This window comes from Embiotoca jacksoni, unplaced genomic scaffold, assembly GCF_022577435.1.
Source record: "Embiotoca jacksoni isolate LCO1_2020_lvr unplaced genomic scaffold, fEmbJac1.0.p SCAF_11, whole genome shotgun sequence".
Taxonomy (NCBI): Eukaryota; Metazoa; Chordata; class Actinopteri; family Embiotocidae; genus Embiotoca; species Embiotoca jacksoni.
The window spans coordinates 9164874-9374450 of NW_027185241.1; the positions used below are offsets into that span (position 1 = coordinate 9164874).

General features: G+C 40.6%; 8 protein-coding genes across 21 annotated transcripts; 4 read left to right on the forward strand and 4 right to left on the reverse strand.

Moving 5' to 3' along the window:
• The first annotated feature begins 2504 nt into the window (after window positions 1-2504).
• Window positions 2505-40413, forward strand: LOC138194339 (dynein axonemal heavy chain 11). Its single transcript, XM_069142992.1, has 82 exons — window positions 2505-2854; window positions 3101-3244; window positions 3387-3580; window positions 3669-3858; window positions 3963-4062; window positions 4206-4417; window positions 4563-4784; window positions 4868-5035; window positions 5177-5293; window positions 5400-5537; window positions 5640-5755; window positions 5886-6081; window positions 6444-6548; window positions 6648-7043; window positions 7632-7964; window positions 8459-8713; window positions 8807-8976; window positions 9060-9282; window positions 9430-9546; window positions 9662-9748; window positions 9839-9997; window positions 10226-10309; window positions 10438-10596; window positions 10684-10806; window positions 11328-11450; window positions 12017-12241; window positions 12326-12417; window positions 12495-12621; window positions 12734-12886; window positions 12971-13204; window positions 14082-14213; window positions 14655-14815; window positions 14921-15077; window positions 15216-15361; window positions 15441-15557; window positions 15643-15781; window positions 15970-16062; window positions 16144-16338; window positions 16419-16496; window positions 16591-16723; window positions 16857-16984; window positions 17280-17428; window positions 17532-17682; window positions 17794-17925; window positions 18419-18592; window positions 19179-19383; window positions 19662-19827; window positions 20044-20146; window positions 20778-21017; window positions 21091-21252; window positions 21349-21542; window positions 21686-21848; window positions 22298-22421; window positions 22645-22787; window positions 23795-23956; window positions 25490-25723; window positions 25882-26028; window positions 26168-26281; window positions 26375-26518; window positions 27386-27568; window positions 27697-27798; window positions 27881-28015; window positions 29335-29508; window positions 29670-29905; window positions 30008-30130; window positions 32374-32578; window positions 32717-32881; window positions 33080-33220; window positions 33480-33650; window positions 34078-34200; window positions 34335-34528; window positions 34607-34755; window positions 34837-34964; window positions 35329-35556; window positions 35679-35870; window positions 36988-37116; window positions 37729-37971; window positions 38053-38235; window positions 38305-38420; window positions 38591-38703; window positions 38781-38921; window positions 39064-40413. Exons 1-82 carry the CDS (start codon window positions 2636-2638, stop codon window positions 39309-39311), a joined length of 13389 nt encoding a protein of 4462 aa, XP_068999093.1. The 5' UTR covers window positions 2505-2635; the 3' UTR covers window positions 39312-40413.
• A 1440-nt stretch (window positions 40414-41853) lies between these two features.
• Window positions 41854-61219, reverse strand: LOC138194338 (rap guanine nucleotide exchange factor 5-like). 4 transcript variants are annotated; one of them, XM_069142988.1, is made up of 18 exons: window positions 60779-61219; window positions 55137-55276; window positions 54350-54450; window positions 50352-50430; window positions 49928-50072; window positions 49756-49853; window positions 47680-47710; window positions 47443-47521; window positions 46829-46978; window positions 46107-46204; window positions 45674-45796; window positions 45331-45509; window positions 45031-45121; window positions 44857-44907; window positions 44522-44609; window positions 44309-44373; window positions 44144-44198; window positions 41854-43852 (listed from the first exon to the last, which is right to left on the reverse strand). In XM_069142988.1, exons 1-18 carry the CDS (start codon window positions 60956-60958, stop codon window positions 43734-43736), a joined length of 1872 nt encoding a protein of 623 aa, XP_068999089.1. In that variant the 5' UTR covers window positions 60959-61219; the 3' UTR covers window positions 41854-43733. The 4 variants fall into 4 exon arrangements, with proteins under 4 accessions (XP_068999089.1, XP_068999088.1, XP_068999091.1 ...); XM_069142987.1 differs by having other exon boundaries at window positions 44135-44198; XM_069142990.1 differs by lacking the exons at window positions 55137-55276; window positions 60779-61219 and adding an exon at window positions 54591-54653 and having other exon boundaries at window positions 44135-44198.
• Window positions 61220-68390: 7171 nt separating this feature from the next.
• LOC138192345 (ferroportin) lies at window positions 68391-73491 on the reverse strand. The gene is made up of 9 exons (XM_069139685.1): window positions 73328-73491; window positions 72578-72683; window positions 72416-72483; window positions 72123-72282; window positions 71721-71836; window positions 71372-71498; window positions 70927-71181; window positions 69429-70109; window positions 68391-68819 (listed from the first exon to the last, which is right to left on the reverse strand). Exons 2-9 carry the CDS (start codon window positions 72678-72680, stop codon window positions 68560-68562), a joined length of 1770 nt encoding a protein of 589 aa, XP_068995786.1. The 5' UTR covers window positions 72681-72683; window positions 73328-73491; the 3' UTR covers window positions 68391-68559.
• Window positions 73492-77039: 3548 nt separating this feature from the next.
• On the reverse strand, window positions 77040-83321 carry slc6a19b (solute carrier family 6 member 19b). Its single transcript, XM_069138531.1, is given in 15 exon segments — window positions 77040-77157; window positions 77444-77597; window positions 78724-78856; window positions 78985-79141; window positions 79262-79390; window positions 79486-79598; window positions 80128-80238; window positions 80325-80345; window positions 80347-80507; window positions 80599-80711; window positions 80713-80734; window positions 80817-80959; window positions 81701-81815; window positions 81818-81925; window positions 83213-83321. Coding segments are annotated over 15 exon segments (1707 nt in total).
• On the forward strand, window positions 83315-168769 carry fhod3b (formin homology 2 domain containing 3b). Of its 4 annotated transcripts, XM_069142993.1 has the most exons (29): window positions 83315-83841; window positions 89686-89792; window positions 96618-96682; window positions 135074-135141; window positions 136705-136810; window positions 149452-149546; window positions 150435-150546; window positions 151465-151559; window positions 152782-152925; window positions 153110-153357; window positions 154774-154890; window positions 155028-155198; window positions 156277-156336; window positions 157491-157598; window positions 157749-157883; window positions 158320-158370; window positions 159240-159430; window positions 159945-160490; window positions 160573-161489; window positions 162358-162516; window positions 163213-163395; window positions 163981-164100; window positions 164989-165150; window positions 165277-165467; window positions 165645-165837; window positions 166629-166652; window positions 167192-167378; window positions 167787-167948; window positions 168561-168769. In XM_069142993.1, the coding sequence occupies exons 1-29, from the start codon at window positions 83677-83679 to the stop codon at window positions 168641-168643; spliced, it is 4965 nt and encodes a 1654-aa protein (XP_068999094.1). In that variant the 5' UTR covers window positions 83315-83676; the 3' UTR covers window positions 168644-168769. The 4 variants fall into 4 exon arrangements, with proteins under 4 accessions (XP_068999094.1, XP_068999095.1, XP_068999096.1 ...); XM_069142994.1 differs by lacking the exon at window positions 166629-166652; XM_069142995.1 differs by lacking the exons at window positions 154774-154890; window positions 155028-155198.
• A 2539-nt stretch (window positions 168770-171308) lies between these two features.
• On the reverse strand, window positions 171309-179667 carry rxrbb (retinoid x receptor, beta b). Of its 7 annotated transcripts, XR_011177919.1 has the most exons (13): window positions 179562-179667; window positions 178169-178356; window positions 177675-177828; window positions 177236-177415; window positions 176800-176853; window positions 174925-175085; window positions 174601-174730; window positions 173581-173707; window positions 173457-173498; window positions 173263-173354; window positions 173064-173169; window positions 172172-172968; window positions 171309-171543 (listed from the first exon to the last, which is right to left on the reverse strand). XR_011177919.1 is itself a non-coding variant. In XM_069142998.1 (12 exons), the coding sequence occupies exons 2-12, from the start codon at window positions 178307-178309 to the stop codon at window positions 172821-172823; spliced, it is 1335 nt and encodes a 444-aa protein (XP_068999099.1). In that variant the 5' UTR covers window positions 178310-178356; window positions 179562-179667; the 3' UTR covers window positions 171309-172820. The 7 variants fall into 7 exon arrangements, 6 of the variants coding, with proteins under 6 accessions (XP_068999099.1, XP_068999102.1, XP_068999101.1 ...); XM_069142998.1 differs by having other exon boundaries at window positions 171309-172968; XM_069143001.1 differs by having other exon boundaries at window positions 171309-172968; window positions 179571-179652.
• A 21-nt stretch (window positions 179668-179688) lies between these two features.
• Window positions 179689-182648, forward strand: LOC138194342 (CD209 antigen-like protein A). 2 transcript variants are annotated; one of them, XM_069143005.1, is made up of 5 exons: window positions 179689-179905; window positions 181035-181106; window positions 181315-181674; window positions 181778-182119; window positions 182251-182648. In XM_069143005.1, the coding sequence occupies exons 2-5, from the start codon at window positions 181055-181057 to the stop codon at window positions 182370-182372; spliced, it is 876 nt and encodes a 291-aa protein (XP_068999106.1). In that variant the 5' UTR covers window positions 179689-179905; window positions 181035-181054; the 3' UTR covers window positions 182373-182648. The 2 variants fall into 2 exon arrangements, with proteins under 2 accessions (XP_068999106.1, XP_068999107.1); XM_069143006.1 differs by having other exon boundaries at window positions 182219-182366.
• Window positions 182649-190052: 7404 nt separating this feature from the next.
• c4b (complement C4B (Chido/Rodgers blood group)) lies at window positions 190053-203614 on the forward strand. The gene is made up of 41 exons (XM_069143007.1): window positions 190053-190156; window positions 190405-190594; window positions 190687-190861; window positions 190978-191048; window positions 191142-191230; window positions 191320-191402; window positions 191506-191593; window positions 192185-192308; window positions 192430-192571; window positions 193279-193391; window positions 193484-193645; window positions 193740-193907; window positions 193998-194189; window positions 194584-194727; window positions 194829-194952; window positions 195230-195301; window positions 195397-195609; window positions 195729-195843; window positions 196143-196213; window positions 196291-196430; window positions 196520-196735; window positions 196857-196908; window positions 196992-197081; window positions 197167-197373; window positions 197970-198048; window positions 198154-198334; window positions 198465-198560; window positions 199100-199262; window positions 199592-199785; window positions 199892-200050; window positions 200147-200206; window positions 200286-200376; window positions 200446-200614; window positions 200735-200825; window positions 201079-201153; window positions 201289-201391; window positions 201468-201557; window positions 202585-202689; window positions 202840-202923; window positions 203006-203138; window positions 203214-203614. The coding sequence occupies exons 1-41, from the start codon at window positions 190092-190094 to the stop codon at window positions 203353-203355; spliced, it is 5121 nt and encodes a 1706-aa protein (XP_068999108.1). The 5' UTR covers window positions 190053-190091; the 3' UTR covers window positions 203356-203614.
• The last annotated feature ends 5963 nt before the right edge of the window (window positions 203615-209577 follow it).

Genomic DNA, 209577 nt, shown 5'->3' on the forward strand with positions numbered 1-209577 from the left:
AATTTTGAGATTATGTAAACAACTACATTTGCTGAAAAGGAAAGCATTGGTCTGCAGGGGAAAACACATTCAAGCTTAAAATATCTTGATGACTATTGGTATGTCAATGATAATTGTAAAACTAATCTGATTTAGTAACTGATTAGTCTGACTGGATGATTTTTCCATATCACATATAGCTATGTAATGTCTCTCAAAATATAAAAAAAAGATACCTTTCCACCCAACCTAAATAAAAAAATGTTGCTGGTCAAATGACTCACTTTTAAAACTTGTTTGGTAATACAGATTTCATTTTCATCAGCATCCTTTGGTTTTCATCTATTTTATTGTGGTTTAATGGTAAAAAATAGTTGATATAATGGCACTCTAAAAATTATATTTTCAAACTGCCACAGTGAATCTTAAAATAAATAGCTTATAATCATTTTGTTGAAAACTAATTGTTTTCCTGCTGGGCAAGTTATAGGGAGAAGTTATCTAATCAAAACTACCCTGTCATACACAGTGTGGTTTCATCTTAGTTCAGAATAAGAAATGGCACATAATGAAACATACGAAACTCATTTTAGACTGAGATAAAACATTTGCTTGCTCATTGCTGCTTCTCGGATTGACTCGATTGTCATAATGTAGTACTTTTTTGTGATTCATCTTAGAAATCAATACGGCATCATCAACAAAAGTCTGTGGACTCTGCCAATCATTAATGACATGCTTCATAATACAAATGTTCAGTGTGCATTTTTTGAAGGCCAAAAGACAAAGTGCAGCATGCACGAGAGTACAGAACATTATACTGTACATACAGAGTTTAACCTAGGTAAAGAAACGTGTTAATAACAGATTATTTCAAGAAAACAGACTTTGCACCATCTCAGAACACTGATTTTGATCGCAGGCAAAATATCTGCAAGAGATAAATTAATTCAACTATTTGCAGGCAGCACATACTTTGTGATGGCAGACTGCTCAATAAGCACTAGATAGAGATATTACGAATGCTAGCTCAGCAGTGTAACAAGCCTTGGCAGGAAAAGCGTTGAGGTTGCATGTACTGTGCCAGGCTTGAACAGCATTGTTTCCAAAAGAAATAGTTTTTGGTTGCTTGAGAGGATGCAATTGGTGCAGTCTGTCTTGCAAGCTTTGTGATGTTACAGCTCCTGGATCAGCGGTAGCTGGCAGAAAGTAAAATTAAACAAGAGATAATTATTTACTGACAGGGAGGCTGTACAATGATAAAGGAATAAAAGGATACATGCAGAGCCATAACATGCAACGAATTGCAAGATACCGACCTTCTCTCTCTCTCTCTCCCTGATGCTAGTTTTATGATCACATCTCATATGAGGCCATTAGGGTTTTCTGTTCTAATTTAGCATATTGAATGACTTATGTTCTCAACCATGTTAACATCTGTGCTGATTTTCACAGTAAAATTATTTTGTGGATTACATCAGAAGCCATCTCCATCTTAGCTGCTTGAATGCATCGCTCCCAACTTGTTATTAGCACCATAGCAACAGGCTGGCAATTTCTCCCCCGTAGGTGGTCTTGTCATTGTTAGTGATGAGGTCCAAAACGGTAGTGCCAGCTGCAAATCTGAGGAGTTTGTCTCACTCTCTTCCCCGAGGATCTATCTCTTGATGTGAAAAAAGTAGAAATAGTCACGCAACAGTAACAAGTGCATTTCCAGAAATTGTATAAACTGTTATCAATGTTTCATCCTCTGTCTCCACTATATTTATAGAAAAGACTAAACTTTGAGTACCCATTAATAGAGCAGGATACTAGTCAGCTAATTAAATCTCTATAAGCTTTGCCGAAAGCAGGCTACAATTTGCTGTTTATTTAAAGGCATTTCAGAGCAGCCAGACCTCTAGGTTGCTCTGAAATGAGGTGCAATAAAGTTCATTGTAAATAGCAGTTGCTGGGCATAGTGCTGTGCTGCTTAGACAACCAAAAAGTCACATAGCCTACATTTTATTAGTCTGTGTGTCCATCACACACACTCCTCCTCTGTCCAGTCCTGTCTTTAAAGAGGCCACAGTTTTGCACCCATTTAAACCAAACATGTTTTGAAGTACAAAAATGATGTCAGCCTGCAAACTGTGGATAAAGAACTGCAAGACAATAAGAACCAGCTACACTGTAGACAAATAGCATCCTTCACTAATGTAACCTACATGCAAATACCTGATGCCTGATACCTGAATACCTTATGATTAACTTAAAGCATGCTTTAAGTTAATTTGAAATAATGAATTATGAATCCAAATCATAAAGTACACAGTAGCAGACATAGTAATTGGCTACTGAAATAAGAACACCGTTTTCATGGCCTTAATTGGGGAAAATATATATATATATTTGCGACACAATTAGTTAAGCAGAACTAGATACCTGGCAGTGATTGAGAAGAGGAACTGTTGCTACGCAACGGAATGCTGACCCGCCCCCTCCACTGTGCAGCTCATGTCCGTGTTTGTACACGCAGCGACTTAAAACCACGACACGAAGTTACTGGGTCACGCAGAGGCAAGTGTCGCGAGCAGCCTCAAACTAAGTTGTCTTACGTTTTTGTTGAACGAAGTGACGGGACGGGACTGAAGTATGTCATGGTCGTAGAAACGTCATGTCCGACGAGGAAAACGTGCCTTCTTTTCTGGAGGACGCCAGGGTAAAGTTTGTCGAGGGAAAAGTTTGTGGGCTTTTGCGACTGCAACACGGCCAAACATGGGAGACGAGTGCTGCCAGCGAGGAGTTTCAAACGCTTCTCAAAGACTTCTTTGAAAAGAAGTCGGTTATATTTTTCTCCTCCTCACAAAAAGGTGGTCTGGTTGTTTCTACTGAGGTATGGTTGTTCGCAGACTCTCCTATCAACCTTTTTAACAGCAGACATTTTGACATGTTAGAGCTGGAAAAGCACACTCAGTGGAACTGAATCATCATTTATGTTATTGATTCAACCTGTCACTATCCTACTGTGACAAGGAAATGGTCCTTAAAAATGTTAGAAATGATGTATTTGGCATGACATATTTCATTTAAAAGCACATTTTTTATTTTTAAAAATCTTTTCTTATTATTTCAAACGCAGGTCCCAGATGCTGCTCAAAGCAAGCAAATCTATATTCTGAAGAAGAGAGTTGTTCCTGTAAACTCTGAAAACTTCAGGGAACTTCTGCTTTTCGGTCTCTTGTCTCCACCACCACTACTGCAACTGTCATGCACAGTTGAACAGGTGATTGTTATACCCTCCATCATACATTGTGAAAAAGCATTTAACTCTGTTGTATTTTCTGTCAGTTATGTTTGTGATGCAGATTTCATGCTTCTCTGGCTTTATGGGCTCTGGGTGCATTCACTCTGTGTCTCTACACTAGGTATGCGCGCCCCTGCTGTCAAACTACAAAAACCATCAGATGTGGCCAAATCTAATGTCTGAAGACATCATTCGACATGTTGAGAGCATGTGCAGTAAGACGTCTGTTGTTCGAGGACAGGTTTTGGGGAAAACTGTGCTTCTTAACCCCACTTCAATGGATTGGATGGGAAATTCAAGCAGCACCTTTAAAACGTATGTGAGACCACAAATGCGTACTGCTTGATCTTTGGTGATACTATAAGATTGAAGTAACCCTCTCGGCTTTTATTTTCCAACTCAGTTATGAAAACTATGATAGGGCTCTGGCGCACGCCATCGAGACCCAGGTCATCAACTGGACGAATCTGATCCAGAAAATTTTAAAGGAGGATTCATCTGACCTGCTCATGACAGGATGTAATCCAGGGCCTGATGCAGAGATGAAGTTTTGGGCTTCCAAGAAGAGCAATGTAGAGAGCATTTATCATCAGGTATGCTTCCTTCTCCTCTTGATCTTTACTAAAATATTATTTAATTTTTTTGCACCTTCCTCCATTTCACTCTTTGTTAAAGTGTTTTAAACTTTCACTTGCAGCTTCAGAGTCCCTCTGTTCACATGATGGCGGAGATGTTAGAGATGATGGATAGCAGCTATCATCCAGCAATCAAGACTCTAATTGAAAATGTGTTGAATGGTAAAATTAGTTTGTCTATTTTTCCAAGATGACATACTGTAGTTTGTATCTTGTCAAATATCTGATGCTCAATATCACTGTCTCTATTATGTTGTTTTAAATTGAGATTGTTTCTTTGCTTTTTTCTGCCAAAAAAAAAAAAGCGCTTCAAGAAGCTCAGGACATTGACCTCCATCTGCAGCCACTACGTGCACAGCTCTCTCAACTGGAAAAACGAGGGTTTCCTCACATGGAAACATACACCCCTGCACTTTTTCACATGCTCTTTCTCATCTGGACCAACTGCCAGTCTTATCAAAGACCAGCACGCATTGTGGTGTTACTGCAGGAACTCTGCAATCTGCTCATTGAACAGGTACAAAACCTCAGTAGAATTAAATAGAGTGACACGCATGTCAAATTAAAAACAGTGCATGCTTCTGATGTCAGCATCACTCTGACTGCGGTTGTTGGCTGTCTGCGGGAACAAATTAGCAGATGTAAAACCTTTCCCCCTGCAGGCCTCCACATACCTCTCTGCAGATCTGCTGCTGCGAGTGGATACGGAGGAGAGTTTACAAATGGTATCAAGGGTGATAAAAGCCTTTCGAGGTTTTCGAGATTGTTACCAGACCCAGAGGGAGAGGCTGGCCAACCAAGTGAAACACGCACCCTGGGATTTCCCATCTGCCATGATATTTTCACGTTTCAACCAATTCTTTAATCGTATGCTACAACTGCAGGTGAGTTTTTTGTTATTAAATTCAGGTGTCAAACTGAGGTTGTGTTTTTATTTGTTTCCTGTTACCACAAATTTTCTCTGCAGGAATTGTTTGAAATTATGCTGGACTTTCAGAGGATGGAAGGGATAGAATTTGGTGGAATTACAGGGAAAGTCTACAATGAGAACGCTGCTAATATGCACAAAGAGTTCAGTAACCTCTGTGAAGCATTGAAACACAGTAAAAACAGTCCACTTGACTTCAACTCTCAGGTGAAACCATCTAAAAATATTTTTCCTTTCCTTTCCTTCCTTTTTGTCAATATTGATTAAAATTCTTGTTAAAGTCGTAATGGACAATCTTACACTGATGTCCCTCATAAAATATAACTGAATTGTTATTTTTGTTCTAAGGGTTTTGAAAACGAGTATAAGGAGTTCAAGATAAGGATTGCAGACTTTGAGTGCCGCCTTGCCAGCCTTCTGTGTTTGTTTTTTAAGGATTGCTCAGGACTGGAATCAGCTTTGAAAGTAAGCATGACTGAATAGTAGTGTGATGTTAACTGCATTGCTAATGAAGTGACTGGTGAGTGAATGCTGAAATAGTAGGACATCATTATGTTTTTGGGGCTTTCAGGTGCTGACTATTGTTGGACCCTTCCTGGAGAAAAGAGAAATCAGACAAATATTCAGTCCCAACTTCCTTCTGCTTCAGCAACATTTCAGAGAAGAACTGGAGAAATGTAAATGTCTGTTTAAATCTCAGCTTAATCAGGTACTATAGGCTAAAATCATATATTAGCAATATGCATGCAGTGTACAATAGATGTTGTTAATTTAGCATTTGTTTGTTTTTCCATTTCGACTTTGTGTACAGATGGGGAGTGGTCTGATGAAGAACATGGCGCACACATCTGCAGCTCTGAAGTGGGCAAAAATGCTCAGAGAACGCATTCAGAGACCATGGGAAAAAATCAGCTCACTGTTTGACATGTCAGTAAAAAGTTAATAAAAAATGTATTAAATAAATACGTTTGTGACAAATAATTGCTTAACGTAGAGTAACGGATAGATACATGCATGTAACAAGATGAAAAATTGACTATTCATGTAACATTTCTAGGCCTGCAGAAGGTGTGGAGATGGTGAATGAGCACCACATGTACATGGAGATGTTGAGTCTCCTGGACCAGTATGAGGAGGATATTCACTCTGACTGGTGTAATGGTTTGGAACAAGCCTGCCTGAGCAACCTGAACCAGCCACTAATCTCCAGAAACACCTCCACTGGCCTGATCTCAGTCAACTTCTCTCCAAAGGTAAGTGATGTCATGTCCTCCACTCCCTTTGTGGACAATTTATAATGCTCAATAATTATCCAAGTTCCTCTTCTGCTGATTTTGCAACATGTCTCTTAAAAACAAGTCAAATTGGTTGGTAATTGGCCCTCCAAAAAGGCCCTAAAACAGAGATTTAGTTAGTTAAGTAGGTATGGCAAAATAATAACATTGTTCTAATAGTGTAAACTCCAGATGCAAGTCATTGCTTGCCTGTGTTCAATTATTCCTTGGCTCCAGCTGCATCTTTTTCAAAAAAGTCTTGTCTTGTTTTTTTAGCATGCTGCTGACAGACTTTGTGCACAGTGTGTATGTGTTAATTACTATTCCCTTTCACTTCTTAGCTGACTGAAGTCTTAAAAGATGTGAAGTACATTCAAACGCTTAGTGAGATCAACATCCCTGCAGCTGCACTGACAGTTTTTGAGAAGCGTGACATGTTCACAAAGGTACGAAAGAAACATGTAACATTATACTAATTTGCACACATGCCCCACCTTTTTGATATCCTTCACATACACGTTTTCTCCACAATTGTATTTTTCCAGTATATGAGCAGTTTGCAGCTGTTAGTACAATGGCACAACAAGCTGAAGCAGACAGTGTTAGAGGTGGAACTTCCACTCATCACAGCTGAGCTGGAGTCCATAGACCTGCAGCTGACAAGAGCCGAGACCATCCTGACATGGCAGGACCAGGACTGCTGGACCTTTATCAGCACCACCAAACACCTCGTCCAAGACCTTGTACGTCGAGTCAGTAGAGCCAAAGAAAACTGCGATGCCATTCAGTCAGTGATGAAAGCATGGAGCAAACAGACCATGTTTTGCAGAAAGGACAATAAGAGAGGCTCACTCATACAGCTGGATGACAGGGGAGACTGTGTCAGCAAGAAGTACAGCTCCATGAAGAAGGATGGAGACTTCATACATGAGCTGGTGCAGGTGTGTATGGCTGCATTTATGATAATATTCATTCTTATGCATTATAGATTTGTCATGAATACTTGTGATGCTGCACTGTAAATACACACTAAAAAAAGATAAAAGTACTGGCCTGGCTCCAAAGTAGCATGTTGTATATATATTTATCCTCAACAGGTTAAAGAACAGTTAAACGGCAATTTCAAACTTTGTTCCTTTGCATTTTGTTAATTTAATCATTTTCTTTGTGGTTTTTTTTTTACTCAGTTTCCTGATGAAAAGATGATTCAGATATGATAGTAAATGTCAACGTAAATCAAATCCCCATATCTGTTTCATGTGTCCAGAGTTTTTTTTTAAATTTTTTTATGCTGTTAGCTTCTGAACGTTTAGTTCTAGTCACTTAATTTATTTTCTTGACCTCCAAAAATGATTTTAGTACTAATAATTTAACATGTTTCAGAGCTTGGGAAGCCATTCAGATAAAACTACTTTTGTTATGCTATAATATATAAAAGCCCTGAACATTAAATTAGACTTTATTCACTGTTGCTCAGAATCAAATCAAATCAAAATTGATACACTGTCTAATATCCCACATTTAACCAGGAGAATCTGGTTCTTTTCCATGCTGACCCTGCTTCTGAAGCATGGCAATCCTACCTGGAATATGTGGATGAGATGGTGGTGGAGGGGCTCTTCAGCTACATCAACCACTCTCTTCAGTTCTTTGTGGACAACATGGAGTCATGGCCGATCAGGGCTCCTCTGTTTGAGGCTCAGTTGACGCTGAGTAGCTCGGGGATGACCTTCACTCCTTCAATGGAGCGAGATGCAGGAGATGGCCTCTATGAGCTGATGGAGGGACTGGTCGGAGATATATTCAAGACTTCAGTGAATATCAGGAGAGTTGCTGCTCACCTTTGCACGGACAGCTATCAGGTACTCTGCTCTAAATTTGAATGTAAATACAGGTTTTCTTTCACACTGCAATTGTTTAGAAAATACAGAAAGAAGAAAGTCAGTTCTTTGCTTTTCCAGTAAAAGTGACACAACAATGTTTGTTTTAACATGCTTGTCATTTCAAATTGTTGGATTACTAGTTGGTGTTCATAGGCCATAGACCTGTCCTCACAAGCACAAAGACTGTAGCTTTCCTAGTTTTAGAATATTAGTAGACTGGGTTGGGGTGTTTTATTAGTCTAATTTAGCTTGTAAAAGGCACATATTCAGTTACCTCCTCGGTATTATCAAGTGAAATTTATGTGTAGAAGTTTGTATTTGTACATTGTTAGATTTAAAATATTTTTACTAAGTCAGTTATTTGGAAAAATGGCGTCTCCTGCTGTACTAAAGTTGCAGAACTCATATCTTGTATTCTTTTACAAATAGTGGCTACACCTGATGTTTTATGTCATATTTTATAACTCTTCCAGGATGTAATAGATGACATGCTAGATTTGTTGGACCTGAGGCAAGAAATTATGGAGCGTGTGGAGAATGTTCTGGAGAAAGCGATAAATTACCAGCGGAAATTTGATTGCTACACCCATCTATGGAAAGATGACAGGGCTGAATTTCTCCGCCGGTTTCTCCTGTATGGACGTGTCCTTACAACAGAGGAGATGGAGGCTCATCGAGCTGATGTGCGCCCCGAGAACTCCCCTACAATCGATAACTTCAAAGAACAGGTGAAAAGTTTAGTAAACTCGTGAATTATATTTTCCAAAACATTGCGTTTTTTATTTTTTATTTTAACGTCTGTCGTTGTCCTAATTTTACAGATTGAGTGTTACGAGTCTCTGTATGGTGAAATTTCCCGGCTTGAAGACTTCAAAGTGTTTGATGAGTGGTTTCGGGTGGATATCAAGTTCTTTAAAGTCAGCCTTCTCAACACTGTCAAAAAGTGGAGCTGGCTTTTGAAAAAGCATCTCTTGACATATGTCACTAATAGGTAAAATTAATTTCTGCATGGCTCTTTAATTCAGACTAAACTATGATATCAGTTATTCTTACTTTGCAAGCTTTCCCATTCAGTCTTGATGAGCTGCAGAAGTTCATCCGAGCCACTGTTGAAGGGTTGAATCATCCTTTGACTAAAACGGACCACCGGGGCTTTGTGGAAGTTATGAGTCACCTGTTGGCAGTCAGATACAGACAAAAAGCCACTGACAAGATGTTTGAGCCTCTTAGAGACACAATAATCCTTCTGGAACGGTACGGCGTGACCATACCAGACCAGTTCTACTCTCAAATGGAGGTAAGGAAAATAATTTGGTTTATTTTCATGCCACTTTCAATTACTAACAGATAACAAATCATAATTTATGTACAAAGAATTGTAATACTGTGTGTTGATTTTTGTGCACATCTGGGCTTCAAATAATCAAAATAATTGTTTCTACAGGAACTCCCTGAGAAATGGAGTGGGGCTAAAAAACTGGCCTTAAAAGTGAGACATGAGGTGGCACCCATGCAGAATGCAGAAGTGCTGGTTTTACGAAGGCGATGCATGGACTTTGAGGTGACAGATCACTTTTATCTTTTATTTCCAGATAGATTGCATATACACAGTGTGGAAGCTATTGTATTATATCTTTCCGACTGTGAAATAATGAAGCTGGTATCTTATTTCTTAGGTCAAACAAACCAAATTCAGGGAAATGTTCAGAGCAACGGCACCCTTTAGTTCCAACGCAACGTCTCCCTACGTCAGTCTGGAGAAAGTAGGAGTTTAACGATTGCTTGATTAAAGGATTAAAATTACATTGTATTGTACTGTACATGTTGCTTGACAAGAGCCATGTGTTTTCTAGTCTGAAAAAGCAATCCGGGAAATGGAGAAGGAAGTTGGAGAGCTACAAGAGTCCACAAACCTGTTTGATGTTACTATTCCTGACTACAGGGACATCAAGCTCTGCAGACGAGAGATCACGGTCCTCAAAGAACTGTGGGACAATGTTGTATATGTGCAGGTGGGTAGCTTCATCTATATTGTTTACCTAAATGTCCTTATTCTTGAGGGAATGGATATCCAGCCAAATGCCTCGTCACCCGACCTCAATACTCAATAACTTAATGACTTGACCTGTCTGTCCTCTTGGAGGCTGTCCGTGAGTCTTTGAATACCCTGTAGCCTCTAAATGTCCCCATTAAGCACCGTCAGCCCATTGACCCCTCTCCATGCGTCTTTATCTATTCAGAGCAGTGTAGAAAACTGGACAATGACCAAATGGCGGCAGATAAACGTGGACCAGATGGATGCAGAATTGAGGATGTTTGCCAAGGTGAGGTCACCAGCAGTGCTACATCACACCAACTCATCTCTCCTGCTGTCTTGCTGTCATGCACCATTGCTGTTTGTAACAGATGCCCCTAATAACTAATTATGTTTACCTACCTTCTGTTTGTGTAGGGCATACGGAAGCTTGACAAAGAGGCCCGCGTGTGGGATGTGTACTCTGGATTAGACCTTTATGTAAAGAACTTGTTGACGTCACTGCGGGCCGTGAGTCAACTGCAGAACCTGGCAATACGAGAGCGCCACTGGGTGCAGCTAATTAGAGCCACAGAGGTGCATACATACACACAGCAGAGGTCTTACTGTAGAACAGATAGAAATCTGAGACTTTGTTTCATGACTGTAATTATTTTTGAATAGATGGACTTCACTGTGACGGACAATACCACCTTGGAAGACCTGTTGTCTTTGCAGCTCCACTTGTTTGAAGACGACGTTCGCAACATAGTGGATAAGGCGGTCAAAGAAATGGCCATAGAGAAGGTTTTTCTTCAATCAGAAATATATCATGAACAAACACAAAAACACGAGTAGTCTTTTAGTTATAATTACCCATTATATTATGTAACATACTAAACAGCATTTCTGGTAAAGTATTTTTTTTTAATTTACCAGCTAGCATTAACTTTGAAAAGTTGTGGTGAGATTTGAATACAGTAAGAGTTACTCTTACCATGTCGCTTCAAAGCAAACATGTATTCCATTTGGCTGTTATTACAAACACTACTTCAAAGAGCTGTATGTTTTTGCATGCAGAGAAATGTGCTGAACAAACAAACAGGACTCCTTGCAGTACTTAAAATCCAGATCTGTATCAAAACCTGAAAGCCTAACACTACATACGTTTTTATTTTAGGATGCACATTAGATAACTAATGACATCGAGCTTGGAGCCAACCTTGGAAACATGGTCCTTTAGCAAAATGTGTTCTGTACAAATAGTAGGGAATACATTTTGTATTATTTAAACATTGTCATCAATATGCTGTCCATTTTTATTTCAGGTCGTAACAGAGATAGGTCAAACATGGGCGTCAATGGAGCTTTCATACGAAGAACATTACCAAACCTCTGTGCCACTACTTAAATGTGATGAGGAACTCATTGAAACTCTTGAAGATCATCAGGTAGATACCTAAATGTTAACGAGATTTTACTTGTGACCTCACAAAATAGAAAAATGTATAAAGGTTGTAAAGCACAACAACTTGCTTTCAAGATTGGTTGTCTGTGAGAGGCGCTGATAGTTGAATGCTGAATAGAGATGAGAGTGCAGAAAGGGCCGCCCTGTCTTGAGTGTCTGACAGCACAGCTGAGAGCAGAGAGGTCCCTATTGAGTCCTTTTAGATTTATAGCTGCTAGAGAACACAGGGCATTGTTGCACTGTGGCAGTCTTTGAAAATGTACACCAGATGTATTGGCGGGTTACAGCCAGCAATTAGAAGTCTTGCCACTTTAGTGCCTCTGTCTTTGTTTGAATAGTCACTTTCGCTCCCCCACATTTTATAGGTTGGCATGCTAATGAGCTGGAATGGGTTTGCAAATAAAACTGATATATATTATGATATCTGGTTATTAAGACATGGCATTTTCTTGCCACATATCGGGTGGTAATTTGGTGCACTTTGAGTCTTTAATTGGACCAAATCCTTTAGATAGGCCATTCTAATTTTTATTTTTCCTTCCCTTCAAGGTTCAGCTCCAGAGTGTCTTTCAGAGCAAGCATGTAGATCACTTCCTGTTCCAGCTAGTGGAACTACAGAAACAGCTGACTGTGGCTGACTCGGTGCTGACGGTCTGGATGGAGGTCCAAAGGACATGGGCCTACCTCGAAAGCATCTTTAAAGGATTTGACGACATTTGCCAGCAGCTGCCTGCAGATACGCACAGATTCCAAGCAATAGATGCAGAATTTCAGGTCTGCACTCAAATGCCCCTTGTGTAGTCATGTAAAGTCCATTGTTGTCATTATTGTAAACACTGTTTTCTTTGGTTCTTTTAGGAGTTAATGTTGGACAGTGCTAAGACTGAAAATGTCATCGAGGCCACCAACAAACCTCATCTCTTTGAGAAGTTAGAGGATCTACAACAAAGGTTCATGTTTACTTCATTGAACTTTCAGGATACTGTTTGAAGCCTCCTGCTTACTGTCCCTATGCCCTCTTCCACAGGCTGGCATTATGTGAGAAAGCTCTCACCGAATACCTGGAGACAAAGAGACTTGCCTTTCCACGTTTCTACTTCATTTCATCTGCAGATTTGTTGGACATCCTCTCTAAAGGCAGTCGTCCCACAGAAGTACATTTACGTTGAATTCATTTTTTGTTTTTGTTTAGTGTTCATTCATGTCACTATCATAATGCTTGTTGTGTCTATCATGACAAATGTAATGACTAATTGTCTTTTGTAGGTAACTGTCCATCTGTCAAAATTCTTCGACAACATGTCAGATCTTGAGTTTGCTCAAAATGAACAGTCGGATAATCCTAAACTTGCTGTCGGCATGTACAGCAAAGAGAGAGAATATGTCCTGTTCCAGACTGAATGTTGTTGTTACGGGCCGGTAAGATCATATTCGGTGTCAGAGTGTTAATGAGCTATGCTTCATAAAATAAGTTAACCACTGGTAAACATTATTTTACATTAGGTGGAGGCATGGCTTACTTGTCTCGAGGAGTCTATGAAGGAAAGTGTCCGGGGTCACCTGTTTGAAGCTGTGTATGAGTATGAGGACAGACCCAGAGAGCAGTGGATTTTCGACTTCCCTGCCCAGGTTGCACTCACTGGATCTCAGATCTGGTGGAGCAGTGATATGGAGCTTGTGTTTAAAAGACTAGAGGAAGGATTTGAGTCTGCACTAAAAGACTACAACAAGAAACAGGTACATTTTATGATGATTTACACACTAACATTTCAATATTTAAGTTAAATGCAGCTTTGAAAGAAAAGCTGTCACTGCTTGTCAGGTACATGAAGTTACATATCTTCATGATAGTGAAAAAGGGTTGTTGATTTAGTATTATATTGTTGATGTCATACTTTGTGGTGTATTATATTTGACTGTAATAAATGCAAGCTGTACCTGAAATAAGACAAACTGCTTGCAAAATTTGGATTCAGTACAGCACCACCACAAATCATGGGTTTTTGGGTTATAGTAGTTATTATTATACACAATATTTTTGATAGATTAATAGAAACTTCGATCGATCGATAAATCAATAGTGTAAATTTCCCACATTTATTTTATTATTTTCAATCATGCCATTATTATCACCTCACAGTCAGTGACCCGAGCTGGGCTTGTGGAGCCTCATCGTGGGGTATGCTCACAGTTGTATTATCACTCTTGTCAGTTTCATCAGCAGTATTTAAGGTTAACATGTCCTTGGCTGCTGTTTGAATAATCTGTCTTTCCCTTCAACCCACTGCACTGCACTGATTGGATCTGCTGTCATACAGGACCAGGGATAAATGACATCCATCCAGTGCTGTTTTAGTCCAAACAAGAACACAAGACAAATTTTGATTGTCTTTAAAGTACACAAGGTCCACATTCATATACTGCCAGTTTATGATGTTCTGCATGGATTAAAATTTTAATGACATTGAATAGTTAACAGTACAAGTAAGACAGGAAACTCGAACCAACTGGTGTTATTGCTGTTGATTCAGTCCCATGAGTGAATTTAAATTGTCACTATTCTCTTAACTTCTGTTTTCCTTGCCATTGTTTTCAATCTGTTATTTCCCTACAGATTTCTCAGCTTAACTTGTTGATTGGCTTGTTGCTGGGAGAGCTGAGCTCCAGCGACAGACAGAAGATCATGACTATATGCACCATTGATATCCATACTCGAGATGTTGTTGCCAGCCTCATCGCTCAAAAGGTTGACACAAGTGAATCTTTCCACGAAACAGCATTTCATTTTAGTCGGATTGAGCAAACTTTGGCATTAAAATAGAATTCATATCGATGTATAAATAAACATATAACTGCGATTTTTGGTTTTGCCTATTTAAGATCAGGTTATAATTTATTAAAAATGGCAACCTTTATGGCAACAGTTCAGTTTTCCATTTGCAAAAGAGAAAAAGTAGCTTTAATTTTGAAATAATATTTGATAATAATAACACGACTAACTTAAATATACAACAGTACAATTCGCCATTCTGTAAAAATATATATATATTGATTGCAAAAGATAAACAAGGGATGCACAACTTTTATTTCACTAAAATAGATTAATTAAAATACCCCACATCTGTACCATATTTCTTGTGACAGATTATCTCTGATGTAATTTGATAGCAGCCGTTTATGCTCACAGGTCACCACCTCACAGGCCTTCCAGTGGCTTTCACAGCTTCGACATTGCTGGAATGAACAGCTCCATCACTGCTACATTAACATCTGTGATGCTCAGTTCCTATATTCTTACGAGTATCTTGGAAATACACCTCGTCTGGTCATTACTCCCCTCACAGACCGGTAACTCTTCTGCATATCAGTTTTCAGTTTATGCACACATTCAGTACAATAAGTTCATATCATACAGCACATTCGTATTCCTCCTTGTGCTGTTGGCAAGTGTAGGTGCTACATCACCTTGACTCAGTCACTCCACCTGACCATGAGTGGAGCTCCTTCTGGTCCTGCAGGAACAGGAAAGACTGAGACAACGAAGGATCTTGGCAGAGCCATGGGTGTCATGGTGTACATCTTCAACTGTTCAGAACAGATGGACTACAAGGTTTAAAGTTCAACAGATCAGAGTTCATGATTATTTCAGTTGGTCTGTTTTTTTTTTTGTTTTTTTTTTTAACTTGTTTTAGATGTTTGAGTAAACAAATATGTTTTAATGCAAACTTTCTTTTCGGTTTATGTTAAGTCCATTGGAAATATCTATAAGGGTCTGGCCCAGACTGGAGCATGGGGCTGCTTTGATGAATTCAACCGTATCCCGGTGGATGTTCTGTCGGTTGTAGCGGTGCAGGTCAAAACCATTCAGGACGCCATTCGCTCCAAAAAGGAAAGGTCAGTAATTGAAGCTGAATGCATCATCATATAACAGTGCATGTTGAAAAATTAATTCACATTGTGTGACACCTCATAGGTTCCTGTTCCTTGATAAAGAGATTGTCTTAAAACTCTCTGTTGGGATTTTCATCACTATGAATCCTGGCTATGCCGGCAGGACAGAGCTACCCGAGAACCTCAAGGCTCTTTTCAGGTGGGAACAATACAGTAACTTTCTTGATAGTGTGTCTTCATTCTGCACAGAGTTCATTGTCTGCACTGTCTGTGTCTCGCTGTAGGCCCTGTGCCATGGTGGTGCCCGACACAGAACTTATTTGTGAGATCATGTTGGTGGCAGAGGGCTTCCGTGGTGCTAAGGTTTTAGCCAGGAAGTTTATCACTCTGCACAATCTCTGCAAAGAACTGCTCTCCAAGCAGGTAGGAGAAAAGCACTTAGTAGTACCACAATGTTGGATTTGAACAGAGGGAACTAGTAATAAATGTTTTCAGCTATACCTCAGGGGCACAGAAAAGCATGAAAACATGTGAGTATTATTACTATGTATGATAGGATTTTTGATAAGTGAAAACACAGGAATGCAAATCTTCACTTCCTTCTCTATTAGGATCACTATGATTGGGGTTTACGTGCTGCCAAGCCTGTTCTGGTTCTGGCAGGAGCACTGAGAAGAAGAGACAAGACAAGACCAGATGATCAGGTGACATTATATGTGGATGTCATCTCCTAACCACATTAGATATAAGCATTTTCTTACATATGAATGCACATTAATTCCTAGGTGCTAATGCGTGCACTGCGGGATTTCAACATGCCTAAAATTGTGACTGAGGATGTGGCTATCTTCTTGGGGCTGCTGGGAGATCTATTCCCAGGCCTGGAGGTGGAAAGAGAGAGAGACTGTGAATTTGAAAAGGCCATCCGGACGACCGCTCTGGAGCTCCGACAGCAGCCTGAGGAGACTTTTATCCTCAAGGTTTGACATGATTTGGTTTATACCCACCTTTCAAAAAGAGAATAAAAGAATTTTCTTGTAAACATCTTTTCTTCTGTCAGGTGGTGCAGCTGGAGGAGCTCATGGCAGTGCGTCACTCTGTCTTTGTTGTTGGAAATGCAGGGACTGGGAAAAGCCAGGTTAATTTTTTAAGCGTAAAAAATTATTAAAGTAAATGCTCAACTTGATTTTATAAAATAGGTGTCAAACGTGAAGTATTGACATTTTCAACAGATATTGAGAGTTCTCCATAAAACCTATGTAAACTTGAAGAGGAAGCCGGTATGGAATGACCTTAATCCAAAGGCAATCGACCGAGATGAACTGTTTGGCTTCATCCATCCTGCAACTCGAGAGTGGAAAGATGGTAAATGGAACTGGATTTTAATGAAGATAACAAAATGTGAACACAAGAAGTCGTTTTTACTCACACCAAGTGTAAACAATGCTTATACTTTGCTCTCTCTGTTGTTCTTTACATCCCTGAATCTATATGTAAGGTTTGCTTTCATCACTGATGCGAGAGCAGGCAAACATCTCTCACCTGGGGCCTAAGTGGATTGTGTTGGATGGAGACATTGATCCGATGTGGATTGAATCACTCAACACAGTGATGGATGACAACAAGGTACCTCCCTCCTGTTCAGACATACACCGCTGTACAACACATAGCAAGCAAGGTGGTGTAAAGAGAAAAAAGATGTTTCTTTCCCCTTCCTTCAGCAATCACTTCCTGGAGTGTGAGTATTTGGAAGTCCTTTTCCAGAGCAATGAATCATGTCACAGGGATCTTGTGCTTGAAATATTCTAAAGCAAGTCTGTCAGACCTGATGAGATATGGAAGTGTTTTCCTTATCGTTTGGGCAGAGTTGTCTGACATATTGACCATTTAAATATCATGATATTTGGATAATGTCTTTCAGGTACTGACTCTGGCCAGTAATGAGCGCGTGTCGCTTACCTCATCCATGAGACTGGTATTTGAAATCAGTCACCTAAGGATGGCCACTCCTGCCACAGTGTCTAGAGCGGGAATCCTCTATGTGAACCAGCAGGACCTGGGCTGGAACCCGTGAGTTACACAGAACCCTTTCTGTTTTCATTCATGTAATTTCAGAGGTTTTCAGTGCAATGCTGTTTTTGTAACATAACATAACACTGGCATTGTTGCTCAGGTACGTTGCCAGCTGGATCGACCAACGGGAGCGGCAAACAGAAAGGGCCCACCTCACCATACTGTTTGAGAAATATGTTCCACGTTGTCTAGAACAGATGAAAAACACTTTCAAGACAATCACTCCCATCCCAGAGATCTCTATGGTGCAGGTACATAACACACAAGCATGCACAGTATATTCATTTCTTCTTTTATCTGCCTTTACAGTCAGAAAATTGCAATTTAATAATAATAACAGTAATAATTTCCTTCTTATTCAGACACTCTGCACTTTGCTTGACTGCCTTCTAACACCAGAAAATATTCCCTCTGAATCCCCTCGTGAAATCTACGAGACCTATTTCACTTTTGCTTGCATCTGGGCTTTTGGTGGCACCCTGTATCAAGATCAGGTATTTATTTGGTTTAATTTAAGTAGGGTATGATAATTCAAATTTTATTTTACATCTCAATTTACATATTGCAACTATATGGACAATTTGGGTGCACAAGTTTTGACATGACAAATAATAAAAAAAAAATTCTTGGGTGCTCAAAACATAGCAGTTGTCCTTCAGCTGAAATTACTTTTTTCCACAGAAAAATGTGTAACTGGACAACATAAAGGACTGGTAGAGAGTGTTATTGGGTAGTTTGTTAATAATCCTCATAATAGTTCACTTACTTATCACTCCATTTTGTCTTTGCTTTGTCTACTTCTATCTTCTTCTTAAAGGTATACATATAAAGTGATGCATGACAGAGTGCATTGTGTTGAGAGACATGTCAAGAGTGTCAAGTGACCAAAAACAATATAACTGTTAGTCATTTGGACTAATGGTGGGGTTGTCCAAATGAAATGATCTGAACTGATACATAATGTTATGTCTTTGATGGTTTGTCCAGCTCCATGATTATCGGCTCGAGTTCAGTCAGTGGTGGACCAAAGAAATGAAGACGGTGAAGCTGCCAGCACAAGGGACAGTGTTTGACTTCTACCTTGACCATCAAACCAGACGGTTCTTGCCCTGGAGTGATACCGTGCCTCCGTTTGAAATGGAAACCTGTACACCGTTACAGGTAAAAAAAAAATATTCCCTTCTACATCTACAAGAGGAGGACCTTCGAGAAGAAATGCAAACTTTTCAAAGTGGTTTGACAAATAATCACAAGAAGTAAACTTCTTAAGGAAAAATAACCAAAAATGAACAATACAGTCATATTAAAAATGTATGTATGCCTCAGTGAACATAATAAGAGAGGGTAAAGTCACATCACGAGGTTATGGCACGGGTGCTAAAATGGATGATAGGCTTGCCACTGTGTCTGATTACCATCTACTACTCCCCATACCAGACTGTGTGGGGGTGAAGGCATGAGCAACAAGGCTTGAGCTATCACCCACGCTCTTTTGTCTTTCTGTATGCTCTTGCATACAGCTGTGAATTCTCCAAAGGCTCTTGCTGAGCCATAATTAGTGGGGTTTTGTTCTGAGCAAATGATGCTATTATGACAGAATAGTTGTGGTGTTCTGGGGAAATACAAGAAATTATAAATCACATACAATTCACTGAACACATGTCTGTCAATAAATCACACTCAAAGAAAGCCATAATAACCATGTATGTTTCTGTTCTGTGTCTTCCTGCTGTTTCTATGATTGCAGGCTGTTCTGGTACTCACAGCAGAGACTGTGCGTCTTCGGTACTTCATGGACTTGTTGCTGGAGAAGAGAAAGCCAGTGATGCTTGTGGGGAATGCTGGAGTGGGAAAGACTGCACTTGTCAAGAACAAGTTAAACTGTCTGCCAGATAGTTACAAGACCACAAAAGTACCCTTCAACTACTACACCACCTCCCTCATGTTGCAGGGTGAGTGTTTTTTTTGATTGTTCTGTGATACAGAGGAGCACATCAAGGAAACTGTAGCACCATCTGCTGGCAGTCATTAGATTCAGAAAGGCTTGAGGGGGAGAAAACGTCACCCTCTTGTATGATTTCTAGTCATGAGACATCCCTGCATTTCTAAAGATGGTTTCACTTTTTCTAGCTATTATTTCTCCTGCATGTGTTAATTAACTGTGGTTTGGTTGATGTTTTTTCTGTTGCTGTTGTTCATTTCTGACAAAACACTTTACTTTCTCTTGCAGTGATCCTAGAGCAACCATTAGAGAAAAGGGCAGGCAGAAGCTACGCCCCTGTAGGCAACAGGAGGCTGGTCTACTTTATAGATGACATGAACATGCCAGCTGTTGACAGTTATGGAACAGTGCAGCCTCACACACTTATACGCCAGCATCTGGATTATGGACACTGGTGAGAAGCCCAAACATCATGTCTCCATAACAGACAGACGTACAATAGTAGTAACACAGTAAATTTACAGTATGGACAATTGGGGTGACAAAAATATAGATAAATTGTAAACATATGAATCCACATTACCACTTTTTCAGTTATATATTTGGGTCTCATGACAGTTTGTTTTCTTTTTTTTTATTGAAAGCTTCTTCAATTTCCTGCTCTCTGTAGGTATGGCAGACAGAAACTGACCCTAAAAGAAATACACAATACGCAGTATGTTGCCTGCATGAATCCAACTGCTGGGAGCTTCATTATCAACCCCAGATTACAGGTATGTTTGTCAGTTAAATTGCCCTTAATTTTATTTTCAGAAGTGGCGTTAAAAGAAATAATCATATCAGCATAATTACTTTATCAATACAATCAAGTGCATTGGAATAATGCCATTAAATGCTTGAAATATAGTTTATCTTTCAATAAATACAAATTAGAGTATACATAAAATAATGCACAGACTCTTATCCTACATTTTCCTTAAGCACAGTCTATCTGTACTTTCAAAGACCTGTCAAAAATCTTGAGTAGTGTTCAAAGTAAATCTTATTTAGCAGAAACTTCTGTTTGCAGAGAAGGTGCACCATCTGGTCTTTCAAGAAACTAATTCTTGGAGCATAAGTACATCATATTACAGATTTTAAGACAATGTTTTATACTGAAGTGACATCATAGAGATGTATTATGATCATGTAGCTATTACTTCTCCTAAAATAACAAGTACTTAGTGTTTATTTTAAATATATTATATATATATATATATATATATATATATATATACTAATTTTAGAATGCCTGCTATTTATACTTTCGAAGTGTTGTGGGTTAGATGGAAGTCATCCCAAAGCAAGTGTATTATGTACTGCTTTACATTTTCTGAAATTTGAATATGCCTTTGCTCTCTACAGAGACATTTCTCAGTGTTTGCAGTAAGCTTTCCTTCATCTGAGGCTCAGACGTCAATCTTCGGTCAGATCATTTGTGGCCATCTGAAGCAGCAGCTCTTCAGTCCCCTGGTTCATCAGAGTGCTGCAGCTGTGGTCCAAGCTGCTATAACTCTTCATCACAAGATGGTTTACAACTTTCTGCCTACAGCCATCAAGTTTCACTACACATTTAATCTTCGAGACATATCAAACGTCTTTCAGGTAGTGCTCATTGTAAGAACATTTTACAGTTGAAATTATGAGTAAAATACTCATGATTATCTGTGCTATGAAGGGCATCCTCTTCTCTGGGCCTGAGAATGTGAAAGAGAGCAGTGACCTGGCACTGTTATGGCTCCATGAGTCCTGCAGAGTGTACTCAGACAGACTGGTGGATGACAAGGACCTGCAGCTTTTCCGGAAGCTCCAGATGGAGACTGTGCATGAATGCTTTGAGGTGCAATTCAGAGTCTGATAAACTGAATGAATAATGCTGTTCTTCACCTTCAGAACAACACTGACCAAAAGCTTTATTATGCTCATCCTCTTCCAGGGACTGGAGGACAAAAAGGTGAAAAAGCAGCCCCTCCTCTATTGCCACTTTGCCCAAATGGGTGAGGAACCCTCCTATGCTCCTGTCACAGACTGGTCTGCACTCAGGACCGTCCTCACAGATGCCCTGGAAAGCTACAATGAGCTCCATCCAGCCATGAATCTAGTGCTGTTTGAAGATGCCATGCAACATGTGTGAGTGTATTTACTTTCTATATTATAAAAGCAATTATAAGAAACATAATGAAGTTAATGAAATTATCATTTGATGATTATAAATAAAGAAATGATAATAATCTGTGTCTTTAGAAGAATAACGAAGGCTGTATTGTTCCCAGCTGTCACATCAGTCGTATCCTGGAGGCTCCAAGAGGTCATGGCTTACTGGTTGGGGTTGGGGGCAGCGGGAAGCAGAGCCTGACTCGTCTGGCTGCCTACATATCCTCTGTGGAAGTCTTCCAGATCACTCTGAGTGAGGGTTATAGTATCCAGGACCTCAAGGTAAATATGGATGTTAATAGGTTAAAGCCAAGAAGAACATTAATCATAGTATGGCATAATAAAATATGCTTTTAGGAAACCTTGACGTGTACTTCTTACGTTATAGTATGCAGACAAGGCCTTAAATTACATTGTTGTGTAAAATAAATCGAGGTTTCCCTGTATGCATGCAGGATATTGATGCAATTCAATTTTGTTCAGCTTCTCCAGTGACGCAGAAAACAATTGTCAGATACTATTAAAAGCCACAGGAAAATATTTCAATATTTCATTAATGAAGCAAGTTTATCAATTTAATTATTTAATAGCCTCATAAAAACTCAAGGTGTTATCATGGGACTAATGATCTCTAATTGATTACTATATTGAACAATTTGATTTTCTCCGGTGGACTCTCCGTTAGTGTGAACACTGCAGGTTTCCATTCATGTCACGTGTGTTCTGTTTAGATGGATCTGGCAGGTTTGTTCCTAAAGACTGGAGTGAAGAACCAGCGTGTGGTTTTGCTCCTGACTGATGCACAGATACCTGATGAGCGGTTTCTGGTCATTATTAATGACTTACTGGCATCAGGTGAGACCCAAACTCCACAACAGTCACGCTGTTTTTCACCTTTGTTTGCCTGACACAGAGCTAATATCATCATAGTTGCAGAATTTACTTCATAAATGCACATTATCAATTATAAAACATGTTCAGTCTTTGAAATCCTTCTGAAATTATAAAGTAGAATTGAAGAGTAAGTACTCATCACTGGAGCTTGTCTGTATGATTATGACTATACCGTTCCTTGCAGGAGAAATTCCTGAGCTCTTCAGTGAGGAGGAGATTAAAGGAATTGTGTCCGATGTGAGAGCTGAGGTACGAGGCCTCGGGCTGTTGGACAACAGGGAGAACTGCTGGAGATTCTTTACAGAGCGAGTGCAACTGCAGCTCACGGTCTCGTCTTTAAAATTCTTTCTGGTTTCTTTCTTTTTTTTTATCCACTAGTGCTTTTAACTGTATCACTCTGGAGATATTATTTTGTTCCTCTTCCACTTTAACAGTTTTTTGTCTTGGTAATATGTTCAATTATATCATCAGACATATTAATATCTTAATGTTTCCTTTATAATGTTGTAATTAGTCTGAGAAAACCTTGTGGTTTCTCGTTCTGAGACCAAGGGGGTGTCGTCTGTGAAAAAGAACACTTTTTTTTACCTAAAATGTTCTTAAATGCTTTTGCCAATAAGACAAACATAAAAAAAAAAAAAAAAAAAATTTAAAAAAAGGGAAATTAACAACTCATAAAAACCTTTTTGGAGCCAACATATAGCTAGTATTACTCCTAAAAGTTACAGATGTACGCTCCACTTCAATTAAGGAGAACATGTAAACACCATTAACTGATAGACACATGGGGAAATGCAAACCAGATCTATGTTGCACCAAAGATGACAATTTTGATGGCACTTAAAGGTGCCATCACAACTGACATTCACAACAAGAAATTAATGAGAAAATCTTACACGCACACATTAGCATTTCTGAGCTCGGAAATGAAAAGCACAGCTGCTGTATAATATTATTAAATATGTTTGACAAGCTGAATTAACCATGCCAGACAAACTGGGGGGTTAAAAGGAAGGAAATTCTTCTCAGTACACATGTATGCCATCCAGCTAATGTTTGCGCCAGGGCCTCTGGTAGCGTCACCGTCTGCTCCAGCCAACTGGGGACGTGGCTGCTGTCCACATGCCAAGGTGATGAACATGGGGGTGCAGATGGCTGCCAGTTATGGGTTTCCCTTTTAGAGACACATCACCTTTGATATCCATGATCTGTGTTTGTTTTCCGATGTGCACTTGGTTGTATATCACGTCATACTCAAGCTCGGTGAGGCGCATTTGTAAAAACCGTTTAATGTACATTTTCTTGAATGACTCTCCCTGCTTTCTTCCTTGTAGGTAGTACTGTGTTTGTCTCCTGTGAGCACTGCCCTGCGTATTAGGGCCCGTCAGTTCCCAGCCCTCGTCAATTGCACAACCATCGACTGGTTTCATCCTTGGACCACTGAAGCTTTGCAGTCGGTCAGCTACAGCTTCATCCAAGAGATTGAAGGCATTGAGGTCAGGCTTTTGAACCTAAGTACTTTATCTCACCATCTTTCTCACCTTTACAGTCAGATTCTCAATGAATTTTTTTTTTTTTTTTGTCTCCCTTCTTTTCACTGTGCTTGTCTGAACTTTGCAATATTACTGAAAATAAAAGAAGTGGTGCAATATTTTGTCTAGATTTGTCATGTACCCCAATATTGCAGACTGGGTTGGACTTTAATGAACACCTTCTAATTATTGCAGTGCAGCTGGATTAACTTTTCCATAGATCCTTCATCATTAGTTCTCTACTGAGGTACTGACAAATTGCTGAACACATGCCTGGAGACTCAGAGTGAGTGCAGGCATATCATTGTTTTCCATCATAGCGGTGGAACGATCACAACCCAGAATCATTTATGTTAATGAGAGAAGAGTGATTAAGCACATAACGACCCTCTAAGGTGGCACAGCTGTCACAACCAGGAAGTATCATCACATATGTGAACATGCGCCAGACTACTCCTTTCCACTGTTTGTGTGTGTACATCTGTCCATGTGTGGATGTTCATGCGCAGAAAAACGTTCTTTATTGTATTAGTAGCTGTAGTGCTTAGAAGTTGTGGTATTATTAAAGTATCAGTGCTAAGTAATAGTAATTACAGCATCTAATATCAGGTAGAAGGTGGAGATGAGTAATGGTTGTAGCTGCAGCTTCAGATTGGTGTTCAAGCATGGAGGTAGTAATAAAGTGGCGCTAATAGAAAGGTACACAGAAAGAAATAATAAAGTTTTGTGGGCGCAAAAGATTTAACAAAAATTTGAAAAGTTGAAACAAAAGAATATATAAGACATTATATGTAAAGTCATTAATGATTGTTTATCTTCTTAAAGAGGCAGGAGTACAAGAAATGAAGTGATCATTTATTTAAAGTTAGAAATGCACAAGCTGCTAATAGTCGTTACACAAGGCCAATCAATGAGCTTCCTTCGCATCTACACAGAGCACTGCATGCTTTGTCAAAATGCATTATGTCAGATCTTAATTAATAATGATTTTTTTTTTTCCTACTGGCTCTATGATCATTAACAAAGGCTTTTTGTGAGTTATGGTCAGGTTTGATCCTTGTATTCTCTGCTCATTTGTTTTTGCTTTAATTGATCACTAACTGTCTGATTAATGGAGGCTGTGTGTCATTGTGCACCACATGATGAATACTTAGTTGGAAAGTGGTGCCACAGACGCTGTAGACAGTGTTTAGAAAGTTGGAGGACACCAGATATAATGTAAGCAGTGTGCATGTTTTACAAGCTGCACGTCAGTGGTCTAAACACATTATTTTCACAGAGGTTTCAAAGCATAATCACTTCTGCTGGCTGCACCTAAATTTCAGATTGAGTAAGTCAGGGCCAGCCAAGTAAGATGGCAAAACTTGTAGATGAATTCAAAATTTATGAAGATAATATTTCAGTTCCCATCAGGTTGGGGATGTTAAACTCCACTCAATCCAGCTCGCCCTGTCCCCCCCCCCACCCCCCTCCACCCATGTCTGCTTATTTTTACAGCCTGCCGTCCAGGAATCCATCAGTCTTTTCATGGCCCACGTTCACACCAGTGTCAACCAGGCAAGTGAAAAATACCAGCGCAATGAGAAGAGGTACAATTACACCACCCCCAAGAGCTTTCTCCAGCAAATCACCCTGTACAGAAACCTTCTGGAGAGGAGCCGGGCTCAGCTTCAGCACAAGATGAGCCGGCTTGACAGTGGCCTTCAAAAACTCCAAACCACTGCTGCTCAGGTAAACGTCTTTATTCTTTACTGAAGGGCAGTAATATCAGGGCTTAAAGAACAAGGCTGACAAAGGCAAATTAGAAATAGTATTTGTGTTTGAGTTGTGGGCTTTTCTGTGACATTACTTATTAAAACATGTGTAATGATGTTTTTTTTCTGTTTCAGGTTGACGATCTAAAAGCCAAACTGGCATCCCAAGAAGCCGAGCTGACCTTTAAAAACCAGAATAGCGAAGCTCTAATTACAAAGATTGGACTGCAGACTGAGAGGGTTAGCAACAAGAGAGAGGCTGCGGACGTTGAGGCACAAAAGGTGAGATATTCCATCACATACTGGTTTTCACATGCTTTTTGGCATCACACTCTACATACCACAACATATCACACCATTCAGTACGTACACCTTTGTGTACGTACTGTATGTACTGTACGGTTGCTATGTTGTTTTACAGGTTGCTGCCATCCAGGCAGAAATTGCTGTCAAACAGAAGGACTGTAAAAATGACCTAGCTAAGGCAGAGCCGTCACTGACAGCAGCCACAGCAGCACTGGACACACTCAACAAGGTGGTTAATTTTATCTGACTAGACAAAATGCCCCCCAAATCTACCGTCATTCAAATTATATGATTATATGATGTTATGTAATCTTTTTTTTAGATGAATCTTACTGAGCTGAAGGCCTTTCCAAACCCTCCATCAGCAGTAATCAATGTAGCAGCAGCTGTGATGGTCCTGCTGGCTCCCCGTGGTCGAGTGCCTAAGGATCGGAGCTGGAAGGCGGCGCGAGCCTTCATGGGCAAGGTTAAGCTGTCATCATGTCAATCACATCTGCCTGATTAATGTCGATCTAATTTGTGAGTGGGCCTTGACCCTGGCCCTGCTCAACATCCCTCCAATGCTCACATCACAGCTGGATGGCTCTATGAATATGCTCGCTCACTGGTGGAGCAAGTATGCCGACCTGCTTCTCTTCCTCTTGCTGTTAATGCAACTGTGGCTGTAAAACGATGTCTTTGGATTTTAAAAAGCCTTTTGAATTTTGCATGGAATGAGTATCAAGTCCTTCTTTTCCAAAAAGAGATAGTAGATTGTAATATTTATTGACTGGTTGATTGGATTAATTTAACGAGTTAAATTACATATGCTCGTAAGGCCTGCCACTGACACACGATTAAAGGACCATGTAAAGCTAAAAAGTTGAATTTCCCTGTTGTCCTAAGCAGTAAGTGGGTCCAGGTGGGTAATAGGCAAAACAAAAGCAAAAGCCTCTGACTTTCAATGGGAAAAATTACTATAATGACTTTAAAAATATATATCTTTTGGAAACTTAGAAATATTTTATAGTACATTGCGAATAATACATTATCATACAATTATACATTGTTAGACCTTGCATTCTCACTATGACTACACAAAGACTGTGAGTTATCTTCTGCTATTGCTGGAATCACAGTATTGAACTTTCACCAATTCCAATTCCTGTCATGAAATTCACATAAAAGAGATTATATAATTCATGTGGCATGTCATGGTAAATGATATTAAATTGTAATCCGTATTGTATGTCTCTTTTGTAAACATAGTGTCAAGTGATATTAAAGTCCTATCAGCTCAGAATGCAGGTGCAGGTACTAATATCTCGCCTGTTTTTGTCTTTATGTCCGTCAGGTGGATGATTTCCTGCAGGCCCTGGTGTCATATGATAAGGAGCACATCCATGAGTCCTGTCTGACTGTGGTAAAACAAGAATATCTGAAAAACCCAGACTTCCACCCTGATCTAGTGTGGACCAAATCTACAGCTGCAGCCGGTCTTTGTGCCTGGACTATTAATATTGTCAGATACTACGAGGTCAGGATTTGTCTTCAAATAAGTTTTAATCACAATAAATTTAAACACATTTTCTTATGTTTTCTGCAAGAGGCTTTGTCCTTCATTGTAGAGCTTTTTTTCATAAAGAATGCTTTATTTTTGTGCAGATTTATTGCGAGGTCATTCCCAAACGGCATGCATTATCCCAAGCTAATGCAGAGCTAGAAACAGCGACAGCCAAACTGTTGGCAGTTCAAAAGAAATTGGCGGTGAGTGCATCGTGGTTTATACACTGACTAAAGTCACTCAGTCTAAAGGGGTCTAATGTCTTCCTTTGTTTTCTTTCTCCAGGATCTTGATGCCAGCCTCCAGAGCCTAACAGCACAGTTTGAAAAGGCTACAGCTGAGAAAATCAGTTGTCAGGAGGAGGTGACTGGTACCACCCAGACCATCGAGCTGGCCAACCGACTAGTCAAGGGCTTGGTGGTAAAGAAGGAGAGATAGAGGAGTTTGGTGGTGTCATTGGGGCGGACCTGGCATAATATTAACTGTCAATTTGCTGGGGGCATGCATGGAGAGGTGCTGGTGTATCGAACTGCATCAGTAATCTGGACTCAAAGTTGTGATGTCCTGGCAGGATAGGTTGACAGTTGTGAGAACAGATCAGGCAAAGGGATATTTTACAGCCTGGCCCAGCAGCATACTGGGGACTTGTGAGACAGGTAGAGAGGGCTGGACCACAGAAAACGCATGGCTGAACTGGACAACTGGCAGGCTGAGCAGTTTCCAAATTGAGAAAAGAAGAGAGATGGCAAGAAGGCTACACTAACACTGCCCTCTGTCTATGCTGTTGACAGTTTGTGTGTGAACTGAATTAGTTTCTATTTCCCGTATACATCTACACATGTGTGGGCATTTCTGCGTTCCAGTTTGACCGAGGAGTAAAAATAATTAATTCTAAAGAATCTCTTGCCAAAATTGATAAATTGAAAAGGATAAATTATAGAATATGAAAATATGGAGTATTTAAACATTAAATATTTCTGTAATTAGTTAAATATTATGTTCAACTCTTTTGCGTTCCATTGCATGCCTGTTATGGGCATGTCTTTATCTTTATGGATGCTAATATGAAATAAAAGATGGTCATTTCAATGGCCATTTTGCAAGTTCGACTTTCTTATTCCAGAAAATAAATGTGGTTTGCATGGAACAGCTTGGCTTTTAAGCATATCAAGATAAATGTTTTGTCTTTATGGCATTGACCTGGAAGCAATAGTGTACAAACTAATAAATCAGGCCGTCTATATTTAATCATTAACTTACCTCAAAGCCTCAACAGCTGTTGGAAATTAACAGTGTCTCACCCCAGACTGAGTGATATTACAGGTAATCCATAATACATTAGAGAAAATTATAGTGATTTTTAACTGTCTGAGAATTTATTATGTGACATATTCCAGATCCACAGCCCCTTGTAAGAAAATGCCATGCATGATTTATTGTTGTAGGCTGTCACAGTCATAGTATTGAAGGTTTAAATGAATGCTAAATTGATGCTGAATGAATCTACAGCCAAACTTCCACAGCTATTGTGAGGGAATTGCAATTGTATGCTTTACTGCTTTCTCAGTTTGTACAATAAATAGAGTGGGAAGTTAGCAAATGTTAACATTTACCTGAAGCACAGATTCATTAGTTATTGGTTTAAATGGTCTTCAGGTGAACTAGAAGCAATTTTTGTAATTTTGTCATGTTCTGTGTATTTTAAGATGGTGTTGAAGCCTGGTCTTTGTGTTTTGCAGTCAGAAAAGGAGCGCTGGTCTCAGGAGGTTGTCCAGTATGAAAAGCAGCAGAAAACCCTGTGTGGTGATGTCCTCCTCACGTCAGCATTTGTCTCTTACATGGGTTATTTAACCAGCCAATATCGTGTGGAGCTTTTTAACAATGCATGGATTCCTTTTCTTCAGTCTCAGAAGGTCAGTTTTGCAACAGAAATTGTTTTGTTTAGACTTGAGAGGTTTTTTTTAGAGAGAAAAATCTTTCCCTCTACAAACATACACAGCAGAGTCTGTGAACTGGAGTGCACTCCTACCGGTGCTCCAATTACAGTGACCTCATTCCTCCGTGTCTGTTCCAGGTCTCTGTACCCCTGACAGACGGCCTGGATCCAATCCTCATGCTTACAGATGATGCCACTGTGGCTGCCTGGCATAACCAGGGCTTGCCAAATGATAGGATGTCCACTGAAAACGCTGCCATCCTGACCACCAGTGAGCGTTGGCCACTCATCATCGACCCACAGCAGCAGGGCATCAAGTGGATCCGAAACCAACATGGGTCAGAGCTGAGGGTGGTGCGGCTGGGGCAGAAAGGGTGAGAGGGGTCAAACTTTGTCAGTCTGCAACTGCAGTGTCTTTTTTTAAATATCAGAGCATGCCCAGCCACGTTTGTTTTTCTCTTTCCTTTTTTGTCCAGGTATCTAGTGGTGATTGAACAAGCTCTCGTCTGTGGTGAAACAGTCCTGATAGAGAATCTGCCAGAAAAGATAGACCCAGTCCTGGAACCTCTGCTAGGCAGAAAAACTATTAGAAGAGGAAGGTTGGTATGGAATCGACAACATTACATTTATGTTTTTGGACTTGGAAAGTTATGTCTAAAAATGCATATATGAAGCATCTAACCAGCTCACCAACAGTAAATACTGTGTTTTGTAGAACCTACTTACTGTAGCATGGGGTTGTTGCACACCAAATGCAATTTAAATCAGTGTAAGGCTTTTATATCCCCGTTCATACACAAGTCAATATGCCCCCCAACTTGTCTCAATGTGTCTGTGGTGGGAGACAATAGGAGCAGATTTGCCAGATGGTTGAATCTCACTGAGCTTTGAAACACCAGTAAGACATGACTGAATGCATTATTATTGCCCACTCTTTAGATTATAAATGAATTTGCGGCACGTGCTCTGAATCCCTGAGGCCAACATATTGATTGGCCCCTCAAGACGGGTGATAGATGTATATTTGTGTGTTCATATTCTTGAGGTGTGATGAATATTGAACAGCTGAGCCTCAGTGTAAAAGCTGAATTGAGAACAGTCATGGTTATGTATAAGGACTCCTGTCTGCCGCAGAAAGCTGGCATGTAACAAGCTGAATTCAGTGGTCCTCCATCATTATGGAAGACTCAATTCATCCTCAATAATTTCAAAACACTGATAGGTGACTTGCTGGCGTTTGTCTGCATTACTTCAGAGTGAAATTAGGCCTCACACTAAAAAAACTTGTCGCACCTAGATTATATTTAGTAGTGATCGGATCATGTCTAGATAGTGGGTTATCTCGCTGGGTGTGCCATTCACTTATGATTAAGCCTTTTGTTAGCTATTATTACGTCACACATGTCATCCACTCTGGCAATTGTTTGAAACTACTTTTGTAAATCTCTGATTTTCAAACAGGACTACTGCTGCTGCAGAGTGTAATCCACCTCACAAATATAGCAGTGCTACCAAAATAGCTGCTCTGTAAATACCTCGGATACCAATTACCCTAAAATAAAATTCCATAAAGTGGACAACCAACAGCAGAATAAAAAGAAAATACCACATATTGACATTCTGCTTTGATTTCCTCCTCAGAAATGTTCACATCTTTCTTGCTCTGATGTATGTATGACCATGAATATTGAGTATCTGGGTGCATGTTCATCGAGCTCCTTTTGAAGTCCTGTCTGTCCAGACGTAACAATTTATCATAGTAAATCTGATTATAAGTTTATCCCTTGTAGATGACCCACACACTTGTTTCTGTCGATGATTAATACAACCTGCAGGGGCAGCCATGATGGATCTGGTAGGGCTCCACAGCTGAAGTTCATTAATAATTGGAATGTTGTAGAGTGTGAAGTAATGAATACTAATTATTCCTTTCATGGCTGACGGAAGACTACAAGCCAATCCATCAGCAAGGACTTTAATTTGGTGGAGTAATGGTTCTATCAATAGTACATTAATTCTGGCTTGTGAAGATATAGAGTTGAATCAGACCCAGGCCATGAGGAACCTGTGCCATAAAAATTGGGGTCTTGCCTGACATCCAAAGGGTAATTAGAGATAAATGAAAAGCCACCAGGTTCGTCAAGCCAGTGCTAATTTAATTGAAATGCAGGAACAGATAAATATTGGCCGGTGCGTTGATAATCTTTCATATTTATTCAAGAATATTTATCTACTGTATAAGTGACATTTGGAGCCAGACTAAGGTTGCAGTGCATGAAAGTGTGAGGTTGAGCTCAGATACATTAGGGCAAAAATAACTTTCTGGATACAAACGGTTTGCAGTGCCACAGTTCAGATCATTCTCATCATCATCATGATTTTGAAATCAGCTGCACTGTCCTTTACATTTTTAATCACGTAACCCTCCTTCATTTTTCACTTCACTTCACTTAAGGTGCAGGTGAGAAGACAAAACCTGCCAGGGAAGATTGAACTTGCCCACTGTATTGGTGGTTTGGTTGTTATTATTGTTGGGCAGAAACAAACAAATATGGTTTCAACAAAGTGATGTATAATTTGTTAACAATAACTCCGAACACAAAAGTTCACTCTCGAAAGTTTTTTTTGGAATCAGTTATTGCCAACTGCAGCAAAAATGTTGACTTTTTCTCCACTAGTTTGAAAGTACACTTCCTCCTCTATAACAGCTATATATCAATATCAGATCAGGTACTTTTCTGTCATTTTTCTTTATTGAATATAACAACACAGTCGTTAAGTCATCAATTACCTTCAACAATTTAAAAAAAAATAAAAAATAATGTGCCCTCCTGTTATCCAGGTACATTGTGATTGGGGGCAAGGAGTTTGAATACAACAGTAACTTTCAACTCATTCTTCACACCAAGTTGGCCAATCCACATTTCCCTCCTGAGCTCCAGGCCCAGACCACCCTCATCAACTTCACAGTGACTCCTGTGGGCCTGGAGGAGCAGCTGCTGGGACAGGTCGTGTCCAGGGAGAGGCCTGACCTCGAGGCCCTAAAGGTAAATCCATACATATATTGTCAAAGTTGCAGACTGGTAGATGGACAGTAAAAGCATTTTGTCTACATTAGGACCTCGGTCACAATACCACAGAGAGAAGTCCACAAATCTGTATTGTTCTGTGTATATTTCTGAAAGATGCAGCTGACCGCGCAGCAGAACCACTTCAAGATTGAGCTGAAGAGATTTGAAGATGACCTGCTGAGTCGCCTCTCTGCAGCCAACGGTGATTTCTTGGGTGACATCTCCCTGGTGGAGCAACTTGAGAACACCAAGACTACGGCCGCTCACATTCAGCACAAGGTGAGGCTATCGCACCAAAAGGGTCCTGTGTTTAGTTTTTTTTTGTCACTCTGGTCTTTTTGAATGTCACACAACAGCCAGCGCCTCATTTGATTGCATTAGCTGTAAATGACGCGTAGTTAGGAATATGTGTAATGAGAGGCTTTTAGAGCATGGCTGAGAGCCTAATAGCTCATTTTGTGCAATTGGAACACACAGGTGGTGGAGGCCAGAGAGAACGAGACAAAGATCAACGAGGCTCGAGAACTTTACCGCCCCGCAGCTGAGAGAGCATCACTCCTCTTCTTCATCATCAATGGCCTCAGCAAGATTAACCCCATGTACCAGTTTTCTCTCCAGGTGAAACCTTTAACCCTGAAATGCTCTCAGGGGGCAGTATATCAAACAATGCTCGGATTTTACTTTAACCAGTTTTCTGTTGGATTTAAAAAAATTTGTTTTTTTAAAAATCAATCCTTTTTGTAATTGTTTCTCTTTTAGGCACATCTGTCCATACACCACATATTGTTGTTTTTTTTTTGTTTGTCTGTCAGTGCAGTTCAACCGGCTATGCATGTTTACCTCATCGGAGTGTCTTCTTTTTTTTGTTGTATTCCAGACCTTTAACTCGGTGTTTAACAAAGCAATGGAGCACGCAGAATGGGATGAGGATGTAAGGACCAGAGTGCACACCCTCACTGAGGCCATCACCTATTCTGTATTCCTGTACACCAGCCAGGGCCTGTTTGAGAGAGACAAGTTAACCTTCTTGTCACATACTGCCTTCCAGGTGAGGGACTCTAGACCGCCTCAAAGGTGGGGCCTGCTGTCATCCTCATCAATCAAAGTACTTTTCTGCCCCCACATTAACTTCAATTAAAAGCAGTCAGCAATACCATACGCTGCTATTGATTACCTCTCACACCTTGCTCCATGGCTGCTGTTCAGACAGTTGGTTCTGACAAGGGGGTTGGTTCTGATGGCATAATGCAATTATCCGTCATTGTGCCAACTGTTTACATCTTAAAAATTGTGCTACTTTGAAGGCTGTCCTTCATGTGGCCATTTCACATTCAGAGGCACTTTTTCAACCCTCGTTAAGTTTACCCAGTTCCTTCGACAGAGTTTTCTTGCAGTCTTATGGTGTTGCGGAAGATATTGAAAAGAGATCAATACCACATAGATCATTACAAACTGCTCTTGTTCCTTCCCCTCAGATTCTGTTCAAGCAGGGCCTGATTGATACCCAGGAATTTGACTTCTTACTGCACTTCCCAGTGGAAGCTAATAAAGTTAGTCCAGTGTCCTTCCTCTCTCCTCATGCCTGGGGGGCCATCAAGGTACAGTACAGCCCATGAACATGTGATAAAACATGTGAAAGGGTAAAGATTTTGTTCTTGCTCGCAAACAGGTCATTACTACATTTACTATTCTACTGTTAAGTGACGTTACTACGCCTATTATTTTGTTATAGACAATTTCTACATTGGAGCACTTCAGTGGACTCGAAAGAGACATTGAAAGCTCACCGAAACGCTGGAGGAAGATTGTTGAGTCCAGTTGTCCTGAAAAGGAAAGGCTTCCCCAGGACTGGAAGAATAAGAACGCCCTCCAGAAGCTCATTATCCTGAGAGCACTCCGCCCTGATAGGATAACCTACACACTGAGGTAAGTAGATAGATAAAGTATGTTTCTATTTTGCAACTACTGTACGTCACTAAGCTTTCTGACAATATTTCCTCACAGGAAATTTGTGGAGGAAAGTATGGGAACCAAATATGTGGAGACTGCCCGGTTGGAATTTGAAAAGTTGTATGAGGATAGTGGTCCCTCAACCCCAGTGTTCTTCATCCTCTCATCTGGAGTGGATCCACTCAGAGACGTAGAGAAACTAGGTGGTACATGTATTGTTTTTTTACTTACAAGTCCTGTATTATTTGACAGGTCTAAATGTTCTAAATGTTCTTTCTGTGCAGGTTTAAAACTGGGATTCTCCATTGACCAGAGCACTTTACACAATGTGTCCCTGGGACAGGGGCAGGAGGAAGTTGCTGAGAGGGTTCTCAGGAGTGCCTCTAAACAGGGACACTGGGTCATTTTACAGGTTGAGAATATTATTATTCACTAACTTGGTAACTGAAGTGACTTCAGGCTGCTCTTGTAGCCCGCCTGCAATGCACCTAATGATATTATCTCACCCCCCTGAGCAAGGGAAACAAACTCAATTTGGTTCAATAAAAGCCATAATTGGCTAGATAAGCTCCATAAATGGCTCCCTTAGGGAGAAGCCTGCAGCTAAGTGAAGATTTTCTTACTAATGCAGAACACGGATGGATCTTTTTTTCTTTTTTTTTTTAAATGAATCTTCTATATAAAAACACAAACATGACTGTACATGTATTCTATAAACCTATTGCATAATCTACATAAAACTTTGGTGTAATCTTTTTGATATATTTGTTGTTTAGAATGTGCACCTGGTGGCTCGCTGGCTGCCCTCTCTGGATGCTCTTCTGGAGACAGCAGCAGTGGACAGTCATCTCAGCTACAGGGTTTTCATCACGGGGGAACCAGCGCCGACTCCTCAGCAGCACGTCATTCCGAGAGGCATATTGGAGAATGCCATCAAGATCACTAATGAGCCACCCACTGGCATGAACGCCAGTTTGCATGCAGCCCTCAGCAACTTCAGTCAGGTTTGCTAAAAATTCAAAGATTTAAATTTTTTTTTTTTTTTTTATTATGCGTTACATTTCAGATCCGATACGTTTTAACTGTATTCACTGCAAACTGTATTTCTTACTTACTCTCCTTTCAGGACACTCTGGATATGTGCTCCAGAGAACAAGAGTTCAACTCCATGCTCTTCTCCCTCTGCTTCTTTCACGCCTGTGTTACAGAGCGCCGTAAATTTGGTCCGCAAGGGTGGAACCACAACTACCCCTTCAGCACAGGAGACCTCACCATCTCAGCCAATGTGTTGTACAACTACTTAGAGGCCAACACCAAAGTACTTTTATCACTATTATTTTTACTATTACAACAGTTTTTTTGTCGCTACTTCTACATTTGTATTTATATTGTATTCCTACTTTTATTAATGTAAAAGAACGTTTAATTTGTTATTACATCTACCTACTTAGCTGTGCAAATTTATAATGATAAAGGTATTTGCTGTGGCATTATTGTCAGACAGGAATGTTGAATTACTGTGCACTGTCTCCAATTACTTATTGAAATCTTTTGTTCCACTGTTATCTGTGAAAAATGTTCATTCCCATCTTTTTTTTTTTTCTCCACATTTCTTCTCTTATAACTATGAACACGCAACCTATAATTTAGCTTTATTTCATGAAGACAAAAAACAAAACAAAAAATCCATTCTTGTGGTGCTGGTCCTCTCACAACTCCTAATGCATTTCTCTTAGAACTCCTATTACTCTGATCATAACCAATTATGTCTCCAAGGTTTTCTGCCCTCCAAAAACGAATGTCCTTCATTATGTTAACCAAACAGTAACCTGTATGTGCGTATACAGAGAATTCATTAGGAGGGCAATGAAGCGTTATCCTAAATGTAATTACATGCAGCCAGTGTGACAGTTCACAACGATACATAAGTGATCACTGCAATTAGAGCTGATGAAGGAAGCAATTTGCAAAACAATACAGGTACAAATGATTGTGAACCTACAGCTTTTGTAATTTGTTATGAATCACAGGTTCTTTTCTTCCTCCTTCACCCTCACGGATCATAATCTCCCGCTGAGGAGAAGACTCTTCTGTCATGCAGTAGATCAGTGTGTGTGTAAAGAAACATAATTTTGTTATATTTCCACACCGTTATCATTATTCAGAGAACGTACTGTGGTCTAAGTGATCTGTTGTTACTGCATAAAGTTTGAAAGGAGAAATGGAAAAAAGAAAGGGGAGAAAAAAAAAAAATCAATGATCAATGTCTTGTTGAACTGCAGATAAATATTTAAGAGACAATTCTGAAATCTTAATGACATCCTGGAAATCATTTTCACGATAACCTTTTAGCTTTTGTAGAGTTTAAGTGTCTCCTCAGGATTAAAAAAAACCCCCACAAATTTCTCTCTTTTGTAAGTCTAAGTCCTTTGTAGTCCATGCAGGTGCCTTGGGAAGACTTGTGTTACCTTTTTGGAGAGATCATGTACGGAGGACACATTACTGACGACTGGGACAGAAGACTGTGTAAGACGTATCTGCAAGAATTCATGCATCCAAAAATGGTAAGTCAGTTGAGATGTTTCCTTGAGAGGATAATCTGTTTACTTTTCATTGGCTTGTTGTGGTTAGTTACAATAAAACGTTTGCACTTCGAGTTAAGTCGAACAGGTTTATTAGTATAAGTATGAAGATTTAAAAGAAAATCTCTACTCATTCATTTGGTATACAGACTTTAATTGTGGTCATGTTCAATTTCTCAATGCCAGATAATAAAGGACACCTGCAAAGCTGTTTTGAATTTTGTTGTGTAGTTATCAAGGTAAAGGGTGCCCTCTTGGGATGTAAAACTAAACTGCAGTTTGTCACTTGAAGTCATTGTGAGTTTCCCATTCTCTCATAGGTAATGTTATCTTCCTGTTCAGTGTATACATGACACACCACTACAGGCATTATTTGGTTTGTTTTATCGTGTTATTATTGCTATTTTTTTATGGTTAACATGTGTTTAAGATGATTTATCTGTTTCACTGTCACATGTACTGTTGTCCATTTGTATAGTATAAAATACACAGACTAACAATTGTCTTTAAGCTTTTGGTAAATCCTAATTGCATATTCAATATTTGAACTGTTATCATTTTTACGTCGTCGTATTTTCAAATTTGATTTCTTAGTTCGAAGCGGAGCTCTTTCTGGGTCCGGGCTTCCCTGCTCCTCCATTCTTGGATTACATCGGTTACCACAGTTATATTGACGGACACCTCCCCTCGGAAAGCCCCGCTTTGTACGGTCTGCATCCAAACGCTGAGCTCGAGTGCCTCACTGTCACCTCGGACAACCTCTTAAAGACTCTGTTGGAACTGCAGCCACGGGACTCCTCCAGAGGAGAGGGGGCAGCTCCGAGCGCAGAGGAGAAGGTGTGGAGGCGGAAAGAATTATTCTGCTGAGGGTACGAGAACATACCTGTAACCCCTGACCGAGTTTACTGTATTTGTCAGGTCACGTCTACGATTGAAGACATCTTTGACAAGCTTCCTGAGGAGTACGACGTGGCAGAGATGATCGCAAAGACGACGGAGCGAAACCCGTACGCGTCAGTGTGCTTTCAGGAGTGTGAACGTATGAATCTTCTGCTCGCTGAAATAAGGAAGTCCCTGAATGAGCTGGATCTCGGCCTGAAGGTACAGTTTTCCTGTAAATGTGTACCGCAGACACATATCTGTGACTCATGAAGACGTGTCTGTTCACAGGGAGAACTCACCGTCTCCTCCAGCATGGAGACTCTGCAGTCAGCACTGTCCAATGAGTCTGTCCCAGTTTCCTGGGCCAGACTTGCTTCTCCCTCCACTAAAACACTGGCACAATGGTAACTTCTCAATCAGTCATAAGTTGTTGTTGTTGTTGTTTTTTTACTCAACGTGGCCTTTTAAAAAATGGATTATGTCTTCAAACACGAAGCCAATGTTGGTAGACAGATTATAAAGGTTTTAATTACTGATTTCCCTTGTTGTTGATTAAAGCTTATTGATTTTACAGGTTGAGTGATCTTATGTGCAGCTGTCATGAGCTTGATAGCTGGACTCAGGACTTTGTTCTACCTGCGGTTGTTTGGCTCCCGGGGCTCTTCAACCCGCAGTCCTTCCTCACTGGTGAGCCTCCGGTCTGTAAACAAGATGATTATTTTGATGACATGCACACCAGTAACATGCCGAGTCGTGTTTTACAGCTGTGCTGCAGAGCGTTGCGCACAGAAATCAGTTGCCCCTGGACAAGATGGCTCTGAGTGTGGATGTAACGAAGAAGATTAAAGAGGACTTTGGACATCCGCCACGGGAGGGAGCCTACATCCACGGACTCTTCATGGAAGGTCAGAATGAATTGACCCCACAATCCCTCCGACAAATCCTGCCGCACCGAATTCAGTTTGCTACCCAAGTCTCGGTAAAATCATCATCTCTGTAAACGTAACCAGTCAAACCCACAGCGCAACATGTCCCGTGTCCTTTCAGGAGCACGTTGGGACACTCGGTCCGGGGTCATCTCCGAGGCGGTCCTGAGAGATCTGACCCCGGCCATGCCGGTGCTGTATGTCAGAGCTGTGCCTGCAGAGGAGCAGGAGCTCAGGAATACGTTCGAGTGCCCAGTGTACCGCACCAAGCAGCGGGGACCCACATATGTTTGGGCCCTCCGCCTCAAAACCAAACAGCCTCCCGCCAGGTGGATTGCAGCTGGAGTTGCGTTGCTGCTGTCTGTGTGAGTCGTCATGGAACTGGCAGTCAGGTGTTTCATAATATCTACAATTTACAGTGTTAAAAACTGTATTTTTTTATTATTATTTTTTAAACAATATAGGCTCATGTTATTCAATAATAATAGTTCAAAATGTAATTGCTAGACAGAATAATATACCTTAATAATATTTCTATTATTGTTTCCATTTAGTTTGCAGGTGTCAATTTAATAATAAATAGAGATCTGTGTTTAGCCAGCGTTGAACCTGTTGTGTCTGTGTCCGACACTGTTGAACCTCTCCCTGGAGTCTGGCGGTGATTTGTTGGGAGCTTATGTCTCCATTTTAGACCATGTAATTCTGGATAGGGAGCATATTTTATTGGAAGGTCAAGATTAAAAAAGCTCTCCGGCTGCCCTCGACTAACTGAATGATACACAATGCTGTCTGGAGGGTTCCCAGACAGAATTCCCAGGAGATGATGTGCATGGCTGCTATTGACTTTTAAATGAGGTGCATTTGACATTGACCTTTTGTACGGCAGAGGCAGAATACTAACAGACTAGTGTAATTCATTCAGCCGAGCCTGTTAGAAAAACCTATTCAAAGACACCGATAGCTTTGTATGAAAAAGCAACACATTAGATTACTCATCCTTTATCTGTCCCCGCTCTCTGTTAGCATCTGATGAACTTGGTTTGAAGCAAAATAAAACCTTTAACTTTTGAATGAGTGTAAAGAAACGGGGATCTTATCTAAAATGTTATCTCTTTATCTGACTTGATTGAGGTTTATTGAAAACGGAGAGGATTCTCAGATTAAAGTTTGACTGCGATTAAAAAAAAAAAAAAAAATACAAACTGAGCGAGCTGTGGGTACGATGATTCGCAAGATATGATACGATTATACATTGGGAGCTCCAAAGTCAAGGCTAAGATCATGTAGCTCGGTAGCCTACTACACTGAGGAACATATTATTTTAAGTGTGGAAGGAATTTTAAGGTGCCAACAGGAGAGAAAACTACTGACCAAATTCAACAAAATTAAGGCTGCATTCATTGTTCTATTTTTATTTTTATTTTTTTTCAGAAAACAGACTGTCAGAGTAGGAGCTCTATGATATTAAAATGCTCGGGGGGGGGGGGGGGGGGGACAAGACAGGTGCCATATTATCTGCCAGAATAAACAAATGGCATTATGATGTACAAATTACAGACACTGAAATCACACTGGTGTTTTTTTTGTTGTTTTTGTTAGTAGGGTTCAAATCAGCACGCTTATCTTCTCGAATAAGATTTTGCTCAACGCTAATGACTGTTATGTTGCTCTTAATTTCTCCCTGCAGCCAAAGTGGCTGCAGACAGACAAATGGAGGACTGAGGATTGATTCTGTGTATTGTACCGCTCGGGCGGAGGAGGGGGGGGGGAAATGAAGATCTAGTCTTCCTGCAGTTTCTCTTCATCTGCCCTCTCTTCCTCTCATTAGCACGCCACAGCAGCTAGCCAGTCATTTGGTGACGGGGAAATGATACAGTGCTGGCTGCGTTTTGGAGGGAAATGGCAGGGTACGGGGCCCGGCTCAGCAGGGGGTCGTGCCACAGATAGTCATGTTAAAGGCCGAGCAGGACGCCTGGTTAAAGTCAGCAAGGGCATCTGGGTCACACCTCCTCTCACAGCGCCAAAAGAAAACACCTGTGATCTGCGGATTTTTTTGTCCAAAATACCAACAACAACAAAAAAAGATGTAAGAACTTAGCTTGGTTTACTGCAATATAATACATTATTTCATAATAAATTCATTTAAAATATGACCTAAATCAGTGGACAGTTTTAGTGTTTACGACCACAGACTTCAATTACTTATGAACCCACCAGGGGGCGGTATGACAAAAACAAAAATCCAAAACAAAAATGAGCTGTTGGCCCTTCTTAGAGGAACCTCTCCGTTTCCCCCACTTTCTAGGGGTTGTGTATGAAATAACAATTTGTTTATAGGAACTTAAGTAATCACACATGTGTGTGTATATATATATATATATATATATATATATATATATAATACAATGTCCATGTAAGCCCATATATACTGAAAAAGAAATAAAGGCACTCTATCCTTTGTAGTTTTCTATAATATACATTTTAATATGACTTACTACGAGTCACGTTATGAGTCACGTCTTTCTGATCCCTCATCTATGCCAACAAGTACAACTCATGAGATGTGAGAGACAATACATTAACTTGCCTTCATATTGTGTATAATATATATATACAGTACAATATAGATTATTTGCACGAAATATAATTCATCTTTCGTTTCGTATGTTTGGCAACGTGGCTTTTGTGGTTTCTTTATGTGTTTTTCCTGATTGCAGTTTCACATGTGGTTAATGTGTTAACAATGAGCAGTATAATAAGTCATATACTACAATAGTTCATGCTGCAACTTGTATCCTTGCTGTACCCTTGATAAACCACAGCATCACTGGTGTTATGAAAATACCATTTGCCTGTTTTGAACTAACTTTGAATGTCACCTGCTCTATCTTTTGGATTAACCAACTCCTGATGATGAAAAATATTTTATTACATGCACAGTTGACACAGGTGGTCAGTCCATGGTTCAACATATCACGCAGACCAGCCAAAACAGTGCTAACAACATTTCTTTTTTTCTTTTTTAAATTAAACAGAAATATTATAAGTAGTATCTATAAAGCAAATAAATAATTGTGAAATAAATAAATATCAATATCCAGAATTCCAACATGTATACACAGTATAAATAGAATCAACTGTACAGTGTTGATGTTTTAAATGAAATTCAAAATAAGATACTGCTGAAGTTTTCTTCACGATTCCTGGGGGCTTTAAAATACAAAATATACAAATAAAATGGCAAGAATATGAAACAAAATCCAACAAGACTTCGCAAAGCCCAAATAAAATGTTCTTACTTAACCTGGCAAGCTGACCAATTTAGAGAATAAATACTGCATCCTCCAAGACTGCGCACTGTAAGTCTGTATGGTAGTGTTACCACACACTGCACACAAGCAAATGGCTTCCATTTGTCTTCCTGTTTCTACTATTTTTGTCCAGAAGGTGCTGTAGTATTTGATTTCGCTATAGTTCCTTCCTCACAGGGACAGTTCATCCAAAAACATAATAAAAAAAACCCAAAACTAATCTTTCGTCAAGAATATCCATCCAAATATTTATCAGGATCAAATCGTTTTTTGAAATGTTAAGTTTTTCCTTCTGTGAGTACCACAGTCCAAAAGCTAAAACTGATCTCCAACAAACCGAAACTACCTGGAAGTGAAAAAATATGAGAAAAAAAACAACAAAAAAAGGATTGTACTGTGTTTTAACGTGAACTTTAACAACCAATACAGAGATGTAACAGCATGGGCCAGCTGCTTCATTTCACTGATTGTCCACAGTGGAGCGAAATGGAGATATTTGTGCCAATGCTTAAAAAAAAAAAAAGAAGAAAAAAAAAGCGGAGCAATGAGCATTACATTTTAATGGGATTTGGCACTAACACCCCCCCCAAAAAAAATAAAAATAAAAATAGAATATACTGTATATTCCTCTCTATTTTCCTGCAATTAATACCTGTATTATGTAAAGCCTCATCTAATTCACCGCACTTTATGGGTAAATAATAAAAAATACTATGTGGTAAAAAATAATTCTGCAAAGCAAAAAAGACACAGTGAAAATAATATATGAAAATGTTCAGTGTTTAACCATCTTTTTCACTTTTTCAGTCATCTTGATTGAGAAACACATCCGCTTGTTGTGCCCGCACCGGCCTGATTCACCGTCTTACACCCGGCAAGGAGACAACGTGAACTGTCTCAAACTGTGAAACAATCTTTGGTTAAATCTGACGAAGCAAACTGCTGCTGCCGGATCTCAAAACGCTGTCAGAAAATTCATAAAGATGCATCGTGCCAAATCTGCATCTCTCAATCACGTTGTGTGGTGTGTTGTAAGCTCCGTTGAGTTGGATTTTTCGCCACATATTTGTTGTCTGTAGCTTTTCTTGAGATTGAAGCGCTTCACCTGCAAACGAACTGGTATTTGCAGGCTGCCGATTGTCCTCAAAGGGGAGCTCGTCATTGTCGTGTGTTGTGCAGCAGGTGCAGCAGCAGATTTGGAGTTCAACTTTAAGTTGCATGTTACCATCGTCTGGGCATCGTTCAGGTGCTCTGGATCAGTCGCCTTGTTGTGGATCTATGCAAACATTTACTCATTTCGTTTGTTCCTGTCTGCGGTTTGACAGTCTCCTGATTGAATGGCGCCCTCCTGTGGTCGGCCGGAACGATGCAGCCTTCCTGTGATCGCTCGACTGTGTCCTGAGAGATAGATGAAGACAGGCGACGGGTTTGTTCCTTCGCACTTCCCGACAGAGCGGGAAGAATAAGTAAGAGCTGTTCTCTAAGCACGAGGCTCCAGCCTGTGGGACAGTTCAAACAGAGTCTGCTGATTGTCGATGATGTGAAGATAGTCGACGTAGGCCCGCACCTCCGAGCTGCTCTTCTGGGTGATTCCATTTCCTGGAAGACGAAAGAATATTATTTGACTTCCGAGCTATCCGTCTGAGAAAGAAACAACTTTCAGTACTGATTCAAGTGAGCTTCGATGACCACTTCTTCTCGTACGATGATATATCTTTGATCACGAGACAGGTCTGTGCGCTACGGTGTGGCATTGCAAATCATAAATGAAACTGACTTGGTTATTTTGAACTTTTTTTTCTTTTTCTTTTTAAATTGCTGTTACATCATTGATGATAAGTAGACCAGAAGTATTGGTAAAAAGCATCGGTTATCTCTCACCACACTGACCCATGTGATCTTTCTGACACTGCCGGATGAGCCGCGCCATGTCTGCAATCATGTGCTGAAAAAAACAACAACCAAAAGATGAACAGCAGGCTCCATTAAACGTTTTCAAATTCAGCGCGTTCTGCTTTGTTGTTACGCGCGAGGGGGGGGACATCCGGCGCTTACCAGCTTCTCAAAATTGACCAGGTTGTCGTGAAAGGTCTTGTTACCTTCGTGAACGAACGTGATATCTGAAAGAGACGGACCTTCCGTTAGCGTTCGCCGGCAGGTCTTCGAGGCGCCTCGTTTCATTGTCAAACCTGCTTTGTACAGAAGCGTCTCGGCGCTCTCGTCCCTGAGCTGCGAGGCTCTGAGGCGACGGGAGCGACGGGCACGCACCTTTCAGGAGCAGAGGAAGGAAGGGGATCTTCGGTGCCTTCATCTTCTTGAAGGAGTCCCTGTAGGTCTTGTGGTTCAGCGAGGGATCCTGCGAAGATATTTTCAAAACGAATGAGCCTGAATCCTCTCGGGGGGGGCGAGCGTACGCGATCGGAGGCTATCAGATCGCGTGAAAACGCCCTGATGTTTCACCAGATGTTTGGAAATGAAAAGCCACCGTTTGTTTCAGAGGTTTGTATTCCCCGTAACGGAGCGGATTCGTGGCGGTGTTTTTCATTTAAGTGCAGTTTATTTGATTTGATTTAACACGGTGTTTCTTCACCGAGTGCACTTACTGTAACTGTCTCCAGCTCTGAAAACAGCTTTTTGAATTTCCCAGGGATTTTCTGTGGAGGCAGAAATTGTTAAAATAGTTTTTTAAGATAGTATTTTTTTTTATTTTTTTTTGCATCAGCATAGACAAAACAGAATTTCTGTAAGTAAAAAAAAAAAAAAAAAGGACATCTAACCTCCCATGTCTGACTGAGGCGGCTAACGGCTGCCGTGTTCAGGCCCATTATAATAGCAAAGAAGCAGTTGAGGTTCCTCTGTGCTTTACAGCTATAAAAGATCAACGGAGCACACAGTTTAGTTACTTCCGGGGCCTCGGCTCAGCAGCAAAGAAGCGGATGCGGTTTTATCGATTGGCCGCTGGACGGGGGCGGCGTTCCCGTGCAAATCTAAACCCCGTCGCACGTCCGGCTGCAGTTTACCAAACGGTGTTTGAGAAGCTGTTGCCGTGACGACGATCAGCGAGTTAAGCTACTCACTGGGCGGCAATCTTGATGAACTTCTTGATGAGTTGGACTCTTTTGCAGAGTGTCGGACACAGCAGCACCTCAGTCATGACCCACAGCTGGACTTCGTTGCAGCGCTGCAGCAGCAGCTCTAAAGCCGTGGTGCGGTTGGCGCCAGCGTGGCGGCTGAAGGTGAAGTAGACTATCTCTTGCTACAAACAACAACAACAACAACAACAACAACACAAACAAACAACAGCATTAGGAGTTGAGCAGAGCATGCGACGCGAACGGCAGCACGTCTGGTGTCTTTTGGACCTTGCGGACCAAACTGAGCAGCAGTTTACGCGTTGAGAATTCCAGCGGCGAGACAAACCTCGTGCATCGAGTCAAAAATTGTCCAGTCGAAGTCGGTGAGGGCAACGGCCACGTCCCACGTGTTCAAGCTCAGCATGCAAACCGTCCTCTGCTGCAGCTCTGAATTGCCCGTGAACGGATTCTGCGGAGGGGAAAACAAACCGTTACCAGATCAGCGACGTCCTTACGTTAAGCTTTTCTTTTTTTAAACTATACTGCCGTACTGCTAACGACTGGCATAAACAAAAAAAAAAGAAAGATGGCTTTTTTTTTTTTTTTTTTTTCCACACGGTGTTTGATGTCGACACTGACAATCCTGTGTTGAGGCTTTTAAACTCAGCCGCCTCCGCCGCATTAGCACGTTTGTGCATTTAATGTTGTAAATTCACGTGTCACGTGTATTTCTGACGTTTGAGTAAATACGTGTTGACGCGTTGCAATGATGTTCCTACCAGGACTTCACCGAGGTCCTTCCTGCATACGTGCAGCCTCCCCACCGGCCGTAGAGAACTGGAGAAAACTCTGTCCTGAGGCTGCAGGAGGAGTCGGCCTGTCGGGAGGAAACCGTACCACAAACAGCAGCAGAATACCATTAAAAAAAAAAAAAAGAAGCTGTCGGGCAGCGTGTGAGCAGCCAACAGTGGTTAGAGATAAGACTCTGTGTGTGTGTGTGTGTGTGTGTGTGTGTGTGTGTGTGTGTGTGTGTGTGTGGCGGGCTCCACTCTGAGGTAGCCGGTCACCTCAGTCACTGATAACAGACTTTATATTACTGCTCAGTAACTGCTTCTCCCTTTGAACATTGAGGTCAGTTATGTTGATTTAAAAAAAAATCCTACCTGGGAAGAAAACGCGACACGTGATGAGGTTTTCATCAGAACTGTTCACTTTCAGTCACGTCAGAGTTGTGTGCTGTGTGTTACTCTGCCGTTAGATTGTTTTGGTGCGGTGCAAAAATGATGAGTTTTTTTTTTTTTTTAATTTTTTAATGAGTGCTATGTTTCTCAATTATTATTATTATTATTATTATTATTATTATTATTATTATTATTATTATTATTGTTATAGCCTACAGCTTAAGCCGCTACTGTTAGATGTTCACGTGTAGCACTTGGGTTGTGGTTGTACGTGTTGGAGTCTGTATGTGCTGCAGCCGGTTAGTTAGAATAGTATTTACCTCCGGGGTAAGTGACGTCCACAAGTACCAGTTCCCCCTGGGGGACATCCATCCTTTCCGCCACTGCCTGCACCAGCTCGTTGACCACCACCCCAGAATGAGCCCTCACACTTAGGTATGAGTCCATTGTGATGTACACATGACACAGAACTGGAAATGGGGGGGGGAAGAAAAAAAATCAGTTAGTTATAATGTAAAATACACACTCTGTGGCCCCTATTAACAACCCCCCCAAAATCCAGTGACCCTGGGGGCTTCTGGGGCCCCTGTAGGCGTCATTGGCTAATCAAGCTACTGAGTGATATGGAGGGTAGAGTTTACACAGATTTTCATTCACATCATCTGCTGATTTAAAAAAAAAAAAAAAAAAAAAAAAAAGTATTATTATTATTCAGATGAACCTGCCCTTTAAAAGAAGCACACACACTGATTCTAATAAGGCAAAATAAATGTAAATGTCATGAGTGAGGAATGTGCCATTTCAAAACGTCTTATTCCTTCCTTGGAAAGATTCCCATTGTTCTACACTTCAGACTAAATGTCTCCTTTCATTTATTTTGGAAACAACGTATGATGGGAGGAATGTGTGAAGAACGTCACGTTTTACAACTTACCTTCCTTGGTCTCCCTCTGTGCGCCTCTGGACTGCGGCCAGTTCTCTTTCAAGCTCAATTGGTGGAAAAGTGCTCTGCTCTAAAAAGAAGGGAAATACGTGGATTTTGACACATATATTCATGCTGCCCGAGAACGTCGAACATTTGAGCTTGAAATACAGAACAATGTCTTCGGGGGGGAATTGTTTGATAAAAATCTGTTGGGGCTAAATGTGGTAGAAAGAGCTTTTCATTTACCTTTCTTTGAGGGGAGTATTCATCCACCGTGCTGGAAAAAAAACAAGAAACAAACCTTCATGTGCTAACAAATGGATGGGAAAAAAAAAACTGCACTTTGTGCTAAAAAAACCTAATCTGTTGATTTTCTTTGAGCTACGTCGAGCTGCATCAAGTATGAAAACAACTGCACCCTGCATGCAATCTATAATCAAAGTCAATGTATATCTACAGTATATATACTCCTCTGCCGACTTCAGTTCATTATTTAAGCTCGGTGTCAAGGAGAGATTAGAGTGCTTTGTAGATTTTAGACCTTCCAATGTGATCCCCTCATTTAATCACCCCATTCTTAACGGTTAGTCCTGGCTAGCATGATGGATAGCCCCGTGTCCATTATCATCCCTCAGCTTTTACTGGGCTCTGCATCACAATAGGCATGTTGGCACAAAGCCTGCCCTGAGGGATCCCCTGTCCCTGGCCGGCAGCAGCAGCAGCAGCAGCAGCAGCAATCCTGCGCTAATGAAAAAACCTGATTCACGGGACGAGTTTGTTTTTTTTTCTCTCTGTTTTTGACGTGACAGCGGTATCATGTCAAAACAGAGCTTGTGATTTAACTCGCTCTTTTAATCCTCAAAAAAACAGAATCACTGTGGCTGTCACTGAGCACAGTGAGCTTTAAAACCACATGATGATAGAGTCAGAGAAAACAAATTGAGTTTTCCCCTGAAGCTTTCAGAATCACATGATTTGAGCCTCCTTTTGAACAAAGGCCAGATGGAAGTTGATGGGAGGCTTCTTTCGATTCAAAATAGGAAACACCTTTTCACTTTGCCATAAATTGCCACAAAGCAGTCAACCCTGTCCTTCCCTGGGGTGCTACTGATTGGGAAAAGCTCATAAATAGAAGAGCATGTCAGTTCGTAACAGCCACACAGAGTCCACTGCTTTAAAAGAGTGGGTGTGGTGGATTTCCCTCCCTGGATATAAACATGAAGAAGGCAGATAATGACAGCAGGGGTAGGTTGAATTCTCTGCGCTGGTTTCTAATGGGCGGCAGGTTGGAGGAAACCCCCCCCCCCCCAACCCCTCCCTCCCTGGGGAGATGATCTGATGGGAGGCTAAGGGAGGGCAAGGGGGGACACGGGTGTGGCAGTGTGTCTGGTGACTCACTCTGTCACAAAGTCAAAAAGCAATATGGTGCTTAATTTTATTAAACCCAAAATGGCAGCTGTGGAAAGGCTCCACTTTTAGAACAAGTCAGACCAATATTAAAATTCAGTGAGACGTTTGAATTTTAGATACAGTGTATTAGATCAATTATAAACACATGCAGAGCTTAATGTACAAGATATACTTCCCTATAACGTAATTGTTTTAAATAGAGACTTTTGCTTTTTACCGTGTCGTTTTTAGAGCATGTACAGCAGCACGCAATAGCAGCATTTGATCCAAAGTCTCCACGCATCTAATGTGGCGATTTCAAGAGTCATGTTGGATCTCTTCTTTGTCCCAACTTGAAATTTGTACATCTGACTATACGGAGCTGATAGTACTGGTACTGATTTTCCTATTTAGATTTTGAACTGCATTACATAATGACCTTGTGACTCAACAAGTCTGAAGCCACACTGACGTGTATCGCTGTGGTCCTACGTGTGAATGTGCGATTATACTCGTGCGTTTGACCTTATTCCCAGTCAGCTGGCTTGAAATAGAGTCCTGTAAACAAGTTGATAAGAACAAAGTATGTGTGTGCTCTTTGTTGTTTTTTCATGGAATTCCCATTTCTCATGGCCAGTTACAAACATGTCTGACAGCTTGTCATTAATTCCTGTATTTCCTCAGTTTTGGAGATGGGAGATGAAGAGCTCAGTGACCTTCATATTTTTGGGCACAACAGCCCAGAACACTGCGATTACTTTTCAATTTCTGAATGGATTCATTGATGAGAAGCTAAAGAAAGAAACCAAGTGGAGAAGAGGCTGCCTTTGTACTCCGAGACCAGCTGTGCTTCCTTTCAGACCCCCGACAGCCATCGTTCTTACTGGATATTGTACACACCCAAACATGTTCAGTTTTCTCATGGTCCCTTACTGTCTGCGCTGCAGCTGGTAGAGTTTCTGCAGTTCCCCGACATCCTTCTCCAAAGCCGGGTGTTCATAGAGATCATCCAACACGTAACGATACAGAGTCTGGAAGGAAATGTCAATTTAAGTTCACCTCACACCCGGTTTCCACCCTTCTCCACGTTCGCTGTGTTTCCTACCTTCATGAAGAGTTTGACGTGCTCGTCTTCTCTCAGGAAGTCCCTGCAGAGAAACATCCACTGTGACACCAGGTGCAGGAGTTTCTGTTTCCTCTCCAGGGCCTCCTTCCGGTCCTCTTTCCCTCTGTGTCGCTTATGGCAATAGGTGGTTTTTGGTTAAGGCTTCAGCACAGACGAATGGGGAGACATATTTGCTGACATCAAACACAGTACACAATCCAGCATGAATAGAGTCGGAGCATTTGATGTTGATTTAAGGATAGGCGGCAAGAGTCTGTTGGATGAAGAGTGGAGCAGCTCTGAGTCAGCAAAAGCAGTTTTTGTCTGAAACATCCATTTCTCTGTGCAGAATTCACAAAATTGGGGTAATTATGTGTGAATGTTTGTGATATTTCTATAGAAACAACCCTGTGTTTAAGGATATTGTCCCAGCAGAGCTTGACATAAATCACTGGTCGACATGAACACTGGGTAGGTTAGCAGAAAGTCATCCACAAGTGTATCTGCAAAGAGAAACACATTATTCACAACAGACCAAAAAAAAATGTAGCAACTTCAAGTAATCTAAATTTAGAAAAAGTTCACCCTCTGCTGGTTCCATGAATTTATAAAACAGACAATCTATGAAAGCCGAGAGAGAGATTTAAAACAAGTGTCAATTCTGCGCAGAACATCGCATGAATCTCATAGACGCAGCCTCATTATGTTGGTGCTACAGGATGCTGGAGGGCAGGTACACTAGTGACCATGGCAACTAACTGTATGATTAACGTCCGCTGAACTACACATGCAGTGGGACTGTACTTTTAATTGAGATGACTTCAGTTTTTCCTATTTTCCCTTTAATAATACAAAGAGGAGAGCTCATTCTTTGCTGTAAAATACTTAACAAGCACCAAGCTGAGGCAAACACAATGTGAGCGATCGCTCCGTGCCACATTATTCTTCACGGTCAGTCTCAGATCTTCAGATCCATTTTGCTCCAACAAGTTCAAACAAGCCGTCACTGGCATTGTTTTCAGCCTCACACATTCCCTGCTCCGGGTTGTATCAGTGAAGATAAGCCAATAATGTTAATGCGTCAGATGACTCTCTCTGACCTCTGATGAAGTCTGTGTTTTCATTGTTATTATCTCGCTTACAGAAAAGCAATCTGATATTGCTTAGCCATCAACCTAATGTGTTTACACTCAGCATATTATGCCACCGTATCCTTCAGTGATTCCTCACCAAGGTTATACATAGAGGTGTTTCTGTAACTGGATTAAATCAAAGCTGGTCAAACAGATAGCAATGGCGGCTGTCCATTTAAAGTCTATATTATAACTACATGTTCAGCATTGTATTTTCAAGATAGATTAAGAAAAAGACAAAGGCCAACTCCTTTTACCCCGTCAGCTCGTTTTTAAGAATCACATTAAAATACAGAATATCCTTTTTGAAGTATGAGCAACTATTCATCTGACAGTGCAATTAATAAATTGTCAGAAAAGTCACCAAAAAAATAATTCTGAGGCATAAAGAGAGGGACACTAACTCCCAGACATAATGCCCAGCCACAAGCGAAAAGCTTTACAAATCCTGTTAGGGCCGAGCTCCTCTCAACCCTTCTGTAAGTGTGCCTCACACCCTGAATTGTAAATTCTTCCCTTTAATTTCACACCGGCTTCCCAAGGCCTTTGTGTGCGTTCTGGTCCACAGGACTCCCTGACATCATTATGTTAATCCGTGCACAGCAGCTGTGGGTACATCACTCAATGCTTATGAGAGGTTGCACACTCGTACACATGAAGTGTCCAGAGGTACAATTCAACGCAACACGCCTACAAAGCTAGAAAACAACACGGGAGAGACTACCAGCCCACTCACATACTGTACCCCTACTGTGTACACACACACACACACGCACACACACACACACTTGCTACACACTGCTCACTCACGGTGCTGTGTACTTGTGTATTTTCTCCAAGCTATTTTGACTGAAACACTTTCTCAAGAGTAACAGCTCACATACTACTCTCCAGGCAGTACACTATGTAAGTTTTTTGAAGTTGGAAAACAGGATAAATATTTAATTTTACGACCTAAGGTTATATTCTCAAGTTTTTATGTGTAGCACAGCAAAAAAGAAGGGAATGTCCTGCAGGATAGAGATTTATTTCAAGTAGTTTAGCAGATGTGTTTGTTTCATAAACCCAAAGAATTGCGCTGTATAAATAAAGTGTAACAGTGTGTGATTTCACATCACCACCATTCTTAAGATTTTTCCGTTACAACCTGTAGTTGGTATATTTTAAAAATGTATTCTACGCTGCTGTTTAGTAATCTGTCACGCATGATTGCTTTTGGTTTCCTTTTCAGAGGAATTACAGAATTGATTCACTGATCTGACTTGTCACTCCACTGTGAAATCAATCAACCTACCAAATCCCTTTTGCATTCCAATAAGTACTTGTAAAATTGATCAATGAAGCCTTTGAAATAAACATGTTAATGTGTCACTGACTTGCTCAGGAGCCATCCTCTTAGCATTTAAAGAGCCGGAATATTATTTTCTTTCACTTTAAGACGTTTTTTTTCACTACAAGTAAGCAGCAGCAGCAGCTCACCACATGGTGCGCTGGTGAAAGAGCTGGAACATCTTCTCATTTCGAAACACAAATGTTCCATTAAATGTTTGTCAGCGCTGGCAGTGTTCAGTGTGATCTGTGCAGAGCAGGAATCTATAGCTGCACTCAGAGATTGAGCACAGAAAAGAAGGCAATGCCGAACACTTTTGAATGCTACCAATAATGCTAAGGAAACGCAGGCACATCCGACACAGCACAGATAAGACTACTGCAATGGCTCACATTAGCTTTTCCTCAAACATGCCTGTGGTGCTTTCAGAAAAGTGCCATCTATTGCAGAAAGACAGAAAGCTCCTCTGCATTCTTAATGTTGTATACTGAGCAAGTGCTACCGTAATGATGTAAAACTGTCTTGCTAATGTTCTCTACTGTATGCGAGTCATAAACACATCAATAATCTGCTGCAATCATCAGTCATGTTGCCCCGAGCCATCCTTGAGAGAAAGACCAGACATGGCAGCTTGTTGGATGTTCAAATAAATCTCTTTTAGATGAAATAAAATGCTATCATGCTTCTGCTGAGCTGCACCTCCAAGGACATGCTCAGCAGTAGAGCATTCACTGTTTCATGTATTCACGCAGAGAGACCGAAGGCCAGCAGGAGTCAGACTATTAAACATCACTGAGCGCAGATCAATTGCTGCTCAGTACTTGTGCTCCTCTGGTCTCAGCCTTTTTGACCCTGGGATATGATTGAGCATAACGCTCTCATCCGCAGCTCCATATATGGCCGATTAACTTCAATACACTCATCGCAAGATGTCCTAATGGTGAATGATTCATCAGCTGCATACTGCCCTTCTGAGCCCAGTGAAAATGAGCAAAGAAGCAAATGGGCTCATTGTGAATACACACTGAAAGATGAGATATCTTAACTTCTCGCGCACTCATTAACTTTACATTGATATTAAACACGTCCTACTAACTTCCTCATACTTAAATATAGCAATTAAAATACGTGCTTCAACATAAGACGTAAGTCTCTTGTGCTGGTCAAATGCATAATCTCGTTCTCCAGAGAGGACATTTAGATCAATTTCATTCCCCTCCTTTTCAGAATGAGTAATGACGTCTAGTATGTGGTAAGCCTGCCTCCATCCTGATGAGAGATCATGTGTGACCGTTTCCATCTCCCAGGAAAAGAAAATCAGAATTTCCACTTTCTTCCCCTCTAAATGTTCCTCATTTTTCCCCCGGTATTCCTTCTCTCCTCGTCTGACCGTGTTGCTGCTCACAGTTGTCATTTCTAACCGAGCTGTCTTTCCAGTTTCAGCAACAGAGGGTCTCCTCTGCCTTGGCAACAGTGTCACATTATCATGTACCTGCTGGGACAAGAGGAAATGTGTTGATTTGTTGTTGCTGGGAGGCTGGACTGCGTGTCACACAGTCCGTTACAGCCCCGCTTGAAAGATATGAGCGATGTTTATCTCTGTCAAAGGCTTTTAAATGAACAGGCTGAAACTTATAGCACATAGCACATGATTAGTCCAGTAATTTTGCCCAGAGGGAGCTGCTGTCCCAGCTCATCTGTGAGAGAGAGGGGTGGGGAGGGGATAAAGTCAAACGGAAAGCGAAGGCGGTTCTATCACTGTCCCTATTTCTATCTATCGTTCAGGAATGCAAAAACAAATATTGGTGGACCACACCAGTGCTACAGTCATAAAGTTAAATATTCGACTATTTCTGCTCTCCAAAATACTCCAAAATACTTATTTACACTTCTGACAAAGCAAAGTAAGGACAAAGAGGATGAGAAAGCTGTTTCATAACAGTAAAGTAGTACACTAACCTGACTCTTTGCCATGTGTTGTCCCTGGCTCTTCGTCCAGCATCAGGTCATTCAGCAAGTGCTCCAGGATCTTCTCAGGGGTCCCTGACACCACCATGTACCTGTCAGACACAACAGAGTCACTGGACGAGTCCTCCTCGATAGAGGACAGAGAGCGACTGCTGCTCCATTCCTCCTCTCCCTCTGTCCCCTCATCATCTATGTAGCGAAAGTAAGGGACGTCAAACGTGGGCATGGTCACCGGCTCTGCCCGGCTCATGCTGTCACTGCTGCTCCCCTCAGAGCCTTCATCATCCCCCTCATCCTCTTCTTGCTCCACCAAGGCGGCGTGCAGTAACCTGCCCTCCTCCTGCCTCAGGTTCGGGGGCTGTGGCCGAGATCCCATCCTTGCAGAGACCCCGTGACCTTACGCCGGCAACGTTGCCGTGGTTACTGCTGCATGACCCCTTTCCCCATCCATCCACCTTTAGCTGCTACAGCCCGTAGTCCACTGCTGTCTGTCCCCCAAGCACAGTGAGGTATCCCGGTATGAGCACGACTGGAAAAACCTCTTGAATTACTTGAATGAGAAGAGCTCTGCCTCACAGTCCAATGCTGCTCACTTCTATGTATTTAATGTGGTCATATATGTGTCGGGAGTTGTGATGCAAGCATGCCTGAGTGAGTGTGTGATCCACAGAGACAGAGAAGGAGAATGATGAGAGGGAGAGTGCTGAAGGAGAGAAACAGATAGTGAGCGGAGGAGGGAGGGAATCTAGAAAGGGGAGGGGGAGTGGAAAAGGCTTACCTCCTGTTCCTCGCCTCCTCTCTCCCTCCTCCCCTCGTCGATGCAGCGAGGGCTGGCTGCTCTGACGACACTCTCTGGAGAACCAGCACATCGTGGCCCCTCTCTCTCAGACACAAGCGGACTGCCTCGTCACTCTGGGGCTGGAAAGAGAAAGGGGGGAGGGACGGAGGAACAGAGGGAGGGAGCGTGTTATCACCAAGGAGATTCCCCCGTATTTCCTCCCACTCACACAAATCACCACTGATTTCCATCATAATAGTCAATACGTCAAAGCCAGAACTGTAAATGAAAGAGAATTTCCATATATCATTATTCAGTCCTTATCGGCGGAGCCCATTCAGGGATTAACATAAAAGACTCACATATTTTAATTACTGATTTATGTATAGAGCCTATTAAATTATGGGTGGTGTCTAGAGGCAGTCTCTCACACTGACAATAGTTTAGTTGGGTCAGAGTTCAGTTCTTTAATTCACATAGCAGGTTTGTGTCTTATGACCACCATAAGGTGCTCCTGGTAATGAATTCATCCTGGCGCTGCTGTTTCACTCCAAGTCCCTCTTTCTCTCTTAGTCACGCAGTCACATTGTCACCAAATTGCCATGTTGTTCACTGTATACTGCACACACTCACATTCTGAATCAGCCCTCCCCCTCTCTCCCCCTCCCCGCTCCCCTGACCCTCCCTCCCGCCTCAGCCGTCAGTCACTGCAACACAAGCCTCTGTTCATGCAATTAGCCAGGCAGACAGGCTAGAAGAGGTTGCAGTTTGCTGCCCTAATTGACTTTTGCAGAGATACATCCAGGGCCCCTCAGTTAAGCATGACTGCCTGGCACATTAGCCCTTACCAAATGAGCTATGGACACATATACTGTATATATACATGGACAAACAGACATACTGTGGTAAACAACACATATACAAACTAAGTGTGCACTCGGAGAGCACAGATCTTTACCAAGATAGCCCAGATATGCAAATCTGCAACAGCCACTCCTATTGTAAGTTTGGATATACTTCCAAAACTATCAAAATGATGGCAAAATATGTTTGTGCCATGTGGAGGAATCACATTTTAGCTGTTGTACCGGTTCCAATTCTCCCAGTTCTCCACTATGAAACCACTGTCTTCGAGTAACCGCATGACAACTGCTTGCTGTATTAACTTTGAGTTAGTACGTGTGGACTTCAGAGGATTCCAGGTACCTGTGAATATGGATGTGAGATGGAAGCATCGTATTTCTAAAATGGCCGATGTTTTGTCCCTGTGGAACTTTATGACCAACTATTGGACATGGCATTTAGTGTGCCAAATATTTTATCTCGCGGAAATAAATATCTGTGGATCCACCCCATAATTTGGATCTGCTCCAAAATGTACACCCTTCCACCAAGTTCATGAAAATCAAGCTGGTAGTTTTTCTGTAAACCTGCCGGCAAACAGACAAACAGACCAGACAGAAAACATAACCTCCTTGGGAGAGGTAAATAATTCCATTGCACAACATGCAAAACACACACATGCAATATTGAATTTAGCAAAGATGCCCGACTGCATCCATCACCAGCTGGGCCACGTTAGCAGTATCAATGTTACACAGTCGATGAGTCCCATCAATCAACAGCAGACATGTTTTCAACCCCAGAAAGGACCGTTAACAGCAATGTTTGCTTGCAGTTCCTTCAGCATTTTGATTCCTGACTCAACAACATCTTATTAATTAATTAGGGCCCGAGCACCGATGGTGTGAAAGCCCTATTGTTCTTCAAGGAATTATTATTCCGCGATATTATTATTCTCCGTAAACAACTGCATTTTTGGCGTCTCTCCCGGCGAAAAATTTCATATTTTAGTGGAGTCGCGAGTGGGCGTGGCTACAGTATCACTAGCGCCCCCTAAAGAGATGCCCCGGCGGCTACATTTACCGACATGCACAAAATTCGGTGGACATGTGTATCACACCGAGACGTACAAAAACGTTCCAGATCACCATTTCATCAACTCAACAGGAAGTCTGCCATTTTGAATTTAGTCGGCATTTTTGGCGATTCACACTTTGTATTTTAACTAACTCCTCCTGCAGATTTTGTTGGACCAACTTGAAATTTTTTCTGTGCATTCTTAACATGTTTGGAATTAAAAGTTATCAAAAGAATTTGTTTTCGTCGATCGGTGTGCCCGTAAAAAATTCATACTATCGCATGTCGTCCAAAAAGTGACCCAAATATGACTTTTTGCTACAGTATGACTTTTTTTCATAATTTGAACAACATGCTATAGAATTATTTTTTTCAAAGTTATTACAAAGAGGGGACTCAAACCTTCTTGATAAGAGGTAACAGTGCTAACCACTACACCACTAATCTTCCCAGGAGATTGTCGTCCAAAAAGTGACCCAAAAGTGATCTTTGTATATAGTACAGCCAGGGTATTGCAGCTAAGTTCGATGTTTCGCCGTGACACAGGAAGTTGATCTTTAAGTTCAAACGATGCTCCAAACTTCACGAAACTTTGCACATGCGTCAGGCATCAACTTTCATGAGTTTATGAAGATGTTAAAGCCGCCAAAAAAAGGCAATTTTTTTTTAAGAAGAATAAGGAATGAGATCGAGAAACTTCAAGCGGGAATATGCTGACCCTCGCATATCACTGCTTGTAGTTTTAATTCCCTTTATATCCAGATGCAAAACCATATGTGGAGATATGTATGCAAATTAGAAATTGCTGTCAAGAAGGCTGTGACGGAGGGTAGGACAGTATTACTCTGTCACAGGCCATACAGTAGGGTATGACATAAGGGTAGGGGTGTGGCTAAAGGAAAAGGAGTGGGGAATTCACAGAAAGGGAAGCCTTGTTGATTAGCTTCCTGGTCCTTGAGGGAAAAAAAACATTGGTTTTGTCTTTATCAACACATGACGTACACCGTGTGCTTTTAGCTTCATCAAAATCATAAAAGTACCCAATTCTTGTCCCGCTACACGTGACAGTAAAGTAAGATGAATCTTTGACTATAATTAACACAATGGCTCAGTGTATCAATAATGGGTCAAACAGCAAACAAACCTTTCCTCACAATCAATTATTGATCCTGCCTCGGCTGCTTCAGGCTACCGCTTAGTGTGCACTGGGCTTTGATGTTACCAGTGTCCCAACACAAAAACAATAAGGCCACGAGAGAGGAGGATTGTAATGAGGCACGGAGTCACACAGCTCCTGTACATCGACTCAAGTCTTCCCAACACGGACACCGTCAGCTGAAGAGTAAACAGAAAACTTATCAGGCCTCTGCACAAAGTTATGTCCCACCAAATGCCTCTCTGTCTCTTTCAGGGGTCGAGATGCATTCCGCTGGCTAGAGGGACACTTTCTGTATGTGTGTCTCTGCGCTGCAGCAGCAGGTCTGGCACGCATGGTATGGAACACTTACAGAGACCTGGAAGGTCTCAGTCCTGACAGAATGCAGATTTGTCCTAATTTCTCTCAAGCAACAGTGTGGATTACACAAAATGTGGAGAACAAGACCACGGATTCATAGATCAGTGTTGTTTTCTAAGAAACCTTTGGTGCAGATTTGCTTCATGTCCAACTATGAGTCACTGGAATTCTTACTTAATGTGTGAGGTCTGATAATACACTGCAAACATTCGTACGTGTATGTTATTTAAAACATTTACACATAAGCTTTCTTTTGCTTCCTGTGATGTTTTCTTATAAGGCAGGGGACAGTATATGTAATCAAACCCACAGAGCAAATTAAAATAAAGTTGATGGAAAAAATGGTGAAATAAAAGAACAAAAGACATTTCCAAGGTTGAAATTTGAAACTATTATATTTAAAACTGACGTTTTATAGTAAAATGAATTATGAATAGCATTTGAACTATCTCCTTTTTTAGATTAAAGGATATTGCATAACGTCCATGATCTCCCTGCATCAGGATCTCTTCCACAGACATGCAGCCGACTGTATATTAAGCACCCTTGTTTCACCAGCTGGGATTTTACTGATTTTGAAGCTCTTTGATGTCTCAGCTTAGATAGTCACATGTAATGTAGTTTGTGCATTGTAGCATCATTGGATTATTTTAAACCACTGTATAATAAAGGAACGCTTCTAGAAAATCTCGCTTGATATAAATATTTCAAGATAATGTCAGGTATTAAATACAAGGTCATCATATCTGGCCATTATCACTGGAATTACAAATGACATATACACATGTCTTTGGAATACTTTTTGTTTTATCAGAACATTAGAAACTTGGCACATGTATGTCATGAAAACAACAAAAGTAAAAAACAGGTTATTGTATAATGTAGCATTAACATTTGATCGTACGCAGATTGTCAGTGGTTTACTGAAGGTGACGGGTTGTTACTGAATGCCAACCCAGATAAGAAGATCTAGCCTTGTGATGGAGAAAAGGTCATAATTCCGACGCTCGGGAATCCACCCTGAAAACCACACAATGTCTTGGCATAGTGGTCTGTGGCCACTTGCGTCAACTCTTCCTGCAATTGTTTCACATTTTAGCTCACAGATACAGCTGGCAGGAAGGGAGAAGCTGAGCCCACCGCAAGGTCAGCCAATCAGATGGCTCGCATGCAGCTAACTGGTAGGTGATGTCATTCTTTTTTTTTGAAGTGAACATACAGTCCCTGTGGTTATGTTTTCAGGAATGACAGATGTGCTTTGAAATGAAAACCCTCCTTAAACCTAAAGATGCTGCCGCACGGCTGACTGAAAGTCTGCTACATTTCTGTATGGATATTGAACAGTCCTATTGTATTATTAATTATGTTATGCACTTGAACCTCAATAACATACTGTTATATCTTCTATTTATCTATCCATTCTCGCTGCTCTTTCACGCAGTCCAGGCACTACTTTGTTATTGAGGTAACATTTTGCACTGTGCACAGAATCTAAACGGCTGAGACATTATGGAACATATGGAGGCCAAAAAACCCAGACAACAAATAACATCATTTTGATTCAGTGCAAAGAATGCAGGGTTTTGTTTTTTTAGGCACAATGCACTCAGCACAGCAGCATAAAACACCACAGCATGCATGAGTGAATCTAATTGAATATTCAAGAAGACAGCATGTTTGTCCCGACAGCTGTCAGACTATTCAACACCACCATAAAATAATGTTGCACTGTTCATTTCATTTCATAGCACGTGACACTCTTCCATTCATCCCAAACTGTATATATTTATTTTAATTACATTTATTTATTTATTCATTGTTTTTGTTTTTTTCAAAAATAATTATTTTTATCTGTCTTATTTTATGTATTTGTGTATTACGTATTTGAACATTTTATCATATTGTGTGCACCTTTATTTGTGTTTCTATGCTGCTGTGACAACTACATTTCCCCACTGCGGGATTAATAAAGTCTAAATCTAATCTAATCCAATCTAATTTAATCTAATCTAAATGAGTACAGTTCATAAAGACAACTATCTGATAAACACCTTGTCCAAACGTTTTCACTACGACAAGGCCAACGATAGCTATTCTGTGAAATGTATCAAAGTGTGCAGCACTTCACTCTAAAGCTGTGTTTCTACATTTAAGCCTTTAGTTGTGAGAAAACGTTGCACAGATATCTGTGTGTCGTGTATCTCACCTCACTTGTCCTCTCTGGGCCCTTGCTGTGGTTTTGCAGGAAGCGGCAGCCGTCCTTGGCCAGTCTCTGGACCATCTCCAGTCTGGACAGGTCCTCCTTGTCATGCAGGATGCACTTGCCACCCTGCTGCAGCGCAGGGGACACAGAGAACATGTACCTGAGGCCACAGTCCCACGACATTGTCAACTCACAAACCACTGGCTTTCCAACGGAAGAAAACGCACGACTCTTGAACGTGAGCTCGCACAACTCTTAAAGAGCGTAAGAGGAGGTGAGCAGCTCCAAAATAAGCGTGTGTTTTAGTGTGTATGCTGCCTAGTGAGTTACTGAGTTTTCTGTCATCAAAGTTAATCCCAGAGTCTGCGCGTCTTGGTCAGCTGTGAAGCAGAGAGGCACAAAGAGAAACGACTTCATCAGTTGGGCTCCAGGTATCTCTGTGTTGTTGGCTGTACTGAGAGTGAATGACAGAGTCCCTCTCTCCGTCCTTCTGGTGCCTTTCACCACAAGGGAGGGGAGTGAGTTCAGAACACGACAGGTTCAGGAAACATCTGGTGCGCCAGACAGACCCAAAAAGGAAGTTTGAAAATCTCCCGAAAGCAGGAGAGTCAAGATTCAGGATTGGACAGAGTGCTTTACACTAGAAGGTCAAACTGTTGTTCGGGTGGGGAAGGATTATACTGTATGTATTGGTTTAAGAGCCAAACAATACTTAACTGTGTTCAGTCAGAAAGAATACAATACAGTGTATGAATGATACCTTCAAGCCGCTCCTAAAGTAAAAAAAAAAAATTAAAAAAAAAATACAAAGGTTACAGATGTTTTATAGTAAATTATCCACATAATGAGATGGAAGGACCAGCTGTTGCTGATATTTGTAAATGTGTTGAGTTGGGTGTTTGCCTGTTGTTTGGAGGCACAAGCAGGATAATAAGAACTAAGAGGTGCAGGTGCAGAATCGGGTTTGTTTATAGGAAAGAAAATGAATCAAAATAATTCCGATTATCACTTCATAGTATACATTGTTTACCAAGTTTTGACTGGTTTCAGCTTCTCCAATAAGATCATTTCCAGTTTTCTCTGTTTATATAATATACACTCAATATGGATTTGGGCCAGACAAACAAGCACGAGGCTTCATCAACTCATGCTGGGACATGATGAAGAGATTTATTTACTATTCTGTGACACTAGGTTTTTAGACAAAAAAAAAAAATCTTCTTAATCTTCTGATTAATGTGTAATCAATTTAATTAATTTCTTAATGAACCAATTAATCATTTAGTGTATAAAATGTCAAAAAATATTAACAAAGTCCAACATAGTCGCTCGAAAATTTAAGGCAATGATATCAAACTGCTTACTGTTCAAAGTGTTTATGCATTCGACAAAGAAAAGAAACAAATCCTCACATTGGAGAAGATAGAAACAAAACATGCTGCATGTTTTTGCTTGAATAGCCAACTCTAATAATTAACTGATCATCAAAAGAGTTGCTGATTAACCTGGGTTGATTTAACTAATTGATTTCTCAACTAATTGCTTCAGCACGACACTGATTAACTGTAAAAGTATTTAATAGCATAATGAATAATGAAAACAATGTATATTTAAATATATATATTATCAATCAATAATAATTGTGGCTGTAGCTCTGATACAAACTTGCAATCAATATAGCCTTTAAATTAAGTTTGCTAGCACCGGTGGTGTAATGTTTTGTTCAGCTGTCCTGCCAAACATAAAGTTTCTGGTTTTTTTAAAAAAAATATCCCTGACTTGTCCAACATTTTCAAATTAGATGAAGCTTGTCAGTTGCTTAGTGAACCCACAGAGGGACCAGTGTGGTACTTCATGTATCGATCAAGGTAAAGCAAGGACATTAATTCCTCATATGAACACTTTATCTATTATCGTTATGTCTTTTTCCCCTCTGTCAGCAGTGTGATGCTTGACTGGGTCCTTGCAAAGCCATTCAATTGTGCTGCTGCTCCAAACTGCTGATCCAGCAAAGTGCAGAATGAGAAAAGGTCCCCATCTCTAGATGGTGTTTCTCTTTCATGGGAGGTTGAGTCCCATCATTTCACAATATGCTCTTTTGTTCTTTGGACATTACTGTTTGGATTACCCTCATATGACTTCATATAGTAAGCAAGTATTTTTCAAATCCTTCTTAAATTATTGAAATATTTACTTTTAAATGTCCTCATTTGACCACATCCTTGATTTTACCGAAACCTAACCACCGTCCTTGAGCATATGTTATGTTTTCACTATGTATCACTAAACGTGAACGATCCTCAGTGAGACAAAGCCAGGAGGACCTAATGTAGCTTTAATATGCTACCACTGACCCAGTTTCTCAAGTAAATGAATTAGAAAGGGAGAATGCCTAAAGCAGGACTTGTTAGCGAGCTTGCTCTATTGCTGTCTTTAACCAGGGACTACACCATAACAACCAGGGGAGGCACTCTGTTACTGTAGGCCTGCAGCACTGCAAAAGAAAAAAGTGATGAAACTCTTCTGAGCTTGTTACAGAATCCCCTTTCCAAAACAAAAGTCGACCAACTCAAGTACAGAAATTCAACAGCTGCAGTCTTAGATATCAAAACAACAGAAACAATTACATTTCCACATAGTGTAAGAGTGATGACAGTGTAAGCTATGTTTTCTGCATTACTGCATTTACCAAGCACACATCAACATTTCTCACAAGAGAAAAGGGAAGCCTGTTATAGGGTTCGTTCAGAAATGGAGGCTAATTTGAAGGAAACCATGGTGGAGACAGCTTGATTTAAAAGGGGCAAGTCATGACACACAGGACCGTTGCTATTTTCTGTTATTTCTACATTCCTAAGGGGATTTTATAGCCATCTGGAATGAAAATCATTCATTTCCTATACACAAAATATTTCATCCCATTTTCTATATGTTGACAGCTGTTTGGGAATTGTGAAATATCATCGACGGTTTGAAACGAATACATTTCACTTCAACAGCTCTACAATAAATCCTATTTTCATAAAGGTCATCCTGCTCTCTCGTTGTTCAAAACTTAATTTGCGATCAATTGGAGGCTTTTGTAAATTTCCGTGCTGTTGAATTGAATTGTGTAGGTGCTTCTGATATTCTGTCAGAGCCCCTTATTGTCCTTACAGTAGCTAGTCTACTATGTCACAAGCACGGTCACAGTTTACGTTATGACCTTATCAAGAGCCACTGGACACCATGATCCCTATATCCATAACCATCATAGCAAAGACAACAGTTATAGCCCACAGTCATAGATATATACTAAGCAATATAGCCTACCCTTTTCACAGCAGGTATTTGTTAAGGCGGGCCTACTTCTGGATGAATTTTACTGAAGAGAAAAATAATGCTTTTTATAGGCTACCTGACATTTTTCACGTTTTGCATTTGTCACAGAGATATACAGTTGTCTTGGGAGGCCAAAAGACACTCTGGACATCTGTCAGCTATTATCTGACCTGAGCCAACCCAGTTCAAATGAATAGTCCCTTCTAGTGGTCGGGTACACAAACCATCATTTAGATACACTGAATAACAAAAAAAAACAAAAAAAACCTTGTACACACATACCCTCTGAATAGTAATGTGTAAGGCACATGTGAGACTCTTGCTCTCTACCAATTTTCATCATCTTCTTAACAATAGAACAAACAGTAGTAAGATGCTCCAGAGCTTCTTAGACTCCATTTTGTGTATCTTTCAAGGATAGCAACTCTTCATTATACACCGCGACCTTGATTCCTTTCCCGTCTTTGCACTGCGGCACGTTATCAAAGTAAAATGAAAACTAACATCGCCCTTCTGCTCTCCGGGGACAACTGCAGACAACGCAGCAATGTGTCATAAAAAAATAAAAAAAATAGAATGAACAATAAACTTTCATCAAGTTTCATTTAGTTGTGTCACAAGAATGCTCAACACCAGGACGCTGAAATTGCACATCCTGAACAGAACAAATGGTATTAATCCTAACTGTGCTTTTCAAACTCTTCAAACTGCTGCAGTTAAAAAGCTCTATAGCCACAAATATAGGCATAATAGCCATGTACCTACTACTACGACGGTAGTAGCTCACTGTGACTGCAGGGTGGCATCGATCACCGCCGAGGGCGCGCGCACCACTGCTGCTGCTGTGGTCACACCTGGCGCTCGTGCCTGCAGCCGTCATAGAAGAAGAAGCTCACTTCCGACTACCATCTTTGTTTGAACGAGACCTTTTAAGGCATTGGCTGGAGTCGTTAAAATGTACTACCCAGTTCATTTATTTATTTTTCCACATGGCCAGTCGAGTATCAGGAGAACCCTCTAACTGTATTCACAACATTGGTAAGTGTTGTCAAGCTATTTTCTTTTCACCGTTTGGCTCTTCGAGGATCATAAGCTCTGTCACTTGCGTGTTAGCTGTTAACTAAATAACCAGAAGATGTCCACGGTCACTGGCTACCTAACTTAACATATTTCCGTTTTGTGAACTATGCAAAACTGAAACTAATACAGCAAGTAACGAATACATTTAGTCATAAGCTTGAAGAGAAGTGAATGTGAAGCATTTTATTTCCTACTGCAGTTACACCGAGTTGTTGAGTGCAGCTGTCTCTTCATGTCTTGTTCTTTGAGCTTGGCACAGCTGGCAACTTGTCTCAGAGAATTGAAGTGTGAATTTACGCATTGCAGGGTATCTTCATTTTCTGATGCATGTTTTGATTAACACAGCTTCTACCACTGCAGACTCTTTAAAAAAAAAAAAGGAAAAAAAAAGAACTGTATTTGTTTATCTATTTTTTTTGTGTGTGTCGTTCACATACTGCAACTTTGAGTCTTTGTTAAAATGATTTTTGCCAATTGTGTAATTCATAAAAAGGTAGAAAATATTTGTAACAACAATATTTTTAACGTTCACCATGATTACACTCTAGTTTCCTGCAAAGATGCTCTGGTCAGTAATGAATGACGGCTTGACCTGTATGGATTCATTCTCAAACGTCACTATTTATCAGGTCTGCGGTGCTACATGCTGCTTTCATTAAGACAGCCTCTGATTCTGAGTGCTGTGGCAGCTCTTCCTGGCCAGTTGCCTTTACTGGCCTATTCATAGCTTCGGTACATTACCAAGATAACACTGCCAGGGATTGTGATGGAAATATTAAAACCTTAATTTAGTGTAAAATATTGAGGCTTTATGATGGAGACAGAGACTGATGGTCATTACTATCATCATGGAAACAACGCAATGCATAAAATATAATATAGGTCACTGTTCTCCTAACACAATAAAGTAATAATGGCCTATTGGGGGGCCTTTTGATGGCAATTTAGTGGCAATGGTGCCGATACCAGTCAGTTCTTGGAGTTCTCAGTGTACTTGTGTATTGTATGAATATTTAGGTCTACTTCAATTGTGTTGAAATTGAACTTTGCTGATGAGAATTTCTGCAGTGCCGACTGGATTTCCATGTCCTTTGATTCTGGATGTTTTCCCTTTTGAAAACTCAGGACTTTAGATGGTTGTCATGTAACGTTACTCACACTAATGTGCCCGCTGTCCTCTGGATGGTAGTCGTATCATCGTTGGTCACCCTAGGATTGTGCACACAATGTTATAGAAAACCTGAGGATTAAGTCATGCTAATAACATACTATGTGTGTCTTTTGTCTCATTTCTTTGGGACACTGGCACTTATGTGGGAATTGTTGAATTGTTGGGTTTCTCTGTATAATGTTGTAAAGTTCTGCTGTAAGGACTTTGATGTGTTAAGTGCCATGAAATAACCTGTGTTGTGATTTGGCGCTATATAAATAAAATTGAATTGAATTGAATTGAATTGGTATGGTGATGAGCCTTTAATGTGACATTGACCTCTTGTGGTCACCAAAAGCCATTACATTTGCATATAGTAGCTGCATGTGCCCTGGCTGGAACATGCTTATGTCCTCAATATTTATATAGTGTCAATGTTTTATTTCTTCTAGCAGTCTCCCCTTCACTGCTTTGTGGGTGCTACAGCTTCATTCTGATTGATAATGAATTAACACCCCATGTGGTACTACACCCCAGGTTGTATAAGCTCTTTAGCAGTTGGACTGTCTGTTCAGGGGTTATTGGAGGAAGTTGTTTGCAAAATCTCAAAGACCCTCTTGAGGGTTATGTGGAAGGATTCTGTAGATGTATACATCAAATATGCAGACTCCACAAGGGACAGAGAGAAAACCATGTGGCTGTCCATTTTATTGGACTGGTTCCAGTACTAAAAGCAACTTGTGAAGGTTGAACAGGTGACTTTATTTAAGTATCTGGCTATGACTGAATAGGGCCCAATGCATTTACAAAGACTTCCATTTTGCAGTCTATTTAAATGACCTTTAGATGAAATCCATCTTGTGTGATATATGTAGCACTTTAATTTGTATTAATTTGTTCAAGATGTGAGGCCAAAGATCCTTTTCAGTCATCTTTATTATCATGAATATCAGTCTTAAAAATAAGGACAACATACAATACAGAAAAGTTCACAGGAAAATTATACAAATATATTGAGAGATGTGATGCTGTTGTATGACAAAAGTTTAACTTTGGTGTTATTTCCACTGTACATGAATGAGATATGAAAACATACAGTAGTTGAGAGTAATTCCTAAGTTGTATTCGTTTTCTTGTTCTTAGTTGAGGTAAGGTAATGTTGAGTTCATCAGAACTACAAAAGAATGAAGCAAAGTGTAAAACAATACTGCAAATAGCAGTGATCAACATTTGCTGTCAACATTTAGCTATCACTGATTTCAAACATGTCACAAAAAGAAGATCGTTTCCTCTTGGATTTCTATGAAACTATTAATATCACTCTTTATATGGGAAGGAAAGAAAGGAAACTTTGTATTTATCTAAGTACACAAGCAATTAGAATATAATAGTTTGTATTGAAGTTAGACAAAAGTACATGGCGTGATGTGATGTTTTTGTTGTTGTAATCCATAAATCAGGCTTACGTGCATAAAAGAAAGGCAAATGCTTGCTTGATTCATCCACAGAGAAACAAACCAGGGGAAAGAAATAATTGTCCTTTCACTTCTGTCCATTAAAAGGGGGGGGCTGCCTTTCAGAGTTTTTTAATCAAACAATCTCACATCAAGTTCCCTTTATGTTCCTTTTTGGACATCCTGGAATATTTCCAAGTGGACGGATCAGTAACATCAATGCCACTTGTGAAAGTTGTGTTTCGTCTTGTCTGTATTTTCAGGTATCACTGTTTTTCCTCACAACATCAGTTCTTTACTGAGTGAAAGGTTAGGAAAACCTCTCCGTTCACCTACCCTCCCTTCCAAAAAGCTAGGGAAGTTAACAGACTTGTTTGAAACACTTGCAGTAGTTCTGCAGTTTGCGAAGGCACGTGCTGGTGCCTTGGCCATTTCCTTGTGTCCTGTTGTACGCTAGATTAGGACATTTCCCCCGGAGGTATCGTTGCTGCATTTATTGTAGCCACCTCAACTTATGTACATGAAGGGAGAGCTTGTCTCCCACTCTACTTCACCTGAGTTCTTGTTTGCTGCTAAAGCACATGGCCCTGCAGGAAGAAAGCAACCGAGGTGGGACAAGCACTTGCTGTGTTGTGCTGAAATGAATGGCTAAGTTAGGAGGAGAGTGTTGCAATAAGATTGCTGAAGGAACATGAGGGAGACATTCATTTCACAGGTGCAGACTGGATTCAGTGCTGGTAAAGCATCTCATGCATGGATGTGGAAGCCATGTCTGCTCCTTATGTGTCGAGGCGGCGTTTTCTCTTGGCTTTATGTGCATACAGGAAGTACATGGTGTGCCCAGTGGTGATGAATAATACAGAAATGATAACTAGGATGCCAAAGTGTTGTGGCTGTGGAGCGGAGATCACCATGATGAAGTGAAGAAGGTCCATCAGGTAGTTCATAGAGCTCTGCACTCCATTTACCACCCCTCTCTCTGACGCACAGATGTTCTCCTGCAGAAGCTGGGTCACGGTCAGGTCGAAGGACCAGAGACCTAAAACACAGTTTTCATTGGTGTTTAAAAATGAACCCGCCCATTAAATATTAGCCAATTACAGCTGGGCATTCATTCCATGCTTGTGAGGATTCAAACAGAACTAGAATCAATGGGAACAGTTAAATAGAGCCTGAGTAAAACACTATAACTGAATACCAATATTGACTTTTTAAAGGATACCTAAAATATTTTTGAATACTGTAATTTTGGGACTCCCTGGTGGCCAAGTGATTGCCAAGTGGTGATGATGGGTGTCGTACTGGATGCTGACAAATTAATTCTGCTGTCGCTTCTCAAGAAACCGTTAAAATTTCAAAAATACTGTAATTATAAGTACTGTGAAGAACAATTTATAGTTTTGAATAGTACCGTCTGCTTGATCCGTGATGCAGTTGCAAATGCCTCAAAAGGTGTCAATTTCTCTTTGCCCAGCATAGATAGCAATAATTGTAATCATATTAAACTATTATTGGCTGATAATAACTGGCATACCAATGTATGGATCAAGCTCTACAGTTGTCAGTATCCCATTCAATGTCAATATATGAGCAATTTAAGGTTTAGTGTCCACTGAGTTCAGCCAGCTTTGGAGGTCTGTCTACTCACCAATGCGCGCTGTGATGACACCCAAGAACAGCAGAATAATGGAGATATAAGATTCTGGCGCAGCGCCAGAGGGCACGTTGTCAAAAAGCACCGTGTTGTTGGTCCAGTGGATGGAGGAGCGGTCTGGCAGCAGTGGCTGATTGCTGCCTCCCGTCAGAGGATAAGTGTGTTTTCGCCTTTGGCTTGCCATCCCTCCAAGCTCAGCGGAGGAATTGGAGGTAACGTAGGGCATCAGCAAGCGAAGATCCACAGGGCTGCCAGGGGCAAACACGGAGCACACACACAGCAGCAAGCAGCCCAGGTGGAGGCAGCTTGAGATGATGCCTGTGTTAACCAGGCCATAGGTCTTTCTGAGTCTGGTGAACATCACAGTGCCCATCAACCCCGTGATGGCCGACACGCCCATCAGAAGACTAAGGAGAGATCCACTTATGCCCTGAGTATAGGCGTAGCCAGTGGTGATGCAGTCAAACCCCAGCACTGTGGTGTAGAGGAAAGCCAGACCCATTCCTGCCAGGAAGACAGGCTGGCGATAGTAGGCCCTCCAGCCATCTTTACAGGTGCTCACCAGCCAGCGAAACCTCTGGAAACACAGCGGCAGGTTGGTGATTTCTTTTAGGTGCACGCTGGAGTTACAGTTGCCCTCTGTCAGAGGTTGAGGTCGAGCAACATTGACTTCCCCTAACGAGAGAGAAGAATGGCATCCATCACTTCTGTTCATCAGGTCTAAAGGCCTAATCCTTTCTACTCCATGTCATGTTAGACTCTACATCATCTGTCAAATACAGTCCATCGACACTGATCTACATGCGCTGCAAATGGAAAGCTGACCATATGGACTGTGGCAGTTGGGTGCTGTTCACTAACTGAGGATTATGTTTTAAAATAATGTGTGTTTCAAAGAAGCTTTTGAGCTTGATAATTGTTTTTCTTTATGCCTGAATCCTTTTGACAGTGATTGTCCGGGTGTGTATTGTATTCATGAAATTCGATCATTCAATAAGCCCACTATTAAAGACACCTTCAGGCTAATGACAGCATTTTATAACTCCACAAATGCTTCTAAAGTGGTTTGCCATATTATTTAGTGTGAAGTTGTCTATTTTTAAACCATCACATCCTTTAAACCCAGTGGAAATCCTATGCCACAAATCTCACTACAATATTACCCTGAAGGATGCCTGCTGATCATCACATTTACATGCTGTTTTCAACATTTGAATTCAATTTCAAAGCTAAAACTCAGGTGGGCTTTGAACACTTTTTTTAACAAACAAAATCAAATAGGATGTAAATGAATAACGAGGGCAGAAATGGATTTTTAATGTATTCTGTGAACTGTAGTACACCGATTCTGCCCATCATTGCATGATCATCGAATAAAAGTAGCTGCTGTATATTATCTTTATGTTGCCATTATGCTGCAGCCCATTAAGTGCATTTTCTGTAAATCTCCTACTGTTCTAATCTGCCAGTACAGGTGAAAGTCAGGCCGTACCTTGTGACCCTCTCCTTTCCATCCTCTGCAGGTACGACTGAGCCACCTCCACCACTGGTGGTTTGACTGAAAGAGCAGGGACGATGCGGTACACCCGGGACAAGAAGAAGAACTCCACAATGAGAGAAACAAGATTCCAGCCCAGGATGAAGCCACAGCCAACTACATTGGAGGCCAGGGTCATGACCTGTCCCACTGCTAGTGGGGCCAGGATGTTAGTCACCTGATCTATCCGCCTCATGGTTGCATTCATTCCTTTTGTTTGGATCAAACACACAGAAGTTAATGTGTGTCCACTACAGGACTTCAAGCAAGAGCAGAAACGGATCAATATCTGTTATTTTCCGTGGTACAAATATTTATCATGCGCAGCCAGCAATGTTACCCTGTGACAAACATGAAATACAAAGCGATCTGTGCATTAACAGAGAGTGAATGTCCTCACCGGCAAGGTGACCTCTGTTGTAGCCTGTGATAACCACAATCCAGTCCCTCTGAATGGCAATGGTCAGTGCTGTACTTGCAAGGTTTGCCACATCTGCCAGGACGATCACCACCGTATAACAAACCACCTTGTGTGAGTTTTGCGATGCAACATGTTACTATGACAGCACAAAGTAGCCACAAGCTCAGAAGCAGAGACAACAGGGACACAGGACAGAGGGAACAACAACAACAGCAATACGTCTTCTGTGTAATAATCATGGTGAGTATCCTGTGTACAGGTAAACATGGTACCAAGTCATCAAATCTAATTATTAGCATGTATGGGCAAGCATGTAGTGTCTACTCACAGTGAGCCATCCATCCCAGATCTGTTCAATCCTTTGCTTATATGAGAACACCAACATGAGCACAATGCTACATACTGTCACTGAGATGTTCTGAATGAAAAGAGATGCATGTGCAACTAAAAAAAGAAGATGGGGGGGGAGGGGACATTTTCAGACTTTTAGTCATAAATGGAATATTCTGTAAAAATGAATGCTAGCTGTGAAAGATAAGAGTCAGTGGCTGAGAACTTTGTGCCGTGAGTCCTGCTGGTTGAGTGTAGCTATCAATGCAATTCACCACCCAATGAGATATGAAACCAGCAAATTTCTAGGCCCAAGATTGAAATCCACTGATCTATATTGCTGTTCTCTGATGTATTGCATGCTGAAAATTTCAAATAGGTGTGAAATTGTTGCGCTCACCTTTATTCCTAGGATTGCGATCAACCCAGTCTCCAATTAAAGCCCCAAGCAGGAGCACTGACCCAGCAACTACCAACCCAAACACCGCAGTCAACAGCAGGTTATGGCCGTACAGCTCAATCAGGAACACAGAGATTGCAAAGTGCCACATGCGGTCACCCTGTTTGACACAAGACTAAAGGTCATCATGTGTTGCCATGCAAGATGCTGTCACATACGTCACAGTAAGTAGACTACCTTTCACTTATTTAAGTTTTGATGTCTTATCTGTTTCTTCAGGAAATGGTTCTTACCCACATTGACAATGCTCCACTGACATAGATGAGAAACTTGGGACCCTTGAGGTAGATGAGAGCTGAACCTTGCAAGGGAATGTATGAGAATCAAATAAGCACACATTATATACGCTGCGAACACATTGCATGAATTCTAGTTGGATTTAAGGTTGAGTTCACCTGGTATACTTCTAGCTTTTTTAGCTCTTGCATCCCTGATGTCGTCAGACTCAAACTCGACCACAACCCCACCGCACTGGGAGGCATCTGCTCGCTGGGACATTGCCTAGTGAAGGATTGTGGGTCAAAAAACGTTGAACTTGTTGCACACTACTCTTGTTCTGTTGTTAATAATACAGTGTTCCATTACTGTAGGTAATGCTAACCTTTAGATTTTGTGAAAAATGCAAAAATTTTGATTTACCCTACTAAGGAGACTTCATTCTCAATGACTACTAAGTGTACACCACTCGTAAGATGACTGGCAATTAACATACTAGACAGCAAATCTAAAACAACAGCAAAATTCAACATGCCACAATATTGTAGTAACTATTTAAATACACCGTTTTCTTTTTCCTGGAAGTTAATTTTACAATAGTTGTAACACATGTCCTTTTGAACTCAATAAACCGCTGTAACCTCTCCAGCTATTTGAAACACTGTGTTATTAAATTTGCCACATCTATTTTCCTTCACATCAGATTTTTTTTGTCAAATATACAAAGGCTATAAATAATGGTTACTATGGGTCAAATCACATTTTAAAACAGAAGAGCATTAAAGAAAAAGTATGTCGCTCTCAGTATGTTATTACATACAGCAATGCTGAACATAGCATTAGTTTGTCACCTTGCATAGCTCTATGAATGCCGTCTTTAGCTGGCAATAACTAAAGTGCTCAGAAGTCATTGCAAGCTAATTGGTCACCTTTGTTTGGATGGTGCACTCAATCCTTGCTGTTGTTCCTCGACGATGTATCTTTTGCCATGTATCCTACATTGGGATGCGAGTCTTTCCTGAGAGCTGGAATTCAAGCTGTAGTAGTTTGAAAGGCTTAATAACATCACAGTGTTCAAGTGCACCATTGTATGAAAGTGCCAGAAAAGCAGAACAGGCAGAGGGACAACAAAGGCAGCCAGCATATTCCAAAGCACGTGACACTGCAGGGACAATATCACTGTCCACCCACCCCACAAAAAGGACAACTGCGTAACTGCGTATGACTCTAAATACAGACATGGAAAGTGAGCACATGCATGCACCCTCACTCACACAAGCACAGTCCTACTGTTCTCATACACCCACATGCTCTGTTGATGTGCAAAAAAAGTTACATAACGGACACATCATCCAACACCAAATCCCCTTTTCCACTTGCAGGTAACGAGCAGGAAGCAGATACATAACTATAAATATTGCAACGCAAAAGCTGCCCCCAGTCAATGGGATTTATAAGATAATGTGTGGCATTAATAAATGACTTGGATTTCAAGTGAATATACAAGCACAAAATAGCTACAAACATCAGCTCATGTGGCATTGCTTGTACACATTTTTATTGGATTATTTTTTTGAAAATTCATAATGTTCTTATCACAAGCCATTAAGACAAGTTATTGATCACACTCCACTTGTTCCATTCAAAACATCAACACAGGAAATTAGCTGTTGTCTTCCTTTAATCAAATAATACCGAAGATGATATGCACTTCCGGCCTTTTTTTAATCTATTTTTTTTGCAGGCATATTTTCCTGCATTGATTTGATCAGGCCGACAGCGTCTGTATTTCCTTCACCTGCATAAATGCACTGGTGTGAAATACGACAAAATTAATGTTCTAATTTAACCGAGATTACAGATGCGACTGCCAATGTGTTATGCTAATGATATTGTCATGTTTAATGTAATAAGAAGCATGCAGTACCATACTATACTGTCACCACCCGGCTCAAGGCTGGACAACAAATGGGAGACTCCACACACACAAATCCAAAAGAGAAAAGAGTGTTTATTAAAGTAAACTAAGCAACTCGGAACAAAATGTGGGAATGTAAGGTATCAGTAATGTAAGCATGTGTGGATGAGTGAAGAGTGAATATACATGTAAATTGAAATAACAAAAGCAAATAAGTCCAAATGTCAGCCATGTGGTCGGCATCTGTGCTTCTCAGCAGAGGAACAGAAAGCAATTACAGGAAGGCTGCTCTTTTATTCCCTTAGGCCACTCCCTCCTCAGATGCAAGCAGGATTGGACCTTGAAGTAAGGAGGAGAGATACGCACTCATAAGGAGGCAGAGGGATGGAGAGGCCCTCAACGATACAAAAGATGGAAGAAAGAGAAACTAATCGGTACAAACTTTTGTCTCTAAATGAAGATAGGCAAGAGGAAGTTCTTAAATGACAACCACTTGTAATCCTGAACACCAATCAGATAAAGCAGCTCCAAATTTTAATTTAAAATACACCATGACAAGTCATGTGCATGTGGATTTAGATGATGCCTGATCCTGATGTAATTCTTCAGGAAGCCCATTACTAATTTCTAGCGAGCCACGAGAGTAATGGCGACTACAAGAGGGACAGATAAGAGTACACGGATAAAACCCCATTCAGGATAGTGCAGAGCATCAGCAAGAGGGAAGTGGGAATGGATTTAATTAATTCATCACAGTGATGTGTAGAAATCTTTTTTACATAATATGGGATCCAGTCGTTTTATGACATTCATTTCTCATCAGAACAAATGCCACAAAACAACCACCAGAAGCATGAAAGGGCTGAGGAAGTGTTCATGTCATCTGCCAATAGATGTCCAGTCTTTGACCAGTCACCCATTTAATATCAGCAATAAATCTTTGGGAAAATGGAAACACTTTGTCAGATCATTAAAATATTCTGTCTAACATAAGTATAGTGATGACGTGAGTTACTATATCACCTATTTATTCCGTAGACGTGTGCCAAGGTAATGAACTCAAAGAAGGCTGTGATGAGCAGAGGCGTGCATCCCACAAAGCTGGCTACAAATCCCCGCCAGGATTTTCCAGAGCCCAAAGTGAAGAGGAGGGCCACAGGAAAGAAGGTAATACTTATTAACCCACTAAATAAAGTAATATGCTGAAATTACAGATACAGAAACCTTTAAAGAGTCTACATACACAGAAGTCATTTAAAAGCTCACATGTATTTAAAAGAAAAGTCTGCTATTGATATCCAGTGACAACATGCTTTCTAACTTGGAAAAAGCAAGAAATCTCCCAAAAGCCAAAGAAAAGATGTATAGAAACATTAAACACCATAATAGTGCCCTTTTTCAATTTGTTATGTGAATCTGTTCTTCCAGTCAACAGTAATTACCACACATTGCTTCCACTGGAAGAAAACAGATGCAGCGTGTGTAACATTCTTATCTACCTTGTATTGAATTTCTGTTCTGGTTCATATTCACATAGAATACTATCAGTCATACAGTTTCTATCGGTCCCAACTGGACACTGGAAGTCACCGTGTACAGCAAAACACATATATTTAATCTTCTTTACAAATTACAGGCAATAACAGAAACCAGTGAATTACAAATAACAAATTGCAAACAATTTAATCAGTATTTAACTGGCTTCTCAATCACTCCACTGTTAAAATGTCACAACAGTGACCCCAGCTGGACAGATACGTGTACCCTCAGTTCATGGCTCCAAGTCTGCTTCCCTCTGGGCCAGCACCTCCTCCCGGCCTCACAATTGAATTGTTTAATCACATGTTAGACTATTACTGTCAGATCATACTTAACCTCATTTGAAGTTTTAATCTGCGATAGATCCTGGGAGTAGAAAGCTGCTGTGGACTTACACGAAGAAAATCTTTGTGATTTGCTGTTGTTTGATTTTTTTTTTTAGCAGATTTTGGACACAAAATACAACCTTGTTTTAAAATGTGCTCTGTTAACGGAGTTTCAAACAGAATTATAGGAAAGACATTGTGGGATTTTGTCTCAGGGCTCAGAGATCTAACACCTCCTGCAGAGGTCTGTGCAACAGAGCTTAAAGGTAATATTGCAGAGCACATTGCAAGGACCCCAGGACCCATTTCAGTTCAGATTTTGTGACTTATGCTTAATGGTGCACACTATGTTCCTAAAAGCAAACCCACACCACAATATCATGAACAAATTAATTGAACAACATTTTTTTTTTAAATTGTTTTTATTAAGATAAAAGTTTTCAGATTTTCTTCAGACTGCCGCACAGGTTTACTCCACAACACTGTTTGAGGCCGTAGTTAACAATATTTTTAACCATGCCAGCAACATTCCTCAAGGGTTGGCAGTTTTATGGTGTCCTTAAAGTGAAGCACTGCAGAAAGCCACATCACTACTTTACAAAGCTGAGGAAGTAAATAAGCTACTGTGTTGGAAGCAAACAGTAAACAGACTGACCGTAAAATACAGAGGAATCGTTATTTAACTGTGTCTTTTGAACTTGACAGCATTTCATATTGTTACCTCACTCATTGCTAAAAAGTTATGTCGAAGAAAACAATGACTCCTGAATTAAACTGTATATGAATGAATTAACCTTCTTGAAAAATAAATTTCACTTGAATGTTAGATTGGGGATTTTATGGGCTCATCGTTCATTTTCACTTGGTCTGAGATATAGAGATGTGATTTATCCCCATGATGACTCTCCATGATGCCTGCCAGAAGAAGTTGGGCTTGTGTCCAATCATAAACTTGACATCATCATTGAATCTAGGAGAATGTGTAAACAAAGTAACAGAACAGCAAACAAGCTTCTTTTATTTAAAGTTCAGTTGTTCATTAATAGTATCTCAGCGACTTAGCGTTGCATAAAACTGTACAGCCATTCTGAGGGACATTACCAATCACAGATGTAATTAAGATAAATTGAAGAGTGTTGTAAAGATGACAGTAGCAGCAGTGCAAAAGTACTATAATTATAATATCCACATCCTGTGTTTGATAATTCATGACATGTCTATGCTCGTGTCAACAGACAGCCTGATGAGCAGCTGTCTGTCCCATACAGTATATGTTTTCCACTGAGACCATCTCGCAGAAGGCAACAACAAGAAGAGGGATGGATCCTCCGTAGGCGTCAAAGAGTGAAAGCCAGTAGTTCCCTGACGCTTGGATGAATATCAGACCCACCAGACAGCAGAGTATGCAAGAAACACCTGAGGAAGTGTAAACATTAATAACGGGTCTATGCTTACATTTATTTGAATGGACATTGGCACGTACAAAAATTAAACTGCAATAATTTAACATAAAACAAATAGTATAGTATAGTATAGTATGTGTAAGACAAGATTTTTAAAAAATGGACTTCTCCACCCTGTACTGGGATCAGAGAGTATTTGTTATAAAACCACAACTGGCACCATTTTTCAAAAGGTTGCGATGCCTTTGAAGGGACCACCTGCTCCCACTGGAACTAAACTGGAACCAGCAATTGTTGTGCTTCATTTCTGTTGCTTCAGATTTGGTAAAGTTACAGTCGAACATTTTTAGAATAGGTTCAATAGCAATACTGTTTACTGACTCATTCCTATAAAGTTGTTCTTTATTCTTGAATTTACAGTTTTGATTTGGCAGAACTAGAAATTAAAATTTGTGCGGAATTTTTCACGTCTTACTCTGGCCTGGTGATTAGGATGAGGAGACTTATTGTCTCATCCGTTTAGCCCAAGGTTGTTCATTTTGGCCGAACAACTGTACACCTGTTCCTGCCTAAATTTGGGTATGTTTTTTTAGGTGGAATTTTTTCAAAAACAGGCTTAAGGAGTTAACAAGAAGCCTCCTAAAGATTTTTTTTTTTAAACCTAAACTGTTCTTGGGATCTCAAATAAAAGACAGGAATTCAATTTCTTTATTAGTGCACCCTTTTTAAACAGCATGGAGATTCTTGAAATTTGGGTAGAAATAGCAGAGCTACTGTTCAACTGAAAATGTACAAAAATATTGAACAACTTGAAAGAAAAGCCAGACACAGTTAGAAATAGCAGCCTAATTAAATAATGTTGATTTGAGTAAAGTTTTGTTTTGGTCTGTTAAGTCTTAAAATTATTGTTAGTTAGGAGGGACAGTTGATCTGATCGTCTGTTGGTCATTTTTACTGGCAACTGCAACAATCAGCACGACTGCAGGTGGGAAGCCTTTACCTGAATGTTTTGTACACTAATCTTTGTTAATGCACCAAAATGGTTTGTCACAAACGGACAAAGTGCATGACCATAAAGCCCTGTAAAATATATTAGACATCCTTAATAATGTGAAATGAGAGGATATATATGAAGTTACCCGTGACCGCTTCTTTTGGACAATTCTTAGGGAAAACGTTGAGGTCTTAAAGGACGGCCCACACCGGCGACACGGGCATCTTGGTGATCGCCTCAGTGAACACAATGAAGGCTAACCCAGTTCCTTCAACTCCCTAGGACCAAACACAGCACAGGGTTGTAGCAAGACATAATATGGATAACTTATAAATAGACATGTTCATTTCCCTTGAAAAATTAGGCCACTGTCACGATGCATAAACACGACCTGCTGAAATCTCACCTCACTTAGGAAAGTTGTTAAGTCGCAGGTTTTCAGATCTACTCCTTGAATAACCTCAGGGTACGTCCCATTAAGATGTTGAACAACCTGATTGTAGTTGCCATCAGTGATGCTGCCCTCAGCCAGTTCAAATGTATTCATTAAAGCCATGATGTTTCTAAAAACCCCAAATAATAATAATTAAAAAAAAAAAAAAGCTTTCAAGTAAATGTATTCCTGAAGAAGAAAAGTATGTGATTAGCTAAAATTTACAGTCAGACAAAAAGATAGAATATACCCAGAAAGACAGTTGTCAAATCTCTCTGTTGCTCTGAAGCCAATAATGGTGTAAATGACATTTGCAGCATAGACTGAGGTGATTCCGTTGATGATCGAAATGATCACTGCATCCTGTTCACAGTTGTTACTAAAGAAAAAAGGACATTTTATTTTTATTCACAGTACTGTGTGACTTCCAGCAGTATTGAATTATGCGGTTTAAAACAAAAATACCAAACTTACTGCACTGAGTTGTAGCTGGAAAAGGAAATGAGACCACCAAAAGCCAGGGAGAAGGAATAGAAAACTTGAGCTCCTGCATCCAGCCATGTTGTTGGTTTGGCCAGCTCTGTTAACTGGATGAATTTGTACAGTCAAAAGTTATGGATAAACTGGTTATTGCTGTGCATAGACTCTATGGTACGTCTTATGAAGAATTATGGTTAAGGACTAAAATAGCGGTGCCAGTGGTTCTCAACTGGTGGGTTGTGACCCAAAACTAAATCACGGGCTGTTTTGAGTGGGTTTTGGATGTCTGCGTGGAGAAAATAAAACTGGCAGGAACAAAGTAACTTTTATTTTGAAGTCTACAAAGGTTCTTATGTAGCGCCCCTTATTTTTGGAGTACATACTGTACGTCTGCTTCTTTGTTGGACTGGACCAGTTGAGAACCAATGAGCTAGACATTTGATATAAGATCCAATAGACTGGTTACTATTAGTGTACCTCAGACAAATACAAATTTGGTTATATTTTAGTCCAAAAAAATGTTGTCCGTTAATTGCCAAACAGCATTTAAACATGTTTTATTTGTTGGGTAATCAAATTCACTATTCACTATTTGTTGTGTGTGGTAGCTGAAATACTTTCAAAGATGCAACTTACATCTGGTGTGAAGAGAAACTTGACTCCATTCAAAGAGCCCTTCAGGGTCAAACCTCTGATCAGGAATATTGTCAGCACCACATAGGGAAGGGTTGAAGTCACATACACAGCCTTGGAAAAAAAAAATAATATTTACATTATTATTGTTTCAGCAAACTAAAATCTTCTCTGTTACTGTAGTAAGCAATGTGCTGTACCTTCCCAGTGGTCTCAATCCCCCCGAATGATGCAGACATAGAGAACAGACCATGCACAAACATGACATAACAGTATCCACCACTGCAGTCCGCCATCTTCTTCAGTGTTTGGAGTTATGTTCAGGGTTTCCCTGTACCAGAAATAATCCACGGCGGAGCTCCTCTCACACTCTGAGACAATTCCTGACAAAATGTGCAGTGTGCGTCACTAAAATGAAGAGTTTCTAACGTCTGTTTCCATCCAGCAGAAGTGTTGCACTAGTCCTAGCTCTACCTGTTAAATTGGCGTTTGTGGGACATCGGCTCCGAGGCAGCGTCTCTTGAAATGAGTTGAAGAAGTACCACGTAATTCAGGCAATGATGGTGTTGTAATAGAGACTGATGGTCAGAGATACACATGGATGCAATACCTGCCAATGAATGTTTTAAAGGAGTTATTTTAATGGCATATTTCCACTAGTTGTAGCAAATATTCCGCAAAATGTTAGTCACCAATGGCAGTCAGATAGGGATGAATCGTAGACCAAACTCCCAAGCTGCCTCTTCTTAAACGTTGACCGATGGCAAACTCAAGATAGAGAAGCGGGACTCCTTCAAGAACCAGCAGGATTAGAAATGGTATCATAAATGCACCTGGCAGAAAAACAAGAGGCATGTTAATGCTGTCACGGTAACAAACAAATATCACTGAAGACTTTGTATACAAAAACAAATACTAAATGAGTTCCAACACAGTGATTTTAATCATTTTGTTTACACGGGAGTAAACTGAGAGATAAAGTCAGACGGTTAATGAGGTCAACCTAAACCTAGCCGAAGCACTTTGCAAGCATTTTCTGCCAGTCAGCAGGTGCGACAGTTCTTATCAGAGCAGATCAGTTCTACGCCATCTTCTGAATGTGATTTCTACATGCTGTCAATATTCACTTGATGGCTTTGGGATATTGGTCATCAACCACTCAACTTGAACGTTGTCCACTGTTTCTTCATAGTCGTAGTCAAGGAACATATAAAGAAAGTTTTCAAAAATAAAACGGTCACAACAAACTGTTTATCAAAGCAAAATTATGCCTCTGTAAAAATACAAAGCTCTTCTTTTCCTTTAAATAAACAGGAATTTAAAATATAGTGCTAATGGCATTAGCAGGCGGACAAATACTTTGGAAAGCTTTTTTGTTTGTCACATTAAAGGACACAGAATGAACCACAAGGTGTAAATTAAATGTTATTACACTGTAGATGTATAACTAATGCTCCTCTGTTCTTCTAGGTCTGAATTAGATTTCATGAGTGCAGCAATTCTTTTTCTTCTTTTCAAACGGCATTATTTAAAACAGTCAAACCATACAACCATTTGTCTTTTTCATCTCTTCCCTCCTCCATGACTCTGACAGAGATGAGGGAAGCGCCGCACATTTCCGAGGCCTACACAGAACCCGACACAGGTCAGCATGTACTGGGCCTTGTTGTCCCATTTTGGTCTGTCTCCAGCCTGTCCAGCTGCTGATGGGACAATATCCTGTCCCCCAGGCCCGGGTTGGGAAGTTTGAGCTTGTTCAACACTGTACTATTGTAGTCATACAGTAGTGCACTGTACAGTGCTGGAATGTAAATTGTGGCTCACACTGTGAGAGTCTATGTACTTGGACGTCTGTAATAGATTGACTAGGCTGGGGTGTCGGAGAGCATCAGCTGGAGGTGTGCAGCCTTTGAAGCCTGAGCTGAGCCAGAGCACACATGACAGTTAACTCGTGTCTTATCTGATGGGGAAGGTCGAGGAACAGTTTTTATAGGATTTATTGTGTGGTCCACCTTTTTAAAGGTTGGCTACAGTACATTTCACAGTTTTTATAATTTGTTCAGGTGTCAGTACTTTATGATTTAAAACATCAATTTGGTGTAATTACCAAAACTCAGGTATTGCATTGTGACATAATATTGAAAATCTTACAGATTTCCATCTCTGTTATTTCTGTTGTGTCACATATTTGCCAATAATCAACTTCTCATATGAAGCATCCATAACCAGTGCATAAACACATGTGAATAGAAAATGTAGTAATATGGTTGATATCTTAACAAGCACACATAAAAAAAAAAAGTTCCATTTGAGGCTGTCATACTTCCACTTCACTGCATTTAAGAGATATGTTGTACTTTCTACACATTGGATAATATCACAAGCTTTAAAAATACAACACATAGTTACAAATTAAACCAGTGATTTCCACATTTTTTGCCTCTGATGTCCTACAGAAGGCAGTGCTAGTTGGGGTCACAGTTCAGATGTCTGAATTGCTAACAGCTCCACTAAGCAGTGATTTTTCCCTGTGAACTTCTTACATGGTTTCATTTCAATAAATGATCCAATATATCACCAAAAATCAAAGATTAGATGAAAGTCCAAAAACTGATAACAAATTTGTGTGTTAGAACGGACTTTTTTCTTCATTCCTCTCCCAGTAATCATCTGACGACCCCTCCGATTTATCTGTTGTCCCTCTTTATATCTAAAGTAGCTCAAACCAGCTCCACCTGTAGAAGCTACAAAAGCATCATGCAACTTACACACTGATGCTTTCCTATTAATAATCTGATGGTGTCATATATGATAGAGGGACCAAACCGGTACTTTTACTTTAACTACATTTTGCTGCTGATACTTTCACCTATATTCATGCAGTACTCTTACTTGGGATGAAATTCACTACACTGATGTATTGGTAGCTACTTTTACTAAAGGATCTGAGTACTTCTTCCACCGCTGACTGCGTCTAGGTAGCCTACAATATGTTTGTCAGCACTTGAGTTGGAAGTGACACGGACTGAAACTGGCGTCCCTGCCAACATCAATGCAGAGGGTTTTGTTTACTTTTCCCTTTGCCCACTGGAGGCCGCAATCGCGCCTGTAATATGAGCTTTTTGTCGGGCCGACTGGGGTCTGGCTGCTGTGTCCCCCTGGCAGAGTCTGTGCATGAGGAGGGAGCCGCTTCCCATCGCTCTCACAGACCAGACGCCAAGTGTAGCAGTCCCGTCCGCAGTCTGCCTCAGCACCTCAACCGCCCGCAATGCCCTTGGATACTGCCGCTCCGCTCGTTTCCACCACGCTCTGACTAACCGCGTCCCTTAGCGCGTTACCCTGGATCTCTACTTTTGGACTGTTGTGTGCACTGTCCTGCCTGACTCATCTGCGCTGCGTGAAAAGAATGGAGAAGGTCCAAGGATAACAGGGTTTTGCTACTGCAGAAGACCTGCCGGCAGTCGGCTGCCTGCGGGGCTGCGCGTCTGTCAGAGCCGCATAGTGTCGCATCCACTATTTTGATGAGCTAAAATCGCCGTGCATGGATGCGTCATGGCTGCGTTTATTTGCAGGGTGCAGTTCTTAGATGATACTGATCCATTTAACAGCACCAATTTCCCCGAGCCCACCCGACCACCTCTGTATACTTTCAGGGAGGATATTCCTCTGATAAATCAGATTGCTGGAGTCCACAGGCTGCTAAAAGCCCCACAGAAGGTATGCAGTAACCTTGTTCATGTCTTGATTGTGTTTTATTCATGTTTCTGAGCCGAGTTCAAAGTGAACTCCTTCACCTAAATTAATAATTAGCCTGAACGCGTTGATGGGTTACCACCAAACAAAGCTAATGGACCAATGAACAAGTGACTTGAAGCGGTTTGCTGATGTGGGCTACTGATGGAGCATCAACATCTATTCAATCAGTAATTGTATGCAGTGACTCAGCATAATTGGCTTATGACATAAGAAAATGCAATATTTTGTGACTTATGGTGATTTTTGAGGGGACACCCATTAATTGACTGAGGTAGAGCAAGTATCAGGAAGTGTTTACATCAGCCACAACACAAAACCCCTTTCACAACCTGATTTTCATTTTCTACTCATTGTTTAGGAGAACTTTCCAAACGTTATGCCATTTATTTTGTTTAACAGATAAGAAAAAGTAGAAAAATTGTTTGTCGTCTGGGAGACATTTGTACTTTTGTGTGTCATGAATGAGCAGGCTTTAAATCCGTGTAGGAAACCACTTTTTCTGTTGTCACTACAAGGCCCCAATAGAGGTGGGTTCGGTTGGCCAGGTCTTGAGGGATGGAAGAAGATAATTTCCCTCTGATATATTACATCTGCAAACACATTATTTAATATTTTGATGTTTTACTTTATTCTGCATATTTTGTTGTTCCCTATGTCAAAAGTAGAATGTATTTTGCTGTACCTCCACGCAGTGTTTGATCAGCTCCATCACATCAGTCTTCATTTATTCCTAACTGTCTGAGGTGGTGAAACATTGTTGTGGTTTCAAAAGTTGGACTTTCCAAGATCCACAACTTCATAGCCAGTTTTAAAAAGATCAAAATAACCGAATGTTCCTCTTTGGTATGGTGTTAGCAGTAACTTGTGGGAGCAGTATGAACGGAAACAGTCAGGTGGATGACGATGCGTCACCACATCTGATTCACGCCCTCCAGAGGTTTGAGAAAGTGTCCTTTGGGGTGACCGTGTAAATACCTTTCACAACAAAGCTGTTGTTTTTGAGCTCTCTCTTTCTGCTAAAGGTCAGTCTGATAAAAAAATAGTACACTGCTAACACACTGTGCCGAGGGAGTCAAAACAGCTAGCATATGCTGTTACTGGGCTGTTGCTGTCAGTTCCAGTCTGCAGTCCCGAGAGGGGAGATCTGTATGTGTGTGTGTGTTGTATATTGTTGTACGTTGGATGGCACCTTGTCTGTGCTACTGTACAGATTCAAACGTCAGTCAGGAGTGTTAAGCATCCAAGCTTACATTTTTACAGCAACATGGAGTCACAGGATAAATACTTGTTGTGTAGCAACAGCTTTGTCAGGACAGCAGAACCACTTTGAAGTCAGTTTTTCCACCCTGTGGCCTTTTGGAAAATGCAATACCACCATGTAGCATCACTCATCACTTTCATATTGTAGTAGTACTGAAAGGTTTAATGAAAATGAAAATTATATTTTGAGGACCATCTGTGATAAAGATGCAAAATGATATCTGTCTGTAGCATCTTATCTGTGAATAAGCTTGTTTGTTGATCCTTTAGAAGGAAACTAAAAGTAGTTACCACTTGAATCTGGCTTCAGATTATCGAATGGATAATGCACTGACTTGTCAAAAGACAAATTTTACATGCTTTTCAAAATCTGATGCTCATATTTACAGCTTGTCACCAGAAACCAATATAGCAGCCCTCCATCCACTTTCTATTTTGTCAGTGCTTTATCATTTGTGGCTTGGTGGCCTTAAGGCCTTCCATCAATTTACAAAAACAGAACACAAGGGAGGTCTCGGAGAATGGACTCTAACTTTACCAATTTCAAATTTGGGACCGTTGTTTTTATGCATTTTTGTCCCGTAATGAGAAGTTATGTGAAATTGCTGTAAAATACAGGTTTTGTCCTTCATGCCTGTCAAAGCTCCTTTGAATTCTTTTACACATTGTCATGCAGAGTTGAGGTTTTGCCGGTCTCTGCATTTTGGAGGGTTTTGTCTCAACGGAGAGCTTCTTTCAGAAGAATGCATCCACAGACAGGCTCATCTGCATGCTTGACAGGAATTTAAGATTACTGTTGTGGTTTCTCCTTCATGCATCAGGTGTGTTTTAATGCATTTTAAATCTCTTGCTTTCACAAAAGGGCCACAAATAGCATCTTTACCAAACAAACTTGTTTTATTTAAGTCCACTGCAGTTTAAATATGAAAATGTGTAAGGAGGCTAACACAGGCATTTGTACAAAACTATGTACAAAACAGTGTTGTTGTTATGAGTTTCAAATGTGCAAGTTGCAGACAATATATGTTATCTCATTCCAGTTGTCTTTCCGCCGTGGAATACGAGGAAATTTGGAGTGAGATAGCAGTTTTAAATTGGAAATTGCATGGTGTTTATTTTTAGTCTTTTCTGCCTTAACTGCCTCCCTGGTCAGTGGACCACAGTATGGTGGTTGAAGGGAGAGGCCAGACCTCAGTGTGTGAGCAGAGCGCTCGTGGTTGCTTCTTTGGACTTGGTCATCACAGGGCCACTGTGGGTTCAAGTCCTGGGCAGGGGACAGCTAAAGATGCCACTGCTTTTGATAATCTAGTTGCACAATCCCTCGATTAAGGACAATGTAAGTGCTTCAACATGGCCTAGTTAGATATGGCAATACCTGTAATTAGTAATCCGGGTTGATCATGTAATGAGCGCCTAAGGTGATACTGGTCAGGGGATGAATGTGTGGATCTGTTGAACAATAGATTGATGTAGAGATGGGGATTGGTTGATGGCAAGCTTGCATAATTCACTTGAACTTTTCTGCTTCTGTCGCTTTTGGTCTGCAAGTCCAAACCTTGTGTGGGGAAATGCATTTTTTGGTTCCACAGTTGGCTAATTACTGGTTACAGCTGCAAATTCAGGCCAATGCTTGTCTATTTCAGGGTGTGATACAGGGTGAAAAGCTGAAAGAGAACCAACATTCTTTTTCTTTTTTTTTCCCTTTTTTCCAATCCATTAATTTCAGTGCTTAAAGTGAAATTTAAAATACAATTACATGTACTCAGTACAGAGTAACAAAAACAAAAAACAAAAGTAATACACTGAATTGTGATAATATATCTGATTTGTGTTTGTAATTTGATGGCATTTGTTTCCAGGTATAAAACTTTTACACTTTTTACACTTTTTTTTTTTTTTTATTCTTTATGTCAAAATTGGTTTCAGGTAGTTGAATTGACAAGGAATCACTGGTAGATGCAGTACTTCACAGCAAAGGCACAGTCAAGTAAAAGCAGGTAAACAAATTGATACATGTAAGACGTTGAGGGCAACAATCCCTGCCTCAACAGTCATCTGAAATCTGAAAATCTTTTTGGAAAAAAATAAACACAAAACTCTTTTATGAAATCAGTGTATGATTAAGTGTGTCTTCTCCTTCTTGCTACATTTCATATTACTCTCATACCATTTGTTTTTAAAGGCATGTCAGTCCATGGGCATACAAACAGTGGGCTTAACTTGAGCCCTTATGCCTGGATTTCCTGTCAGTCCAGAATCTGTCCTGTAATCTGGAGAATCACTTGCTTTCCTCTTCTTGACTGCGTCCAGTATAAATGCATTTGTTTTTCTTCTTCTCTGTCTACCTTTGTCCCTCTTGTTAAATATCATTTTCTATCTCCGTCTGTCTGAACATCAGAACATTAATAACATTCTGGATATAACTTGTGGCTGCCTTTAGAAAATATAGGATTTCCTCAGCAGTTTTAGGCTACTGCATCAGTCTTGTGCTTCACCTCACCTCTGGTGTGCTCTTCAAAAGGTGATGCTCAGCTCCATTATATCTACAAATGTTATATCACCAATAATCTTTAGGCTTACCAAGGATGGAAAGCAAACAAGGCAGCTCCGAGGCAAAGAGAAAGTTGGAGGGAAAGAGGAAAGTTATCCCAACCAACCACATGTTTTGTTTCAGTTCTCAAATATGACACAGTCCTTGAGTGCTGCAGTGCAGTAACACAAACAGAGTGGCTGAACAGATCAAAGCCATAATGTCTTTCCCAGCACTTTTCCTCCACGTTTAATTAAGTTACTGTCATATGTGGAAGGAAATTGAACTGCATCAGACCTGGCAATAACTGGTTGGATTTAAAAACCACATGGCTTTACATGTTACATATATGTTTACATGTGTTGCTCATTAAGAACAAAATCTACCAGGCTGCCTATGTGTGAGTAGTATTTATGTAAGTGTGTCACAGTCTCTACTTTCCAAAGCCTCATTGTCGATGTTGATTTCATTATATTTATACAGTATGTTGTTTTTAAGATACTTTTGTCAGAGCAGAGAAGTGCCACTCTCTCCACTAAAGTCAGATGTTTGCCCTCCCTTAATAGTGTTTGTTTTCCTGCGCTCTGCTTCTCTGTTGGAGCCGCTGTCCCGTGGAGCTGACGGACTCTGAATATAAATAGGTTAATATCTCCAATTTGGAGGTCAACCAGACAAGTGAACAGACACTCTCATTCTTCATCTCCTTGCCCACAGTCAGGTGATGACAACCATGCAAGACCAGACAAATCATACCTCCTCTGCAAAATCATCTGGTGTGATGATAGTTTATCAGACAGGGGAGTGGAGGGGAGGGGAGCAGGGAGATAAGAGGCACCAGCCTGCCAAGCTTCTCCAAATCTGCATGACTTCTCCAACCTTGCACAGCTTGTCATTATAGAGCACTGACATGAGCTGATACAAACTTTCTGTGGTCCACTGCAGACTGCACAAAACCGAAAATACACTGCGCATATGGCACATTGACCCCAAAAAATAAGTTATGCTTTATGTAAAGTGTCATTGTTTTTTGGCACAAAACAAAACGTACGTGAGTGGTAGTATAGAGTGGTGATTTCAGCAATGCAAGTTTTCCGTGTTTTGCATTGTAATTATTTTGCATGTAGTTATGGAATTGTATGACTGTAATTCTGTTTTAAAAGAAAATAAAGAACCAGGGCTTTATTGTGATGATCAAGGCACACGATCTAAAACACATTGTGAGAGTGCATTTAGGGTGTGTCCAATTCCACTTTTGCTAGTTTAACCGAAGATAATCTGGGTGCCAAGTAAGGCGCCTGTTTCAAAAGGGTGGCTCTTAGTCTGCTAATTAATCATATGTGTGTTTTGGCCGTAACATGAAATAAACCAATAAAAGTGGTTGCATTTTGGCGGATTGATATTATAACAGTAGATTTTCTGAGTGGTAGGAAAGAACAATGTTGTACAGGGGAAATGGTTCTGCTTGTGCAAAGAATGAGCAGATTGTTGTACACAAAAATAATCTTTCACATTGAAATATTTGTAGTTTTAGTTTTTGTTGCATGGTGTGAGCTGCTATCTTAATAAAGTGCCCTAAAAATAACAGTAAAACACTGCGCCAATGACTTCAGATCAGATTTTTGTTGGTCAGTCGCGCAATTGTGTTCCACTGGTTTAAGATTGCAATGCATTAAAAATATCCACCTGACCACACCTCATTTTAAGACCAACCTGCCAATGGGTGCTCAGATGGGCACTAGTATATTTGCTTTTTGAACAAGGTGGGCACTGGACGGAAAAATCACAACTGCTTCGACGCTTTGCACCGGATGTAAGATGGAGCCGGTCATCATTTGTGTCACAGAAACAGCAGTTCATTCTCTGGATGTTGTGGCCATTTTTTCTAGCCGGCATATAGTTTTAGGGTTCAAATGGTATTCCAGCATCAAATCCTCTTAAATGTCTCCTGATTAACTTGATTTTAGCCATTTTCATTATACATTTATACATTTGAACTGTTTCTTCTTCCTGTTTAGCCCGATGACTGCGCCCTTCAGCTGTCCCATAATGGAAGCTACTTGGACCTGGAGTCCACCCTGGCTGAGCAGAGAGATGAACTGGAGGGATTTCAGGAGGACGGAGGGTAAGATAACAACCACCTCTGTCTCTTGTCTTTATTTTTTCCTTCACTATCACCAAACTTCCAAAGCCATAAAATGCACTTATGCAGCGCATTGAAAGGAAAAATAACATAACTGTACCAAAGGTAAAGACTGAAATATAATTAGATGCCGATATAAAAAGTTGGTCATATATTTCTTGTACTTCAAAAGGTGTTGCTGGGATGGGTGCCAGGGTAGCTCAGGCTGAAAACATAAGAGGGACTGGCACTGCTTGGCAGTGGCATCAATACAGGATACAATAATGTAATGTAAGCTAATTAAGTAACTGCAAAATGCATGCACGGCTGTCTTGATGCGTGTCGTTAAAGATGACGTAACACTTGACAGTTATGTTCCGTGCAAACACGTCATTAACCCGCTACATTGCTTGCCAGGCTCTGATTGTCCAGGAATAGATTGTTCATGTTGGTGTGGTCGATTGAGCTGTCGTCCATCAGAAATAAAAAGTGAATTATTTAAGAGTAAGTGACTTAAAAGGTTTGATTACAGCAATCTGGCTTTAAAAACACCCCAAATATTTCTCTGCTTTAACAGTCAGATGTAATCAGTTCAATATGATTACTGTTTGCTGAGAGACTTAAAAAAAATCTATTGAGATAAGACAGAACAGATACAGTATTTAAACCCTTGGCTATGGAGATACATATTGATATTCTATTTGCTATATTCCTTTGCCTAATTTGATACTATTACAGCAATTTGAATCATAATGATACCTATTTGGATCCAGGATGAATGAGTGAAACAATCCCTCTTCTGGGCCTCAGATGATTGAGCTCTGCTGCCCAAAATCTGCTCTCAGGAGGAGGTTGGATCTGCTGAAGAACTGGGGGGGGGGCTGGCTGGCTGGCGTAACTCCACCTGGGGGGCTCTCAGTTTCTAGAGTCTTTCAGCACTTTAAGATTTTAAAGGAAAAACTCTATTTAATTAAATATTAGTGACACCATCCTCAACCATCACGCAAGGACCGACTATTTTATCTGTGTATAAGTCACGACAAGCTGTTGCTAAGTTAAAGACATGTTTTGAAGTGTGTCATGTTGACATGGTGCTGAGGAGGAAGTCAGAGTTTGATATGTTCATTTTAAGTTCTATAGTGATACAAGTACTCTTTTTGTAACAGACTAAATGTCTGTGGGTTTCCAGGCATTCATTCATTCACTGTCCCTGAAAATACCTCTCAGGTCGAGTGGGAGCAATGATGTAATCTAAACCACTTGTGTTATAAACACGTCTCATGAGTAATCACCCTCATCTCAATTGACAGTTACTTTGGTGTTCTCTTTAGAACACTGAGGTAACAACAGTTGTTCGCCCTCAACCACTGTAGTTTTGTGATTGTTATGCTCAAAATGGCATGACTTCGCAGCGACTTTTCTAAGAAATATTTCGATTATTTTTTTTTTTTTTTTTAAGTACTACCTAATAATAAAACAGTATAATAACTTCGTAACTGGTGTTCTACACATCGTAGAAATAGCAATAAATATTTTGGTTCAAAGGGTTCAAGTCTTTAAAAAGCTTTAAAAATAATACTGAGTCAAAAAAGTGGCCTAGATTTACAAAACAGCCTGTGACTGTAATATAGAATACAAAAGCTACATCTCCTGTAGGACAAAAAGTGTTTTAAATGCTTTTTGAAAAAAAAGTGCAATGTCTTACAACTTTACGACAAGATACAATTCGTGTCTTTTATCACATACTGTATAATAAGACTGATGCAGGAAAGTGCGGCGATTGTTTGCCTAATTCTCAACTATGCCACTTCCTGTTTTGCCATTTTTTTTCTCTGTCAACCAGCATGTGGTTTGTTTTGATAATGATGAGATGTTGAATAGCCGTGCTGACTGTAAATGAGGAGTTTATTTTTTGATAAAACAAGTTTTGCTTGGGAAGGCTTACTTTGTGCCATAATGCCTTCGGCAGAGCTTCTATTGGATGTGGAAAAATCTAGGGAATTTTGTAAAATTTCAAACTGACAAATAATGCAGAGACTGACTGAATTTGCATTAGTTATTGTGATTTAAAGATCATGATTTACTGGAGGGATTGATATGTAGCTAGATGATACTTTTTCTTGATATAACTCCTGAACTCTAAAGGAAGAAAAGAGCATTTAAAATCTCAAATTGTGTTTCATGCACTTTCTGTCGCATTCACTTTATTGGCTCCATATATGTTTTCCTCATACTCCGGAGTATATTGATATATCATTCATGTGCCGCCCACTTTAGATGATCACAAACCAAAGGTTGGCATGAGAGTTCCTGGTCAGCTGGACCGCAAACATGTATGCATTTATTTGTCTAACTTGGAATTCATAAGCTGCACTCTGGCTTGGTGTTTCTATTGGCCATTGAGAGTGCTGTCCTTTCCCAGTTCCAGCTGAAATTGTTAGGAGCTTATGGGGGACTATTGAAAGCTGTGAGGTGAAAGTGGTCCACTTCTTCTCTCGACAGAGAGAGAGCTTGCCAGTGCCTGTGTGGTGCCAGCTGGCACGGGCTGGTATGGATGTGTGTCATTAAAACCACACAGTGTTGTCTGAGGAGGCTGGGGGTGAAGGTGGTTAGCCAATTATTTTGTAAAAAAAAAAAAAAAAAAAAAAAAAATAGGGCAGTTCTGCTTGCTGGCTTTTTATGGTGCTGATGTGCCCAGTATCACATCCCCCACTGCTCAGTGTTGTTGAATTGATGGTTATTGAGCTAATAAAAGGTCTGATGAGGAATTTCACATTTACTTGTTCCAATTTATTTCATTTTTCATTCTGTTTTTACTGCATACGATCTATCAACAGCCGTGTCGGAGCTCCAAAACATTTAACCTACAGAAAAGGTTTGATACATTTTTCTTTTTTTTTTTAACTCAAAGAAAACCCTCGCACCAACTCCAGTTAACAAGCAAAATGATGCTTTCATATGCTTTCACTATTTTTTTATGAGGCCAAGCCGCCTACCCCTTGGAAAGAGAGCAGTACAATATTCCTGTGCTGCCTGAGTTCCTGAACTCTCCTGATCACTGGCAATTGAATCCATCTGTAATTGATATTAATGACAGGTTACATTCCTGAGGCGCCTGTGTCATACCTAGTGTCTTTACAATCAGATTAAAGTATGATCCTCTGACAGAGTGCCGCAGAGCCAGGAGATATCCATGTCACGGGAGCTTAAGGGCCATAATCACTTCCACACCGTGTTATGAAGCTCAGCTATGGGAGATTGTGACTCGTAAATCCCCCGTCCCATCACTGATATGGCCTCACTTCAGGTTGTAAACTGACCATGTAGCCCAAACATGTGCTCAAACATTGATCTGCACCTTTTGAGGTGGTCTGCGTCGTCATTGAGGTTTCAAGCTATGATAGATTGAATCACATACACACAATGTCCTGCATTTGTAGCCCTGAGAAAGCGGGACATTGTTAGGATCAGATGGCCTGGCGTGTGCGTATAGACATTTATAGCCCTCAGAATATTTTAGTGGATAACATGAATTAAAGAGTGGGAGCCTGTTGTAGCATTTCAGTGGAACTTGGTTATAATATTGCAGGAAAAATGTATTGAACTTGTGTGGAGTTATGTATTCAGCTTTTTTGCTCATATGTGACATTGATTGTCATATGATTAGTGAAGATATAAAAGTCCTCAAAGGGACATATTCCGTGGCTTCTCTTGAACATCAAGTGCTGTTATTGACTGCACAATTGATTCAGCATGTGAACATTTTCAGCATTTCACTTCTGAGCATTTCACTGCCCTTGTACATATAATTTATATTAGAAAACCAACAATTTTATGCTGAAAATGCTCTTCCTAGTTTTATTGAGTGTTTTTGATGTGTTTGATAACCATTTAAGAGTGAGGCATATTAAAATCCAACTGCTCTTGCTCTGTAGGCCTCAACTATTCAGCCTTTTCTCATCATATCCTTTCATCTCTCTTAGGACAGCTTTGCTTTCATTATTTAAATTTTTTTCTGACCCACTTGGACATTGTTTCGTAGACGCTCGCAGCACACAAGATTTTCATTTGAAGGGAAAAAAGTGCATTTGAAGAGAACCAGAGGAATTGTCAAACACAGAACAACTTAAACTTCAAGGAGGGAAATAAAACACCAGTTGTCCCCTCTGTGTTTGCAGTTAAAGGGTATTATTAACAGACCGGAGCAGCTTGGTGATCCTTTAGTGTTTATGCCTATGTGGTTGTGTGTATATATGTGCATGTGTGGGTATTAGACTTGGTAAATGGTTAGTGAAGCAGCTCTGAGAGAATTGGACCTTGTCAATAATCTGAGCCCCCACCTGGCATACTTCAGGCTCTGGAGGTCCTCCTATAGACATTGATGCAGGGGTGTCCAAGAGGTGCTGAGTCAGTAGACCTCTGTGGGGCCTTCATGTCTGGCATTAATTGGCCTTTGAGGGGAAATACTGGCTTTACTCTATTCCAAGTATGCGTATGCACTTTCTGTGGGTACACATTTAGTATTGTTTTATAAACAGGGCCAGTAATGCTCCCTCAGATAAAGCCAGAGAGCAGGGAGCTGGCAGGCATCCACTGGTCCAGTTGCTGCTGCTGCTGCTGCTCTGTACAACACAGCAGTGAAGGGCGACGAATAGAAAATACAATAATGCAGCACATATAATCACCAGGTACATTTGTTCTCTCCGCAGCTGCATTCCTGTGTGTAACATTCGATAGGCAAAATGATGATGATGAAGATCAGATTTATGCTATTGAGAAAATGTTTATTGTGCACTCCCCCTTTCAATGTTCAGACTAAAGAAACATGTGCACATGTTTTTATTTAATCTTTTATAGAGCAATCAACTTGTGACTATTTGCCTTGGGTAATGGTCAGGTATGATGTAAGTAGGAAGTCATTGTTTAAGGTAGAGGTCACATTCATTCATTTCATGAGATTATAAAAGCAAAGTATTTCACAATTATGTTGGACATGATGAATTGGGTTTAATTTGACCTTGGCTTAAGTTTATTATGCAGTACCATCGCTGGAAGAAACCAGAACATTCTGGCACAGAGGAACATACCGACCAAGAGAGGACCAAGGAATTCAGTCGGTATTATGTGCCAGCATGATGCCAATTTGTTATTTGGCTGACATTCCTTGAAGTTCTGATTGTTTCTGTAATTTCAGGCTCCACTTTTTATGGGCCTGAAGCACTGTCTGTGGGAGTGTCCAATTGTCATGTTTAATTGCCGAGGGGGGTCTGAAAACCTCAATTCTATTCCATGCACGTTTGTTTAATTTGATAATGAGTATGTTGGCCTGCGTTGCCTCAGGTCTTGGTTAAGCACAGGGATACTGTTGCAGCGAAGCAGACAGAAAGCAGACATTCGTGACAAAATGGCTCTAGTTACCTATTTGCCTCGACAGCATCACAGAGGATTAAGTTCCTGTTGGCTGTCTCGTCTCCTTAGTGAAGGTTCATGTTGACAGATGTTGCTCCTGTGTCGCCTCAGCTTGTTGCTGGATATTATAACGTATTATAAACAGTGAGCATAAACTGACTTCTCCTGCTACGTAGTCTGTTTGTGTGCTTATCGGCGCTGTCTCCCACTTGCTGGTGGTCGGGACAGGAGAGATGTCAGCATGTCTGTGTCGGTGTGTGGAGCCGTTATGCAGTAACGCTGCTTGTTTGTGGCCTCCCGTGCTGATAGTTTTTTTTTTTTTTTTTTCCTCTTTCTGTCAGACTGCTGCCTGATGGTCACTAACAATGACAGTCTGCTGCTGGCGCTCCGCCGGTTTGAACAATCACACAACCTTTGTGCAGGCGGCATAAAAGCCCATTTGTCAGTGAGCCGAATTAGGAAGGGTAGTGTGTGTGTGTGTGTGTGTGTGGGGGGGGGGGGGTGTTGTGCAACTCTACCTGCTGTGCTCTTGTCTACATTTGTGTCTACTTGGTTTGTTTGTATGTTTCCTCGGCTAGTTGGGAGGTGAAAGGCCCGAACTGGGATCCAAAAACAAAAGGCTGGCACACATAAGCAAAATTTAAAACACAGGACAACTACAACCCCCAACTCTTTGAGAATATTACTGAAAGTAGTGATTATGTACTGCATGTAACATGTTTAATGAGTGAGTTTGGGAGTGCCACAGGCAGGGAAGACAAACCTGGAAAGTATTGAGAAATAGACTCACACATCCATGGATTAGGTATTTTCATGTTTGTTTGTTTGTTTTTTGACACTAAATAAACATTAATTCAAGACTTATACTCTAAAACAGGAACTTTTACAGACTTCAGATTTTACACACATACACATTAGAGAGTGTGCCTCAAAGTAGGCAAATTATCTTTAGTAAGAATACAAACTGCGCTGTTCTCACATTCACTTTCACGACTGAATAGAATCAGGGTTCATTGTTGTTGTCTTTTGTTTTGGGGTGTCTTTCAGACATTGTAAGTACTTGACAGGATGGTGATAGGGTCTTAGCATATCTCCATTAACACAGGAGGCGGAGCTGACCTCTGAGCCGCTCCCATCCTTCATTTTCACCTATGAAGACCTTTCCCCTGTTCTGTTCCCTGCTAGATTTGGATACAACTAAATGGTATAATTTGCTGAAAAAATACTTTAGTTTGAAGATCATTTGTCACCTTTGAACAGACAATCATTCTGTTTTTTTAATTTTTTTATCCTGATACAGCTGTGTTTGTCTATTAAGCCTATACACAAATAAAAATAAAAACAATTATAAATTATCATAATGGTCCTAATATCCTCATAACATGTTCATTTCTCTCCATTTCTCTTTTTTCTTCATAGGAGAGGCAAGAAGCACGGCATTATTCTTCGAACACAGCTATCAGTCAGAGTTCATGCTTGCATTGGTGAGTAATAAATTGTACTGTTCTCCTCACTGTATATTTGTCTCCTCTCACGCTATTGATGGTTCATTTATCTTCCTCAATCTATATCAGAAGTGAGGTGAGCTTTAATTACCTCTATCAGTAGTAGACTTTTTTTAGTTTTGTGCTTGTTAAACTCGCACAGTGGCAATTGCAGGAAGGAGCCAAGAATCTTGATTTGAGTGACAATTAACAGCATTTCAACAACACGTTGCAAACAGAGCAACATTTTATGTTTTCAGAGTTACTGTTTTCTGTCACCTTGTTTAATTGGGCCTCCTGGTGTCCTTGAGTAATGTGTGGGAATTAGCACAAAGGGCTGAGTGAAAACATATGCAAACGTGTGCACTCAGCACGCGTGCAGACACGTATACACACAATGTGTTCCAGAAGTTGGCTTTTAATTGAGGATGCCTAAGCTTTTACTAACTGCAATGTACTCTGTCAGATTTTGGTTTAATTACTCAGGCTCCCTTTTTCTGCATCGTTGTGGAAAGATGCAACTGATAAGTAGCTGTTGTTTGTTTTGCTCCCTTGTTCAATGCATGTTTAATTTAAGAAATTAATACAGAAGCCTTTAAAACAGTAGGGTTGTTTCCAAAGAGCATTATGGTTGTCAGCAGCAGAACATGGAGGAGCACATATTCTCTCGTGAAGACGCCCGCATGGTCCTCCCTCTACATGCTTCAAGTGAAAACATAACCCAATTTCTGCAAAGATTAGGCTGTAAATTGTCATATTTTAAATTTGGTTGTTTTTCCTGTAGTGCTTTAGAGTAAACCAAATTCACGGATAATTTTTCATTGAACTTCAGTCAGCATGATCTGAAAACTGTCTCTGATAGTCCTCTGGTTATTTATTGTACCTGCTAATCTATGACGTGTAATGGAAAAGTTTGGAAACTCCAGTGGAGATTGTTCTGCGATGACGGCTCATTAAAGTATTGGTGAGACACACGAGGAATGAGAAAGATGGCTTTTGCTTGAACTTTGTGAGGTCAAGTTTGCACATGTTGATTACAAAGAAAACTTCTCTTGAATGCTTTTGACACTGTAATTATGTAATTGATACAGTAAACCTATTGTATATAATTTCATACATTGCTAAATTTATGTTGTTGATAATATTGTTAGGAGATACTCTCTGATTGGCTGGTGTAACGGGGGGGTCACATGTTTAACATGGCTGTACTTGTGAATATTTTGCTGAACACTACTCTGAAGTGGCTTTACATTATTGTCTTCTCCTGCTGGTGCTCGGCTCAGCTTAGTGGAGCCTGGGGAGTAGCAGACAGACTTGCTGCTCTTCTCTAAGTGGATGATCACCCTCTTTTTCTCTAAGTAGACAGCCACCTGTTGCTCTTCTCCAGTCCCCCCCTCAGTGAGTGCCTGTGTGGCTAGCTGATTTGTTTCCCCTAGCTGCGGTGGTCACCCTTTACTGTGACTTGTGCAGACATTTGAGCCAAATTTTATCTGACTAGTGAGCTTACCTTGTAGCCCCATGAGTTACTGGGAATTACTGGGTGATTTTCCTGCTTCGCATAGGAGATTATTCGTTAGTCTTCCAAAGACAAATGGCATGGTATTCTTTAGACTGTGCACTTGCTCTGTGTTAAGGAACTAAAGATTTCTCTGAGACCACAGTGTCCCCAAAGAAGATTCCCCATTGCTGTCAGTGACTCTGTATCTTTTGCTGGGGATACTCTTTTGTCTTTCTATGATGAGAGATGTTATGTATTGAAAAGAAAGCTGCCCTTTTGTTCCAATAAATTGCCTTTTGGAGAAGGGCCAGTAAAAAAAATGTACAGAGGCGTCAGAGTGACTTTAACACTAAGAGTGAGTGCTAGATTAGCACACCCACGTTGTTTATCCCAGAGGCCCCCTCCATGAACGTGACTGATGAGTTGGTAACAACTGTGTGTATTGTAATCTGTGTTATTAACACTATTTTGTGGAAAAGCCATTGCGTGTATTTCCATTTTTAATTAAGTAGTATATCTCTTTGTTGATATTATCTGGTTTTCTGGGTTTCTCCAGATTTACACATCACAGGGCAGACTTCCTGTGTGTGTGTGTGTGTGTGTGTGTGTGCGTGCGTGCGTGCGTGCGTGCGTGCGTGCGTGCGTGCGTGCGTGTGTCAGTACTCCAGTGTGCATGTGTCATGAACCACAGCAAGGCCTAATCCAAGCATCCGTAATCATAGTCATTAGCACTCACATGCATATGTCTCTGCCGGGACGAGACAGAAATGTATGCCACAAAGAGGAGGAAGGAAATGTCTCACCCAAAGAGCTAATGGTTTATTAAACTGCTTTTTAGCAATCCAGCTCTGGCACAGCAATTTGTTGTAATCATAAAATGGGTTAGTCCAGAGTCTCTGTATACTAAAAGTGCCTACCTCATACACACAAAGTTTTATCTCAGGGTATTCTGCACAGCATGCAGCTTAATTATCTTCTATAACTACTAACTTCTAGTGCAAATGAAGCCCTAATGGCACTTATTAACATTTAAGGTGAGAGTGGCTTCCAGTATGAGGCTGTCCCACTCTGGTCTGGGCAATATGAAGCTGCAAGTTATTGATCTGTGCATTAGTTCTTTAAAGGTGAACAAACGAAAATGACTTTTAAATGGATATGTTTTTTTTCCACTAGTAACCAGTAGTGGTGTTGGTTTGATCTTTGTTTCTGTATGGTCAGCACAACAGCTCGGGATTTAGAAAATAAACTCATCCCTCTCTCTGCGTGTTAGCATTTGCCACAGGCTGTTTAAATTGTTGGGCTGTTGTTATTGTCGGTGGACTAGATGTGGTATCGAGAGCCTGATTAAAGCAGTCTCGTGCTTATTTTAGTATTGTTTGCGAGTACAGTAGGTCCTCTTTTTATGTGCATTTTCTGAAGCTGCCTGAGTTGCCGTGATGTGATAGTATGTAGACTGAAGACGGAGACAGACTGTAGAGTGGGCCGCAGAATGTTTAAATGAGGATACCAAGTTAACAATGATCAAATATCACATGTGCTTTGTAATCATAAGCAGCTCTCGCAAAGTAAAGAAATAAGACCCCAAATGAGCTTCTCTTGAGTTCATATATGGTCAGAAGCTGCTCCTCTGGCAGCTAATGACATTTATGCAATGCTAAACTAATATTTGATGCGGTGAAGCTATCAACTGCAATCCAGAACATTCTCATTGATCCCCCAGAAAATGATGTTGCCACAGTCATATTTGTACAAATCATTTTATATGGAGCCAGCTGTACTCCAGTCAGACACCACAAATTAGAGTGGGTGGTACAAACTTCTTAACTTCTTCTTTTTTTTTTTTTTAAATTAGCAAGTACTTATTATTATCAGAAGTAAAAATCATCCATCTGAAAGCTGGAATTTGTTGGTAGTCCCCTTTAAGAGCAGGTTCATCTCTCAACACACTGATCCCATCTGAGGAATGACAGCTGTAATCAGAGGTGACACATTCTTACTGGATTATCTGCCTCGTCTTTTACAACCTCTTATAATCTGGGCTCGGGCCATGATTCATCGTGACCGCTCTGTTGACTTGTGTTTTTCTTTCATGCTATAATTTTTGTCAAATTGGTAGTTTTGATCTTCAGGTTGACAACTGCAAACTCTGTGGTTGTTAAAATGGAAGACAATGAGCAGTACATTTTCTACAATTATCTCTCTGCAAACCATGTTGGAAGATTAGTTCCTGGCAGCTAACAATATAGCTGCATGGAAATATACACTACAGAGTGTGGGCTTTTTCAATGTTTGTTTATCTAATGAATGCGTTATTGCGTTATGTGTCTTTGTGTGTAGGATGTCAGCACATTGACTTTAAATGATAAGATCACCTGCGGGTTATTGCGGTGCTCTCAAACACGGTGCTTACCTTTTCCACGCACTCTGCCAGGTTCGTACTAAGCCATAAGCACGTTTGTGCACACACATAAAAAAACAGTTCCAGTAATTAAACTGCCTATTAAAGGTTGAGATCAGCTTGAAATGTCTGCTATCATTTTGTAAAGAGCCAAAGGCTTTAATTACGGTCATAGATGCAGCTTTGCACTCGGTTAACATTATTATTTCAGGTAATATAAAGCAAATATATCGATGCATTTATTTGGCTTCATCATGGGACTGAGTGTCGTTCAAAAATTGTAATTACTCATACTGACACTTTAACGTCAATACTGGTTACGGAACGCTACTTTTTTTCAATACCAAACCAAATTATATTACCCACAATGCTGCAAATTGTTATTTTCCATGCAGTTTGAGTAGGATATTGTAATCCAGGTCGTTTTCTATAGGTTTAATTCTATCTGGTAAACATTTTACATGTAAACTATTAGCGATTTGAGACCGTGAAGGTGATGCAGCGCTATGTAAGTGTAGATCATTTATCTCTCAATACTACAATTTACTGAAGTTCCTTAAACTTCTCACATACGATCTGAAGATTCAAACTAGCCGACTGCACGCAAACAAGTCTCCAGTTACTGCAGCTCACGCAACTCAGACAGGTGTGTGGCCAAAATTTTGTTTGAAAAGAGTGAAATAAGGCCTCGCAAAAGTGATGTGGTTCAAAACTTAAATATTTGACTGTGTATGTGGCCTACGAATCAAAATTTTGTGACGAATGACAAGTCATTTCAGTTGGTGCCATAAAAGTATTAAAGTTTGCTACTCAGCCTTACTTTCCTATCTACTTTGGATTAGTCTCTGTCAGTGTATGCATATACAGATGATCCACAGAATCACATCGCACTTTGGAGTCACATTAAAGCAATAAAATCAAATATCCAGTCACAGTTGTACGACTGGGGTGTGCCAAGCAAGAGGGGAATAATTAAAAACACATATCACGTGGCACTTGTGGGACACGGAGAAAGATCAAATGGACTTGAAGACACCCCAAAATGGGATCGTGGGCTTAGAGTCTCCCCGAGAGGCCAAGCTAAACAAGACTGGGCCAAAGAAGAGAAATCTGAGGCAGTAAACAAGAAGAGTGAGAGGAAGAGGTTTGGCCCTTCAAATCACAGTTGATAGCAAAACTAGATCATTAGAAGGCTTGATGGTGTCACTCAACTCACACTTTAGCTCTATCTGCTTTTTTTATATAGTCTTTCTGTGTGATCATGAGCCCAGCAGCCACATGTAGTGAGATAACACCATAGCTTAGATTAATGTGTAATTTATGCACAACAGTGCAGTACAATGCTTCCCTTCATTTGCTACTTTATCTCTATGAGTTTGCTACTAAAAATGCAACATTTTCCTTTTTTTTTGGTCTGATTAAATCTAATTGCGGGCTCTTTTTTTTTGGAGATTTGCTTCACATACTGTACAAAGCTGCAGACTACTATAACATTAATTCAAATAAGCACACTCATATGCTCATATCCACTACTCATTCAAAGGCATGCACATATTAAGAAGCCATCTGTTTCTAGTTGTAAGGCCCCTCAGCGCTGCTCCTCACCCATCCCGAAAAGAAGGGAGCTGTCTCCATGTTCATCCACGAGGGGAGTATTTTTTATTTTTTGCCGTGTTTGCATGACTGAGGCAGGAGTGTGAGTGTGCAGTCTGACCAGTGGACAAAAGCGAATCCCTGTGGAGAACAAGGAAAACCTAATTATTGCATTTCAGTGCAGTAAATTATATTTTATCTCTTTTATTTGTCTCCTTTCTCTTCTGGCAATAAGCCAACCTCTTGTCAGAAAAACAGATGATGGATAGGTCGAAATTGGTACAACTAATAACAGAATGGGGCTTTTCAAAGAGGCGCATCATGATGCATTAGGCGGAGGGCTAAGAGTGGATGGCTAAGAGTGGATGGCATGTGAAGCGGACCACTCTGAGGTTCACCACTGGTGGGAGACTGCAGCAGTCCTTGTTGAAGTGGACAGGTGTGTAACCTCAGTGACCACAGACTTTAAACAACTGACTGTGGGCAGCAAGGAAAATTTGGAATAAATCTTGGATTTAGTTTTTTGCATGAACCAACATCCATTTGTTGTCCGCACAGAATTGTTTGTTTGTATTTTTGCAGGGGTCTATTGTGGTCTAGAGCTGAGGTTTGAGGTGCCTCTGCACAGCCTGTGTTCACCCTCGCTCTGTGTACTTAGATAGAGGACAAGAAAGAGCAGACTGAGAAAACTCATACATAAATTGTTCTCTGTATTTATCTGAATGATTTAATTGACACAATTAAATCCTGTTACAGTGGGTAAAATAAGTATTGAACACGTCACTATTATTCTCAGTAAATATATTTCCAAAGGTGCTATTGACGTGACATTTTCACCAGATGTTGGTAACAACCCGAGTAAGCCATACATAGAAAGAAACCAAAACAAATTAATTCAGAAATTAAGTTACATGTAATAATGTGAAATGACACAGGGAAACAGTATTGAACACGCTTCCTGATATTTATTTAAAACTTTGTAACAAAAGCCTTTGTTGGTAATGACAGCTTCAAGACGCCTCCTGTATGGAGAAACCAGTTGTATTCATTGCTCAGGTGTGATTTTGGCCAATTCTTCCACACAAACAGTCTTCAAATCTTAAAGGTTTCGTGGGCCTCTTCTATGAACTTTGATCTTCAGCTCTTTCCATAGATTTTCAATTGGATTCAAGTCAGGTGATTGGCTGGGCCATTCTAGCAGCTTTATTTTCTTTCTTTGAAACCAATTGAGAGTTTCCTTGGCTGTGTGTTTGGGATCATTGTCTTTCTGAAATGTCCACCATCGTTTCATCTTCATCATCCTGGTAGATGGCAGCAGATTTTTTACCAAGAATGTCTTGGTACATTTTTCCAGTTCATCCTTCCTTCAATTATGTGAAGTTTTCCAGTACCGTATGCTGAAAAGCAGCCCGACACCATGATGTTCCCACCTCCAAACTTCACTGTTGGTTCTGGTGTTTTTAGGGTGATATGCAGTGCCATTTGTCCTCCAAACATGGTGTGCGTTATGGCATCCAAAGAGTTCAATTTTGCTCTCATCTGACCAGACTATATTCTCCCACTATTTCACAGGCTTGTCCAAATGTTGTGCAACAAACTTTAAACGAGCTTCAACATGCTTTTTCTTCAGCAATGGAGTCTTGCGTGGTGAGCGTGCATACAGGCCGCGGCGGTTAAGTGCATTACTTATTGTTTTCTTTGAAACAATTGTACCTGCTAATTCCAGGTCTTTCTGAAGCTCTCCATGAGTGGTCCTTGGCTCTTGGACAACTCTTCTGCTAATTCTTTTCACTCCTCTGTCAGAAATCTTGCGAGGAACACCTGGTCGTGGCCAGTTTATGGTGAAATGATGTTCTTTCCACTTCCTGATTATGGCCCCATTAGTGCTCACTGGAACATTCAGAAGTTTTGAAATGTGTCTGTAACCAATGCCATCAGTACGTTTTGCAACAATAAGGCTGCAAGGTCTTGAGAGAGCTCTTTGCTTTTACCCATCATGAGATGTTTCTTGTGTGACACCTTGGTAATGAGACACCTTTTTATAGGCCATCAGTTGGGACTGAACCAGCTGATATTAATTTGCACTGACAAGAGGCTGGATTGTTTTCTATTTACTGATAGATTTCAGCGTGTTTCAGCGTGTTGACGTACACCACCATATATCATCTGTCCCTGAAATTTTAGCAGTTTCAGATGGTGTTTAATTCATCATCTCTGTCACATTTGAGACTTGAGTTTGAGGTTATGATATATGGCAGGAAGGATCTGCGTGTCAGTATTTACTAGAAAAAAAACAAAAAACCCTGACCTTTACCTCAGTACCACACTGGCCTTCAGCCAAATCCTAGTGTGCCATGGAATTCATCTCACATCCTCCCTCGCATGTCATGCTGGCTCCTTTTCTTTCCCTCAGCTTTGATGTCACTTTCTTTGTAAGCAAACGTCTCTTTCCCCTGCATCTATCAAGAGAATATGAGAAATGCTTAAGCGAGCCAAAACACCTCACATTTTCTCTGTTTGTCGTTACAGTAACTGTCACTCATCCACTGTTGTATGAAACACAGTTGTTATTTCTTCTCTCACCTTGGTTTAAGTAGTGTTGCCACAGCTGGGTAACTCTGAACCATTTACCAGTGCTGGTTTGTTTAAAGGGGGATTTATTGGATTTTTGTCACATTCATGTGCTGAGATTGATTTCGTTTTTAAGCTGACATCTGCTGGAAAAATTGCATCTGAGTTTAGACGGATGTGACAGTCATTTTTGCATAATACGAGTTTGGACACTGGACTCGAAATGTCCCTCATTAAAGTGGTGGAGGTTTGCTGTTTTGGTCTGGTGAGATTAGCACCATTGTGGGAGAATATGTGACAGCCACTGACAAGGTGTGATCAAAAAGTTATGAGACTGCACCTAAAATAACAAAACTGCACCTGATTACATCTAGCCGGCATTCCCTTCATGTTGTCCTCTTGTGTATCGCTACACTGCTCCCAGTGCTCTTGCAAAGCGTGGAACGTTCCCTGGAAGTCCTGGTCTGTAAGTGTATTAAGCACCATCTGTGATTCGCTCTGAATCTCCTGCAAAGTGTCAAAAGGGTGAACAGAGAGAAGTCACCGAATCCAGCAAGTAGGGGTGTTGAAGAGCAACGATTGGGTTGTATCGGGGCAAGAAACTCACCTGTTTTCAATGCATGTTGTCATGTTGAGGAACCCATAAGCCATCGCGCTGTAGACGAGGCGGAATGTTTTGCCTCAGAACAGAGCTGAACTCGGTGTTGACGGTCTGACCCTGAAAGATGAATTCACAGTGCTTCTAAATGTCCAAGAAAAAGCACACCCGGTTGTGCTCCTGGCGTGACGTGTCTTCTTCGGGCTCGGACAGTGATGTTCTGACCCTCTTGAGACGTGAATGCCACACACACCTCGCCCAGCTCATTGCTTCATTGCCGTAAGCTTTCCGGAGCATTTCAATGGTCTCTGTTGATGGCTTTCAGACTTTGACACAACATTTTTATGTGCAATATCTGCTTAAGTTTCAGGTCTGAGGTGAAAGGGCAAATGTGCACATACCAGTGGTCACAGTAAAGTGTGTAACTTAGTTGCTGATGTTGATCAGGCTTTCTGGACCCTTTCAACAACCAAAGATCTTTACCATCACTGGTGGCTGTCATGTTGTGTGGAACAGTAGTATCTCCTTCATTCTGCCTTTCCATCTCCCTGTTTTATTATCCTCTCAATCCCTGGGCACACACTGACTTTATGACTAGACGATGATGATTATGGAGTCACAGGAACCTGACAGATTTTATGTTTCTGTTTTATCAGGTTAATAGTAGCTATTTTATTTCATTGAGCAAGGCAGATTAACAGTGTCCTTTTATTTTTTTATTTTATTTTATTTTTTTTATCTCTCCATGACTCGAGCTGTGCTCGAGCTCTGAACACCTGCAGCTTCCCATGTTTCACTTTGTGTTGTGGTAACTGGCTGCAGGCCAACAAAAACTTCATGCATATTCATTGTGAGTTATTTGGCTAAGGCAGAAAGTATGTGGCGTTTCGTGGTGATGTGTTAAGGATTTGAAATCTGTCCACTCATGTTCTGGTTCACAACAGTGTAACCACCCAGACATAGAGGCATGATACGCAGCTGTGGAATGATTAAGGATATCGTCGACCATATTTTGATCCACTGTAAATATTAGCCATGCTGTCAGGTATCTGTCTCTCTTTATCATCTTCAAACATGTTCAAGGCCAAGTAACAGCTACAGTTGTTATTTTGAGAGCTGATGTAAGCTCAATACAGGCCAGAGGAGGGATAAGTAATATTTATATTGTAGAGCCTTTAATGAAACATAATATCCTTCTCACTGTGAACCCTACAACAAGTCATTTTCTATTGAGTTTATACTGAACAATGCTGTGAATGGGGGCAGATTTATGAGTTCTGTAAAATGTAAAAAAATAATAATCTGGATTTGGATTTGATACAAATATAACGGGTACAAAAAGTTAACATTGAAATATTTTATAGATACAAAATTACACTTCTCTAGAGAATCACAATATATGTATGATATGATGATCAAACTCAAAGTAAATAGAATAAGTCAAAACAACATAAGTACCTTCAGTGTTCGTATTTAGGACTGAAATACTCTCACCTCCATTCCAGGCGTTGTTGGGTGATTGGAGATCCCAGTTGGAATAAAGAGCTCAAGCACCAGGAGAATCTCCTCTTGCAGCCCACCCATGGCTCTCAAGGGGACCACTCGTAGTGGCCTTAGCAGGAGAAGACTGGACAACCTTTGTTACATTCTTCAAAGCAGAAGAAAAGAACCATAGATAGAGGAAAAAAAAAGAGAAAGGCCCCAATGCCTTGTGTGAATTTGGCCAAAAGCCTACTTTATCGTTTCAGGCATGTAGGGCAGTTGACATGGCTCCATGTGAACTGCAGGTTACAAGAGGATTCAAAGTGTCTGCATGTTGCACATGGCGGTGAAGCTTCTTACAAATGCAGGGCACTCATGCAATTATATGAACATGACTCAAAAAAGCTTTTATGACTTCTAATGGAGAGGGAAGTGAAGGAATTTGCAAGTTGAGTGTTCTTAAATTTTAACAATAGATTGTTAAATTTTGTGGCGGAAACAATCTGTCCTAATTACATTTGAATAAACGGCCTACCCGATCTGCCTCTGTGGTGAGAAAAAAATAATTATTGTCTGCTTTTGCTTTGTCTGCGTTTTAAAAAGGAGTGAAAATCTTGATTGGTATAAACCATAAGTGATGTTTCCTGACGCTGCGAGGAAAGCGAGCCATGTTTACATCACTATTGTGGTCAAAGCTGTGTAAAGTTAAGTCTCATCTTTCAGTGGATATGTCAGACATTGTTGTGATCCATTCAGATGTGTTGTACGGTGGGTTTTCTCAGTGGTCACTGAAGGATCATTGAACACACAAAGCTCTAAAATGTTTTGCTTAGGCTTCTTGTTTATGAGATAAAAGCCTCAATATAAGCCTTTAATCTCTGTGTTTGGAAATGTAAAAAATGAATCTCTCCCAGTGTCTGAACCTCAGAATTTAATGACATCAGTGGCTGTTCTTTCTGCTCGTTTCTTCTTGTTCTGTTATGAATGCCTTTTGTATTAGCGAGATTCAGCACAAAGCTAAGAGAGACTGTATCGGGTTTCATTTAGAATTTGCTGTTCCCAGACACGCAGATAAAAAACAAGAGGTGAACACAATATGTTAACATCTGTTTGTTAAACAAAATAGATTGCCGTATCCATTTTTGCATTATGTTATCTTTCTTTTCTTATTTTGGTTTTTATTTTCAGTGGAGAGGCTTAGGGACTAAACAGCACACCACTGAAACACAAAGTACCTCAATCAGCAGTTTCCCAACACAGATTCAACAAATGTTACACAAAGGTTTTAGAAAAGAAGCATCACATGATTGTACAGGTGTTACTGTTGTCACTCCCTTCATCTGTACAAAGGAATGCATAAGAAATGGTACATAAAGAAGTTAAACAAATAAATAATGTGTAGGTCATTATCTGTCACCCAATGAAGTAAAACAATGGTGATTGAGCATACAGCCTCTGATTGAAGTCCTCAAATTTACAGTAATAGGAACTCTCCAACTCTATAGCAGTTTGGCAGAAGAGTGTTCACAAGTTGAAGCTCAATGACAGTAAGAGATGGGCGAGTAATATTATTTAAGGTCAGTGCATTAAGTCAGATGAGCTAATACAAAGGACAACAACTAAAGCATGCACCAGTGACATATAAAGGAACATTTGCTGAGTGGTCTCACCACTATTCTTAAATCTACTATACACTGAAAGGTCACTATCAAATCCAGACTGTCTGCTGACAACCATTAAACATAATGCGGCATCTATAATGTATAATGGTCAGTAGAGGCAATATTAACTGTGCGTAACTCACCCGTTTGTTGACATGAGGACACTCCAGCAGGCCCTGGGAAAAGTGGTAGCCATGCACTACTGATATTTTTAAATCAAAACACAATCAGTGCTTTTAAATTATGCAAAAAGTAAAGTTATTATTGTAGGCGGTAAGTCACTTTTGTCTCGACAGGCAGGAAGTGCAGAATCCATCTATTCACCACAGTTGACCTGAAGTGGCAAAGATGACAAGTAACTTTGGTGCGCCTCATGATTTCAATCATCTGAGTTTTAGTTGGACACTATGTGCAAAGAATGCAGTAACTGCACATCTTATGTGTCATCATGAACCACATATTAGTCCCAGACTCCCTCCTAACTTTCCATCCCTGCAGCTGAGCAAAGCTTACAGTGGCAGGCAACAGGAGCAGTGTTGGAATCAGAGTCATGGAAGAAGAAAAGTATGGTTTCTTCTGTTTATCTGTTTTCTGCTCTACAAACATCAGCTCTCTGAAACAGCTGAACTGAGGTTATAATCACTGTTCACCAGTCACAGAGCAAAAAGTGTTGCAAAACAGCTGACGCTGCAACACTGGATTTACACACTAAAAGTTTCAGACCAATTTTTCACTTTTATTACAACTAAACAAACAAAGTCTCTGTCAATGACTAAAACAAAAAAACAAAAACAAAAAATGTTGCCATGCTTCAAGACTAAAGGGTATTTGGATTTGCCTATTTATGCTTAGTATCATTTATTATTTAGTGTCTACACACAAATATATGGTGCATCATTGGTCTAGCCCAAAATTGACAAGCACACACAAAGCTTTCTCGGACTCATCATCAAAAGTCGACACACGGTCTTCGCTGGTCTCCACACACACCTGCTTCCTGACAAGAGCAGTCTGCGCCGCCTTTTCTACACACAAACACATTGATCTCATTCTGATCAGACCAGCACGATTCCAGCCACGAGTGACTAATAAAAACGTTTATGGTGCTTGGCAGCTTTTTACTCCCAATCCCTAATTTACTGCACGTAGGCACATTTGAAGCCCTGACATGAAGCCTAGAACAAAACAAAACACGACTAAGTCTGAGGCAGTGTAGATTATATATGTATTACACAAGCGCCGAAACAACTGATTAGATGATTGACAGAAAAATAATCAGCAAATGTTTTAATAAAGGATTCTTTGAATCATTTTCGAGCAGAAGAAGTGAGCTTTTCATACATTCTCTCGTTCCAAATATCAGAATTAGCTCCTCGTCTTTGTTTTGTATCACAGTGAACTGAATACCGTCCTGTTTTGTCATCGTCCCTCTAACAAATGTACGTTTTCTGTTTCGGGGAGCTTTCCTAGACAACGTCCACTACAATTCTTTGTCACACCTGTCTGTCTCACACTGTCGTCTGACGGTATCTTAGCTGTGGCACAGTCAGCTGTTTTAGGCTGCAGGCATGCCTCCACTACCTAAATTGACACTAAAGAAGACCCCTCCCTCTGCCATGTGTTGTCATCTGAGACCTTTGTGTCTCAGCATTTAGAGGAAGTGTTTAACCCAAACCTGCCAACCAGCCATGTCTTCCTGTCCAGGCTTGTCCTGAGATAGACACTCATTTGACTTTACTGGAATTAATATAACAAATTTGGCATACAATGGTAAGAGTTGTATTAAAAAAATGAAAAGTTTGGGCAGAAGTACATTATGTATTTATTACAATATGTCCAAAAAGGTGTAATTTAAGCACGGCTTTGAGTAGATAAAGAAAGATGAAGAAATAGTGGAGTGTTCCAGTCATTTGGTTTCATAACAGGGATTTTCTTTTTGTTTTCCTGATGCACTTTTGTACAAGGAAAGTAAACATGAAAGACTTCTACTATTTCAACTATTTTCAGTGGCTGTCTTGCAAGATGGACACACCACATTGTTCTGATTTCCTTGACAAGCTGAGGGTAGATATTCTACTTTTGATAGAAGAGAGTCAGGATCAACTGGGGTTAACCCCGTCTAACCCTCTGGGCCACCTGGAGACCCCCACTACACAGCTCACCAGGATTATCCCACACCCTCCTACACATGAGCTGCACACATATTAAGGGTCACAAGGGTCAGTTCTGACTCTGTCTCTCTCTTCCCTTCTCTTTACATTTGATGCCTATGCTCTAAGATGCTGATTGTGTAAATGCTAAAGGGTGAAAGGGGATGGTTTGGCAAAGGCCTGTGTGACCTCTGTAGCTTCAGCTATGGGAGCTGGCTGCACCCCTTTTTGTTTGGGTTGACGCTCGAGGGAAGCTGCCGCCCCAGAGGTCAGCCGTAGGGGCTCGGCTGACTGACTGGAAGACCAACCTCCTGTCACCATGAAGTGATTTATGCAGAAAAGACACAATCCCAGCTCCTGTAAGCTACATTGAATACTGAAGCCATAACATCATTTCAGTCCTCCTGCCCCTGTGGTGTTTAGTAGGGCATAGTTGGAAAGAAAATATTTTAAAGAGACTTTTTGGCATGAGTTGTATTGACTTCCTTCCAAGACATTACCTTTTGGACATACCATAGATACGTGCTCCCCTCAGAGAGATTCTGTTAGGTAATGGTAATGTTTGACAATTTGTGTCTTTCTTTTTCATTGGCACTTAGGAGAAAGAGGTTAAGTGGAATTCAGTCTCATGTATTTCTTCCTGTGGAAAGTTCCTGAATAGGAGAAATTATTTTTCATTCCCAGTCTGGGACATTTCACATATGTCAGGTTTTTCATGGCTTAATTTTGCATTAATCTGCTGCCCCATAGTTTTTGCGCTAAACCACTTTTCGTGCCCCCCATTTCTAAATTGAGAAAGGTGGTTTTAGAGGGAGAGAAAAAGACATGGAGGAATGTTCCCCTACTAAGACGTCATGTGGTGTATGACTGTGCACACCGCCAGGCCGGGCTTTCCAGGCCCTCGCAGAGGGACAAGCCTTTCCTGGAAATATCAATTTACCTCTGCATAATAGAAAGGGACAATATATCACAGACATATACATCTAGATGAAACAGAGAGTTAATGAGAAACAGGAGCTATTATAGAAGATTTATAGTATGGTGACAAAATGCACTTGATTTGTTTGCCTTTTTGTACCTGATAACATCCTTATTATTCTATCTTTGGTAACATATCATCAAACCAGCAGCGCCTCATGTGTCTGCTTCTTTACCCACACAACTCACTCTTCTCACGCTGTTGGTCCCTGTTTCTCTCATCTGTATCGACTAACTGTAAACCTTGAAGGCATATCGGATAGTACTGTGCTATGCATCTTAGGAGATGGGCCTGCTCATTTTGGTCTGTTCCCCATCAGGCAGTTTGCCTCAGTAGGGCCTCAGCCTGCCCGTGAGTGGAAATCTTTGGCCCGTGTTATCTTTGGAAAGTGTCGAGTCCACAGAAACCCGGGAGCATGGAGTCCAGTGTCAGCTAGACGTTCCAGGATCACTATTAGGAAAGATGGAGACATTGTGCTGCATCAGAATGAATTGAAAAAGGCAGTAGAAATTAACACTAGAAATATCCAAAGGACCTTCTGTCCATTTGGAAATGTTTCCTTCCTGGTTATGTGGCTGCTCCTGAGAAGAACTGATCACTGTTGCAGTTTATTTATCCTACAGTAAGGACTACAGCCATGTTTGAGATGAGATGACATGGTTAGCTTTCTCTGATATTGAGAGCTGTAGGGTCCAGTAAGATGGTCCAAGACTGGACATCGCTTTTAGCTAACACAGCTAGGGTTTTTTTTTTTGTTTTTTTTTTGGGGGGGGGGGGGGGGGGGGGAGAAGAGGAAGGGGGGGTGGGGTTCATGAAAAAGCTGAGAGAATGTGGGACAAAGAAGTCCATATGTGTATAAGACTGTAGTGTAACCCAAGCCCTGTAGTGAGGAGGGCCTCATCCACTTAATGCAGGAATCCATCTCATTCTGTCTGTCTATATTGCTGTGATTTTTTTTTTCCCCCTTCATAATGACCCCCAAAGAGCCAGCATGGGATTGGATGCCCCCCTCCTATACATTCTGCATGTTGTGGCGGGGCATGACAAATTAGCACCCTGCCGAAATGCTGCATTTCTATGGATGTTTGTCTCATCAAACCAGCATGGGCATTTCCTGACTTGGCAAACAGAAGGTTCTGGTATAATGGAACATTCACAAGGCTTTCAGGCAGAGACAGTTTCTCATCAGATTCCCTGTTTTCTCTTGAGTGTATTTCATTAGTATGAAACAATCTCTTACATTCTGAACAGAGATGCCCATCCATCCCATTTGGGACCAAAACACTGCATAATTAAGTAAACCAAATTACACCATATAATACACATACAATGTCTTTATTGTTATATATTCCCTTAACGTAAATGTAAGAGATTAAATGTCTTATCATGGCATATACAACCACAGATACACATCTGTAAATAAATACAGCTTCCTTCTGAGGCAAGATAAAAAAAAACCATACAAACCAATAAAACAAATATGCCTCCTTCTCTTTCCATAATCCACATGGGTGAAGCAACAAGTGTTTTTCTTTTAATTGTGTGGTCAATAAAATTGCCAAAAATAATGAAATATCGTTACACAAGTTAGCTTAGCCCTGTGTGAAGCCTGTTCAAATTACTCAATTTGATCGAACCTTGAAGGTATCGTGCTCAGCTAACTTGTTGCATGATGTTTCATTGATTAATGAGAAAAATAGCCTTACATCTATTTGTAGCACCAACCTTTAATAAGGAAAGGTTTCCTTTTTTCTTGAGGCAATTATTTGAAATGTTAGACTCAAGCAATTAAATGTGACTATTATTGTTATCAACACCAGACCAAGCACCCTGTGTCACTTGATCTGCATACGTGACTAAAATATGACATCAGCTGTGCTCATAACACAGTAAATACTCTAAGTTAGATAAAGAGTGGCAGTGAAAGACTGACCTGAATATTAACAGAGGGGCTTTGTTGTTTATTTTGCTTATAAAGAAGAGCTCAGCATCAGTAGGGAAAATTGTTGCTTTGAGATTTAACCACATGCTATGTACCACATACATGTGTCTATTGCAACATACTGTATTTTAATATTGTGGTTTTACATGTGCTTGTGTTTATATTTAGTATTGCCCCCCTCTGTTTAAACTGCTCAGCTGGTGACTCAGTTAGAGTGTTTGCAATGGTGCCAATTTATTTTTTGATCTAGCCCGCATATATTCTAGGTGTAGACAGGTCTCACTTTCCTCCTGCATACATACAGCATGCTCCAGTCGTATCAGCTCTCTCCAGCTGATTAGTTTAGTCTCATGCTCTATGTTTAGTGAGTAATTTGACCAATAATAGGTCATGGAGAGACGTGCAATCCGAGTATAACTTTACAAACTTTACAACACTTTAAATGGAGCCATCATGAAATCATTGCTTTTTAATTCCATATATTGTCACATACATATGATCACTTGTAAAAAAATCTCTCTCTCCTGTAGGCCTGGGTATTGTTCAAAGATGTTCGATACAGTTACCAATAATGATTTTATAGAATCCATTTTACAAGAAAGAAAATTAATTTACAAGTCTTTTGTTTCCATGCATGTTAAAGGGGGTGACAGGTTTGTGGTCAAAAATGGATGCGTTTCAAATAAGTCTTAACTTATCTGGATTTGCCACCCAAGAAGACCCTTTAGGAAACATTGTATTGGCTCACTGACACTGATTTACTCCTAAGGAATCAAAATTTGGTACCAAATGACAAGGCACTTTTTCATACTTGATATTATCTAAGCAGTTTGTTCGTGGCCCACTCTTCTTTCATTCTCAGTATTATGTAACATAGCATCAGTCTCCACTTTTACCTTTGCAAGGAGGCAGTACAGAGTTGCTTACACGGCTGTTCATGCTGCAAGCGGGGTGGTGTTTTCTCAGTATGTGAATGTGCTCTGCTGCAGTATTCCACCATTAACTTGTGACATAAGGGGAAATCAGGTTGATAGCTTTACGGGATGTCTGAGAATTTTTTTGTCATGCTCAGTAAAGTTCAGAAAAAAAAAAGAACTGGGGAAAGCAGTGAAGACAACTTAATTTGGCATAATGTCTACATATGGTAATTTGGTTATTGGTCCATGGATTGCTTTAACCCTTGATATCACTGGAAGAGAACAACAACAATAACAACAACAACAACAACAATAAAAAAAACAAAAACATATTGATTACCAAAGAACTAGAACCATTTTCAGCCTTTCTACCAGCTTCAGGTCTCCACGGAATGCCGTAATACAAGTACTGAGCCGTGTGCATGAGGAGATTTGACCGTGAAGGTGTTGGAATTCATCCTGGTGTTCATGAAACTGCACTTGAATTTGCTTAGCTGTGTGTATGGGGGCTTTGCCCTCTCTTACAAATGAACAATGCATCAAAAGGTGCACCTGGTCCTGTTAAAAAAAAAAAAAAAAAGCTTCATATTTCTTGGTGGTTACACTGCTATGAACATTAGAGCAAATGCCTGGCATGAGATGTCTACAGATCCACCACGTAGGGGAAGGGTGAAAACTTCTCACACTATATTACTTTTTCCAGGATTCTTTTGGTGCCAGAATATACGTCATTGCATGTTAATCTTGGACATAGGCCTGGAGTGAGTGATTTTCAAATGGCAGTACAGCTGTAAATATCATCTATGTGAAGTTGATGACATTTTTTGTTTGGAAACTGCAAATTGTAGACTGCTGTGTATTTTTAAGCAACTATCATATTAAATTTTCATCTCTACTTTTCTGACTTAGAGTGCTTATACACGTTTGACTCATGACGTCTGTGTTTTTTTTAGACCATTCTTCAGGCCACATTAAATAACTTAAGAAGTTTGGTGAGTGATGTCTATTTTGGTCACACTCTCTGGTTCTCAAGTTAAATTGCTTTGAAGGCTCACATATTGTAGTGGTGGTTATCAATCCTCTTAATCCTCTACACTGCTAATTGGCATTCTACATGCGTCGACCTTTCGTATCAACGTCCATCACTATAATTCACTTACTTCAAAGGTAACATCCTTCAAATATGGTGATTCAAATTGTATGTGCCCCAGTCAATAGGTCATCTCCTTGACAACAGCAACAATATAAGATATAGGGTGAGTGTTGTTTACAGCTGAATGAGTGGTCAATGCCGATTGGTTAAAGGCTGCTCTAATAGTTTAAAATGTAACCCGAGGTCTACGTGTGGCCACAACTCATCCATCTGGTCAGATTTGGATGCATGAGCAGACGGAAAGTAATTCCCCCCCATCCCTACATTTCACTGTAGGGACACAACAATGCAATAACAGAAAAATATGGGTCAGAAGAATCAGATGATTATGTCCCATGGCTCACAGTATTATAAGAGACCTTTATCTTGCTTTAGTCATATGAACTAACACAGCTGTCAGGAAATGTTCGTGGTGTCCACAGGGTAGAAAATGGGACACCACCTCTGATTCCACACACTGCATAGCAACTAAAAATCGGACTTCAAATATCTCATTTCTGAAACATTCAAAGTCTGAAATTATATGTGTTTTCAAAAGATAACAGCCAGAAATTTGAAGACATAACTGCTGTCAAACACTTTGAGTGGCAAACATGCCTGTAGCTCTACAGCCAAGAACTGTGTGGTACAAAGTTTTGCCAGCCAGCACAGCCTTTAACAATTGTATCAACACAAAGTGAATTCACATGTCTGTTTTCTTAGCTCCATGGGAGTTTAATGCTCTTATTTTGGGTTTTGAACATGTCAATACAATGTAATGAATATGATGTTATTTTTTGTTATTTTTTTTACATTTTATTATTTGTTTTGTTGTGGTCACAAAATTCTGGGGTGGACATACTTGGTATGTTTCCATCCACTGAAGAGTTCTGTCATTTTCTCTTGGATATTCTTTCAAACAATATAATCTTGTCAAACAAATATATAACTTTACTCTTTCATGATTATACTCATGTTTTCCCTGTCATTATCTAATGTTCTATTGTTTTGTCACAAGGGGCCGTCACACAAGTGTGACAGGGCAGGCAAGTCGACTGGACTTCTTCACTCTTTGCCACTGTAGAACAGACTGGATGACCCCGGCAGGATATTGTTTTGTTTTGTCGATGACTTTTTCTGAGGCAGTGCATGGTTCGGTTGCTATGTCGCATTCACATCATGTTAGAAGGTGTGATTAAGTTTATTTCTGTGGTTATAATTTCCAAATGTTCAAACAACCACTATACAGTTATTTCCATCCAAAGTTTGTACAGACAAGACTGTGACAGTATCTCAGTGTTAAGCTCATGTTGAAGAGTTTATGATCAAAATTACAGTTGGGGTTGATCTGACTCATCACTCAGACATTTATTATTGTGTTTAATTCATGCTTACGATAGTTTTCTGTCTAACACTAAATTCCCAGCTGTTATTAGTAATTAATATTGATTATACCTACAAAAAAAAGGTACTTTGCAGGTTGTTGTTTTTTAAATTAGACCATGGCATGAGCTCTATTGATTTATAGCAGAAAGACTTAAGGGCTCGATCCCAACCAAGTCTGACTGATGCCTTCTTCTGTAGAGTTTGTGTGTTGCATTTGTGTGGGTCTCCTTTGGGAGCAGATGTATGGGTCAGATCAATAGGAAATGCCAAACTACTCACTCACAGGTGTGATTGGGGGTGTAACTCTGTCTGTCTGTGTATATGAGGGACCAGCAACCTCAGTGTTTTGCTGTATTGCACTTTTTTTTTTTATACATCAACACAAAGACAGAGTTACGCCCCCAATCACACCTGTGAGTGAGTAGTTTGGCATTTCCCATTGATGTGACCCATACATCTGCTCCCAAAGGAGACCCACACACACACAAGCTCTACAGAAGAAGGCATCAGTCAGACTTGGTTGGGATCGAGCCCTTAAGTCTTTCTGCTATAAATCAATAGAGCTCATGCCATGGTCTAATTTTTAAAAAAATAGATTTTTAATTTTTTTTTTTAATTTAACATACTCTGCTTATCTATAGGGAGAGTTTGTCCATGAAGGTTTGCAGATTTATTCCCCACTATCAGTAAACGGAAGACAGAGCAGCAGGCAAGTGAATAGTTTGAGGTCCAGGGATCAGGCATTTACTCGTACCAGCCATCTGCTTGACAGTTTGGATAAACAGTGGAGGACTTAGTCAAACCTCACTGTCAAAAAAACTGATATCATACACCTAAAACCTCAGTGAGCTCTTCCAGTTTACTTTGTCATCACCACCTCAACCACACGTCATTCCCTCTCGTGTTTTCTGAGTTATAGCTTTTGCTTTTTAATTTGTTATATCTTTTGTAACATTCACAACTTTCAAAAGATTATTTCCTGCTATTCACTGCGTATGTTTGCATTCATATTTGTGTTAACTAAATACATATTCAAGACTTATGCGCAAGCGCAAGCCCGTTGAAACAGAAATCTCACCCTGGATACGCTAATTACAGTTGAGTGTTTGTTGGCTGGTGTGACAGAGTGGGCCACAGTGGTTCTGTGAACCGGGCCTGCAGCTGTCACACACATCACACACATGCAGGCTTCACTTTTCTCCTCCATGTTCCCCACTGATGTGGCCCAGTCAGCCCAGAGACAAATGGGCCCGGACATGGAAGACATTAAGACAAGCTAAAAACAACATGCTAAGTACAGACTTGCTCTCCCGCAATGCAAACACAAAGTGTTCACTCTGCTGCAATTGTACACATTTTGACATGGACAGCAGGGGAGACAGTTTTCTTGATATTTATATAAACACCTCTTCTAGAGAAAGTCTGAGATGTAGAGATGTTCTTCTGTTCTGCTTCAAGTAGCTGTGTTAACATTAGATCAAATCATTTAAAAAAAACCAAAACAACAACAACAAATGATCTGGGTCAAAGGTTAGCTGTGGTGATGTGGGAGGGTATTCAGTGCACACAATGTTACAATTGAAGTTTTAATTCAGTACATGGTTCACAGCCGTTTATTGCATTCGGACTATATGGAAATAGCCAGAATGTGTCTGAAGACCCAGCAGTCTGATGAATGCCCCCGGCCCTTCTCCAGTTTCAGATCAGATTTTAAGTGTGTGACCTTTGTAAATACGGCTATACTTAACACCTGAATTGTTTCTAAATTAGAGACCAATCTGCTGACACGATGTTGTGCTCAGGGAGCTGCAGAACACATTTTTCCAGAATAAGGTCTGATTATTTACACTATGCATCAAATCAAAAATCAAAACAAGATTTGTTGAGATCTCTCCTGATGAAACACCCTGACTGTCTCACTCAAAGCTCTGTCAATCAATCTTTTACAATATGGAGAATAAGATGTGGTTTGGAAGAACTCATTTATGACGGGTAACACATCTGTTGCATTTAAAATGTGGTTCCCCCCCTGTGGATCCTCAAACATTGTGTGAGACAATTAGCTCTCGATGAGGCCGCCCAGCTCCAGGAGATGTTGATATCAGGGAGTCAAAGGTCAGTTTTTGAAGCAAAAAAAGCAGTTGTCATGGATCTGCTCCTCCTGTGTGCTGAGCGTATTTGAATTAGTGCCAGATGCTTTTAGGTTGTTAATTGTGGATATATTGGTGACACATGCATGTCATAGTTCAAAGCAAGAAGATACGTTTGACTTTTGGATTCTCTTTAAATGTAAAAAGAATTGAAACATCTATATCAAATCTGTCCTCCGGTCTACTGCAGTCTGAAATGTATTAACCAATGCTAATTTGGTTGTTTTCTTTTGGATTAGCAACTTTTTCTTGGAGCGTTCGATGATAGCTTTGTTCTGTTCTGTATTGTGTTTTATGTGGCCAGATTGTAGAGCAGGCCAACCGTCCGTGTGCGTGTAAACATAAACAAAGATCATGAGCTCGCACAAACACTGTTTGGTTGTTTTTTGTAAGCTCTGATTCACAGATGAAGTTAAAGGCAAGTTAAGGCAACTCCAGATCGTCACAGGAAGGCTGTCTGCCCATGTGAAATAATAGTTTTTTGGAACTTATCAATAAAAGTAAAACTGGGTCGGTTATGAAGTCTCAACACCGCAGCAGTGATTGCTTACTACAAAAAATGTCATCAGAAAAAAGAACAAAAAAACCCACCATCTTGCACATCTGCTTTTAAGTACGACAAGTACTAATAGATGTGATAATGTCATTAAGACAAGTTCAAAATCGTTTTGACACTAATTTTAACATCCGCTAGTGTTCAACTTGTGTTGGCTGGTGGTTATGTCTTAAACTCTCATACAGCTGTCAGACAACATCTTTGTCCAACCACGGAGCAAGTAGGAAAGTAATAATATATACATATATAAAAAAAACAACCTTATCCAGCCCACGCAATGATCAAACATATCATCAGTCCACTCAAAGGAGACCAAATGAAAAAGTACAGCCTTTACCCTAACACTGTAAACAAACATGTCTGTTTCTCCCTCTGGATGCCATTAGGACTGTTTCAATGTTTGTTTTAGTCATTGAGCGAAAAGTGCTCTTTCTTCCTCTCCATACTTCAATCGTATGCAGATCACAGCGTTCATTCACAGGCCGCCATTGTTCTCAGTCCAAACACAGCTTGTGTTTGTATGTCTGTAATTGTGTGGTATATTGTGCTCTGCTTATCTAACCTCTCCTCTTTCTAATCATGTAATATTTATAATGTATAGATGTTATGTTGTCTGCTAGTTAAAGCCCGAGCCTTGTAAAGAGTGCAAAGGCCATTTTTGAAGCCTTTATGGAATCCAGCTGGTTTAGTCCAGCATTTCCTAAGTTCCACATTTATCTGAACCAGATCACAGCATCGTCCAGTCAGACACCCACTGCAGCCTTGGAAACTGCAAGGGTTTGTAAAGAACATGAGCACATTTGTAGAGATTAAATACTAGGATCCTGAAGTTGTTTTCATACCAGTTTCTATTGTACGTGCTGATACGCGTACGTGTCTTACATGGTGGAGGAGGTTACTGGAATCAGCAAAAAAACATATTTCACATCTCTTGAACTGTGAAGCTGGATCTAAATCTGTGAAATTAAACCATCCATTAAGCCTGTGCAGCAGGTGATTGAAGGTGCAGCCCCGCACAATCCGATCCCAGCTCCATCCAAAGTGCTTCAACTCTCCTCAGCAGGTGTGGTAAAATATTGGAACCTCACCCTCGCTCTATAATGAGCTCCTCCTGTTCAGTCCTGTCACAAAAATACCTCTGAATGCAGATCAAAGCTATTTTTAGGTTTACTATTAACATGAAGGTCTGTAAAAAGTCAAAAGAAAATAGATCTACATTCCTGCATTACATGATACTGTCAGACTTAGACAGAGTTAGACCTTCTACATTTTCCTGCAATTATCTTTGGTCCAACTGCTCTATAAAAAAAAACACATGTACCTCAATAAAAGTGTCAAGTGCATTCACTTACACCCTTCTTACTCCACTATGAAACACAGTATAAAGCATATATGTGTTAATAAGAGCAGTGTTTCTGTGAAGTTCTTCCTTTCTTCTGCAGCAGGACTCGGGAGCTTTACGCTGCGATTGAGCCATAACCACTACCAGGTGTGCATGAAAAGATTTTGGTGAAACTGGCACCCGGTCAAGACAGGATGGAAGTTGGAGGGCGTACCAGAGGAATGAAATTGCCTAATGTGAAAACATCAAACGGCCTGAATCTAGTACCACGGTGTTAGGCTAAGGTATCTAAACTTGTTACAGTGTGATCGTGCAGGGCTGGTGCCACCCCCCCCCCCCCCAAACACGGCATTATTGCATATTTAGGCGATGTGGGGATAGATGGAACAGCGTATATGAAGACCATGTGAACTCATTGATATTTTTTTCAAGATTTGGTTGTAAAATCTGGTTGATTCCATGGGTACATTGCAGTTGGTCAAGATGAAAGACAAACGAGGGGAGGTTTTAAGATTTACAATCTGTCATGGCCTCTGTACAACAGCCCAGCGAGGCAAAAAACTAATCTCCCAACTGTGAAGCATCAGGCTACACCCTGCAGAACACCCACAGCTTCATGCAAACCATACCGCACAGGTATGTGTGGTCATGTATTATGAAGGAGAGTCTAAACCAAGCAGCTTTTCTTGGTTATCTTATCCAAATTATTTCTTTCCTAAACAACTGGTGTTCAGTGAACTTGTTCTGGGAACACTCCTTACGCTTCTTGCAACAATACAATCAGGAGGGTTTTGCAGTGGTTTTAAAAGTATCTGATGTAGGGCCGGGCACCAAACTTTTATGGCACCAAACGGTGGTACCATTGTTTCATAAAAAGGTAGTACCAAGTTTTCATTTTAAGCATTTCATTACACAGAAGTAAGTCTTGTCTCGTACATTAGAACATCTTTAGCATATCGGGGAAATCTGCAAAGTGTAGCTACAGAAAACAACCTGGGTTACACTCTCCCCCACTAAAATGCATGTCATTTTCTTTTTCTTAAAACCGAAATTGAAGTCAGCATATTAGTACTGTAAAGATTATTACTTCATCGACTTAGATTTTTCAAATTTGTCAGTCAGGATATATTTAGATAAATATTAAAAATGCAGCCTATAAAACCTATGTATTGCCAATGCAGACAAGATGACACCAATATACTTAATCTGTAACAATTTGGGGGCAAGTGGATGAAATACCAAAACCCCAATGTTACTGACCAAAATTACACAAGAGCTTTTCCTCATATTTATGTCTCCATGGATTGGATGCAGCCATGTGTAAATCTCACCCCCTGCAGCGCAGAGAGCAAAGTCCTTCTCTCCTGTTTTTTCCTCTGGCTTTATTACACCGGCCTCCCGTCTTGTTGGGATGGTTAAACCTGTTAACTCTACTTCTCATGCTGACACAGTGAAGCTTGGGAAAACAAAAAAAATAGACAGAGACCTCTAGGGGTTAGGATGGTAAAGACACCCACTCCACACAGATTACCCATAAACTACAAAAAAATATATCACTAAATGTGGATGTTTAGAAGGAAGAATAAATCTAATTTGCAGTTCTGTTTGACTTTTAATTGAACAGGTTCTCTTCATTTAATTTACGGTAACATGTTTAGTTCCCCGTCCAATATGTCAAGACTTTGCTTTTTAAAAGACTGCCAGGAATCTCTTATCTCTGTCATCCTGAGAGACACACAAACACTGATTCATCTGCAAACAACACACACGCACGCACGCACGCACACACGCACGCACGCACACACACACACACACACACACACACACACACACACACACACACACATACACACACACAAAGACTTATACAAGTAAAGGTCTGGTTTTGTTTGGAGATAATAGAAAATTGGCATCATTGGACACAATACAGTAAAAAGATAATAAAAGGTGTATATCAGAGTGTCCGTACTGTGAACGAGGTTGTTTTAGTGTTGGAATCAAATCTCCTCCATCCTTAGCTGAGGAATAAAAGAGTGGCCAAGCTAAACCACTCATTCTGTGTCTTGTCATGTTTGTCAGATTCATAAATTTAGTTGCAGATCAGGCTAATCTCGAATCAGCGTTTCAATAGATACCACTTATTTAAACAAGAGCTGTGATATATATATCCACCCCATCCCCATCCCCTTACCAAAAACTAAATGTTACGGAGACTCTTCTCCCACGGCACGCGGGTCCTCCTGAAAATAACGTGAGTGTTGGGTTGTGCACACCTCTTGTCATCCTCATATCACAAATATCTTTATATTTCTTCAAGGTATGTGGTGTTGACATTGTTTTTTTCATAGTTTAGGATCATAATCTTGGCTGTATTGCTCCCTTTGTTTCTCCCATTGCACGCTCTGTGATATGATGTCTGGCTTTGGCTAAATAAGGTAAGAGAACACTTCACATTCTTTCTTGCCAAAAGACGGCTGATCCTCTGTAGTGCTGCGAGCCAGAACTCCTTTTTATCCTATCAGAAACTGAGGGTGCTTTAGGCGTGCCAGCCAATCCCTCTCCACCTTGACGCTGTCAGACTCCAGAGATGCACGACTGGCTCCTAATGGTGGGTTTCTAAAATCTGTAGAGTGTGATTTATATTGCTAGGGCACGTTTGCTGAAAGGCAGGTATGCCCCTCTTCAAAGTGGGGAGCAGTTGCAGATAAAATAGACTTTCTCCCGTCTCATTGACACTGTGGCCGTGACTTTTCTCCATCTCTTGTTTTGAATGCAGCTTGGCTGTTGTTTTTTAGTTCAAGGTTTCCCTTGCTTGTCTGATTTGCAATTTGTGAAAAAAAAAAAAAGGTCCCTAAATATTTGCTGACTCATTGTTTAGTTAATTTTGGAAATTATTGCTTTTAGAGCCATTTTCTCTGAACTGTTTCATCAACATTACTGCAGGCTGAAGCCAACACTGCAGGTCATGGTTAAATTCATTCATTAAGGATTATGCATGGTAGAAGGGGCTTATTTCCCTTCACATAGTCAAATAGCATTTATTGGGAAATGCAGTAGATATATCCTCACATATGACAGATGAATGATGAGGAAGAGGCCCAGCACATTGCTGAAAAATGTAGAGAAGGAGCCCACTGCAATATACTGGACTATCTCTTGTGGATTTTTGCTGTGGATTTTTTCTGGGTAAAATGACATGACATAGGGCATTCATATCTATCAGTGGCATATTTTGCAATTTATCTCAAACTTGTGGCATCCCTCGGTATCTTGTTTCATCATAATATGCATTAATGTCTGCTGGGTGCATGAGTGTGTCAGAGTTTGTTGGATTTGAGCTGCAGTTACCGTTTCTCTCTCAGACAGGCCATGATGTGGTCTGTGATTCAGGGTACTGTATCACCATATTTATTCAGACCAGTCCAAACATGTCAGAGGTTACGATGAGACCCAGTGACTCCGAAGAAAAATGACAGTTGACCCTCATCACCAAGGTGACAGGGAGGACAACATTCTCGAATTTGAGGCGTCGCTACATTTTTTGTATTGCTTTACCACAGCAAGAAACTTGGATTTGGTAACTAAAATAATTCTCTGAAAGCATTCGTGCTTTATATCATAGAGCCAAATAACCATGTCAAACTGCAACACTATTCACATATCTCATGCCAGGAGTAGATGTTGAGAAAAAGTTCAAGACAGCCAGTAAAAAGACATTTAAAGTAGGCCCACAAGAAAAGAAAATAAGGGGAAAAAAACATGAATCACGCCAGTCGCTGACCATACTTATTTGGCTTGCCAAGCAAATATTTAATCCTTATCTGCCAGCACGAACATGAGTGGGAACTTTCTGATATGATCCATGAGGAACAGAACAGCGAACACATCAGTCGTTTGGCATTGTTAAGTAGGATTTTGAAGAGAAAGCAGTCAGTCATGTTGATTGTGAATTTGTTTCAGTTGGGCAAGCAGGTTAGGCCCAGAGGACAAAACAGGTCTTTGACTCCTTTGACTGTCTGTGCCAAGCATGGATTATATTCATTTCAATGGCACCTCAGAATAAAGCCGTATCTGTCCAAACAAAACACCTTCTTGAAAACAGAGATAATTAACAGTTCAGGATGAAACTCTCTGTTCTGTTTTAGTACATTTGGTGTCAGTTAAACAAGTTAGATTTGACCGTAATTACATCTAATTTTCAATACTTATAATGTCAAATCTAATTCTACCACAAGCATGAATGTCATGCCTCTCTAATTAGAGTATGCCTTTCAAATAAGTCCATTCTATCTGGACTATGTGGGTGTCAGTAATAGTGCTGACTTGACCCTTTTCTTGAGCTCTACCACCTGTCAACAGTTGGTTCAACTTCACACCCAGCTTGGCATAGCGAAGCCGGTGCCAAGGTGCAACAACCTGACGTGACAGGGCACTCATGCAAGGCCCACATACTCATTGTAACTATTTGTGGTCCATTTTATGTCTGCCAAGAAGCTTAACAGGGTTTTTGATTAAGCTTTTTCCTCATTACACTTCTTCCATGTATTCATTAGCAATCCTTTCATGGTGAATACTTTGAAGGCCAGATCTAAAAGGAAAAGATTACACACACTGTAAAAAAACAACAACAACCTCAAGCACTCACTCGTTTGATGATTGTGAAGTAGGTAACGTATGTGCTAGTCTGATTGTGGATCTGGATCAAAGATAATGGCATACACTTCACTCAGCCAAGAAATGAGTAGTGTTTGGAGCATTGTGTTTCAATTGGTTCTGACGAGGTAGGGCTGGGCAATATATTGATACCATTATGATGAACTAGATATTGTCTCAGATTTTGGATACCGTAATATCGTGATATGGCATAAGTGTTGTCTTTTCTTGGTTTTAGAGGCTGTATTACATACATTTTCTGAACTTGCCAGACTGTTATTATCTGCTATTACACACTGGGCCATTATATCCACATTACTGATGATTATTTTTTGTGTTTGTAAAAGCACCACTAGTCATCATTAAAATATCCTTGCAATCAGTTTAACTCATACATACATTATACATACATACATACATTAATTCTATGTAATTCTAGAAAATATGGAGCCAGGCTGTTTCAGTCAGGCTCTCATATAATTATTCTCTATAATGCATTGTGCAGCTCATTTTATCTGTTGTCAGGCACAGTTTTGTGGAAGTCACGTATCTCCTAAAGATCAACTTTTCATGGGCTAAGAAAGACATCTCTGTTTTCAGCTTAGTGTCCAGTAGGATTTTAGATTTATTTGACCTGAAAGGTATTGGGAATTTTTCAAGAAGTAGAGCAACACTTATTCCTTCAATGTAATAAAAAACTAAAAAACTAAAAAGTCAAATTTGGAGATGCATGTTTTATACGTTTTAAACATCTGATTATTTCCTCTTCCCTATCAAGTTTTTAAACGTCTGTCTGTCTCTGAATGGTGGAAGTAATTATGCAGGGTCATTAAGGGCTGAGAAAGACACTGATGACAAGGGCCTCCTCCTATTAGACTGGATGTCAGGTTAACTAGATTGTGTCCTTACGGAAGCCAATGATGGACATGTGCCAAAGGTTCTCCTCTTCCTCACTGAAACAAGAGGAACCACATTTGGCCCTGGCAGTAAAACACCAATGGATTCCATTTGTGCAGAAACCAGGTGTTTTGACATCTCCTTTCCATTTGAGAAAAGTCAGTCACAGGGTGGCCAGTATGGAAATGAGATGGTGCACTGTGACACATGTGTTTGGCCTCCACATCGTTTTGCTTCCTATTCCTAGAGCAGAGTCTGAAATAGATGTGGTCTCAGCACAACTGTGTTTATTGGACAGAGTTTGCGCTGGTGCATTTCCCCACGTGTCAGGTTGTTAAGAATAGGAGGGAGCAGAGAAAGTCCGGAGTAGAGAGGCCAAGAGGAGTGAGAGAAGCAAGAGGGGAGTGAAGTAGGTTTGGGGAGAGTCACTAAGGTCATTGGTGACAATATTTGCCAACTCAACTATAGGGGAAAAAAACCTAACTTTAAAGTTCTCATTTAATTGCAGTACATAAAATGAAACGGTTTTGATTTTTCAGGATCATAAAGTCTAAATTGAGAAAAGCACTTGGCTTTGTGGACCTTTCTTTTTATGGATAAAAAGATAAAAATCCCAAGATATTTGGTGAATATATGGACTGTGATGTTAAATTTTACCCTTTAGGCATCTGGTCCTTCACCTACATACACATTTTACTGCAGTAAGAAAAGCTGTTTGGCTGAAGCAGCTGCCAAACAACACATGGGGAACGGCCTCGACCCAACCTCCTGCCAACTTTATAAGCTGAGATCATTATGGGAGAATAGTGACAGAGATAATGCTAATGAACAGCTTCAGCTTCGTCAGCGGTTACCATATAACATTACGATTGCTTGTTTTAACTGTGCTACAGCTGGCCTTGTTACCCCCCCCCCCCCCCCCCCCCCCCCACGCGACCCACTTCAATTGTTGATCTCCTAGTTTATATCTGTGTCAGGCTTTTGTCTGGTCAGCTCAATGGATGCACGCCTTTGCTCTGCTCTCCGCTCCAGTACGTATCTGTGTCAGTGGTGGTGAGTGTGGGGAAACCCCTGCTGAGGAGGTAAAAGGGTGGACTACAAAAAAAGTGGAGAGAAGAAGGGGCGGGGGGTCACTCCACCTGGCAGCTAAGGAATGACTCATTAGACAGGCAGGCACTAATGAAAGATGTGTCTGTCTTCACATTGGCTTTGCTGTCATGTCTTTCTCCTCGTCTGGAATTCTGCAGATTCCACCCTCACTTTTCTCTTCTGTTTCTGTTTGACAGCCTCAGATGGTATCTTGATGGTTCGTTAGCATACACCTTATTGAAGAGACTTACTAATTAGCCTGCAGTGCCCTTAAAGTTTGATGCAGATCATGTTCAAACTCTAAAGGAAAAGGGGACGTGAACCTAAACAGTAGGATTTTGCTCCAAGCTCTACAAGACAGATGCCACTTCTGGCTTTTCAGAAGAATTATTGTGACTGATGAAAACATAAACTCCCACTCAAAGCCTTATGTAAACACATCAATAAACACAACAATCCAATTTCCCCATTTCCATCATGGGACAATGAGTGCTGTTGAGCTCTGCGGGCCAGGTTTTGTGTTTATTGGAACTTGGCTGTGGTATGCCTCGGTATCAGATGGCTCTGCCAGGATAGAGTGTCACAGCCCAGAAACCTGATCTCCTCACTGCTCCCATGAGGCTGGAGATACTGTGCCCCGTGCACAATGTGTAGAGGAAGTCCAGGTACAACATCTGTGAAGGAAATCAAATCAGAATGAATTAGCATGGTTTGTTTGCACGTTTCTAGCGCTGTCATTTTTGAAAGAACGTGTCCAGACACCAGACATAATTCATTGTGGACTTGGTGAGATCTTTTATAAAAGGTCTCATAGCACTTATCTGAAGAATGACTTCAAATCAAGCACAATGACAGCACTTGCAGTCCTGCATTGTTTGCCAGTTCTCTTCTCATCAGCAGATTAAGTGGATATTTATTGTCTATTTTGATGATTTTGATCTTCCTCCATGCCTTAGTCGTTTCACGCCCCGTGGGTCCATGCCGGCCTTCCTGTGAGGCATGCTGCCAGTGACACAGGCTTCTTCATTCTGTGTGGCCCGACTCAGTTTACTCTAATCTAAACCATCGTCACCATATGTCTTCTATCACAACTTCCAAAGCATTTGAATAAACTCCAGGCAACAGGAAGAAATTAATTAATGTCTATATTCATCTGTGTGCTCTGTAAACTGCTTGTGTCAGTGTGTGTGTGCGTGTGTGCGTGTGTGTGTGTGTGTGTGTGTGTGTGTGTGTGTGTGTGTGTGTGTGTGTGTGTGTGTGTGTGTGTGTGCGTGTGTGTGTGCGTGTGTGTGTGTGTGTGTGTGATTGTTCTTGCAGTGCATGTTCATTTTTATACACCCCCCCCACATGCACGGACATTTTCCACATAACTGTTTTGATCCACCGTTCGGTTGCACACAAAATCCAAACATGTTGAAATCGATCTATTTTTACCTGCATTCCCGCTTAATGATTTCCACCTGAGTGCTATAATCTGCTTTTATTGACCCATAATTCACCTTATGTTTTCGTTCAAAGAAGGGGATAAAAGGAGTGGAAGGAACCCTAGTCCACAAAAGTAGCATGTTGCAATCTGTTGCACATGTTGGGAGGTCTTCCACCTTAATTACTTGCGTTTTCTCTTCATAAATTTCCGAACACAAGGTTTCCCTTACAGAGTGAGAAAGGAGAAAAGGAAAAAATGAGAAGGAAGCTGTGTTGATGTTGTTGTTCTGTTGTGCTTGGTGGCTGCAGAGGGGTCATTATGCATACTGTAAACTCTAAGGGTTTCTCATGAAAATACCAGGGGATGAAGTGAAAGATGGGTTCCCTTTATCCTTGTACATGGCAGCCAAGTGATGTGGCGATTCTGGTGCCCTGTACTCTCCCAGATGGCTTCAGTTTGCCTGACCTCAGCCTTCACCTCTCACAGAGTCTGTGGCCTTTGCTGACCAGAGGAACAGGCTCCTGGCTCTCTGGGGACAGGGCTAAATCCAGACATGGGCAGGGCACTGGCTTGTGACTGAAGGTCAAGCTTTGACCAGACCCAGACTTTGCAGCACAAACTAACCGTTATTCCTGTGAGCCTGCTGCCATATGAATAATGTAGATTATAGCTTGTTAGTTTGTGGCCTTCACATGGATTCACCTTTGTGTACTGATTCTGTTCATTGTTTTCAAATCAAAATATTGTGTGATCCTTTTCAAGGATATTATCTGAAAACAGCTCTACAATGCAAGGAGCAATGCTTCCGAGTTTGTTTTCGGCAGACAACTTGAGTTGCACTGCAATAATTTCTGCTATTCTTCTAGTCATTCTTAGCCTGGCTCCGCCCACCTTTTGCTCACAGCTTCGGTCTTTGCTGTAATTATAGCCTGGAAACCCTGATCACCAGACATTTGGCTCAGCCACTCTTGAGGGTGGACCAAGTGCGCTGACGTTGAAGTCAAGCGTTGTCGTTCCAACAACGGTGGCAGTGGCTGAGCTGTATGAAGCGATACCACTAGTTGTAGCAATGCTACCAAATATTGCAGAACTGAAGCCGGAACAAGAGCAATGATCATGTAACCCTAAATCTTCTTGCATTGCAATCTGATTACATTAGCGCACGCGCACACACACACACACACACACACACACACACACACACACACACACACACACACACACACACAAAGTCAAAGAAAACAAATGCATTGGTGGTATTATGACTTTGAATCAAGACGAGGCTCTTACCATGTTTGGTTAGATAGTGTTTGGATATTGTGCAACATTTTAGCTTATCTGTTCCGTACCTCCACTCAAATTCAGTTTTTGTTGTTTACTTATGTTAACTTGCTAGCTGAAACTATGATAGCAGCACACGACACAATAGATCAAGTGGTTGATGATAGACTGATGACCTACTTTAGTTCAAAATAAGTATGCTATTGTTGTGGTTGTGACAGATAATGATGAGGAAAGGCCAGATTGTCCACAGTAAAGTTTAAGTTAACTAGCCCATATACAGAACTATTTTTCAGCTTCTTCTTTTTTCCGCTCTTTCCTCCGTGCCTGGCAGCAAACTGTGGTTTCATATTGTACTTTTTCCTTCTCAACCTTAGTCTCAATCTTAATCCCACATAAAGCTGTGGATTTGATCACACATTGTAAGGAAAATGTATATACACAAACCAATCCGATGTTAAGGATCTTCCTTCTAGTCTGACACATCCACTCTCGAAGGTAAACATGGTTGAATTTACACCGGTGTGTGCGGGATTGTCCTGCCCAGTGGGGTCTTTGTGGGTTTCCCGGCTGTGCTTTGGAGATGGTTTATGTGTTCCGCCTGCTGCGCCATGCATGAGCGGCGGTAGTCATCCTCCTCATTTTATAGCACCTTCTGGAAAGAAAGCCATGTGAACAGATGAGTAACAGAGTATGTTAGAGGTGTTTGTAGATGGAAAGTGAGCAAGGTTAATGGCTTTATTGGAGAACAGAATGTCCCTTTTTTTTTTTTTTTTTTTGTTAGTTGTGAGTGGTGGGCACTGGTTTTAGGTCGAGATTGGCATATGGAGATAAATAGAAAAAAAGTGACTTGTGACTCATACACAACAGCATCACTGGAATGTGGTGGCCCTGACACAGACAGTCATAAGATGCTTGAAGCGGCTTCACTTTTTGTTTCACTTTTAAAAGTCCTTCTCTCAGCAGCGGTAGGACCATCCGCAAGGTCCTGGTCTGTCTGAATATCTAAACCCACCACAGCAGTTTGTTTTCTCGACTCTGGGTAGTCAAGCACATTCCTGATGATTCTGGAAATTCCGCCATTACTTTTGTGATGGTTATAATTATGAATCCATTACATCCCTGTAGCTATTTCAGCTGAGAAAACTTGACTGTGTATTGGATTTTTAAGAGGAGAAAACAGCTGTTCTCTATCGTACATCAATATGAGGCATCAAATCAAACGCTTTCACTCTGTTGAGTCATTCTACTGCCTGGTGCTTGTCAGCAAAATCTCAAGGTGCATGTTAAGATCTCAGAAATAATGAGTTGTCCTTATGCACTCATCATTCCTTCGATTTTCAAGGTGGTCTTGTTTCGGTGGAGTAATTAGCAACATGATTTGGATGGCTCTGTGGTGCAAACACAAGTTGACATGTAAAAGGTATGAAATTGATGAGAAGGTCAGGGTGTGGAGACCCCAGCTGCTGCAGTTTGTTTGCGTTGTTTTTGTAGCTGTATTATGGCTGAAATGCAGTCAAAGATTGCATCTCATGTGCCTTTGTGCGTTTTGCAGTGCACAAAGTGTTACCTCCTTTGTTCCACTGTTACTAGGTTTAGGTTTAAAGTTTCAGGGTTTCATGTGAACATAACATGAGTCGGGCCTCACAAACATTTCAATAAATGAGGTCCTCGTGTTTTTTCCTAAATAGGGAAATGCAGAGGGTCCCTACTTTTGGGTGCATATCTGTGCCAAATGGTATGGAACTAATCTCCTCTGAGTTATTTCTCATTAGAGATGGGCCTCTTGGAAGTGCATCGGTGTGTGGACAGCTGACAGGGAAATGCAAGGAGCTGTCTGTTTCTGTAGATTGGTTTTATTTGGTGTTGGGCAGGAATAACTTTCTGGCAGTTTTATTGAAGTCCAAACTAGACGGCTAAGTAGAGCAGCATAAGCTCTTTGTGCAAATAGCAGTAGAAGTCTGCATGGAAGAATTTCTCTGCCTGATCGACACACTCACAAACAAAAACACGCACACACACACACACACACACATATACACATCATTCTACAGGGATGTATCCAAACCCAGTGCTAATGCATCACTGTCTTAGTGCTGTGCTCTGATCCGAGCAGTGCCATCACTGGCTGTTCAGCAGTGTTGGGTGTAATTCATCTGTTGACTGATTAACGTTCGGTGTCCATGTGGAACTGCAGTTAAGACTTTCAGAAGAGAAAGAGCATATTGATTTAAACTTCTGGGTTAAGTAGGACCACAAATCAAGTTAGCTTTTTATGGTGAAGGTGTGATGAGTAACCCAGAATTATCTCCCTCTGTCTTTCCACTTCAGTGATCAGAGACTTTGTCTGTTTTGATATCCCTAATCTAAACTCCTGAGTCATCTTCCTGAAGTACAGGGAAGTGGATATGGTCCTACCTTGACCTGCAGGGGAGACTGCAGTAGTTAAAAAGCTTTGCTACATTTCTACATGATGTGAAATCAACTAGAGATCCAATGGCAGATTCACAATAATGAACTTATCACTCATTTACATACCCTTTTTATCAGTAGACTTTCAAGGTTACCACAATGACAACAGTCATCAAAAAAGAGCAAATAAAATAAATAAAAATGTGTCAGAAGAGATTTAAAAGGTGATGCAGACTTGGCAACCCTGATTTGCTCAGGCTGGAGGTCCAGAGCCGGGGGGCCCAAACTGAAGAGCCAGAGTCACATTTCCCTCCTGTTATTTAGAAAGACATAAATTGCCAACATCACATGTTTCTCCACTTAATACCTCTGGACTTGTAGAGATTTATTTCTTATGGATGTTGTTGCCAGTGACTTGCTGGGACTCCTCTGTAAGAAGACCAATACTCCTGTACCCATCAGGAATCTGAGCCATGTAAGGTACTGAATGCACAAAACATTTAAGGCTCGGCTCTGCTCATAACAAATATCATCAGAGTCATGAATTAGAAACATGACATCTTCCAAAGATAAGAAACTCTGCTTGAACTGGATTGTGAAGTGTATGATTTCACTACACAACATCCTCAGATGAGAGTCATTTAACCACATATGGCCTCGTCCCAGGTAGTCTGCATTACAGCTGCGTCTCCAGTGTCTTGTCTGTCTGTAATAGAGTGGATAACAGCAATAATATGAAATGTGTAGAGTTTACCTGTAATGACAAGTCTTGGAACATGGCAACACGTTTTAAACTGGGAGTGCTGAGGTTGACTTATATTTAAGATTGTTAAGAGAGATGCAAGGATTGAGATATATTTTTGATGTTTTTTTTAACAACTACTTTGTTGACATGTTCTCTTTGATTTTTTTTTTTCTTTTCACAAAAGGGTGGGATTAATGATGTTGCATGTTTGTTGTCTCCGTGAGCCATCGTATGCTAGCTGTCAGTTCGTGTGAAGTTTTATGTATGTTGTCAAATTGTTGTGCGTCATGAAAAGGCACCCCAGGACGTGAGACCACGAGTATTCACTTTGTCATGGTGCGGTGTCTAGAAGTAGCCCATGTGTGCCCACAGAACTGACAAGCAACACACCCTGTCTCTGTCTCCGTCTCCGTTCATCAGCTGAAGGGATTTACTCTACAGCTGACGAGGGCAACAACAATAATGAATAGGAGCCTGTCAGCCAAGTGTACACGCTCATCAGTGTGTGTTTCTCACACAATAGTTTTAGGAGCAGCTGTTTGTAAAGTCTTGGAACTTGTATGTGTGTGTATGAAGGGTGTATTCAAGGCAATATGTACCATATGAATGTTGTGTCGGCTCTTTTTTTCCCCTCTCTCGGTTGCATGTTAGGGTATACACTTTCTACCTCAATGCTGTTCATACACAAATAGACAAATAAAGTGCCTCATTGACTGTTCATGCCTTTTTGTGTACATGCTAATCTTCCGTTAGACCTTACATACAGTACAATCATGCTTTCAAGCAAGAAAGCATCTGAAATACAGAAAACGAGCTTTTTGTGCATCACAGTGAAACAGTGAATAAAAGGATAATGCAGGGAGAGAGGCAGAGTGAGAGATCTGCACTGCTCTGCATTTCACTGTACTGTATGCTGCTGTATCTGCAGCAGTAACAGGCAGGTTTTGCTGAGTCAGAGAGAGTTCACACAGCAGCGACAAATGAGCTACTGGATTTGTGCTCAACGCTGCCACTCCCTGGTAGACTTTGCAGTCTGCACACAGGGTGAAGGATCCTCAGAGTAGTTGCAGGAAATGTACACCATCATCATAGGCATGTGTCATCCATCATATCTCTTCTTTCTGTAGAGTTTCCATAACTGATTAATGCACAAATTGTTTCTTAGCCATTGTGGTCGCTATTGGCTAATGTTTCTGTAATGACTTTGTATTATGGTAAACTACAGATTAGGCTTTCTTAGCAGGAATCGTCTTTTATTCACTAACTCTACAGATGTTTCTACTGTACTTGTGCTCTCACTGTTCTTCTCTGTGCTTCCAGTGAAATGTGCAAGAAACAAGGAAATGATTTTCTAGAATTATTGTAGTTCGTGGAATCGTCATGTGTGATGCATGTAAAATAGTAAAGTGTATATGCCAGTTATTTTTCCGAAAAGTCATCCTGAAAATCATCCTCAATGTCTTGTAACATCAGAGACCACCTGTGTGACCATCAACTGATGTTTCTACTCTCATCTGTTCTCTCTCCATGCAGAGAAACTCTACAACTCAACGGGACGGGAGCTACGGAGAGCCCTCTTTTCCCTTAAGCAGATTTTTCAGGTAATTACTTATTGATTTTAGATCTGGCTGGCCTTTTGAAAACATCTTTGTTAGAACTGCAGCTCCCAAGATTCAGTCAACTGCTGTGTTTTGTGTTTGTAAAACGGCAGCAGTTCCCCTTGAAGTATCCCTTACCATGCTCTTTTCGGTGCTTTGAATGTGCATGTACACACATTAGCGTGCAGGAACTATCTGTGGCGTGCACACGTGCATCAGTGCACACATGCACACTCTGACTTGGACACAGCGCTGTTTTCCTGAGGCAGAGTTGTGCTGCTGAGAGTCTGCCTTCGTGGCAGCTGTGGAGTGTTCAGGTCTGGTCATACTTCACACACTGGGCTGGGCTCGCGGGCAGTCGGTCGCAGAGGGGGAGGGTTAACTGACAGTTAAATGGAAAAGAGAGCAACAGACATTGATGCAGGCCCAGAATAGATGAGAATACCTCACTTTTTACACTGAGTGGCTCTGTAAGGTATCAGTTGTGGTGAATATTCATAACTTCTGTTGAACAATGTCCACCTTGCCTGATATTGGCATTAATTCTCTACATTTCTATACTGTATGACTTTCAGAGCTGCTGTTCATTCTTTTGCTTTAGCGCACTCCTGTATATCTGGACTCTTTGCCAAATGACTGGAGTCTCCATCACAGATCCACGTTAAAGATATTCTGGAAGTACTTGGACTTCCTCCTGGGAGAAAGGAAGTCCTGACCACCCCACCGTGTTTATTGCTGCCTTCCTCCCTATCCCATCTGAACAGTGGAGTGGATCAGAAAATGTTAAATCCTGCAGACAACTTCATGCTCGGCCTTAAATTACAGAGTCAGCGACAGCTGTGAGAGATGCAGGTGGTTTGGTCGTCAAGAACAAAATGTGGGATTGAGTTGAGGGGTCAAAGCTACAGCAATCCATTTGAACAAGCTGCAGGCATTTGCAGTAGCTATCACTGAGCTGAAGATTTTGTAGGGGGGTTCATGAAGGAGTCCGAGTACCTGTTCCTTTCACAACTAATTGTTTATGACTCCTTAATAATATATTAAGACATGTAACATGTACATTTGCTACCTTGCAGAAAGCATAACAAGCAGTTTTAACCACTGTGTGCATAAAACAGACTGATCACATTATAAAAAACACAAATAATCTCACCGTTTTCTGGGACAGATTTATATCTTTTTTTTTAATCATTTTATTATTTTGAAGTTTTAATTCATGCATTTATTTGACAGTGGCATATGTGCCCATGTGGTATGTGCCCGAACCACTCGGCTATCGGGTTGCCCCCTGATTTTAAAAATATATTATATAAATGTTTGTTAAGTAGTGGAAAGAGTTGTGTGAGCTGCTTGCTCTTAAGCCATTAGTGAATAATATGTAGATAACGTTCCTCTACTCAAATGTTTACGAGAACATTTATGTAGTGGAAACCCAAACTAAGTCCAGCGGTTCTTAGTATTTATCCAAAAATGAATAAATAGACTTACAGCATGGTCTGCAACTCCGTCTATGATGTATAAACATGTATGTCTGTGATGGATCTTGAATATGTTTCCTCCCTCCAGGATGACAAGGACCTGGTGCACGAGTTTGTGGTGGCCGAAGGACTGACATGTTTGATAAAAGTGGGAGATGAGGCCGATCAGAACTACCAGAATTACATCCTCAGGGGTACGTACACGGCAGAGCAGCACCGCTCGGCACCAATAAACGAACAGCAGTCTTTCCTCATACCTCAATTTACAACATGAGGATGTTGTTAATCAATCCTGTAACACTTCCCTTTCCATAAACCTATCTACAAACACATGTGTTTATATAAACTGTGCTAATTGATGATTCTGCTTGATGACCTTCTCACACTCACACACTTAGAGCATGTAAACAAACTCAAATGTGTGCCACAGATAATGTGGAAGTTGAGGCCACGTTTGGCAGCTGGTGAATTTATCTGCCCCATGTCGGCGAGGTCAAAGATCATATGTGTTAAGGTTGAAGAGGGGCAAGGACAGCATGTTTTGGGATACTACAGGGCCACAGCACCCCCTCCAAGGTCACCACCATTTAACAGCCTGCTGTGAGGGGGCAGGTCACACATGCTTAAGTGACTAATAAAAGTTCTGGCAGGATATTACAGATCATAAAACTAATTTCCCCTCCTCTTTTTTTCTGTCTCATTTTTATTCAACTTTGTGTTCCCTCATCCTCTCATTCAAATGTGTGGCACTTCTGTTGATGAAATTCAGCCAGCATATAAATGGTTTATTAGCCAATTGGTTTCATATGTATCAAATATTGATGTCGACACAAAACCAAAAGTTTGGATCCAACTTTTGTGGTTTAAAGAAAATTCATTTCAGCTTTCAGTTGCAGAGTTCAGACACCTCTTTTGTTGTTCCTTCATGAAGCACTGCTAAAAAGAAGTCACTGTGTAGTTGACCCTGGTGATTTGGTTGCACATTTCAATCAGAAATGACCTCCTTCATGTTTATTCAGTTAGATGCAGCATGTTCCCAAATGCTTCCTCTTTAATTTTCCAACCTGCTCATTGTTGACTTTTTCTGTTAGTGAGAAAAAAAAAATCAAAGAGCGAAGGGCGGATGTCCGTGACAAAGTACCGATGAGGCCCCCTGGGCAGGTTAGAAACATGAACATGACCCCTGTGGACTACCTCTGCCGGCTCTGACGCTTCATCTGAACCTCGCCTGTTCTCTGAATGGCCAAAACATGACAGAGGAGGATAACGACTGGCTTGTGGAAACTTCAGAGTTGACCACATGTAAGAGCTGTTAGTGTCATTCGGCTGTGAGTGATGAGACCACTTCTCATATCTGTTCACTCCTCTGTATTGTGCCATCTTTTTTTTTTCTTTCACGTCCTTGTGAATTCTGATAAAACATCTGTGTCAGTTCATCTCTGTGGGACTCTTTTTTTTTAAAAATTATTCTTTCATGTGCTAATTTATCTCTTCATCTCTGCAAACTACAGCCCCCCACCACCCTCACCACCACCACCACCACCACCATGTATCTCTCTACATCACTGTGAGAAACTAAACCAAACTACTACTCTCCCAAAAGCCCTTTTAACCTTTTTCAACTCCTGACCTAATTTCTCCTGACCAGCTGAGGAAATGGAGAGTGTAGTAGATCACCCTCCCTCGTGAGCCATGTGTTGGAGAACACAAACCGAGCATGTGCTGGAACCCAGATGCACAGGTCAGAAATCTATATAGATCTGGCTGCTTTACTGTTGATGACTTCCAAGAGGAGCTATATCATAAGGAATCCCAAGAGGAAAGTAAATTAGTTGGCTGAAATTTTCACACGTGCACAGACAGAAAGAGGGGGAGGGGGAGGGACAGAGACCGAACCAACAGCAGTAATTGCTTTGGTATCAAACACTGATCACTTCTAACGTGATTTTTCTTCTTTCTTTTTTTTTTTTTTTTTTTTTTGCTGTATTGTCTTTCAAGTTGAGCCCAGTAAAAAAAAGAAAAAAAAAAAAAAAAAAGTAGAAGTAGGAGGAATGTGGCCTTGAACCCATCTGTCTGGTGTGCATTAAAACCTCCCGACAAAACAATCTTGCTCTCTTTCATGAATCAAAATCAATCTTACGGGTCTTTTGTAGTTGACAAAGGCACAGTCGCACGTGCACACCATTCTGCTTGCATTTTACAGCAACAGGTTCCCAGCCTCGGCTCTGTGGAACATTGCCCTCATTGTGAAAGGATATTCCTGCAGCTTTCTTAGCAATCTACCCCATCTCACTTTTTCTTCTCTTTTCTCATTTTTTCATTCCCTCGTCTTAAAGCCCTTGAGGTGTCTGTGGCACGTTAGTGCTCCCTCAGTGATGTGGGTAGTTTTGGGGTCTGCCTGGCCGGGGTCTGGCCCCTTTCATGGCCCCTCACACCTGGCTCGGAGGGCTTCCAGACCTGGACTTAACTCCTCTGAGACCTGCACTTTTTCAGCCCTGGGGAAAGCTTGTATGCCTTTATCACCCCATCAGAGGGAAGGGTGTGAGGTCACGGTTTCAGAGGTGCCTATGCCATCTGGTCCTCTTGTAAACTTTACAGTTAGCTGCAAACACACAGGAGCCAAAAGGGTAATGAAGGACTCATTCAGGTTATTCATTCTTCATTCATGACAGAACATCTTTGCTCGTTTATAATCTTTCTAAAATAGCTCTTGAAATTATAAATCGTTGGTTAATGAAGTCGAAATCTGAGTGAAGGTTTCATAATTTATGTTTCTGTTGTTGAGAATTTTGTTTCTCAAACTGCAAAGGTCCGATTGGGTTGTAAAATGTTCTTTCTCTTTTTATTTATCACCATTTATCTTTACATTTTAAAGTACTCTCCAAGTCTTTGGCTCTCAATCTACAACTAAAGTGTTAAATGTGAATGCCGCCTTTTCCATGCGTGAAAATATTTAATCTTTTTTTGGTCTCTTTAAACACACAGCTATATGACAAAATAATATAGCGAGCACATTCCAATGAAATACAATTGAGATAATAAATATTCAATTAACACTGCTTTCCCCGTATTGATCTGTGCTATTATTTATTTTTATTGAGCACGGATGCAAAGGGGAACATGCACAGAACAATGAAAGGTACACATTTTAACTTTTCCTTTTTTACCATCCACCCCCCATCCAGGTCAACAATAAACAGTATTTAAGAGACAAATGAAGCTGAGGTAAATACAATAATCATTAGAGAAAAAGATAGATTATTAAGTAAAGGGAAAAAGTAAAGAAAAAAATGTTATTAAAATAATATCTGACATTATTGGATTTAGATCTCTTCATGTGATTAAGAAAGGATATTATGGATTACCAGTGAGCCAGAGTGGAATTTTCAGGACTGACAGGAGGTCACACAGCCAGGAGTGATTAAGACTGCTAGTGTTGAATAAAAACCTATTCAAAAGTTCAGTCAGTGTGTCTGATCTTTAACATTGACTTGCTGTGTGTATCATTTTGTCCTAATTTTTGAGTCTTTTGAGGACTTAATATGTAGTGTAGTTATACGAGTAAATCATAGTACATTGTATGTTTCAGCCTTATTAGAAGTCTAATAATTGAGCTTTTTATACAGGTCATGAAGCCCACACTAACAATAAAGTCCAAACTGCTGATGCAGCAGGTGTACACAATGTGAAATGAATAGGTGTTTCTGTTATTTTGTCCACCTTCTGTGCCATTCCGTCTTACAAGACTTTCTATTCCATTTATGTAAAAAGCACCAAATAACATAGGTGGACCGAGTGCTGCTGACAGCAAACCTCCGCAGCCCCGAAATAAAAGCAGCTTGTGCAAAAGGTCAAAGGAGTTTCAGCAGTAAGCTCAAACTTTGTTCTCTGTGGTAAGAAAAAGAATCCCTGTGGTACTAATTATCATGAGCAAAACAGGGAGATGAGTTGGAAGAACAAATGACAAGGTTTTTCCTGATCTCCGTTCCATTTGTAGAATTTATAATAAGGACTCCAACAAAAGTAACAACCGTGTTTAATTGGTGACTGTAAAAATGGGAGCGTCAGACGGACAGGGCAGATTAAAGACAAACCAATTACAGTCAACTTGAAGCAATTATTCTCTGCTTTGAAATGTTCACTGTTGACATTCCTCACCATAAGCCATGTTTTTAGCTGCACTTTCTCTGCGTATACTTCTTAAAAGCTGTGCCATTTCTGTCTGCACACTGCTGTTGACTAAACACTTGCCATCTCTAAGCCACAGTGGAAACAAATTGGAAGTGAAGCTTTAGTTTTTGATCGATGGAAATTTAGAGAAACGGGCTCCTTTTTCTTTTTTTTTTGTTACACCCTTCAGAGCAGTCTTCTGAAAACACATTCTTAAACATTATATAAAGTATCTTTATACCCAGAGGGCCGTTTCTCATCTCATGCTGTATGATACATAGACTTACATGCTATAACTTTGCCTCGCAAATTTATATCTCTCACAGATGCACTGTGTTGTGAACAGTCGAGAAGTATTACTGTACAAAATAAGTCATGCCCGTATTTCATTTCATGCCTTTATCTCATCCTTTCTTCCTCTCTCCTTCCCGCTGTGTATCTCCCTCTGCTGCTACCGTTTTAAGATCTCCTGTTTTTAATGACACGGCTGTTATAATGCCATAAGTTGAAGCACCTCCACTTCCTGGTTTCCAGAGGGGAAGGTGCTCAGTGGGCCTCGGTGGGGAAGGAAGATGTGTTCTACTCCAGTGTTTCATTGCCTCTTAAACTGTCTGGGACCTGGAACACTGCTCCCAATGCAGCGCTCAGTCCAGCTTTTAGTGTCACACAGCAGTAACTTCAGTGGGCAGCAGCAGTAGTTTTCACAGAGCTACAAGTGCACCTGAAACACAAGACCCTTTTGTTAAAACTGGTGTTAGGCTCCACAGTCTTTCTGAGTGTAGTGGCATTACATTTTATATGTCACAGAACAGCATCCAGTGACACACCTGTGCAGTGGTTGTCATCTGTGTGTGATCCACAAGTTCAAAGTAAACAAACACAACAGCAGCCAGCCTCACTTATTTACTCCTCCTTTGTAGTTGAACCAGTTGCTTTAGTGTTTGGTTGGATTGAAAACCTGCACAGCCACTATAGGAATAATCTTTGTTGATACAGCACATTTCACCAAAATATTATTTTATAACTGTGTCAACAATTCCTGATAACAATCAACAGATCATTGTTCTGATGAAAGCACATTTGTCCGATTGGGCTGACTCTTTGCGTGTATAGATAGAAGTGTTCTAATGTAGCTAATGTCTGACTAATACGCAGATGTTTGAAATAACGCAATTTTTCCAGTGTACCATTACATACTAGAGCGGGATTTCAGGTCTCTTAATTTAGAATCTGGATCATTGTTTTGACTATTGTGCTGAGCTTTGAGTGAAAACCCAGGCACGCTCTAGCTGAGTTAACAGCGGGGCTGGAAGCTCTTCTTGGAAACAGTGTGTATTGTGTTGTCTGGCTGTGTTATAGGTCGTCTGTTCTGGAGTTGAAACCTTTACGATGGCCTGTCGTCTGGATCAACATTTCCATTCTGTCTGAGCTGGGCTGAGTGGCTTTGCATATCAATATATATATATATATATATATATATATATATATATATACATACTATATGCTGGTTATTATAGATGTAATCCTCTATCCTCTTCTTGTTTTTGTGATCAGGCAAGAATGATGTTGAGAATAAGATAAGTTAATACTTGGTTCATTCCACTAGGATGAAGGAAATTAGAGCGAGAAACACAGGAAGTGCTGACACACATATGTGGACGAGCGCTGTGTTTGGGAGCGAGCAGGAGAAATCCAGGAATGCCCGTGTCGTAGCAATAGAAACATGAACTCCTGGTTTGTAATGAGATCCCATGGGAACACGTGCATGTTTTCCACCCAAACTCCTGCAACTTTTTGAAGCAGCCATGGCTCCTGCTGCCCCTCTTTTCATCTAAAATACACTTACTCACACACACACATGCATGATGGCCACACTTTGTGGTGTCGTGGATGCTAATACACGAACATTTTATTTTGCAGGTTACGATCTAAATGTCACTAAACTGAGAGTTTTATGTTTGTTTTTTTGTTTTGTTTACCTCCATATTGTATAAAAATAGAAGTTAACCCCCAAACCAAACACCAACACCCCGCCAAAAAAAAAATCCAATAAACTATTTTCATTGATTACAAAGATTTGTCTTCTTGAGAAAGCCTATGTTATTTTTGGACATAATACAACTTTTGTAGCTGTCTGACACTTTTCTCTTTTGGGATGTCAGGAATAACTTCATTTGGTCAGATGAAAGTTAGAAAATTAGTGTTACGCATGGTTTCAGCCCACAACCTCCCAACTCTCGGTGCTCCACTGGTAACATTTTGTTTTTGCTTTCAGCCTCACTATGAATTCTTTTATCCATTCTATCCAGCTTTTAAACTGACTGACGTACTCAGTGCCGGACTAAAGTACGCTCCATGGACTGTTTCATGCTGTACCTAACACTACCTTTCATTTTGATATCCTGTACCGACACAAACACAATCTGTCGTCATGTTTTTGGTTAAACTTCGAGCCCTGTTCCCACCGGATATGTCCCGCTCTGTGTCAGACCCTCTGGCCCTCACATGAGCAGACAGCTTGCATCTGAACCCAATTCAACCCCACCTGCCTGACCTATATTCTGCCTCCCCTTATTCCTCTGCCTACATCTGTAGAAGTTTTTAGCCTCGGCAAACCCACTGGCAGCGGAATTACAAACCCCGTCCCGGAGCCTGTTTTACTGTAACAGAATTCAGTATACAGGCCAATTAGATATTTATATATATACACAAGAATGTTTGATTCGGTTCATGTCTCAAGTGCTCATTTGATCATCTCTGACCTTGACGTCTAAAATACGTAAACTATCATTCGGAAAAAAAATAAAAATCTTTTGCAGTAATGCAGCAGGCAGGCAGATAGACTGAAATCCTCAACATTTGAGTGGGTTTTACGAGTGATTTTTGTAAGCTGACTGTTCTTTTGGGATGGAGTTCAGCATGTGACTGGCCAGAACCAGAGCGAATCACACCACTACTCTCTCAAGAGCAGCAAGAATTTACCGCAGATCATCTTTCAGCTCACTTTACTAGTGGGCGGATGTCATGCAGTAGCTTTGTGCCAAAGTCTTCCCCACTTGGATGGGATAGAAAAAGCTCATCTGTTGGACATCTTCCAGTTGTTCAGTGTACTAAAATCATTTTCTAAGACTTCTTCAATACAGTAGCACGTCTGCTCTTACAGCTTTTTAATTACAAAGGGGGAAAAAAGCATTTTAGCTAATGGGACATATTTCTTCCTCTTATAGTGTTGTAGTCTTCTCGGCTCTGCCCAGCTCAGCTCTGCTGTAGTTCATCGGGTCTGCAGTGCTTGTAGAGCTTCCTCTGCCAAATCTCTGCCTGCCTTACTTCATGCTATTGTTCCATTAGGTCTGTTTGTTTGTCTTTGGGGAATTTGTTTAGGCTTACGTCCACAGTAAATTGTGTCAAATGCTGGCAGACATGTATACAGGTCTGAAAATGGAAGCATCCAACTGTTTTTTTTAACCGTATGGGGCTTAATGTAAGTCTGGCAGTCGGCTCAGTGACTGGAATCGGTCTGGCAGAGGCGCTTTGTCTGACTCTAATGGTCTCGGTGATTAGCTGACTAACAAATACAATGTAACCCGTGAACGTGCCTCAATCCAGTCCATATACGAGCTGAGTAATAAATGTGTCTTTTTATGCTAGACGGACTCTAAATCAGAACCTAGCTAGATGCATGGATGCAGCAATAAGAAATGAGTAGCAAAAGAAAATCCACTTTTAACATGATGTTTAAATACATTTTCTTCTTAAGTAAATTCTGCAAAATAATATTTTGTAAAGACAATTTTTTTAATCACGTTAGCAGCATGACACAGTTGGAGGAGAGGGGTTGATTGAACTCATAGCACTTCTTGCGTTCGACTCTGACCCCTATTTAAACCTGCAATAACTCATTTCTTAACCACTTCAGGCAACGGAAACAAACACTTCCATATTTTCGCCCTCTAAAGTCTCGTTGGTCATCATGTGAACAAACTCGTTGCCTACTTAACACATTCGGAGAAGCAATAGCATGGAGTGTATGTCCAATTTTCACTCACCTTGTAGTTATGTTTTTCCACCAAAAGCAAATAGCTATATTCTTTTGTGCAGGGCAGTTAGAATAAACTGGGTTTGTAGTTAATACAGTATTGCAGCTACAGCAAAACAGCTACCTTTGGATGAAAACACTGCTGGTGAGGGTCAAAACCAGGAAGTTGCAAGCCATAAAGAGGAAAAAGATCCTATAAAGCTTCGCAGAGCAGAGAGAAACTGAGAGTTTTTCCTTGCGCTCATGTGATCCACTGCTTTAATTATTTATTTTTCTGAGTGGAAGGATGTGGGCAGGATCTGCTGTGTATTTAACATGATGTCAATGTTTTAGGTTGGCCCATAGAAGTTTACTCTAGTATGATAAAAAATATTTCTTAAAAATTCAGCCTGTGGGGTTTATGAGGATCTGTTGGCAGAAATAGAATATGATATTCAGAGTTATGTCTTCTTTTTTGCATAATTGCCCCTTTATATTGACATATGGTGCAGGTCCCCTTCCACAGAGGCTGCCATGTTGCACTACCATGTTTCTGCAGCATCCCAAAAGGGACAAACTAAACACTGGCTCCTAGAGAGGGACTTTCATTTTGTTCATGATTTTCGCGACCATATACTGAGAATATGGAAAATGGTAAATTTATAGGTCACTATTGAGTACTGATCTGTGTCACTGCCTGTATTTTCCCAGAAACCACCATTAGCACTAAAACTATTTGAAATTGTAATGATTTACTATAAATATAGTGACACAATATAGCAAGAATCTATGTAAAAACGTTTCCGTCAGACCTTGCAGTAAAGCACACCCGGCTCATGAGGTACGGGGAGGCACACTTCACAACTGTGAGTGCAACATCTGGCTAATGCAGAGCATATAAGATAAGAGGCTCTGAGTTGCACTGTATGGGATGGAGATTTGGCCCCTAACACAAAGTCCTGGTAAAATAAATGTTGCATGCTGACAGACAGTTTGGCTGACCCAGTTTAGATACATTCCGAAATGTAAATGAAACCAAAGGGGGCAGTGTGGTAAGTAGGAGGGGAGTGGACAGGGTTTTTTTTTTTTTTAAAAGGGAAAGCTTTTTAGTTGATTTCTGGCATCTTTATAGATAAGGTTGTCTTTTTTTTTTTTTTTACGTCCGAGTCAGCTGGCTTGTGTTGTGCTGCCTCTCAGACCTCTGTGGGCTTCTCACCTCGGCAGTGGTCACGGAGCAGCCCTTCCTGCACATTCCTGGGGCTGTGGAAGATAATTGCTGCGGTTTATGAGAGGGAGAGGCCCTGAAGAAACACTTCCACCAGACCTTAGTTGTTTAAGTTTGTACTTCTCTCAGAATTCTGGTTCAGACACAGGAACAGGGGTCTGGCTCCTCCGGTCGTCAGTCTGCGGTCCACTCCTGCAGCTTCCTATCATTCAAATGTTCTATTTACTTTTAAGACAAATGCATGTTTATCTATTGAAGGAAATTGAGTGTGAGGGCACTGTGCAGATGCCAGACTGCTCATTGAACACTTCTAAGTTTCTTTTATGCTCAATCTTCCCTCCTTGGCCATCCTTTACCACAATGGCTTCCATCTAAATTCTAATCACTGTGCTTTGAAGGCAGCTCATTGTCTGCCAGCATCTTATTACGTGACATACATGCAAAAGGACTTTGCAATGTTACTGTTGTGCTTTGTGTGAGGTATTGTAAAGCTGCTCATGATTATTATAAATAGAGGCCCACATTTCTTTCTCCCAGGTCAGTGCTTGAAGTGAAGGGAGTCTGATACAGACTCACATGGTCCTCTTGTTAACCCACTGCCAAAGTTATTGATGACTGATTGTCTTTAAAAACAACCCCTGGGTCCTGGACGCACAGTCTCTGTTATCTACAAAGGTAAAGCACAGGGAAAGTGTACCACAGTTTAATTATTTGAACACACAGGTAACTTACTTTTCAGGTTTCATGACTATCTTAATAAAAGTGTGTGTAAATCAGTTCTCAAATGTGATTGTTTTTAGAGAAGAGATGAGATGTTTTAGATGTTTGTTGTTGTTAGGTGACCAGACTGAAGGTTTCAGTTTCCAATAATGAAAGGTAATTTTTTTTTTTTTAAACACTTGCAGTATCATTTTAGCTGTTCACAGGGTAACTGCATTCCTTGTGGTTTCTGGTCATTTAAATTGAATTGTACATAAGTGGCCACTGGCAAATGTGTAATTTCATGAAGCAGCAATTTTTTTTAATGAATGTGAGAAAAAAAGTGATGAGTTTGTGGTTTCTGGCATGGTTTATAACAGCTTAAATATCACGTTATTTCTGTATCTTAACTGCCCACTGTATTAAATTCACATATGATATAGACATGCATTCTGATTTTATTTTACTTGGCCGCATGTCTTAGGAAGAAAGCCACCCAAAACCTGTCTGTAGAATTTTAAATAATGTCTTATGATAACATGTCAAAGTGATCTAAAAGTCCTTTCATTTTGTGGTTGACGATAACATCTCATCTGTCAGCAGCTGAACATTCATGTTGTGTGATGACACTTTTAAAAGCCTCATTAAGGACACCTATTTTTTCTAACCCCCGTTTTCAATGGACATTCCTTAAAACCGAATTTCACCGGGCCGATACTGCACACAGGTGCACACACGAGATAAAAGTCTGTGCAGTGATGAGATTGCAGGTCAGCCACAAGTTTGAAAAGAAGCATGTAGATCATAACTCATCAAGCAAAAGTTGCTGCTGTTTGTGTAAGGAATTACCATGAACCATTATTTTAGCCATGCTAGTTGCACTTCTTCACAAACAGTATTCGTTAGGAATCCATTATGGTGTCAGTAAACCAGCTTAACATTATGTCATTACTGCTGTCACTCATCTGTCTGCAGCTGTCCCATACAAAGCGGGGTACTTACAGATGGGTGGCACTCTGGCCCACATTGACTGAGGGAGTTAATCATGTTTTCATAAACACATTCTGTTGTGGTCTGCTTTAGTGCACCATGTTGTCCACCCTGCTGGTTGTTGTGACACATGGCTCAGAGCTCGCAAGCAGAAGAGGACCTTTAGGAATGCTTTGGCCTGACATGTTGTGAGTAATTAACCCTGATTGATAAAAGATGAACTGTTGCTGTCGCTGTTGCTGCTGCTGCTGCGGGCCGTCAGCACGCACACACGTACACACACACACACACACACACACACACACACACACACACACACACACACACACACTCATGCGTCCACTGACACGCATCATGTACACACAGCTGCTGCACCTGGGAATTTTGGCTTATCTACAGCATATTTACAATTTTCATGCACCTCTAGAGAAGAGGAGAGGAAAAACATGACAAGAAACTGTAGGCTCGCATCGTGACATGTCGTCAGAAACTTTTTTTAATACAGCATGAAGACATTAGATTGAACTTTATTATGAAGCTTGCAATAGGTCTGATCAATAAGTCTGTTTATTGTTGTGATCGAACTCTTTTATTTTCTCGATTTGACAGTTTTGAAGCACTCTCTGAACTTGATCATGTTTGAGAAAAACAGGAATGTCATGACTTAGTGCTAAAATCCTCACATGTATTACCCCCCCAAAAACGAACTTCTGCCAAGAAATAGTCGAGCTGGCCCACCAAAAATTTTCCACTTTCAATGTGTTCACAAGCTCTTCAGTTTTTTTTCCCGTGTGTCAGCTAATGTATCATCTTAAGTTGCTGTGGGTTCAAACCGAGCTCATCTTGTTGTGGTCGTCTGTATGAAAGCATCGACTCCCTGTGTGTGGACTGCCCCTGCGAAAAGACTACATATTTAAATGGTGCTTTTGTCTGCTCCACTCCTGTCCAGCGCTGTGTGTCTCCCTTCCCCCATCTCCTTCTTCAACAGAAGCCCTACACTTTTACTGCCCCCCATTGAGATCCCTTGGCTATTATTATGTTCTTATTTATGTGTCCTGTTACAGACAGAAGTCATGTCAGCATCCAGTGAAGCACTTTGCCCAGATACCCCCCCCCCTCCCCAGTTGTGCCCACTGGCTTGAGACATGAGTCGACAAGTGAAGGTTTCTTTTTCCACCTAATTGTTGTGATTTTGAATAGTTTATCACCACAGCAGCTGCAGTGTGTGTATGTGTGTGCCCAGTTTGATTTAACCACTATGGGCAGAGAAATATCATTGTCTTGTCTTCTTTCACGAACAGTAGAATGACTAAGTGCATTTGTGAGGAAGGGGGGAGGGTTTCTTTATGTGTGTGTGACTACAACAACATTTTCTCATTTTTATAGTTAACATTTTTGGTCCAGTCCATCCTGCCCTGTCATGTATTGTAGTGTGGGCTGAAGTCTCTTAATAAAGCTGTAAAAGGAGATATTTCAGTCATTCCACAAAGAGACAGACCAAACTATATGTTTGTCCGACAGTACCTGCTGGTTTCTCATGAATACCGTATGTTATCCCTTAATCTTATATCCACAGTGAAACTTAAGTCTCACCTGCTTTCATAGTAAGGATTCCTCTGAGATTCTTAGGTTTCAAAGGACATACAAAAACATCCAGAGCAAGCCCATACCTTTTTGTGTTGAGCAACACAAATATGATGAATTGTTTTTCTCTCTTTTTTTTCCTGTCTCTCCAGCTCTTGGTCAAATAATGCTGTATGTGGATGGGATGAACGGCCTCATATCTCACAATGAAACGGTCCAGTGGCTTTACACCCTGGTCGGATCCAAGGTAAAGAATGTGCGCATGAATTGTTTTATTTTGTTTACAAAATCTACACGCAGTTAATAGACTGCAAAATCAGCTCAGCAATCCCATCTGGGAACCGACAAAACGGATAAAGTCGTGGACTGCTTTGTCCACATGGAAGCAACCCTCATATCATTGTGGTCACCTCAGCCCTCTAGTGGCCAGATCGCTTCAAGTGCAGGAGATGAGGGAACTACACTGGCTCACTTCCTGTACCTCCACTGTTGTATGTTCTAACAAATTACTTTACTGCCTTCCTGTGTGAATACTGATGTAATATTTGTCAACTGCCTTGTTTTTTTTAATCAAAACCCTGTCATCCAAATCATTTTGTATGGCAAATTTCCATTGTTAACAGATATTTTCATCAGGACCATTGGGCTGTTGCCTGTCCAATTATTCTACTGATGTGGTAGATTTTAACAAGTGATTAATTAACTTTGATTATTTCACCACTCCTGACATTGTGTTTATTTTTCATTCATTAATATTATACCTATCTCGACCAGTTTCTCCATATTTTGTGGTGTAAACTTTTTTAAACTTATATTTTTTTTTATTTATTGTAATATTTATACAATTTACATCTTGATGGTGTTTGTGTACTGCCTGCCTGACTGTTGTACAGTATGTTCCAATGAGCTGTCAGTGTCACACAGCACCCTTATCAATCCTCTCAAGACTCTTCATACAGGAAAAAGCTGTTACAATGTGATGTCGTTAACCATTTAGAATTAAAAGGACTCGCACATGCTTATTTTGCTCTCGTCCATGGTTGTTAAAACAACATGAAGTTCACAGATGAATTGTGATATAGGGTCGGTGCTGCTTTGTTGTTTCTGTTTTAACTGTATTTTCTTCTTTGTGTAGTTTCGTCTGGTGGTGAAGACGTCACTGAAGCTGCTGCTGGTGTTTGTCGAGTACACCGAATGTAATGCTGCCCTGCTCATAAAGGCTGTGAACGTTGTGGATACCAAAAGAAGTAAGAGTCCGGGCTAGTGATTTTTGGATGTTGATATTTGCAGACTGAAACTAATATTGTAATCAGCTGACGTACTTTCATATTGGCACATTGTCTAAGTGACACACTTTGTTAATTCAGTGAGAACGTTTTATGTGAATGTCAGGCTTAAAGCCAATTGGGAACTGTCTTCATATCCCTGTAAAATCACAGTATGTGCTGTCACAGAATCCTCGGTGGTGTGTGTCTGTATGGAGTCCCTCCGGTATTTGTCATCATATTGGTTTTAATTGTCTGCTGTTAGATGGAACCTGAACAGTACAATATAGAAAGAGTAGTCAGGTGCAGTTGTCCTGAGCTGCTCCATAGCCGCATGTAGAACAAGGCTTATTGAGAAAGGCCATACATCCTGCCTGCAGGGGGTTCGGTTACCTGCCACACTAAAAGCTCAACATTGTACTGTGGCGTACGGCAGGGGGTTGGTCATCCGTGTGGAGGGGTCAGGTATCCCTCTGTCTCAGCTATGTCTTATCCCATCACTTCTGCTGTTGCGTAAGAAGACTAAACATGATCCCCAGTCTCCTGATGAGAAGGAGGTGGACTTGACCTCATGGCTGAGGCGCCACGGTGCTCCTTTCTTATCGGAGATCAGGTCACCCCTGCTCTGTTTTTCCGCTGACACTCTTCTTGAGGAAGACTTCTATGACTGTAAATCTCCTACTGGAGCCATGAGATGACATAGCAGTTTGTGTTTTTTTCTTCCTGCACAGTGGTAGAGCTGAACCAGCTTTTTTGCTGTAAGATGACCAGATGGATTAGTTGAAATTTTGTCGTTCCGGGTCTGTGTAAGCATTGAAATGTAGGCACCCATATGTAGCTGTTTTTGTGTAGAGATTGTCTTGTTTCGTACAATATGTTCAATATCTTTTGGTGATGCAGGTACAAAACTGTGGTCGAATGTCATGGAGATCCTGGATGAGAAGGATGGAGTGGATACAGAGCTGCTGGTGTTCGCAATGACGCTTGTCAATAAGGTCAGTACATTATTTCCATGTTGTTGCTGCATCCACTGGCAATATAGCATACATACTTTCCCTGTATCGTGTTTTTCCCTCAGTTGTTTTCTTTCCGATCTGCTATTTTTAGAGAACCCTCATTTATACATTGTCTCAAAGTGTTATCAGCATCTGAATAACTTCTCTACATAAGAATCAAAGTCTGTTAATGTGAGATGGAAATGCTCTCAGTACAGCAGCATTGTTCCCGGAATGTGATCAGACCCATTAGACTACTTTCTCAGTTAGATTGAATCAGGTGCAGATTTAATCTGTATAGTGTGATTGCTTTTGTGATAAAGTGTTACTTCCATGAAATTGTAATGACTCACCAATAGTGAAGATGTGATTGTAGCAATTTACAACAGCAACAAGACTCTTAAAGGAAAGTGTTTTATTGGCAGACTTGATGTCCATTAGAAGATATTTGTGTGGTTTAAAGTACCAAAATCCATCTCTAAATTGTTTGACATCTCCCGTCTTAAACTTCTCTGCGGAGCTCTACCAAGAATAAGCGGTTTATGTCTGTCTTTAAGATGCATTAATATCAATGACTTTCTCCTTTGATTGACTGACTTATTTCGAAGTGATGCATGCCCAGGCCGACCACAGGTCTTTTTCTTGGTTCTGTAGTTTGTTATCTCCGTGGCACAATAGCCACTCCATGTTTCTTTCCTCATGTTCCTGTCCAACCTGTCAAGGCTGGACAGTGGGCCGTGCTGAGAGTGGACATGTGACATTAGCATGACTTTTTGACATCCCAAACTTATGGAAATCCAAACATCAAAACTGCGGAATAACGGCTGTGTGCCTTTCTTTGTGAACTGAGCATTATGACACTTTTACAATATTAATATTGCACGTAGACCTGCTTTATAATCAAAAAAGATGTGGAAATATGTTTATGCAATATGGGAACTAAGGAATTCCTCAATTAGCCATTTTTGTGGTGGAAAATGGGAAATTAGATTTAATTGCAGACAATGAAAGGTGTTTCAATACTATTAATTGATTTAGGTAGCAGATCAAAGGTGTTTTTACACTCTTTCTTTCTCCCAGATAAAATCCAGTTTATTGTTTCGGTTTTCTTTCTCTCACAAAAATTTTCAATAGAACAGAGACAAGGCAGAATAATCCTATAATCATGTGTTGTTGTTGTTTTATTTTATTTTTTTATTAAATGTGTTTGTTTGTGTCTCAGACTCTGGCAGGCCTCCCAGACCAGGACTCCTACTATGACATGGTGGACGGTCTGGAGGAACAGGGCATCGAAGCCGTGGCCCAGAGACACCTGAGCAGGAAAGGCACTGACATTGACCTTGTAGAACAGTTCAACATCTACGAGGTGAGGAAGACTATAAGACAAACATAACTCAACAACCATAACAACATTTGGTGTCATATAAAAGAGTATAATTCCAACAGCAGCCAGAAATGTTGTGTTAATCAAGACTGCTGTTTCTGAAAAACATGCTGCTCACATTGGAGTTTATTTACTCAATGAGTCTGTTGATGCCTCTTTGACCCAGATGACTCTGCGCCATGAGGATGGTGACGATGAAGCCCAGTTGCCCCCAAGTGGCCGAAAGGACCGCCGACGTGCTAGCGTTGGTGGCACCAATGAGAGGCGAGGTCTGGAGAGAAGACGCAGCCGCAGACATTCGCTTCAGAACAGCAGGGGCCATGCTTCTGCCCCAGCATCACCCAGCAGCCCTCACACTCATGCCAGCAGGTTCCTGCCCTTCGGTGGCCAACGGGTTGAAGACATCAGTGAGAGGTGAGATGAGGAGGAATGGAGAAAAGAAGAAATTCAAGAGAAGAAAAGAAACTTTATCTTGAACTCGATCTGGTTTTAAAAGGTTCAGCCAGCAGGGTTTGTTTTGATCTCTTATATTTTAAAGCCTGAGAGATATCTGCAAGTAAAACGGAATCACAAATTATTTCTGGGTCCAAGGAGTTTTACTCCGTTTCACAGGAAACAGACTGGCTGCAAGTGTGTATTATATTTCAGTCTTGGAGAGATGCATCTACTCTATCCAGAGCCAAAGCAGAAAATTTAATTATATAGTAATTTAAAGAATGGCAAAGGGGGAGACTGCTGCTGCAAAGTGACATTTAAATTAATTTTCCCACTGTCAGAGACTTTCTCTTGCCACTGGTGGAAATAGGAAGCTTCTGCAAACACATGATATGAGCTATCTGCTCTCTGTCTCAAGTCAAACTTCCTTCATTGAGAGTGCATTGATCTTACACTCCACAGTGCCACATGTTTATAATACAGAACAAACCTTTGTGAGAAACTCAGAGAGACAACAACTGGAGACTCAGGCGATAAGCAAATTGCAGTCTCGTTTAATTATACAGTAGCTTGGGTGATGTCTTAGACAGTTCTTTTATCTTTTAGTCCTCTTTTATTATAGTTCATACATCAGGAGACAAAAACCAGGCTTGAATTTTAAACTGGAAATAATATCTCGCCATGCTTTTTGTCTTTAAAATCACAGTTGATTACTCTGCCACATAATCCAGTCGCCCCTCATTAATAACAACCTTTCTTTAAGTAGCATACTTACTAATATTCCTGGTAGCACTCACATTTTCAGGTTTACCTAAATTCAATCCAGCAGGGTCATATGATACCAGACGAGCTTCTTTCCAGCCCACCACAGGAAATTCAAGCCGCCTTTGAAGATCACAATTTTCCATATTGTTAATGAAATCCAGACAACCGAAAGGGATCCAAATAGCAAAGTGGCCATAGATTTATGTACGACGATCCCAGACTATCAGTTTAACCACACAAGATATCTGCTACAGCCCTCACACTGGTTACTGAATTAAATATTCTTCTCAATTAAAATGATGGAGCGATATTTGATTTTAATCTGTTATTTTTATATTAATGGTATTACAACTGGTGCATGTCTGCATATCTATTTCTAATGTTTTTGTATTGTCAAAACCCTCTAACCTTCTCGGACGTTTTTCAACACTTGTCTCTCTTCTACTCTTAACATTTCCAATGCTTTTTTAACAAGCATGTCTTTATTGTTTGTCATCTCTGTGTGCTGTCTCTCCTGGGCCATCCTCTGCCGTGTGGTTTCATGCTGTCTCTGTCCCATTTCTCTTCCCTCTCACCTGCCTACATCCTCCCTTTCCTCCTTTCAACCCTCGGCCCCTCCTCTCGGCACAGAGAAGAGGAAGAGGAAGAAGACGAGGAAGGGGAGGAGGAGGAGGATGAGGAGGACAAGGAAGAGGCAGATGATGAAAGTCATCCAGTCACTGAGTCCTCTAGACAGGGCGCTCACAGGTATTTTAGGCCAATTGGTTTCCCAAGCGTGATAGTTTCCCCATTCTCCTCCAGTATCTCACTAGTTGTCTCTTCCATTTTAAAGTGTGATCTTTATTCTCTTTGGACTCCGACTCTCTTGTATTTTGTCATCCTAGTGTGGTTCCAGCTGTAGCAGACACTCCTAACATGTGTTTGAACTTAAAGTGTATGGCCAACATCCTCCCTAAAGCCAGTGACCTTGAAGGGCAGAGAGAGTATCTCAGCGTCAAGACCAGGGCATCTTCTCCTGTGTCCGTCGCACCTAAAAAGAGGACCTTTAGTCCTTGGTGTGTTCCTCCCGGCAACCTGACTGTGTCTTCCCTGTTACTCTAAGTAGAGTGTCAGTCTCTGTACACCCTGAGTGTCAATGTACCCCAACCTCACCCCACTTTCCTCTCCCTTCACCCCCTGACTTGAACCACAGCCAGGTGTGTTTTTGGGGGCCAATGAAGCACCACAGATCGAAGGCAGGTGCTTCAGGTCACCTACTTATGTAACGCCAGACCATTACACTTCTCAATGTCGAAACACCATTCTCTCTATCACTGGTGTCTGTGTCTTTATGTAGCTCACTCTACCTTCATGAGGCTTTAGATGAGGGAAAACACAAATAGTAATGCTAATGTTTGATCATCTTTTCTATTTTTCGTTTAAATTTCATTCTTCCAAATTGAGTCCCATGAGGTTATTAACGTTGGACATATTTTACCTCAGTTCTTCACTACTTTCTTCCTCCTTTAAAAATGTTTTCTTGATCACAGTGGCCAGAAATTCCTTTATTTCCCACCTGATGTGATTTATGTTGCATCTCTGAAGACCTACTGTGCAAGAAAAAGTAAAGCCATTTCCATCATTATTACTTCCTTTTCTCGGTTGCTGGAAATAATTATTTTGAGACATTTACTGCTCATCTGTCTTTTATTGTAGCTCTACACCACAGTTAATCCAAGACAAGTCAATAAATTAAGTCAAAGCAGTAAGGAATTCAAAGTATTAGCATAAGTCACAGTCACTGTCTCTTAGTGGTTGATGTTTCTGCAGAGATCTGTAGCAAATAGAAACAGGATAAGTAACTAAATCTGAAGTGGTAAAGCAGTTCCTCAGCATGTATCCCTGATGCTATCTGAGCAGAAGTGATTCCCTGTTTTAACTGCACTACATAGTAAAAATGATTCAGTAAAAGCTTATAAACAGTAGTGAATTATCAGACGCAGAGATATTGTCTTGCCCTGTCTGCTCTGTTGTCTTGTGGTCTTGCAGCCGTCCTTCCTCCGACTGTCTCACTATCCTGTCTCTGTGACTAACACTTTATCATTTTATCTTTGGAGTGTCTGACCTGACTGTTTTTCTCACTTCCATCTTCAGTCTGACAGATACTACATCTCCTACATCTTATACAGCTAGAAAGCCCTGCTGGGCTGACAGGTAAGACCAGCGGTCAAAAGGTGAACTCTAACAAATGTCCAGGGACGAGATGTATGTTGGTGCTGAGGTGTCACGACTTTAAACGCATAATGGAGTCTAAAAGTTCTGTGGTTTAACGTTAGTATTACACTTATAGTTGAACACTATACAATGTTTTCAGTGACTTATTCTGCCATCTATCAAAATTATTGAGGTGTAAGTGTTCAAGAAAAAAGTGCGCACAATATGTTGTCTCATTCATAAATTATAAGGACTCTTCAAAAAAAATTGTCAGGTGAAAAAATTAATTTATGAACGACTGCTCTAATGCACAGACATGGATGAGCAATGCACTGGCGTTTGATCGCATGGATTTCCTCACTGGAAAGCTGTTCGAAGGCCTGGGGAGCAGCCCTTAAGAGCACCATTCTTTTATTCAACACAGTCATATCTCAGTCTAAGCTATCCAGTAGTATGATAAGTCACGTTGTGTCCAGTGGTTAAAGAAGTATTCACATACTTTACTTATGTAAAAACTATCAATAAATGTAAAAATACTCCTCTTTACTTACAAGTAAAAGTCCTACTTGAGAACATACTGAAGTATTAGCAGCAAAATGTAGTTAAAGTATTTAAGTAAAAGTTTGGTCAAACTAGTGTTTTTAGTTTTGGGACTTTTTATCTAATCTTTGATTTTTGGTGAGATATTAGATCATTTGAGTGTAGAGTGAGGGAAAAATTACAATTTAGTGAAGCTGTTAACAACTCGGATATCTAAAATGTGACCTCAACTACATACTGATTTTGTAAGACATCAGAAGACAAAAAGGTTGGAAGCTACTGGTTTAATCTTTCCGATGTATTGTACTTTAAAGGTTGTTATATTATCCATTGTAAAAAATATTCATATGAAAAATAACTAAAGCTGTGGGATGAATGTAGTGTAGCAGAAAGTACAATATTTCTGTCTGAAATGTCATTGAGTGGAAGTATAAAAAATTCTCAAATCTAAATACTCAAAGTACCTCAAAATTGAGTCACTTTTCACCACTGATTGTGTCACATCACAGATTCTTAATGTGATGTCCATCCATCTCTGTCTTCCAGTCCTTCAGTGGAAAAATGTATAGAAAGAAAATAAATCATTTATTTTTCTCTTTTCTTTTTTTTTCCAGAATCAGTGCCACTGGCACTCCTTACCCCGGCAAGCACCAGACTCCTCCATCACCCATCCATCGCTTCACCAGTTCAACAACCTCCACACCAGAACCCAAATCTGACAGGTTCACACACCAACTTCCTCACAAATAATGCAGAGCATCTTGGCTATGATTATATTATTGAAATCAACTCTGTAAAGCTCTTTTAACAAATACACAATTATCTAAATCGAACTGTAAAGAAATCCCTGTTTGTTTATCTTTGGCTTAAAGACCTGCTTTAGGGGGCTTGCTAACTTCATCGTACAGACAACATCAGGAGTCTCTGGCAGCGGAGAGAGAGAGGAGACGCCTGGAAAGGGAGGAGCGTCTGCAGAGAATTGAAAGAGAGGAGAGGAACCGCTTCAAGTTAGTCTCCCCTCACCAGTCAGACTGTAACTTCATATAATAGAGGAAGTACTGTGTAATGTATTTACTTTGTACCAGAGACAGCCAATAGAGACATGTCGGCTTGTGTATTTTTTATAAACAGGTGGCTCTAATCCTGCCTCAGTAGAGATGTTCACAAATCTCCCATGTGTCTGAGAAAAGCTGGGCTTTCTTTATGAGCAACATTAGATACACTGAATTGTGGCAGGAGGACTCTGAAAAAGAAAATGTTCTGCTCATGTGTCAAGAGCTCATGCTCTTTTTACGATATCTGTGCTAACCATACCATATAGTTTACAGTTTAGCAAATATCAGATTTAAAATAAAATCTTAATTTGTACATATCATGAATACAGGTTCCTAAATTGTCTTTTAATAATGCTCGTCTGTCTTGGTTTCTTTTTTTCTGTCTCAGTCGAGATTATGTGGACAAGAGGGAAGAAGCGAGACAAGCCAGGGAGGAGAGGTGAGTTCACTTTGTTTCAGGGGTTCACAATAATGCTGCAGTTATGGAGATTGATGGAAAAAACTAAGGAGGCTTGTAAGTGCTTTGAGATCCTTCTCCAAAATGAACAGCAGATGTAAAGAGAGGTGCACCCAGCCTCGGGCTGAATTATAGGTGTCAGGGCCCCTTTGGGCCTGCTTACCATTAAGACGTCCCAAAGGTTAACAGGACAAGTGTGTAATTGGGTTTTGGCATGCATGTGGTTCAGTTATCTCCCTCTGACTGTGAGTGTGTGAGCAAAATAATTCAAAACTCAATCACTTGCCCTCACCTTTTTCATCTCTGTGAATTTAAACATGCACCTCAAAGAATATGTGAAGTGAGATCAGTAGGTACGAGCCAAAAATGTTAAACAGCACCTTGGCAACTTAAACAAAAGGGGGGCATCATTTGTCATCATTTGTGTCCGAGAGTAATGGGATTATAGCTCCATTTTCCATAATTACTCTGGAATGAGAGCGTAAATTGTTATTATTCTCTGTCAGAACTTTTGATCACTGTAACATGAGGCCCTCAAATCTCCAAAATCTTTTCAAAAGCTCGAATTCTTTCATTTATCAATTCCTTTGGAAGCTTGTTAGAGTGAGGACTATTTATATTTCTCTATTCCAAAAAAAACCACCATAAAAAACTGAATCTGAGTAATGGAGATACCCATTTAGTCAACAATATCAGTTTTCATACCTGTACATGTATGTTTCTATATCATTACGCCACAACTATCAAAAGTCTGAGCTGCAGTGTAAACTGTTTGTTAACATGTAGCGGTGATCTGCATGCATCTAAACCACAGTGTGCAGACATATGAAAGCTGAACTTTGTCACTGCAGGTACAAGGCTGTGGAGCGGCTCGCTGCGGAGGAGTTTGAGCGGGAGCGGCCGAGAGCGCCAACAAGAGGTCGGACAGAGATCACTTTGTGTTTGACTCCGAACCCCGCCAGCCGCTCGGCATCGCGCTGCACCACACCGTCACCCATTATCTCACAGGAAGACACCGTCACCACTGCACTTCAGATGTCGGGTAAGCAGTGTTTGTCCATCCATTTAGTCATCATTAGTGCTTAGAGACATTGGGCGTGACATCCTTACAGTACTGGAAGAGACCCTACTGTCAGTGCATCTGTCCCACACACTGGGCCTGGCACTGGCATCTGATGCTTGATTAGTGAGCTGAAATAAGATTCAGCTGCACTTCTGTGGAATCAGATAATATTTATTCTGTCAGCATTGCAGTAGTTAATCTTTGTAAAACACTTTAAACTAGATTAAACTAATTGTTTCTCTGAGGTTGAAAAGCACCATCATGTTACGGTCATGTTATCGAACAGTATTTCATGATTTGTTTGTGTAGTTCTTCTACTGTATGAAAATGTCAGTGAAATTAGAATTATGCCAGGAAGCAATTTAAATTTGTTTTTAATTATAAACAAAGATTTTTTTTTTTCTGAAAACAAATACAATGCTATAAAGGCATATAACTGAAGGTTTTAAAGTAACTTTTTTTTTATTCTACATTGTTTTGATTCGTCTGTCAGAAATGGAACACATTTCAGACCCAAACCTTGACCCACAGACCAGAACCAAAAGTCCAGCACCAGAGTCAACAGCATCAGAACCTTCCTCCACACCTCCCACCGAACCAGACAAACAGCAGACGGAGACAGAGTCCCCTGCAGAGACAGAGGACGATGTTGAGACCCAGTCTGAAAAGGATGTAGCGGCAGAGATGACGTCAGGTGAACAGTCAGGCATGGAGAAAGAAGAGACGCAGGAGCAGGAGGAGGTTCAGGAACAGAGACGGTGTGAGAGTGAGGTAGCAGTAGAAGAGGCAGCGGCAGGTGATGCAGCTGAAGTGGGAGAGACAGACGTCGAGGTGGGGTTAGAGGAGGAGTGTGAGAAGGAGCAGCCAACAGAGAGGGATGCAGAAGACAGTGTGTTGTTGAGTGAGAAGGAGAGACAGAACGAGGAAGTGAATGAAAAGGACAACTGCTCTGCATCCAGCATCTCCTCTACAAGTAGCACTCTGGAGAGGGAGGAGAGAGAGGAGCGGGAGGAGAAACTCAACGGTGACATTGAAGCAGGTGCAAGCTAATTTCATTTGCTTTCTTTGATAATCAACTATGTATATTTCTCTCATTGTCAGAATTGTTTCCATATCAACAGGCCAATGGACCCAGTGTATTAAAGAGGCAGATGTGACTGACCAGTGCAACAAAATTCTCAACAGCAAGCGTTTCATGCTGGACATGCTCTATGCTCAGAAGACAACCACAGAGGATGATGGGAATGCAGGAGAATCTGAGAAGGAAACATGTAAGTGTGAGAAAGAGACGGAGGTCAATGAGTCTGTGGCTAGTTTGGCCAGCAGGATCTCCACACTGGAGGCTCACAGGCAGGCCAGAGAAGAAACTATGAAGAAAGTGGAGATGGGACACCTAGACAACCAGGGCAGTGTCCGAGCAGTGGCGGAGAAGTTTGGAGATTTGGTCAAAGGCCTAACGTCTCCACCTGACGTGGAGACCTCAAAAGAGCAGCAGCAGACTGACAGATCATCAACCCCTGCCTCATCAGCTTTACCTCAGAAGAAAGAGTCAGACCACATCTGGGATCAGCTGATGGCCACACCCAGGGAGCTGCGGATCAAAGAAATGGACTTCACGGACCTGAGGGATGAGGATGACTTGGACATTTTAGATACGGACAATGTGACGCGGTCAGGTGACCTGATCCCACCACTTCCCCCTGCACCGTGCAGCGCTGCCCTGCCACCACCTCCTCCGCTGTTTGGCTGTCCCCCACCTCCTCCCATTCTTGGCAAAATGATGCCCCCACCCCCACCTTTCATGGCCCCTATTCCTCCACCCTCCCCTCAGCTGAGTCGAGGGGAAGTGCCTCTCTTCCAGAAGAAGAAGAAGACCATCCGTCTCTTCTGGAATGAGGTGCGTCCTGTGGACTGGCAGTGTAAGAGCCATAAATTCTGTAAGGCGTCCCTGTGGTCCAAACTGGAGCCAATTAAACTGGACACATCCAAGCTGGAGCAGCTGTTTGAGTCCAAATCCAAGGAGCTGCCTGTCACGAAGGTAACTGTTGTCCTGCTGTTACAACAGACACATGCAGCACTTCTTGTTTCAGTTTCCCTCCCATAGCTCTGGATTTCTGCTATCTGGCACCGTATTTGAGGGGATCATTTTGTGAGTTTAGAGCGGCCAAACTACTGTCACGCTTGGTGTCTCGTATGAATTCAGAAGCACAAAGGTGCAAGTAAGCCTTTAAATTAGGTGAACTCTACCTCATACTGAAATTAAAATAGAATGGAACAAGACCACATCGCTACAGAAATGAAAAATTACCTTTGGAAAGAGTCATTCTGAAAATAGGACTTACAAGTGTTCAAATCCATCTTGTCAGTATTCATGCTTGACTAATTCACTGGTATCTTTGTCTATTCACTAATATGTAGTTTCATTCATGTTCTCAAAAGGATAAAATATCATTTGGAATGACCCCAGCTCTCGCACTAACCTCAGGCCCTCAGGAAACTAAGAAATGTTGACAGATAATATCATAGGAGTGACATATTCTGAGAGAATGACAGTAACAGCCTTTCCTTCAGTACAACCCCTGTACTGTCAAACAGATCCCTTTCATGATCACTTCAACAACTGGGATTTTTGTATGGTGTCACTCTATATAGTTTTTGCAGTAATTTAAAAAACAAATAGCACATTAATTTCCTCTTTATCATCTGTATGTTTTCAGATGTAATGAGAAGTACAGTCTCGCAGGTAATCAGTAAAGTAGAAAAACTGTAATAGAACGTATTTTTCTGTCGGCGTCGATCAGTGGGTTGTATTTTTACTCGTATCTTGTGCAGCGCATCTTTAAACCATTAAGAACTGCCTCCACCACTTAAATAATCTCATGCTGATTTTATTTTGTATCTCATAGAAAGCAGCTGTTGATGGCAAACGACAAGAAATCATAGTCCTGGATTCAAAGCGCAGCAACGCTATAAACATCGGCCTGACTGTTTTACCTCCTCCACGCACAATCAAGACCGCTATTCTCAACTTCGACGAGTACGCACTAAACAAGGAAGGCATTGAGGTAAGACTTCTCATGAGATTCTGTCTGAAGCTGCACACAGTATATCTTAAGTTGTTGATGCAGTACTATCTGCCGCTTACCCATCAAATAAAACTCATTCAAGCTCGTTGGGTTCAAAATAAATGTGGTTTTCTTCAATGATATTTTAGAATAGCACACCAAAATGTACCAGTGAATTTCCTCAAACGAGAGATATAGATGGCTGGGACTGTCCTTAATGTGATTATGGCTGGCCTTTGGGTTGTTTTCATGTAATTAATCACTGCGGTGATGAAATCCTATTTTGAGCTCCGAGGCATTTAAAGGACTTCACATCAGCAGATAGCCTTCGGTAAATGTTGCATTCTTCTTGGTATTATATAATCTATAGTTTTAAGAGCTTCTCTTTCCATTTCATTTTCAGCAGGGAGGGAGTATTCCTCCCTACCTTTTTGTCTCTGAAGGTATTTTCAGCCAGACAACAGAAGTGAGGTTGAAAGTTCAGATGTCAAACAAATTTGTGGGACAGCTGGAAACAACTCAGATAAAAAGATCTGGAAATGTCACAATCAATTAGTTTCCGCTCTCTTCTCTGTGATTTACTCTTTGACATATTATGTAAAAAATATTACACAGGCCGGGAAAACGTTTGAAATGTTTGATGAATGATCCTCTAAGCCTGTTTTTTTGTTTTTTTTCCCCTCTTCCTTCTTCTAGAAAATCCTCACCATGATCCCCACAGAGGAGGAGAAGCAGCGGATCCAGGAGGCTCAGCTGGTCAACCCCGACATTCCCTTGGGCAGCGCTGAGCAGTTCCTCCTCACCCTCTCCTCCATCACGGAGCTGTCTGCTCGCCTGCAGCTGTGGGCATTCAAGATGGACTATGAGCTTATTGAGAAGGTCAGACACATTCCTGTTCACTCTAATCACATGCAGACACGTCCCACTTTGGGCAGTTGCATACCTTTCTTTTCTTAATTTACCATGGACACAGTATTGTGAATTAAATAAATAGTTTTACATTTTGGGAAAGACACTCATTTTGTTTCCGTCATGATTTAGAGAAGAAGACTGAAACCACTTTCATGTCTATAGGGTAAATGTACAGCCGGTAGCTGATTAGCTTAGCATAAAGACTGCAAACAAGGGGGAAACAGCCAGAAGCGAGCTTCCTGTTTGTCCTGCTTCTATTCTTTGTGCTAAGCTACGCTGACCGGCTGCTGTTTCGACACGAAGAGTGGGGTACAAAGGTCCGGTGACTCCATGCCCCCACTTTTATTTTAAAACTTGTGGTCTTCAGCCCCAACTGAGGCTTTCACACTCTGGAGCCACAAAGGCTCTATACAAGTTGTTTTCCTGTGTGCAGTAGTATTTCCCAAAACCTGTGATCATCATCATTATCAGGAGAGGGGGAAGCATAATTCAGCAGCAGAAATATGAACAGGCAAGGATGTGCTTCTTGACTGCATTTTCCTGCACTTGTAGGAGGTGGCAGAGCCTCTGCAGGACCTGAAGGAGGGAATGGACCAGTTAGAGAAAAACAAGACACTCAGATACATCTTGACCACATTGCTGGCCATCGGCAACTTCCTCAATGGCTCTAATGTGAGTAACCCTCAGGACACAGATGCCTTAAAGGTTTCTCTTTTTTTCACTTTGTCTCCTTCTGCACCTTTCACTCTTCCTCCGGGGCTCCTCTTCCCCCAACTCCCCCCGACAACATATTAATTTGGCAAGGGTAACAGTGGACTCTGTGTGTGTAAAAGAATGTGCTGCCTGAATGCAGCAGACTCTGACTTCGCTGAACCTGGCTCTGTCTGTCAAAGAGGAAAAAGGGAGGGAGGTTGTGCGATTCCTGAAAGTTTGTGTTTGTCTGGCCGCTTGCATGTGAACTTGCATCTGTGGCTCTGTTTTTTTTTTTTTTTTTTTTTTTTTTGGGGGGGGGGGCGGGGGGGGGGGGCGCATTATCACGGGTTTTCTGTGTTTCCGTGTCCTTGTGTTCGCCTCTGTGTGTGTGTGTGTGTGTGTGTGTGTGTGCATCTGTGCGTACAAGTGTACGTATGAGTGAACCTCTGGGATCTGCGAGCCAAACTTGCAAAAGGGAAACATAAGTCATCAACATCAAAACAAGTAGTTCCCGTAAATAATGGCTGCATTTATATTTTGCAGTAAGCCATTTAAACCTGGCAGAAGAACAAGGGAGATCCTGTTAGGATTATGTCTTTCATGATATGTTCTGGCCTTTTTTTAAGCTTTCCTGTGGTGAGCAGAATAATCTGTCGGGCCTGAAGTAGATTTTGGTTTCTGATAATCGCAGTGTAATGAATCTACATATCTACTCGGTGCACTCCATTGAGCCCCTTTCTTCCGACCGTGCCAAAAAGGAAATTCACTGCAATTTGTTTGCCGAGTCGGGGCTCTTGATTTTTAATTTTAGACAGTTGTTTCCGTCCCACGCTCTGAGTGTGCTCCTGTGTTTGCGTGTATTTCCAGGCTAAAGGCTTTGAGCTGAGTTATTTGGAGAAAGTCCCGGAGGTGAAAGACACGGTTCATAAGCAGTCTCTGCTGCACCACGCCTGCTCCATCGTGGTCGAGAAGTTTCCAGACAGTACCGATCTCTACTCTGAGATAGGAGCTATCACCCGCTTGACAAAGGTTAGCCCTGTTTACTTTTTACAAACTCCTCCACAGTTTGTTTTTAGTAACAGTAAATGAAAATGCCATTCAATGAAAAGAGTCCGCAACACTCTTTGGTGAGTTCTGTTGTGATATTTTTGTCAGGTGGACTTCGACCAGCTTCAGGACAATCTGACCCAGATGGAGCGACGGTGCAAAGCATCATGGGATCACCTCAAGGTCATTGCGAAACACGAGATGAAGCCAGCATTGAAGCAAAAAATGTCCGACTTCCTCAAAGACTGCGCAGAGAGGATTATTATTCTCAAGATTGTGCATCGGAGAATTATCAACAGGTATGTTCAGATGTACAATTTTGCCAAATGTTACTATATCTTGTCACTTGTATTAGAAGTGCGTCAGTGGAATTTACATCCATCATTAGTGTTCAGTCACGATGAAGTGTGTTCAAACTTTTGTTTCTACCAGAGGGTATCTGTACAGTGATGTGATGTTTCTCTACACATCTGCAGGTTTCACGCCTTCCTGTTGTTCCTGGGCCATCCGATCTACACGGTCCGCGAGGTCAGCATACATCGCTTCAGCAAGATCCTGAGCGAATTTGCCCTGGAGTATCGCACAACGAGGGAGCGCGTGCTGCAACAGAAACAGAAGAGGGCCAACCACCGAGAGAGGAACAAGACCAGGGGGAAAATGATAACAGATGTAAGTGGTCCTCCGCAGTCACATAGACACTTTCTTCATTTCCTAATCCTCGTCTTTGTTTGGTTTGACTTTCTCAATTCTCTGAAACGATGCGAACGATCCCTCGACACTGGTTATACCCTTAATCTGGGGAAAGCACCAAAGGTGGCCCGTTCCTGACAGACATGGGTTGCATCTGTCATGACATCAGCATAGTTCCTCGGTATTCACATGTATAGGTTACTGTAACAACAATCAGTGAGTTGTTTTCAGTGTGTCTCATTCTGTAGCTGCAGCAGGCCAAGAAAGGCCAGAGCAAACACCTCCCTGCATGATTAAAATCCCTTGAACCCCGGAGAGGCGGCCGCTCGGAGCAGGCTCCACATCAAGCCCGAGCAGAGGCCCCTCTCTCTTCAAAGGGACCCTAATTCAATCACTGTGTGAAAATTCAAACCTTTGGACGTCCCTGAAGGAGGAATAACAGGGGCCGCACCTCAGCCACACTCCTACAGATATTCAGTCGAAAGCACTCTTCTTTTTCCACAACTCGTATGTACTGTATCTGCAGTGTTTATTTTATGTTCATAACATCTGTTATTTTCATGATCAAATGAATAATTTGACATTTTGTTAGATCCCCTTATTTGCTTTCTTGCTGAGAGTTAAATGAGAAGATTGGTACCACGTTAGCTTAGCTGAGCATAAAGTCTTGCAATAAAGTTACAATACAAATCAAGTGCTACGTGCAACACAACACGGCAATGACGTTTTTTTGATTTGTTTTGATTTGATTTGTTTATTTTTTTCTGTAGAGTGAGGATGACGATGATGGTGAGGTAGGGGGTTCGTTTCGTCTGCAAACAATGCATGCGTGAACTCTGCTGTGACTAACATGGAACCGGGACGTGCTGTCGAACAATACCTCCTGAATTTATGAAGATTAACAGAGGATGAATCATTAGTGAGACGGACAGGCTCTGTTTGTCTCTGTGTGTGTGTGTGTGTGTGCGTGCGTGTGCGCGTGCGTGCGTGCGTGCGTGCGTGCGTGTGTGTGTGTGTGTGTGTGTGTGTGCGTGAGTGACCTCGCATGAATGAGAGAAAAGGTTGGCCGCATGGTGTTGGCTGGACCGTTGAGCGAATCTCACGTGGAGTCACAGATACTTCCTGGTCGAAAATAATGGACCTCCGAAGTCTTGACTCTTTGAAATGACTACCCGTTTGTATTTTTAGCTGGAAAGTGCCGTGTCACTCGTAAAGACTAACCCGTGTGACGGCTTTGATACCCGAAGCCAAAGAGCACCAGCGCACGGATCCGACCACACCCTGCGTATAAAGTCTCATCGACTGTAATCCTGTGACTGTGTTTACCCCACAGAGTGGTAAATTCGGCGGAGCCCCGTCAGACGCACAGGAGAGCCAGCCTCAGGGTATCCAGTATGCCGAAGATGCAGCGGAACACGAGAACATGAAGGCCGTACTGAAGAGCAGCCCGCAGGGCGGAGAGAGCGGCACGTCCGCGGTGCCGGGCCTTCGTACACGCACCAGAGCCGGCAGCACCAGAGGTCCGTCCCCGCAAACATCTCGTACCGTTACAAGCCCCTGCATAGCTGCCCATATCAATATCACCGTCTCTCCAGTATACCCAGATTTTTGCATTCCTTCCTCTTCTACTTGAAACCTTCGAGCTAAATTTGGACCGTTTAGCACCAACAGCTATTAGACGGATTGCTATGAAATCTTGTGGAGACATTTGTTGTCCCCGAAGGATGAATAACAGCGACCGCGGTAATCCTCGGATCTTTCTTCAGTTTCAGCACCTGTGTTTATGACTCACCATTAAGTTATTGGTATTAGCTCGCAGAGCTACCGGCGTGGCTGTAAACTTGTTTTTTTTTTCTCAAACGTATCCTACAACACAATGCCTGTCGTTTTCTTCTCCATCCCCCCACCCCCTTTCCCCGCTACTTCAGGGCGCGTCGCCCCCTGGTGTTCTGCCAGTGACGACCCGGTGAACTGCACGGACGACACAGCCGATGAGATCATGGAGAGGATTGTTAGGTCAGCCACTCAGGGGCCCGGCCAGCGGACGCAACCTCGAGAGAGGAGGCGATCCCGAGCCAACCGCAAATCTTGTGAGTGATGTCAACTATTGGGATCGTGGTGCGATACATTATCGTGCAGGTGCAAAGTGCCGTTAAGCTGCATGCGCAAAATTCTAAAGCTCCCTCTCCGCTGCTGGTACCGGTTCCACTCCAGTTCGACACCTAAAGGTGACGTGAAAACACTGCAGACCACTGAGGGGACGATCTCACACACACACACACACACACACACACACACACACACACACACACAGCTGCCATTGTCTACAGCTGCCACAATGTTTTTTTTAATTCACTACACGATTAATGACAACCCGGAAAAGGAGGTGCAGCTGTTGCCCTGTTTGGTTGCCGATAAAAAAAAAAAAAAAAAAAAAAAAAAGGATCCAGCGCATGCGTCGTGTTAAAGATGACGTCATGGTGGGGTATTTTTTTTACATGGTGTCGCTATGGTAACGGTGATGCGTCAAGGGGTACTGTCTGCACCGGAAAATGAAATCTGGAAGAGCACCTTGTGCAGAAGCGAGTAGAGTCGTGTGGACGACAGCCGGTACCGTCAGGGGGAAAAGGGACTTAACATGATGAGCTTTTATTGACCAGCGTTCTCTCTCCACCTCCCCCCTTTATTCTCCCTCGCTGCAGTGAGAAGGACACTGAAGAACGGTTTGACAACAGAGGAGGCAAACGCTCTTGGCTTGTCCAGTGGTTCAGAGATGCAGGTGTGATCTGGACATGAAGACGTCTGGAAGCCCTTTCACTGCCCCACCTCCCCAATGCCGACACACCCAACCTGGCAACCCACTACACCCTGGCTTGGCACCAACCCCCCCACCCCACCCCCCCCCCCCGTTCTCCCCCCCCCCCCCCCCCCCCCACCCCTCCAGCTTTGATGAGTTGATCTCATCTCTTTGCATTTGGTTTACATGGGCTTGAAACAGGTTCTCCCTGAAGAGAGAGGATATAAGGCTCAACAAGATTTTTTTTGATGAAACAGAGCACTGCATTCAAACCACTAAGCTTCGCTATTGCTGGATAAACATCAATGATCTGCACTCACAAGGCTTCATCACAATCATCCTTTGAACGTGACAGTGTTTTTTTTTTTGAAAGCCGAGGGCATCGAGACGGTCGGCGGTGCGTGTGCTTCAATTTCCGTGGCACCGACCGGATCCAGAAGGTTAGAAGTGTGGTACCGACACTGAAGTGCTTGGGTTTGGTGTCGGCGACAAATTGAACTGAAAGACATTTCATCTATTGAATAGATGGCTTCGTGCAGAGGGTTCTTTCTCTTCTATACTACTGTGGTAGTTTTGTGTTTCATTTTGCTCAAGAAGGTGCTCAAATTAGGAACAATTGCACTGGACGTAAAAGTTGGGTATCAATGGAATGTGAGATCCTCGACACTGATGAACCACTCTTGACATCTGCATCTGAAAATTATACTCACCAGTCAACCAGCAAGTCAACAGTAGCACAGTTTTTAACGTCTATAATCAAAGTCCACAGATTCAAAGCAGATGTGCATTAGAGAAATAGTGCAAATATTTTTTAAAGGCTATTTGGAGACCGAGCGTTCGGTTGCCGTGGGTACTAGTTTCACACAAACGCTCATCACGCAAACATTTTAAACACACGCTGCATCCCGTGATCCGTTGTCACTGATGGACTGAAGGTTTGGAGACACTCTGAGGCAGGCAGTCCCGCTCCAGCAACCGTCATAGAGGTGTATTTTGTAGAAACTATGAGCTGCACATTTCAGAGTGCCTTTCAGAGACAGATATTTATTAAGACGTTTTCAGGGACATATAATCACGAAAATGTTACTACAGATGCGCGGTCTGTGCGGAGGCGCGAGGATAAACATTGCAGTGTAGATCATTCATGAGCTGTGATTTATTTTTAACCAGTGTTTTTAAAACTTGTCTTGGCAGAATTTCTTTTTTTGTTGTTGTTTGTTGTCTTGGATCAAATAGTTTGTTATGAAGATAGCTTTAAAGTATTTATGACAACTTAGGGACTGGTTATGCACATTAGCTGTATCCTGTTGCCTTACTGTAAAATTGTGGGCACGCATAGTTCCACTCCAGTCGTGATTTAGGAGGTAAATATAGACCAGGTCAAATTCATTTGTAGTTCAACAGGCATCACTGGAGACCTCAGTTTCTCATTTACAGGACATACAGAATGGGGTTAATGGGATTTTTCTTCATTCACCAACTATGAATGTGAACATCAGGCGATACATAATATTAAATACTGGCAATACTGATGCACATAAAATCTCCATAATTTACATATTTTAAAACATGCAAGTCTGTGCCGAGGTGAATAAGAAGGAGCCTGCGGTTTTAACTTTTTGATTATATTGGTCTGTTTTTGAACTATTAATGTGCTCATTAATTAATTTGGAATGACCCTGACCGCGTTTATAATGCGCATAACTCGTTCGGTTTTCACACGGCTTGAAACTTGCAAACTAAATCTATCCACTTGCTAAAATTTCACTGTGATGGAAACATAGCCATCGAGAGCAAAAATAATTTAGCGCATCATGAGAAAGCTACGTAAAAATTACACCAGCAGTACATTTTTTTTTTGTGTGTTTTTGGTTTTATTTCGAATTTACTGGAAACTATTCAGCACCTTAGACTCGATGTGTAGCATGCCACTTAGTAGAACTGAAGTTACAGGAGGAGCAGCTCCGTGTGTTTCCAAGAACAAAACAAATGTTCAAAGCAATATGGGGGAATGCTGTAAAACAATGTACATGTCATGACAATGTTTTTATGTTTTCTGTTTTTTTTGTTTTTTTTGGCTCCATGTGTAGAATAGTGTATTATAGACTAAAAGCAGTGTTATTCTAAATCTAATTTAAGAAAACCAAGCCATGCATGGTTTTAAAAGAAAAGTGTCACTTATGCCTGATACAAAGGGAGGTTCACTTTGGTCCTCAGGGCTGTGGGGTTTGCGTGTGTTACTAAACTTTCTCACTTCAGACTGTAAACGTGGAGAAATGCAATGATTTAATTTACCAGCTACTCCAGTGGCATCCCTTAGAAGCCTTTGATTTTCATTGCACTCCCATGTTTTTCCTTTATCTAATTTAACATTAGCCCATCACACATCGCTGCCTGTGCCATAACACCACTTTGGAACTTGGACACAAGTGCTTTACAAACCAAGGCTTCTATTGCGTCTACGCCCACAGCGAAAACTATGTAACAACTACAATAAAAAAGGCTGATTAAAACTCCTTTTTGACTACTTTTTAAAAAAAAAAAAAAAAAAATCATCTTTCAATTCTGCTGGGTCACCCAAAAGTGACCTTTTCTTCTTGGGAGAAAAATAATTATCAAATGTGATATTTTTAAACAAGGAAAAGCAGCCAAATAAAACTTAAGCCTCTTTATTTTTAGTCCACACAACCCATGCTTCAAGTCACTTTACGTTCAAGAGCATACAGAGGTCGATGACGAGCTCATCTGGTGGTTCCACATGGTCATCACACAGACCTCATTTGGTCTTGTTTAAAATTCCTATACGTCCACAGGTGTTATGGATCTAAATGTGATTATGGTTTGCTTTTAATATATTGCAGAGACATTACGATGAACAAGACAGCTACCTAAAAAAAAAAAAAAAGGAAGGAAAGGTTGGAAATACAACTCGGCATCAAAAAAAGCACAAAAAAATTTTTAAAAAAATCAGCTGAAAGAGTCTCAGCAAATCCAGTGCAACCCAAGACACGTTCTGCTTAACACTAGCTGAAAACTAAAAACAAGGGCACATGTCAAGAATTATATAATTTGTATTTCCTGATCATAATTCAAATTTATCAATGTACATTTTCCCTGAATATTTACTTTTGCACAGTACCTTAGAATTGTATAGATAAATTACAAAATAGAGTATTCCCTTTCCACCGGACACAATTTTCTTTGTAAAACCCCTGAATAACTGACAGGCTTATGCAGTTTACACTTTATATTGCTACATTTTAAACAAAGATTAACAGAAGAATTTGTTTTTGTTTTGCATATATTCTTAGGTTTGTGGTTTGGTGTGCGTCTGCACCGATAATGTCAAATTATCTCTGAAATAGCACCAAAAGGCAAACGGATGACCGTCTGTTTAAAGGTTAAGTTTTAGAAATAGCACATAGCAAGTGTGCAGTGCAGTCTAATCAATAACCACAAAGTGTTTATGATTTTTTTTCTTTTTTTTTAAATGGCAAAGAAGTAAACAACACTAACCATATATACGAGACACGTAAAGCTGATCCTCAATCAACACAGACAAGTTGGGGCCGGACAGTTTCAACCTCTGACTTGTCTTCTATCTCACCCAGGGTCGCTGTTAACATCTGCAATGGATACAAGTCAACTCAGAGCTGTTGTTGGACACAGTTCCCGGTAACTGTTTGGTACAATAATGCACTTTTACATCTGGCGTGAATTGGAATTTATAAAAACACTACGTCCTTGCGTGATTCCGGTTGCCTTCCGTTAAAAAGGAAAAAAAAAAAAAGGAAAAAAAAAAACAGGCTTTAGGGATCCGTTCATTTGGAGAAACAACTGAATGTTTGAGGTGTCTAAAAAGTTGATATAAAAATGTATACCAATTTGAGCTCCTGTGAGGGAAATATGTAAATGTTTACATTTTTAAAAATATTTTCTTTAACCAGAGTTACTCATGAACTTATTTCAACAAATAGCACCAGCTTGTAGATGACGTTAAGCCTTGGGTTTGGTCTAAAGAGCAAATCTGTGCTGCACTGAAGAAGTGTAACGCAGACAGCAGTGAGACAAACTGACAAATCTTCAAAGAACTTAAAGTGCCACTCCAGTCCCACGCCCGCCTCCCCAGACTTCAGCTATCTAAACCACAGTACGAGTTTCCTATCTACGACAACTGATGGGGAGCTTCAAGCATTTCCATGAGGAAAGTGTCGATGGGCGTGTCGCCGATCAGCTTGAAGAAGAAGAGATGTTCCAAGCACTTCAAGCCAATGGATCGCAGTGCCGGCAGTCGAAGGAGGAGCTTAGCAAACCTGCAGGGAACAAAGAGGATGTCAGTTTGCATAATGAGATTAACGAAGCAACAAACGAGCCTAATGCCGAGCCCGTCGTCGCCGGGGTCCTTTACCTTCCCTGCTGCTCTGGATATTTCTGTTTGCAGTAGGCTTCCAATGATGCATAGACCTTTTCTCGTAGGAGCTCCACCTCGCTGGTGTTGGAGAGCCCTTTCGCATCTGCAGGAGAAACACCGGAGGTTTTATGAAGAGATGAACACCGAACGATGCGTCCCGCCTCGTTAAAAAGAATTAAGCCTTCTGGATTTCTACCTGGGTTGAACAGGACGATGGCTCGGAGGCAGCCCAGCTCTGTTTTGTCCATTTGCATATCTCTCATTTTATTGACGAGCTCGGTAAGGACCCTGAATAATGACACGAGGTTTCAGAGTGTAAAACACAAAAGACAAACGAGAAATTGACAAGACTTTGACACCCATTAATATTAGAACAAAATAAATAAATACCTGTCAAATATCGCGCCAACCTCTGCACTTTGCACACTCTCCCTGCATTAAATAAAAGCAGTTATGTTAGAGAAGTCGTTCCAGTTAGCTGCCATCTGCACTTGAATAAGCTTTATGCGGGTACCTATCAAATATGGCTCCAACTCCTGCACTGTTTGTGTTGTCACGCTGCAGCTCAGAGGCCAGAAGAACTCCGTCCTTCAGAGGAATGGAGCGATGGGAGAACGAGGCGATCAGCAGCTCATTCCAGCCTGAAACACGACAACACGCGCATTTATGTGACGACGGCAGTGAACAACACATTTTAGTGGTCATCAAGGAGAAATACACGCGCCACAAGAGCCATTTCAAACGGAAACTTGCCGCTACAAAAACGTCGTTTTTATTTCCGTCCCCACAAGCCCGATACGTCCGGCTGCGCTCCCACGGTCGTATCTACTGACGAGCTGAGCTGCCTACCCCGTTCCCTTCGAGACTCCCTCCCACGGGGTCCTGACCCGGCGTTGCCAATACAACACACCATTACAAACTACTCATTATTCTCACTTGCCCTTTTGGCCAAAAATCCCATTGCGACATCGCGCACACATAATAACTTGGCCCTAGCAACAGTAACCGCAACATGATGCTTTTTTTTACACCTCTGCCACCACAGCTGCATGTTTTAAAGTACAATTTCACAAAAACTGTCGTTTGCGACGTATGATTTGTCTTACCGACTTATCTGATTAATGTTTGGATTGAAATACGAGTAATTTCTGATTTTCACAGATTCACAGTTAGTTTCTGTTGATGTCAGTCAGCAAAAGAACAAGCTTTACAGGCTTGTTTAAATCGGCTGAAAAACCAGTTTTAACAAACAGTATAAAATATATTTTTTTGTTCTAATTTTGAACACTGGTTCGTTTTACAGGTTATTTATTCAAATGTACAAATATATTTGATTAAACCACAGCGTCATTGTATACGACAGTTACGACGTGTTGCTTTTTTCAGAAGCTTTACGATGCTCAAACAGTCACCGTGTGCCTCTGATAAACCTGTAAAGTGGTGCCGTTCGTGGCGATCTCGGCCTTCAAAAAAAAAAGCTCGCCGACGTTCTTCCTGTCGATTCTGAACACGCAGCGCAGCCGCTCCTTTTTACCTGCGCGCAGGAGGATGACCTGATCGTCAAGGGGCAGCTCGGAGAAATGAGGGATTCTCTTTGCCCACTCCACCAAGGCAAACAGCTGTTTGTCTGCAGTCTGGCAGATGTTGCTGACAGCGTCGTGGGGCTGAAACCAAGACACGACAGCGTCATTACTTCCTGATGACCGCTCAAAAAATAAATACTTCCAGTAATTCCAGGAGCTTCGTGTTTAAAAAAGGAAGTTATCTCAGAACAGCAGCACAATCTCATTGCGCTGCTGTGATAACCGGGTGACCGACAGTTGCTCCCGTGCATGTATTGAATTGCGTTGGCACTCACAGAGTTGCCTGCAGAGCCTCCATCGGAGTGAAGCTCGGTCTTCTGCTCCACGGCCGTCTCCGCCTCCAAGATCTTCTCCACGGGCATCTCGTCATTCACTCCCACGCCGAACTCCATCTCTCCTTCCCGCTCTCGGTTCCTCTGACGTTCCTCTTGGACCGCTGCACCAGAAAAAAAAAAACAAATACAATACGGAGGAATGAAAAGACCCGCAGGTAAAACAGAACAGAAACTGGTCCGTTTGAGTGATGTTACGCTAAATGCTCTGACTCTTTGCGGGGTTGCTGCTGCACTTGACAAAGTCATATTCAAATTCGGTGTTATCCTGACAAAAATGGTATCTCGTCAGCAACGGCAAAATGGACTTAACTGAAATGTGGAACTGACAAGTTATGGATGCACGGCAATGCCGACACGTCATTTGTATTAGTCGATGAAGGCTTTGAAATAAAATCTGGGCAGGAGATGAACATTTCTGGGGACAAAATGACACTTTCAATTATTCCTAAATGCTCAACGCTCCACTAAATGCTAGATGTCATCTCATCGGTGTGAAGGGTGCACAATGTCACCGCGAAAGACATTGCAGCAAAATGTCTCAAACGGACAGCAAAATTGGTATTTGCAACAATTGGTCAGCGCCGGTCATGTGAGGAAGAGCCACATCGCATCCTTGCAACGCTGCAAATTTAAGTTCTCGTATTAGGAACTGTCCTCCTCGTCACTTTGTGAAGAACAAAGAGAAGAAACGACAAAAGTCAGAAGCCTCTTCTCCAGTCCTTTGATAAAGCCAAACAATGACACCACCGCATCACTTTTTGTTTGTTGGAGATGTTGCGGTCTGCTGATTCGTGGACGACACTGAGCCACGCTAAACAATGCCCAGTTGAGCTATTTTTTTTTTCTTTTTTTGAATGTGACTTTACCTGATTTGCAAGCTACACAAAAATGCGCACAAAAATGGATGTGCATCTTTGTAAACATCCATTTTTGACTTCAACACTTTTCTACACTACTATATTTAAAAAATAACAAAATTAACAGCCATTATGACAAACAAGTACAGTAACTGTAGCAAGTTGAAGTTACATGCATGATTTTGCTATTAAGGTATTGGCACCTCACATGCATTACCAAAATGTTTCACGTGAAACCGTACATTGTTCAAGACAGAATCACAATGCATCTAAGAATCGATTGTGTTTCCGCCCCTCCCTGTTGAAATTGCAGCATTTACTCCAGAGGGGTGGTGTCAGCACGAAGCACCACAGGGACAGCTGAGGAGCCGCAACACTCGCATATTAAGTTTGTTAAAACTTCACAGCAGTGACGGTTTCCTTTAGTCTACGGCAACTTAAAAAGAAGAGGGATCTTAGGGAGGTGTAATCCACAAATTCTGACGTTCTCTTTGAAATTATGACATTGGGACCAAATTTAGATCGGACACTGACAACTGCAGCCATAAAAATTGGCCGTGCAAAGAGACTTTCTAACCAGCGACCTAAACTGGAGCTGCTTGACCTGGTAAAGAGGCATCGCCGCTCATACGACGCCTTCTGTTTACTGGATGCTTTGAAGATGCTCTGAACTGAGCTGGTGGCTTCCACTAAAATGCGATCATGATATTCTTTGCTGCTTTAACGCCTGTTCACTCCACCAGATTTTATACACATTCATCACAAAAAAACAAAAACAAACAGCTTGCAGACGAAGCAGTCAACCATCACGAGGCAGTGCACCTTGGCGGTCCTCACTCTGCTTCAGTCCTGAGTGCATTTTCACACGTAAATGTCTTCAACATTGCACCTCTAAAACAAGAGGCTAATTGTCTAGGTAACATTAAAATACAGTATCTTCAAGATTTCAATGTCATACCCATCCATCCCTCATCTTTTCCATCTTCTTCTATCCACTTTACATGTTTGATCACTATTGAAAGATGGAGAAAGGGTAGAATTGGAGAAAATGAAGGGAAGAGATGGAGAGGGGTTAGTTATATAAACCAGCCCCGATACACCCGTCTCTGTCCTTTGCTTGTTTAATCTAGCATCTACTCTCACCTATACCAGAAATAGTATGCTAATCCATTATTACCTTAACTATTTATTTGGGCTTCCTCGGCATAATTAATTAGTTTCACAAACCTAATTTAATGCCAATGGTTAGATACGTATTAAAATACACATTTAACTCTTGGTTATATGTCACCTTGCAGGAAATGCATGTAAAACAACATGTTTCTAAACCTTTAATAGCCAACAGGCTCTGGATATGAACATAACATTCACAGATGATGCTTGTCTTTGCATACCTTCCCTCTTCATACCCATGGCCAGGCACTTCTGGTAGCGGCAGTACTGGCAGCGATTGCGCTGGCGTTTGTCGACCAGGCATTCTTTGTTGTCCCTGCAGGTGTAGCTCAGGTCTTTGCGCACAGTTCGTTTAAAGAAACCTTTGCAGCCCTCGCAGCTGTACACTCCGTAGTGTTTGCCTGGAAATTACACAAATAAATACAAAATGATGTATTACGAGGCCAAGGGGATGCTCAAACACAACAGCAAAGTAAATTCACCGCCTCGACAGACATTTTGTACTTTTAATTGCAATAACAAGGAGACCCATTATGTGAGAACGTGTCGTGTACACAAGCAAGAGATGCTGGCAGGGCGGGATTATCCACACTGACATTGGCGCGACATTAACTAGTATGCTACACTTCTGGTTCTTCTGTATTTTGGACATTCACTCACCAGAAGAGCGGTCTCCACAGATGACGCACAGTCGCTTCTGAGACAACATTATTCCGGGGCTGTGAGCTGGCATGGGCCTCAGGCCAAATGGAGGTTTGATATCTTCTGAACTGCTGATTGAATGCATCCCTGAAATGGGTGCTGAGGAAGAGATCTGAATACACAGTGGGACCAAATAGAACAATTAAAACACCATCATGTTATTGGTTAACTGCATGCAAAGACCACACCGATTTGTTTAGTAGTGAGACTAACTATTGACCATTGTTTTTGCATACATTATGAAATCGTGCTTGACCCTCCTATTGACCATTTACTGCACGATAAGTGTCGTAAGACAAAACTGCAGCGCACCCAAAATTAGCTGTGCACCTTCTGTCAAATGTAGACAAACACCGAGCAATAATTTAAAAAAAACAACAACAACAACAAAAAAAACGATAATTAAGTGCACCCTGACACCAATACCAACTCTCTTATGGCAAATCAATTACCTGACTGTTGCTGATGGGTCCAAATCCCAGAGAGGGCGACACCCCGGGGGAGTTAAGTGAGGGACTGATGACTGAAAACGGGGAACCCAAGATGTTGGTGGGGCTGTTGGAGGCTGAGCTGTTGGGCTGCTGTGAGGACATGACTTGTAAGCTACCCGCAGAAGAGAATGATGTCCCGTGTGAAGGATCTGAAGGCGACATTAAAAAAAAAGAAAAAGAAAAAGGCACGATTAGTAATGACAACTTTGCTTGAAACTAACACACTTCCTTGAAGTAGTTAGATTTAACAGTCCAGCAACTAATTAGTTGTCATTTTTCAAACCAACATTATCTGATGGAAGCTTAAGGAATTGCTGCTTTCCTGTATTTATGATCAAGAACAGTGTAATATCTTTAAGGTTGAACAACAAGACGTGAAAACTGAAAGAAAGCGTGGCAGGATTTTGTTTTTTCACTATTTACTAGTATTTAAAAAAAATAAATAACAACAATTAAACACAAATATAATAGCTGTACCCCTGTAATCACAGTCCACCGTGATAGTTAAGGAAAGCCAGGGGTTTGTATAAAGTCGAAACAACCAACGTGACGCATATTAATTAGACAAGAAGTTATTTGATGGACGATTAACGCAAAAATAATTCATCACATGTTGCTGAATAAAATAAAACACCTCGCCCCAATCAAACTCGACAAACTAACAGAAAACGGAACATTTTAATTGACCGCTTTTGTTTAAAACCCCGCACATAAAGACACATTTAACATTTACATCAGCCAGTGTTTGGTGGCGTCAGCTAGCCCCTATCGGCATCGCAACAACACTTCACGTTTGCTAAATGTTTGCTAAAAGATCCGCGTTAACTTCAGATGAACTACACGCGGGGAAACATACAATTGATGTCCTACGTTTATTTTATTTTTTTTTATCTTTATTTGTTTTGTTGTTTAATCGATAGCTCGTTAGCTGTGAACCCGTGAAGCCTCGACAGACCCCCGGGGGCTCGGCGACATTAGCTCACGGGGTTAGCTTCAGTTACAACACGCCTTCCTGTTTCTGTCGCATTTCACACTCCGGGCCCGCGACGTTTGGAAACGTACCCAGTTTGACATCTAAAAAAAAACGCGAAGCTTGCGAACTCGACAGCCATAATCGAGACCCGCTTGAAATAAATCCGCCCCTAAACGCGGCGCACTGTTTTCTAGCTGGCTTACGATTAGCTGCTTTAGCTTCACGTCACGGCTAGCCCCGGCTAAACGTTAGCTCGACCAGGGGGTCGATAGCCCGAGAGGAAGCAGCTGTTCGCCGAATAACTCACGACGGTCGGGGTCGGGGCTTTTTTTTTTTTTTTTTTTTTTTTTTTTTTTTTCCTCCAAGGTTGCGAGTACGTACCAGACACACCTTCGACGCATTGTTGAAAACCACCTCGCCTGTATCCGCTGTAACGTGGACGAGCCTCTCTCTCTCTCTCTCTCTCTCGCTCTCTCTCTCTCTCTCTCTCTCCCCCCCCCCCAAAAAAAAAAAAAAAAAAAAAAAAAAAAATGACTGCAGGCCGACACTCGGGCTCAGTTTTCCTCAGCTTGACGCTGTTGTTGTTTACAGGCCATGGTGGCTCGGTGCCACTATCTTTGTACAGCCAAAATGTCTCACGGGACCACCCATCACCGCGCTGTCACGTGACATCCCGGCGCGGCGCAGGTTCAGCCTGATTTATTATTTAATCCCGCGGAACTCGGGTGAGTGTTTCGTACCTGCGCGGAAATATTTGAATATTTGCGTAAATCTCACCTGCCTGTTTAAATTACCTCTCCCTTTCCCGCCGTATGTTTATTCTGAAACGTAAAAAGTAAAATGACCTTTCAAAAAAAAAAATTAAGTTTGCGCAAAAATCAATGGGTACTGCGCGGGGTGGTAATTGTGGAAAGTTGACACCCGTGGATTTCCATGTATCCTGACAAAAGTTTCACACCAGGACAATGCGTTTGTTTTAGGTATTAGGTGTCAGTGGTGAACTAGAATTTAAATAAACTGAAGTAAATACATTTTAGAAAAATGTTTTGTCTTTTGGGTGGTCTAATTATGGCACTGTAGGCTATATCTAATCTGAGCATTGTTTTGGACAGCCCACCTACAAGAGGAGCTGCAGTGTTTTGTTTTGTTTTGTCTTTGACAGGAGGGGTTTAAACAGTATTGCACAATTTGTTCTTGCTGCAGTGATTTAGTTCAGTAATATTTTCCACAATCCAAAATGTTCTGCTTTTAAAGTTCATCTTTACACTCTGTTTTTCTCTAGGCTGCAGAATGACTCACACTTTTTTAAGAGTTGTAAATGAGTTGTGGTAATATTTTTTTTAAGCCTTTTGATGAAATGTCCTTCTCAGTATTTAAAGCACAGTTTCTAAAAAAGAAACTGTGGAAACTCCAGTTCATTTTCCAAGTATTTTGTGAAATGTATTGTTTTAAAGTCGTTAACCCTCGTTCATCGACAGCTTTTGTCTTGTTTCACTCAGCAAGACAAGGCATACTCGTCTTCATTCTTGACCAACCTCGTCACGATGTCAAAGACTGTAATTTTCATTGCAACCTGTTGACAACTCAATCATAATTTTTTTTTTTTTATCATTTCATCTGAACAAACCAGAAAATCACAAACATATAGTAGGTACAAGCCAGAAAGAAACCTGAAGAACAGCTTTGCCTAGTTGTCTAGTAGTTCCTGAGGAGGTGGTACTTAAGAAGCCAAGTGACATTCTTACTACAAAAACTGTGCTGCTCAAAGCTGCTGGCACCTTATGAGCGGTAACCAGTCATAGCAGAGCATTATAATAAAAAGTGACATATATGTTGCATTTGTTTTACGTTTAGATTTGCAATTTGCCATCACAATGACTGAAAACAGACTCATTGCAATGAAAAGGACATTAATTCTAATCTCAGGTATGTACTTCATGCTTTTTCAGTACTGTATATTGTTTTCCTAATATCACATTCGTGAATATTTATGTATAATACGATGAATGCATATATTTCCGTGAACACCAAAATTTTTGAAATATATAATAACAGAATAATAAATTATAGAGGATTGTTTTGGTTGTTAGTATTCAAATTGTTGTGACTAAATATGCTGCCTTTCATTTCACAGCATTTGGCTTCTTCACACTGGGATCTCCAGACTTTCACCTTATTAATCTTTCAAGGACCTACACAGAAGCAAAAAGCTTCTGCAGAGAGGTGTACACTGATTTAGCCACAGTTCACAATTCAGCAGACATGAATAATCTGATCAATTTAGTTCCAGCTACTGTTTCCCGAGCCTGGATAGGACTGGAGGTTGAAGATGTGTGGTTGTGGCATTGGTCTTGGTCTGATCAAACCACAGACTTTTTTAACTGGAAGGCAGGAGAACCACAAAGTGAGAATCAAGATGCATGTGCGGCAATGAATCAACACGGCGAATGGTTTGAAAGTGACTGTGGAACTAAAAGAAGCTTTGTTTGTCATGGTAAGTAAAAGGACAACAAGGCAATAAAGGTTTTTTAGATCGCAAATGTTTAAATGCAGTAAATCACTAAGTTGTTTAAAATGTTTAACCTTTGGCCTTCCAGGCAACGTTGATACCAGTGGTCAAATCTTTGTTGCTATGACCAAGTCATGGAGGGATGCTCAGAGCCATTGCAGGGACTTATCATCTGATCTAGTTAGCATACACTCAGCGGAGGAGGATACGGCAGTACAAAATGTGTCTGAAGCACAAAATGTGTGGATTGGTCTCTTCAAAGACCCCTGGAAGTGGTCGGATGGGAGTAACTCATCATTCCGTTTCTGGAAACCCTCCCAACCCAACTACTACGAGAGTCAGGATTGTGTTGCTGCTGTATTTAGAGACGGAAGAGGGCAGTGGAATGACCTGAAATGCACAACAGAACGCACATTTATTTGTTGTGGGGGTAAGTTGGTGGTTTTTTTTTACTTACAGTTTGTACATGTTTCTTATGTCTGCTAGTTGTATTTTAATAAGAGCTACATCTATCTTTGTCATCCTCTAGGTGTCTGTTCATTTAATGCTTTCTCTCAACAGCAAGGAAACCTATTCCAACAACCCCCAATCAAATAATCACACAAGAAACCGTTAACAGCAGATCAGCCGACGAATCTGAAAACTCCCAACTCCAAACAATTTGTCTCAAGAGGTCGTCGTAACATTTAATTTCACTGTGGCTGCTACTACCCAGCAACCGAACACTACTAATGTCACCACCACAGCAGAAACTACCGCCAGTGGACTGACAACATCAAATACCACAGATTTTGTGTCACATAACTCAAGCAGTGAGCTCAACAATGCAACTACAGAAATGTCAGCTGTGACAACAACACAGCTACCTGCGACTACGGTGAATGTAACCACGGGTGGTGTCTTCAGCCCTTCAGCCCAAAACACTACACAATCCGCAACCATCAGCAGTTAAAGTCTGCATTCAGGTATGTTTAAGATATCATGGGTCGATGTGTTAATTTAGCATACAAATTATGTAATTTAATACTTTTTCTCTCTCTGTTGTCTTCCTGAAGAAAATCTGATGCTAATCCAGGGGAACATGACATGGATTGAAGCTGTGAGTTACTGCAGGGAGCACCACATTGACCTTGTCCACATTACCAGCAAAGACATTCAGGATGAGGTGGCTGAAAAGGTAAAGAACGCCACGTCCCCCCATGTTTGGCTGGGTCTCCGCTTTAACTTTTGGTTCTGGACCGAGTCGACCTTAGGATGTTACCAGAACTGGGCACCAGGACAAGGATCAGAACGGGAGTATGAGTGTGGTGTTAGTGGCGCCATTGAAGCCACTGGGAGGCAGCAGTGGGTAGGTTTGCCTGAGATGGAAAAATTGAACTTCATCTGCTATGCATGTGCCGGATGAACGTGGAGGGCCAGTGAGACTTTAAGTGGCAAAGATGCGGAAGTTTTCATCAGGCTGTGTGAAAACAATAACACATTTGTGTGGGTCCTGTGTATTTGCATTTGATTCAACATTTAGAGATATGTTTTTTTTACAATTAGAACATCAAGCCAGTGAACTTTGATGATTCTAAACAGAGATATTAGAGATGTTTTAACGCTAACCTATGACGTCCTCCTCTTACCTTTGTTGAAATACAGCTGCCTTCTCTATTGTTGAGACTGAATTTCATTAGATATGAACACATTATGTGGCATGTGGGCGTGCAGTCACAGTCATGGGCAGCAAGAGTAATGTGAGAAAATTGATCTGCTCTGTGCTTTTCACTCGGGGGTTACCATTTGCATGTTGACCCCTTTGGGTGGGGCCCCAAGATTGTCTTTTTTAGACCGCCGTGGCCAGTATGGCCCCGACCCAGACTGACCTGACCTTCACTGGCAGCCACATGGAAAGTACAGCTCACAGACACTCACCTTCCTGTCTGCACCCTTGAGTTGCACAGAGAATCTTTAAACCATGGGAACAGGACATGATAACGCATTTTCAGTGTTGAAAACTGTACTCATGCTATCAGACAAGTTGTGATTATTGTAATTTCATGAGTGTTTGTATGTTAACTGTTCTTTTCTTTACACTTTTCACAACACAATAAAAACTTCCTTTAAAACTCCACATACTTGATTAAATAGTGATTAATTGTCATTTTGCACATGTTATAGTTATGCTCTTTAATGTGAAAAGATATGTAAAAAATGATGTAAAAAAAGGGGCAAAAAAAATTAAATGATGATACTGGCTGGATACTAAGATGAGTACTTAAATCACAAACTGATGATACAACTATATATGTCCGCATTCATATAATAAAGCTCTCAATATTGTTCTACAACTTTAATATTACTCAGTTTAAACAGTAAAGTAGTTATCTACTAAGCAGTTTAATTAGTATATGAGTGTGTTTGCATTCGTGTGTTTAAATAACTCCATATAGTCAGGGAATAGCTGAACTCACAGCTTGTAATTCACCGCTGCATTTTAATAACAGCTTTTGCATCCACAATGAGGGTCTTGTCACTTGTCAATTACTACGGACCATTACACGAGGGTGTCGTAGCTTAGTTTCTCCCTGAATGGGCATTGGTCAGCGAGCCTCCTATCAGTTCAATGTTAATGTCCTATTGGGTTCAGTCAGTCGGTTTCGTGGACTACCCCCTCCCCTCCTTTTCTCACCCTCATCTCCTCTTGTGTGCTGTCCAGCTGGCTCTGACCTCTGACCCCTTCACCCTCACTCCTGACCCCTGACGACATTCCCACGCCACACCCTTTTGTGCACTTCTCTCCACGCTAACCCAGTGGTCACTCCCTCTGAATTTTTTGAGATTATAGTGCGACATAATTCATTTCCACTGGGATCAGTGTAATGCAACCTAATTTAGCCTAATCCTCAATTCAAGTATTAGATGCTACAAAACTCAAACTTTTTTAAAATTAATTATTTAAAGGTTTGTGAAGAAATCACAAATACAGAATAAAAGTTTATGCTTTCATGGGTGGTTTAATGTTTAGTTTATCATAAATCATTTCACTCTATAACTAAAGATGAAGTTTAATGAATTTAAAAAGTTGAATGCACTAAACTATAAGCAATGCAATCTGAGCAAGGCAATACGATATTCAACTAAAATCAATCGCTAACTGTCATCAGCGAACACATACAGTGGGTACGGAAAGTATTCAGACCCCTTTAAATTTTTCACTCTTTGTTTCATTGCAGCCATTTGCTAAAATCAAAAAAGTTCATTTTATTTCTCATTAATGTACACTCAGCACCCCATCTTGACAGAAAAAAACAGAAATGTAGAAATTTGTGCAAATTTATTAAAAAAGAAAAACTGAAATATCACATGGTCATAAGTATTCAGACCCTTTGCTCAGTATTGAGTAGAAGCACCCTTTTGAGCTAGTACAGCATGAGTCTTCTTGGGAATGATGCAACAAGCTTTTCACACCTGGATTTGGGGATCCTCTGCCATTCTTCCTTGCAGATCCTCTCCAGTTCCGTCAGGTTGGATGGTGAACGTTGGTGGACAGCCATTTTCAGGTCTCTCCAGAGATGCTCAATTGGGTTTAGGTCAGGGCTCTGGCTGGGCCAGTCAAGAATGGTCACAGAGTTGTTCCGAAGCCACTCCTTTGTTATTTTAGCTGTGTGCTTAGGGTCATTGTCTTGTTGGAAGGTGAACTTTTGGCCCAGTCTGAGGTCCAGAGCACTCTGGAAGAGGTTTTCTTCCAGGATATCTCTGTACTTGGCTGCATTCATCTTTCCTTCAATTGCAACCAGTCGTCCTGTCCCTGCAGCTGAAAAACACCCCCATAGCATGATGCTGCCACCACCATGTTTCACTGTTGGGATTGTATTGGGCAGGTGATGAGCAGTGCCTGGTTTTCTCCACACATACCGCTTAGAATTAACGCCAAAAAGTTCAATCTTGGTCTCATCAGACCAGAGAATCTTATTTCTCATAGTCTGGGAGTCCTTCATGTGTTTTTTGGCAAACTCTATGCGGGCTTTCATATGTCTTGCACTGAGGAGAGGCTTCCGTCGGGCCACTCTGCCATAAAGCCCCGACTGGTGGAGGGCTGCAGTGATCGTTGACTTTGTGGAACTTTCTCCCATCTCCCTACTGCATCTCTGGAGCTCAGCCACAGTGATCTTTGGGTTCTTCTTTACCTCTCTCACCAAGGCTCTTCTCCCACAATTGCTCAGTTTGGCTGGACGGCCAGGTCTAGGAAGAGTTCTGGTCGTCCCAAACTTCTTCCATTTAAGGATTATGGAGGCCACTGTGCTCTTAGGAACCTTGAGTGCTGTAGAAATTATTTTGTAACCTTGGCCAGATCTGTGCCTTGCCACAATTCTGTCTCTGAGCTCCTTGGACAGTTCCTTCAACCTCATGATTCTCATTTGCTCTGACATGCACTGTGAGCTGTAAGGTCTTATATAGACAGGTGTGTGCCTTTCCTAATCAAGTCCAATCAATTTAATTAAACATAGCTGGACTCCAATGAAGGAGTAGAACCATCTCAAGGAGGATCAGAAGAAATGGACAGCATGTGAGTTAAATATGAGTGTCACAGCAAAGGGTCTGAATACTTATGACCATGTGATATTTCAGTTTTTCTTTTTTAATAAATTTGCACAAATTTCTACATTTCTGTTTTTTTCTGTCAAGATGGGGTGCTGAGTGTACATTAATGAGAAATAAAATGAACTTTTTTGATTTTAGCAAATGGCTGCAATGAAACAAAGAGTGAAAAATTTAAAGGGGTCTGAATACTTTCCGTACCCACTGTATATTTCTGAAGTTCAAGCTTTAAAAGTAAAAACTTTTTAACCCCACTTCTCTCTACCTGCCATGCACACTTCAGTCTGTCCTCTCTCTCCTTTTCTTTTCTGAGTCTGCACCCCTCCGTAGATCCCTCCCTTCTGTCACTTTCACAGTTAATTGTAGAAAAGGAGATTTTCTCCATTGATGCCCAGTCTCTTAGGTAACCCCACTCCTGCATGAAATGAGATGGATAGAGGGGAAGAGATAGGCAGGGGGACATGGACAGGCAAACTGAACAAGCAGCAGATGAGGATGGATGCAGAGCAGAGTGGATATCACAATATTTGGAAAAGTTAGAAAAAGAGAGTAAGAGTTTAATATTTCAATGCACGAGGACATATGATTAATAGCTGCTTCTCTGGGACTATTATTAGTGTAATATTGATGGTGCAGAATGTAAGTATTGAAATAGTTTACTTTTTCACTTGTTTGCACACATGAATTGACTAATCTGCTGTAGTGTATTGATAAAAATAGATTAGTACATCACCAATATTGATGTTTTTCAAACATAAATACTAGATGATGTATGATCTTTTTAAGAAGTAGCTAATGTTGGGGTAAATTGTAATTAATTCTTTAGCCTGCGAAACAGCAGCAAATATTGGAAAGGAAGCTTTAAAAATCCCCATATATTTTAGGATACATAATTCTGCATTTATTTAAATTAATCTCCTGTGATATTTTTTTTTTTATTCATCCATCCGTTGCAGGATTTAATGCCAGCGCTAAAAGATGTGATTGCTGTTTCATCCCAAGTTTGACGGAGAGTCTGGTGTTGATTGTCCAAACGCAATTCTTGTGTTACTTCCTTATATCCAGGAGTTGTGGATGGACATCATGCCCCCAACTCTTGTTTGCTCCCGATCACTGCAGATATACAGCGATCAACACGGGAATTAACTGAACATTGTGAACTAAAAATCAAAGAAGTTTGACATTGCAGGGCCCACACTGGATTTCAAACTACTGGAATTTGTAATGACAGAATAGGGACATCAAAAAGAGTGACAAGTGTCAGGTGCTTTGAATTTAATCTTGAAATAGGTTTCTCAATTCAGTTAAATTTTCTTATTTACAAGTGAGCTTCCAGAAGCAGGACTTTGGCATTTTCATTGTGTGTTGGCCCAGAAGTTGCAGCAATGAACTAACATTTTGAAGTTATCTGTAAAAATGTGTAATGTTGCATAGTGCAATGTAAAGTGTTTGAAGAAACAAATCAACCATTTAAAAACATGAACATGTGGACAAGTTGTTTGGTGGATAACTAAATGTGAAAAGGTTAATTTTGTGTCTCTCACTGGGAGAACAAAGGTATTCATGGATGAGGAGATGATTTAACACACGACCTCTTAGCTTGTGGTTGGTTATGTAATATGAAGGCTGATAGAGATGTGTCTTCTCCAAAGATGGGCCAAAGATGTGTCTTTATAAAGGCTGACATGTCTAATTTTATACTGTAACGGCTTAACTTGATTGCAAGTTAACATCAGTCATTTGATGTTATTGCTATTCAATAAGCTTGTGGAATTTTTTTTTTTTTACAAATTACACTTTTGTTCTGAGGACACTTACCCAGTCAATGATTAAGGGGGAAAAAAATGCAATTCATTTTCCACGCACTTTTAGAGAAGATCCCAGCAAAGTAAAACACTAAGGCCTATTTTCAGAAACTCTGTGGGTCAATACCTTAATCTGGAGTTGGGATAACTTTTGGGGGTGTCAATAAATCTTTACTTGGATGTTTGTGAACTATGTATAAGTGAGTCAAATATTACATTAATGGGAGTTGGACTTGACAGACAAAGGTGTAAACGTCTGATACTTTCACTTTCAGTGTTAGTATATTTCAAATGTAAAAAAAAAAAAGGTAATTGCCTACAGCATGTTCAATGTTGAGTATCATGATGCTTAACTTGGAAGATAGACAGGCATTTGTTTTACTGACTTCACTTCCTTTTTCATGAAGCTGTATGTAAAAAAAAATTGCCTTGTCAAAAAAAAAAAGACATTGTTTTTGTCATTAACCATTAAAGCCAGACTGATTTATTAGTTGGTATCGGTGCACATTCTTCCTGATATGTTTCTTTACAGAACAAAGCTGAAGCGGAGTTCACTGTTTCAATGCATTGATTTGACTTTGGAAGTATATTGTTAAACAGTCAAATAGCCTCTCTTTATTGCATCTCTTTTATTTTGATAAACACAATTCAGCTGATATAGCGATATCGGAATTTTATCTACCTCCTAATCTTGGCATTGGCCCCAAAAATCCAGTATCTGTCAGGCTCTGTTAACAATCCAGTTCCTTTCTGCCAGGTCTAAAAAATACTTTCGCACCTTTGTAAATTTGATTCAGCCCACAATCAGTTCACTGCTGATGCAGATAAGGATCTAATAAGTAAGCTACAAATAAATACTTTACGCTTTTGTTATGTGTTAAATACTAAACCCTCCGCAGCATCCACAAACCCTCTAGCATCATCATTAATCTCTCCTACCCTTCCCATACCCACTTTTTGCCCCATGCAGTCTGGTAAAAGCTACAGGAGCATCCACACAAGAGCCACCAGGCCACTAAAGAGCTCTTCCCCCTAGAAAGTTAACCTTCTAAACTTACTGTAAACACGATTTGACTACCCCTCCATCCACCCTCTCACTCACACACACAGACCCCAATCTCTCCCACATTGCAGATATATGCACTTTATGGACTTTAACTATTACTGTTTTTATTACTAATGATCTATAGATATTGACCATTTCATTTATGCATTATTCATTGACTTTTGTACTGTTTTCCTCTCAGTTGTTTTAGTTAATATTGGTTTGTCTTTAGTACATAAAATAATATATAAAGAAATATGAAATCTTAATATTATACGTCTTAAATCTTTATTAACTATGGAAAATATACATTTCAGAATTTGACTAGAGTGAAGAAATTGTTGTGGATAGGATGTCTGCAGATGAACTTAATGTGTAATTTGATCATTCCTGAACCTTTGCTTAGTTTCAACACTCAACCCAACAAGAAAAAAACCTGATTTCTTGTAAATCACGTGATTTAGGGGAAATTTGGCCAAGGGCATGGTCACACATTGTGCAACAGAAACTAACACTTTCCAGCTGCAAGCAGAGCAGAGATATAAAATTTACTTTTAGAAAATTGCTCATATTAGTCAGAAATGCATCTGTCAGTCCATTATGATCTGATATGTAATGTTAAAGCTAATGTTTTAGATAAATCTGTTTCGGTATTTGTATCTGTGCCGGAATTCACACACCATGCAACTAACAAGTATGTCACATATCTCTGCACACATCAGATTATGTGCTACCCTGCATCTCACGGTATAGCACAGCATCCTCAGATTATGTTGTCAATTAGCACATGCAACATGAGACATCAGTCTGAGGAACAATATGTATTTCTAAGTTGCATCATTAGGAAAAGAAATAGAGGGAGGGCACAGGAGGATCCACCGATTGAGAAATATAGGGGTGGTTGACTTACAAAACCTCAGCTAATCCAAAACCAGTGTCAGAGCAGACGAAGAGATAGAAGCTGCACAATGAAGCGTCACATTGCTTGGGTGCTACTTCTGATCCTGGCTGTGGAGTGTTCAGCAGAAAACAGGTAAATCCAATACATAATGATGCTCTAACTGACTTTTTTTTGTGATTAATGCAAAGACAGTGCTTTCTTTCATTTAGAATTTGATATTATAAATATAGAAAATTACATATATTATCATTATATGTTAAATAAGTATTCTGTCATAATGTAATAAGAAAGTAAGTAAATAAGATAAGATGGGATGTGCAGCGTTGCAGATGCTTATCTACAAACATGAAAAGTCAATGAATGTGGACTTTTGATTGCAGCTTCTTCATCTCAGCCCCAAATGTCTTTCATGTGGGAGTTAAAGAAAAAGTGTTTGTCCAGATGGGAATGTCTTATCTAAACAATGATGTTACTCTCTACCTGGAGCATGAGAGTACCGGCATAGTTATGTCTGAGAAGGCAACTACTTCGTGTGCTGGTAAACATGATATCAAACAAGTTGAGCTCATGGTATGAAAACTTTCACACTCATACAAGAAGTAAACAATTTAGACAGGACTGAGATGTCTTTAATTCAAACTTCTCTTTTTCCATCTTTACAGATAACTATGGAAATATGGTCAAGACTGCCTCAAAAATCTGATCGCCACTACCTTTTGTTAGTGGCAGAGAGCCTCCCCGTCCTTGAAAGAAAGTCAACAAGGGTCCTGGTATCAAAACACAGGGGTTATATCTTCATTCAGACTCATCAGCCAATCTACAACCCAACAGAGAAAGGTAAAAACAAATGTGTATAAATCATGTAAAACCATGTCAAATAATTCTACACCAACAGTGTTGGACTTAAAGTGAATATCTTTAAAGCTTTTTTATGTTGATTATCTCTCTTTCAGTAAGTTACAGGGTATTCACTCTTGACCACACAATGCGACCAAATGAGGAACCATTCCATCTATCAATATTTGTGAGTAGATATGTTTTCTTTAAGAATAAGCATGTTCAAGGATTTGCACAAAGTATTAATGTCATGATTCCTTCTGCTATTGTATTATGGCAGAACGCTGCTGGAAACAGGATAATGAATTCCTTTAAGACTGCAAAGGGAGGAATATACAAAGACAGATTCTCCATAGCCAGTGTATCTAAGTATGTTCAAACAGATTTGCAATAAAGTGTGAAAAATATGACATCACCAGCAACTTTAACAAGACTGTTTTTTTTTATTTTTTATAAAGAATGGGAACTTGGAAGATAAAAGCACACTATGACGGCGATGAAGCACATGCGGCTACCCGGGAGTTCAAAGTCCAAAAATTTGGTAAGCTTCAAACTGATTAAAGTAGACTATTTTACTGCTTTCCTAAAATGAACAGACAGTATTTCTTGCCTCTAAAAACACGTTTAACTGTTATACAACCTAGTTTTACCAAGTTTTGACGTGACCATCGCAATGGAGCAGAGCTACATTCTATTGAATGATGGACAGCTTAACTTCGACATCTTAGCAATGTAAGTGTTGATTAGCTTTTCAAAAAATGCACTTTACTACCAATCATTTCTCTTGATACTGCATTGATCAGGAGAACTAATGCTAACACAGCTGTGACATTGCCTTATGGAGTTGCTAACCATTAGAGCTTCAGCTAACAGGGTTGTGTGTTGCCATGGTTATGCTAATTTGTTAGTAAACACTAAACAAGGTGCACGTGGCTACATCAAGCAAATGTTATCTTATGGTCACGCATGTTTGTTCAAAAACTGTTTTCCACTAGATACGCATTTCCCCTTATTAAAACATGAACCTATAGTCATGGAGGAAGACGGATAAAAAAAAAAAAAGGAAAAAAAAAAGCGGGAATTATTTTTTACCTATGACTTCCAGGATTGTTTCCTCCTCAGTGAACGTACCGAAATGGAGAAACAGTGACCACTTTTACATTTTCAAGAAGAGGGAAAGCTTAGCTACTATTGAGCCCGCATTGTTTACAATATCGAGTTAATGGGAGGTTAATGTCATAAGCTAGTCGTTTCAATTGCCAAAGTTACCATTCTTTTTTCAGTCTGTCTTTGTGTTATAATTCCAACAGTTGTTTCCTCCAGGTACTCGCATGGTAAAAAAGTTGATGGGGCTTACCACTGCTGGTTTGGAGTTGTAAAAAATGGTGCAACTCGTGATCAGAAAATGAAGCCTGACTTTATCAGGGGACTGGAGCTGACTGGGTCGGTGAGGAAACGGATTATCTTCATCCTTAATTCATAGTGCTGTTCTTTTGAAAATCTGGCAACACATTGCATTTCTTGAGTGTTTTTCTTCAAAACCAACAATAAAATAAAATCTCTCGCAGGTCAAGAATGGAACTGCACCAGTGTCTATTCGGACTGATAAGATAAATCTGAAACTCCAAAACCAGCACAACCAAACCCTCTCTGACCTGCAAGAAAGTGGAGCACAACTTTATATGGGAGTATATGTCACCAACATACAAAGTAAAGGACATACTTTCAATTTTTTTTAAAATTAGTTATCATTTATCTGATTTTCTTTTTATTAGTATCCTATGGGGTAGAGAGAGAATATTTAAATCGACTACATATGTAAAATATTTGATTTTGAATATAGCAGCAAGTGATTTGCACAATTCTATACTGAAGAATTTTAGTCATGTTTGATATAAACAGCCAGAAAGCTCATTTCTGTTTCTTGTTATGCATCTCAAGGAGTGTGAATGCTGCATTTATGGCCAAAAATGAGAAATGTGTTGAAACCCGGCAGTTTGAGCCACAACCTCTTATTGTCATAAATTATACAATAGTGTAGTGAAATAATGATCAAATTAAAATGAATTATCACAATTCTACATTTCATAGAATTATATGCCAGATTTACAGCAAAACTAATGAAACCACATGAAACTGCTACAGAATTTTTGTGACGCTACAGTAGATCAGAAATCCCAGAAAGAACCCTGTTGTCGCTACAAACTTACACTTCAAGTATATTTCTGAAATTATAATGATCATATTACTAATGATCTTCTACCATAACAAATAATAATAATTAATCTCAATATTTAACCAGAACCCCCCTGAGATGTGCCTTTGTGTATTTGTGAGATTAGAAGAAGAGAAGACATTGGAAATATGTTTGTTGTGTTTCATGTAGGCTGATATGGCTATGCGTATCTTTTTCCAAGGTGGTGAAATCCAAGAGGCAGAGGTTCACCTTCCCATCATCTCCCACAAATACACCATGGAACTTGATCGAACTCGCTCCCATTTTCTTCCTGGATATCCACTAGACGTGGTGGTATGCCTGAGAAAAACAAATGGGTTGACACAGCAGCTATACGCATGATTGTGATTATCTTTTGTGAAAAACTTTCTTTGTTGCTATTCTAGGTGTTCATGCATCTCCCAGATGGCTCCCCAGCTGCTGGTGTGTCAGTAAATATTGATATACACCCATCTTCAGGGGAATCTTGGAGAAAAACCACTGATCAGGAGGGGGCAGTGTTTTGTACTTTTAATGTTCAAAATGAACCCGATGAAGTTGAAGTTGAAGTTAGTATCACCAAACTCAGTTTTCTCAGTTTCTCAGTCTTATCAAATTCACTTTGGTTTAATTCTTCACTGTTTCCACCTGTGATTCCAATAGGTGACTGCAAATGGCCAGCGACAGAAGAAGATAATTAGACGTGCTTCATCTCCAAGTAACAGCTACCTTTACCTTACTTTTGACAACAAGATCTACTCTGTGAATGACTTACTTACCATAAACTTCAACACCATCAACGGCCCAGAAAATGATTTTATATATTACATGGTGAGGAACATCTGAATACAACATGGTGTATTTTAGATATCGGAGCAACGTTTTATCACCACTAAACATCTTTTATTGTCTGTGTTGCAGGTCCTAAGCCGTGGCACTATAATAGACAAAGGTTCTTTAAGACTTAGTACAACAGTGAAACACAACCTGCTGATTAAGCCTAATATGGTTCCATCTTTCCGTCTGGTTTGCTACTATCACAACAAGGGTGGTGACATCGTAGCTGACTCAGTGTGGGTAGATGTCAGGGATGAATGTGCGATAAAGGTCAAGGTGAGTAAACAGAGCAGATGAGAGTGCAGCCTGAGCGGAGTAAGACAGTAAACAGACGTTACCTCTGTTGATTGTGTGTGCTTGGATTAGTTCATTCTTTTAAAAATGGGATCGTTTTTTTGTTGTAAATGGGGCTAAAAGGAGAGTGGTAGATTGACTTAATCTTTGAAGGGTCTAATCTACATTTGTAAACGCTGCAACAATGGGTGTTATTAGTTTGCACGGCAATTATCACTCTCATATGCAATTCATTTTGGTTTAGGTTATTTTGAAATCCTGTACACAGCCTGTGTTTACATGTATACCGTATGTTTATATATGTTTTGTTTTCATGTATTGATTGAATTAACCCAGAGTTTGGACAAAATAAATCTCTGTATTATCTTTGATTTAGGTAGAACAAAAAGGAAAGTTTGAACCTGGACAACAGAATGAGCTACGATTTGATCTACATGGTCAGAGAGCCAGAGTAGCTTTGCTGGCTGTGGATAAGGCCTTCTACGCTCTAAAGGCCGATAATAAACTCACAGCCAAACAGGTTACACGTTCACACACTCCTTTCATGCGTATTCTCCTTATTTTCCTTTCAACTAATATGTTGTAAATAGTAAAGTCCAAACTTTTGTTCTCACTTTTCAGGTTTTTTCCACTATGAAGTCATATGACCTTGGTTGTTCATACAGTGGAGGATCTGACTCAGCATCGGTGCTATTGAATGCTGGCCTGTCTTTTGTATCTAAGTCTGAGGCAGTGTTCAGAAAAAGTATGACAAAAACATTTAATTACTTTAAAATGTTCTTTCCTGTGACTTTGATTTGACCGATTACTGTTTCAAATGAGTTTCAAAAACGTGCTTTTCACCAATTTTAAAATGTAGCTATACATTATTAGCATTTTGGATGTAAAATGATCACCTACATTGAAATGCTAAACTCAAACAGCTGTGTCTTACAGTTGGTGTTGACAGAATCTCAGGGAAGTGGTTGTGTGCTGGTACAGAGGTGATAGCCTTTTATTACCACAACCAAATTCTTTTCCAGATTTTGGCTGTGATTCACAACATGCCCGACAAGGACGCTCTGTGGACCTTCAACAGGAAATGATGAGCTTAAGTAAGAACAACTTTGGTCTGAGATAATATCGGATACTTCTGGTAAGAATATGCTATAAAATGTGTCTTTTCTTTCCCTTTGAATGTCCCCTTCAGAGTCAAACTTTACAGATGCAGACCTGCAAGACTGTTGTGTTCATGGGTTTTCTGCCATCCCTATGAAACGAACCTGTCAGGAAAGAGCGGCGAGAGTCCTTCTGGTGAAAACAAACCAGACTTGTGCCGACGCCTTTTTGAAATGCTGCATTGAAGCAGAGCGCATGAGACAAAAGAAGATGCTGGAGGATGCCGAGGCAGGATTTGGCAGGAGTGAGATGATGTGGACATTAAACGCTTTAAACAAATTTACTTGAATGACATTTGAAAACTGTGGCATGATTAACAGTCAGCTTAATTAAACACAAACATTATTTTGTTTTGTTTTGTAGCTGCAACCATAGCTGACATTGAAGAGTTCTTCTTGGAGACTGCTGCTCAGTATATTCGCAGAGTTTTCCCTCCAAGCTTTGCATTCACAGAATTTGATGTGAATGGCCAAGGACGGTAAGAGGAGGACAGCGGAGTTTTAAGAAGGTTTTCATGTAATGTTTTGCATTTCCAGTAAAATACAGTGGCAAGTTACAACCACTAAAACATTTGTTGTGCTGCAGTTTTGTTTTTATCCTTTGCCTTTCTTACTGTTTGTTGCTTCTAGTATTGTCAATGTGATCATTTCAGCTTTTTCCACTGTTAAGTGTAAATTCAGCACGTTACTTAATGTGTAAAACATAAATTGACTAAGTATTTTTCAGTTACATTTTACAGCCAAATCACATTTTTTGTCCTTACTGAAAACTCTTTAGCTATGTGATGACTCTACCTGATTCCATCACCACGTGGGAGATTCAGGTCATCACTTTGTCCGCTTCTACTGGTAATAATAGCAGATATTTCAACAAAGAGCTCCTTAGTAATAATGACTGCTACTGATATTCACTCTCTTTGATTCAGGTTTCTGTGTACTTGAGCCCTCTGAGGTCAGATCAGTAAAGGACACATTTGTATCTCTGAAACTGCCTTACTCAGTGAAGAAATACGAGCAACTGTCTATTTCACCTGTTATCTACAACTACGGAGCTGAGAGTCTGCAGGTACATATGATCTCATGTTGGCATCAAGCAGCGCTGAAGACAGTAATTAAATTCAACTCTAAATGTTATTTTTCTCTGCATGTGTATAGGTGGCAGTTCATATGGAGCAAACTGAAGGACTTTGCTCACCTGGTTCAGCCACCTCTATATCTTTTGTCAACATTACTGTGGACAAAATGTCCTCTCAGTTTGTCTCCTTTTCTGCTGTCCCCATGGCAACCGGCTCAATACCCATCACAATACGTCTCTATGATTTGAAGTATGAGAGAGGAATAGATGCTGTTCAAAAAACTTTGAAAGTGCAGGTAAGTGACAAAGAATTTTTTTAATCTCTTTGCAAAATAACAATTTTATAATAGCCTAAGAGATAAAATGAATACAACAAAGCAAACACATTTATTTGGTTCTCTGTTATGTGTGTTGTAGACAGAAGGAATAGAACAGAGAGTAGGAGAAACTAATGTGCTCAAATTAGATGGTGAGTTGTTTTAGTATTTCTCTGTGATATTTACTCGACAGTTGTCATTTTATTTATTTGTCAATACTTCTTTGTCACGATAGGAAAAAGCACAAGGACTATCCCCATTAATGGACTTTTACCAGATGAGACAGTCCCAGACTCTAGCTCCAATATCTTCATTTCAATGGAAGGTAGGAGATGTTAGAAACAAACATATAACTCACAGATCTTTGTGTATGACAGGTGTCTTACCCTTTCATTGTTCTCACCTGACAGGGGACGGATTTGGCAATTCATATGCGAAGAACCTTCTTTCTCCTGAGAAGGTTGCTCAGATGATCGTATTGCCTCGAGGATGTTTAGAGCAGACGATGTCGAGACTGGCCCCTACAGCTTTAGCCCTGCGCTACCTTGACTTGAGTGAACAATGGTTCGACCTGCCTGCAGGTGCCAGAGATGAAGCTATGGATAAAATTGAGAAGGGTAGGAACACATCACACAGCATGCACAATTTCTTGTTATTTCATGAGTATATATGTAATTCTCATTTCTAAAGTTTTCGGGAACCTCATGACCCTATTCCAATTTTACCACCATCTGGGTAAAATTTGTACTTGTACACAAGAAAAATCAGTTAAAGACATAGATCCTTGTCGATTGTTTGCACAGGATCAAAACTTTTTTGCACATTTGATTTTAAGTAAATATAACATCAAAAACAGTACTTCATTAAATGTATAAATCACAGACACCCTAGACCTACACAAGGCATGAATACATCATGAGATAAAAAAATAATGGTTGCAATGAGAGTTTGCTGCTCTGTATAAGTTTATATATTATATATGAATGCAATGAAAGGAAACAAAACAATGGATGACTTGTTTGTCAGAAATATTGGGCAGAATAACTTTACATGTTTTGATTGGTGAAAGTTTAACAGGGAATCAGAGGTGATCCCTTGAAGCTTCTGTTTCCTCTTCTTGTTTCATATTAGTATTGGAGGATGTAATGAATGTTGCAACCCCCACATGTAATTAGAAAGGCTACAGACATTTTCAGAACACTTCTTTTTTCAGGTTACATGCACATTCTAAAATACAAGGTAAAAAGCAATGGATCTTATGGCGCATTCCGAACCGTGCCGTATAGTAATTGGTGAGTATTTGTTTTAAATTAACTCTCTTTATTTCCAGTATGTCAAATTATAAATCGCCCTTCTCCATCCACGCTTCTCATTTATTTTCTTTGTTTTCTCTTCAGGGTGACGGCACTTGTAGTGAAAGTGCTTTCGTTGGTGGCGCAGCGTCAGATTGGACAGCAGGGCCGGAGGAATAAAGTTGTACCAGAAGAAGAAATCAGGCAACCAGTCAATTACTTGCTTTCGGTACAGAAGACTGATGGGTCGTTCAGTGACCCACATCCTGTGATGCACAGAGTCCTGGTAACCGCTCTTAAAAGTTAAACATACTGTGCATGTGCACATACACTGAATGTGAGAATGGTATTGAATATTAGAACAAACAGAATGGCAGTGATTTGAATGCAGTATTGTCTCTGTGTGTTTAACATAGAAAGCCAAAGACCAGGATGCATCCATAACAGCTTTCATAACTATTGCACTGTTCCGGTCCCTTCAATTCCTGCAACCTGAAGAGAGAAGTGCTGTGGTAAGATCATATAAAAACGTACTGTCCTGTTAGCTGTGTGACAGTTCTGGTCAGTCCAGACTGTAATTTCTCAACCAATTGATCAATTGTCATGGAGCATTCAGGTTGTGCAGAGGATTAATCCCAATTACTTTGTAGATCCCCTGGTTTTTATCTACTGTCATCATCAAGTAAAAAATAAAGTGTATTCAAAAGTTTGCTTCCTGAGCAAATTCTTGTAAAACTACAACATTCTCACAGCTACCCTTTGAGGTTTACACTAATAAACAAAGGTTAACGTGCAAATATGCTCAAATAAAATGCTTATAAAATGCCTGTAAAATATGTTGCTTCACTTCAATATGTTAACATTAGTATTAACATTTAGCTCAAAACACTGTCACAATTAGGCCTCAGAGTGCCCAGGAAGACTGATGACCAATGAATGATGAAATTTGTTTTTTATTATAATTTTTATACACCATAGTTAATGCGTAATTTGAAAAGAACATCAGAGGGAAAAAAATTAATTGTCTGCCTTTTGTGCTTTTTTCTGCCAGGAAGCAAGCATGTCAACATCAACAACATACCTCCTGTCACAATTAGAGGAGCTTCAGCATCCCTTTGCTGTTGCCATTACAGCTTATTGTCTCTCAGTTTGCCTTCCAGAGGGAACAGATCATTCAGCTGTGTGGACCAAACTTATATCAAAGGTGACTAAAGGTATGTTCAATCCAAGCAAAAAAGAGTGGGCGATATGGGTTGAATCCTCTGTTGCTATATATGTTATAATATTTTATTCTATATTTAATGAAAGAGTTAATTATGGACAAATCCAAATAATCAACAATTAATTTCATCACCTAGATACAACATCTATGCAAAAACCCAGTATTGCCATCAATCAGTCTTGTTTATTAATTTATAACATCACCACTTACTCCTGAAACATTAAATTGATAGCTGCGGTGGTAAAAACAACATGACCCATTTATATAATCTCTCAGTCTTTATTATCATATTGTTTTTCTTATTATTTTTTTGTTTATCAGGGGAGAATGACTGTTATCTTTGGACAGCCGATCGCAGCCCACAGAACCAAAAAAATGCAGATGCCATCACAGTAGAGACGACAGCCTACGCCCTCCTGACTGCAGTGGAGCTCGGACATACCAAGTGGGCAGACCAAATAGCGTGCTGGTTAACCACCCAAGAAAACTATTTTGGAGGCTACAAATCCACACAGGTGATTAGGATGATAGATCGAGGAAATCTTCAACTCAAAGAATCCCTGTCTTAACTAACCGTTAAAGATGTTAAACATGTCATTAATGGTTTCTTACCATGCCCAGGATACCATCCTGGCTCTGGAGGCCCTCTCAGAGTATGAGATAAAGAAGTCCGTCAGACCCGAAACAAATATCATAGCAGAGTTTACAGTCCCAGGAAAGAGCGACATTGTAACGCTTGCACTGGCAAATAAGAAGGAGAAAGTGGGAACAGACCTGAAGGTATCATAGAGCTTTAGAGCAACAAATACACACATTAATTAATATTTAATCCTATTCTGAAATGACTTTTTTTTTCTTTCATGTCTGTTTTCCCAGAAACTGACAGGGAACAACATTGTTGTGCAGCTGACAGGAACAGGGGATGCCAAGTTTAAAGTAAGTTTGATTCATTACTGTGTTCTGTAAATCATGAACAAGATTTATAATTTACAGTGAATCACTAATGTCCTTGCAGATTGTAAAGGCTTACTATTTATTGGAACCCAAAGATGACTGTGACCAGCTGTCTATCAATGTCACAGTGGAGGGGAAAGTCAAGTACACTGGTGAGCTCTTGAAACCGATAACAATCACTGATAAAAGCTACACTGTTTCAGTAATCTCTGTCTTTCTAGCTAAGGTCATTGAAAATTATGACTACTATGACTATGATACCAACGAGGAGAAAGAAGTACGAGTGCCACGATCAGCGATTGAGTGGTTTGATGCTCGCACCAGGAATAGGAGAGATCTTGATAACAGCTTAAATATAGACAAGGCTGTGACCTACAGAGTCTGTGTCAGGTTAGTTCAGTGACTCCCACATCACATTCGTTCTGTATTTTCATCTCAAGTTTTCATGAGAAAGAGAACGTAACAATTCCTGATCAACTTCTAATTTTTGTTTTGTTTTCCTGTGCACAGTCATGGCCTGAACAGCAGTCTTACAGGAATGGCCATTGCTGACATCACATTATTGAGTGGATTTGAGGCTGTCATTGAAGACTTGGACAGGGTTAGTAGTTCTCTTCATCTCATCTTCATCATTTGTATCCTCATCATAAAGGGGAGATGCTATTTCAGGCATCACAATAAAAGATCAATTTGAAGTTGGAATGTAAAATGGACAAACAAATTTCCACAACCATCTGCCTGTCCCGCTTTGCTCTTCTATCCCATTGCACCAAATCTGTGTTGACAAAGCATTAATCAGAGGAATGAACTTCAGAACTATGATGTCAAATAATTCAACTCTTTTCTCATGACAGTTAGTAATGACACCTGAACAATACATTAGCCATTATGAGGTCTCATATGGAAGAGTGCTGATCTACTTCAATGAGGTAAGACTGAAATCAACTTATACACAAAAATTATACAAGTCCAACGCTAAAAGATGTCTCTCTCTCTCTCTCTCTCTCTCTCTCTCTCTCTCTCTCTCTCTCTCTCTCTCTCTCTCTCTCTCTCTCTCTCTCTAGCTCTTTGAACAAAAGGAATGTATTCATTTCGATGCTGTACAGACAGTACCAATTGGCCTTCTACAGCCTGCGCCAGCCGTGTTCTATGATTATTATGAACCAAGTAATCTTTTCTCTTTATATTTCCTGAATTTTTAATTTAACAGGAATTTATAGATTTTGTTGTGATTTCCTTGCAGACAGAAAGTGTACTGTGTTCTACTCTGCCCCACAAAGAAGCAAGATGGTCTCCAAACTGTGTTCAGAGGATGTGTGCCAGTGTGCAGAAAGTAGGTCATTACATACATTAAGCTATCTAACATTAAAATAATTTGCTTTGCTAGGTTTTAAAGAACTCTGCTCACAGTGAAACACCTGGACAACATAAAAATTGCTCAATCTCTTCTTCTTCTTCGCCATTCTTTTATTCATCAACCAGCAATAATGTGCATCACAGCCAAAATCTGGTAAGACGTAGGACAGACAGCCCAGATGACCAGATCATTGTTTCATAGTCGTAACATTGAAAGTGTTTTCCAACCATTCAAAATAAATACAGAATGACAGCTGTGCTCTGTGAATGGCCACATTTAAAACGTGTGATTACTTAAAGTGTTTGATGACAGAAGTTGCCCTCTGAACTTTGTTGCCACCAAGCCCCTTTCTGTGACAAGGCTACACATAAGTGTGCTCTAATGAGTAATGGCCCGGTACACATCTGCTCAGTCTCCTCCTGCTCTCTGTCCCTTACAGAAAAAACACATGAATTTAACATGTGAAAAAACTCACGTGACTGCATATACATGTGATTGTGCACAATTGAAACATGTATTTTGCCCGTTGGAAACATGGGCATAATTTGGAACATTTTCATGGTGTAAAATGTGAAGCCCATGTAGATTTACACCTTTCCACATATTTTCCCCATGTTATCAAATGTTACAACATATGATAAACACGTGTCATACATATGATTACACATATGACACATGGAAAACATGGGGAACACATATTTTTTCTGTAAGTGGTGGTCACTTATACTGTTTCTTAATGCTGTAAAATTTACAGTATAGTTCTTATTGACATATTTTCTGCTGTCAGACAACTCAATGAGATGAAAATACAGCCCATTGACACTGAATGTTAACCATCAGTCACTACCAAGCTGATGTGACACTGATAACGATTTTCTTTTATAAAGACATTGTCCATAGTGTGGACCCACACTGACAACCACTTGTGATTTCAGTAAATCCAATTTTTTTCTTCAGGTTTTGTGTAAAACATTTAATTGTATTATGTTAATCTTTTCTTTAGGACCCTGTCATAAACTACAAGATCTATTCAGACAAGAAAGACCTCAAAGACCTGTGAAGAATGAACGTGAACAACATGCTTGCTTCTCTCCTATCGTAGATTACGGTGAGTACTGTACACAAGACATTTTGTGGAGAGCACATAACAGAAACGTGACAATGAAGATCTAAAATCCTGACATTCACATTATATCACATTTATGCAGGTTAAAAATAAGTATTTGTTCAGCAAAGGTTGATTCTTGTTGTATTCCAGCATACATCGTGGAAGTCCTCAGTGTTTCTGTGAAGAGCAACTTTGAGCTGTACAAAACTAATGTAAAAGACGTACTCAGATCCAGTAAGTAAACTAGGTTAAGTGTCGTCATTTTTATGTTTGGAAAGACTTTACATAAATATAATGACTGTCATCTGTCTACTAGACGGAGATGTGCTTGTGAGTGAGAATTCTGTTCGAGTGTTTGCTAAGAGGTTTCAGTGCAAAGGCCAGTTAGAGTTGGGAAAACTGTATCTCATCATGGGCAAAGATGGATCTACAACCGACTCAAACGGAGAGTAAGTATAATCAGTGATATTAATAAAAGTGTAATTTTACACGGATTACTCCTCACTCCCTACTTCTTTCTGCAGGATGCAGTACCTGTTGGAATCCAACACCTGGGTTGAAAAGAAGCCTTCAGAAGAAGAGTGTAAAAAATCTGTCCGCAGACATGCTTGTACCAAGTTTAATGCATTTACAGCTACGTACAAGATGGACGGCTGCAGGCAGTGAAACAGACTGAAACAACAAATGTGTTAACTTTCACTTTCAGTCATTTTCACTTTAATGCAAATCAGTTACATTAAGTAATGAAAATATAATATATAAGCATCTATCTATTACAAGTACAAAGACCTTGCTAGCCCGATTTAGATGATAAGTGGTTGAGTGATTTGTCATTGTGTCACTTTATCATTTCAGTGTAACCATTCCTTTCTTTAGGTCAGACACCAGTGTTTCAGTTCAAATAAACACCTATTAATGCAGAATAGCACATGCCTTTGTGTGTGTATTATTGGTTGCTTAGTACCATACACTGAGATATTTACTTGAAATGAAGCTCAACAGAAAAAAAGGGCGTACCAAAAAACGTACGTCTGTCCCAAAAGTGTGATTTAGTTTGGTTTGATGTAGCTTTCCTGTTGAATATATATGTTTTTTTTCTGCTACAGGCAGTAAAGGATGTTAGAGGTGTCTTTGTACTCAACGCACCCCAGTCAAAGTTACCTCCCTCCTCCCTACTCAACATCTGTGAGCCGAGGAAAAAAGGGGAGTGCTTATGGTTAGCTACATGAAACCGATTTACTTGCTCCTATTGGAGTTTCTTAGTGACAGGTTTTGTATCAATCATCCGAATAAAAGTTCTCTGTTAGAGAGACTTAATATGTCTCCTCTCAAACGTGGTCAAAAACTTGAAGCAGAAGGTTCTCAGTGCAATTATATAATTCAAAAATGCAGAGAGAGGTAATGGGAGAAAACGACGGCTAGAGGTAGGAGGGGGGTGTGGGGGACGAGGCCAGGAACAAGCAAAGGCTTATGTGCTTATATTATTCTAATCTCTGAGGCCAAGTCCAGTGTAAGCAACACGGGGGTACTGACCATCACTTCAATCACAGCCAGATCAATGCCTGCACTGTTTCAGCCTCACCATTAGACATTTCATTAAATTTGAATCAATAAAGGGTAAATAAATACGTAGACTTCAGCATTACTTTGATGTGCTGTTAGCAGCCAAGAGTCTATTGGAAAAGGTGATCTTTTTACTGTTGCCTCCTCAAAGTAATCGATGGTTTGTCATGACGAAGCAGTTTGGAATTTTCATAATAAATCAAGAGCAGTCAAGATGGTATAGCAGGAGTAGCTCAAAGTTTGTCAGCAGCAATATGTTACACAGTTAATTTACTTGACAACTGACTGGTTTTCAGATTAGTTATTGTTCAGCCCGTTTGTGAAGCACAATGAAATATTCTCACTCCAAACACAGATTGACAGGCTGTGTGATAGATTTACTTTCTGTAGATCTGTGTGTTGCCATATAGGCTTTACTGTAAATATACATATTTCATGAATACCTGCTGACCTGCGCTGATGTACCAAATGTGCTGCAGCAGCATCTGAGAACTGCCTGGGGAAATGGAAAATGCGCTCGTATGATCAGGTGTATTTTCTTGGGTGTGCGTTGAGCCGAAGCTGTTGAAGGTACGTCTACAGTCATTTTTGCAAAGGCCAAGACAGGGTCAGCGGTTTGAGGGTGGCCTACGGTGCAAAAAGGAGTAGAAGGCAGAGCTGTTTCTGGAGGCTGCTGCATGGTGGAGTGGGAACACCCACTCAGGAAACCACACCACAATGACCATTACATTGTGTTTTTCACATCAGTATGATGGTAACTTGGTCTGAGGATTGACATATCACAGGAACAAAAGGTCAGGTGTAAATAATAATTAATGATTTTAGCTGATTTAAAATTTTAGCATTTAGCTGCTTCCGTTTCAGGGCCCTTCTATTGTGATTGTTGTTGGAAATCTTTAATAAAAAAAAAGACCTGTGAATTTAAGGTCAAAATATCTTCTGTGAAAAAGGCCTCTTTTGCACCACAGAAGCAATCAGCTAGTGTTAATTAATTTTAGCACCACATTTACCACATTTTCTCCCTGAAATTTGGATTCCTTTAATTAATCTGGTCACAAATTAAAGTCAAAGGCAGATACTTATTTTAAAATAAAGGGATATGCATGTGTATCCATATAAAAGGACTCCCCTTACAGATAAAACACATTAAATTAACATGTGCAAAAACTCATGTAATCATGTGACCACATACAGTATGTGATTGTGCACATGTATTGTGCCCATGGGAAACATGTGGCTTTGGAAAAAAAATTCATAGATTCCTATGTGAAAATTTTTTTCCTGTTTTCCCCATGTTATCACATGTTGCGACATCAGGTAAACACGTGTCATACATGTGATCACATTTGGAAAACATGAGAAACGCATGTGTTTTTTCTGTTAGGGTCATCTTGCAAAGAAATACACCACACAAAATGTTGTACAAATGTGTGTATTTGTGTGGTCTATTTATGACATTGTATGTCACTATAACTAAGTTGATTGATTTTGTCATTTTGTATTATGTTAAACACGTTTGATTTAATTTTCATACACGATCCCACTTTAGAACCATTTAGCTTTTAAAGCAAACACCAACCACATACTGCTGTGAAGCCTCTAGATGCTGACTGGCTCAGTGTGTAGCATCAGCTGCTCATGTAACACTCCCAATGACCTAGCATAGTATATTAACTACACTATTTCCATTATTTATATGTTTATTATCTGCTGCATTGCAATGCTGCAACAGTGTACTGTTGGTTCCTTGTCTAATGTATCCGAACATAACATACCTGCCAAGAAAAACTTGCTACCTCAACTTTTTTGCAGCTAAAATATCTATTGGTAAATAGATGTTGAACTGTATGGACTCTTACATACCGCTCTGTTACATATATAGGTTGAGCAATAGGATGTAACAGTAATAGAATAGAAGAAAGCTATTTCTTAAGCATGTCCTATAGTTAGCTGTCTTGCAAATGCAAAATGCTTTCGTTTGTCCACTATCTTCATAAGACAACATAATCAATGTAAGCATATCATATCTTTTGATGAAAAACCTGCAATTTTATGAATTGTTGTTTTTGCTTTCTTGTAAAATTAGTAGAATGTCACTTATATGCCCTGTTTACTCTGAAACCCTTGATATACTTTTCTTCATGTGGTTTACAAAAGGTGAGATGGTGGGTGGCCGTTTGGTCAGAGATGCAGAGCCTTCACAGAGCATTCCTTAAATCTGGTGGATATTTGGTCACTTACATAACTCCCACGTAGTTACATCTCATTACTCCCAACAAATAGCCAATTCATATAGTGAGAGGTTCCTGTCCCCCAGAGTCAGCGCTGAATACCTGCAGTGTTGTGCTATGTATTCCAGCTGAATCATGATTCTCAGACCGGGGCTTTATTCAATAAAATACTGTGTGTCTACGTTAGCAATGTCTGGCACAAGTGAAGTTACATACAGCAGACAGGGAAAGAACTGTCATGAACTGAAACACGCAGGTTATTTTTGTGTTACAGTACATAGAAGTCAGTCGGAGAATGTGCTGCACATTTGAGAGTCTGTACGATAAATATAATCCTGTTAGATTTTTAAATTACTCTAAAAACGTTCTATTCAGACAGATTCATTATATACCTTTTAAACAAAAAACTGACTAAATGGAGTCATCTTTGATCAACTGTATTGTTAAATCTACCAGCACACTATGTGGTAAACACAAGACAAATGTAACAGAATCCAAGTGAGTAACTGACCATAGTGGATACACTAATCAGTGTTAAAATGCCACTCTTTTTGTAAGTCCAATACAAATATTTTCCATGGTGGTTGAGAGAGTGGGACCACTAGGTGTGGTAGAGGGGCTTGGGGTGGGGTGTGATGGTGGAGGGTGGGGGAGGGGGGGTGTCCTTAAGTAGCAGCAGACTTTATCACTCTCCTCCTTTCTAGTGGTGGTCCTTTCTGTCACGTCTTTCCTCCCAGATCATATCCAGCAAGTCCACGTGAGTTTTTCCAATCAGATGGAGCAAGAAAAACATCGACAGAGATAAAGCCAAGAACTAATTTATTATTCTGGTAAGTTCTCGTTTTTTTCTCCATCTAATTCTGATATCTACATGTGATAACTGCAGTCATGTGAATGAATGAACTCATGCTATCCACTCTGTTGTGTGTTGATATTCTTTCAAATCTTAATGTCTTACAGCTAAATATTTATTTTGGATTTTGGAAAAAGTTGATTAATGCCTTGTTTTAGTTGCAGTAAAGGGTTCTTAAGTAATGGTTGCATTGAGTGCAGCTTTTAGTGCACATAGTTGTAGTATTTTGTTTTAGCATAATTTCCCTTAATTTGTCTGAGTTTTCATGATATTTCATTTTATCAAAATGAAAGCAGTGATTGTATGACAATTTCTATTTTAGAGGTAAGGAGTACCTCTTAATTATGTCAATACTGGAGCCCATTAGTAAAATAATCCATGCATCAAATTGCAGCATCTAGACTTGGACTTGCTGTGCAGCAAATGATCGTAAAATGTTCATCTGCTGCATGAGGTTTGATTTTCTACAGCTTCAAAGCCAAGGCTGGACATATTTCTGTTTGTGGCTTTATGAGTTGTGGGTGCAGCAGATTATGTAACGCTCTGTATAGTGAAAGACATACAGTGTCCCACAGTTCTGTACAGTGACCCTCTGTTACCTCTCTGCATAGTCCCACCAGCAGACTCTCCCTCTCCAGATTTCCCGCTCAAGTCACCTTCTTCCTTCCTCTTCAAAGTCTACTAATTTAGATTTTACTTGGCTTGGAAAGCTGTCGATTTGATTGACGGATGTGTTTTTGTTTTTTTGTTTTTAATTTATATTTGCTTTATCAACACTTTACAAAGAGCCATAGTGCAGTAAGCACACCAAATGCAATCATTAATAACATTTTATTATGTTATGAGAAGTGAAGTGTAATAAATTTCTTTGCAAAATGCTTGGTCTATTTGCTTGTCTTGCACATGCACATTGCACAATGACTGTCTGTTAAATGTGGATTAAGAAAGTTTTACAAACTAACCTATTAAAAAAAAACCAGTTAAGATAGAAAGTTTAAAAGAAATGTTTTAATATGCTCCCATAATTGTGCCCACTATTAATTATTCAGCTCAAATATTAGATCACTGCACAGATCTTAGAACCTGTAGCTTAAAAGACAAGTGATTACAACTTAAATATGATCATAATCTGCTTTAGCCATAAATGGCTGAGGTCCTTAGAGCAAGGCAAAAAAACTGAAAATGTAAGCCTCTGAGTAGCCAGTTGTACTGAGGAGCATCGAGTGTGAATGAAAACTCTGTGAATATGAAGCTGGCCAGTGCTGAAAAAGAGCATGTATGTTCAAGTAATACCCTACTGGGACACCAAAAAAGTTCTAATATGACTTGGCATCACGTTTCCTGCATTTAATTTTTTTTTTTCATTCCTAGGAGAGACTTTGGCAAAGTCCCCCTGACAACTGCTCACAAAGTACAGAGGAAGGACTTCATACTTTTACAGGATCATATATAAAAAACTTTCTAAAGGCAATACCATCTCTGGCTGCAGCTGCTGGCTCAAAATGCTGTTTACTCTAGGACTTCTCCTTCTCACCCCATTTCTCTCCTTTCAAACCACGACCAATGAGAAGAGAGACGCTATAGGAAGCGACGTGACCAAACCCAATGCCGTTTTCACCCTTTCAAAACCAAAAACCACTGCTGCCTCTGCCAAACAGACCGGTCACCCAACCCTAAAGCCAAACACAGTCAATCAGACAGCTTTACCCTATCCAGCCACCAACCAAAAACCTCTAACGGTCAACGCTACGGCGACCACCAAAAGGCCTGGCCTGGCAGTAGTTAAAACCACTCCGTCAGTGGCAGTAAAGGCTAATATAGCCAGTGGCACCATCACCAACAAAGACAAGCATATAGTCAATCAGACTGTTTTAGCTAAGTCTCCCTCAGCCAGTCAAGTGAAGGCTCAAAATGTTCAGTCAACATCCACAAGGTCTTCCTCAGCCAGCGGTGCTAAAACCACCAAAGATAAAACTCAACTCTCTGTCAATCAGACTGTTTCAATGAAATCTCCTTCCACCAGCAATGGGAAGACGGCCAAAGACAAGCCGGCCCCCACTGTAGTTCAAAATGTTCAGTCAACATCTACGAAGTCTGCTCCTGCCACTGGCACTAAAACCACCAAAAACAAGCCCGCAGCCTCCATCAATCAAATTGTTGTTGCTAAATCCTCCTTCACCAGTGACATGAAGTCCAGAGACAAGCCCTCCCCCACAAAAGTTCAAACTGTTCTGTCAACAG

Bases quoted from the DNA above. Each gene is read 5' to 3' on its own strand.
- LOC138194339 (XM_069142992.1), top strand. From the start codon at position 2,636: ATGTCCGACGAGGAAAACGTGCCTTCTTTTCTGGAGGACGCCAGGGTA. The intron at 5,294-5,399 runs GTAAGCATGACT...TGGGGCTTTCAG, and splicing joins GACTGGAATCAGCTTTGAAA to GTGCTGACTATTGTTGGACC. The intron at 19,384-19,661 runs GTGAGTGTTTTT...TTTCTCTTGCAG, and splicing joins CACCTCCCTCATGTTGCAGG to TGATCCTAGAGCAACCATTA.
- LOC138194338 (XM_069142987.1), bottom strand. From the start codon at position 60,958: ATGTCGTGGGACTGTGGCCTCAGGTACATGTTCTCTGTGTCCCCTGCG. The intron at 50,073-50,351 runs ATATCCTTAAAC...ACCAAAAACCAC, and splicing joins TGTCAAGCTCTGCTGGGACA to CTATTGCCATAAGCGACACA. The intron at 45,797-46,106 runs GTAGGAACATCA...TCCCCTCCGCAG, and splicing joins AGGACCTCGGTGAAGTCCTG to AATCCGTTCACGGGCAATTC.
- LOC138192345 (XM_069139685.1), bottom strand. From the start codon at position 72,680: ATGTCCCAGCGAGCAGATGCCTCCCAGTGCGGTGGGGTTGTGGTCGAG. The intron at 70,110-70,926 runs GTACGGCCTGAC...CTCTCTCGTTAG, and splicing joins GGAAAGGAGAGGGTCACAAG to GGGAAGTCAATGTTGCTCGA. The intron at 68,820-69,428 runs GTGAGTAGACAG...ACTGTGTTTTAG, and splicing joins TGTCATCACAGCGCGCATTG to GTCTCTGGTCCTTCGACCTG.
- fhod3b (XM_069142993.1), top strand. From the start codon at position 83,677: ATGGCTGCGTTTATTTGCAGGGTGCAGTTCTTAGATGATACTGATCCA. The intron at 149,547-150,434 runs GTAAAGAATGTG...TTCTTTGTGTAG, and splicing joins ACACCCTGGTCGGATCCAAG to TTTCGTCTGGTGGTGAAGAC. The intron at 165,151-165,276 runs GTTAGCCCTGTT...TATTTTTGTCAG, and splicing joins CTATCACCCGCTTGACAAAG to GTGGACTTCGACCAGCTTCA.
- rxrbb (XM_069142998.1), bottom strand. From the start codon at position 178,309: ATGTCCTCACAGCAGCCCAACAGCTCAGCCTCCAACAGCCCCACCAAC. The intron at 177,416-177,674 runs GTGAGTGAATGT...TGTAATTTCCAG, and splicing joins CTGTGGAGACCGCTCTTCTG to GCAAACACTACGGAGTGTAC. The intron at 172,969-173,063 runs GTAAAGGACCCC...TGTTCCCTGCAG, and splicing joins TATCCAGAGCAGCAGGGAAG to GTTTGCTAAGCTCCTCCTTC.
- LOC138194342 (XM_069143005.1), top strand. From the start codon at position 181,055: ATGACTGAAAACAGACTCATTGCAATGAAAAGGACATTAATTCTAATC. The intron at 181,675-181,777 runs GTAAGTAAAAGG...TTGGCCTTCCAG, and splicing joins AAGAAGCTTTGTTTGTCATG to GCAACGTTGATACCAGTGGT. The intron at 182,120-182,250 runs GTAAGTTGGTGG...TTCTCTCAACAG, and splicing joins CACATTTATTTGTTGTGGGG to CAAGGAAACCTATTCCAACA.
- c4b (XM_069143007.1), top strand. From the start codon at position 190,092: ATGAAGCGTCACATTGCTTGGGTGCTACTTCTGATCCTGGCTGTGGAG. The intron at 192,309-192,429 runs GTGAGGAAACGG...AATCTCTCGCAG, and splicing joins GACTGGAGCTGACTGGGTCG to GTCAAGAATGGAACTGCACC. The intron at 196,431-196,519 runs GTACATATGATC...GCATGTGTATAG, and splicing joins ACGGAGCTGAGAGTCTGCAG to GTGGCAGTTCATATGGAGCA.